The sequence below is a fragment of the Pantherophis guttatus genome, chromosome 6 (genome assembly GCF_059756535.1).
Source record: "Pantherophis guttatus breed Tessera chromosome 6, ASM5975653v1, whole genome shotgun sequence".
Classification (NCBI taxonomy): domain Eukaryota; kingdom Metazoa; phylum Chordata; class Lepidosauria; order Squamata; family Colubridae; genus Pantherophis; species Pantherophis guttatus.
The window spans coordinates 27,002,305-27,290,662 of record NC_142068.1 but is presented as its reverse complement, the minus strand read 5'-3'; the positions used below and the strand labels follow the sequence as shown (position 1 = coordinate 27,290,662).

The 288,358-nt window shown below is 36.4% G+C and overlaps 1 protein-coding gene and 2 long non-coding RNA genes across 52 annotated transcripts; 2 read left to right on the top strand and 1 right to left on the bottom strand.

The window, feature by feature from the left end:
- Window positions 1–6,490: 6,490 nt before the first annotated feature.
- Window positions 6,491–10,594, bottom strand: LOC117678812 (uncharacterized). The gene is made up of 2 exons (XR_004595134.3): window positions 10,522–10,594; window positions 6,491–6,837 (listed from the first exon to the last, which is right to left on the bottom strand). It is a non-coding gene; the product is annotated as an uncharacterized LOC117678812 (long non-coding RNA).
- Window positions 10,595–24,128: 13,534 nt separating this feature from the next.
- LOC148113064 (uncharacterized) lies at window positions 24,129–29,760 on the top strand. Its single transcript, XR_015728499.1, has 2 exons — window positions 24,129–24,253; window positions 26,633–29,760. It is a non-coding gene; the product is annotated as an uncharacterized LOC148113064 (long non-coding RNA).
- Window positions 29,761–79,837: 50,077 nt separating this feature from the next.
- Window positions 79,838–258,268, top strand: MBNL1 (muscleblind like splicing regulator 1). 50 transcript variants are annotated; one of them, XM_034439197.3, is made up of 13 exons: window positions 79,838–80,763; window positions 111,603–112,596; window positions 212,675–212,845; window positions 215,687–215,779; window positions 227,852–227,917; window positions 228,051–228,251; window positions 239,932–240,189; window positions 242,768–242,821; window positions 244,254–244,407; window positions 247,674–247,709; window positions 248,475–248,569; window positions 252,702–252,776; window positions 254,595–258,268. In XM_034439197.3, the coding sequence occupies exons 2-12, from the start codon at window positions 112,423–112,425 to the stop codon at window positions 252,756–252,758; spliced, it is 1,359 nt and encodes a 452-aa protein (XP_034295088.1). In that variant the 5' UTR covers window positions 79,838–80,763; window positions 111,603–112,422; the 3' UTR covers window positions 252,759–252,776; window positions 254,595–258,268. The 50 variants fall into 50 exon arrangements, with proteins under 50 accessions (XP_034295088.1, XP_034295089.1, XP_034295092.1 ...); XM_034439198.3 differs by lacking the exon at window positions 227,852–227,917 and adding an exon at window positions 219,356–219,418; XM_087872576.1 differs by lacking the exon at window positions 227,852–227,917 and having other exon boundaries at window positions 80,107–80,519; window positions 80,671–80,763.
- Window positions 258,269–288,358: the final 30,090 nt, after the last annotated feature.

The window sequence follows — 288,358 nt, the reverse complement described above, 5'->3', positions numbered from 1 at the left end:
GAATATATACAATCACTATTATTACATAAAATACATTGCTAAACTAAGATGATCAATAATCTCTTCAATCTATTTTCTTGAATTAAATATACAGGTAGATATCGTTAGGATATCATGCCCCATCCTGGCATAGAAATTTAAACCCAATACTTCTGAAAGCAAATGCTTCTTTGATGGCTATGCGTTGACGCTTTGACTCAAAAGAGAAAGGATGGGGTCTATCTCTATAGTAATACAAATTTTTAAGACAGACATTTTATTGCAATTCTTATATAGGCCTCCAATTTGGATCACAGTTGTCAATAACATAATCCAATTGTCAGTAAAAAATTTAAGAGCTCTTTTAAATATTCTAAATTCTGTTATTCTCCTGGAAATGGGCTGAAGTACTCTAGAAAGGTACACTTGGCTAAGATTAAACTGTGGCTTGAAGTATATATTTTCAGAAACAAGGAAGAATTGTTAAATAGCACTTCAAATGACTATTTGCAGATACAAGGTTTAATCTGGTTACTCAAAAGATTGGTCAGAATGATATTGATGCCAACCATTTATTTTCCAGGAATAGACTCTGGCATTTTATTATTTGAAACCAAGATTATGGGGACAGCTCATTATAGGAATTAAGTCAAAGTGTTGTGTTTTGCTCTGATTTTTGGGATGAATTATAGCTATTGTTTTCATGGTTTATATACCTTAGCACTTTACATTTAAATAAATATAGAATAGCCTTTGCAAAAGGCAGATTAAATGTGTTGCCCTCCAATATGTTATACAGCAGATGTCAGAAGATTGTCATTCCTCAAAAATATTTTCCCTGGCATTGGCCTTGAAACTATGGGTCATCTTTAATTTTACTAGAGTTTTACTAGAGCTTTTGGCAAATATTATTGGCCCTATTTTAAAATCAAAACCAAAAATTTTGAATTTGTGGAATATGTTAAAATATTGTCAGATAAAAATCCTAACATTACAGGGGTCACAGCCACATTTTTAACTATGGCTACAAAACAAAACAAAAACACAAGGTCTTTACTAATACTAAGTTTGAGTTTTAAATGTTTTATGTATATCTACCATTTTAAAAATTCATTAAACTGTTTTATCACATGCTAATTTTAAAAATTATCCATTGTTCTTTGGAGGGTGTTTTTTTTTTTTTTTTGGTTTTTATTGTTATTATTACCCACATTTACATTAATACAATCTCTGTGCTTGGAAACAGCACACATATACACACACACATGTACATATGCACACACACTTTACATTAAGCAACAAACACAAAAAATAAAATAATAATCTAAATAAAATAAACAGGAATTGTGGTGGCACAATGCAGTATTGCAGGCTAATTTTATTGAATGCCAGCAGTTCAATTCTCATCAACTCAAGGTTGACTCAGCCTTCTATCCTTCCAAGGTTGGAAAAATGAAGACCCAAATTGTTGGAGGGGGGGGAATTCTGACTCTGTAAACCACTTAGAGAGGGCTGTAAAGCACTATGAATTAGTATATATGTCGAAGTGCTATTGTTATAATATAATATCAACCAAATATCCCCTAATAGTGCTATCCAATGGAGATCAATCAAGCTTCATTGCCCCAAAATGCTATCCCGAAAGACAAGAGTCTTGTCTTCAGGACCTACCAAGAGGAAGAGGAGGTGGAGGAGGAGGAGGAGGAGGAAAATGTGGCAAGCTATTTCACAGAAGGGGCATCATCCTAAAACAGCTTGGTGAGGAGGTTGCTGTACATAATATTGCCTGCTCAAATCTAGCCAAGCCTGAGTTTTAAAAAAGCTAATGATCAGCAGAACCTTGAATAATATTCAGTGGTAATTCAAATTTGGAACAAATCTTGTTGTAGGTGAGTGGGTAGAGAAAGAGACAGAGATTATTTTGCACTTTTCTAAAGCTGAGGCATCACTTAGAGATACAATAAATTTAGTCTCTCGTAGCACTTTGGCAAACCCACACTGAAAGTTTCTCCTGAAATCACAGTAAATAAAGATAATATAAAAGGAAAGCCTTGGTAAAATTATATCCTAATCCCAGTTACAAGTCATATAATGTCTGTATTTATTCTGATTAGGTTATAGTTAAGCAGTAGAAGGAATGGGGGGAGGGGGGAAATGTTTATATCGTATTTGACTATGCAATATAAATATAGCCAAATTTGCACTTTCCGGACTGTAACTGTAACTGTAAAATGGGATGCAAATATCCTTCGTTCGTTCGTTCTTACCTGAACTTTCTGATGCAGTTTCCCCAGTCTAAAAATGCCTGTCTGAAATGTAGACATTAGGAAAAATTGCTTGCAAAGCATGCATATTTTAGAAGAAAATGTGTAGAAATAAATGTATTAGAAGAAATAATATATACAAATTTATATATGAATTTTGATAAAGACTACTTGTTACTAAGGTGGAACAGGGAAGATAAACCAATGCAAAAGCTAGATGGTATTTTCCCCACCACCACCAAAAAAAAGGTTTAATGTCTCAGAAAGAGAACAGATTCATCCTCCAATATGTGTGAAACACTGATTTATTAATGGTCATCCATAAAATTTAAAACACCATATAACCACAGCTTACTTGATTTTTCACTCCTATATATAACCTGATTAATTTAAAAGAATTAAAATATAAATATTCGGATTTAAGTTGAATTGTTTTTGGCTTTGATCCAAATATATTCTTCCATTGGGGTTTTCAATTTATTAGTAAAGGTGGAGTTTTGTATATCCACGATGGTAATGATGAGTTACCACTGTGCTGTATAGCTATGACTTCACTGAAATATAGTCATTGCTAACACATACTTCTTAAGTGACCTTTCAAAACTGCAAGTAATGATTATCACGGGGAAAAAAAGCAAGAACATAAAAAGTTTCATTGGAAGAAAAAAAGGGTGCAACTTAACTGAGTGTTTCTCCTTGATTTCCTGACCCAGGATTATTTCTACCGATGAAGTTATTTTTTAAAATTTAATGGATTGTTTCCATTTATCTTTAAGAAATCTTCTTTCATAGGGCATCTTACAACTACTTAATGACAAGGACAATCTGTGCATTAGATTCTGCTTTTGGAAGCAAAATGTTTGGGGCCAGGATTGGCAAAAACCTTTACTTGTATTGAACTGCAAAAGAAGATAGCCAGCTAGCATCTATTAATTATGGATGTCTGGGTCAATATAAATTCTATTCATTCTCCTGTCAATATAGTAGGAAAGCATTCCAGGATGCCTTCATTTTAATGCATTTTTTAAAATTTATTTGAAAAATCTGCTTTTATACAAGTTTTTCCAATGTCATTTTTAATATAAAAGCTTTCATAAATTTTTTAAATGATTCTTTTTCCAAATGTTTTATTTTATACACAGTATATATTTTATACACAGTGTATTTTATACAAAGTATAAAATTCTAAATGTAAAATTTCTTTCAGAATCATATATCCTTTGTAGGATATTTATTTATTTATTTATTTATTTATTTATTTATTTATTTATTTATTTATTTATTTATTTATTTATTTATTTATTTAAATTTCTATGCCGCCCTTCTCCCGCAGGACTCAGGGCGGTGAACAGCCACGAGATAAAACAACATAAATACAAAAATTTAAAATGAATTAAAAATGAATTAAATAATTTGGCTGAATTAAAATGCCCCATAATTTAAAACAAATTTAAAATTTACATTTAAAAATTTTCATTTAAAAAGGGGAGAAGATTTAGGCCAGGCCAGCTTGATGGAATAGGAAAGTCTTAAGCGCGCGACGGAAGGTGCGAAGATCCGGGATCCTCCGTATCTCCGGGGGGAGCTCGTTCCAGATCATAGGTGCCCCCACAGAGAAGGCTCTCCCCTAGGGGCCGCCAGTCGACATTGTTTGGCCGACGGCACCCAGAGGAGCCCCTCTCTATGAGAGCGTACTGGCCAGTGGGAGGCTATTGGTGGTAGAAGGCGGTCCCGTAGGTATACTGTATCCCCATGCATATTTGTTTCTTTTGAAGATTTTGACTTGAAAGATAGGCAGTGGTGAAATCTACTCAGTACTACTTTCTTTTTTCATGAAGTCTTTCCTGATAGTTCTTTTTTATTTTTTTTATTTTCCAATTTTCCAATTTAAATAACAATAAGCATTTTTTAACAGTACTGTGTCATATGCCTCTTACAGTTATCTACATTTATTTCTATACATTTTTGTTTCTCTGTTCTAACCACGTATCCCAAACCTCGTAAAATTCTGTTTCTTCCTTGCCTTTTATTTCTAATGTGAGCTTATACATCTCGGCACATTCTAATATATTATGAATAATCCTCTCGTTGGCTTGTATATTTTCAAGTTTCCAACATTGGGCATAAACAATTCGTGCTATTGTTACTATATATAAAATGATATGTTGGAGTTGCTTCTTTATCTTTTGATTAATTATTCCTAATAAAAATAATTCAGGTTTAAATTCAATTTGTTCTCCTGTTATCTCCTGTAACCATCTCCTTATCTGTTCCCAATATTTCTTTGCTTTCAGGCATTGCCACCACAATGGTAGTTCTTATGGTTTATGCTATTGGGGAGACTCAGAATGAGCTATGGCTACTGAAAGATTCTAAGTAAAACAAAAGGACTAACATATAGGTAGTCCTTGACTTATGACCATAATTGAGCCCAAAATTTATAGCTTAGTTGCACCATTGTTAAGTGAATCTGGGTTCCCCGTGGACTTCGCTTGTCAGAAGTCGCAAAAGTTGATCACATGATCCCAGGACACTACAACCATCATAAATACATACCAGTTGCCAAGTGTCCGAATTTTGATCATGTGACAATGGAATGCTGCAATAGTCATAATTGAGAAAAATGGTCATAAGTCACTTTTTTCAGTGCTGTTGTATCTTCAAACAGTCACTAAATGAAAGGTTGAAACTCAATAACTACCTGTAGAAATAAAAGAATCGATAGGGCAATTGCTCAGTATAGTCAGCAAAAGGCTAACAGATAATACAGAAAAAGCTATTCAAATTCTTATTTTGAGGAAATGCATTCTACCAGTTGAGTATGAACATCAGAGGTAAACGGCCTGATTTAAAATATGACCCGGAAACACCTATCAATTTCAAACTTGATTTTTCAGGACTAAATTAATTTTATTTTAGTATACCAGAGGAACTTTGCTGTTAGTCGGGCTGAAACTCTATGTATTAGCTTTGAGAAGTCCCAGAGAACAGTAAAGTGACAAATAATTGGAGAAGAAATGTACTTTATGTCCAAACCAAAGAAAAAGCAAGATAAACAACAGACTAGCTAATCTAACATAGATGCAGGAGCCCTGGTGGCACAGTAGTTACAATGCAGTATTGCAGGGAAACTCTCCCACAGCCTGGAGTTTGATCCTGACTAGCTCAAGGTTGACTCATCTTTCCATCCTTCCGAAGTCAGTAAAATGAGATTGTTGGGGGCAAATATACTGACATTGTAAACCACTCATAAAGTGCTGTAAAGCACCATGGAGTAGTATGTAACTATAAGTGCTATTGCTATTACTATGCAGTACTTTGAGTGTGAGCACTTATAGTGTTTCAGAGTATATGGAGACACTCACACACACTTACCTGCAATTCTTTAAAGAGGCTGCCTTTTTTTATATATCACATGACCTTTCTACACAATTACCATGTGATTTTGGGAAAAGGTACACAAAATTGGGCAAAGGTTCCCATTGTCCGAGTCATGGTTTCTTCCTGCACAACATCATCCAATAGACATGAGTCCAGAAGGACATAAGTTACCAACTTAATTCCTTCAGAAGCAGCAACCGTGCAGAGCATCTTAATAGATAAACAACACCTGTTTCCTGTTAGATTTAATTTTAGCCTCTTTTTTTCTGTATATATTCTAACAGTATCCTGGCAATATAGTGATTAATTCTAAAGTTATTGATTTGTAAGCACCTTGAAAACAATGTAGTAATTAACAGAAGCCAGAAGTCTAGTGTAGCAATTGTAAAAAAAAAAAAAAAATGTTGGAGTAGGAGTTTATAACAAAGTAAATATAGTTAGCCTTAATAATAGGCTTCTAAAATAGCAAATGCAATGTTACTGGTAAGTTGTATCTGCTTCTGTAATTCCCAAACATTAGGAGGCAATCATTTCACTTTCTTCTGCATTGTCAGATTGTATCTTCAGTATTATGTCCATTGCTAGAATACTTAAGAAGGATTAAGATAAGCTTGAACAGGTTAAACAAAGGGCAAAAAGAATGGCCAGGAGATTAGAAAGTAAATCATATGAAGTAAGATTGAAGGAACTGGGTATGTTTAGAGAAAGCTGAGGGACATCATAAAATATAATCACTTTTTTCAACAACAGTAGATGTTAGACAACTATCCAATATTTTAATCTAGCACACTGCTAAGCAGAAAATGGGGAATTGCCTCAATAAACTTCATTATTTCACTCATAAAAAAATCTATGATAGATAACTGACCTTTGTACAAATGTGAATTTTAATTTAAAAGGCTTATTGTTGCAAACATATCTATCATCTTTTCTTCAAAGTTATAAGTGAAATGTCAGTTTGACAATTATGAGATGGGATGGACATAAAAAGGGAAATAAGCTGGAAATCCAATTGTCTCCAATGGTTCTTATAGGAAAAAATGCAAATATTACTTTCATAATGAAGTGACTTTCAGAATTACGATACCGAGGACACATTTCCTTGATTCAGTATGGCTTCAAAGATAAGAATTGATGTTGCCTTTGAGGATAGTGCTTGCCTATTATTCTAAACAGCATACGTTAAGAAGGATTCAGAATATTCATTAAGTGCCTGGAAGAGAACAAAGGAAAACAGATATCAGTAGCCTAAAATGTCCCTATCTTTGGTAAAAAGATCAGAAACAGATTGCAGTTAAATTTATTTTCTGGTGTCTTCCAAACCAATTAAGTCTTTAAACAGTTAAGTTAGCAAACAATCAACTATTACCTACCTTCTCAACAGGTTCTAGAAAAATAATCAAGAAGACTTGCATTGCAAAGCCATTTAATCCTCCAGCACCATCTTCCTTTCATTTAAATAAAATTTGGCATTTATACTTGAGGATCATTTTGCTTTAGATCCTGAACTTGGGGAAATGAATTGCCCATATGATGTGCACTGAACTGTGATGTGTATCAATCATTGAGGCTTGCATCTATCAACATTTCATATATAATAAAGGCAATAAGGCCTTGTAAGGCAATAAGTCTTCTGCATGTCTCAGAATGTAAATGAATGCCCAACATCTAAAGCCATGGATTTCAATGAGCACGATCTTAGATATTTCTGTCTGTGCAACGATATTGATATGTTGGGGAGTGGAAGTGGGGGAGTGTTCTACCATGAACTATCAGAATAAAGTGCAGAAAGAATAAAAACCTCATTCCAAATGGATCTTCTCTCTTTCTTAATTTTTCTTTGTATTTTATTGTATAATAAATCTTAGTAAGGAAAGGAAGGTTAGAAACTGGATAGTAATTGTGGATCCAGGGGAACAGACCAATTACTATTCAAAGGCTGTTGATATTAATCTCTTACTTCCTCCCCACTATCTGAAGAAACCAGGAGAGGAAAAGTTACAGGCTACCAGTGGTCAAAGATATCGTCTCTGTTTCAATTACCCCAGGAGGCTAGGCAATGGCGTTTTGCCTAATCCAACCTTTTTTGGGTATATTCTATGGGACATTTCTGCTCTGCATACTCTCATCTGCTGCCAGTCATTTCCAAAACTGCTCTTTGTTTGCAACATTTATAGGTTTAGGGACTAGTAGGAAAAATGATAAGAGTCCTGCTAGTTTCTGCTTCTACCTTCAGAGGGGCTCAAGGTAAGCAGTAGCAGTATTCCAATGCTTTCCACAATCTTTGTACTGCAGCTATGACTTGTTCCTGGAGATATTTTAGGATAGAGGCCTATGATGACTTGTAAATCTGCACCCAAAAATTCTGCTAGGTGATAGGTCAGTGGATAAGAGAAAGGTCTCAGATAAGGTAAAAGTTATCTTAATACACCATATTCCAGCTCCTCTTTTCTTCATCTCAGACCTGTCAACTGCATTGATCTATCAGCCAGGTTATTTTGGACAGAGTTCTATCAGAGTTCTATCAGAGTTCCAAGACCAACAAACCTGTATCTATAAATAGCTGAAATGACAGGTCAAGGGATAGATCAAACCCCTTCAATATGTAAGCAATTGCCTTACTGAACTGGTATTTTGGGATAGCAATCTACCAATTTTTGAGAAGATTATAAATGTATGTTCAAAAATAACCCATGACAGCTTTTCTTGTACAAAGCACTTCAGGGCAACTTAAAAGGTGGCTAAAGCCCATGTCAGGTACCTCAGCATACATATCCATCACACAGAAAGACCATGCCGAGTGACAGGAGAAATAAAGATAGGGGTATTCAACTGACCTGCAGTGAAGCTCATTTATGAAAAGCCCACAGGCATGAGTGAGGGCAAAAGGATTGTCACCATGCTATTCTTCAAAATGGACAGAACAACTAAATAGGTTAAACGAATGTTAGATTATAATTTGGCATTACCAGTTAAGTGAGTTTTATGAGGCCATGAGTTTATAAATAATTTATTTATAATTATCAGATTATAAATTTTATACAGTGTGTCACAGTTATACTTTTAAACAATAGGAATGCTATGAGGTTCTGAAGTTCATTATTTAGGCAATGGTGATGATGTTACAACACTAACTTCTCAATTAATGGTGTGGTTTACAAAATCTCTGTAAGGTTATATGGGAAATCTTTTCTAAAATTGGTTTTACTAATACATGCCAGTTATTTAGCATTATGTGTAATGTAACTGTCATCGCAATTATTATTATTGGATTTTTAAAAAATCTTATGGTTATACATTCAAAAGTAGCTTAACATCTGGATTTTTCCCTCTCAACTAGCATTTGGAGATCAATTCAGAAGTATTAATCATTTTTATGGGTCTAGAGATTTTTAATTCTTAGAAAGCCACAATAAATGTCATCAAGAAATATTTCTCACAATGAAAATGGTGCCCACTTTGGCAGCATACGTACTAAAACTGGAACATCTGAAAATGCTGCATTGCAAAGTATATGCTTCAGAAATTAGACTCATGGCATTGTTTCCAACACGCAAAATTTTTATTTTACTGTAATGGAAGTAAAGAACAGCCTAAATTATTCTAGGAAGATCTGTTTGTTGAAGTAAACATTTTTTGCTAAATCTTAACGTTAATAATCATATTATTAATGTGAATCGTATTATTATGTGAAATATGTATTTTCAATTAAATGTTTGAATTGTTTTTGTTTCCAACTACTCATTATTTGTTTTTGTTTCCAACTATTGATCATCCACATTTTTGCAGCTAGACACGGTAGCCTTAAATCTCATGAGAATGTCATATTTTATTAACATAAAAATAATTTTCATAAGCAACATTAAGAATTATAACTTTAGATGAAGGATGCCGATCCAAAGTTACCCTGGTTCTAATAAGAAAGAAAATAAAATATAGAAATGAGAAAACAGTTTTAAAAATAAAGACTAGTCCAGTTTTTCTGTTTAATTTGGCCTTTCTTAGTTCATGCAGTCCAATATCATCACTGAGATAATTTTCACTCTTATTATTTTAATGAAAAAAGACTCATGTTACAGTGATCTAATGCTTTTGTTTACTTGTGACCATTTGGTGCAAATGACTGCTCAATTAAGCAATTGTAACTTACCTAAATTGTCCCTGCTTCTTTTTACGATAATTAGGCTGCCTTGTTAAAGGGAAATTGATAAGAAGGCAGAATGAGTCATTGTCTCAACCAATATGAAATTAGCACTTTAATTTCATTTGGGAAATCCAAGATGGAATTATTAAGACCTTGTTCCCACAAAGAGTAAAAGAATAACACTTAGATTTTCCAATGAGCCTTTTTAGTCATGACATATTTTCACAGGACTGATGCTACAGAATTAACAGAACAAGGTTGCTTAAACCATGGCCTGAGGAGGCCTGAGTACAATTAGATTTGATATATCATTCCAGTAATTCTGTAAATAACTTATGAGTAAATTATTTTCAAAGAAAGAAATCATTTGAGATTTCTGGGGACTGTGTAGAACTAAAAATTAAAAATTAAATAAATAATTAAAAATTAAATCTGAATTTGCCCATATGGAAATGCGCAGAAGTAATGATTCTGCTGGGATTCTACCCATAGATAAGCATAGAAATTGTCCCACATAATTACGAAATGTATGATATACGATCAGATCCAAAAATTCCACCACCGACAGACAGTAATTTAGGACTAGGCCTGGCACTTGAGGCGCAAGTGAAAATATTATTTTCTGATCTGCAGCCATTCATAAATTGAATAACTCTCCCTACATTCTTTTTCCTGAATTTATTTGCAAAGGATGCTGATAGCTTCTAACTAAAGCAAATGGAAATTTTAAGTAGCCACAATTTTGAGACTTACCCAACTATAATGCTTATACTGGAAATGACATTGCATAAATCCACCCATTTCCAACACTAGATGGCAGTATTATGGGGCCCTCAGAGCCTTACAAATTTTGAATAAATTTTAATGATTTATTTTATAACAAAAGTATGATATAATTCTGTTCCAATGTTTAATTATTATATATACTATATATATTTCTTCCTCTTCTTATATTCCCCTTAACATAGTATTTTTTCTAGTCCTGTATGTTTGTTTTCCCTAAAGCAGAGTATCCTAAACTTTATCTTTCATTACCCAAAACCATTTATCAGAAAGTCCTTTTTACTCAGATGTAAGTAAAGCATTTTAAATCATTTTATATGTCCCTGTTGTGACTAGGTAATAGGTTTGTGTATCATTACCCAAAGAAAAAACACCAAGTTTGGAGGTATTTAGCCAGGTTTGGAAGCACTGCTCAAAAGCGTGTGAGTTCCTGTTTGATGATCAATCAACAGTCTTTATTTTGCCCTAAATTGATTAATTGGTTCTTCTTGTATCCCATAGAATTCATACTGTTTTCAAGTCCATAAATTATTTTAGGCTCCAATTTGGATTCCAAGTGTCATATTTTCCATTCCTGTAGTTCTTCATAAAATTCAGAGATGGTATAATCCTTGTTTCACTTTCTTCTCAATTCTGAAATACTTTGACCAAATTCAACTCTTACAGTATCATCTTATTCCTCCTAATACCACAGCCATATCACACTTGCACAATCATAGGCTTTGTTTGGAGGAGGAAGAAGTGAAGGAGGAAGAGGAGGGGAGAGGGGGAGGAGGAGGAGGAGAGCGAGGAAAAATATAAATAGACTTTTAGAAGATCTTGTTTGGAGACCTTTTTAAACAAGACTTTAAAAAAAGAAAAGAAAACAAGAACAGTCGTGTACATCATTAAACTTTGCCCATATGGAAAAATATTGATCAGTTTTCCGATGATATCAATAGAAAGCTAGTTCACAAAAATGATTTCATATTGTCAGTCCAAGATTTTAAACTGCATTATCTTCTCAGCAATGAGAAGTAATATTTTTGCTGCTCATGCTCGATAAATCTATAATTCTTTCTGTAGTGATGCACTCCAAGCATTTGCTAGGTAATGCAAAATGCTGTATATTTGCACTGTTAAGTCATATTGATCTTCGTAACATGGTATTAACAAATGTATAGATATGCTATACAAAATATGCTGATGGTGGGAGAAGCTTACAGTATAAACCAGAGATTCCTCATGCAGCTTACACTTCAAGCATAATAAGACTGACAGCCAATCCTTCTAAAACATTTCTTAGGTTCTCTAGCAATGGGAATCACATCCACCTTATATTAGATATTTGATTTAGGTCTCCTCCCTCTTATGAAACCTATTCATTTGTTCTTGTCATATATAGCTTAATTTTTCTGTGTGAGATGTTAAGCAAAACTTCGCTTGTATGATAAATTGTACTATTGTACAGTAATTTCCAGTAATTTTCTCATATTTCCCTTCCTCAGATTAGGTATATAGACTAGTTTTTCCAGTCCCTGGCCCAGTCTTCTTCCATATTTGTGACATAAAGGCATTCAAACTTTAATACCCGTTCTGCAGTTTTAACAGTTCAATAGCCATTTCATCTGAGTCTGATAGTTTTCTGTTTAATACCTGGCCTATTGCTTGTTGTAAGAGACGCGGTGGCTCAGTGGCTAAGACGTTGAGCTTGTCAATCGAAAGGTCAGCAGTTCAGCGGTTCAAATCCCTAGTGCCACGTAATGGGTGAGCTCCCGTAACTTGTCCCAGCTTCTGCCAACCTAGCAGTTCGAAAGCACATAAAAAACGCAAGTAGAAAAATAGGGACCACCTTTGGTGGAAAGGTAACAGCATTCCATGCGCCTTTAGTGTTTAGTCATGCTGGCCACATGACCACGGAGACGTCTTCGGACAGCGCTGGCTCTTCTGCTTTGAAACAGAGATGAACACCGCCCCCTAGATTTGGGAACGACTAGCACATATGTGCGATTTGGGAACCTTTACCTTTACCTTATTGCTTGTTGTACCATAATTTCTGTGGTTCCTGAATATAATGGCTCTATGTAGAATGGTTTTCTGTATTAACTTCCAACTCTCTTTAACTCATTTCTTTCTATAAGATCTTTTCAAGAATTACCTTTGTTTATTCCCACTTTTAAACTGTAAATGTTTGTGTGATTTTTCTATTTTTCATACAAAGTATCTCAACTTCTCTTTCTCTGTTTTCCTCTATTGGTGGACATTCTTGAAAGAGATAAATTTCTTTGTCCTTTCAGGCTTGAGAATGAACTTTATGTTTAATCGTCATTATGTATTCTTCTTGTTTCCCAAAACTTTTATCCTACACCTTTTTATAGATGCCATGTTCTTAAAGATATCTGAACAATTGTCACTTTGAAACTTTAGTATTTTTTTTTTTGCATTGGAGTTTTATTTCTTTCCATAGCTAACCCAAGTTTTCTTTCACATAAGTTATATATATTGAATCAGTTCTTCTTATCTTCCATCTGAATGTCCTGTTGTATGGCAGATAGCTTTATATAGCTGAAAGAATGGATCAGGAGAGAGAAACAGTAAAGTTAGGACAAAACATTAAGAAGAAAGTATTCTTGAGGCTTTGCATTGTGGCAGGAAAAAAATGTCAAGGTTTATTTAAGAAACAAGATGGTGATAGGAAAACCTGAATTACTTAAATATATCTAAAGCTAAGACTGCAGGATGTTCTCCTCCATTATAGGGAATATGAGCCAAGTAAATACCTGAACTGCATAGATCAAGTTAAAACAGAAAGAAAACTAAAGACTTGACTGCACTGGTCAAGTTAGAAGAAAAAGAAAACTAAAACTGGAGAAGAAAGAAGTCATGAAAGCTCTGAGAATATCAGTCTAACCAGTAGGAAGCATGTTACGAGGAGATATACACAATAAGTATTGGCCAAGCAAAGAGATAAAATGCAGATTCTCTCTGCAAACAATTTTTACATCTATTGGCTGAAATGGTCAGTAAATCTAGAGGCACGGAAAGTTGGTACAAGAAAGATTGAATTCGATGTATTCTACTAATAAAATATTGTTATCTTATCTAATTTTTCTAAAAAAATGTTTATCTAATATTGATTTTGTGCCATCAAGTTGATATATACTCTTAAGTTTTCACATTATATTTTCTCATTATGTGAAAATTAAGTTTTCATATAATTTGTCTCAATATAATAATTTATGCTGGTGCCTTGAATAGGAAATCTGGCTTGATTTATTCAAGGATCCATTTGGTGTTTTTTTTTTTCCACTATCCATGATAAACTTAGAAGTCTTCTCCAACTCATATAGTTGCATTGCATTGCGTTGCATTGCATTGTGTTGCATTATGCTGCATTGTATTAATATATATGTTAACTCATATTATTCACACTAATAATTTGTAGCTCTTCAATCAGCCTCTAGGAGAGTCTTGGCTGACTGGACCACAGTTTTTTATATCTTTCGTTTTGTACTCTATAGCCAATTTACTTGCAATGTCCATTAGAGGATATCAGGGGTGTGTGTGTCTAGATTTATGTTGATTGATAATAAGACTTCATTCTAGAGAAAAAGTCCTGTCTCTTAGTCTGGAGGTTTCCAAAAATTTTATGGCTAAATAATATTGCCCTTGTAATCTTTTCCATTATACTGTATATTTAGTCCAGATAGGACATTTCTTTCAAGTGATATACAGTTCTATATATTTCTAATACAATTTCTTATCAAATTACAAGAATCTGAAGGAATTTGAAGTCAAGTGAGATAGGTCTTTGCGAGTGGCAAGGGTCTATAGTTTATGTTCATAGGCATTAGGATACCTAATTCTGCCATTAGCTGTTGAGTATCAACAGTGAGTTGTATTTAACTCAGCAGAATCTGTAACACTACAAAACAATGGCAATACCATTTAGACTTACATACTCTAAGCTGTTTACAGAGTCAGCGTATTGCCCCCAACAATTTGGGTCCTTGGAAGGATAGAAGGCTGACTCAACCTTGAGTTGGTCAGGATCAAACTACTAGCAGTTGGCAGAGTTAGCCTCCAATACTGCATTTTAATCACTGTGAAGAAGTACAATGATATGATTAACAAGGAGTTGTTGTTGTTGTTATTATTATTATTATTATTATTATTATTATTATTATTATTATTTTGCACAAATTTGGAAAATTTAGATAGTAAAACACAACTTCAGTCCTAGTCACAACAACATTAACAGCTTGGTTTATCATCTAACGCTCTAGGAGTCCCTTCTGTAAAAGAACTCACTAGGATTAATATTTTTTTAAAAAAAAGGATTGAATGCTGAGTTTTCTTCCACCTCTTCCGGTACTCTGCAAGCATGGATATTTCATCAGCACAACTTGATTTTCTCTTTGCTCCTTTCACAAAACCTTGCACTCCCTGAACTCTACTGCAGAACATTGCGATATCTTATGAAACTATGTTGGAAAGCCTGACAGGGTATCTAAGAACATAATTTTTATCTATTTATCTGTCAAGAACGTATTAGGTAATAAGTATAAACATGGATTGGATACATAAAATAGATACAAATAGAGGAGACATTAGGATAAAATAAAAGCACCTTGATTCAGGGATGTCAAACTTGATTTCATTTAGGGCCGCATTAGGGTTTGTTTGACCTCAGGGGGCCGGAGTGGGCAGGGCCAGGGTGGGCATGGCCAGCTCAATGTCACATGTGACAGGGCACCTGTGGTGGCCTGAGCGCTCTGCCAGAGAAAACAGGCTCCCAAGCTCTGTTTTTGGCTGTAACGGCCTCCTGCAACCGTCTGCCAGTAAAAATGGAGTTCAGGAGTGTGCGGCTCTCCCGAGCTTCATTTTCACTGGCAGAGGCACCGCAGGCCAGTCCTTTGCTGTTTCCAGGGTGGCCCCATGGGCCAGATCTAAGCATCCTGCTGGCTGGATCCGGCCCCAAGACCTTGAGTTTGACACCTGTGATCTAGCTGAATTCTGTCTATACTTATTGGTAAGGAGCATTTTTCCTGGACACAAAATTTCCTTCAAGCACTGGTTTACTCTTGAGTATCACCCTAATTAAGAATTCTTTTAAAAAACAGTGTTTTGCATATTATTTTGTTAGGCTAGTTTGTTAATTTTATCAAATATACTATCCAGTTATGAAGATGAGTCTGGATTCTAATGGTTGAAACCAGTGATTCAACTTTTAGAGGAGCTCACACTGTTTTTAGTTGTTTTGATTACAGAATGAAATACTTCCTATATGTCAAATGACTGTGTTCCCAGTAACCACAAGGCAAAACTGATCTTATTTCTAATTGTGACACTTATAGTGGAGTGCTGCTAGCAGATAGGAACCATGATAAATGTGCACCTGCATTGTGCTACAGATTGAGGCCTTGAGCTATAGCAGCACTTCCCAAACTTGGGTAAATTACTCAAAATTGGGTAAAAGTGGGTTACGGCACACAAACCCATTACCCTTTCACAATACGGACATTTAAATCGACTTAAAGTGGTTTATGTACATTGGGTAATAAAGGACATTTTGATAAGTGGTTTTGGGTAATGAAAGAAAAAAGTTTGGGAAACACTAAGCTAGAATGAGTTATATAGTATTAAAGACTTTTAGAATATAGCTATATAATTTGTATTATTATTATTATATAATAGAGTTGTTACAGTCAATCCTTTAGAGGTGTTCTAAAATGCTTTCTACAAAAAGCATACGGTGGAAAATTATTTTTAGTGTTCTACTTTTTCATGCTTTTAGTGGTTTCATTCCTATATTTTTATGGTTTTATTTTAGGAATCTTCTAGCTTCTAGAAGGACAATGTAAAAATATGTTCGTACTTTTTTGGGTACCTTCAATTCAATGTCGACTCCTGGTTACTGCCTGGACCAGATACTCAATGTGTTTTCATGGCTGAGAGTAGCTTTGAACCTGGACTTTCCTAGACTAATATCTTAACTACTACAGTGTTCCAAAAGATTGGTGTTGCCTTGTGTGTCGGATTAAACATTATCTGGTCATGTTAGCAAGTTGACATGACTTTCCAGTTCGACATATCTTAGCAAATTGTAATGGTGCCATCATTAATACAGAAAACATATTGATTCACCTCCTTCCTTATCTTCTTTGTCCTTTTATATAATTTTCTCCAATTCTCCAATATGTCTTTTGATGTGTAATACTTTATAAAAGCTATCCAGAGTTCACTAATGCAGTTGGACCTCAGAGTTATAAAAAGGTTTTATGATACCGTTTTACCTGTTAACCTCTTAGAAATATTCCCTTTAGATTGTTTGCCTGCTTACTTTAAAAATGCAAGATAAAAAGCAGTTTATGCATGTGGCTTTCTTAAAAAGATGATGTGTATCAAATGGAGCTAATCTAGACTTAAAGTTCTTATTTCTCAGTTAATTCAGACAGCCCTTAAACGTATGCATAATATTCTATCAACTCTTTAACAATACAGTGATCACAGTGCCTGTTTTTGGAGAGAGAAACTTGGTTGATTATATATCATTTATTTCAGAATGACTAATTTATCATTGGACAGACAGATAATTTTAATATGAATAATACTGCTCATCCCTTTCCCTCCTGAGCTTACCCATTAAAGTAAATAACGCTGTCAACTGACAAGGTTTATTCTACCATGTTTAAATCTTTCCAGGTGTCAATAAGATTGGACTTATATTTTCTCCTAGCCAATATTTTAAAGTAAGTTATCAAGATGTCAGCAGATCTGACAATTAAATTATATCTTTCCTGTAGCTAAAGACAAACCATGTCATCAAAAACAGTGGTATATTTACTCACAGCTCCTCTCCAACACACGGAGAAGTGCTGCTGGCTTGGCTTTTGGATTCACTAAAAGGACGGCATGTACATCCATCCACATAGGAGTAAAATAGGGAATTTGTGGCTCTCCGGATTTTATTAGTTACAATTCCTACCACCTTAAATGTGTCCCTATCCACAAGAATAAGAGTTCGATCATGGGTTTCAATTCTTTCATTTGCTTTGTTTGTTTGTTTATAGCCCATCTTTATTATTTTTACAAATTAGTTAAGACGAACATACCTAATACTCCTTCCTCTTCCTATTTTTCCCAACAACAACAATTCATGTGAGGTGAGTTGGGTGAGAGAGATTGAGTGGCCTAAGGTCACCCAGCTGACTTCCATGGCTAAGGCAGAACTAGACCTGAGAGTCTTCAAGTTTCTAGTCTGGTGCTTTAACCATTAGGTCAAATAGGCTCTTCCTTTTAAACCACATACATTTTTTTAAAAAAATATCTCCTGCCTAAACCTTGATATTTTTGGTTGGCAATCCCAGGGACTAAATCACGGACTTTTACATGCAAAGCAAACATGCTGCCACTGAATTAACGTTCTGTTAGAACAAGAAATGACAGTTTTAAACCCTAATAGCACAATTACTTGGGAGTGAATCCCACTGAACTGAAATGACCTTACTGGGTTTACATGCTTTGGATTGTACTAAGAGTATTTAAAACTTCCTCTCTTGCTATAATTGGGAATGTGATTTGCTGCAGTTCAATTCCCATTCCATGTTTGTCCAAGGAAATAGTTTTAAGATTAACAACACTAAACCCTCTGTATGTATTATGTGTAGGACATTTTCTAAGCAAGTTTTTTCTCTGAAAACTGTTATCATAGGACCTACAGAATCCTCTTTCTTTTATCTTTAAATGTTCAGGCTCCTTGAATGATGAATATAGATTCTTTTTGGTTAACACCATCTGTGCATTATCAAAAAGAGAAGATAACATAAGACACACGTCTGTATAACATTTGAATATGTAACTGTCCAGATATCTATGACAATTGATATATATTACCATTAGGCTATTACTTAAACAGATCCCAGTTTAAAGCACAGTAGGCATTTGAAACATAGCAGAGCAAAGTATGAGGAGCTTAATAATAAGGCTTCTCTGTCCCAAGGTCAGACTGGGCTACAGAACTGCCATCCAGGAGCACTGTTGCCCTTTTTGAAACCAGTTGGACAAGAGCTGCATTCAGTAACTTACCAACTTCTTCAGCTTAAGAGGTAACACATTTCCTTCAAGGGTTGTTTTCCAAACGCTGGAGCAAAACAACATAAATAGGAGACAGACATATGACTAGGATACCAGAGGTGAAACTTGGAAAGAACACTAGAACTTTCACAGTTCTTGAAGATATTTTTGTTGCTGTGGTTTTATATGCTCTGATTAAATTAATGGTGGAATATCATATGACCGTAAGGTTGAAAACATAAGGAAATGCTTCTGGTTTTAGTTTACTCCTTTAATTATTTATTTTACTTTGAACAATGGCTGTTCAGTTAATATTGACAACTAATCTGTATCTTTGGATTTGTGCAAGCAGTGCCAGGGTACTTCAATCAAAGCACTTATATGCTAAAGACAATGGAACGGATACCCTAAAAAAATGGGCAAAACTATTTTTAATACCATTTACTCTAATTTATTTTGTCTTATCTTGTTTTTGTTTTTTTTTATAAGAATTGGATACAGGAAATATTCTCCCTCACTCTCTTTTCTGTCCTCTTTTCTTTATCTTGCCAAAAATGTACCTGTGATAAATAATGAGCAGACCAGAATTTTTAAAAAGGGAATAAACTACAGTAATGTTTCTATACCAATCATGATAGAGGAAATTATAATATGATCAAGTAAACACTCTTCTCTACCTCCCTTGTCAGTGATATTCTAAAAATCCACTTTGTCTTCTTCTGGATTTAGGTTGCGTCTAATTGATTATCCATAAGTCCCAGTAAAAATAGTTCTAGTTTCATTTGAATTTAGAATTCTTTGCATTATTAAATATATTTGTATTATCATTCCACATGCATTACCATTCTACATAAACAAGTCCACATCTGAAGTAATACAGAAAGCCAATCCTTTTAGGCAAATTATGAGAATTACAAGTCATTGAATTGGGAAGGATCTATGTTGGAAAAAGCTACACAAGACTACTGCAAGAAGCTAATAAAATGTTTGTTTTTTCCTATTTAAGGGTATATAATCTAAGACAGTTTGCATGCATACTACTAAGCACTCAGACAAGATTTCCCAAGGTCATGCAATGTTTCCATTAAGTTTTGCAGAGCGAGAGACAGGGGAATTAACAATTTCCTGAAAGGCCTATACAACAGCCAATTATGTTTGGGAGAAATGGAAAATGGCAACTGCAGTGAAGAGAAGAGAAGGCAATTCAGAAATTTGAGGTCAAGTCAAAAATGTGTAAAGAAGTTACTTGCATCCCAATCCCCAGAAGCTGTTGCATTAGACACTACAGGCAATTAACTAATATCATGCACAATCATTTGCCTTCCTATTGTGTGGCCTGGCCATTTAACCATAATAGATTATTTTTTTCAGCTATAAAAGTGATTAATAATTCTGTATTTATTCAAAGAATTCAGTATTCAAAGATAATTTTCTTTGTATGGACTGGATTACTTAAAATACTCATCCCAGGATCAAGAGCTGAGTATTATCAGCTAATATGGTTCCTGTTATTAGAACAAATTAAAAGAGAAATTAAAATGTATATGGCATTATGATTTGAACATTGTTTTTACTCTGAATATTTATCTCTCCCCTCTATTCCATTTGAGAGAGGTCAGCAAGGACATAGCAAGAAAACGCATGAGAAAAACAAATTATGCCCATAATTCATGCGGTGATGAATTCCATTCTATAATATAGATTATATAGATTATAATTCTATAATCTATTTCTATAATCAGTATTTTATTCCATAGTTGGGCAAACGAGAAAATATGTATAAGCCAGAGGAGATGCCTAGCACAGGTTAAAACATTTTCTTAAAATAAAATTGAATAAACATTTACAAACATCAAAAAATCCCACCTCTATTAGTGCAGAATGATTTATCATTAGTTTATCTGCCACAAGGCAAAACTTCATGTTATGCATACTGTCAAAATAGCTGGATGTGAATAAAATTGGAGTGGACAAAATGACAATATTAACATTAGCAGAGAAAAATAACAGATTGAAGGCAAATGTTCTACTTTAATAAATGTTAGGTTCATGCAGAGAGCATTGATTATTCTACTGCTGTGTAAAGTTACATCATTTTTCCATACTTTCCTTTCAGGTGCAAGTACCTTCCAAAAAAATTCAATTTTTTTTACTACCAGTTCTGTGGGTGTAGCTTGGTGGGCGTGGTGTGGCTTGGTGGGCGTGGCTTGGTGGGCGTGGCAGGGAAAGGATACTGCAAAATCCCCATTCCTACCCCACTCCAAACTACTCAAAATTTCCGCTACCAGCTCTCCAGAACCTGTCAGAACCTGCTGGATTTCATCCCTGCTTCCAACTCATAGGAAGTGATGTCTACCACCTTTTTTTGGTCCTGCTATTACAAACAGTCATAATTATTTTGAACTGGGTTAACTTCTAATGATCTCTCTTTCATTGCAGGGTAGTGAAAATACTTTTGTATGTTCCACTGATATTTTCAGAATTCAAGATCCCCTGTTACATGGTGGGGTAGAGCTGATTTGTGGTATTTGTTGCCTGAGAAGAACAAAATTATCCTATTTGATTTTCAGTTGGACTGGATTTGATATATGATCAAATGGGCTAACAACTGGATTTTTCTTTAGCATCAAAGATGAAATTCTCCACCAGCTTGAAGAGAAGAAGTTAAGCTGGAGAGAAGAGCAAGTTGTTACTGAAGAGATACTTTCACTATGCTTCGGCTACCTGCCTTCCATCCAAGTTATTTTATTTGAGAAAGATGATATCTTTATGGGGAAGTCAGCCCTAGTTCTAGACAAGTAGAATAAAGTTTCAGTGATGTGAGTCCTGATGACATAAAGTTTGTTCATGATAAAGAGTCCTTCAGGTTCTTCAGGAAAAGTAGAAAAACAAAATGAAATGCCTTGTGTTATGCCAAAGTCAGACAATAATGGTTTTATAGTTTTCCTATTTGCTAAAAAAATATTATTTGGATTTTGATATGCCACCTCATATAGATATCCAAAATAACCTAGTGAATTAACCCATACATAGCAACAAATGAGTACCAACATTTCTTACCACATGAAGAAAGGATATTTATGGAGTTTTCCAAATATAGGACCAGATGAGACAATGGTTATATTCAACATATTTTTAATGAGCAAAATAATGATAAATATATGTTTTAATTTGGGTATATTTGGGAAGAATGAACATTTTAAAAGTAAAATACATTCTAATGTCCTGTGAATTGTGGGAACTATTTCAAGAGAGTAGTTCAAAATATTCGGAAGTATGGGTGTAGTTCCAGTCATAACATTACTGAACTTTACTTCAAACCCATAATAGTAAGCTTGAGTAATTCTAAATATTTACTTTAAACCACAATGCCCTATTTTCAGCGGAGAGTTGTAAACTATAATACACTGTCAGATAGTTCCTACTTTAGAAAGCTGCATCATAAAAGGATAAATCCCTTCATAAAATTCAGCTAACTCTAGATTGATTTATTAGAAAGTTAAGGTGTACCAAGCACAGCTTACATTAACTCTGCATTAAAAAGATGTGGAATGGCTTTCTTTCTTTCTTTCTTTCTTTCTTTCTTTCTTTCTTTCTTTCTTTCTTTCTTTCTTTCTTTCTTTTTCTTTCTTTCCTTCCTTCCTTCCTTCCTTCCTTCCTTCCTTCCTTTATTTCTCCTTCTTTCATCCCTTGTCCCATTGAGTTATAGACAATCTGTATAACTTCTCATTTGGCTGCCCTCCCAGAATAAAAGCAAGATTGTTCTGATTACTCCTCTGCATGAAATGTTGACCCTCTGTACTGCATGTGTGAACTGTTGTTTGAAGACCAAAACAATTTGTACACATTGCTTTCAGTCCTTGGCAAGCCTTACTGTCAGAGGTGCTCTCATAATTAAAATAATATTTCATAATGAACATAACAAAGCTATTACCTATAAATACTTATATAAATCTTGTATACTTTACACTTTTAGAATGAATAATTAATACATATTAATTTTAAGAATTATTTAATTGTTTTAAAAGCAATGTCATTATGAAGAATATCTAAGCTAAAGAGATTTCAGGAATGGAGATGCTGACTTAAATTATTATTGAACTTCAAAAAAGTGTTGTTTGCAATCAACAACATGTAATTTCCAAATTACACAGCCCAGGAGACAGTGCACCTGCATCTGAACATGACATGTATAAAAAAAACTTGAACCTTGCCTAAAGCAGAACTTTGTAAACATTTTTGGGATGAAGGTTCTAAATAGACTAGATACCAAAAAGAACAGTTAGTTTGGTAGTTCTAAAGGTGCTTTTTCAAAAGGCAACTGGACTTTTTGTTTTTCCTTGAAGATATTTCACTTCTCATCCAAGAAGCTTTTTCAGATCTGCCTGAATGGTGGAGAATGGAAGAACTGATATTCCTCACAGTTCATCCCTATTCAGTCAAAACTGAAGAAGCTTTTGGATGAGAATCAAAATGACTCCAAGGAAAAGCAAAAAAAAGTTCAGTTGCCTTTTGAAAAAGCACCTTTGGGATAACCATGACTCATATGATTGAGAATCTCCATAGACAATTTGATAATTTAAACATTAATGCAACAGTTAATACCTTGGAACTGATCAAAGGAGATTTGAGATTGAGTCCTCATTAAAACATGGAGCTCACCCATATACTATGGTGATTTGCTGTCAATCATTCACTCTCTCAGCCCTGAAGATTGTTGTGAATAAAATGAGAGGGGATTTTACAGATACCACCTTGATCTCCCCAAATAATGATGAAATGGAAATATATGAGCAGTAGTAGCAGTCCTATGGCCCCGGTTGTAAACTGTTGCTTTAAACTGAAGGAATATATTGATAAATCAAGTAACATATAGCCATTGTATTACAATGAATTATACTTGTGTCTTCCATGGAATCTCACAGGGCAGGATCAGGGACAGTAAAAACAGAACATTGCTAGCAGATTTAACACATGCCTACTGAGAACAAATACTCCAGAGTAGCTGAAATGATTAATAGCAGTGTTTCCAAAAATAAATGTTCAGACTCCTCATACTTGAGTAAATGAATACATCTTCTCAGAGACATGCTACCGTGAAAATATGTCAAGAATGTGAAATTCTTAGCATTTATGAACTTTCAGAGAATGTTCTGTTTCTCTCCTCAAGACTGACTATAAAACCCAAGTATAAGTTAGATGCCATTGCCTCTAATACCTCAATAAGTACTATTCTACACTCTTTAATTTCTTTTGGTAGTGTTTAACACTTTTAATTCATCTAGCGGCCTTTTTATGTACAATTTCCTCAGCTTCCTTTGTAGATACCTAATGCCTGTTTTTTAGGAAGCTGGGTGGGAATCTCATTTTTCTTCTAGAGTTGTGCTAAAGAGAAAGTTATGCTTCTGTTTTTATTTTGTTTATAACATTCCTCAGCTGTAGGGCAGTGGAGTTTGTTTTTCTGCCCTGCTTTTCTTTTTTTTCTTCACCCTTACATTGAACTGCCAGTGTGCTGCCAAGAAGTAATGCACACAGAGGAGCTGAAGAATGAGAAATATTCTTCTCAGCCAGGTGCTAGACTAATCACCTATCTGCTTTCCCAGAAACAAGTCCTGGCACTTCTGCAGTAACTGTCTACAGGACAAATGTAAGTACTAAGCGATTAAAGGATTTATGGCATAAGTTTCAATATGTCTATATCACAAGGGATGGCACATCACAACTGAAGCTAGGACTGTGCTTAAAAGAATCGACATAAACATTTGGGCTGTTACCTTGAGTTTTGAAAGATATCCTTTACTCAGATACTGTTTAAAAATTAACTAATCTTTAAATATTTTTTGCATCATGATTAGTTAACTTCATGATTTGTTCCTCAAGAACTAGCTTTGTTATGAAGGCAGGGCAGAAACTGTGATCAAATTTACTAGGCACCAGATTGGAATATTGATCTGGAACTGGCGATAAGGGACCTTGGAGGTCTTTTAGTCTAATCTATGCTTATATGCATAAATGCTTGAGCAGGCGACCCTATACCATTTCAGACAAATGGCTGTCCAGACTCTCCCATGATGAAGTAGCCACAACCTCTGACAGTAAACCATTCCAAAAAAAAAAAAAAACTATGTATACTAAGGCACATTAAAATAATTATTTATAAAGATCTCTCATTCCAAACCATAAAAGATTTCTTTTTCTGAGCTATTTAAATGACATAGATACACAAAAAAATCCATCAACAACAGTTGCTTAAAATAGGAGGCTTGGTCTATGATTTATCCAAAAAGATTTGAGGGCATGCAGAAGACCAACACCCCCACCCCCACCCCCATGAAAGAAAACAATGAATGATTTTGGCATTTATACAGTAGGCATAGCATTTCCAACTTCGGCAGCAAACTTGGTGCTGTCTCTTATGAGTAAAAGCAGATAGAGAGAGCCCCGAAGTATGGAAAAGAAATGATTCTGTTCAGGAAATAAGATAAGATGACACAACAAAAGCCAAAAGGCATGCATTGCTTTAATGAGAACTCGTGCATAATTATGCTTGGGGGACTGAGTGAATAAGCTAGTGAAACTCATCATTAATGGCTTTCACTGTGGTTAATGTTCTTGTCCTTGGATTTCCCCCCCCCCTTTTTTTGAAAAAAATGATAATGCAAGTCTGAAATATAGGGCTTTTTCTTCTTTTTCTAGTCTTTTTTTCTTGAAAACACAAATGGAGAAGGAGAAGGGCCAGAAATAAATTATACATTTTTGTCTGTTGTGTATTACAAAAGTGAAACTCATTGTGACTCAGTATGCTGCAGTCCAAGGCATACTTGCTTGGAAATATATTTCATGGAATAGAGGATATATTACAGTACACACAGACAGACTGACAAACATGCATACTGTACATACATACACATTGTATTCCTCCTAGGGAATTCCTGGTGGTAATTTCTGAGTAGCTTTGAACAGAACAGAACAGAACAGAACAGCTGAGTAGCTCTGAACAGGACACAGTGGCTCAGTGGCTAAAACACTCAGCTTGTCGATTAAAAGGTTGGCAGTTCAGCGGTTCGAATCCCTAGTGCCGGGTAACGGTGTGAGCTCCCGTTACTTGTCTCAGCTTCTGCCAACCTAGCAGTTTGAAAGCACATAAAAAATGCAAGTAGAAAAATAGGGACCACCTTTGGTGGGAAGGTAACAGCGTTCCATGTGCCTTTGGCCACATGACCACGGAGACGTCTTCGGACAGCGCTTTGGACAGCGCTGGCTCTTCGGCTTTGAAACAGAGATGAGCACGGCCCCCTAGAGTTGGGAACGACTAGCACATATGCCTTTACCTTGAACAGAACACAATATCAGCCTTCTAAATAAACAAGCAAAGAAAGCAAAGAACAGCTCAGTTTTCTGCATCAATATGTGGAGGTACTAATTTTGAAGACCTGCTTTCTGAGTAAGCATAGAAAATGAGAAAAGTTCAATATAGCTGGGATTATATTGGGCCTTTGAGAGATGTGTCAATATACACTTTCTGTAAAAGAAGTAAAAAAAAATAGATCAGAGCAGGAAAGATACTATATCGGTTTATCTCCAATATACAGTTGATTTGGTGTTATTTCACTTTATCTATAAGCTATTAATACTGGTATGCAGCAATTTTTAGAAACTTTACAAATTATAGTTGCAGTAATTCAAGGTTTTCTAGATCTGTATGCAACCTTGGAACCTCAGGCCATGTACCTTTGATATATAGGCTAAACATTTTATTTTATGCCCAGTGACTTCTGAATTAATCCTATTGAATTCTGTGGCCTGAAATGGAAGTAAAGGAAAGCAAGCTAGAGAGGGGGAAAATATGTGGAAAATTAGGTCATACTTGGTGAATTTTCCATGAATAGAAATAGCATGGTTATAAGGTTGCTTAACAAGAAATAAGCTGAAATCCCATCCAGAACTGACCATAGCTGTTTTCAAAGAAAATTTGCCTAGGATCAGGCTATACAACTCAATTGCTTCTGTCTGTTTTCCTTTATAGGTGTTTTGTAAAAGTGGTCCTATCTTCTGCAAAAATAGAAGATGCAGTGGTGGAAAAGCTTACCATCTCTATGGCAACTGTGACTCTGTTGCTACTTTTCTTTTCCCTGTGTGATCATTCACAAAGTAGGCCTTTGCCTAACAGCCATGGGGAAATCACTCCCTGAGGAAATCAGCATGACACAACAGAACATGATCTGCATCTGCAAAGAGCTTTTAAGAACCTTACAGCTCCTTATTATTTTTCATTATTTATCATGTAATCTACTTTTGGCAAATGATGGTATATCTCTGATCTTTTGGGGGGGATTTATGGTCCTCAGAAGAAAGAGTAGAACACAGTGTGTGTGTGTGTGTGTGTGTATGTGTGTATGTGTGTGTGTGTGACTTTGTGCATGTACACATGCTAGCCAAAGTTCCTTATGTTTACAGCCATCAAATACGTGCCTGTAAAAAAATACTACCATTTTAAAATAATTATTAGTATTTTATGAATGGATGTTTTTACAGGAAAGGGAGAATATTGAACATTCTCAGTAAAACAGAGATAAGGGTTGGCATTTCCTTTAGCACCGGGAAATTTATTTATATTTAGTCCACGGATTATTTTTTCAAAATGTTATCTCCCTTTTCTGTTACCTGCTACTGCAGTACACAATGTGAATATAAGATGAATGAATGAATGAAAGTTTATTATAGTCAAGGGACTCAAGAATAATAACAAAGAAAGAAAACAGCATATATTTTGACCTTTTAGAGAAAACAAGTCATTCAGCAAATAGTTTCTTCCTACATCTAATCATAGCAGCCAAAAATTTGGCTACTGTCAAAGTCACATTAGAGTCAGATAAAAGAAAATGTACATATACATGATTTAAAAAGCCTGGCTGAAAAATCAATAAAGGGGATATTATCAGGCCCAAGACCAGAGATGATGCAGCAAAGTCCAATCAAGTTCAATCCATTATTGCTTACACCTAATGATAGAATCTTGCCAGACTAAAGCTATAACCTTCCAACCAAATAGATAGTCTGAGAGTTTTTAGGGTGTAACTACCTTGAACTGTTCCTTCATCCCCAATTCAGTTTGGGACTGTGCAGTCTCTTAATCCAGGCTTCTTTCTGGGAAAGCTGTATGTTGCCAAAAGTCCTGTTCACTGATTATCCAGGTGTACAATCCATTGGAGACCAACATTTTTCTATTAGATCAGTATATAATCCACATACCACAAAGTATGTGAACCAATTCTACTTCTGTTATTATAAGGGCAAACTCTTTGTAACGGTATACCTTGGAATATTTCTAACCTATGATGAGAAGACATTTAATTGTATCTTTGCAAAAGGATTTGGTAAGTATCATGGATTAAATTGGTTAAATATGAGGCCATATACAACTTGTGATAATTGATGCCTAAATGAACTGGGGAACAGGTGAGTTATCTTTACTAATTAAGTCCTGTGAGCTTATATCTCAGAGTCTTTGCCTAATTAACCAAACCCATTAAAACAAGAGATCTGGAGAGAGGCCAATTTGATCATATGAAATGAGTGCAATGCCAAAAACACCAATAGCAACATCTTAAAAACCAAAAGCAATAATTTATAAATTATACTGTCAATAATCTACATCTATTCTTGACAATTTATTTCTAAGTAAAGGAAAAGGATATCTAGTGGCCTTTTTGAAAACTAGAAAGGGCACAATGTCCAGAAATAAATTGTAGTTAAGCTTGTGGCATGATAGTAGTTGGATCTTTGCATTTTTGTGTAACTACACAGATTTGTTTAAGATATCTCAAAGGCCAGGAGCAGTTGGATTATAAAAGCAGTTCCTGATCTAGCTTATATCACAGTCAGTTCTGTAATGGCTTGTAAGTACACCTGCATAAATTTGTTTAGCCGTAGCAGTACGACAGCACTCTGTACATGGCATAGAATTAGATCCTTTGGTCCCAAGTTGCATCATCTGAGTGCTACCCAGACTGAAACACTATTGCAAACAATACTATGCACTGTTCAAACAATATGCAATAATATATTAAGAAAAGATATGGGCAGAAGTGCATTGTGATGAAAAGATTGTTTCATTGTGATGAGAAGATTATGAGTACTAAGAGAATTACCTGCAAAACTGGTACATTAGAAGAAAAAAGTGAGATTTTATGTAACCTTTGTTTTCCTAAGGTAACAAACTGCAGTGGAAATAAGCCGAACTAAACATTAATAATGGCAAGTGAAAGGAATCTGGAATTCTCTTATTGTTTATGCATACGTGATAGCTCATTGAATGGAAGAGTAAGAGCCCAGGGAGGTTGGTTAGAAGAAAATACTCAGAGCTGTATAGCTGATTCAAAATCTATTGATGACTGTTTGGTCAAGAAGATTTTCTGCACAAATGGCGAAGATTATTGGCTCTAGTTCACCATTTCTTGAAGACTGTCAAAGTGACTAAGATTACAATTACAAAAACTTTCAACCTAAGTCAAAACGTTTCCAGTGTATTTTAGTTTTTTCCCCCCAATATGATATTGTGCAAATATCACAAAATGCCTTGATCTAGGTTTGTATAGATGCTTGCCTACGTTAATAACTGACCTTTATGTCTTCATTAGATCTATGTTCTCATACCACATTGCCAAATAATATTATTGTCTGTTTTAAATTCTTGTGTACTATACATTCATGCTTTGATGAAGAAAAAAATATCACATTACCCACAGTTTTAAAAAATACTACAGTCTTCATTTGTGGTTGCGATTCCTACAAGTGTCATTGTTAACTGTCATTCTTTCACAGTTACTTTTTTCTGGAATTTTCCTATTTTCAAGAAATTTACAAGAATCAAATACTCACCTTTCATGTGGAAATGAAAAAAAAAAGGAAACAAATCAGTTTATCTAGAAAATTAAAATGTGTGTTTCATTTATATCTTCTGTTATGGATATCTCCTAAAATCTTCCTTACTGATAACAACATTTTTGTGCAAGAAAATAGCAATATTCTGTGATTGAATATCATTTTGTTTAAACCAAACAACTATTCTTTGACAGAATAGGATGTCGTGAGATATATACTGGAGATGCTTTCTATAAATGTGTTGTACTCAATAAAAGTGACTTTTCTGCTTATGAGTTTCTGACATTCAGTTTACAGCTGCCATTCAATGATAAAATTATTATTCCTTCTCCCATTAAATGATACTGACTAGTTACAGCCATGGTAAAAATAAAAAAGCCACTTAGGTTTTTAGATAGGTACCTCACCTATAGAACTGCATCCTTTTCAAGACTATGATGTCCCAGTCTTTCTAGCTTTTAGAAATGTCCTACAAACCTAGCTTTTCCTACAAGCCCTTACCATACGATGTTAGATGAGCTATTGGTATGTTTTAATTTTGTTGCCTGAATTACTGTTTCTAGTGCTAAACTTACAGAGAGCTTTCCACCATCTGGGGAAAAAAAAAAAGAGGTAAACGATTCAGCTTGGAGCATGTAGGTTTCTACCACACATCATATCCCTTCACTGTTTCATGGACCACAGGAAAGCTCCATGTATGGTCATACCATCAGCATCCTGGCCCTGTTTGGAATGTGCAGATGGTAAGATCAAATTGTCAGTGTCACAGTTGTATGTATCATTTGTTTGGCTTCATTGGCAGATCAACAGATGAGAGCATAGCAGGGTGATATACAAAAGCCCATGAAATCAGTTTTCCAATGAAAGTTTTCATGCGATAGTAGCACCATGGACATTTATAGAGGGCCCCCCCGTCTCAAGATTTTCTTGTCTTGAGCTTTCAGCGGCATGTACCATATTCCTGCCACATTGGAAGGCAGTGAGAAACCACAAACTATAATTTCCTCTATATTTTTTCTCCAAGAAGTAGTTAAATTTAAATGGAAGCTGAAGAAATGCATGGAGATGCATGAGAAAGAATGAAAAGGAAAGTGCCAAGAAACTACTGCATAAAGGAAAAACATCTTTTCTTGCACATAATTGATATTTCTGCTTGATCAAATGTAAACTAAGCTATAATTGTTAGTGGGCTTTTTGGTTTGTTTTTGGTTTCAGAATCTGCAACTGGTCTTGAGCTTTGAAAAGGAACGGTTGTTGTTTTGCTGAGGCTGTTCTCATTAGTGACACAGAACAACCACAAGGCTTGGTTGAGGCCCAGCTTCAGTGCTTTATAAGAAGGTAAACGGATTCAACTCAGACCACTTTAGAGGCCTCCTGGTTTGATTCAAGATGAATCAGAAACCTTGTTTGGGGAAATTCAAGGTTTTATATTTCTGTACCAAGAAATTAATACATGCCTTTCTTGATAACATTAATTGGTATTTGCAGATATAGTCACTTCTGTGAAAACCAGTCCACATTCTATGGTGACAGAGAGATGCACATGTTTTATAAATGCATGAAATTCATCAATTTTTTAAAAAGAGATTTATTTATATATTAAGAGGGTGGCCCCAAGGGGGAAAAAGCTGCAAATTTCAAAAAGGTGATTTTGCACCATTAGCACAGATGAAATAATCTCCCCATTGTATGTAAATGTAATAAATTTCATACATGTGTTGTACAAATGTCATTTGATCAAATATGTAAATATTCAGACATTACTGTAATTTGCGTTGGAGTTTTTGTTTTTTACTCAGTGGAAGCCACAAAAATCCAGAAACATAATTAATGATTGTTAGGTTAGTTAAACATTATTGAAAAAAAGCTTACCAAAGATGGAGAAATAAAGAAATTTTAAGAAACATAAATTCTGATAGAAAAGTCACAAGTAGTATATGGTCAGCTATGAAAAATGAATAAGTACTGAAAGAAGTGGAAGTATAAGAGTGCTCATTTTGTTATACTGAAATGAAAGCTCCCTGAGTAAGTTTATGAGATACACAAAAGTAAGTTGAACACACTGAGAATTGAGTACTTTCCTGTATTCTAGAGGACGTCAAGTGACAAAACATGAATGTGACATCATAACATACAGTAAACCCCGTGATGTATATTTCAGACACAGGAACAAAAGGTGTTGTCTTGTGACTGTACCACAAGCATCATTTTTTTCTCCAGAGCGTCCAGCTGTGGACACCTATGGGGTATTTAATAAGTGTGTGTGTGCTGACAAATACAATACAATACAATTCTTTATTGGCCAAGTGTGATTGGACACACAAGGAATTTTGACTTTGGAGCGTATGTTCTCAGTTTAAATATGGTTTAGATTTACTTCACTTCAGTTGCATAACAAATCTTTTCAAAATGATTTGGTTTAATTCAGCCTTTATCCGTGTCTCTAAAGCTGCAGAAATGCCTTTTCAAAACTATACAACGTATTTGTTTATGTTGTACTAATTTGGGGCTGAGAGCAAGTTTGGTGTAGTGGTTAAGCTATCAGACTAGGAAATGGCATGCTGTGATTTCTAGGCAAAAAACCAGCTCTCTCAGCCCTAAGAAGAAGGCAATAGCAAAAAGCCCTGAAAAACTTTACCAAAAAAATTGCAGAGAATAGAATAGAATAGAATAGAATAGAATAGAATAGAATAGAATAGAATAGAATAGAATAGAATAGAATAGAATAGAATAGAATAGAATAGAATAGAATAACAGAGTTGGAAGGAATCTTGGAGATCTTCTAGTCCAACCCCCTGCTTAGGCAAGAAACCCTATACCACTTCAAACAAATGGTTATCCAACATCTTCTTAAAAATTTCCAGTGTTGGAGCATTCACAACTTCTAGAGGCAAGTTGTTCCACTGATTAATTGTTCTAACTGCCAGGAAATTTCTCCTTAGTTCTAAGTTGCTTCTCTCCTTGATTAGTTTCCACCTATTGCTTCTTGTACTACCCTCAGGTGCTTTGGAGTAGGGATCTCCAGCTGTGACAATTTTAAGACTCGTGGACTGCAACACCCAGAATTCTGGGAGCTGCAGTCCATGAGTCTTAAAGTTGCCAAGGTTGGAGACCCCTGCTTTGGAGAAGAGTTTGACTCCCTCTTCTTTGTGGCAACCCCTGAGATATTGGAACATTGCTATCATGTCTTCCCTAGTCCAGGCAGTCTCCGAGAATAAAACACAAGTGAATGGAAGAAAGAAAAAAATGGGTCTGGATATTTTGCAGAACATTTTTTTAACTGGGTGAGGGGGAGACCTCTTCAACAGTTTAGCATTAAAAATGCCCTGCTTATCTTAATAAGCAATATTGTTCATACATTCCTAGATAAAGGGTAAAGGGACAAAATATATAGCTTTATGGAGTAAAAGTCAAGTATATTACATTTCTAACAGAATCAAAAACAGTAAATAGCATAAAAAGAGGAACTATGGATACATCCCAAATGTTCTTCTTTATTTTGATTCATAAGTTTAATTGTCAAATATTTTACAGAGAGACACTGATTTTTTTTAATAATTATATATTTTTAATAAGGATCCTAATCCTTATTATCAGATAATTGTTGGCTCACCTCTGCCTCTAATTTCATGCTGTTATCTGTTTCTGAGTGAATAAAAATTGGCTATGTTTTCCACAAGTTTTAAAACATAACATGATGAAGTATCCTTTAATTTTATTTTATTTTATTGTAAAATTTATCCCATCAGCATATTAGCATTTGACTGATAGTACTAATACTGTGAATGTAAATATAGTTAGACATATCTGGTGAAGTGCCAAAAGCAATATTGTATGTTTATAAGAATATGTTAAAGCGTTTCGGAACAGGAAAATGTTCCCATATGTGATTAACAGCTGGAAGAAGGGTGGGAGAGCAGAGATTGAAGAAATAGAGGTGGAAGCAAGATATTTGAAGGCTGGTGGTGGCTGATGGGTGATCTTGTACAGGTCATACTGGGCTGAAGGATTGAATGGATTGTGTATTTAAATCAGATTTTAAAAAATAGATTCATGTGTAGCTAAAATAAAACAACTATAGGAAGTTCTGTGAAGTAAATTTTCCCTCAAACTACCACCTAGATCATTAGAATGCCTTTCTGGAGTTTCAGGGAGCCTCAATAGCCAACTTAATTCATTCCACATTGTTTATTTTGGCCCCTCAGTCCTCCATGTGGCACTGGTGGCTGAAAAAGGAGGATGAGATTTTGCTAAATTTTCTTAATTCAATTATTTTAGCATTTAAACCATGTTGTGGTTTGGATCCCTTCTATTAATTATATCAGCCAGCCAGATTATCTTCCACCCATTCCATATTACTCCCACAGACAACATTCTGTGGTTATTGACCTTGCTCAGTTTACGATAGTTGCTTTTGTGTCCTTTTTCCAAAGGATGTCTGGTAAACCAAGTCTGCTGATCCCATATCTCTTTCTGTGTTTTAAGAGAAAGATCCTAACATATTACCCCCACCCTCCACATCTGGCTATCAGGAATAAAATGACCCTTCAGAATCCTATGCTGTTAGGTGGTGGTTCAAACTGGTAAATACCATCTCTGACTGGCCCCTACCCTATCTATTCTCTACTTCCCAAGTCCCAGCTGATCGGGAGGAAATCGGGATTTTGCAGTAACCTTCCTCTGGAGTGGGGAGGAAATGGAGAGTTTACAGTATCCTCCCCTGGAGTGGGGAGGGAATGGAGATTTTACAGTATCCTTCCCCTCCCATGCCCACCAAGCCCACAAGGCCATGCCACGCCCACAGAACTGGTAGTAAAAAAATTTGAATCCCACCACGGTGGTGATTTGTCACTGAAATTAAATAAATTAATTGGCTTCCTTGTGATTTGAATTCTAAGCTGCTCATAAATATTTTGAGAGAAAAATACCATGTGAGAAGCAATGTGATGTAATTATTTGTTGCCATTCCAACTATGTGATTCATGTTCCCCAAATATTATAGAAATGTAAATAATTTTTGATGCAGTGAGTGCTGTGCTGCAGTTGGTAATGTCCTAAGTGATTCTGAAAATGCTTCAGCAGTTGGTTTGAAGATGACTTGGAAGATTTGATGCATTATAGAAAATGGCTAAATGTTTCAACTAACAAGTCCAGGCAAATACTGTGGAAGTTCCAGAACTCAGAGAGTAAACCCAATGAACTTTGATTGTTACATACATGAAAAAGAATTCAGAAGGTGAGACCTATCTTTAGACTTGCAGTAAAATCCTTCATCATCTGAAATTATTGGAACTGTGCATATATGAATAATATACAGTACCATATATGGTGGCCCAGAACACTAATAAAAAGATTGTTGTATTGTGGGAGCTGCTTAGCATATATGAATCACACAGAAGAACAATAGCTTTCTTGATTAGCCATAATTTTCATTCAGATATATTTGGTAAATTTCAAGGATGTCAGTACCCCATTAACATAGCAGAAACCATCATTAATAAATAATTCATGCAGTCATATCTATAGTTTACTGCAAATCAACTTCAACCATAATTTAGCTTTTTTTTATTTAAATAAACCTTACCAAAGATTAAGCCATAATGCAAGGTTAACAGAAATATTCATGAAAACTTTGAATCTTCTTCAAAGATATGGTACTACAGTGGTTTAAAGCACCCTGTTATTAACACAGCTGCCTGCAATTTACTGCTGGTTCGAATCTCTCCAAGGCTCAAGGTTGACTCAGCCTTCCATCCTTTCTAAGGTAGGTTAAATGAGGACCCAGTTTGTGGGGGCAATAAACTGACTTTGTATAAATATACAAAAGTATGAAGGCTATTGCTTAACGCACTGTAAGCCGCCCTGAGTCTCCGGAGAAGGGCGGCATATAAATCAAATTAAAATAAAAAATAAAAAATAATAATAATAATAAAAAAAAGATATATGTAAGAAAAACATCCCAAACATGCTTTTTTCAAGAGGTAACTGGTTTTTCTTTGAAGATGTTTTGCTTCTCATCCAAGAATCTTCTTCAGCTCTGGAGAGAGAGCTGAAGAAGCTTCTTGAATAAGGAGTGAAATATCTTCAAAGAAAAACCAAAAAGTCCAGTTGCTTCTTGAAAAAGAACCTTTGGGACAACCAGGACCTGGATCACTGAGAATCTCCATAGGCATGTAACAAAGCCAGATGTGAAGACATTCATGAGCCCAATAGTTAAAAACAGCTATCTTGTCTTACTTTTCAGTTCACCTTTATATCTCAATGCTGATAGAGTAGATTCAAGAAAGAGTGTTTTTACCATGATAAGATTGATGTGCCAATAGTGTCCATCCCCAGGAAAATAAAATCAACCTAAGGTGACATGTGCTTTAATTATATCTAGATGACATTATGGCAATGCTCTCAACATTTGTCTATCTTTGAATCTTTTTTCAGAACTCCAGACAATCCAAAACAGTGCAGAAAATATTGATGAGTACATGCTTATGGAATCATCTTATACCCATCATGTAACAATTATGCTGGTTACAAAAGAATTTCTCAGTGGAATTCAACATGTTAGTGATGATCTCTAAAATGCTAAATGGGTTAGGTTAAGGGTAGATGAAAGACTGAGTTGTCATTATTCTGGCCTGTTCTCCTATTACTATCTGAAAGTGATTACCTTCTGTTAGTGCTTCATAATATGTTAAAATATTTTCCTATTTAGATAAACTGCTTTTTTGCATGTGAATTATAGCACACCTCTCTCTCTCTGTCTCCTTCTCTCCCTCTCTCTGTTTCTCTCTCTCTGTCATAGCAAAAAGCAGAAAACCATCGCTTTCTTAATCCAATGTGTTTTCTTCATATTGAAGAGTTTATTTCATTATGTTTATACACATACATACTGTATATATTATTTATTACATATATTGCCCCAACTTCTGATGAACATCTCTTAGCTTAGCTATTGTTTATTCTTTCATGTTTTGAATTACTATTTTTAATTCTGTGGGTGCAATTGAAGTATGAGTAAACATATTAAAAAATAAATAAATCCAGACACATGCTTATGCATAAGAGCATTGACATAATTTGACATAGTTAAAGCATTACTGAGTTGTTGGCTTTTTTAAAAAAAGAAGAAGAGCAAGAGAGAGAAAGTTTTCCATATAAGACAAAAAAATTGTAAAGTTTATGTGCTTGAAGATTTAGAAGTCTTAAGAATGAGGATTGAAGAAAAGCTTTAGAAAGTCCTTGAATAAACAGCATGGAGTGAAATATTGTGTTAGTGTAGGGATAAGTACCATAACTTTTTCTCTTTCTCCTTGAGGAAAGGAGAATTATATAATTTTAGAAAATAATACATGCTTTGTCCAAAATTAGATCTCATCTGGATTATAGCTTTCTTCTTTTTAAAAAAATGCAACTAGTTGTAGCACTTATTAGAACATTTTGTCTGGTGATAGCACAAGTAATGCAGGACCACAATTGTTCTGACAAAGAATTAGGGGTTGATTTTCCATTTGTAACCAGTAGGAACTAATTTTGCCCAGTGACCTTTTAGTTTTATTTATTTATTTGCATTTTGCATGTGGTTTTAGGAAAATAGTCTATTTTATTTACATGAAGGGGGAAGAAAAATAGAAATCAAGATGAAGAAATATTCTGCTTACCATTTCATTAAAAAAATACCTTTGGCAATAAATTGTGTCACTAGTAAAAGGACTCCCTAAAGCAGTGTTTCTTAATTACAGCAACTTTTAAGATGTGTTGACTTCATCTCCCAGAATTGCATAGCCAGCTTAAGCTCTCAATTCCAAACCAGCTGAGAAAGGCTTAAAGAAGGCAGAATTATAAGTCTGAGGAACTCCATTTGTAAACTGGAGAACCAAAAATATCTATCTATTAATCCCATTGGAAACTATAGGTGAAAACAAATAGAGCTCAGGTAGAAAGAACATACTAATAGTGTGATATACAGGATACAGAATACAGAATAACAGATTGGAAGGAACTTTGGAGGTCTTCCAGTTTAACTCCTTCTATCATTCTGGACAAATGGCTATCCATTGTCTTGTTAGAAACCTCCAGTGATGGAGCCCCACAACTTCTGGAGGCAAGTGATTCCACTGATAAATTGTTGTCACTGTTTCTTCTTAATTCTACATTGGCTCTCTCCTTGATAAGTTTCCATTCATTATTTCTTGTCTTGTCCTCAGGTGCTTTGGAGAATAGGTTGATGCCCTCTTCTCTGTGACAGCCTTCAAATATTGGAAGACTGCTATCATATCACCCCTAGCCTTCTCTTCGTTAAACTAGACATACCAGTTCCTGAAACTATTCATCATATGGTTTAGCCTCAGTCATGTTTGTTACTCTTCTCTGCACTCTTTCTAGAGTCTCAACTTCTTTCTTGTATCGTGGTGATCAAAACTGGATGCAGTATTCCAAGTATTGCCTTACCAAAATGGTACTAACACTTCACTTAACCTTGATACTATCCCTCTGTTGATGCAGCCTAAGACTGCATGAGGCTGCTGAAATGATGGTGGTCTGAGAATCAGGTTACTTTTGACTTTTCAAAGTCACTCAAATGCTCAGATAGAATAATGCTGTGCCTTCATTGACCAGAAGGGCTGAAACTCAAAATATTCCAGGCATCTCCCATCTTCATTTCCCCAAAGTAGGTACTTAGTTCTGTATAATATATGTATGTGTGGGTAGCAGATGGTTTTAATGATACTGTCATACACTGTATTTCCAAACAGTTTGTTCTCTTGCTAGTTGCAAATACACTGAAATAGTGGTAGGGCAAAGAATCATTTGCAGGTATGCTAGAAATAACATCCTGATAGAGATTTCAACATTGAAATCTTAACTGTTTATTCTTTTTTTCATAACTGTTGCAAAATGTCCAGATTAAGAGCATAATGCTGATAATTTACCTTTTTTAGAGCTGAGGAATAGCTCATATTTTCTATTATTTTTCCTTCCTTCTCAACCTGTATGCCAATTAAAATTGGTAAAATATTTAGTGACAAAACTTTCAGATGTTAAACATTAACCTGAAAGATTCTCTCAAACTCCAGAGCTGGGGGGAGAGCTCTTCAAAAAAGCCCTAAAAGGGAAGGGATAGGATTTCACTTGCGAATACGTCAGGACTGAAATGTTCAAATAGGAGAATAAGGCTGTGCACTCATTGACCGGAAGGGCTGAAACTAAAAGTATTAATATTGTTCGAGCTTAACATTTTCTTGACATAGAGCAAAGCTATGGCTACAGTCCAGAAACTGGTACAGATGACCTAATTACCTAAAAACATATTTCTCCTGTTGCCTTCAGCTAACTGAATAGTCTTACCCTTAAATAAATGGTCAGGACAGAAAATTTATTTATTATATAAAACATCTGTATCCTGCCTTTTCAAAAGATCATAATAGTTCTATGTTGAAATTCATAAATTAACAGAGGATTCCTATACACAGTTGCTGATATGTTGATTTATTACTAAATTGTCCTATAGGAGTATATCATAATTTTAAAGCAAGGTACTGAATATTGCACATGATGGAGGAAGCTCAGGCTCACATGCTGATCAGGTACACTTAAGAAATTTTGCATCTGGTCTTTGTCTAAACCTAGAGAAAAATAACCTGGAATAAAACATTGTAAAAAAGGAAATACAATCTCCTCAAAAGTTTGGGGTAGATTTCCACAGCATCCCCAAAGATCAACACCAAATTGTAATTGTTAATGTGATGGGAAAGTGACAGTATTAAGTATCTTTGGAATAATCATATTCTTTATTTATTTATTATTATTTATTAATCAAATTTCTATACCGCCCTACTCCCGAAGGACTCAGGGCGGTGAACAGCCAAGATAAAATACAGATAATACAAATATTAAAAAATCCCTTAAAATTATTAAATATTTCGGCCGAAACACAGATTAAAACACCCAATTTGTAAAATCACGAATTAAAAAATTTAAAAATTTAAAAGATGGGAGTTAGGCCAGGCCAGCTTGCTGAAATAGAAAAGTTTTGAGAGCACGGCGAAACGTGCGCAGGTCCGGGATCTTCCGTATCTCTGGAGGGAGCTCGTTCCAGATGGTAGGTGCCCCCACAGAGAAGGCTCTCCCCCTGGGGGCCACCAGTCGACACTGTTTGGCCGACGGCACCCTGAGGAGCCCCTCTCTATGGGAGCGTACTGGTCGGTGAGAGGCTATTGGTAAGAGCTTTCATAAGAGCCAGAAGACTTGGTTATGTCAGTTGGCCTGGGCCCCCAGTGGGGGAGGTGGCTACTAGATTGATAGCAAGTCCCACTTTCCCCTCACTCCCTATTTCCCCAACCCCTCACCTCTCCTCTTACGGTATATCACTATGTTCTTGTTTTCCTTTTCATTGTTTACTGCATTGTTCCATTACTTTGCTACTTTGTCCTGCTTTAGTCCACACACACACACAACACACATGAAGGTTTTAAGGGTTTTATTGAAAATCCAATCCCCTAATGTGAACCCCCAAGACCTCACTCTCACCCACTTGCAAAATCCTAGGAAGTCCAACACTGGTACAAGACTACTAAGTTCAAGGCAAAGGCAAAGGCAAAGGCAAAGGCAAAGTCCACAGAGTCCACAATCCTCTTCCAGTTCGAAGTCAGGACAAAGGTCCAAAATCCACAAACAAATCCAAGGTCAAAACAGACCGTCAATTGTAGCTCAATCCAGAGCCGAGAAAACCAAGAGCACAAGGGCTCAGCATGCACACGACAAGAGAATAGGCAGTTGTTTTCAATAACCCCCAACTCCACTCATCTGATTAAATAGGCACTTTCCTCACGAGTAGCCGCACTGAATTCTGTTGTGCCTGCCTCTTATTGGCCTTGTGCTTTCTCAGGTCAGGTCAAGGAAGCAATTCCTCCTCATCCCTGTTGGCGAGCTGCAGCTGTGCACCTTCTTCATTCTGTGCTTCCAGCGAGGCTGCAGTTCTCCTCTCCTTTTACTTCTTCAGCTGGCCATTCATCCAGTTGCCCCTCCAGTCACCTCTCCACTGTGCCTGGCCTCACCACTCCTGGCTCAGAGCCCTCAGCAACTTCCTGATGCTCCTCCATACCCCTCTCTGAATTCCCTGAATTCCTGGTTTTCCTTATCATCTGACCTGGCATTTGGGAAGCTGTCACGTATTGTTATTTCTACACTACTTTTCATTTCCCCATTTTTATTGTTATAAGATGCCTACTCTCACAGCAAGATAGGTGACAGATAAATTTAACAAATAAATACATAGAAAATAAATAAACCTGTTTGTGATTTAGTGTGAAGTACGTTTAAAGTAGCCTTGTCCACTTTTTCCATGTACTTCTCCAACATGGTATTTAAAGGTATATGTGGGCAACACACCTGTACAACACACATTGGTTATTGTATTTTTCCTTGTTTGTAAACCATTCTGTATCTTTGGAAGTGTACATTCAGGCAGGCACAGCCACACACCTCTGTGTATTAATGATTCAGCTGTGGAGATGGTTAACAGCATCAAGTTTCTGGCTGTGCAGCTGACAAGTAGGTTGGCTTGGTCACTCAACAGTGAGACACTGGTGAAGCGGGCACAGCAGCATCTGCACTTTCTGCCTCACATGAGGAAAGCACATCTTCCTTCTCCTGACCTTACCGCTTTCTATAGAGGGACAATTGAGAGCATCCTGTCATATTATATTACTGTCTGATTTGGAAACATTACTTCTTCTGTGCAGAGAGTGGTGAAGATGGCAGAAAAGATTATTAGTAGTTCACTTCCTTCTATCCAGGACATGGAATATAAGCGCTGCTTATAGTAGGATCCACAGTATTGTCAGGGACCCTATACATTCTCTCCATGACCAGTTTTCATTGTTACCTTCTGGGAGGAGGCTTCATGGTGTCCTAAGCAAAACATCTAGATCCAGACACAGCTTTGTTCCATGTAGTATCAACCTTGTGAACTCTCAAGTTTCTCTTTCCACTATGTATTCAAAGGGGACAGTAATTAATGTTATGTATGGGTATGGGTAGATCAGTGGTGGGTTTCAAAAATTTTTACTACTGGTTCTGTGGGTGTGGCTTGGTGGGCATGGCATGGCTTGGTGGGTGTAGTTTGGTGGGCGTGGCAGGGAAAGGATACTGTGAAATCTCCATACCCTCCCCACTCCAGGGGAAGAATACTGCAAAATCCCCATTTCCAACTGATCAGCTGGAACTTGGGAGGCAGAAAACAAATTAGGGGTGGGGCCAGTCAGAATTTTTACTACTGGTTGTCTGAACTAAAATTCAGAATTTTAAAATTCAAAATTTCTGCTACCGGTTCTCCAGAACTGATCAGACCTTGCTGAAACCCACCTCTGGGGTAGATATAGACTTTCTTTTGAGAGTGGGCAACAGAATTTCATTTTTAATGTGTGCCAGTATGCTCACTGTAAAAATGACAACAAAGGATATCTTATCTTATTACACTTCCATTATGTAAATGACTGCATACATAAATACATAAATAAGTGTAGCTTTTAACTTCCAAAATACTGAACTCTACTATGTTAAAGGTAAACACATTTCTTCTTAATGGTGATGCCTTATTATGGAACTCTGTTGTAAAGTTGGGTGCAACTCACATAATAACCATCTTGTTTATCAGTGGACATTCTGGTCCCAATTGTGACCTTTCAGGTAGTTTACCTGTATGTTTTCAATATGACCTTGATACCAACACTGGGTGAATGGCTATGCAAAGGGAGGGACAATGAGAAATTCTGAGCAGTGGGAATATTTGCTACTTCTTGGAATGACTCATTGTAAGATATGAATCTGCTTTACAGGCCTGTTAAAGATTAAATGAGGAAGAAAAAGAATTTTGAACTGCCATGGGAATTTGAGGAAAGTACAGAAATATAAATGGTATGATGCCAGGCTCATATGAAACAGGCTTGCCAGCATCATTTATTTATCTGCAGCTAGGTTTTCTTAATAGCAACTAGTTGGTGATTTTTGGCTATTTCTTCAGATTTCTCTCAAAGTTTTGCAGGATGTGTGTAGCTTACAATGTTACGTTTCCATTATAGTGATGACTCTGAGAATAAAGTAAAGTAAAATGCAGCTTCAATATATACAATAAATAATAAAACAATCAATTACACAATCACTAAAAGAGACTAAATTAATCAAAGATAAAAATACCTAAAAATACCACAAAGTGGCATAAATACAGAAAATGAAAGGAGATTAGAATGAATTCCTATTAAAATCAGCAGGACTAAACTTCTCTATAATTATGTAGAAAAAATGGATATGTACAAGAGAATAGGGAAGAATAGGGAGGAAGACTAATCTAATATTTGCATATGCCAGTTTATTCTGAGAAATTGCTGACTAGAATGTCCAAAGTTGGAAGCTTATGTTAAAGACTAAATCTGAAAGCTCAGCCTTTTTTTTTTTTTCAGAATTAGGAATGTGATAGTGTTTTCTACCATTCTCATAGGCAGAACAATAAACCTAATAGGCAGTTTTCTCCATCTTGTATACTTTCTAGTGTACAAGTTATTCAGAGTACCTGAAGTAGAGAAACCTGACCATCTAAAGCAGTATTTCTCAACATTAGCATCTTTAAGATTTCTGGGCTTCCCAGAATTCCTCAGCCAGCATGGGCTTGAAGTCCACCAATTTTAAAGTTGCCAAGGTTGAAAAACATGACTCATAATTGGGAAAAGATGGTAAAATAGTTTTCACCATAGGGGTTGGCTCAGTGGAGACAGTGCTTTGTTTATTTATTTATTTTTATTTTATTTATTTAGTTTGTCAAAAATGTACGAGATAACAGGAATAAATATAAACATGGATATTAATACAGAAAATGGGTATGAATAAATGGGGACAGTAGGACAGGGACAGAAGGCACGCTGGTGCGCTTATGCACACCCCTTATAGACCTTTTGGGAATGGGATGAGGTCAACAGTAGATAGTCTAAGGTTAAAGTTTTGGGGGTTTGGGGAAGGAACCACAGAGTCAGGTAGTGTATTCCAGGCATTGACCACTCTGTTACTGAAGTTGTATTTTCTGCAATTGAATTTGGAGCAGTTTACCTTGAGTTTGTATCTATTGTGTGCTCGTGTATTATTGCGATTGAAGTTGAAGTAGTCATTGACAAGTAGTATGTTGTAGTGGATAATTTTGTGTGCTACAGGTCAAACCATAGGCAGAGTAGTTCTAGGTTGTCCAAGCCTAAAATTTCAAGCCTAGTGGCATAAGATATTTTGTTGCAAGCAGAGGAGTGGAGCACTCTTCTCATGAAATACATGTGGACTCGCTCAATTGTATTAATGTCCGATATACAATGCAGATTCCAGACAAACTGTATTCAAGAATTGGTCTAGCAAAGGTTTTGTATGCTCTGGTTTGCTTAACATAACATTGCTTGTGCTAATTGTATTAGTTTATAGAAGCAATGGCTGTTGTCATACCTACAGCCTGTAAATGTATGCAAATCTGCTTATTACTTAAATTATTATTTCTGAAGAGTTGTATTTGTATCAGGTGTAAAGAAAAAGTGAGATGTGCCATCTTCCTGAAAAGAGAGAACCAACCAATTGGGGAAATATTATCTTTTTCTCCAAAAAAGGCAAGAAAAGAACAAGTTAGATTTCCTGCACTGAGCATGACTTTCCACAGCACTTTGCTCTTCGGGCTATTTTCTAATAGGAAAGAGTTGAGCTGACGACCTGGCTTGCTTAATGCTTGTTGTAGTGAAGGTAGAGAAGCTTGCAAATGTCATACCCAGGACTGCACTTGCAGTGTATTGCATAACGACAAGTAATTTTAAACATCCTTGAAATCTATGAGGCTGTGTTTTTCTGATAAATTTTGAAGGATGGTGAGATTCTGGCATTTGTGGAGATGAATGTCTAGCATCAGAAATGTTTCCAACTCTGGTCTTCTCATTCGCTTCGTTGCGTCATTAATTCTATTTTGTCTAAACAGAGCTGAATCTGACTGACACTAACCAGTGCTAGCCTGATAATCTCTGCAGTTCTATACATGTGCTTTCAAAGAGATGGCTATCCTAAGCTCGGATCAGTTCTTTGGGTTTATAGTCATCTATTAAAACAAAACATTTTATATAGATCACAGCTAGTATGTGGCAATGGTTCATTGGGCCAATATAAGGTAGGACAGTAAGGAAGGAAATTGTTTTATTTGGGAAAAATCAAGGGCATTTATCACAGTGAAATTAATATTTAAAATATCCTTGAACCAGAATGCAGACATTTAGAACACTGTGAATGAGAATGTTGGTAATTTAATGCTGTGTGTTTGTTGCTAGGCTGCAGTTACTTGATGCAAATGAATGTTCTGCACACAGGGAAGGTAAGATAGAATGTTTGATATCACTGATCCATTTCTAATGTTTGTTAACTGGTTTTGCTAAGTCTATTTGATGATAAGCAGGAGAGCCATTATTTCAACTGTAGACACAGTGGACACTTCCTTAGTAGTATATTCTAGCCTTAACCATCTTGGCACTCTCCAGATGTATTGCACCAGCATTTCTCTTCCCTGACTGGCATGATTAATGTTAGCCAAAGAAAAATCATGGTCTTTCCCAATTTGAATATCTTAGCTAAATTACAGTATATCTTTTATGAATTCATTTTTTCTTTACACATTCCCTCTTTTTGCTTGACAAAACGTAAGGGCCATCTGGAACAGTAAAAACACTATACCAGTCAGTGGTGAAATGTAAAATTTGTTACTACCGGTTCTGTGGGTTGGTGGTGGTGGGGTGTAATGTGACTGGGTGGGCGTGGCCAACTTTTTTTTTAAACTTTTGAAAGCATTTTTTCTACAACCTCTTCGGCCGACGAGATTGTAAAAAAAATGCTTTTAAAAGGCTCTGACGATCCCAGCTGAGCCGCATGATCATCAGAGGCTTTTTTTTTTTACTTTTAAAAGCATTTTTTCGGCCGAAGAAAAAATGCTTTTAAAAGTTAAAAAAAACCTTCTGATGATCGTGCGGCACAGCTGGGCATGGGGGGGGTGTAGGGATTTTTGCTACTGGTTCTCCAAACCACCTGCCGCCATCGCTATTGGATCGGGTGATCCGGTCCAAACCGGGAGTATTTCACCCCGATACCAGTGTTTCCAACCTTGGCAACTTCTAAAATGGGTGAACTTCAACTCCAAAAATTCCCCAGCTTGCATGCTGATTGGGGAATTCTGAAGAGTTGAAGTCCACCCACCTTTAAGTTCCTGTGTTAAAAAAAAACAGTGATCTAATCTAACATTATATTTCCTATATGTTTCCAGAGCAGTGTTTCTCAACCTTGGCAATTTGAAGTTGTGTGCACTTCAACTCTCAGAATTCTCAGTTGGCTGGAGAATGCTGGGAGCTGAAATCTGCACATCTTCAAATTGCCAAGTTAAGAAACACTGCTCAAAAAAAATCCATAAACTAAACATGAGACTACTATCTTGAAGGTGGTTTTATCCTCCACTGTTTTATTTAACGTCATCTAAGTTGTGATCTTAATATGAAGCTTGCATTCCATAATAACAGAACATAAAGAAGTTTAATGCTGGTCTGACCAAAAGTCTGTCTTATTCAGAAATCTGGTTCCCACAATGGTTTACCAGATGCTTACAGAAATCCCACAATTAGGACAAGCAAAAATAGTTCTGCCAGTTAATCATAATAAGTAATACTATTTGGAACTTTCTGCTTAAATCCTTTATTGCCTTTATCTATTACATCTCTTGATCATCACAGTCTATATACTAACCTCGATATTAAAGAAACTTATGAAACTTTCTAATTAGCAACATGAGTTTGTGCCTATGAGTTTGTATGTAATGTAAACCAGAATGGGGAAGAATAAATATCAAGTAGAGAAGGAAGTATATGAACTTTTGAACAATACTTTGAAAAACAGAATATTTTGGCCGAAATATTTAGAATGGGACATATATCATTGTGGCAATGTTCCTTAAGCTAAACAAATAGATACATTATCATTAAGATATTGAGGTTTGTGTCAATATTATGTTAGGATATTGAGGTTTATCTTAATATGTTGTTAAGAACATGTTAATATTATGTTAATTGTTAATTTTATTTTTGAATTCTGACATTTAGACATTTTTAAAAATCCTAACATTACTTATCTCTGATGGTTCTTATCCCCATCATGGATAAATGAAGGTAAATCAGAAGTAACCATTTACAGCATTCATGCAGGAAACTTTCCCAGGAAAATTATTGTGACTATCATTGGTTTCAGGGACCTTGATCTCAAAGTAACATTGTGTGGCTTTTACAGAACTTAGAAAAGTAAGACAATTAAAGAATCAACTCGGATGCTATATCAGAGGAATGCTGCAAAGGCAACTTTGGACATTTCTTATTAAGTTTTAGGAAAGATGTCAGAAGAGCGTGGATACAAGCTAGTTGCCATTTTTAACACTTCGTAATTGGTTTTGAAGAGTTTATTGAAGATGGTAGCAAATATACACGTAGTCCTTGCTTTACATTTGTTCATTTAGTGACCATTCAAAGCTGAAAAAAGTAACTCATGACCAGTTTTTCACATTTATGACCATTGCAGCATCCCTGTGTTCATGTGATCAGAATTTGGACACTTGGCAACTGACTCATATTTATGATGGTTGCAATGTCCCAGGATCATGTTTTGTGACTTTTGAACAAGCAAAGTCAATGGGGAAGCCAGATTCACTTTACAACTCTCTTACTAACTTAATAATGCAGTGATGTGGTTCACTTAACAACTAATTTTTTTTATGCTTTAATTTATATGCCGCCCTTCTCCGGAGACTCAGGGCGGCATACAATGCATTAAGCAATAGCCTTCATATTTTTGTATATTTTATACAAAGTCAGCTTATTGCCCCCACAATCTGGGTCCTCATTTTACCTACCTTTGAAAGGATGGAAGGCTGAGTCAACCTTGAGCCTGGTGAGATTTGAACTTGCAGTAATTGCAAGCAGCAGATGTTAATTACAGTGCTTTAGTCCACTGTACTACAGGCTCTTGGCAAGAAAGGTTGTAAAATGGGACTTAATTTACTTAACAAATCTTTCCCTTACCAATAGAAATTTTGGGCTTAATTGTGGTTGTAAGTCAAGGACTTATTGGGATGCGGTGGCTCAGTGGCTAAGACGCTCAGCTTGTCGATTAAAAGGTCAGCAGTTCAGCGGTTTAAATCCCTAGTGCCATGTAACAAGGTGAGCTCCCGTTACTTGTTCCAGCTTCTGCCAACCTAGCAGTTCAAAAGCAAGTAAAAAATACAAGTAGAAAAATAGGGACCACCTTTGGTGGGAAGGTACAGCATTCCGTGCATCTTTGACGTTTAGTCATGCCGGCCACATGACCACGGAGATGTCTTTGGATAGCACTAGCTCTTCAGCTTTGAAACAGAGATGAGCACCACCCCCTAGAGTCAGGAACGAGTAGCACATATGTGGGAGGGGACCCTTTCCTTTACCTTTAAGTCAAGGACTACCTGTACTGCTTATGCTTGTGAGGAACAAACTTGAAAATGGTTTGGAAGAGGGCATAGGAAACCTGATTCTGGCTAAGGCTATTCCTAAAATGCCAGTAGTTTCTTTGAAGGAAAGGACATTTCTCTTTGCTCTGCAAAAGACCAACGCATAAACAAAAATTAATTAGCAAATATTGTAGATGCAATTAGAAACCTGGCATGGTCTATTACTTAATGTATTAAAGGCATGCTTTGTGGGAGGAAATAATAGATACGCATTTTCTGCTGACATTCTATTTGTTTAATGACCTTCAAATTTGACAAAATGAGAAAGGAATTCATTATGATAACAGAGACAAAGCTAGAATTTATCTCAGGATTTATGACGCATCCATATATCCCAGCAATGAAGAGGAAGATGTCAAATGATCCTGTAAAAGCTCAACAGAAGAACATCTTTTTCTAATCACCCAGGATCCAGTTAGAAGGTATTATCAGAAACTGGCCAGTTTAATATTATCAGGTACTTCAACCTCCATTATATGGAGAAAGTGAACAATAAATAAGGACTGAATAAGCTTGATTTCAAATGCCAATTCAGTTTTCTGAGTAATGATTGATATTTGAGTTTAGCTACCATGTTTCCCTGAATATAAGACCCTTATTTTGAACCCTGAAATAAGCGCTTGGCCTTATTGCCATGTGCTCAAAAGCCCGATTGGTCTTATTTATCAGGGGATGTCTTATTTTGGGGGAAACAGGGTACCTATTTTTTCTCCAGCATTTAAAAAAAAATCTAAGAAGAGGTGAATCTTTTGAACTGACATGGAAATCTGTTTCACATTAATAAGCAGAGTTCATATCTTTTCAGTAAAATCAGAAACTGGGTAATGAAACTTTAGTTATGTGGATACTTACTTAAGAAAGTACAATGTCCTTTAGCAATGTGGATTATTGTCAGGATTAAAAAAAATGGATGGATGGATGCATAGTATTTTGTGCAAATTAGGTTTTATAGGTCAGTCAATATACAGTATGTGACCATTTCAAGTTTTCATGTACTTACTATGAACTTTGGTTATAACATACAGGTGGACCAATGGGAAGATATTCAGTTAAGAATTTACATTATGTTATGATCTTAAAGAAGATTTTTATAAAATGATGTATCATTAGTATATGACAACCGGAAAACTAACTAGAATATATCAAGGCAGTTTAAATGTATGTTGGAAATGTAAACAACATGAATGGACATTTTATCATTTTAAGTGGACATGTAAAAAAGCTAAAAAATGGATTCAAATATATTTGATGCATAAAGTCTTAAAGATTAATATTCAACTGAAATCATAACGTCTCCTTTTAGGACTAATGGATAAATGGTTAGAAAAAAGCTATGAAAGATTATATCAATATATGATTGCTATAGTAGGATTATTACAGTATATGCAGAGAGATGGAAAATTTTGACATTATGCACTTTGGAGGAATGATTAGTGAAATGAACAGATCTTGCTGATATGGATACACTTTTTTGGTTAAAGACACTATATTTATTAGGAAACCCCTTATGGACTTTTTGCAGTATGAATAATATTGGAAGTTACTTCTCTGTATCTTTTTTTCTTTTCTATTTTTTTAACTGTTAAAATTTTCTTGCACAGTTTGCTTTCTCTTTTCATTCTTTCTTTTTCTTTTTTCTTCCTTACTTTATATTAGTTTGCAATAGTTTTTATTGTCATATCTATATCTACGTCTAGGTCTGCGTCTACATCTACATCTATCTATAAAGTTTTCTTGTACTTAGTTGCAACTTTGGTCAATCAAATGTTTATATCATTCTGCAATTCCCCTTTTTGAAAATGAAAAACTAATTAATTGCTGACCTTGGTTGATCTTGAAAGGTAAATAAGTTAAGACTAAGATAATAATTTTTATGAGAAACCACCAAGAATGACTATGATTGTAGGCTGAACTGGTTAATCAAAATCAGCACAGAACAAAGGAATGAAGAACCTTCTTCCCAAGAGAATTATCATATAAGACACCCTTCCCCCCCCCCCCAAAAAAAAGAGACTGAAAATTTGGGTGCATCTTATACTCTGAAAATAGGTTTTTCGAAGCTTTTCTCCAGCCCTAACAAGGCGCTAGTGAGTGAAGCGATCTTCCATACCATGCTCAGCTGTGCTTTAGAAGCTTTTTTTCACCTCTAAAAAGGCACTAGCGAGGGAAGCGATCTTCCGGTTTGCTTTTCTCATTGCTTCTCTCTCCAAAGATCAGCTGTGCTTTAGAAGCCGTTTTTTATCACCAAGTATGGGATAAAAAGCAAGTACGAGTGCTCAAAACCAGCAAATAAAATGTGCCAGACAAAGGACACTAGCCAGATGAATACCTGGTAGGCAGATTTCCCCCCCACAATTTTCCTTCCCAAAAACTAAGGTGCGTCTTATACTCCGAAAAATACTGGTAAGTAAATAAGGAAAGACAAATCTGACTTTCGCTCTGTTACCCTCAAATGCATTTTTTTTCTAATTATATTGCATATTTCTGTACTATTTTTCAGCTCCTTACAATATCTGGACAACTCAGGGATTTTTGTGGTTGTAGGTCTAAGTAAAGCACTTGAAGCATTACTTCATAAAGATTGTTTGTGAACACTTTGTGTGGACAAAGTGGCTCTCTTTTAATCACTGAGTAATCTGTGTCCTCTGGAATATTCAATATAGCTACTTAGGCTTTCAAATTTATATGCATATCTTCAACCATTGACAATATTTCTTCTGGACTTGCCAGAGCAACAAGGCAGCTGTGCCAGCAAAGTGCCCCTCTAATGTTTTGCATGAACTTAAAATGAAAAGATCAAAATGCTTAAATATACAGGGCAACTACAAGTTGTCTGGATTTCATTTAGGATTATTGGAGTTTAAATAAGTCCAAATTTGAAAGCTAGTGGCAGTCTTGGAGCCAAAGCTTAGATCTGAGCTAACTAGCTTGTCAGGCTTATGTTTTTAACTTTATGAAGTTAAAAACATGCAATTGACTTCTTAATTAGCTTCTTGATTGATAGCAAGCTAAACAGATGATTAGATGGAGATCCTAGCAGGGGAGTTGCAGCAATTGTATCCCACAGACAGGGTGCATTCCTTCTATCTGGAATGGTCAACCACTGAAGGTTTTTAAGAAGAGATTGGACAGACATTGACCTGAAATGGTATAGGGTCACTTGTTTGAGCAGGGGGTTGGACTAGAAGACCTCTAAGGTTCCTTCCAGCTCTATTAGTTATTCTGTTATTCAGTTCATCCTCTTGCAGCTTTGGAAAAGTTATACATGGAGCAGTGAGGGAAGAAGGGGATACCCACCTAGCCAACCAAATCAGCTGATCAACCCTGACCATCAATGGGGTGACAGATGTCACAGCCCAATCCCCTTCATATCCAATGACTAGATGAGAAAGTAGCAATTGAGCAAAATATTTCACAAGGCTTAACACAAAGGAGACCCTTTGTAAAGTCAAGTATCTAGCATCTTTGGCAGATTTCCAGCAATCCCAGAGCTATCCAACTCTCTTGGTAGGTCATAAGGGTATCTGTAATCCTTCAGTAAATAGTCAGCATTTCTGACTTCAGCTTTGATTAAGGAAACATTAAGTTTTCTGCTAGGAGATTGCAGAATTTCTGCCTATGTCATGTTATCACTACAAATCGGATCTGGTGTAATGATTTTGAATAAGGAAACCTGAAGAAAAGGTTTAAAATTTTAATTCTCTGATAACGCTATAGACAGGAATTTTGTGTGCACTAAGCTGTCTCGCCATTGTGCACAAGACTGGATAGACCTATATTTGGGTACAGCTGCTAACGAGGTATGCTACAACCTTGAAATATGACCAGTTAATAAAGCTAAAATGGAAAGCAGGTTTTTTTGGCAGGAGATTACTGAATAGATCAATTGGTAGCAATATCACTTCTAGGAAAACTTTGTAATAGGCTTTGTAGACTTTCAATAATTAGTTTGCATTTTTTGCCTTTAGCATTGACTAAAGAACAACAGATTAGGTGCCAGGAGGTTGCAGAATTTCTGCCAGCATTTTGACACCAGAGAGTCTGCTTCCATGCCAACTCATGCTGCAGTTTGAGAGGCTGCTATAAAATGTATTCTTTCTGGGTTTTTTTTTTTCCCAATGATCAAAAGTCTGCAGTGAAAACCTTGCCATATTCTTGTCACTTTCTTATAGGCAAGTTCATTCAAATGCTTTCCACACAGATCAGTTGATGATACAGATTTTTTTGAGTGATTCTTAATCTTTGCAGTAGCTCTTCCCAAGGATGCTGCAGTAATATTAGCAGACCCAAAATAGCAATTAATTCTAAAAGCTGTAACCATTCTAGATATGTCACCCAATATTTTTTTATAATTAAAACTTGAGATGGATTATGAGTTAATTTATATTTTCTTTTAACATCACAGCTTGCATGACTAAGCATCTAAATTTAGTCATTTGGATGCAGATCTATGCCAGATGTTGGTTCCTGAAGAAAATTAAAATTACTCTTTTGCAGTGCACATTCATATGGAGGGATTACTTGAATCCTTTTGCTACTTTTGTCCAAACCTTGGTCAGTTTAAATGTTTGACTCTGAAACCATACAAACAATCACATTTCAAGAAACAGTAGACTTATAGTGATAAAAGGCAATGGTGATATCACTGGCTAACCCTTTCACCATGGCACCAAAATGCTTCTGACACAGAGGTACAGTATAGTGATAAAAAATAGACATGAAAATGGCCAATCAGAGAAGGGTTTATTGTTATGCATATATTTTGATAGACAAGGGAACATTCTATGCAAATTACATTCATAATATCTGGTTGGACATGAAAAAGTAAAAATACCATATATTGGTTTCTTAAGACCATGAAAAAATGAGAACATGATCAAAATAAAACAATTATAATGTGTTTGTAGAGTTGCCATGCACTCAAAAGCCCGATTGGGCTTATTATCAGGGGATGTCTTATTTTGGGGGAAACAGGGTAGTTACTCGAAATTATGGGATGACATTAAGAAAACTAAGATAATGGCATTCAGCCCTCTCAATTCTGGCAAATAGATGGGGAAGAAATTGAGGTAGTGACAGATTTTATTTTCCTGGGCTCCAAGATCACCACAGATGGGGACTGCAACCAAGAAATTAAAAGACGCTTGCTCCTGAGGAGGAAAGCTATGGCAAATCTAGACAGCATACTAAAAAGCAGAGACATCATGCTGCCAACAAAAGTGCGTACAGTCAAGCCTATGGTTTTCCCAGTTGCAATGTATGGCTGTGAAAGTTGGACCATTAGAAAGGCTGAGTGCCAAAGAATTGAAGCACTTTGAACTATGGTGCTGGAGAAGACTCCTGCGAGTCCCTTGGACTACAAGGTGATCAAACCAGTCAGTCCTAGAGGAGATCAACCCTGACTGCTCTTTAGAAGTCCAGATCCTGAAGATGAAACTCAAATACTTTGGCCACCTAATGAGAAGGAAGGACTCACTGGAGAAGAGCCTAATGCTGGGAAAAATTAAAAGCAAAAGAAGAATGGGACGACAGAGAATGATGTGACTGGATGGAGTCACTGAAGCAGTAGGCATGAGCTTAAATGGACTCCAGAGGATGGTAGAGGACAGGAAGGCCTGGAGGAATGCTGTCCATGGGGTCGCGATGGGTCGGACACGACTTTGCAACTAATAACAACAACATGGGATGCTACAACTTCTGGCTTGTCTCGCAATGTACATGCTTAGAAAACAAACTCTTGTCATGGTAGCCAGCATATAAATAAGACAAGCATTACAAATCTACAAGCAGGAGATTGTAGATTTACAATTAGGAAGGCAGTCTCCTTTTTAGGATTTCAGCCAGCAATCTTGTTTCCCATAGTAGCATAAGATGCAACAAGTGAAAGATGGCAAACAACACTAGCTCCTCACCCCACCCCTTTTTCTGTTTTTCATACTAACTGTCAGTGTGCATTCTGTGGCTGATGCACACAATTCCGCCTGAAAGGGTTGATTTGTGGGGGGAGGGGCTGAGGGGGGAGGGGTTGCGGGGTCAAGATTGCCACTTTCAAATTGTGTCTTTCGTTTTCTGTTCTCACTTTTGCAAATTTCAACTTCCCTGAGCATGCTAATATCTACTCTTGTTTCTTCGTGGCTCATGTTGGCTCAGTTTCTCTCTCTACTTTCTGCCATCGTTGGCTGTAAAAGAGTTCAATATCTGTAAAATATCAGGTTGCAGAAACTGCCAAGCCTTGCACCTGCTCTGCAGTGGGAATTAGCTTGTAGTTAGTAGCAGTTTCAGTTTTGCAAGAAGTTATCAGTTGCTGACACATGAAGAGGAAGGAAGGGCCTCAGAACAAAGCAGGGGGAGGGGAAAATACAGCTTTTCCAAGAACTTTTGATGTCTTGTCAGTTAGTTGGTATAAATTGTAGGGCAGATGTCAGTGGTCAGATTAGCAATTAGGTCAAATGATAAACATCTTGAATGGGTTAGGTTTAAGGCGGAGTTACCAACCCTGGCAACTTTAAGACTTGTGGACTTCAACTCCCAGAATTCCCCAGCCAGCGTAGCTGGGAATTGAAGTTTACAGGCCTTAGAGTTGCCAAGGTTAGACAGTCCTGCTTTAAGACAAAAAAAACCCCCAAATAATTATGGAATAATTTTCATCTTTTAAATTATACATATTAAGTCATATATTTAGAAGTCTGGTGTGAAATACAAAAATAACCTCTATTTTTTTTAAAAGAATGAATAAAAATATCTTCTAGTCTTGTTTTTTAAAAAATGCAATCCAGAGTTATTTTGCTTGGTTCCTACTAAATTATGTTTCTGCAAACAGCTAATTCCCCATTTGTAAGGCTACAGGTTTAGGAAAGAGAATTGTTTTGACCTTTTCCTCTGCTTTCCTTGAAGCTCAACTGCTGTCCCTCTGAAAAGGAGAAAAAGAACAAAGACTTAAAAGTGAAGCCATTCAAAGCATACTTCAAATTGGTCTGGCTACTGCTGGCTACTGTTGCACTAAATTGTTTGAAAGGCTCCCAGTATCTACACATGAAGGTAGATTTGTAGGAAATACCCTTTTGCCTGTAATAGATTTGATGGAAATTAATGTTACTATTGTAGGAGAGTTAAAATGCAACTCCTTCCTATAGCTGGCCTTCTTCCGCCATCATTGCCAGCTACCTCTTTTTCGGGATGCAGATTTGAGCACGGTGGATGTTTGGCTGACCTGGTGGACCCACTAATGCATACAGACACAAATATAGTAAAATAGACTTCAACTCACAACAGTTCATTAAGTGATTGTTCAACGTTACAACAAAAGTGACTTATGACCGTTTTTCAGCGTTACAATCTTTGCAGTATCCTCATGATCATGTCATCAAAATTCAGACATTTGACAACTGGTTCATACTTATGACCGTTGCAATGGCCCAGGGTCAGGGAATCACTTTTTTGCAACCTCCTGACAAGCAAAGTCAATGGGGAAGCCAGATTCACTTAACAACTGTGGCAGGAAATGTCATAAAATGGGGCAAAATTGACTTAACAAATTTTCACATAACAACATAAATTTTGGGCTCAATTGTGGTTGTAAGGACTAGCTCAGAGGTCTTCAAACTTGGCAGCTTTACGACTTGTGGACTTCAACTCCCAGAATTCTCCAGCAAGCATAGCATAACTGGCTGGATAATTCTGGGAGTTGAAGTCCACAAGACTTAAAGCTGCTAAATTTGAAGACCTCTGGACTAGCTGTACACACAATACAGATTGCCTTTGCCGTTTACCAATTAGCAATTAAGGCTTCTCTTATGCCCTAAACAAATAAATGCTGACTTTCTTTTTTCACAGCAGGGTGCACATAAAGAATGTTGAGAATAATTCTTTTGGTTGGGTCCTCCAGATTAATACCAATACCCAACAAGACGTGGACGTGAGATGAATACCTTCTTAATTAATTTCATGACATCATCTGAAAAGTCCTGTAAAAATCTACATATGCTGGAGAAGGACAGCAGTGAGATTTGTGGAAAGGATATGTAATAATCTCCCAAATGTTCAGAGAGAGGATCTTAAAGCAGCAGACGTCAACAAAAGGGCTGTAAGTAATGTTATGTGTCATGGGTATTAAGTCAGTTTTCTGCCTTCTGTTGAGATGATTTATAAGTCAGGTGCAACAAAGAAGAAGCAAACATGATGAAAGCAGCTAAATGTATATACATTTGCATGTACATGTGTATGTATATGGATGTGTATGGATGTGGATATGCATGTTTGTGTGTACATGTGTCTGCATATGAATGATCATCCTAGACACTTAGTCAAATAAGAAGTCCTTAATAAATGTGAGGCAATTTAAAAATAAATTCTTTGGAGACTAGATAAACATGTCTGAATCTCCAAGTGCACTCCATGTGATCGTATCACTCTGATATTTTGAGTCAATTAAAATAAAAGGGGTCACCTAGTCAACCTGAAAGAAACCTGAAGACAGCAAAGGAAAACCATTTCTGTAATATTGCCAAGAAACTGCAGGGTTTTCCAGAAGTTGAGCTCAATTTATCTTTATCTTTTTTTTTTTTAGAATGCCATAAAGGGCAGTTACATCTTAACCTATGTAAATAATTCATTTTTTCCTGTTTTTTTGAGATATATATTATGTATAATATTTAAAACAAAAACTTCTTTTAGTTATCATACTTTTTCTGATACAAATAATGGTAAAAGTTAAAGGATTTATCCGCAACAATTGTTCTCTTTTGTAAACCATTTTTAATATTAAGTTAATCTTTAGCCTGATCCCAGACTTAAGAATCATTCCTGGGTCAACAGAGAAATTTATCAATAAATATAGCTATGATAAAGAAGAATCCAAAGAGGATTTTTTGATATATTATAAATGATCTCTTGATAATTGTGCTACATGGAATGTACTAAATATATTAGGGGTCTTACATTCTTTAGCACAAGGTATCGTTGTATGAAGTTCAACTCCTTGAATGGTTTTAGTACAGTGATGACTAACCTTTTTGCCATCGCGTGCCAAAAGCGGGGGAGCACAGGGGGTTGTGTGTGTGTGTGCCACACCCATAATTCTATGTGCCCTGCCCCGCACATGTGTGCATGACCCACCCTGCGCTTCCCTTGTTTTTGGCATGTGATGGCACAGCAGGCCTGTTTTTCACCCTCCCCAGGCTCCAGAGCCTTTCTAGGAGCCTGGGGAGGGCGAAAATGGCCTTCCCCAGCCCCCTGAAGGCCCTCCGGAGGCTGGAAATGGCCTGTTTGCTGACTTCCAGTGGGCCCAGAAGGCCCGAAAATCAGCTGGCTGGTGCATGCATGTGTGCCAGAGCTGAGCTCACGTGCCCACCAATATGGCTCCGTGTGCCACCTGTGGCACGCGTGCCATAGGTTCGCCATCACGGGTCTGATATATTAACTCAAATGAGAATTCATAGTTTATCCAACTGAATAGAGCCCTGATATTGTATCAAGGGTCCTATTCTCAGGTAAGACTAACTGGAAGGAATGATATTCAGCAGGATTTGAACAAATTCAAAAAAGAATTAAATCCTCTAATAGTGTTGTGTGTATATATATATATGTACACACATATATATATTGTTACTTATACTTGCTAATATGGCATAAATTCGTTAAATTTCAAGAGAAACTTCTGCTTCTTTAAGGTTATTGTATCAGGATTGCAAAATTCCAAATAACCGTTCTATATGTCTATAGAGATTCTCAGTCATTAGGTCCTGGTTACTCCAGAGGTGCTTTTTAAAGAGACAATTGGAATGAAGAAGCTTTTGAATGAGAAGCGAAATGACTTCAAAGAAAAACCAAAAAGCCCAGTTGCCTCTTGAAAAAGCACCTTTGGGATAGCCACTCCATGATTGCAAAGAATTGTCTCTGTCTTTTTACCGACATCTGATGGTCATCCAGACTTTCCCAGCCCAGATATGGTAATCCAAGAATCACTCTTTTTGTTCCAATGGGCTTTCTAAACATTATTCAGGACTTCTGCAAGATGTTTTTCTAGTAAAATATTTTTTTTCTTTTTAAAACAGTTCAGATCTAAGTGAATATATTAACTATGTGCATTTAACATATATATTACTCTCTCACCCACACCACTCTTTTTATAATAGTGACCTTCAGTTAATTGAGGTTAGGCCTTCAGTACATAGGAAGAGAGAATAAACTTCCTTTCCTACTCGCTAGGTTTAAAAAATTATTCCAAACTGCTATTTAGAAGGGAAGTTGCTATTAACACAATAGCAAAAGGCTGTTTGTGATTTTTCTCATAACTATGTGGAAAATGTTAACTCCTTCCTTTCATGAGACAGTCCCACTGCTTCTGTTGTTTAATAGGAAAGAATGTACACACAACTGCTTGTAGTTTGTCCCTTTCAACTTTCCTTTAAGAAGAAATATTTACCTTCACCATATAAAAAAAGAGTAGCAGCCAATCCTTTGTCAAATTATGACTTCCTTACCAGCTCAGCTGAAGATCTTTTGTGACTGCCCTTTACTACACACAATACAGTAAATGGTTGGATAAATAATTCAATCATACTTCAAAAGTGACAATCATCATCATCATCCACTGGTCATTATGTAAAAAATACGACTTACCTGTATCCAAAAAGTCATGGGAACATAAAGTGGAAAAAGTTATCGAAAATGAGAAGGTGAAGATCTTGTGGGACTTTCGAATACAGATGGATCATCATTTGGAACACAACATGCCAGATATCACAGTTGTTGAAAACAGAAAGGTACACTTTATTGACATCGTGGTACCAGGAGACGCCAGAAAGTTCTAAGAAAAAGAACTGGAAAAAATCATGAAATACCGCAACCTGGCCATCAAAACTACGAGATTATGGATGAAACATGTAACAGTTATACCCATTGTCATCGGGGCACTTGGTACCATGTCCAAGAATTTTATAAAATTAATCAACAAATTGCAGGGGAACTGCAAAAATGTGCTACTCAGAACATCGTACATCTTAAGAAGGTACTTGGTTGATACCAAGAATGCTGCCAGCAACCCGTATCAACCATTAGCACCAGTCAATGGTATTTGTGATGCATTTTTGAATGTTCAGTTGACTGAGTTTCATGTTTAATGAATGAACTATAATAATAGCAATAACAATAACAACAACAACAATAATAATACCTTATGTCCTCCAACTGAGAGTAGCAAAATAGTGAAATTCATTAGACAAATCTTCTAATGGAGAGATTTGTGGCATTTCTGGGTTCCTTAGCAGCAGCTGTTAGAGGATGGTGCTTCAGTCTCTAATGTAGGTACCATGACCTGCTACCTTGCAGGATGCCAACAATGAGAACTGACGTGGGGAAGAATTAGCTAAAGATATTTTGCTAATCATGGCATGCAACACTTCCTTCAAAATTCCTTAGCTATCTTCTAAAATTGTGCTTTAGACTGACTTTGGGGTAGCTCTAACTTGGATCAAATTGAAAAGAAATAGGAAGGACTGAACAAGCAAAACTGTTCTCATTATGGATCTGGATTATGAAGCAAAGCAGGAGAATTAAGAAGAAATTTCTATTCTGTGTCTAATTCAGCCCCAAACTATGTTTGTAAAACTTAGCTGAGCTGTTAAGGGCTGTGGTAGTGCCACTGTACATTTGGCAAAAAAGAGGCTAAATATTCACATTATAACTAGGGATTGCTTCCAGCTAGAGGGTGTCATATGTCTATTTTTTTTTTAATGTTAAATGTATTTGAAGTTATTTGCCATTCAAGAAGAAGTGGAAGATCTTCCTTTTTAAGCAAAATTAAGGGAGCCAATTATACCCAGTGGACATCATGCAATTTTGCAGTTAACGCTTATTTAATTGCATTAAGGCACTCAAAACGCCACCTTAAACTGTTTTATATTGTTATAAACTACCCAGAATCTTGGGATTGAATGGCATAAAAAGTCTTAACATTAGATAGTATTAAACAAATATGGTATGAATTGTATCTGCCTGGTTAGAAATATATTTCACAGCCTTTTATTACCTATACAGTAATTACCTACATACTGTTATTACAGAGGTTTTTGAAAAAGGTTAGCACAAAGGATTTAGGACTAATCATATTGTGCATGGACATTAGTCCATGATTTTCCAAGTAAGTGATATTATATAAATATAAGAGGACCAACATGTGTAGCATTCCCAGAGGTGATTAGCTTTTCGAAATGGATCTGAAAAAGAAAAGAGAAAATGTAATACTATTTCCCATTTGAAAACTGTGTACTAAATAGTTGTAATATCTAATCTCTGATTCCCAAAGAGAACAGAACACCAGTGAAATAATGGAAACATATTTAGAAAAGAGCAGAAAAAAGAAAATTCAGGGAAAAAAAGGTAATCATGACCTTAATGCTTTCACTCATACATGCACCTTCTGGCTCGTTTGGATATGGGTAAGCATATGTTTTTGCAGTGCCAAGAAGGAATCTTATGAATAGTCTGCTATGAAAAATTATTTAAGATTGTTTTATGGAAAAAAATGACCAAAAAAATGTCATTTTAGGGGGAAAAAATGACATACAAAAGGCAGGAGGTGTTAGGATATATTAGAAAAGTTACATCTGATTCAATTTAGAAAAGAGCTTTTTGCAAAACAACAGGCCAAATCCTTCTTTTTTATTTGATTAAATTTTTAATTGATTAAATTGATTAAATTGATTTTTAATTGATCAATTGATTTAACTGATTTTTAATAAATTGGTTGTGATACTTAAAAATTTTAACTGTTGTCTTTTACTACTATTGTTTTTTTACTGTATCTTTTTTTATCTATTTCCAACACATATATCCCTCACTCCATATCTGTGGCTTGAGTTGTTTTCTAAATAAAATAAACTATTAGCAACAATAAAAAGAATGCAGCTTGCCACCAAGAAAAAATAACTATGGAAGAAAATAAAGGAAAAAACAAGATGAAAGCAGAGAAGAGAAAGTACGATTTCTATATAAAGATGTATTCATAAATTAATATCTCAACAAAAATAATAATAAGTGGAGATAAGGAAAGAAGGCATGCTGCTTTGAACAAAATAAAAATTCTGTTAGAAAATTCCACATAAATGTGATATTACATCAATGGAAAAAAAATACAAAGGTATGAAGTAAAAAGTATTGTGGATGAGAATGCATGAGAATGGTTCCTGTAGAATGAAGATGAGAGAAAGATATTGAATAAGATATATACAGATAGCTGTATAGAATTTAGTCAAAGAGAACAAGGAATGTTTCAGATTAAAAGTATCATAGAAATTACGAATTTTGTGATATGGCTTGTTTATAAATGATGTAAATTATTAAAAACTGTTTTGGATGAGAAGAGGGTGAAAAGAACTAAAGAAGGGAGTGAATGAAAGTAATAATTAAATATTTGGGATGAAATGAAAATAAGAAAATGCTGAAGGGAGCTTTATAGATTTGTATGGGGACGATATATTAAATAGTGGGGCTGAAATGACTATTATAAAGCTAGTAATAATAAAATTAATAAAAGCTAGTAACAGTAACAGTTTTTGAAAAATGGTGAGGGTTGCAGCTGTAGATGATGCAACTGGTGAGTAACATTAAAATACAATTGTAGTCTGCTTATGCAGTGATTGCATGGCTCGCTTAAGCTATATGATGGTTGGATTCATGCTAATGATGGGGGAAATGGTATTATTGTTCCCCTATACAAAGGGAAAGGTAGCAAGAATGAAAAAAAAATATTTTTCTAGGTTTTTTTTAATTTATTTTTATTTTATTGGATTTATATACCGCCCTACTCCCGAAGGACTCAGGGCAGTGAACAGCCAAAAAGATAAAGCACACAAACTACAAAATTTAAAAGACAATATAAAAACCCATTAGATAATTTGGCCCAAAACAAATTAAAACACCCCTAATATTTCAAAACAAATTTACAATTTACAATTTAAAAGGGAAATTAGGCCAGGCCAGCCTGCTGAAATAAAAGGTCTTGAGGGCACGGCAGAAGGTGCATAAATCTAGGATTGTCCGTATCTCCGGGGGTAGCTCATTTCAGATGGCAGGTGCCCCCACAGAGAAGGCTCTCCCCCTGGGGGCCGCCAATTGACACTGTTTGAGAAAATGTTCAGCAGAATTCTGATTGGAAGAATTGAAGAAGTGGTACTGAGCAACATGGATGTGAATGCCAGTATTTTGCAATTCACTGGATCCAATAAAGTTTATTCCCAGTCTATTTATTGAAAATATGTTAAACTAAATAGGTGCCAGTTATTGTTCTGCACAAAAATGAAGTTAAAGTTTTCTAAATGTGATAAGAGAAATATATGATGGATGCCAGACAGGTATAAGATTATACTGAAAGCTTAATAAATGACTTAATGTTGAGCCAAAGGTAAAAAAAGAATGTGTGACATCTGCTTGTGTTTTTAATGTAGGTATGAATAAATAAATATATAAGAAATGTTTTTATTGATACAATAGTGGAATATAGCGATCAGTGATGAGAATGTCTGTTTGCAGATAAAGCTGTCTTGTTGGATGCCAAGCTTGTATGATGCAATGAATATTGATCAGAAGAATAATGACTGAAGGACTAAAATAGTAGTGTCTGAGAGTGAATTATTGAAAGCTATACATAATGGCAAAAGGAAAGGAAAGGAGAAAGGAAAAGAGAGGGGAAGGGAGGGGAGGAGGGGAGGGGAGGGGAGAGGAAAGGAAAGGAAAGGAAAGGAAAGGAAAGGAAAGGAAAGGAAAGGAAAGGAGAATTCATGTGCCACAATAGAATGTTTACTAAAGATAGAAGGAATTAATAAAGATATTTTAAGGCATATGAATGCTAGTAAAAAGGTAGTGGGTAGTATGTAATCTGATATGAAGAAAATATGCTTATTTAAAGAATCGAAAATATCTATGTATAAGTGTACCTCTGCCCACTCAGTTATGTGGAAATGAGAGGTGGGTAAGTTAGAAGAAGCTAAGAAAAGAAATGGAAAATTGCTAATTTAAGACATTTTTGTGGCAGGACAAGAAAAAAATAGGAAGAAAAAGGAGTAGGAGATGAATACATGTGATTTCAATATGAAATCAGTAACCAAAATAAAAGACATTCGTTGATTATCTCTACATGGAGAATAAATAAAAATCTAGTTAGAAAACAAATACATGAAGGAAATAAATGTGTCAAAAGGAAGGAAAAGATCACTTGTGGTTGGTTGGCACTGATGAGCTACTCAAAAAGAGAAGCTTCAAGAACAAAAGACAGCATATAGATTCCAAGCATGTTGGAAAGCAGGGTGATTTGGGGAGATGGAAAGATACAGTGGTTTTGGTGTGAACAATATTTAATTAGATTTCTTCTGTTTCTTCTTCTAATTTTCATTTATTTTGCTTACTACTTTCTCCTTTTGATTTCACAACCCAGATAGGAATAACACAATAGAGAAGGTGATTGATTATGTGCCATCAGGTTATTTCTGACTCCTAGTGACTATATCTATATCATCTATATCTCTATTCATCCATCATCTATCTATCCATCCATCCATCCATCCATCCATCCATCCATCCATCCATCTCTTCATGATGATCTATTCCTAACTTATTATTTCATGTCTCTCAATGGTGCACTCATTGCCACTGAAACTGAGTCCCGCCACCTTGCTGCTGGTCATCCTCTTCTTGTCTTTCCTTTTACCATTCGCAGTATTAGAGCATGTATGTTCAAAGTTGGATAATTTGAACCTGGTCATTTGTGCCTCCAGTGAGAACTCTGAGCTGATTTACGTTTTATTGGCTATTCAAGATATTCTCAGGAGTAAATACCCAAAGGCATCAATTCTTAGTGTCGTGCTTCTTTAAATTCATGTAGATAGATATAAAAACTGAAAATGAAAAATAAAAAAAGAAGTTAAAACGTCATGCATGCATCTCTTGACATATTTTCAAAGCAAGCAAAGCCTATTTTAAAGACATTTCCTTTTGTGAGAACAAAATAAAAACACACAAATTAGTGTCTAGAGAGGAAGAAAGGAGGTGGAAACATTGTAAGCTGATCGGTTGCAACATATTTTCCCTTTAAAATATGTTAAAAGACTTTGCTTTTCATCAAAGTAAAATGTTGCCAACTTGCAAACAAGCTTTTAAGTTCTCAGGACCTCTAGATTAGACAAGAAGCACAATGAGAAGAAGGGACAGCAAGACATGCTGTTGAAGTACAAAAGCATTCCCTTATTGTTCTGAAAAAATGAGGTTTTTGAGATTCTAAGTTAAAAATTAAGATGCAACAGTTTTGTAAGTGGGGCTAGATCAAAGTTCTTCAAACTTGGCAGCTTTAAGACTTATGGAGAATTCTGGATGTTGAAGTCCACAAGTCTTAAAGCTGCCAACTTTGAAGACCTCTGGGCTAGATCAAGATAGTCAAACTAAAGAAACTATAGAGAATAAAAAGTGAGAATATGTTAATTGCTGTTAGGATCCTATGTGATTTCTGAATCCTGCACAAGACTTGGAAGAAAGGACCAAGGTTAAGCTTAACTCAATTTTATGTGCTTCTCCAACCCTTTGTTTTTCTCCAACCACTAAATTTATAAAATTATATTGTTATATTTCAGTAAAGTTTTCCTCCAGAAAAGATTCCACCCCCCCCAAAAAATACTACAAACCAATTCTTCAGCCCAAAAAAAATTCAAAAGCTAATATTAAAACAAATTGGAAGCATATATACAAAAGTTTTGAACATCCATACTCCGTATTTCTAGCCCGTATATGATAACTATAATTGAAGAATTCTTTAAGATTCTGCTGCTCTGTTAATTTTCCAGACACTATTATTTCCCATTATTTTAAAGAACAAGAGAGAGAGAGAGAGAAAGAGAGAGGGGGGGGGGGAGATGTACTTTACTTTTCCAATATTTGTCTGGAAAAAAGGAAGAAAAATAATTTATTTCTTATGTTGGATTTTCTTATCTTACATGTCATCATGCCTCAAGATTTTATGATTCTCAATGGCTATGTTAAGAAGTTTCAGCTTTACTATAAGGCAAAGTAGGGCAGTTAGTTTGGTAACCAGGTAGTGGGTTTTAGGTAAAACTGCAAAGCGGTAGGGAAGAGATCTGTGCTTTGGCCCTGCATCCTCTAAGCTTTTCTGCTGCTTTAGGGCTGCTACAGACACTGCTTACCAGTTATGAAGAAAAAAATATACACTTAGGTTTGAAAGTTGAAATACTGGACATCTTGTTCTGTGGCAAAGTGTTTTGATCATTGGATTATTTTTGTCCGTAATCTGAGAAGCCAGGATTGTGTCTTGAAAGCAAATTAGTCTGCCATTGTCCTGAGTCCTCTTTTCAGGAGAGAAATCCATTTCTCTTGAAATTCAGGTTATGCTGTGGGGGTCTTTCATAAGAGTGAATACAGTCAGGTCATAACATGTTAAGTATGTCCACGGAGAAGCAAGCTGCATTATATTCAAGAGTAACTTTGATTAATGTCCCCTTAGACGAAAACATTTTCAGGATTCATCAACTTTTGCTGAGACAAAGTGGAAGCATATAGTACTTCTCTGTATGTTGAAACAAAAAAAAATTGCTTAAATTTGTCTCTAATAAACATTGAAAGACATGGGCTCCTATGAGACAAAGAGCAGATGTTAAAAGACTTTTCACACTATTAGGGATATCCAATTTTCTCTTTATGTTCATCATGTTATATGCCATAACTCAACTGTCATAAATTGGAATGGCAAAGTTCCAATTCCTGTGAACTCCAGTGTGTGTGAGAGAGGGGTGGGGGAAGGAAGGAGGGAGGGAGGGAATGCACACTCAAGTGCTTTTCAGACAATATTTTAAAAATACTGGCTGTGATTGCACAACTATGATTAATCATTATGAATCATGATTTATTCAAGCAAACTCCCTAGATTCATCCAGTTCAGCCTGGATTTTTTTCTGGTTCTGTTTAATATAGATATTTTAACTCAGAAACCTACATACGCTGCATTGAGTATATACATGTAAATGCAATAAATAAATATGAATGCCTATACATGTTTGTGTGTTTTCCATCAGGGAACATAATGCTTCTGAACAGAAGCTGCAGAGAATGCAAGCTACAGAGTGGCTATTGTCCTTGTACTCTCTGTTATGAATGTCTCATAGCAATTAAATAGCAGGGCATTTATGTTCTTATGAACTATAATGAATGCACATTGTATTGTTTAGAATTAGTACTGACCATGTACAACCCATTCATACTAGAGTCTGATGATAAAGACCAACTAAAACAAAGATAATGTATGTGTCTATTTATCTTTGTATGTTTTCATAGATTGTTAGCTCTATCTATCTATCTATCTATCTATCTATCTATCTATCTATCTATCTAATCAAACTAAAGCCACCTCTGGTTGGCACACAACAACAATAAAATAAAATAATAAAACAAAACAAAGTAAAATAAAATATAAAGGAAGCATTGTACTATGAAAACTATACAACAGGACTTTGTGCATTAAAGAAAAAATAAAATAAAATAAAAAAGTACCAAGAATTCACAGGAGGGTTATAAATGGTTAATTACCTAATTCATTTACATACCAAAATGGATCACTCTTTCTTTTTATTCTACCCATCTGCATCTGGAAATCCCCTTCAACAAAAGTACTGTGAGAATTCTCAGATTTCAGTAATGGTAAAAAGAACTTCCATTCAGTATGGAATAAAATTACCAATGATTTCACTTAAGGTGATGCATAAGTTTAATGTACTCTCTTATATCAGCTTTCTAAATACTACTTTCTTTCTTGTCTAAAGTTGGAGGTAGTAATACTTTTTCTGACTTCATGGAGTTGAATTTGGTTATGAGTAATATGTTCTTAAGTCGTCATGTTCTTAAATTGCAGATCATATGGTATATGAATAGGAAGAATAAACAGGTAGGAAATTTAGATCCTCAACCTGCTTCTTGAGATGTGTGTACGTGTATGGGAGTACAATTCCTATAATTACCAATTATCAACATCACTTGCCTGAATGGCACTAGATTGAAGGAAGCTATCCCAAAACTTTTCTCCAACGCGGATCACAGCAGTGCTTCATTAGGATCTCCTTAATTAGATTAATTGCTAGTTGATCAGGGTAGGTCATTGCCTATCTAAATATTTCATAAAAGGTAATAATCTCTGAAAACTGAAATTAATTATGAAAGCATTAATAATGATTTGATCTCCTGGTATGAAATAGATTGCTAACAGTGAATTTCTCAGTAGTGTCCTCATCGTGCTGCTAAAATGAAACCAACATCCATAAAGATTGGCTCAGTTATTCTTCTATTGAAATATTTCCTCCTTTCCCCCCTCACACACACACAGTTGAGGAAATTTAAAAAATGAATCACATCATCATCTTTATTTAAAAATACCCAACCAGCAATTGCATAATTGGATTTTAAAATCTTAGTATTCAGTCATTGGAATGCTTTACAAATATTCAATTGTTCACATTGATAAAACCTACAAATGCATAGTTGGAGGGTGGGGGACTATATATTATTGAGAGTTATTGGAAATCAAATGGCATATAAAGTTAGTAAATTGTTGTTATTATTATTATGGTTGGTCACACAGTCAGCCAAGTATTTAAACTGGGTTTGGCATTTCTAGCCATCTATCACAAGTATTATTATTATTTTGCTAAATATGAATTTACAAATGTACAAGGTATCCTGAAGCAGATGATAATGGATTATGAAGCAGAAAATATAACTGTGCCTGGCAGCATTGTGGGAAACAGAAGAATCAGAAGACAATGGATAGAGTGAGTGGAAGGAATCAGGAGTTTCATTGGAACATCCTTGGAAGATCTGTGAACAGATCCAAGCCAAAACAGATTGAAATAAGGGAAATTGCCCAGTCAGCCTTGCTCAGTGTTAGCTGCCTGTCTATTCCCAATCCTAGTTAATATTTAACTGCAATACACAGGAAGGAGTCTTTCATTTACAGTGTATTTATATATTCCAACCTGCAAAAAATTCTTGAAACCTCCTTAGTTCTATGAGATGTATTCTAAACAGCTGTGTGTTGTGTTTGAGATTCTCTTAGTCCTGGGGTAGAAATCTTGCATAGCAAAATGTATGGGTTTTCTGGCTTGAAACAAAAGGCAGGAATTTAGGTTAGGAAAATGGACTACAGAAACAGGTAAATTTTTTTCCACACCCTATCTATCAGAAGACTGTGTTTATAACAGCCTAACTCACACTGATATAGCCCAGACTGTCTATTATGGAGATAAAGGGAATTGTGTTTCAACATAATCAAAGGACTTCATGTTGGGAGAAGACTGTCTTATTTCACACTTCTTTCAAATAAAAGCTCTCCAGAGATCCAGTCCTAAATCATCAAGCATCTCATCCACTTTGGCCCCCCAAAGGCAAGCTGTTATTTGAGAAACATCAGGTGTAATGCTATTATCAGGAATCTGAGTGCATATATATTTATACAAAAACTGAGCCAGATCAAATGTGCATATCAAATTACTCAGAGGAGAAGAAGTCTATTTTCAGGCAAAATTCCTGCTATGGAGGCAAGGAATAGCTATAATTTTGCAATGCTATTTATATACTTGCATGCCTTTGTAAGAAAGGAAGCAGCAGACATTGTTTATCTCTCAGTATGTAAATGTTGAAGCTTGTCTTTCTTCGATGAAATTAATATTTTGGGCTCATTAAATGAGGTTCTGGAAGAGCCAAAATTTCAACATAAGGCAAGAAAGTTGTAAGATTCACAAACATCTCTTTCCCTTGAACTCCTGCTAAATTTGAAAGATTTGAAAATAATAGCAAACTTTTTACTGATTTTGTGTATGTGTGTGTGTTTGCACACATGCATGCATGCTTAGAATTCAAACTAAATCATGAGATATTTCCTCACATCAGTTTTTCTTAAAACTAAAACCCCTTTAAGATACAAGAAGCTGACTATCTGTTTCTTCTTTCTCAATTTTCCTGAGGAAAGCTGGTCTGCCTATAGTACCTTTTGGCTCACAGCTCTTGGTTGCTGGGGAGAACTTGTTATGTGGACATGCTGGCTATCATTCAGTTATTCTAATTTATCACTGTTTTGAATTCTGCTCCCATGACAGAATACGAATAAGGAAAACATTTTATTCTAGTCTTATTAACATTAAGAAAAATAAGGAGCAGTACAAGATCAAATGAGTAATGCCTCTTCAGGAGGATATTAATAAGCTGCTCTTTGCTCATATATGGGCAACAATGATGAAGAAGGGCAGGAGCCCAACATCCAATCTAAAAGCAGAGTCTCTTTCTGTTGAACTGTTCTTGTTGATTTCATGGAGACATCCATGTTGTTTGCTTGGCCTAAGACATATTCCATAGCCTTCTTTTAGGAGGTATTTTTGATTTCCCAGTCCAATTTACAGCCCTGATCCTAAGTATTAATCAAGTCCAAGTAATAATCAGATCCAACTTTCGTGAGCTATTTTTTTCCACCAAGATAGATTAAGTGCTGTCATTGAATGCTATTTGGGCAAGTTAAAGGATTGGCCATTGATGGTGGAAATTATAGGCATCGTCAGTTAATTGAAAGTGTGACACATAGCTAGCAGTGCAAATTTCTTCTCTGTTAACCTAGAGGTTAGAATCTTTCTAAACAGACTTAAATTACAGAGGAGACTTGAGATCTATTGATGGTGAAAGTATTCAATAATGGCCAGTTGGATAACATTTTTAGTGGCTAAGGACTATACTTAGTATTATTGGTGGATGACCCAGACACAATAGATAGTTCAGAGTAGGGGAAGCCATGCTGCACACATCAGCAAGGCCAAGATCTCAAGGTTTTTGTTTTCTAAACTTTTTGGTGACAGTTTTTTTTTCCTCTCATCTTTTTAAGCTATGCTACAATTCGCTTGCATTCCAGTGTTCATGCATTTCCTTCCTCAAAATGGCAGGAAATAGCACTGTTGATTTTTCAGCAAAGTGCCACCAACATCTGGTGGCCTGGGCAGAGTAATCTCAAGGGATGGTAAATAAAAAAGAAAAAGAATTCCAAGGGGGTTATTGCAGACCTGCAAGTTGCTCGGATGGACAAATAATCTGACTTCAATAAGTAACTTTCTGCATTGTTGTGATCAGTGCTCCAAATTGCACAATAAATCAATGAGAGAGAGAAAGAAAGAGAGAGGGAGAAAGAGAGAGGGGGGGGAGAGACACAGAGAGAGACAGAGAGAGACAGAGAGAGAGAGAGAGAGAGAGAGAGAGAGAGAGAAAGAAAGAAAGAAAAAGAAAGAAAGAAAGAAAGAAAGAAAGAAAGAAAGAAAGAAAGAAAGAAAGAAAGACAGCATAAAATAGTAGCAAAATTCAGTGGAGCAATAAGACATGTAATTTTTTAAAATCTGTATTTACAACATTGAAATAAGAAATGACACAGATCAAGAGTTCCCCCAAGTTCTGGACTAGTGGAATTGTCATGGTGTGAGAGAATGCTATTGGCAACATGAGTGACTCTACCTATATCAATTTTTTATGTACTCAGTACTTGTAGAGATATCTTATTTTCCAGTTTTACCTATGTAGAAATTTTCACTATTCAACTGAGTTGCTCAAGGGACTTGTAAGAGCAAAACAATGCATGCAGAATCAGTGTAGTGTGTTTGCTAAAAGGTTGAATTTCAACTCAAAGCTAGTTGATCAACTCTCCACTTTCTCATGGAGCTCAGGGGATGACTTCTGGGGCCAGTCACTACTTTTTAGCCCTACCTGTCCAGAGAGATCACTATAAACCAACCGGAGGAATATAAATGCAATGAATGTTTTTTTTAAATAGCTCCATTATATTTTGCTTATTTAACACACCATTTTGGTAACCGGTTTTAAGATCTATGCTGCTAAAGTTTACCCCTGCAGAAAGATAATGAATTCCCTATAGACAATGCTATAGACAGGAGTTTAAGGTACGGTAACCATTATCCAAATTACTCCCTATAGATTTAGCAGCAAATTAAGAGTTTGAGGCAGAATAAAGCACACAAACCCGCTACACACACATAGACACATACATACTTTTATGCTGAAAGTAAATTTATGTCTTGTATTAAAGCTTTTCAGCCTCACTGAGGCAAAGGTTTGAAAAACTATAACATTTTGAAACTAGCTGTTCATTGTTTTAACTGCTTGAAGCATAAATTTAGCACATGAATCAATGCAATTCTAAAGCTCAACTGTTTGTCTACAGTATCTGTTTATCAGAACAGTGACTTGCAGTATTTTAACAAGGCGTTTAGGAAACCAATTTTAGCAATGTCTTATTGAGACACTTGTATAACAATGGAGCCTTGAAATAAATGTGTATTATAGAGGTTTATGCATGAAAAATTACATCACAGACCGTAACTTTTATTGCTTTTCTTTATGCTTTTCTAAGACCGAACAGGTTGCTGTGTTTTTTTTTATATGCAAGAAAGTTGCTTCTTTTTTCTACGCAATTATGTGCTTGTGCAGCTCCTTTATTTCAACAGATTGCTCAAGAGAAATTGGAAAATTTATGATACTGAGAGTCTGTTTGGAAATTTTAAAGAAGAAAGAAATGTTAAGGTATCACTTAACATTCACTTTGGCAGTTTTAACTTACAGAAGGTGTTTTAATAGATAAAATTCAGCAGCAACACATTTATAGTCCTTTCAGAGATGATATACTGAACAGAGTCTTGTTTTCTTTCAGAGATACAGGCGTGAAAACAGCATTTTAAAAATAAGCAATTGTGTTTTTAAAAAATCAAATTCAGAATTTTTAATGGAACTATACTACAAGTAGCATGGAAATTTTTGTTTTGATTATTATACTGAATGGGTTATGTTGAATTTCCTAAAGTTTAAATTTTTAAAAGTGTAGCCAGAGGTAGTGAGATTGGAAATGTGGAGATCAGACCGCTGCAGTTTAATAAAAAGGGACATAAGAGGCAGAGCCAAAAGTTCATTCTGTACAGAATCAACTATCTTTAGCAATTAAGTTTATCTCTCCTACACAGCCCACAATTTCAAGTGTTTTACACAGAGCTGATGATATTATTGTAAAGCAAATTACTATATAACATAAACCAAGCAGTGGGAAAAACATTGTAGTGTTCTTAAAAATGTTACCTGTTGATACATTATAGAAACAATGTAGTTAAAAATGATTTAAAACACAGAATACCTTTCTTAGTAAAAATAGAATTTTTATAATAATTCAGCCTTCATTCTGTTGCACAGGGTTCGGAATAAATTCTGTATCTCATAAAAATCTACTAAGGCCTTCCTTGGAAAGATATACTAATCCTTGACTAAAGAGTTATCTGAAGTTTTTCTCACCTAAACTTTATCAGAAAACTTTATGGAATATTTGGAAACAATTGACAATTGCTTGAGAGGAAGTGGAGAAATCCAAATTTCATACATCAGGAACTGCACTGTAGTTCCATTGTAGAGAAAAGGCTGCTATTGACAAGAGAGCTCATAAATTTGGCATTAAGAGTTGTTAACCTAATCTTATGTAGCTTCTTCTCTGGTAATATTGTACTACTAACTAGAGCATACAAAACATTTGCTAGACCAATTCTCTCAGCAGTCTGGAACCAGCACTGCATATTGGACATAAATACAATTGAGAAAGTCCAGAGATATTTCACAAGAAGAGTCCTCCATTCCTCTACCTGAAATAAAATACCTTATGCCACCAGACTTCAAATTTTGGGCTTAGACAACTTAGAACTACATCGACTTTGGTCTGACCTAAGTGTAGTACATAAAAATTATCTGCCACAATATCCTACCTGTCAATGACTATTTCTTCTTCCACCACAACAATACACGAGCAAATAATAAATACAAACTCAAGGTAAACCGTTCCAAACTCGATTGCAGAAAATATGACTTCAGTAATAGTGGTCAATGCCTGGAATGCATTACCTGACTGTGGTTTCTTGCCCTATGCCCCAAAACTTTAACCTTATACTGTCTACTGTTGACCTCACCCCATTCCTAAGAGGTCTGTAAAGGGCGTGCATAAGGGCATCAGCGTGCCTACCATCCCTGTCCTAATATCCTTTCATCCTCTTTTCATGTATTGAAATTATGTTTATACTTTTACCTGTTATCTTATATATGCTTGGCAAATAAATAAATAAAAAATAAATAAAATAAAATAATAAAGTGAAGGAATCCATTATTTTAATAAGAGATTAAAAGTTTGGATGCATTTTTGAATTCTAGGAAGTAAGCTACGTGATTCTTGGCTGAGGAGAAAGCAAACAGAAAAAAGTAATTTTAACATTCTGAATTCAAGAGGTGGAAGTCAGCAATGAATAAGGGCTATTTTCCTGAGTAACAGAATTTAAAGCAGTGATATCCTTCTGTAAAAGTATTTCTCCCTTTTAGTCAATAGTGATAACATAAAAGGAGTTTGAAAGACCAAGTAATAGAACTTTTGTGTTTGTTTCTTGTGTTTCATCAACAAAGCAATGTAATATGCCCATGTGAAAAAAATAATGTCCCCTTTGATTTAGGCCAGCATTTTTCAAACTTAGCAGTTTTAAAAGGTGTGAACTTCAAGGTCTAGAATTCCTCAGCCAGAATTCTGGGAGTTGAAGTCCATGCATCTTAAAGTTGCCAAGTCTGAAGAACACTAATTGAGACATCCTTTAGCTGAAGGAATGGAAACAATTTCCCCCCGTCTGTTTTTTATGTGGGAATTTTGCTTCATTCCTCAATATTACTTCAAGTCAATAATATTTGAAGATTTATTAGTATGAACCAATATACTAATTTCAGATCTTGTATTAGTTTTATGGGTTTTGGACTTAACTTGGCCATGCCAAAATATTGAATGTGTTCTTCATCCGTTCTTTTGTAACACTATACATGTTTATGTTTGAAATCAATTCCTTGCTGCATAATCCATCTATGTATTGGCTTCAGGTGATGGATAGATATTTTTTTATTGATTTCTCTAGTACAAAACAGAATTCACAGTTTTTTTCAACAATAGTAAGTCTTCAACAATAGTAATTCTTAAAAGTACTCCTAACCATAATATTACCACCTCCATGCTTAGGATGTGATTTTTATTGTTAGGATGTGATTTTTATTGTAGAATTCAGTTTTTAACTACTATATTTCCAAAAATAATAGTATCCATATAGTCTTTAAAAATCCAGTTTTAACTAATCTGTCCATCAAGTGTTCCTCCAGAAGTCTGGAATATTATCCAATGATTTTGGGGTGAGTAGTTGCAATAGGGACACCAGTTTTTCTTTTAGTGAGTAATGATTTCTGTATTGTTACTTTCTTGTGAATCTCATTTTTATGTAGCATTTGTCTGATAATAGAATCATGAACACAAACATCAGATGATAGAGATCTGCCAATCCTTGGATGTAGAGATCTGCCAATCCTTGGCATTTTTATGACTTCTTGGATAATTTCAATTTGCATCATTGGAAAAATTTTGACAAAATATTCATTCTGAGAAAAAGGGTTTATTGCCATCACATTTCTTCATTTCAAGATTAAGTCTCTAACCACTGATTAGTAGAGCACCAGGGTTTTAGGAATGACTTGATAACATTTTCTAGCTAATAATAAGATTTTCATGAAAATCTTCAGAAATTTGTTTTGAACAGGACATGATGTGCCCATAGAATCCATGTGGTAAAAACCTCCTGGTTAGGAGAAGAATTAGTAACATCATAGTCTTTGCTATGCCTCTAATTGAACTGGAATGATTACTTTTTCATACTGATATGTAAATTTGAATAACTTTCATAAAATAAATAAATGAAAGAAGCACCAAATGTCTTCTCAGACCTACCTTCCTTCCTTCCTTCCTTCCTCTCTCTCTTTCTCTCCTTCCTTCCTTGGAGCCTTTGAATGATTTGTGTAGGCATTGCATACTAGAGCTGTTGCTGAGTGTTCCACATCAATACCTGTTTCTTCAGTTAAGGAGGGAAAAAAAAGGGGAGGGAGGGAGGGAGGGAGAGTGAAAGAGAGAGATTTCTCTCCCTCTCTTAGACATTTAAACTCTCTTTAAACTGCCCACCTCAGCTAAGATCTTTGTGAGTTCATATCTCACACTATAGTGATTCTGAGCATGTGAACTCAATGCATACAAATCTAACAAATCTCATAGGAACAAAGATGCTTCTTTAAATAACTCAGTGCAGTGTTATTTGCATTACAGTAACAAGTCATTACAAAAGTGAAGTTTAGGTAATTTGCTAGTAGAAGTTAGAAAATACCCGACTTCATAATTTATCTTTCTGTTATGATTCAGATTGCACGAAGCAAACTATAATCCACAACTTCTCACATATAGTATGTTATCCATGGCACTCTGTTACTATCCTAAGCAACTGGCAGCTAAAATTTTAAACTGTGTTTAAAATTATACTGTAAGTAGTTTACATATACTGTAAGTAGTTTTGGTCTGGGGACAAAGCAGTGTATGAATTAAAAAAAACAACAACAGCTCAGTGTTATCCTTATATTATTGCTTAGTGTTAAACTGACTGGGTAATAGGACTTCCTTAAGAATACAGTACTTTTACAGAAGCTCTGACGGAAGCTAGCTTCTGTGGTTTAGAATTGAAAGCTGCTGAAAGCTGCAGAAACTTATTAAACATTATAGCAATTGGTATAGGTAGTGTGTGTATGTGTGTGTAGCTTTACAATTTATGGCTCATTCATGCATCATTGGTATAGTAATATTTCTTTTCCAGCCTTTTATATAATATTTTGATGATAGTGGAATTGGTCCCTGCACAATTAAATGCAAGGTCAACTTCATGAAAATATACGGTTTTTATTTCTTTCCTTTGCTTAGCTGAGTGTGGTCTATGAAGAATTTGTTTTGGTCCCAAATATGACCTTCACTTTTCCCCCCCCAAGATGGTTACATCTTCCTTCTGTTTAAAAACAGGAACTTAAATTTGCAATAGTGAAATGCTTCTTATTCTGCAAAACTACAGAAAATATTTAATGGGAAAATAAAATCTCACCAGTGTTCTTCTCTTTATTTCTTATTCCCAATGCTTCATTAGTGTCATTCATGGTACAGGTTGTTCAAGCGGATGGAAAGAAATATCTACTTTGACCTATGAGAAGGATGCTTTATGAAGAGGACAAAGAAAATGAAACAGTAAAGCTATATGAACCTCTAACAAATGGGCTAGGTCTCAAATGGGGCATATTTACTGGGCCAATAGGCACATTTGGAGTTTTGTAATCATGCCATGGCTTATCTCATGAAACAGTTAACATGAAAGACTGATTTATTTACAAAGACTGTAATGAACAGCATGTTCAATCATCAATAACTAATTATCAGTGGATGAACCAGTGAGGTTGTGATCCATACAAGGACCCTTACTACTAGATCGTTGTGATTTCTACAGGGACCCTTGCTACTAGACTGTTGCTATTTCTTCCATGCAGCTTAAAAATCTGATGACAAAATACTATATTATTAGTTACTAAAATGTTGAGAGATGGGAACAATGAGTGCAGAATTGCTTTTCCTACTTATGTTCAATGTCAATGTGGAGAAAGAACATTTCAGTCCAAAGAAATTGGATTTCTTTGTATCTTGTTTGTAAACAATACTTGCTGTTCACCAGGCTGAAAAAGAGATTTCCTAGAGGAATGACTCCAAGCACCACTTGTACATTAGAAGTATGTATGAATTTTTGTAATTTGTTTTTGAAACCACATCTAGTTCTACCATAAAGTAGATATTCACATATTATATATTATAATATATATATTGAGACACAAGGACTACAAGCAAATACAGCTTGCATCTCATATTATTAATAATATTATGACAATAACCCACATGTGACTCTAATATCAATCAGTCTCTTAAAGCCTTCCAAAACATGCTTTTGGAAGGACATATGAATGGGGTTTGCCTTGCTTTAGTAGGGGGAAAGCTGTTCCCAAAACAGGAATTCATACATAAAATACTTGCTTCTGTGACCCTTCAAACACACACTGTAAGTGGGAACTAAATGATAGTTGAAAGTTACTACACAGGTACTCAAAAGTATAAAAGTACCTTACAGCTGTTTCTGATTGAATAGATATTTACCTACTTATAAATTTAGGACACTGACTAAAGCCTGTTTTAAAAATATTAAACTGGTCTGTTCAGTAGTTTTTTTCTAGCTCCTCAGAAACTGGTCTTGGCTAATGATTTCCACATGTACAATCTTGTCTTGGTTCAATAACATCCCTTAAGCAGTTCCACATATTATAAAGACTGACCTGGTAGTATTTTGGTTGATTGTCTGTTCAGATTCCAGTTGGGTGGTCATTTTATAAAGAAAGTAAACATGGTAATGCATAAAAACAATAAAAAAAAAATAAAAGAGAAGAATGCATATTAAGCAATTCTCTTATTGGTAAAAAAAGTCACTTCTTGTTATGTGACCTTTGGGTTGCAATAAAAGTATTGTCAGACATGAATTTTAGAATTTGTTAATGCTCTGCTATGCTGCACTAAACCCCTATTTCAGTCTGTTACTAAGACATTGTGATGTAATGTCTTAGTTTGTAATATGTAAGGAAATTTTAGTTATTAGTTTACAATATATTATATTATAACATGAAATTGTATCTTATTTTTTGTTCCCAGTGGGATTGTAGTTTCTTCCAATGCATTTTCCTATTAAAATGAAATTACTTCCACTTCAATCTATCACTTCTTCACCTAGTGAAGAATGATTATCATTATTTGTAGTTTCAGTTCAGTGCCAAGGATTTTGAATATTTTATTCAAGAAGAATGGCCTTCACAAATGGTCCGAGACATCAAATGAATGTACCATAATCCACATATTTTATCACCGCACTTTTTAATCAGGCTTAAATATCTACCCCAAAAGGAAGTCATGCAATCAACAAACAAATAGAAACATTAAAAAAAATTCTTATATGTTGTTTTGATCAGGTACAGGGACTATACAGTGGTTATATTGACAAATGTTTGCTGGATAAGGCAGAAGACAACGGTTGCAGCCTCAGGGCCCCATTTATGGGTTGTTGTTTTTTGCAAGATTTAGCTGGCAGTTGGGCAAGATCCTAGTTGGGTTAAGATGACTATTATGGGATTACACAAGCACTCACAAATACACAGCGTCTACCCAGCACACAGAGATTGTAATACATGTGCATCAACTGAACTGCCAGCAGTTAGCTTTGATACTACAAGACACCTGTTTTTGGTGAGAAGTTGAATCTAAGGTGCTCTTTGTCCTGCTCCCTCAGATGACTTTTGGCAACAGGTATTGTATAGATAATAGCATAACTTTTGGCATGAAATGGCCAATTGCTTTATACGGACTGGTGGGTCAAGATAGTACTTTATTATCTGTGGAAACTAATCATTTCTCCTGTGTAAATAAATTGGTAATAGACTATTCTATCCGAGGCAAAAGAGATTTCAATTTATTTCTAGCATTTCCTCCTAATAAAGGGAAGAGCACCTCTGAATTTCTCCACACAATTTATCAGCACATAATTGGTGCAGAAGAGAGGCCCAATAGCATGGATATCTACACGCCTCAAAACTTCAAAAGGATGAGTGCACAGTCAATAAGTACCAGCGTTGAATGATTTGCACAAGAACCTTTTTGTACAAGTGCTAGTCCAGGGTATCTAGTGCCACCTTCACAAATGAAATCCCACATCAGCATTTCAATTGTCTTGTCTCTCCCATGCAAATGAAAAATCTAATATTGGCAGGAATGCACATTCAGCTTAAGTATGTCTGATACTAGCATTGTGTGAACAGTATTTAATAGTTTCAAACCTGATGTTGATGTGGTAATGTTCCAAGACTGCCTTGGGCTAATAATATATATATATAGGTGCACACTTGAGCGGGCACCAATGCATGGAAAAAAAAAATAGGAGAGGAGGACATCACCATGATTCTCTTGGAGCTCATCAGAACTTCTAACAAATGAGTTTCTCTCCCTGTTCTTGGACTGCTTTACTGCAGGCTGTAGGTGGGGGCTCAAATGATGCATACTTTCCTGTTATATATATATATATATATATATATATATATACTTTCCTGTTATATATATATAACCTAATAAAATAAAAACCTAATAAAAATAGGTTTGGGCCTACTGTTCACAGACCAAAACGACTGAATTGTGCAGCGTTTTACTTTTTGTCAGCCCTTGAGTTAAATCCGGTAAGTATATAAATACGTGAACCCAAATCAAACGGTCTTTTACCTTAACTGAGCTACGAGAACTGTTATCTGTCTGAACGGGGAGATAATTCAGATCTAGGAACCGGGCTTCTCTTCTGCACCCATCTCTGGTTCCTTCCTCCTCCCTCTCCCGCATATGACACCCTTGGACTGGCTCCAATAGAACCGGGAGACCTAAAATTCTCAGGGCTAAAAGGAGCAGCACAGAATGCGCAGTATTTAAAAAGAACCGAAACAAGCTATAGATGTCATCTGATGGTCGGGCGAATTTGCAAGGTGCCTTGAATGTTAAGTAGTTTTACAGTTAGTACTGCAAAGCCCGTGGGTGGGATACCATCCGGCGCCTCCACTTTGCAGCAACAGAGCGAGACCAATTAATCCTTCCCCCCCCCCCACCACCACCCCAGAGACGCTCCACCGAAAGAGACCTGTACCCGCCGCATTTACACTACGAACCCCCCCCCCGAGGGGTGGAGGGAGGGGGGGGAAAGGGATGGCGAGAGAGAGAGAGCGGGATGTGGTGCGTGCGTGCCTACGTGCGTGCCTGCTTTTCCTCTCTCGCTCGCTCTGTTCCTCTTTTTCTCCTCTCAAGTTGTACAAATCGACTTGGGAGATACCAAGGCGAGCGTTTGAAGGGGATCCCCGAGCGCGCTTTCGGCGGCTGCTTGGCGTTCGCTTTTTCCACTTTCAGCCGCCCCCCCCCCCCCACCACCACTCCGGCTTCGGGTTCCCTTCCCTCTCCCCGTCGAATCTATTCGCTGGTCCCCACTTCCAAACCTTGTTTCCACAGACAAGCGCGCGCGCGCACACACACATAGACCCAGACACCAAAGGGGGAGAAGCAGCGCGCGGCAGACGTTTCGCGTGTGTGTGTGTGCGCGCGCGCGCGGGGCCCTTGTTGCGCGCCCCCGCCTAACCTTCCCCGCGTCTTCTGTACACCGTGTGATTTTATTTTATTTTATATTTCCCTCCCTTCCTTCCTCCCTTTTTTTGCATTCTTGCAGTAGTACGCCCAGTTGCTTCCTGGTTAGAGCTCGCTTGGATGGGGGAGGGGCGGCGCAGGCAGCAGCGGAAACTCGGCGCTTCAGATAAGAGCGTGCCCTGCACAGCCGTCGGCGACAGTCTTTTTGCACTGCAGCTGCCGGAGGTTTTAGGGCGACGAGAATGCCGCTGTGACAAGGCGAGTGGCGCGTCCCATCTTTTTCCCCCCTCCCCTTTTCTCTCCCTTCCCCCACCTTTTTTTCCCCAGGGCTTGTTTTGGTTCTATTTGTTTATGCTTTTCTTTTTCTTTTTCTTTTTTTTCTTTTTCTTTATCAAAAACAAAAACCAAGGTTTGGGAGGGTCGTCCTTTCCCGAATACCCCCAAAAATGCCTTGGTCGACCCGTCCGAGATCTGATGGTTGCCTCTGAAAAAATGTTGAGAGGTAAGACGTCTTTCCTTGTTGCCGATCAAGACTGGCGGGGAAAGGCGGGGTGGGGGGGGGCAGAAAGAGAAGCGAGAGAGCCAGCAAATGCTTTTAGGTTTCGATTGGGCTGCCGCTTTAGATCGGAGTCGCATTAGAAGCCGCTTGGCTTCCCCCCCCCTCCACGTCCCGGGCCGGAGGAAGCGAGCTTGGAGGGCCGCCGCCGCCGGTGGGAACTGGAGATCCCCTCCACAGTTTTAAGGATTTCTTCTCGCGCCCCTCGCCGTCCTTAAAAAAATAAAAGAAAAAAAGGAAAGAAAACGAGAGGCAGAAGGTCGCAGTTGCAATTCTGCCTCCAGCCGCCGTTTCCTCTCTTACGCGGTCTGTGTTTGTGTGTGTGTGTGTGTGTGTGAGAGAGAGAGAGAGAGAGAGTGCTGCTGCTTTGCGGGGTCGTGCAGTTTTGCAATCTGCACAGACACACGCACGCACAAACACACACACACACACACACACTCGCGCCCAAAGGCTGAGGCTAAGCAGGTGTACGAAAAGGCCCCCTTCCCTCGTTGACCTTTGTTTCGGGTTTATGTTACTCCCTGAACTTGGCGTGCTGCGTGTCCCTTATTTTAGACCCAGCGCCGATCCACTTGGCTGTCGGGGAGGGTAGGACACTTGACTTTGACAGGCCTCGCGTATCATAGCGCTCCATATTGCAGCCACCCCTCCGAGTCCGAAGCCTTTACCTCCCCTGGCAAAAATTAGAAGCGCGATTCCACCCTAATTTCCTCCCCCCCCCTTCTTGGAAGACAAAATATATATATATATTTAAAAGTGTGTTGTAAAGCGGGAGCCCATGTTTTTTTTGGGGGGGGGGAAAGAAGGCTGACACATTGCCTACCGCATTTAGATTAACATGTGACATGTTTAGTTGTACTTCCTTATATGGAGAGCACTATAATTTGGCATCCCGAGGGATTTGCCCAGGTTCACAAGTTCTGGAGAGTCCTTAAGGATATATATATATATATATATGCAAGTGTTAAGAATTTGCTTGTATTTTGAACGGCAGATAAATTGCGTGGCTTTTACTAGAAATGCACTTCATGTGTGAGGGGAAAAAAAAAGAGGTAAAATCGTGACGATTTAAGGTTTCTTTCTGGGATGTGGTGCAGTGTATGGTAGCATCTACAAAGTAGATAACTGGCACAGTTAAGGTTAAAAAAAAAAAGCCAGCTCGCTTGCTGTTTACCCAGAGCTTCTGAATTCTCAAGTGAGCTGTTACAGGCATTTGGTTTTAGTTAACATGAACAAAAGTCCCAAGGGAAAAAAGTTAGAGGGGTTCCCCTCCCTTTTGAATGCATCTGTTTAGCTGTAGTATTCCATTTGGATTGTATACAAACTTGTAAGCCGTCTGCTCAAAAGGATAATTTGCAAATGTTTGTGTCTATGTATAGAAACATAAAGACTTATACCATCAGTTTATATGTGTAAATATCTTTAATTATAGGGATGAATATACATTTGATAGATAAATAAAACATGTTATAATACATATTGAATGGTTATACTGCCTGGACGTGTGCTTCCAAATATGTAACTGTGCCAGACTCAGATGGGGGAAGAAGAGCTGTCAGAATTTTCAAAATCTAGGGAACCCTTTGAGGCACAAAAAAGTTAAGAGGCTAAGACTTGGAATATGTATTAAAAGAGAACAAGACAAAAGTGAACCTAATTAGTGAGTGGTTGCTATGTAGAAAGGTCCTATTTGGATTGTTCAGGTGTCAAAGGATGTATTGTTTATAAGAGTTTTAATGGCCTGGAAAGGAGTCTGTACAGTCGTGTTGCAAAATGTGGCACTGACCACCATGACTAAATAGGATTAGAGAAAAGCTCTTGGGGAGAGACTTAGCAAAGGTAGACAGAGCCTGCAGCTTCCAAAACGGGAAGTAAGCTTGCTACTGCTATATATTTAAAAAATAATGGAAAGTCATTTGCAAAACTGATTTTGAAGCAGTGTAAAGCAACAATCCTGTTTATTTGTAGTAAGTCTAATTGAATTGAGTGGGTTCTTTTTGTAAAGATTTGGTAAATTGTATTTATTTTTGTTATTGTTTGGTAACAGTTCTTGCAGTTTTATCATAAATGATTTGTTAGATCTGGCCAATATCTAGTAGACCTACAGGAGAAAGACAAAATGTTTCAAATTTAGATATCAAAAAGCTGAGGCATCTGTCAGTGATTAGGAATCTTAAGATAGGTCAAAAGTGACAGCAAGAATCTGGGGGAAAGGAAGAAAAGATGAATGATATGTATATTAATTATCAGCAGATAATAAAGTAGTTAATTGTCCAGTAGAATATATACTGTTTACTTTGTTGCACTAATCAAATATTAAGTACTTCGAGGGAAATATCAGATTAAAAAACTAGTTCTTTATGAAACAAATCTAATAGGGTAACATTGGCCTAGTCTAGACATCACACTGCAATTGCTACATCATTGTCGGATAGCTAAGAGTAAGTCTGCCTTCTTTTTCTTTTCTCATTCTTCTTTCCCCTGAGCTTGTATGTTTTCTTTTGTTTTCTGGCTGTGGGCTCCAATTGTGATTTATATATGTTATACAATAATGATATCTGGCTTGGAATAATTATATTCACTAACCACAATTTATTGATAAACCGGAATTTGAAATCGGGTTTTGAATTTAGAGGAAGAGAAATAAGAAACTTTTTGTAATTGTAACTAGTGTACATTAATTTAAGCTTTTCAGAAAGCTGTCCTTATTGCTTATTCCAAAAAGTGTTTGTGTGTGTCTGATCTGGGGGGGGGGGGGAGAGGGGGACACTTTGTAACACTTAAGGTTGAGTGTTTGTTATATTGTAACATCTGATCCTGAACATTGCTTCTTGATATACAGTAGGAAGAAAAATAATCAAAATGTGGAGTGCTAGGTATTTAGGTTCAGGAATGCAAAACAGATTGTATTTAGCCCTTGCAAAAATAAAAATTAGGCAGGATATGCAGGGATATGTTCCTAGGATCCATGGCTAATTTATGGGAGAAAAGAGGCCTGACATTGCATATATCTTTGATCTGTGCACTATCTTGACTTTTCTAGTTGAGTATATTGAGTTACATATGTTAGTCTTCGAAGAACTATTGAACATCTTAATTACTTAGGAAAAGATTGATATAAAGAAGAAGGTTGGGAAAGCTCAAGTTCCTGATATATTATGAATGTGACAAACCACCATTATTACCTTAAAAGTTTTTTAATGTAGCATTCATAGCTAGCCAGTTCTTCTTGAAAAGTATAGGGCCATATGTGCTGCCATGCAAAACTACTGTTCTAGGTTTGAGATCGTGAAGATCTTGTATCCTGAGCAGGTCATTTGAAAAAGAATTCAGAAAGCTGTTATGTAATCTTAAAGAGACCATTTGTTGGTATTTACTTTTCACCACAACAATTATGTGATAAGACCATCTTCTTCGGATCAATGATTTGCCCTTAGCTACCTGGCTTGTGTCATCAACCTAGCACCCTACGACTTACAACTGGAGAAGGAACAGGATCTCTACATTCTGAGTAATATATTTGGCTTACCTGATAACTGCTGAAATTTTTATACATGTTGGAAAAGTATTTCTTGACTTTTATTTGTGATCAGGATTCAAAATTCACTTTCAGCAATTCTAAAGCATAGTTCATATCTTTTATGATATCGGGATGTTTGTTTTCATTTAAACATACCTTATAATAAAGTAGTTTTGAAAGATCCAATTTTCCCACTATTTGTTGTTAAATGAAAGTGCATTTTTTGTCTCTGTGTGTGTTTGTATTGCTGGTTAGTATTTTTAACATACAGTTGTTAAATACCCCTTGTTTAAAGTATATAGTTGGATATAACTTTTTTGAAATTCCGTTGTACAATTTAACTTTGGCATTGTTTTATTTATTTGTAGCACATATGGCTACTAAGTAACAAAAATACTCAATTGGCAAAAGAAAATACTTTTCTTTTAAATTACAAAGCAAAAATTATATTTTGGTGTATCTGATGTGTGGCTGTGGGTTTCTTTATGAGATAGTTCTTAAAATGTTTTCCTTTTCAGTAGCATAATAAGCCACAATTTAACTATGGTTTATTAAATAGACCACAGTTACGTGAGTCTTCACAATTGTGAAGTCATAAATCTAGTGGGTCTCACATCATGTAAATGAAAGGTTTTGGTGATGTGTGAAATCAGTCATTCTGTTCAACATGATTGAGAACTGCTTTTGATTTGGCCTAATCTATAGAAAGTTTATTTAATAACCTTTTGAATGATATAATTTAGATAGCATGTGACAGGATGGGTGGAATTGTTGCATCAGAAACAAAAAAGCTCTTTAACATCCCCTTATTTTGGAAGTGTTTGAAGTTTCTTCATTTCTACAAGATGAGTTGGGAGCAAATTAAAATTCCTTCATGGATATAGTAACTATTAGACAATTAGTATATGTGCTTTAAAGTTTGTAACTGTGCACAAAAAGTGCAAATGATCACATACTCATTAGTTTTAGGATTTAGTAGACATCTTCTGAAACAGCATTAATTAATTACAGCCTGACTGAAAAGCAACTATTTTGGGTTGCTGAGAAATGTCACAGATTATGGATTGAAATTTGAGATTCCCAGAAGAGATGGACTATTGTACAGAAAACACTGCAAGGAGTTTTAAATAAAGCAAGCTGCACTACTTCCTTCTTGGGACTAAGAATTAGGAGGCTTTCCCTAGGCTGCAAGTACAAACATACCTGTCTGTTTTATGTACAATCTTTAGTTGCAAATTTTAAGAGAGAGGTAATGGACAATGCAGGAGGTGGGGAAGCCCAGTAATTTGCAGGATGGGCTTTAACACCTCCTGATGTTCACAACTCTGTGTTAGTGCCAGTTAGATGTGTTATTTAGTTGTCAATTACTGTCATTCTGAAAATAAGTAAGGAGAAACAAACATGAGAATAGTAACAGATACAAGCTGAAACATTTGCTATTAAAAATATTTATGTTTGCTAGAAATGCAATACTATATATTATTTCCATGTATGTGTTACTGAAGATTAAAACATGACCTTTACAGTAAAGAAAAGAACTATATAACATTTTAAAGGTAAGCAATCATTTTACAAGATGAGCTATTGTACTTCGGTCTGTTTTCTAGAGAACTACCAATTGTTTTCTATGGTGTGTTATTTGTGCTACTGGAGATTGTTAAAACTCTGCCATATTTTTTACAAAGAATATTGATGAATATTTAAGCAGTTGCAGCCACATTTACCAAAACATAATTCTGTCCCTATTTTTCCTGGGTTTGTTTTTTCACTGATATACAGGAACTGGTTTCTGCCTTCCTGGTTTTCCTTGTTAAGGTAAAACAATTGCTTTCTTAAAGAGTGAATAATGTGACAAAATAAATACTGTTGCAGGAATCCTAGTGATTTGGAATTTGACTGCCCTTTAAATGCTCAAGAAGTCATTAGAATGTGCTCCATTAAAGCCTGGAACAATATTCCTTATTTATATCACTAGAGACTGCATGTGGAATTGAAGAGCCTATGCAAACATATCTAAACGTCACATGGTGACCTAGCACAACATTATAGAATAAGAAAAAAAAATCAGAACCCTTGTGATCATTATGTGCTCTTGAGTGTTACATGAGATCAAATAAAATAAAATCTTTATTATGGCCAAAGAACAGGATCATACACGAGTATTAGCTGTGAGCAGTTCTTTCTCATACAAAAAAAGAATATTTAGAGCTGCAGTCCAATTTTTACTTGAGCAATAATTATCCAAATAAGACTTTTTTTTCCTTATCTGACTTTAGAGTGTCCATTGCTGCTTGTTCTATGTGTTTACTACAGATCTCCTGATGAATGCTTCCTAATACATTTTTAGTGTTCACATATGTATGCTGGCAATTTGTGAATGTCTGCCAACTCAGAGACATTGAGATGCTGGCATATATGTGGATACTAATGTCAGCCCTCTTGTATGTCCAAAAGTGAAAGGGTAATATTTCTTCTTTTTCAAGCATTCAGTTGTAATGAATTCATTTTATTCAATTGGGACCATGAACATTTCACCAAATTTTGAATTTCCACTATAAAGTATCTATCATGCATAATAATGTAATAATATATAATGGATATAAATTGCCCCTTGACAGGTTCAAATCCTTTACTTGAAAAATGAAGTCAGTTTCAAAGAATCAAATGAAGCTGTAATAATTAAGCTTTTACGGATATGTTTGTAACTTTCCAGTTGTTGTCTTATCATGCTCAAAAGAATTTGCAGCAGCTGGGTTGATTCAAAAGGCAATATGTACTAAGTAAGCACTTTCTGATTCTTAGGCCCTTCAAATTTGGATTGGATTGGATTTGAATCAACTGGGTTGATTCAAAAGGCAATATGTACTAAGTAAGCACTTTCTGATTCTTAGGCCCTTCAAATTTGGATTGGTGCATAACCTTATTGTGTAATATGCAAACTTTTTTGAAATTATCTTAAACAGCTCTGGATTTCATATATAGTGCGTGGATTGGATTTCCATCTATAAAGATTCTATGTCCTAAATTATCCAAAATACAAATAAGTTTGTATTTTGATGTATATTCTTAATATTTCTCTGATATGTTCAATGTTTTGTCTAACAGCATGTACATTTATTTGTATTTATCTGATAACTTTCATAACTGATCCAAATAAAAAGACTGGGCTGGATTACAGCATGTTAAAATGTATGTAAGCAGCAACAATAATAAATCAGTTCTTCACAGGATTAACATTTAACTAGTTCAAGGCTTGGGGAAATAAAACAAGAGTGATCTTCTGTATGCTCTGAAAGTATGGGGAGGTGAAGGGAATTCAGAAGCTGAGAGCAGCCATAGAGAAGGTCTATGTCTTTTCATCCATGTCTTTTCATTATAGGTAGTTCTCTGTCAATGACCGTATGTTGTTTGTGACTGTTTCAAGATATGACAGCACGAAAAAAGATACGACAGGGAAAAAGTGCCCTAGGGCCCCCCAGAGCTGCTTTATTGATGAGAGGGTGGCATATGAATGTAATAAAATTAATGACTGCTGCAGTTATCATAGCCTTCTTTGTGTACTTTGCTCCCTTCCTTTCATCTTGGTTAACTGAATTTTAACTGAATTATAGTACATGGTTTTTGTTTATTGTTTTAATGTTTATATCATATTTTAATTATATAGCTTTAAGCCACCTAGAGTCGCCACGGCAACATGGGCAATATAGAAGTTGATAATAAATAAACCCTCCCAGCTCTGGCCTCCATCTGCTTTTAAAAAGCAGCCAGATATAAATCCAGAAGAACCACCAAATCATGCATCAACTAATTCAGTGGGAACTACAGGAACAATTACTGGGATTAACGTTCCTGAATATTTACTCATTTGTAAAGAATTACAGGTTGAGTTTATTTTGCTCCTCCTATAGCCAGACTGCCTCCTGGCACCGCCCCAAGATTTCCATGGCATGAGAATGGCACTGTTTGGCTGAATGTCATCAATATGTAGTGGTTTGTAAACCTTTTGGAATGTTCAATATTTCTGCATAAATATTGACTTGGGGATCTGTTGGGATTGTCCCACTTCAGATTAGGTTAGGAGATTAGGAGATGATCCATCCCGTTTTTGTATTAGTCCTTTTTATCTAGTCTTGGTTAATTTTAACCTTTTAATTCTTAATGCAGAAGGTTTTTAATGTTTTAATATCACCATTTTTATATTGTGTTTTTATATTGTAAGCCTCCCAGAGTTGCATGACAGTGAGATGAGCGATACGTTAAATAAATAGATAGATAAATAAATAAAACCTAAAATATGATCTGTTTTCTACACAAGTCTTAAAACCAAAAAGTATCCATATAAGCAAATGAGATGTCATTATACTTGTTCATATTTAATGAGAAAAATACATCTGTGCTACATTAGAAAGATGGTCTTTTGTATTATTAAAACATTTTCTGAGCTGTGGGTAAAGACAATTTGTTTCAGAATTTCAAACTTCATGTGGCAGAAGATAAATATACTTAAAATATTGTTTGTTTAGCTTATTGAGGATAACAAAGTAATTAGTCACATGACAAGCATAGATCTGACAAAGTAATATCAACATTGGGAGTGTACTCCCATATTTTTTTTCCCCTGAAAGATAAATATTCTAAACATATCCTGAATGTCCTCAGTAATCCTGTGTTGAGCTGATCTTAAAAAGGTTTGATGAAGATGTCATGCATTCTTGAATGAACTCTGCATTCATTTTGACTAGAAAAAAGTAGATAAAATTATATATGTGTTTATATAAAGCAAGTGCTTCAATCTTCAATTTATTTCTACAAAGGATTAGTTTTTATGTATTTAACAGAAAATACTGTGAGATTTTAGTGGTATTGGCATAACTGAGAAATTAGTGTGAGACACTGAATAGTGTTTTAAATGTGCAAACGTATGCTTTATGTTTAATATCAAATGATAAAGCCAAATTAAATTCTGAATCCTTCAGAGAAGTTGCATTGTTACTCATTATTTGTTAATAATTTGTTACTGTAATTGTTAATAATTAGATGCTAACATTTTTTCAATAGGAGCTATCATTTAGTATAAGCTACATGCGGCAGAAATGGTTGTAGATGTGGTTTCATTGCAAATGAGAGTTTCATATAAGCTAAAGGAAAATCATGCTCTCATCAAACAGATTATTTTCTTCATTTATGACTATGGACTTCAGACAGACAAGAATGCATATTGATGGACATGCCCTTAATGGTTTTCTTGTCTTCAACATTATTGCAGTTATTATGACAACTGTCAACAGGCACAAAAGCTTCCACATTTGCTGTTTGTTAAGTAGCCTAGAATGCAGGATAACCACTACGCACAGATGTTATCATAGGCCAAGACATCGATACAGTATTGATCACTGGAAAAGTCACATGGAAATAATTTAAAATCATTTCCAACCATATATTATCTGCGAAACATAGCATTTGTGAACACAAGAAATTCAGTTACCATAGCCAGAACAGGCAGATACAACTTTGGCCATTTGTATCTTCCCAAAACTTCCCAAAATGTTATGAAACTGAACAATTCTGTAAAAGTGTTTCAATCCATCAATCCATCAATAAATTGTGTCCTCGTTGCTCACAAACAAAAAATTAATAAATACCCTGTTTCTCCAAAGATAAGACATCCCCTGATAATAAGCCCAATCGGGCTTTTGAGTGCATGTGCTAAAATAAACCTCCCCCCTGAAAATATTTAAATGCAGAGCTGGACATCAGGTAAGATGGCAAGAAGAGCCCCGTCTTGCTCCACGTGCCTCAAAATTATAAGGCCTCCCCGAAAATAAAGCCAAGCGCTTATTTCGGCGTTCAAAAAATATAAAACAGGGTCTTATTTTCAGGGAAACATGGTACAAAAACAAAATAAAGCAAAACCTAGACTCTAGATACTTTAGTATATAATAATAGTCATATAATAATACAACCAATGGATAACTATATTAATATAGGAACTTACAGATTTTATATCACTAGCGCCACACTCAATCTCAAGGGGCTTCTGCAAATTGTAAGGGGTATGTCTGCAAGAGTGTGTGGTGCATCCTTGCCTTAGGTTATAAGTTATTCCATACGAGGGAGGCCTCTGTTGGGAACCTCTGCTTTTGGGCTCGCTCTTGTCATGTCCTGCTAAGTGAGAATACATATTGTGATTGTATCTTGCACTTAGTATTTGCTGACCTCTACTTTAATAGCAAGGCTCGTATCTCTTGTTTGCTTTTATGAACTGCATATCTGGACTGATTTTGAAATAGGCAGTCCCAGATCAAGAAAGAGATCCATTCCTGAGTCTAGAAAGTCTAAATTCCTTAAATTCCTTGAATTTGTATTTAATCTGAACATATTATTTAGCATCAATTTAGCCAAATGCTTTTCTTGGTATATAGCAGTGATGGTGAATCTTTTTGGCACCAAGTATCGAAAAGGGAGTGTGAGCGTGCTCGTCTGGGCTACAACCCGGAAGAGGAAGTGCCCAGGGTGCATGCATATGCCCAAAAATGAACTTCTGGTTTCTGGCATGCACATGCGTGCCAGCCAGTTAGTCTTCTGGGTGTTGGTGTGCATGCATCCGTGACAATCAGCTGACCTGCACACATGCTCATGCAGGAAAACGGAAGACCAGCTCTTCCATTTTCCAGCACTGCCGCATGCACAGAAGCCAGCTGATCATCGCGCACATACGTGCCAAAAACCCAGAAGAAGAATGGGCAACACCGCATGTGGCAGGCAATATGGCTTTGTGTGCCACTTCGGGCACGTGTGCCATAGGTTCGCCATCACGGGTATATAGTATTTATTTTACTTGTCTATGCATATAAAATACTTAACAAACGCCTTCAAAAACAAACGCTTAGAAAAAAGGACTGTTATTAAAAGTTAGCACTAACACTCATGAAAACATTGAGCAGCTTCAGCTGTTCGTTGGCAAGAAGAAAGAGAACTGTGTCCACCATTTTTAGTAAAAAGCAGTCAGTTTGTAAATACAATATGAGTTGTGTTCAAGTCAAAGGTAATCCAGGGCTGTCTGGAGTTATCATCCCATCTCTTATTTCATCATGAAAAATAAATTATTCCCATTAATACAGATGTTTAATGCTTGCACTTTTCTTAATGATGAAAGGAAGCACTTTTCTGCTCAATTTTTTTATTTTTAATGTGAGCTTTAACAAAATAAGTCCTATTGTCCTTCTCTTGGTGTTCTTCCGATGACAGACCAAAACAGAATAAAACTTTTTGACAGATACAGATTGTGTTTCTTGAAGTTGAAGAAGAACCGTTTTAATTTAGAGATGACTAATTTAAAATATTACTTAAACTGACTGGTATAAAATATGATCAAACAGTTGCTAATTATACTAAGTCAGTTGAGAGGAAATTGGAAATGAGGACACTCAGCAGGGGAAAAGAAGAGACTAATGCACCATTAAAAGATTTAGGAGATTTAGTTAAGAAAACAGTGAAGACTCAGGCTTGTAGATGAACTAAATTGATGGCCGTCCCACATACTTGGCTTTATGTACTTACCTGGTAAATATACTATACATTCCTTCTCAATTACTTTTATACAGGTAGACCTTGTTTTACAGCAGTTCATATAGTGACCTTTCGAAGTTCAATGATACTGACAAAAGTGACCATTTTTCACATGACCATCACAATGTTCCCCTGGTCACATGATCAAAATTCAGACTCTTGGTACCTGACTCATATTTGGATGGTTGCAGTATCCTGGGGTTATATGATCACCTTTTTTGATCTTCTGACAAGCAAAGTCTATGGGGAAGCCAGATTCACTTAACAACCGTGCTACTAACTTAACAACGGCAGTGATTCACTTAATTTCTTGTGGCAAGAAAGTTAATAAAATGAGGCAAAATTCACTTAGCAATTGTCTCAACTAGCAACAGAAATTTGGGCTCAATTGTGGTTGTGAGTCAAAGGCTACCTATAGTGCAATTGTTGTCATCTTCGTTATTTCTTGTTCTTTATCCAGAATAAATAATCCAGGTCATTTCAACCAACAAAATAGCCAATGAAATCCACTTGAAGGCAAGACTTTATGATTTCAGAGTGCACAAGATTAAGTGGTTGACTCGTTCCTCTCTATGGTCTCTCCAACAACCTTTCTCAATTTGATTTCTTTCAAGGATGGCGACACCTAACCATACCAGCTTGTAATTTGGGGAGTGTTTGCTCAATACAACTGAAGAACGTCAGGTGAAGGAAGATTGCACAAAATTCTTAATATATTTTGAGAGTGAATTTAAACTTATACTCTATGATTACCTGACATTTTGTCATATTTTTACTGAATTTACGGTTATATGGTGAAAAAACTCCCCAAAATATGGCAAAAATTATGAATTCTGATTTTGGATATGCTTAAATATTAATTATATCACATATTCTAATGTCTCAAACTGCCATAGAAAGTTGTGTTGAAGCTAAAATCCTAACTTGAGATTTTACAATAGACCTACACAAATTTTAGGCTCATGGAATTTCTAGAATTAGTTAGTTTACAGTTTTACTAAGTGACCAATCTAATACTTACTACTGGTAACAGTGAGGCACCTATTTGAAAATTAATAGCTCAGAGTAAGTCAATTATTTTGACCACTTCACAAATACTAGATTGGAGTGACCATAATATGTAGTGCAAAATATACCTTGGCCACTTTATGGATCACTATAAATCTACTGTGCATCTGTTAATCTAGTATTCTAAATTAGAAAATGTGTACATGGGTAGGTGAAAAGTTTTTAGATTGTAGCTATCTGCAAAGTATGTATAGATGTATGTAGAGAAGATACTGATCTGTCTTTTGTTTAATCCTGGTTTAAAAGAAGGGTGATTAAAAAAAATGATATATTTATATATACCCTCAAGAGGTTTTGATAAGGTTGGGGTGGCCTCCAAATATTCTGCTATGGAGACAGTTTACAAAATCAAGATTGTTAACTTCTACAGTAAAACTGCATTAGATATTGTTATATGAACTTCCAGTTCATTTTATAAAATACCAAAAGACATTCCTATGGTTAGGATTTGTTTTTATATAAATTAATACTTTAGATCAGAAATCCTTAGAAATAGATCCTTGGCAAAAAGGACATTTTATTTTTATGCTATTTTTAAGGCACCACAAAATTTGAAATTCTATATTAAATACATAAGTGGTTAAACAACAGCCAAGCAAGGGATAGAAACACAACCTTACAATTAGAAATCATAAGAATTTAATCAGCTTACACTAATAGAAAAAGTATAAAAAGTGTTAAATACTGCAATTAGAGAAAGATAAAGGACCTTAAGAAGTGGGAAAAAGGGGTACAGAATATTTTCTCTGGCTTGGGGTAGGCTTCATTTAATGAGTTAATTTTTTCATAACTAGTACATTCAGTTATTTACATATCAATCATCCTGAAAATGTGTGTGTGTGTGTATATATGTATATATGTGTGTGTGTGTGTACACACACACACATACACATACATATATTGTGAAATATATAAAATCATGCAAAATTCTCTGACAGGATAAATTGCATAATCACTTCAACTTGGCAAGATTGATAGTATTGATGCCTTGGTTTGAAACTTGTAAACCAGAAAGTAACTAGCTTATGTCAGCCTAATATTGAATGGTGGAAGATAGGAACCCTTTCAATCCACTTATTTTACATATTTCAAGTAGTGTATATGTATGTGTGTGTGTGTGTGTGTGTGTGTATACATATATATATATACACACACACACATACATACAAACTTACTACAAAATTCTTATTGTCATGATTTTTAAGTCGGCAAAATGGTGCATCATAGGGCAATAATTTTTGAATGTAGGAACCTCAACTAATTTTTAGAACCGCTAACTTATAAAAATTCAAAATACAGACCCCATGACCCTGAGGAAATGAAATTTGAAAACATTGTGGCTGCTGTGCTGCTAGGCACATGAACTTCATTTTTGGTATTCTGTCACAGTTTCCCAGCCAGTCTTGCAATCCCTTGCCCCCTTCCCTACCCAGCAGCAGTTACTTATCTGTCTACTGGGGACAGAAGGAAAGCAGAAAGAAGGGAGTAAAGAAGGGCAGGACAAGAAGTACAGATGGAAACTTAATCAAGGACAGATAGATCCAACTTTGCCCTACCAATGGTCACAAGCCAAGATCATCTCAATCTTCAAAAAGGGAAACCCTAGCCTAGTTGAAAATTACAGATCAATCTCTTTATGTTGCATCACCTGCAAAGTCATGGAATCAATCATTAATCAATCTATTACCCTCCACCTAGATAAAAAAAACCTACTCTCCAACAAACAATTTGGTTTCAGAAATTTTTTTTCCTGTAATCTACAACTACTACATTGCAAAAATATATGGACTACACATCTTGATCAGGACAAAGCAGTAGATGCAATTTACATAAGACTTCTGTAAAGCGGTACACAACAAATTATTTCTAAAACTAAAATTCTATAGCATTTCTGGACTCCTACATGATTGGATAGCTGTCTTCCTGTCAAACAGATAACAAGTGGTCAAAATAGGAAGCGCTCTATCAAATCCTATACCTGTTGTGTTCCCCAAGGCAGTGTTTTAGGTCCAACACTCTTCATACTTTACATCAATGACCTTAGCGATCATATTAAAAGCAACTGTGTTCTCTTCGCTGATGATGTTAAACTATTCAACACCACCGACAATGCAACTACCCTTCAAAAAGATCTTGACTATGTGTCAGATTGGTCTAACAAGTGGCAACTTCAAATCTCAACCAACAAATGCTCTGTCTTGCACGTTGGGAAAAAAAAAATCAAAACATAAAATACAAATTACATGGACATGACCTTGTAGATGACTCTCACTGTCAAGGACCTTGGACTACTCATTTCTAAAGATCTAAGTGCCAAAGTCCACTGTAACAACATTGTCAAAAAGGCATTAAGAGTTGTTAACCTACACTGGCATAGCTTCTATTCTGGTAACATTGTATTACTAACTAGAGTATACAAAACATTTGCTAGACCAATTCTCGAATATAGCTCATCTGTCTGGAACCCGCACTGCATATTGGACATAAATACAATTGAGAAAGTCCAGATATATTTTACGAGAAGAGTCCTCCATTCCTCTACCCGCAATAAAATACCTTATGCCACCAGACTTCAAATTTTGGGCTTAAGACAACTTAGAACTACGCCGACTTTGGTCTGACCTAAGTGTAGTACATAAAATTATCTGCCACAATGTCTTACCTGTCAGTGACTGCTTCAGCTTCAACCACAACAATACACAAGCAAATAATAGATACAAACTCAAGGTAAATCGCTCCAAACTCGATTACAGAAAATACGACTTCAGCAACAGAGTGGTCAATGCCTGGAATACACTACCCGACTCTGTGGTTTCTTCCCTAAACCCCCAAAACTTCAACCTTAAACTGTCTACTGTTGACCTCACCCAATTCCTAAGAGGTCTGTAAGGGGCGTGCATAAGTGCACCAGCGTACCTATCGTCCCTGTCCTAATATTTCTTTTTACTTACTCTTTTCATGTATTCAAATTATGTTTATACTTTTACCTGTTATCTTGTATATGCTTGACAAATAAATTTAAAAAAATTAAAAAATAAACCTAGAACTAAGGATACATTTCTTGACAGTAAGAACAATTAAGCAGTTGAATAGTTTGCCTCCAGAAGTTGTGGGTACGCCATCGCTGGGGGATTTAAGAAGAGATTGGACAATCATTAATCCAGAATAGTATAGGGCCTCGTGCTTGAGCAAGGGGTTAGATTAGAAGGCCTCCAAATTCTTTTCCAACTCTGTTATTTTGTATTCTGGAACAGGGGTGAAAGAAAGATGGAAGAAATATTTCTGATGCTCCCTGCCAACTTCCCACAAATAAACTCAATTGGAAATCTGCTCCCACTACTTCTTTGCCATCCATGATCATTTTGTTTCCATATTTAGGAAAGAAAATATTTCTAAAATAATGAGCCAATGGGCCACTGGGTGTCTAGTATTGAATTAAATCTGATTACACATGAAAGCTATTCATTTAATTAAGGACATTCAAAAGAAAAAAAATAGAAAATACTTTATAGTAATATAATTTCTCCATTCAAGGAAAAATGGAATTTCAGCTTCTCTGACAGATGGATCTCCAGTTTCTGCTTAAATACAAGACAGTCTGTTCTAGTGTCAAACAGCTTTTATCATTAGGAATTTTCATTAAATGTTTGGGGCAGCAAAGAACAAGTTTTCTGTATCTTGTAGTTGACAGTCATTGATATATATAGAGCTAGAAAGAATAATTCAGATTCCTTGCTAATCATAGAAAGCATTTTTCTAAAAACTGAATGTTTACTGAATGTGCTGAAGGTGTCACACAGCTTTCAGGAGCCATTTTATAAGACCTTAAGATCTTTAGTACTTCTGTATTTCTTCCTGAGATGCTCCAGAAAGCACAGTTAACCTATATAAACACCAGACTAAGTGATTTGACCACAATAATGGCAATAAGGAGAGAGAGAAAGAGAGAGAGAGGGAGGGAAGAGAGGAGAGAGAGAATATACACTCCATAGCCAGAATTTTTGCTTCCTCTGTCCACTGCACAGGTTTTTATCATTTGTTAGTTTATGTGAATGCCACTCTTCCCCAAAACAATAGTGAACTAGCATGGAAGTAGTTAAGAAATTACATCTGCAAAGACAATGGCCTGGAGCACATTATCTTTAAAGAAATAGCTGATGGAAATATGGAACATTTCTGAAGCATGAACACTCATGGAAAATACCTGATTTAAAGAAGGAGAGTGCAAATTGTTGAAGTTTTACAGTTTCTATGAAAAAGAAATGTACAATGATGACTGAGCACGGAATGATGGGAAAATGGAAATATTATTATCCTTCATGAATTAAATTACAGATCTCATATCTGCCAACACTAAGATGTTGATATTGTGTTGAAATTGGAGTGAAAAGCATTCTTATTTAAAATTAAGTGTAGAAAAAATGAACTTCAAATGGAATACTTTTTAACATTAAGGTTAATACGATATTAAGAATTTTAGCATGGATATGGGGCAAGACATTAGTTGCTTATTAAAGCATGCAAGGACAGTCTTAAAATGAATCAGATATGACCATAGCAGGTAAGTTTTTTGAGTTTTCTATCCCTAATGGGCAACAATAAAATGGGTTACCTGTGCTTTCAGGTGTGCAACCTCTACCCTCTCTTTTTTATGATCCCCTAGAGTTTCCTTTAATCATGTTTGTTGCAAATTGGTGATGTAACATCTTTGAAAGAAATAGTCAAACAGGAATGCAGTAAGATTTAGTATAGAATTAAGTAACAAAAACATTATTAAATTTTTATGCCACTTCTTATATAAGGTGACTCTGGGCAGCTTACATTGTTCAAAATTCTTGCCCTAATTCCAGGTAAACGATACTACCCACTGTACTGTTTCACGTTCCTTCTCTTGCTTAAGGCAAAAGATTTTGAGCATGAATAACCTAGGTATCTATCAGTTCAATTTAAAGAACCGATGCATTTGCTCTAAGCTTAAATAAGGAATTGTAGTACATAATAGCTACTGGTAAAACTGATAATACATTTGATTTTTTTCCCACTGATTTTTCCAATTCCAACTTTAATGGGAAATAGTGTAGAAATCAAATAATTAACTAATTAGTTGAAAAGAGAAAGAAAAGGAACAAATATAGTCTTCCTGCCAAACCTCTGATTGCTTTTCTTGATGGATAATTAACTGAAGTTGCCTATTCTTAGTTGCTGTATAAGTATCTGGATATGCCTTGTACTTCAAACCAATTCCATTTGGAAATTCATCTAAAGAGGAACTTCTCAGAACACCTGTTTTGCATAGGAATTGTGGTACAAGTTTGATACTGAATTAAAGATGAACGCTTGATGGAAGCATTTGAATGCAGCTAAGAGCACAGAATAATTCAGCTATAAATAGTATCAGCTTTTAGTATAACAATAGCTAATGCCTTTGCAATACAACATCATGGGAAAAGTAACACCTACAAGCTCAGATTTGAGAGGAAAATGAATTTTTAAAATGTTAATAAAATATTAATGTTTTAAAATGTTAAAATGTTTTAAGAGGGATATATTCAGGATGTTTATTCTACAAAATTATTAAAACAATAGCTTACTAGTCTTTCTAAATAGATTTCCAGTTTTAAGCTTTGGTCTCAGACCTAGGTTCTAAATCACAAATTCTTATTATTTAAAATTATAAATAAAACATGAATAAGAACACTGTGTGTTTGCCTAATAGAATGGGACACAAATGTACATTTGAAGGCTGAAATTTGACCCAGCTTGTTTTACAATTTACTCATTAAGGTTGATATATCTTTCACACTTACCTTGAAGTAATATCCATTTAATGAATAAAATCTATTGCGATCCCACAAAGGGAAGGGAAGGGAAGGGAAGGGAAGGGAAGGGAAGGGGAAGGAAGGAAGGAAGGAAGGAAGGAAGGAAGGAAGGAAGGAAGGAATCAATCTAGAATCTAGAAGGAAGCCACGTAAATCATTAATCTTTAAATGGGAAAACCAATGAAAAGGCAAAGCTGATCAAGAGACCAAGCTTTGCTGATAGAAAACTAGCTGTGTTTAAGTGATTTAAAAAAAATTGATTTTTCGAAATCCAACCAATTCTTCTAAAACTCTGAGTTTCTACAGATCTATGTATAAATTAAAAAAAATTCTCAATATTTTGCTTGTTGAAATGTTATCAAAAGTTAAGCAACTTTTCTTTACAGCAAATGGGGAATTAAATTTGTATGAATTAAAACACACAAATATACATACCAAGAACATTATTTTTCCTTATTGTTTCCATAGTAATGATCTTGTGGCTCTGACTGGCATGTTTGCCATTTTCAAAAATGTATTGAATTTATAAATCTTTACAGTATTGAAGTATTATTTCAATTATTAGTCCAAACCATCTTTGGAAGCATGCTTCTTAAAGTTTTCGAATGCTGTAGAAAAAGAGAATTTGGCCATTTTTAGCAATTGGAGGCTTTCAAGTATGAAAAGTATTTAGAACAGTTTCATAACTTTTGTCAAATCTACTGGGCCACATAGGCAAAATATACTTATTTGGGCAGGCATCCAAAGTGTTCAGAAATCATACTGTCAAATGCTTCTTTAAGGAATTTTAACTTTAATTTCAACCATGTATCTGATAAAAAAACACTTTGCCGATATTTTGGAGTATGCAGAAAAAATTAATACAGAATCCTGGAATGGTCAATAAAAGTATACTGCAATGATTCTTTTGATATTATTCCCTTAAAAACAAAAATCCCTCCAAGGAAAACTCTAGTAGGGAATATTTGTAATATCAGGTTAATCATTGTCCATCTTCTTGCAGATGTAGGGAAACAAAAAGAGAGACCCCTATACATTGCTTTCACTGTTACCGTCTCTGAATTCTAGTAATTTGTCCCATTCTGCTATAATAATAAATTAGATCTTAATAATTAAGAAACAACTTTCTCCTGTATGTCGAAAGGGCATAGTTGAAAGAATAAATGATGTCCTGTTTCCTGACATAATAGTATTTTACAAGAGGTTTGTTGATTTCTATACATTACATTGAATAAATGACAAGATTAGTATCCTTTGTTAATCATTAGAACCTTCTAGGTAGACCAAGGAAGGAAACATATAGCTTAAAGGTTTTTCATTTTCTGAATTGTCCCATACATATTTTTTTAAAAAAATGCCAGTGGAAAAGCATTGGAAAGAATTGTTCTGTCCTATGCAGAATTTTACACAAATTCTGTGTAAATAAGCTGAGATTTCTTTTTGGATTTTATAAATAACTCAGAATCTTCTGGAGTGGGCAACCACATCAAATCTAACAAATCAAAGAGTCTGATGTTGAAAAACTATCTTAGAACATTTATAGTAAAAGTCAGCAGACTTAGACATGGTCAGGAATTAATTTAGGAATTGATACAAACATGTTAGGAACATGTAAAGGGTATAGTACTATTACCACCAATTTGGTAGAAACTAAAAAATCCAGTTGACATGGTTTTTTGTGCTCAGAATATTCATAAGGATGCTATCATAGATATTGATGCTGCATTTGAATGCAGCTAGGACAAGCTTCTCTCCCTCTCTTTGTCTCTGTCTCTGTCTCTCTCTCACTCGTTCTTGCAATGTTGCTTTAGATTCTTGTGGTCTGGATCCTTGTACCACTCAAATGGAATTGTGGCTACTGCCCTACTCTTGAATAAACAACTGTTTTCTGCTCTTCCAAGGAAGATTGTGTGTGTGTGTGTGTGTGTGTGTGTGTGTGTGTGTGAGAGAGAGAGAGAGAGAGAGAGAGAGAGAGAGAGAGAGAGAGAATGAGAATCTATCTACTCTCTTGTACTCAACTTAGAGTGGTAGCGCCCTCAAGGATTTGATTGCTGTATATCCTATTTCAGTATGTGTGTTTATAGCTGCAATGTCATATCAGCAAAATAGGATTCTGTCAAGACTTGAGGGTTAGAATCTGGTTTCATAGTGCTGGGTTTATCCTCTATTTCTTCCTTCTCTTTTTATCAGCTTCATCTCAACAGGATAACAGACCTTTAAGCTGGATTTCATATAGTAAAATGCCAGTATATTATATGTGTGTGCACAGTACAATCAGAGAATCTGTACACATAAAATTATTAAAAATAAAAATAAATCCATACCTTCATTTTTAAAAAACTTATTAAATATATATCCAATGTATGTTACATTACTTTACAGTCTCAGTTTGCATATGCACTTTTTATTAAAATAATATATGTCCAAGACATGCTGCTATCCTCTTTATTATTCCTTTCTTTCTTTCTTTGTATGCCAAGCGTAAAAAAAAAAATCCCTGAACTAATTAACCTCTTCATTTATGGCTTACCAATGCAAAGGTTAGATGTTCGAAAGTAGAACACTGTGATATTGTGAGTAATTGCTTAGATGCTTTTATGTCGCACTATGGTTTAATGCAAGATTTCCCAATTTTGTCTACATCCATTATTCACTTCAGCTCCCAGAATTCATCAGCTGCCATGGCCGCTGTAGAAATCTGTCTATCTATCTATCTGCCTGTCTTAATGTTTGACAGCAGTGATCTTTCTTATTCTCTTTTTGTGCTGCCTTACAGTCTTGACTCCTGGTGACTGTTGCAACAAGTCTTTGCAGTTTTGTGCTGCCATTATATTTAAGAATCAAGTAGAACAACTTTTGTAATGACCCTTTTAGTGTAAGATTTAAGATGCAATTGAAGGACTTTACCAGAAAGGGTGGTATCTACATTATTAAAAAAGTGCTTGTCCCATGAAAATGAGTCATGAAAATGAGTAACAAAGGGCTTTCACTTCTTCAGAAAGTTGATTTTTTTCATTGTTGTTTAATCTTAATACTAAGTCAACTTTCTGCTTCTATTATTTATATCATTAAAAAAAGAGCTTATAGTTTAATTTGGAATTTATAAATTTTAGATTGGAATCATTTACAGATTCGATTACAGAATCCTTTAGATTTGAATGGACTGTAGAATAAGAAAGTTTTGACTTCATGCAAAGCATTCTTATCATACTTTTGTACTATTTATAACCTTTAATGCTATTAAAACTGTATTCACAAGACTCAGACAGTGTAGTACCGTGACCTGTCATTCTTATTTTTTTCATCACTCATCTCATTTTATGGACAAATTATCTCATAGCTTTATACAACTTTCATTACTCTGGATTGTTATTATATATAAAATGTAATTTTGAAATGAAATGAAAATTCACATCTGAATTTGTGATTTGCATCAGTAGTACACATTAGATACTAAGCAGAAGCTTTACCCTTTAATTTGGTTAGGTTTTAACTGCTTCTGATGTTACAAAATATTGAACTATGATCTGACATACTGAATGTGAAATATCAGTGTACAATATCAACATGGGTGCCGAATGTGTTAAGGGTCCCATTTCCTGACTTTATAGCTAACTGGCCAGGTATCTAGCTCTTATGTATATTTAATCTAGATTGGCAGACATGGGTGGCTATAGATATTGAATAAATAAAGAAATAATAAAATTGATTGTGGAATATTTGCATATTTATATTAGATAGATATTGACAATCAGAATTTGTAGCTAGTGTTAGTTATATGTTATTTTATATTTATATACGTACATATTACCAGCAGCAACTTGAATCTATCCACCATAGTATATATTTATTCATCATGTTTATACATGAAATATAAAAGCCTCTTTGTGAAGATTACCATCCATAATCTACCATGATGGCCCAGTGTGGATTGGTAGATAATTATTGTTCAAATTTTCAGCACTGGGGCTAAGAGTAGCCCTTAGATTCCCAGTGGTATTCCAAGCCTAAGGGAGAATTAAAACCTGTTTCAATAGTATTGCAACTATTCTAATTTTCATGACTTTTTAATTTGGGATCTTTAAAAAAAAAAAGCTTGAACTACATGCTGTATCTTAGTTAGTTTTATATATTTTCAGTATTTGGAAAATCAAGTAATACAACACAGTAGTTGTCCACTATAGTTGTAAGAAACATCATTGTTGTGATGTTTCTAAATAAACAAACATGCATGTTTGTTTATTTAGGGTTGTGCTAGTTATTCATGCTTTACAATGATTTGCAGGGTGGATGTATTATGATATGCATGAGGAAGGTGTTAATGTTGCTTTAAGGCCTATCTGGCAGTTATAGTAGCACCTGCACTGAATCTACTTCCCGCTAGTGCAACAGCAGGAAAAGAGCTTGGAGCACTGTAGAGTAATAGAGGTGTTTCAGTTTTAGAAAGTGGGGGGAAAGGAGAGAAGTTGCTTCAAATAAAGTAGCTCTTTAGAGCTTTGAACAGCCCTTAATTTTATACAAAATACAGCTTAGGTAAATAGGAGAAGTCCAAACATTTCTTTGATTATATGGGTAGGAAGTAATGTGACTTTACATTGACCAAAGTAACTGCTATTTTCCTAATCTGAATGCGGAAATAGCCTAAATAACTAACTATAAACAAAGAACTTGCCAATTTTTTAAAAAAAATAAAGGTTCTATAATAAACATGAAAATAGCAGAAACAATGTTAACAATAACATTGAAATCTTTATATATTTTTACTGTAGGTACTTTATTTTCTCCTTATCTCAGATTTTAGCAGTAGTCTGAATTAACCGAATGGTTCAGAAAAATCTGGAACTGATTCTCCATTGAATTTCTTAGTTGTTTGAAGTCCATGAGTAGAAAAAAAATACACAATATTTTTTTCTTGTATGGGTGGTACAGAATATTCATTTTGAAATATCCTACCATGGGCTGTAAAATATAATCCATAAATTAAAGCCTACAAGTCTCAATAGGCTTCTTGCCTTAGGTACATCCACAACTATAAAATTTCCCAAACAAAACAGAGGCGTTGTAAGCATTTGACAAGCATATTTTGAGGGTTTCATTTGAACTTGTAAATCACACTGTGTCTGACAGCTTCACCCTGGAGTATTTTTCTGTTTCTCCACAGCAGTAGCCATGATATTTCCTACTTAAATGTATTCCCAGAGTGATGTGGACAATGTCCTCCATATCTCATTTAGTGCATTTTCAATGCTCTGCTATCTATACCCCATGATTCCATTAAGAAGAAAAGGGTTTCTCTTTGTCCCTACAATTTTAAGTGTGTCATCTGCAGAGATCACTTGGTAAAGCCTTCTCAGTTATTGTACAGCTTTTCTGAAACAGCATTTAAATGAAGATTAAATCAGCCCCAATTTGTCTTGGAGTTTTGAAAATTAAGACTTGGCTTTTTCATGTTTCCTGCAGGGTGTGGAGTGTTTCTGTTTGGCTTGTATATGATGCTTATACACTGCTCAAAAAAAATAAAGGGAACATAAGCAGAAGGCATCCGAGATCTGAATGAATGAAATAGCCTTATTAAATACTTTGTTCGTTACATACAGTAGTTTTGTGTTCCCTTTAGTTGTTTGAGCAGTGTATAAACTACTGTATGTAAAGAACAAAGTATTTAATAAGGCTATTTCATTCATTTAGATCTCGGATGTCTTCTGCTTGTGTTCCCTTTATTTTTTTGAGCAATATATTTTAATCCTATTACTGTATTTAGGTATGCAAGCTACTCAGAATCATTTAGGATTGGAGTAGCATAGAAGCCTCATAAAATAAAATAATAAATGTTCTTACAAAATGTCCCACTATCACTTTGCAGTTTCAGGTCAGTTATTTTAAAACGTGGCTTAATGCTTTGATTGGTGTACTGTATTACCCACAATTGTTTCTTTATACTAATAATCTCTACTTGAATTTTTATTGAGAAATAATTTCAGAATGGAAGGTAATTGCATATGACATTTAACAGTTATCCTGAATCAGTGTCAAGGCAATCATGGAGTGGAAGATTAATTTAGGTGACAGAAATATTCCTGGTTAAGAACACAGCTCTTTTCATCTTGAAGAATCAACTTTGAATTTTGGGGATATTTCTATATATAATGTTGGTGTTCAAAATGTATGGGCAATGATAATAGCCAGGATCCCCTTACCCAATTTAAAATTCTATATGCTAATTTTCCTCCCCCCAGAGCATGTCAGATCTAGCAACAGTAACACATACCTTATGTCAGTGATGGCTAACCTTTTTGCCATTGTGTGCCAGGAGGGGGGGCATGGGGGTCGTGGGATCGGAAATTGTCATACAGCCTGCTTTTGGCCTCTGGAGGTCTACCGGGCAGATTGGGAAGGCCATTTTCACCTTCCCCAGACTCCTAGAGAGGCCCTGGAGGCTGGGGACAGCAAAACGGGCCCTCCAGTCCCATTGGAAGTTGTTAAATGGGCCATTTTCAGTCTCTGGAGGACCTCCGGGGGAAGGTCATTTTCACCCTCCTCAGACTCCTAGAGAGGCCCTGAAGCCAGGTGAGAAAGAAAAACAGGCCTCCTCCCCCCAGGCCCTCCGGAGGCAGGAAACAGCTTGTTTCCGTACTTCTGATGGGCCCAGGAGACCCGAAAATCAGCTGGCCAGTGTGCGCATGCACGCCGGAGCTGAGCTCGCATGCCCACTGATATGGCTATGCGTGCCACCTGTGGCACACTCGTCATCACGGCCTTATGTATATAATCCTTGAATGGATTATTGCAGTATGTTTTACATAGAGCTACCTTTAATTGAAACTGTTGAAACTGTTGAAACTGTTTAGGAATGCAGGTGCAAAGTTGTTAGTGAACTATTTAATCAAACTATACTTATCCACAAGTGCATTGGTTTGTTTATTATTGTGTGAATTTCAGAAGCTGGATAGTTATCTTTAAAATCCTGTTGTCTTAGGGCTGAGATGTGTGTCTATTTGGAGATAATAGAATGAGCAGAATGGTATCTTAGATCAATTTGACTATGTAACACCATTCATCATAGATAGTAAACAAGCCAAGAAGAGTTTAGAAGATTGCCCTGTAAATACTAAATGTTTTTTTTATTTAAAGGGTTGAGCCATTCCCACAGCAGAGGCTTTGCAGTCCAGTTGTGACACTTAGCCCGCAACCTTTACATTTTGTGCTGTTGAAGGTTTGTGACATATTGCTTTTATATTTATTTTTTTGCCAGCTGAGCCTGTCCATTTTATATTGCATCCTGTGACATTATGTAATGGAGTTTTAATACAGGCTCATGAGAAGAATTTCTAACCTATCCTTAATAATATGTAAATCAGGAGTAGGTAGTCATTTTGAGCTAGAACTCATTTGGTTTTAGAGAGCATGAGAGAACTGGTCTGTTTATTAACTGTCTCACTGACACAGTTATAAAATATCCATAAAAGTGCATAAGTTGTCCAGAATGTTTTGAGGTTTCACTATAGAATATTTGTGTTACCTAAAGTTATTGCCTCTAATAAAGTAATTAGTAGAGCTGATACTCTGTTTGTAACTTGGTAACTTCTGATTTTTTTTTAAGCTTAAAAAAAAAAACCTTCAGAAAAGTGAGTTGGGTTATCTCCTGCTACGCTTAGAGTATTAAAAATATAAATATAAATGCTTACAGATAAATAGGATAAATAAGGGATCTTTTATGTAAATTGGTTCCAAATTCATTGAGACAGAGTTATACAGATGTTTAAATTTGTTAGAGAGTTTTATTGAGCACAAAAATAATTTTTCTGCTCTTCATAGAAAGACCGGTCCAACAGTCATAGACCAGAGATTATTACAATTTTTGTACAAATTAATAGTCAAGAGAGTTATTACCTTGGTTCATCATAATTATGATTCAAGAAGTTCTTAAATTACATTGTTAGATAAAACTGGGAGGAAATTATAATTGGGTATTATTGATTAGATCTTATATTGTGATATAGGACACTGAAAAGGATTGGATATTTAATAAAACAACGTAGTGTTATTTTTTGATACTTTCAGATCTTCATATCCAATAGTAATGAATAGGGTGAAATGCTCTAGTTCGGCTAAACCGTTAGTGATGGCCGCCCACCCGCCCGGTCGTTGTTACTTTCTGGTTTAACCAGGAAGTAACCTATTTTTTACCCTCTGCGCATGCGCAGAAGGGTTTGCACATGCACAGAGGGTCCAAGCATGCATGTGGCGCTGCGCGTGCACTTCCAAACTGGTTGGGACGGTAAGTAGATTTCACCCCTGGTAATGAAAAAAAGTCACCATTTATTTTATTTATTTATTTATTTATTTATTTTTAAATTTATACACCGCCCTTCTCCCTGAGGACTCAGGGTGGTGTACAGCCAGAATTAAAAAACATGAAATACAAATATTAAAAACAATTAAAATATATATAAATTTGGCCCAAAATTAAAAATACAAACCAATTAAAACATTTAAAATTTCTTCTTAAGCCAGCCCGGCTTGCTGGAAAAAGTGGGTTTTAAGGGCACGGCGGAAGGCACTAAGGTCTTGGATTCTCCTTATCTCTGGGGGCAACTGATTCCAGAGGGTAGGTGCCCCCACAGAGAAGGCGCCTTCTCCTGGGATTCACCAGCCTACATTGATTGGCTGATGGCACCCTGAGGAGGCCCTCTCTGTGGGAGCGCACGGGACGATGGGAGGTCGTCGGTAGCAGCAGACGGTCTCGAAGATATGACTTTGTAAAATTTGCTTTGAGAAATATTTCAAGTATAAATGATTCTAGTATAGAATCATTCTTCTAATGATTCTCTTTTGATAACTTCTGTACTGCTTACATTCTTTCAAGTTAATATTTATTAATCTCTTATTACTTGCAACAACAGTAGTGCCATTTCAGTGAGAGGCATAATTCTGTTAATAGAAAGTATGGGCATAATCAAAACATTGTAGCACTTGAGATTTGATTTATGCAGATGTAAGCAAAATTTGGAATGAGCATGCTGTTATCCTCAAATCTCTTAAATTTATATATCTTTAGAATACAACATGGTGTATATCACTAAAGTTAGAGTTGCATCAGTATGAGTGGACATCCTGATGATAGAACCTTGAACTTATTTCTGAGTAATGACAGTTAAATATTTGCAGTTCAAGAGTTTTCAGACTTTGTCCAGGCAAATTTGGAATGGGGGTAGGGAATCACAAGGGCAACAATGAAAATACAGTTGTGCAGCTTAGTGCTCATTGCTGTTTTTCAGTTCAGATTGGCAAATGAAAATAAACAAATGAAACAACTGCATGGATTTGTTGCCAAATGGCTAAAGTTCACCCAAATTCAGAAAGTATTGTCTACTAGGATCATAAATAAATCTTAGATAGAAAGCTGAAAATGACAGGCAAAAATTGGTAAGAGGGGAATGGGTTGTACAGGTCCTTTATTGTGATTATAAAAATCAAAGATATTTTGATTCTTGCTGTGTTCAGAATTACAAAGTTAAACTATAGATTTTCTTTATTTCATAAAGGGAGAAGTTCCAGCTGAGCAATTTAATGTCTTAAAATAAAAACAAATAAAACAAACAAACAAACAAATAAATTGCAGGTCAGAGACAAGTGGAAAGGTATGATAGTTTTGTTTGTGGGCATTGTGCAGGAATTTGGATGCTCAGTTTTGTTTTAGAAGCTGTATACAGGAGTAGATAAGATGCTTATTTTAGAACATTTTGTGTTACAGTCTTTTGTTTATTAACTTTTAACATGGGTGAATTCCACTTATTTTATTCAAATAATCTTTATTATTTGACATTTATATTAATACATTTTATTCTTTAGAGTGCAAATGAAATTTTATTGTATTCAGAATCCTAGTGTTCTTAAGCAGTGGTAATTGTCCTTAAATTGTATGCTAAAATGTTACAGGTACATGCTATTTTTTTTCTCTTTCTCGTGTTGAAGAGAAAATTGGTATGAAACATTGTTATTAGTATTTACAGATTTTTTATAAAAATGTTGAGAAAGCTCAATAATTTATAATATCTAAAGTGGCATTATAGCAGTATTAAAAATATATAAGTACTTTTTCAAGAAAATGTTCCCTTTCTTTCTCTCTTCATTTTTTTTTTTTTTTGCAAGTAACACATTACACATTTTATGGTGAGGATGTATAAAATCTGTTGTTTTCCAAAACACCAGAATGGAACATCTGGACCACATAATTCTGATCGTTGCTGTACACCGTGTTCCAGATTAAATTGACTTTATAGAGGCAAACCTCCCCTCAAAAATCATAAAAAATTTTATTGTTTATAGTTGGAGGATTAATTTCTGGAAAAGCCGGTAGACAGTCCTGTAACATTCAGATCAGTGTTATCTGGAGGATAACACACAATGATCTTAACAGCAGCAGGCTTTCTAATGAAGTCAGAAATTGTCAGCTTGTTAACTTGTATCTCATCAGTTAGTTATAGCTTACATATTGAAACTTCAGAATCAGAATAGATCTTGGAGATTTGCTAGTCCTGATCGGAAAGAAGAGAACTTAACTCTTCTAAAGAACATTTAAACTGAATAGACATTAGACTATAGAAACCAGGAGACTGTGTCCTTAGGCATGAAAACTGGCTGGGTGACTTTGGGCCAATTTCTTTTTCTGCCAAACTCACCTCACAGGGTTGTTGTGGGAAAATAGAAGGAAGGAGGATTAGATATATTTGCCACCTTGATTTATTTCTAAAAATAAGACAAGGGTATTTTTTCCTTAGAAAACCTAAATAAATTGCCAGTGGACCTTAATGATTGTAGCACATTTTGGAAAAAGCTCACTTTTTTTGTAGACCAAATTCAACTGATATAACAAGACAGGTTCATTGTATTTCTCTGTCCTTTGTGGCTAAATTGATACTATACAAGTAAAAAAAAAAAGATACAATGGCACTTTCCATGTCTCTTGGCATAGCAAAGGGTAGATGTGAAAACAGCCTTTTCATGTGTTTATGCTTTGGATTTCTCCTTTGAAGAGTCAGTCAGTCGGTTTATCAGGGAATAAACACGATTAACTCAAAAAGGTATAATTTGAGTAAGGTAGTCCTCAATTTACAACAGTTCATTGAGTGACTTTAAAATGATTTAAAAAATGTAACAGAAGGAAAAGAGCAGAGCAATACTGTTAGTTCTCCATTGATTGTTGTAAGAGAGAGATGACTGTATTTAACACAGTTCTACGTTTGCTGATTTTTTTTTTTTAAATAATGTTGACGGCCAGCAAAAAGAAACTTAGAATTTTGGATAGAGAATTAGAAAGGCATTTTCATGCATGGGACTGCATGGGACTGCCCTATATCACTCTTTTCTCAAGTTTTAGACGTTTTGATCTAAAGAATGGGTAAAGAATTTATTGAAAGTGACAATGAATTTTGAGGTTAAATAAGCATGGTATCAGTGATTGTGAGAATGCACAAGGAACAGTGCTTCTCCAGTTAACTAAACAAACAAACAAAAACTACTTAAATGTTCTGGATGCCCTTCAAATTAATTGGATTTATAAAATTTACAATGGCTGTTCTTTCCCCCCAAGGGTCAAGAAATATCACATTTCTTGGTCACTCTGAATAATAATAACGATCATCAACTTTTTCTTCATTTTTCCCCACCCTGCTGGGCAAACAGTGCCCCATTAGAAAACTGAAAAGTGAACTGCTCCCTAAATAGAAGCCATTTTAAGCCAACATGAGCAAAGCTACGAGTTCTGCTGCGAATTAGGAAGCTTTGCTGGCATTTGCTGCTGCTGCTGTTGCTGAAAATGTTGATCTGAAATCCTCTCCTGTGGTTGAAAGTAGATTGCCAGCTTCGTGTATGAGGTTATTTTAGTCCCAGATACAGGCTTGTCGCTGCGTTGCCAGGTTTTCTGTGGCCACCTCCTCTTGCTATAAAGCCAGGCTTTTGCCTAGGGTGGTGGGGAAGGTGTTTTTCATTTGTTCCAAGCTAACCTGCCTTGGCGCTGCTGTTAGCGCCTCTGCTTACTGAAGAGAATAGTTCTGTAGCACTTGAAAAAAGTGTTGCCTTCTCTGGAAGAAAGAGGCAGGACTTGAGCTTTGGAAGGAAGTGAATGGAATAGGTCAGGAGACTGTACCATTTCTGAACTCCCCTCTTCCTTTTATATTCATCTGTCAGATACAGTAGGCGTGCTCTGTGCCTGCCGAGCTCGTTCGATGCAAAGCAGGGGGAAAGCAATCTAAAACGGAGCTGCTAGGACGAAGCTTGCTCGTCCCTCATCCTGATCTTTCTTTCCATTCTCCTTGCTCTCTCTCTCTCTGGATGCTACAAGAACTTGGGCTCTTGTTGGAAGCTATTTAAAAACTAACATGGTTTAATCCTCTAACTGCATGTTGGGTAAATTGAAAGCCCGCACATGGTCATCCTCTTGCAAGCGAATAAGTAGCATCCGATGGACATTTTCTCTGCTTACAGCATAGTAATGAATGTCTGACAGGCGCGACCTTTCATAAGACAGCCTACATTATTGGCTTCCTGCCCAGATTATTGCTGCAACCCTATCTGTGATTGGTTATCTCTCTATCATGCCTTGCTTCAGAAGGGGAAAACGGCCCCTTTTTAATAAATCTGTGATGGCTGGCTGCAATATGCTATACTGTAAGTATTTTATTGGAAACGGAAAAAGAGTATCGTGCTGTAAAGTAGTAGACTGAAGGAGCACATGGCAACGTGATTATGCTGTGAGACATCAGTGAAATGCTGCTTGGTAAATTTTAACCTATCTGTTTTTTCTACAGGTTGGTACTAAGAAGTGCCTTTCCTGACGTCTCTGCTGCTTGGATTCGCTTCTAGAGCAGTCTCTGCTTTTGCCTTGCTTGCTGCCAGCTAGACTGCGACGACACCACATCCACCCTCACCTCTCGCCCAGCCACCCCTCCCCTCTAAGCATCAGGCATTGCCCTAGGCTGCTTTAGTTAATCTTACAGAAATAAAAGTTTGCTGGAAAAGTGAGCAGTCTTCTGCCAGGAAAAGAAAGGGGGGGAAAAAATCCGAGAGGAGAGGAAAAAAAAAGAAAGAAAGATCCAAACCGGTTTCTTGATTTGTTGCTTTAAACTGCTGCATCTGTCTGTGCCAAACTAATCATTACCAATTGCACCACACCAAAAATTAAGAACAAATAATTATTGCAGATTCAGCTGTGTGTGGAGACAAACTTTTCCTGAGAGCAGCTTGAAAAATTCTGTGTCCAAGGGTCTGCCACGTTTTTTTGCTGCTTGCATTTGGGGCTCCAAATCGGCATTCAGAATGGGTTACTGAGAGCACAAGGCTAGTTCGAAGGCACACTTTTAAATGCTCCTCTTACTTTTGATCCTAGCATTTCTCTAAGTTTAACCTCCCCCTTCCCATTTTGATTGACAGTTTCATGCTGTGACTTTCTAGAGGGAATATCTCTTCCTTGCTGTCGCAACAACACAATTTTACATCTTTTACCATTGGGCTCGGGAACTGGGGAAATATTTTGGAGGTGACATTTTTCATCATTTCCAGTCTTATCAGTTTGGCCTTTTTTAATTTGTTCATTTCATTGACAATTTTAACTACCTGTAAAATCTAAACATGGCTGTAAGTGTCACACCAATCCGGGACACAAAATGGCTAACACTGGAAGTATGTCGAGAGTTCCAAAGAGGGACTTGCTCACGACCAGATACGGAATGTAAATTTGCACATCCATCGAAAAGCTGCCAAGTTGAAAATGGACGCGTAATCGCCTGCTTTGATTCGTTGAAAGTGAGTAAATATTATCATTCTTTTTAAGATATAAGGCAAAAGCAATAACTAGAACATTGATATTAGCCAAATTGTTGAGTTCCATGTAATAATTTCATAAATTATTTCATAAATTCATAAAATCATAAAATCATCCAGATGTTTGATTTTATGAATGGGTATATGATGTAGCAATTTTGTTTTAAAGCTATAGGAAATTTGCAGAAAGATCAGTTTCTGTCTTCTTGAAAATGCCCTTATTGTAGAATTATGTTCTGTTTTTGTTGGAATTTTAAAAGTTGTTTATTTGCTAATCTAGAAAAGGAGTTGTGTTTAATCTGTGATAGTGCAAAACAAAAACAAACAACAAATAAACAAAGAGTCAGGTTGCATCTTAAATACTAATGAAGGTATGTGCTATTACAGGATGCACCTTGCCTTCTCAAAGAGTCATGTTAAAGTAGAACTATTTTGAAATCTCATGCTGCAGTAAGTTCATTAATCTTAAGGACAGCATGATTTCCTTCAAAAAGAAAAATGGAAAACTGGGCTCATATAGTACTTTGTGTGTACTGGATAAAAATAAAAAGTGAAAGCAATGTCTTTTAATAATTAGTTGTTCCTGAGTGTCATTATGTTTGGATTTCTGCTGTGTAAGAGAAACAGGGTTGAAGTTCAAGATTTGAGAATACTTCCTATCCTGAAATTGTGTAGGATTTGAACATGTTACTGATACTGTCAATGCAAGGATCACTTGTATAAAAGTTAGCTGACAAGATCGTGGATTTTGTATTATATATAGTTAAGGCACTATTCACTATGCCTTGCTTTTTCACTGGAAGAATAATGATTAACATGTCTAAAGATACTGTTTGCAAATATGTTTCCACCTTTATTGGTTTACATGATGGTATTTTCCATCCCTGTTTTTTGACCCCGGTATCCCAGAATTGTTTCATTCTGCTCTTGCAGACAGTGTTCGTTTATGAGAGAATAAACTGCATTGGCTAACTGAATTTGGTTGAGAGACAGGACAGCCCTGTGTGTAACAGAAAATGATGCGGTTAATAATAAATGAATGATTCATGTAGATCCTTTTCCACTGGTTGAATAATTTGCAAAGAACTGATACTTGTAATATTTGAACATGCACTTAGATAGACTGGAAGAGAAATATGTGCTTTTGCTTGTTTTCATTAAAGTGAAATAGTACTACTATTACAACCACATGTTTGGACTTGGAATTTTACTGCAATGGGGCAGATTTTCAACTGTGCCTCATGTATGACTGGATTCATTTATGTTGATGGACTGGACAGTAGACATTCCCAATTACACTGGGAGAAGCAAATTCTTTCATCTGTTTGCTTTAGCCAGAGCCTATAGTTGGATGTGCTATGCTACAGGATAATTTTAAGTGAGATATACACATCTATATTTTATATATATTGCCATTTTGGAATTACTCATACATAACAGATGATTTTATACTTCATACATTGTTGAGGCATATTATAATTTTTAAACAGCAGATTTATTGCCACAGTTTCTTCTTAAGTCAAATTCTGCAATAGAACTAAATGGGTCTGCCCTTCCAAAAATGGAAATATGATTTGTTTATTGCCAGCGACTCTAAGGACAATTGATACAGGGTTTTTTTTTCCCCAAATCACCTTCAGTAATGTAAAAACCTGCTATTTGTACCAGGTGAAAAACATTTGTAAATATAATATTTATTTTACAACTTATTTCCAGTTCAGCTGAGATTCTTCAATAACTTATAATAGTAATGCAGAATTATATATATGTATATACATATGTATATTTACAGAAACATGTATGTATGTATATAGGAGAAGAGAGGAAGATCCCCTATATCAGTAATGGCTAACCTTTTTGCCATCGTGTGCCAGGAGCATGGGGGGGGGAGCGTGGGAGGGGTGGTGGGCCCATTTCTCTCTCTACCCAGGCTCCAGAGCCTTTCTAGGAATCTGGGGAGGGTGAAAATGTCCTTCCCCACCCCCTGGAGGCCCTCCGGAGACAGAAAACGGCCCGTTTGCCAACTTCCGGTGGCATTTCCGGCCTCCGGAGGGCCTCTGGGGGAGGGTGTAGGGAAGGCTGCTTTTGCCCTCCCCAGACTCCTAGAAAGGCTCCGGAGCCTGGGGAGAGCAAAAAATGGGCCTTCCAGTCCCACCGTAAGTTGGCAAATGGGCCATTTCCGGACTCCAGGGAGGGAGGCCGTTTTCGTTCTCCCCAGGTTCCTAGAAAGGCTCTGGAGCCTGGGGAGAGGCTCTGGAGCCTGGGGAGAGAGAAAAACGGGCCTTCCCCACCACCCCGAGGCCCACCGGAGGCAGGAAACAGCCTGTTTCCCTTCTTCTGGTGGGCCCAGAAGGCCCAAAAATCAGCTGAGCTTGCGTGCCCACCGATATAGTGGCACATGTGCCATAGGTTCACCATCATGGTCCTATATCAATAAAAACTGTAAAATGTTTTAAAACTAATATAATTACAACAAATTGTCCTGTGGTCATAAAAAAACTGCTTGCTACCAGAAAATGGGGTGCTACTACTGAAAATGGGGTGCTACTACTGAAAAGAGCGCTTAAGATCTGAGTATTTGCTTCAGCTCAAAAATGCACAGACTACAGGGGAAGATATCAGAAACGGTTAATATTAAATAGATTTATGGAAGAGATGAGGAAAACAGGATCAGTAAGAAGGAATGATGGGCGTTTCTGTTCTACAAAATCGGGAGAATCATTGATGCTCAGCTCTATATTTTCAGAAGGCCAACAAATGTAGAATACTCAAAATCAACAATAACTTGGAAATATATTAATTATTAATGAGGCTTTGAAAAATTCGAGTGTTTTATTACCTGTCTTACTGCTCTGTAGTGTAATGATGTTAACATATTAAGTTGCTCTCATTCTCTAGTTAATTTAAAGGCAATCCCACGTATATCACCTTGTGAAAGTCAAACATGAAGATAATCAGAAAATATTTGTTATATTAGTTAGTCTGTTGGGTAGAAGGAAGTCTCTACTGAAAGAACAGAAATTCTATGGGATTTCCAAAGACCCAATTTAACAGCACTGTCAAACTTCCAAAATAAATCTTTCAGAAATCACCTACTTTGTATATGGAAAGGAATATACAAAATAATAAATAAGATAAATAAGTTTATAAATATTTAGTTAGGCTGAGTGAAGCTTTTTGGCTATTTTTTAAAAAGTTCAAAGAATCAGTCACCCTGAAAGGTTGCTGACAATCTTTCATAGCTTGCTTTATTTTCATTTTCCATAGTTGGTGGGACCCATTTGTAAAACATATATCTTCTGGATCTTTATAAACTTGACTGATGTAATAACTAATTGCAAATTGGCATACCAATTGGCTCTCATGCATTTAACTCACATTTGTAGGTATTAATGGTGGCACAAAATGCCAGATCAACTAAAATGAACTTTGAGTTCATTTGATTCTGTAATCCAGACCGTAACATTAAGCATGACTATGTTTGAGTGGAGCATGTTACATGACGCTGCAGATTTGCTTTGTTAAGTCTTCTGTTGCAAGCAGGCTTTAAAAGATAGGTATCTGTCTTTGGGGATTGTGGGACAACTGAAATTATGTGTTTTATGTCCTTATGCCAATCTTACCACTTGTATCTGACATTATGATGTCATGAGGCATTTTTTTTCTTCCAATTATCATGATTATGTCTGGATACCTATGCATTAAGACATCACTTTTCCTACTATAGCCCCTCTCCACCAATTATCATAGATGAGAGCACTTGTAGTCAAAAAATTGAGCTTTTTAAATGGATGTCTTCACTATAGTTTCCCCCCTTTTTTAATTGTTGTAAGATTTGGCTGTCTTAATGTGCCTGTGTACGTAATGAGTTTACTTATAGAAAATTCTAATAGAAAGAACTTCAGTTTTTGTTCATATTAGTGTGCCATTCCCACAAGCATTCAGATGTATAAGAAAACTGATCCCCAGTAATCAATGCTAAAGACATAATTCCAGGATGCAAAGGTTAGTAAAATTAAAAATTGATGAGAAGCATATAGTAATGTAGTGCTTTTATTCTTTTTATTGATTCGGTAGAGTTTTATCATTTTAAGTTTCCCTAAATAATTTTGTAAATAATTTTTCTATAATATTAGGTATATATTTTAAAAAATAAATAAATCTATGATGTGTATTAGCTGTTATGTTTCACAAACACGAGGATACATGGATGTAAAGATTAGTATTGTCCTCAAGAAACATGTTTTGAAATAATGTCCATCCCTTGGCTTGATTGCAAGACTCATCATTGCTAATTACAATGCAGATAGATGATAGATAGATAAATAGATAGATAGATATAACATAGATATAATCTTTAAATATTTTCAGTTTTAATATTTTTATTTAGTAACTTTCACTTTCTTGCTTAATCAGAGCATTAGATATAGAATATTCCTCTGTTTCCTCCCACATAACATGCAACAAGTACCAGAACTGTGTCTGTTTCAAAAATAATCTAAATAAGTATTTGAGTTCTTGCACAAATCTGACATATTTCTATTATTTAAAAAGTCAGCTGGTTTTCTGGTTTCACTTTGGCCTGAAAAAAGATATCACTGTTTTAAAGAACATATTCACTTGAGTACGTTTTTCCCCAGAAAGATACCTGAAAAATGGTTGGACTGCTATAATGAATAGCAGGGATGCTGTTTTTTTATGAGATTTAAAGTATATCTGAATAATTTTCAAAGCATGCACAGCCCTAAATATATATCTGCATCTCAATAGAAAAGCTTGCTAAAAAGAATACATAGTTAATTGTGTATGGATACACAGGGCATTGTAGATAACTTTTTTCCCAATTATATTACAAAATTAGAATTCATACTTCAATGGTTATTATGAAATAATCATAAGAATAATCATGGTTTTTTGGGGGGAGGGGTGAATGACATGGTGAGATCTAGCTAGCCCAGTTGAAGATTGGGTGTTTCCAGTCTTCAACTGGCTCCATTACTTCTCCAACCAAGATCCATTACTTCTTGTCATTGTTTGGCTCAATAATTGGAAGGTTCTGATGATAATAGTAATAATTAGTATTATAAGATGAAAGGTCAATTTTAGATGCTTTAGAACAGCTTCCCCCAAGAGCTGCCCCCAAAGAGTAGTTCCAGGTGGTTTTTCCATGGATCGGCAAGGGGTTTTGCCTGCTACCTGGATCTCATGTATGCACAGATGGGGTTTCACTCACCTGCATGGCCTGGTTCCTGGTGAGTCACGGACTGGTGATGATCCATTACCCAGTGGTTGGGGACCCCTGCTTTAGAATCCAGAAATGAAAATCTATGGAAATTCATATATTTTGCCAAAGTTGAATCTTTTTAATCAAGATATTAGTATAGTGATGCTCTCCAAGATGAGGATATTTGTAATAAGACATTCAAATGTTGCAATTTTTTAAATAATTCAATTTGAAGATGGATTATTTTATTTTATTTTTGTACATTAGAGTATAGCCGATTTCAGTCTAACGTGATAGAAGCCTTCCTGATTGTCTGCCTACTAGGCCTAAAAAAATATAGCTCAGGTACTTGTTGTTCCTAACCTGATATTATTTTAAGCATCTGTCAAATTAACTTTTAATGGTCAGGCTGGTTTCTAAAGGGTTACTATTTCGAATAGATGAATGGCTGTTGAATTAAATTACAAAATACTTAATGTTGTGGAAAATGTTGTGAGGAGGTTTCAAAGGTTGAAACAATTTGTACCTGAAATTTGGACAAACAATAATTAAGATATGACAGGATAGTAATCTAGTAAATTTGATGAAGGGGGTGATAAGAATGCAAATTTGTTTTTTTCTTATATCATCATTTAGGAGCAATTCAGTGGATTAAAGGAATAGGGACTTTGACTAAATTTAGGATATATACCTGACAGTGTTAGCTATCTGACTGTAAATTTCCTAATGCTGTCTCACTGGTTGTGATTTTCCTTCATTAGAGACTTTTAAGTGGAATCTGGATGGTCCCCTATCAGTGACACCAATGTAGATTTTGCATGAGGCTAGATTAGATTACATCCAGCTCTGTAATTACATGACCACTGTACTGAGTGTTCCAGGTAAATCAATTCCATTGGCAATGTCAGACAAATAATATCTTTCTCTCATGGATATTTACACTTTCGGTATAACTGATTGTACAAATGAAATTTTTAGTGAACTAGGGTCTTTGGTTTTTATTTTGGACATGTACATGTTTATAGAAGGAAGATGTTATTTGTGTAATATTTATGGAATATTTAACTTTAGAATAGAATAAATAGAATAACAGAATTGGAAGGGATTTTGGAGGTCTTCTAGTCCAACCCCCTGCTTATGCAAGAAACCCTATACTGTTTCAGACAAATGGTTATCCATTCTCTGCATTCTTTCTAGAGTCTCAACATCTTTTTTATATCATGGCAACCAAAATTGGAGTACTCCAAATGTGGCCTTACCAAGGCATTATAAAGTGGTATTAACACTTCACGTGATCTTGATTTTATCCCTCTGTTTATGCAGTCTAGAACTATGCTGGCTTTTTTGGCTGCTGCAGCTGACTCATATTTAAATGATTGTCCACAAGGACTCTTAAGATCCCTCTCACAGTTACTACTATTAGTAACTTAGACAGAGCCCTTTAGTACAGAATGCCTGAAGAGGGCTGTGGTTTTACCTGATTTAAGCATTGTTCCTGTCAAGACAATGACATGAATTCAGTTGTAATCTTAGGCTATCAATATCCTCTTGTTCCCAGTTGAGGAAATTGTTGATCTTTCTGTTTCCCCATATCCCTTATGGAAATCTAGATACAAGTCAGTATTAATAAACATTAGCAGAATACTGACTTTTACAATGAAAAGTGTCATATACAGGAAGATATAGAGGTACATAATTTATTCAGAGAAGGATATTATTTCTATGCTATTTTAGCAAACAAGTTTGAAAGGCTCCAGGAGATTCAAATGGAACAGATTTTGTACAGATGATGATATATCAAATCCTGATTGATAAGCACGCAGTCACAAACACACACAGGAATAACAAATAAAGTAAATAAGACCAGGAAGAAGAGATCAACATTTTTGCAAAGGTGTAAAGTCTCACAGGAGAGTGTCAACATTTCAAAATAGCTCTTAAAATAATTTCAAGATCTCTTAAAACCAAGCCAGTTTCAAAATTCTTATATGAAACCTCAAGTTTAGGACGTAGGATTACTAAAATGTCATGAGATATATGAGTGCGCTTGGTTTACCTACCGTATTTTTATGAGTATAAGACATACCTTTTTCCACCCTAAAAGGGGGTGAAAATTTGGGTGCATCTTATACACCGAATGTAGGCCCACCCATCCACTGGCCCCCACCCTTTGGCCTCTGCCTCATAGCAATTTACCTCCTTGCTGCAAGCAAGAAGAAGAAACAGCCCATTTCAGCTTCAGCACAGCCTAATTAGCACAAGTTGATTGTCCTTTGGATCGGTCTCCCAACTCTCAGCTGTTTCAGGTTGCAGGGATTGCCATTGCCTATTGCTGCGCGGGCCTCTGCAGCTTTCTGCAAGAGGTAAATTGCTGGGAGCAGATTTTTTTTTCTTGTGCTAATCAAGCTATGCTGAAAACAAAAATGAAAGTAAAGCTTGCTGTTTGCTGCAATGAGGCAAAATTGCTGGGAGGCAGAAGCAGTGGCAGATTTCTTTTTCTTGTTTTCCTCACCAAAAAAGGTAGGTGCGTCTTATAGTCCGGAGCCTTTTATACTCCGAAAAATACGGTAATAATATCACCTGAATTTGGTAAAAGTTACTATTTAATTACAAAAAATGTATAATAATCTGATAAATCAATCCTGGGTAGTTCACATAAATTCACACAATTAGGACAGGAAGGTTGTTGCCTGAGATAATCACACTATGCTACCTAAAGGCTAAGAACAGCACATTGCATTGGCCTTGGAAATGGATTGGCAGCCACTGCAGCTGTCTCAAAATAGGTGAAACATGAGAGATCCTGTCCAGCCAGGTGGTCATATTTAGCAGTAGCCCAGTTTTCTTACATATTTTTAAAGGCAGAAGAGCAATTTGTTGTAGCCTAATTGGAAAGTCATTAGCTAAAATGTAGGCTGGGCATCTAAGTTTATCAAACTCAAAATTTGATGCCAAATACATCTGTGTTGTTTACGATTAAGAATAATTGAGAATTCTTTAATTGATGTTAATGCAGACAGTCTATGTTTGACTATAAAATAAAACACTGATTTTATGTTCTTTTGTAAATATTTTTATGCTAAATGAAAACTATTTAGTACATTTTTCCCCCTGTAAATGCATCTGTCACTTAAAGGAAATTAGCCTCTCTGCTGAAACAAATCTGATTTTACTGAGTAATAATAATAAATTATATATTCCATATCACGAACAAAAAAGTTTAGTGATGAGTCATTTATTGAATTGTATTTATTGTGCTAACACTCTAGTAGGAAAATATATTAATATGTGAAATTAATGGAATGCATGACAACATAACAAATAACAAATTGTTCCTAAAATTTACCCTTTCATACTAGAAAGAACAGTGAAAAATATGACTTTTTGTTATGTGGATTTAAGTAAAAATAAGCAAATGAACTAACAAAAAATCCTGTCTTTTTGAAACAAAACTATGACAAGTTTATCATTAAAGAAACCTTTTGAAATCTCCGTAGGCTTACAAAAGTGAACAAACTTTAAAGCAAAATGTGCTTTTAACTCTTGCTTATAGGTTCATTTGAATTATGAGACATATATATTTCAATATCCTTTTGCTATTTTTAGAATATTTTACACTTTCTGAGCGGGACTCTCAAATGGCAGAACCATCAGCTGTGCTGATTTCAGAGCTTGGCAATGCTCATAGGTATCACTGCATTTAATAAAATGCATGTAATATTGAACTGCAAACTAAGGCATACAAAACTTTTGCTAGACCAATTCTTGAATACAGCTTATCTGTCTGGAACTTGCACTGCATATCGGACATTAATACAATCAAATGAGTCCAGAGATATTTCACGAGAAGAGTCACTACTCTTCTGTTCACAACAGAATACCTTATACCACTAGACTTGAAATTTTGGCCTTAGACAACTTAGAACTTCACTGTCTTCAGTCCTACCTAAGCGTAGTACATAAAATTATCAATGAATACTTCAGTTTCAACCAAAAAAATACACGAGCACACAATAAATACAAACTTATGCTAAACTGCTCCAAAATTGATTGCAGAAAATATGATGTCAGCAATAGAGTGGTCAATGCCTGGAATGCACTACCTGACTCTGTGGTTTCTTCCCCAACCCCCAAAACTTTAACCTTAGACTGTCTACTGTAGACCTCACCCCATTCCTAAGAGGCCTTTAAGGGGCGTGCACCAGCGTGCCTACCGTCCCTGTCCTAATGTTCCCTTTTATTCGTATCCATTTCATGTATTCATATTCATGTTTATCCTTACATCTGTTATCTAATACATGCTTGATGAAATAAATAAATAAAATAAATAAATAAAAATAATAAAATAAAATAAAATAAAATAATAAAATAGGGCAAACATAGGAATTTTTGTTCTGCAAGATAGATAGGTGTGCGTTTGTATGAGAGAGCATTGATCATGAGTTGACCAGCCAATGTTTTGAATGAAGAAGGTCCCAGATTCAGTTGAAAAACTATCACCTGAGATATTGCTCACTTTTGCTAGTTATAGAATAGGTGGACTAGTGAGAGGTGATACTTTATATTTTTAATTATGATGTCCTGATGTTATATTATCATTTGACCAAAGGATGCTTAATGACAATTTTATTGCATATACATACAAACAATAAGATGGGCAACCTAAGCAAGGTACTTGCACTGAAGTCTCTTGCTACCCAGCCATTAATTTTAATCTGGATCTAATTCTAATTGATACAATGCAGGGAATCTTATCTCTATGGAAGCTTCATAGCTGAATCACTCTCTTTAGAACTTTAGTTCTCTTATTTATGATATGGATGATAATGACAGTGATTTGGTTTACATCAGGGATCAATAATTTGTGATTGTACCCTGTTTCCCCAAAAATAAGACATCCCCTGATAATAAGCCCAATCGGGCTTTTGAGCGCATGCACTAAGAAAATTTAAACGCAGAGCTGGAAATGAGGTAAGACAGCAAGAGGAGCCCCATCTTGCTCAATGCGCCCCGAAATAATAAGACTGCCTTAAAAATAAGGCCAAGCGTTTATTTCGGGGTTAAAAAAAATATAAAACAGGGTCTTATTCTTGAGGGAAACAGTAGGTTGGTGGGTGATGTACACTCAGGTTTGGGAATATATCAAGGCTTTTCCAAAATTATCACCAAAACCATTTACTACTAAACTTACTAAACATATTTTCTGTGCCACCACAAAAGTGAGTAAATCTTAGTGGCTCACATAGAAAAAAACAATATAAAACAAGCCCCATCCAAGAATAAAAGCATAACTCCATTGCAAGAATAGAAAGAAAATAAAAAAAGATGACAATTTCAAATAAAACCAGGGCAAGTTCTCCAAAACAGATTGATCTTTAATAGCTGACAAAATTGTAGTAAAAAGGGAGTCAGACTGATCTTCATAGACAGACTGTTCCACAATACACAAATCAGATAATTACCAGCAAATTAATAGAAATCTATAGCAAGTTTGGGGCTTTAATAGGGTTAAGGTTGTTATGAATTCCTTGCAGGAAGGCTGACAAAATATTAGAAAGAAAAAAAATATGTGTCAGAGATTTTATTTTCTAAGAATCACATGCTAGTAAACAGTTAAAAGAGCAGCAACCATGTTCATCGTAGCTTGAATTATTCAGAAGCCAATGAATGTTAGTTATATTGACAGCTACATTCCATAAATCACAATATGCCCCAGTGAGCAGGCACTGATATCTCTGCCTGTTGCTGTTTATTGGCATATTGCAGATTCCTTTCCATCATGAATGCATTAAAAACAATGAAGATAACCTTGTGAAATGTAGTGGATCAGCTTCCTCCATCTTAAAGACAGTAGAGGCTTAAGCTCTATCCTTTCCCGTACTCACTCCATCTGCCATACTGCAACCGTGAAATGAGCCTATGCCTCTTAAATGTTCAGTGTTTATCTCATTAAGGAGAAACATTACAAAGGCCGAGTTTGTGTTAGCCAAATAGCTGTCAAGGTTTAGCATTGAATTCAAGTGTGAACTTTCCTTTTCCAAATTGACAAGTGAAGAGAGCCCTTGAACCTACTCAAAGTAAACATTTGCTTCCATATTATTCTTTAAGTACTTCTTGGACCAAAGCTACTTAAAAAATAGTTGGAGTAGTATACTAGACCTTCCATTTTAGAGGATTTTTATGTTTTTGTGTGACCAATTTTTTGCTTGCTTCTCTTTTTTTGTTTTTGTTTTTTTGCTAATTCCTGAAATTAAGAAAAACTGTGTTATAAAAACTAAAACCTGCAATCATGCTTTGCTGATTTGTATGAGATGTTTAAAAACAGTTTCCAATGTTTTTCAGTGTATTTGTTTTCTGATAAATCACATTTTCTGTGAAAACAGTTGGTGCATAATAGATGCTCCAGTGAACAGCCTAATCATTACTGTCTTTATTGATTTTAGTAGAACTGGTTTCCTAGCAAACATATATGAGGTTGTAAAGAAAGCTCTTGAATATAATTGAACCATAATCTTAATTTTAATTTGTTCTGATGAGTTAACTGGGTGGCAAGGAGGTCCATGTCTCTTCTCTATGTCTCTTTTTTTGTAATACAATAATAGGAAAAAGAAAGGAAACAACTATATATGCAGTTCATGCCTAGAGCTTAGACCAGTGTTTTCAAACTTAGCAACTTAAAAATGTTTGGGCTTCTTAGCCTGGTGGCTAAGGAATCCCAGGAACAGAAGTCAACTCATCATAAAAGTTGCCAAATTTGAAAAAAACTGGTCAAGACTGGGAATCCAAAGCATGAGGACATGTGCACTCCCCAGTCTCAATCCAAGTCTCCTCAGATTGCATTTCTTAGTTAATAGAAATAAACAGAAAGTATAGCTGAAACCTCTAAGAGACTTAATGTCATTTACAAAGCAATGTCTGTCTCTCCCACCCTGCAAAAAGAAAGAATGAGTAAGAATAATTAAAAACAAACAAACTAAAGAAGATCCAGGACAGTCAGTACTTATTTACTTAATCCCTTGCTAAAATAGTATAATTTTCAATCTATCATGGTATTAAACACAACTTTATAATTGTGTTGGGGCCTGTACCACTATTCTTGCTGACTGTTTACTAGGATTCTACAAAATGTTTGAAAGAGATGTTTCATACATATATATGAAAGAAGTGCTTCTGTTAAGATTGGTAAAGCAGCCGTATCTCTTGCAGGACATAGTAGCTGGTTTGAATGGCAGTCCAAGCTGTCTCACATACTTGTGACTGTGCAATCCCTTCACTTCACTGTCATAGTGAATGTCCTGTGTATGTGTACATAGGCACAGAGAACCACAAACAAAAGTGCTATGGAATAACAATTTATTAAATTGTCATTCTTTGAGACTGCTGACAAATCTACCTGACTCAAGCTTCACAGGAATTTGTTTTATTAACTTTTTTTTAAGTGATAAAGCTTTTAAAATTGGAGAAATGGGAGCATGATTAGCAAATCTGGAGGAAAGAGGTAAGACTTGCCAAATTAGAAGCACATCTTGTTTACAAGCAGTAAATATCCCAGTATACTGTGTGGTGGTAGCACTTATTTATACTGATATGAGAATTCCAAAGAGTGCCAAACAGCAAAGTTGATATCTGTAACTTAATCCCAGAGAAATAGTCCTATTTTTAATTTGTCCTGAATTTCAAATACACAACACTTAAGCCAAATCAGTTAGTCATATAGGTGGACAACAGCCAAATATGCAGCACATTTTTCCCTACACTAAATAAACCAGCAAAAAGTTTCCTTTAGTGAGAATAATTGAAGTCTGGAAAGGACTGATTGTTGAAGCTCTGCCTGGAAATTATTTTATCAGAGCATCCTCAGGCCATGTGCGTGGGGCAGAACAGCTCTGCCCTGATGCAGTCTGTCTGCCAGATTTCTTGTTGGTCTGCATATAGAGAGATTTCCACAGGATGTGAAATGCTCTGCCACCAGAATTCTGGATTGCTATGTGCACAGATGCATGGTATATTTTGTGTCTGATGTTCCAAGTTAGAGATGGAATGTAATGTCCTCAAGATAATGAATTAAGATTAAGTAGTTGTCTAAATAGGGCATCTGACCAAAGGAATGCTTGATGATAACATATGTTTGATGTTTCCAAAGGTAGTGAAAACTTGGCTGTTCTCCCACACTTTCGGACAGGGTAATAGGGTGAGCTTTTGTAAGCTTTATTTTTATTGTTTTATATGATGTTTCTAGTCATGTATCTCCTGCTTTTTCTTTTTCTTTTTTTACTGTTCTGACTTTTTTTTTAATTAGAAAGGCATCTAGATTAATTTGGACTGGGCATTCAGTAAACCTGTGTAATAAATAAAATAAATACACTTAATACCAAGAATCATTTTAGATTCTCAAATTGTTTGCAATTTGAATTTTACTTTCGGATATATCCTATTCATCATGTTATAAATCCTAGAATAAAAATAATTACCTAGTTCAAGTAATACTACATCTTGTCCAAGTTCAAATAATGCACTCAACCTAAATATTGAAATAATTGGTTTTCTGGTTACACAATTTTTTGACTAAATAGGCATGGTTTACACTACTAGCAAAGCCAAAATACAATACAAAACAAAACAACACTTGCAAAATTAAAGTTTGGTGGACGCTGCTGTAAAACCTTTAGTTACTTGACTGTGTGTATTATTCAAACCTTAGAATAGAATAGAATAGAAAGAATAGAATAGAATAGAATAGAATAGAATAGAATAGAATAGAATAGAATAGAATAGAATAGAATAGAATAATTTTATTTCTATACCGCCCTTCTCCCGAAGGACTCAGGGCGGTGTACAGCCTATTAAAAACACAAGACAACATCAGTTAAAATAGTTTAAAATTATTAAATGAATTCGGCTCAATTTAAAACCCCAGGAATTTAAAACCCAATTTAAGATTGTTATGTTGATAGCCCAGCCTGGCGGAACAACAGGGTCTTGAGTGCACAACGAAATACCCGGAGGTCGGAGGTCTTACGCATTTCCAGGGGCAGTTCATTCCACAGGGCTGGGGCTCCCACAGAGAAGGCCCTCCCCCTGGGTTTCGCCAGCCGACATAACTTGGCCGATGGCACCCTGAGGAGACCCTCTCTGTGGGAGCGAACTGGCCGGTGGGAGGCTATTGGTGGCAGAAGTCGGTCTCGAAGGTACCGGGTCCCATGCCATGGAGGGCTTTAAAGGTGGTGACCAACATCTTGAATCGCACCTGGAAGACCACTGGGAGCCAGTGCAGCTCGTGCAGGAGGGGTGTCACGTGGGCACAACAGAGTACAGAGTACATTAAAAGCATTTTGAAGCATATACTCTGATTTCAGTATATTCTTTCAATCTATGATCTTGCTTTAGGGTATGGGTGAAATGGTGTCAGTGCTTTTCTTCTAAATTGAAGAATTACTTTTCTGAATATGTTCCCAAAGCTATTGTTTGCAATGTTTTCTCTGTTGTAACCTGATCTAGGTCAGCCCACATTACTAATTTAATATAATAATTGGACTCTGTTTACCATTTATCTTGTGGAATTGATTTGTTAAAAGCATGAAATATCTTGATAGTAGATAAGATATAAATCATAGATAGGTTTGTTGTTTACCCACATTCATAATTTGTAAAGTGTACTGTGATATTAAGGACAGTCTCATTGAAATCTGGGTCTTTTCAGGAATTTAGTCACATGCTGAAGAAATTCTTTAGCACAGAGCTAAAGCTAGGACTGGCTCTGCCTTAAGATTTTATTTCATTTCATTGGCAAAACATTATGCTTTTATTTAAATGCCTGTTTTTGTCCAAGTTTAACTTAGTATAAGAGATAAAAGTACATTTTTCAGTTTCTTACTTTTAATGAAATTTGTGTTCTACTTTGCAATAAAATAAAAAACAACATATTTTTGAATTTTTAAAGACACTTGAAATAACAAACTGTCTACATGAATAATTCATATTATGGCCTGGCCTGGCCTAACTCTCCTCTTTTGAATTTTTTAATTCGTTTGATTTTATAAATTCGGTGTTTTAATCTGTGTTTCGGCCAAAATATTTAATAATTTTAAGGGACTTTTAATATTTGTATTATCTGTATTTTATCTTGGCTGTTTACTGCCCTGAGTCCTCCGGGAGTAGGGCAGTATAGAAATTTGATTAATAAATAATAAATAAATAAATAAATATATTTTTGTTTTCTTTGAGGAGTTAGGATTTATTTGAATTCCACAAAAGTTTCTAAAATATTTATGTAGTCAGATATACTATTTCTTATTTTTTATTTCTCTGATTAAATCATTATTAGAAAAAAATACTTGCTTTCAATAAGTTTTGATATTTACTAGCTGCTACTGCAATTTCTCCCTTCACTCGGCCAAAAGATTGTTGACCTATTCATGTATAGGCAGGTCATCCTATTTTTAGAAATGATATTCCTGAGTGTCCTCATGGCTTTCCACTCCCCTAGTGTGAATCTGATTTGGAGGTCCTTTTGGACAGCATTGCTTACCATGCCATCTCATTCCTGACCTGGCTTGTTCTATGCTGGAATTAAGACTGCTGTTATTATAACACTGTTGAATTTTGAAGTAGAAACTTAAGCATTTCTAATCACGAGAATGCATTGCAGAAGAAACATGCCTATTTTTATTTTTCTGTTTGTTGGAATCATACATTTATACTTCTGCTTAAGTTTTTATAATTAAGAAATTGCTATTTGGAGTTTAAAAGTGCAGCTTTTCTCTTAATAGATGCATAATTCAAATACATTCTGTAAAAGGCATACAGGGCTTATGTAGGCTGAGGAAGTTATGTTGAGTTGAGTGTTAAAATTTCCCAGAGCAAGAATGCTGATTATGTCAACAATCAACTCTAATTCATGACCCAGATGCCCAAAGCAAGGTATCTGTTATGTCTTGGAAAAGGAGAGAAAAAGAAATTCTGAAATTCTGAAATTAAGCTTCAGTAGATATAAGAGGGAACTACCCTTCTAACTGACAGAGGTCCATCAACTGCTTAACCTGGCTTTATTCTAATATATCATAAGGATTTTTAACAAGCAGTGCCTGGTTGAATGTCTTCAGTTCAACTAACTTTTGTTGAGCTGGAAAGCCTGATAGATACAATAATGTATAGAACTTTTGCTCAACAATAAAAGTTGGGATTCCTGGTCTGTTTCCAATATCCTTGCATTGAGCTATCCATTTACTCACTTGCAAAATTTGAAGTGTTCATCTTTTTACCAAGTATTATCCATACATATGTGACTATTTATATAACTATAGAACTAGAAATATTTGTAATAAGGGAAATGATGCTTAAGTATCTGCATTAGGATACAACAATATTGACTTCCTTCTCAGAATCCTACCATAACTTTGGAGATTGATGAGTTATTTATCTTTTTATCTGAATATAGAACCCTTGCATTAAAAAGCACTAGAATAGTTCCAAAGCAAGAAGTTACTATTATTACTATTTCACTTTTTTAAATTAAATGAAATAGAGCTGTCATAATTAAAATTATATAAAAAATTCAAGAGTTTTAGAGACTTTGGGATATATGATACAATAAAACAAATGGCTTTCTCTTTTAAGACCACTTCATTTTTTCTAATGAAACTTTAAGGGCATGATGAAAACAGCAGCAACAGTAACAAATCCTCCTTCCTCCTCCTCCCACAATTGGGCCTGTGATCATAATTTATAGAAGCTTAATGTTTTCAAAAATGTGATTATTAGGTTTCATTAAAGTCGTACCAAAGTGATAACCCTTTGCTGCAGTTAGGTCATTAGGATTTTTGTGGCCCAGGTAAAGGTAAAGGTTCCCCTCGCACATATAGGATGTGCTAGTCGTTCCCAACTCTAGGGAGCAGTGCTTATCTCCGTTTCAAAGCCGAAGAGCCAGTGCTGTCTCTGTGGTCATGTGACCGGCATGACTAAATGCCAAAGGTGCACGGAACGCTGTTACCTTCCCACCAAAGGTGGTCCCTATTTTTCTACTGGCATTTATGTGCTTCTGAACTGCTAGGTTGGCAGAAGCTGGGACAAGTAATGGGAGCTCATCCCGTTATGCGGCACTAGGGATTTGAATTGCTGAATTGCCAACAGTTTCGATCGACAAGCTCAGCATCTTAGCCACTGAGTCACCATGGCCCAGGTACATGGATTTAATCAGTGTACTCCAATAGGCTTGTGCAAAGCAGGTTTTGCTTCCCTTTTTTTCTGCCTAGTAAAACAAAGATATAAATAACAGGACAGCCAAGGTCAGTTGTCGTAGCAATGCAAATAACACCGCAGCTTTAACAATTCAAAAAGAGGTGTTTTATATATATGATCAAGTATTGTGAGCACACCTTTCAAAAGCTTATATAGACAAAGTTTCCAATTTAAGGCCATATCCAGTATTACTATTATTAATTTATCACCAAATGAGAAAAGACACAGTTGGGCTTGGTAGAATGTAAATGGTTTTTAAGTCACTTGTTTGTGAGATGGGTGGGTTATAAACGTGGCAAGTAAATAAATAAAATTTTAACTTTAAAAGAAACAAGAACATTTAAATAGTTATTTTGCTTGATTTTCCGGATTAGCACAGAGCTGTCATAAACATTCTACAAAGCAAATCCCATTAAGATCAATAGTGCTTACTCCCAAGAAGTTGTTAGAAGATGAAAACCTCTCCTACTATTAATTTCTGAAGCCAAATTGCTTGTTGTATATTCAGATTAATTCCTTTAAAAGCTGAATGGGCACAAATTGAGAACCAGTTTATCTTTATTTGCAATCTGTTATCTGCTCACCAAGTAGAAAACTGATTAGTTTATGGTTGCATTCAGTCCAGTGAGAGATTCTCATTTATACTATGACTAAATTACAATCCTTTAGTTTCTTGTTAGAGCTGGCAGCTCTGTTAAATTTCAAGCCACCTGAGAAAATAGGGTTAAAATGAGAATTATTATAACTAAATTAATCATATAGATTGAATGAGCTTCATCAGTATTCTAACAATTTTATCTAACACTCCATTTAACCACATTGAAATAAAGGCATTAAAAATTAGAAAGGTTGTCAAAAATCAACAAGAGAAAAAGAATGGATTTTTCTATTCTTAAAGATTGTATTCTTTTATACAGTGAATATTCTAGGATTCTACGAGACATTCATTCTTTAGTTCTTGACTGACTTGTTATAAAATGTGTAGGTTAGATTAATGTTGAGGTTTATACTACACAGTTTGGGTGCAAATTAGGATTCTTGTCACTTCCACATGCAGTGGAAGAAACACTCCCATTACAAGAGGTGTGTGTAAGTGTGGGTCTCAAATGTTCTCTCATATTCTAGTCTTAAAGTGGTTTGGAAAGTCCATGGCTTTTCTTAAAATAAAACCATAATAAAAGTTATGAAAAAACTAAAATGCTCTGCTCTCTGGGCATATAGAAAACCACTGTTTTGAAACTTTTAAATGAGGCAATACAACAAGCAACATTGAGTCTAGTGTTTTATCTAGGCATAAGATTGCTTCTGACATGCTTATATGCCCCAATATAGAGGTATCGTTATAAGTTTCTTTTTTATGATTTTTTGTTTGATTTATAATAAGGGCAGATTTGAGTGTAAGTGTATACTTTTTAGGCTACTGCATTAGGACTGAAGAAATAGGGTTAAAAAGAATAAAGATCACATCCATGCAACCAACAGCATATTCTGTTGTTTCAGTCCTTATGCAAATCAGATTTTATGGAGAAAGAGTTGGTGAGGGAAGGAAATCCGCAGAGGGTATGATTCCCCCCCCCTTCTAATCTTATAGGTTCAGAAAAGTACCAAGTATGTTATTTCAAATCATTCTAATGAGGTTTGGCAGAACACAACACATATGGACATAAAAAGTGTCATTAATGTTATTCCATCTCAAGATCAATTCTGCAGTGAGGGATAGTCCTGATAAGTGTCCAATTATACATAAATTTCAACTAACTCTCCCTACACATTGGTGTTCTGAAATTGTGGTACACAGGCATGCAATGGGAAAATAAATCATGAGTTCACAGTTATTCTCCTTTTATTTGCTTAATAGCTGAAAGTGAACGCACTATACCAGCTTGGACTGATTACTGTTGACTTTTATATTCTAGAGTGAGCAGAGTACACATTTTTTTAGGACTATGACTCTAAGATAGACAACAACATTTATTTATTTTTATATGTACCAAGACTACTTATAAAGGTAATCAGATGAGGAAAACTTAACTCTGTTTTCTTCTGGAATGTACCTTGCTGTGTTTCTGACATTTCCTCTTTTCCCAGCATGGCTTCAGATTTTTGTATTGTGAACCTAATTAAAATTTCATTTTAAATATGAATGGGGTGAGCATACAAATAATTCAGCATAGCTGAATATATCATATTCAGTTTGACAATTGTTACAAATATATAAAAAAAAAAACTCCAGGAGTCTGCTACCACTTTTCCAACTCACACATTTTAATAAAAAGGAGGCCGCAACCCTTCCCCTGAAGTGAAAGACAACAATTTTCCAACATACGTGTTTCAGCAATAGTAATACCACTTAGACTTACAGTATATACTGCTTCATTGTGCTTTACAGCCCTCTCTAAGCGGTTTACAGAGTCAGCATATTTTCCCCAACAATCTGGGTCCTCATTTTACCTACTTCGGAAGGATGAAAGGCTGAGTCAACCTTGAGCCGGTGAGATTTGAACTGAATGGCAGTTTTCAAATTAGTTTACTAATGGTTCTAAATAAGAAGCATGTACTGTGAAATTATGCCACATATTATCTGAAAAATGAGTGCAGGAAATTATTGAAGCAAATTAAAAATTAATCTAACATATAAAGTAAATAAAATGTGCTGTCAACTTACTCAGAGCACATGTGAACATGTTTTGCCATTTTGTTATTTTAAGCGTAGCATTGTTAAAGAAATGCCCTTTTTAAAATTTCCCATAAGAAGCATATTTCCGGACTAGGGAATAGAAAACTCCCTGCTATCAAATAGCTGTGATTTTTAAATAAAGATGGATTTGAGGAAATGTGAACTGTATAAAGTTGCGTTTCCCCTATTAGGTTCAGTTCAGTGGTGGGTTGCTCCCGGTTCTGTCCGGTTCTTGAGAACCGGTAGTAAAAGCGGCGGGAGGCTTCGCCTACCCGGCTGGATTTCATAAGGTGTGATCTGAGCATGCACATGCGCACGGGCTCCTGTTGCAAACCAGTAGTAAAGATAAGTAGAACCCACCCCTGGTTCAGTTATATGCTTTTTAATATATAGGAAAAGTGGGTTCTTAACCATGTCACCAAACTGGCTGTCTTTCTCCTATTTAGTGATTTGTTTTAAACATCATATTATGATTTAAGTTCATAAGCCAAATATTTGTTTCCTTCAAAATCAAGTTTGACTGGTGAATAAAATTAGTTGCAGCGTCATTGAAGCTACACAGTATGGATTTTAGTATGTTAAAAATAAACATAATGTCCCAGTTAATACAATTTAACTGCTTCTATAGCTACAAATGTAGCTTGATAAATAAGATCTGCAGAAATATAATATATTGCTACCTTAATTGTTTAAAATGTTGGACAAAATATATATTTAAAAAATCACTGAAATGTTGTTGCAAATGTTGGTTATTTGTCCTTTTCATGTTGCTTAAAGTTGAAATAAAAACTTGGCTGGAGACATTAGACTTGTCAATATGCATGCCTGGGAATACTGTGATTGATTTTAAAGCAATGCAGCACCAGACATCTGCATTAGCTTTTCCAAAAAAAGTGTATTTTAACTGAAAATCAGTGTGATGACTTTACTGATACAGTGTGTTTGCTTATTTGGGATATACTCATCCAACATTTGATAGCTATCACATTAAGGTTAGTTCTGCATGAAAATAAGATTAGAGGATCATAGCAAGGGATTACTGGGATTTTCCCCATTGCCTGCATCTACTGTGTTGTAAGGTGCCCTGCTGTGTTTATTTAAAGACAGATCTAGACTCAAAAGCACCTAATCAAACTTTTCTAAAATCTGTAATGTGTGTCCTCTGTTTAAATCAGGGCCCTATGCTATGCTGGCTGGAGAATTCTGGAAGTTGAAGTCCACAAGTCTTAAAGCTACCAAGTTTGAAGACCTCTGCCTTAGATTCTTGTTAAAGCAAATCCTTTAGGGCCGTGATGGTGAACCTATGGCACGCATGCCAGAGGTGGCACACAGCGCCCTCTCTGTGGGCACATGAGCCATTGCCCGAGCTCAGGTCTGCCGCGCATGCGCAAGCGCCTCCCACCAGCCAGCTGGTTTTCAGGTCTGCTGTGCATGCCTGTGGGACAGGGCTCATGCAGGGGGCCACGTGCGCATGAACGGGGACTGTGCACGCATTGCATTTGGGGGGTTTGGCCATGCGCACATGCATTTGCATACACACTTTGGGCACTCATTCTGGAAAAGGTTAGCCATCACTGCTTTAGGGAATCTCCTTGTTAGACTCATTTGAAGACAATTTAGGATTTATCAAAGTATGGCTTTTCAGTTCTGACGATATCTATTCTTGGCCTTGATAAAACTTGAACTGAAATAAAACAGAGGATTTGGGACCAAGACCTCCAAACTGACAGAGCTGGGTTTGTTTGCTTTTTTTTATCTTCATTATAGTCTAATCACCTCTTCCGTACATATTATTTTACATTTAACATGTCCACACAGGATATTTTTCTCCTTGGTGCAAATTGATATGTTTATCCTTCTGATGAAACAGATACACCAGTCTCCTTTTGAACATAATGCTTCGGTATACTCAGATACAGAGGTTGAAGCCAAATCCCATATATTATCAAAATGCTCACTTTATATACAATTGTGAATACACCTTATATATCTACTGTTAGAAAGCTTGTTTCATTTTATAATTATGAGATGATCCTTCTTCATTGTGACCAATTTTTAGGTTGGTCTAAGAAGGTTCCAAATTTTTTATCAGGGGAATACTTATAGAAGTTGTCTGAAGCAGTCTTCAAATTTTGAATGGTTTGAGCCCTCTTGTGTGTGAGTCCCTCTGTATTTATGTTTATATATGTTTGTGTTTTGTCTGCTTATTGAATACATTTTTAATGATTTATCTTGGACTGTAAATAAATAAATTAACCATATGTTGTGCCTGAGCCTATGGGAAATTTGTTACTTATGGTCTATGGAAGCAGAGTGACTAACTACAAGTCATTGTTGCTTAACGACTGCCTTGCTTATAAGTGCTGAAAAGGTAACTTTACATCTGGTCCTCACATTTATAACCATTGCAAGGTATCTCATGTAATCAGGATTTGGAACCTTCACAACAAGTTGGCATTTATGACCATTGCAATGTTCCACAGTCATTTAATCACAATTTGTGCACGTCACAGCCAGCTTCTGATAGTCAATGGAGAAGTGGCAGTAAAGTGAATAGTTGGGAATGACATGATGTCCCACTTAACGACTGTGTCACTGGAGTTGCCAGTTCTAATGTCTACCTATATGCTGCTGAGTGAGCTTTCTCGTTCAGTTGAATCTGTAGTAAATAAATGAAGCAGTCAGGAGCAGAGTAGTCAAATGCTGCAAAACCTATTTTTCTTTTTGGCTTTTAAGTACTGTATTTTCCGGTGTATAAGACAACTGGGCATATAAGACGACCCCCGACTTTTCCTGTTAAAATATAGGGTTGGGCTATACTCGCCGTATAAGACTACCCTTCTTCCAATGCACACCAAATAAAAATTAAAAAACATCAACTAGCTCACCCACAATGTAAAAGCAGCTGTGCTAGACCCAAAATGGCCCCTGCAACAGGCAGGAACCTCACACAGTCACAAAAAGCCCAAAAAAACAACTTTCACACTTTACACACACACAACACAACACAACTGGCTCACCCACAATGTAAAAGCAGCTGTGCTAGGTCCAAAATGGCCCCTGCAACAAGCAGGAACCTCACACAGCCACAAAAAGCCCCCAAAAACAACTTTCACACTTTACACACACAAAATTCCACATACAGCTATGAGATTTTGTGTGTTTGTGTAGTTAGAGTGAAACACTACAGAAACACACTAAATCTCAGAAAGCTGCACAAATATTATTTTATTTTATTTTATTTTATTTTATTTTATTTTATTTTATTTTATTTTATTTTATTTTTATATGAAAACTAAATTTAAAACTTCCTAAACTTTAAATGGCTAGGTCTAAAAAAGAACAACTAAAAAAAACCCCAATTAACTATTTTTTTTTAAAGCTCCCAAAGGGGAAAAAAACTTACCCAATAGAACAGGGGTCTCCAATCTTGGCAACTTTAAGACTTGTAGACTTCAACTCCCAGAATTCCTCAGCCAACTTTGCTTTGCTGGCTGAGGAATTCTGGGAGTTGAAGTCCACAACTCCCTGCCTGCTTGATTGCAGACAGGGAGTGGCTTGCTGATGGAATGCATTCAGGCAAGCGAAGCAAGGCAAGCGTTGCGACTAGTAGCTAAGGTAAGCAAGCTGGAGGGGGAAAACTTTTTTTCTTTTACATGGCTCTGGCGATCCCAGCTGCGTTGCCTGATTAGCAGGCAACTCAGCTGGGATCATCAGAGCTTGGATCGCCAGAGCCATGTAAAAGAAAAAAAGTTTTTTTCCTTTTACATGGCTCTGGCGATCCCAGCTGCGTTGCCTGATTAGCAGGCAACTCAGTTGGGATCGTCGGAGCTTGGATCACCAGAGCCATTTAAGGCTCGTCAGAGCCTTTCGGGCTGGTCTGCCTGGTTAGAAGAGAACGACACCCGGCGTATAAGACGTCCCCCGACTTTTGAGAAGATTTTCATGTGTTAAAAAGTCGTCTTATATGCCGGAATATACAGTATATTCCCCCCTCCCCTCCATAGCAGGCTTGTTCTAATTGGAATAAGTTATTGCAGTATGGTTTAGGGGAAGAGGAGAAGATAATTTGAATATGTCATTAATCCCATCTGATTTCACATCCTATTAGGGTGAAAGATTTGGATCTGATCTGTTCATTCATTCAAAATATCTATAGAGCCCTCACATCCTGGACATAAACTATTTCAATTCCTCTCCTCAGGACACCTCTACAAGGCAATGCATGTCAAAACAACTAGACACTAAAACAGTTTTTCCCCTCATGCCATCATTCTGCTGAACACCTAATTCCCACAGTACTGTTTTATGTAGTATGGATGTATTACTATTATCCTTCTCATCTGTTCCACTACCGTCTCTTATAGGCATCATTATTATGATTATTACTTTATTATTATTATTCCTTTGTTATTTTGCATGTACACTGAGAACTTATGCATCAGAGACAAATTCCTAAGTGTGTCGAATCACACTTGGCCAAATAAACCTGTTCTGTCCTTCTCCCTACCCCTACCCCTACCCCTATCCCTATCCATATCCCCACCCAACTCAACCAAGTGACTCTGTGCGGCTTACAGCTCCAAAATTATAAAACAATTAAAGCAATTAAAAACATTAACACAACAAGAACACTTAAAAACAGGTAAGTACAAACAACAGTCATGATAACTGATTGACTAATTATAAAGCCAAGTAATGGAGCCCTTAACATATTCTGAGCCCCAGGCCTGAGTAGATAGGTGTTGCTTTCCCAATGCTTGAATTATTTTCCCCCCTCCCTTTTTTTCATATTGGGAAATTATATAGCATTCAGGTTTCCTATACATTTACTTCAACTACATGGGGATTTTTTTGTGTGTGTGTGCAAAAGAGTATCTTTTGTGATTCCAGTTGACTGACAGAATTGGTAATCTGCATGCTTCTACTTTTATAGAGCAATATAAATGAGCAGCCTTTTAGGGTTGCTGTAATTCTAATCTGCCCACAGGGTCCCAAAGGACAAGATAAGAGTAGGGAAGTCCCAGACATAAGAAGGCAGTATGATTTAACCGGTTTCCCAAGTGCAAAATAAACAACATGAAACAATCATGACAGCTGCATTTCTGTAAGATTGGAAGGGCGGCTTAGGAGCCAATCAATACCTCTAGGATTATGAAACAGTTGACAGATATGCCTATTAAGGAGGAATAGGGCCTCATTCCTGTCATATCCTCAATCTGTTCCTCCTAGTATGTATTATCTCAATCATGTCCAACTAACTAGCTGTTATTGATGACATGTTATATATATCTGACAATGGCTAGGGTGTGTGCTCAGAAAATTACCAGATTAAAAATCAATAGTATTGATATCTTTACTTTTTGTTCATTTATACATGTGATGATTTTTTTTAAAATCAAGCATTATATTTACATTTTAGATTTAATCTTCTTCTCAACATTTCAAATACAGCTTCTTTGAAAACTTCTGCTTAAATGAATATAGGCTGCATCTACCAAGATAGACTGCTACACTGTTGGAAAGCTCTTACCTTTATGAAGTGGTTCTTAATATGTAATTTGAATCTTCTAGTTGTAGATTTGTATATTTAGGGAGGTATATGTTTCATCTTAATATATTACGTACCCAATTCTCTAAAATTCACTGGATGTTTTTTTCCCCAAACGTTTTGCTTCCTGAAAAACTTTTGATGATTATGATACACCAAACAGAACACAAATATAATTTCAGAATGACTTAATAATATGAAATTTACTTTTAATGACTGCAGTGTACCTAATTGTATAATGTTTCTGTCATATTGCTGCTGTCTTCACTTGTACTCAGTGTCCAATGCATCTAGCTGCAGTGTCCAACAATATTCAGCCAGCATTGATTGATTCCAGTTTCCCTGATACTGTTTTTTTCATTGTAGTGATGTCCTGGTGAAACCTTTCACAATGTTCATCAACATGTTCACCATGTTTTTGGAAAAAAAATCCAAGTGTGACTGCAGCAAATATATCTTCAGTGACAGGTTGCACTTCCTGGTCTTTTATGCTGTAAGAAGTTTGTCAACCAGCTGAATGTAGTTTGTTGCTCTGTAATTTTCGAACAAATTCCCAACAAAATCCTTGAATGCTTTCCAGGCCATTTTCTATAGCTCTACTAATAGATCTTCAAATCTTTTATCACTGATGGTCTGTGAACCATCTGATCTATGGACCAACAAAATGCCTTTCTCAATCTTGGCATCAATTATTCCTAGAAACTTATGTCTCAAACAATGAGAACCTTCATCTTCCTTGTTCATTGCTTTCATAAAAATTTTCATCAAAAAATCTGAATTTTTATGTGAAGTGGAGGTAAAAATATATTTGTCGGATCAGCTAGTCCATGTTTTTTTTGCTAGAACCAAATTCTTTTGGAGTGACCATTTCTTTTAATACAATGCAACTCTCTTGCAAAGCTGTGCCATTTGCATATGTAACAACAGTACTTGTATATTCAAGCTACATTCCAAGTAGCAGACCACTACTTTTAGATCTCCACAGATATTCCAGTTGTACTTGGTATACAGGATGTGCTTCTACAGCAGTTCCATGTTTTCTTATGTTTCTTTCATTTTATTTTATTGTCACAGGTGCAGAGTAGTTAATTCTTACTTATGTATGTATGCTATGTAGTTTTGTCAGCTTTATAATGGAGAAAGGAAACTAAAAGTTGAAAATAATAACTTGAGTCCATTAGATAAGTTTACATAATTCATCTGTTTGTAGAAGTCATAAAATCATGTTGTTGAAAGGGGCACTGAACAAACTGGAGTTAGTTTTTGCTCATTTCAGTAATCCAAATAAAAGCATCTCAGACACTTGAAAGCTCTTGAATAGGAGTGTCCACAACTTCTCTGCTTAATTGTTTCTATTGTTCTTATAAAAAGTTCTTATAGATAGGAGGAGTTTTGTAACATTCACTCCAGAGGTGGGTTTCAGCAGGTTCTGACCAGTTCTGAAGAACCGGTAGCGGAAATTTTGAGTAGTTCGGAGAACCGGTAAATACCACCTCTGTCTGGCCCCGCCCCCATCTATTCTCTGCCTCCTGAGTCCCAGCTGATTGGGAGGAAATGGGGATTTTGCAGTACCCTTCCCCTGCCATGCCCACCAAGCCACGCCCACCAAGCCACGCCCACCAAGCCATGCCACGCCCACCAAGCCACACCCAAAAAACCGGTAGTAAAAATTTTTGAAACCCACTATTGATTCACTCATAATCTACCATTGTGGAATTCAAATCCTCTGTTTTGTGTCTTATATTTTGGAACATGAGAGAACCTGTCTTGATCTTTTATGTGACATCCTTTCAAAAGTATACTATTATCTTTTCTCAGAGCTAAACATACCTTGTTCCTTCAGTCACCCTTCATGGTATTTAGGTTCTGCTTCCCTGATCATTTTTATTACCTTTGTAAAACTTGTATCTATCTATATCTTTGATTTTTTCTTAAAATGCAGTTCCAGAATTGGACACAGCACTCAAATTAGAGTCTAATCAAACCAGAATAAAATAAACTTCTTTTGATGAAATAAAGTTGCATTTGACTTTATGCATTTATAGTCAACTACTACTCTAATAACATATTGCAATATTATTACTAACAACCTACATGCTCATTTGACTTTTAAAAAAGCACTTTGTATATTTATAAAGATAATTTGCAATTTTATTTCTCTTGTCTAGGGTATAATTTTGTGTCTTCTGTAAATCTGATAAAGCATTCCCTCCACCTTCTTATCCAAATGTCCAATAAGAAGGTATTGTTTTCGAGGTTTTTTTTTTTTTACAGACAATCTCTGTATAATCTGCTGTAGTGTTTTTCCAGGTGTCAATGTCAGACTAATCTGTAGTTGCTGGACCTTCCTTCCTTCCTTCTTGAAGACAGTGATAGTGTTTGTTTTCCGTCAGTTGTCTGACATATCACAAACATTCCAGAATTTCTCAGATAATATATAAGGCCACATCATCAGCTAGCTTCTTCAGAATCCTAAAATGCAATCTACTTGTTCAATCTGTTTAAAGGCTTCAAAATACAGAGATATCCCACAACCACATTTCTACAGTTTTAAGCGTCAATCTTGCTTCTTCTTTCCTGCTCCTGTATAGTTGATTTTGTTTGTTTGTTTGAGAAGACTGAACCAAAGTATGAGGTTTTTTTTTTTTTTTAGTTTTCATTGAGTAGCTAATAAATTGATATTTTATTTTCATTTTGAGGGACACGGTAGCTCAGTAGCAAAGACTCTGAGCTTGCCGATCAAAAGGTCGGCAGTTCAGCAGTTTGAATGCCTAGTGCTGCGTAACGGGGTAAACTCCTGTTACTTATGCCAGCTTCTGCCAACCTAGCAGTTCGAAAGCACATAAAAAATGCAAGTAGAAAAATAGGGACCACCATTGGTGGGAAGGTAACAGCGTTCCGTGTGCCTTTGGCGTTTAGTCATGCTGGCCACATGACCATGGAGATGTCTTCAGACAAAGTTGGCTCTTCAGCTTTGATATGGAGATGAGCACTGCCCTCTATAGAGTCGGGAACAACTAGCACATATGTGTGAGGGGAACTTTTATCTTTATCTATTTTCATTTTAAAAGTAACTAAATAAACTTTTTTGTTATTTCCAACATCTTTTGCTAACTTTAGCTGATTCTTAGCTTTGCTAACTTTACATCTCCAGACTTTTTATTTTTTCTGTTTCCATTTACTAAATATGTCACATTTAATTTTCAGATCTCCATTAAGCTTTTTGTGTACTCACAAGGCTTTCTTTCCTGTTCTATATTGTTTCCTTTACTAAAATATTTTGGAATTCTGTTTTGAGCATCTCCTTCACTAGGAATTGCAAACCATAACTACTTCACTTTTTCCACTAGCTTCTCCTGCAGTGGGATTCTATGTATCACTGGTATGAAATCAGTACAATCTGCTTTTTTGGAGTCCAGGATACATGTTAGATTATGCCTACTTTTTCCCTTTAAAAACAGGATTCCAGTCAGTCTCCCATCGCCACCACCACAACCTGCCAATGTTTCTGCAAAGGATTTGTATCAAATCCAAAGATATCTAACCTGCTTGTGCTTTCTTCTCTCTTGAAGGAGTTGGCAGCAAAATGCATTGAAAATTTCCATTTATTTTCCAATGAATGTTGGGAGTAATTAAACTCTTATTATGTTGTCTCCCTTAGAAAGATCTACAATTCAATCACATATCCTGAATTGGTTGGGTGATAAGAGACATTATTTTTGCCAACATGCTTTCTATCATATTGCCAAGTTCATTCATTTGTTTACTGGGTAGGAGTGAATATTTAACATAGCATATAACACCTTGTTTTCTGTTGCTTCTGTTTCTTTTGAACGACATATATATTTTAAATGCTATGTTCCACTCGAAAAAGTAATCATCTCATGAATCTGTTACATCTAGAAAATTATATATGCATTTCTGAACTAAGACCTCAGGCTCATTTTTGTTTTTCATAAGTTGAGTATTAGTGCATAGGTAACAAAGGCTTTGAATGTTAGAAATCATTTTTTTCCTGATTGCAACATTCACTAGTTTATATGATGCACAATCTGAGACTGGGATTTTTGTTTCCATCTGTCTGCCCCCACCCCCTCCCCTATCACTTTGAAGTTCTCCTAATCAAGATGATAACACAGGCAACATTCCAACTGAGAGGTACTGATTTATAGGCCACTCTGTGAGATTCTACATTATACCATAAGTATGTCTAGTTCTTTTTTTAGCCTTGTCTTTCAACAAAAGTCCTCAAGGTTCTATTCAATCAATATCTTACAATTACAGTGCATCAGCTTCACCCAACCTGGAACATTCCAGATTGACTGAACATCTCAAACACTATGACACATTTCCATAACATTCACATTTTTGTGTACTCAGCTTCCTCCCTCCCTCTGTAGGAGAAATTATTACACATAATTCATATAAAAATGTAGAGCAAATGAATTCCTCCTCCACTCTTATATAATATGTAGGAAAGCACAAAAGACTTATTTTTGTGTGGGTGAGAGAGGTTCCAGCAAGAGCATTTGATCACAAAACCTCCAATCGTCTGCATTTTTTTTTTTTGGTATGCTGAACAGATAAAGTAGTGGGATGAAGTTCTCTGCCTCTGCTGCCTTGGGTTCCATGCATTCAGATTCTTATCACAGTCTAATTTTGAGTAGGGGTGCTAAGGATACTTGAAGAATATAATATTGGTGAATTCTTGTGGGAATTAAACTTCTCTGCACATATAATTAGGCTTTAGCTCTTGTCACACTTCTCACTTTTGTGACACACTTCTAAAAGTTTTATTCTATTATGATATAAAATATTAAGTGGAATTATTTAAATTGTGTTTAGGTATACATGTGGGGATATACTGTCGTCATCATTATTTTAGCCATTGTCTATCAGCCTCTTCCACATGTTTTCCACCAGTATGGTCCTGAGCTTTATTTTGCCAATTGGACCTGCAAACTCTATAATATATATTCTACACACATAAATGGGCATATATATATATATATATATATATTCACACATGAATATATATGTTTGCATATGTAATTTTGTGGGAATATGGACAGATAGAGAGTGAGTGTGTGTGTGTATGCACATATACACCTATACACACCTACACACACACACGTGTGTGTGTGTTTGTGTCTCTCTGTGTGTTTTTGTTTGTATCTATCCTTGTGTCTATAGTAATCTGTTGACAAATAGATTGAAATTTTAAGACCAAATATCTATCTTCTCTCTTGGATATAATACATACCCTAGTAATATATTATGGCATTTATTCAATTTGGCCATAGAGAATTGTTATTTTTTGGGAATAAAGAGCTGAGCTTTTCTGTAAATGGTAAGTAGATGGTGGCGCTGCTTATTATTTTTAGGAATGTCGAGGATTTTATTAGGTACTCACAACTTTACTTTAGGTTAAGTTGCTTCATTACTATAGCTTATTCTAAGAATATGCGGTCTGTGTCTTCCTTTCATCTTTTCTTCAGTTAACTGAAGTTCAGTTTGCAGGTCTCATGAATGCATGCTCTGTGTGTGTTCATTTATATGGAAACCTGCCAGTTTGTTTAATAAAATATAGATTCTACAAATTTAACTTGCGTAAATATAATGTTCGAACATACTGAGACCCTAGTTAGATACATTAAGGCAGTGAATAGTAATCTATTGTACTCTGGGTTAAAATCTCACTTAAATTACCCAAGAGTAGAAAATACCAATTTTGTACTTATTTTTAGGTGGGCTTGTCCCTTATATATTTGGCTTAAAGGGTGGTGGTAGGTGCTTATTTTTCATACCAGAGTGATTTTCTTTGAAAAAAAAAAGAAGCAAGAAATGATTTCCATCATGAAATGTTTCCCTTTCTGGAAACAGGAAGCTCTGCAAATCTCATAAGGAAGCCTGCTTTTTGTGATTTCTAGATCTGTCTATTGGCAATAAATGTCAGATAAACATCCTGAGGGTTGTATGGTTATCTCAGGCTAACAAAAAATGTAGCTATGTTCTTTCTATGTTTGTAGCTTGAATTTATCTTCTTGTTTCAGTGACTATTTATTTTTTAAAATTCTAAAACTTAATTTTCTTCTGTGCCAAATGCACTATTTATAGAAGAATTTGTGAGAAATATAGAGACTCACAAACAGAAACATATATTTTTCAACCTTGGTCCAACTTGTGGAAGAGTTGTATAATTTTCAGGAATTAACAAAATAATTCCTGACAGTTTAAAAGTGTAATCAATTTTTAATTAATAATTCAAAGGAGAATGCTGACAGAATCATTCATCGTCTATTCTGTTGTTTCCTTCTAGATATATTCGTTGGTTTTAGGCAAGGACGGGTTTAATACCTTTTTTTTTCATAGGTGTACTATGAAAATGATTGAAACTATTCATTCTGGTTCCCTTAACGTTTGTCCAAAGGTGCTGAGAATTTAGCAATAACAAGCTCAGTAATATGCATTAAATGGGGTAATGCAGCAGGAAATAAATCCAGAGGATTTAAGTCTCACATCTCACTGGATGCTTAGTATCTGCCTAGAAATGGAAGTGTAGACACCTATGTTAAAAGTCAAATAATAATCATTCCTTGTCAAGAGCAGCATACAATTTAGAAATACAATGCTCCAGTTTGTCTTAAAGGATATGAAGCCGCACATGTAGAAAGAAAAATATATAGAAGCGATAGGCAGTTGACAAAAGCTATGCTGGCTGGCTTGGCAATTTCACAAGTTTATGTTCAGGAGCATATTTCTATATATGGTCTCTCTTGAGTTATATTTTGCCCACTTTTCCTGACATTTGTAGAGTGGGAAGAAAATGTAAGCTGCCAAATGCCTTTATTTTGGTGGTTCAGTTTGGTTCAGTTTATTACAATCATAAAAATAAATTCAAAAATAAAACATATAATTCCCAGTATTAAATTGTAGAAATGAACAATAGTATTCAAAACTCTGAAGTCTATATATGGTTAATTAAAAATAGAATAAATCTAACAAATAATCAGCTTCTTTGAGCAAAATGATTCTGTCAAGTTTCCGAAAGATGCCCAAATTAATTCATGAGCCATGATCCAAACTTCAAAGGAATATATTCATTTATTAGGAGCACCATTCTGGCAATACTCGGATGCAGTTAGGACTGATCCTACGTAGATTTACGTTCCCCTATGACCCTGTCTCTCCCCTCCTCTCTGGCCATGTCATAAATCGCATTCTCCAATTAACCACTTTGGCTGGCTGTGAAACCTAACACCCTCCTGATTGCGGTCAGAAAGAATGTATGGAATTCACTTCAGTTCTCCCTCCCTCCTGCTCATGGCAACTTGAAAGCTTTGCAAGTTGACAGATACCTAAAAGCTACTTAATTGATATGCCATGGCAGGTACTATAGACAACAAAATTGTATGTAGCTAAGATAGAGTCATATTAATTTGAGATAATAGCTGAATATAAAGTGAATCTGAAATAACAGGATATTTTCTAAGTTTTGAGATGACATCTCATGTAAAACAACATAATAAATAGAGCACAACACAACATATCTCAATCAGTAGTGGGCTCCACTTACCTTCGCTACCGGTTCAAAACTGTGTGCGTGCACCCACACGTGCTTGCTTTGCTTGTGTGTGGGGCTTCTGCGCATGCGCAGAACCTTCTGCGCATGCACAGAGCATCCATGATGACATTGGGTCGGCGGAGCTCCTGCTGCTGCCACTACCGGTTCTCCTGAACTGGGGCAAACCGGTAGAAACCCACCACTGATTTCAATGTCTTGATTGCTCCTGTGCCATAGCTTATACTGGTAGTATCGGGAGTTGGAGAATTTACATCTTTTCAGCATGTGATCTATTATTGAACTGCTAAATGCAAGGATCTTCAGATTCAGTTTCATACATTAGTCACGAATTTGAGCAACCCTTCTCTGAAATACCAGTTTGGAAGAGGAGACAGCAAGCACCTTTTCATTTGCAGAGGATTACAAGTCTACACACTTTGATCACATCTTCATAACTGATGGGCTAGAGTTCCCAGGTCTTTAAATCAGTCTCAGCAAATTCCTGACATCGAGTTCCTTGATAAAATAAATAAAAGGTTATTTTACTATGTGCGTTACTGTACTATAAATATTCAAAGATCTGCTAATAAAAAGTTGCTGAAGAGTGTGCAGTCCATCATCTAAAGCTTGTGCTACATAATGCTATGCAACTCCCTCCCCCAATTGTTCTGTAGCTGTGGCAGAAAGCCAGTGCAGTTGCTTGAATGCAGACTGTGTTGTCTTTCCTTCCCTCTGAGGCATTCTGAGCAGAATGGAGGTCACTGACACAGTAACTTGCAAATCGCATTGCAGAGAGGGAAGTAGATAGTTGCATTCATTTTCCGAGCTTTGTTTTCTTATAAGCACTCCTAATTGGTTTCAAATTTATACAGCAGAGGCAAAAATGAAAATTGCATGATAATTAATATATTACTAAACATTTTAATAAGATTCCTTTGGTATGAGGATGCTTATGTTTATTTGAATATTGTGGGTAATTAGAGTAACAGTGTAAGTGTGTCTTAATTTTTCCCATGAGTTTGTCTCATCAACCTGTCATTTATTCTTGTATCTTCTGTAGATGGAAAAGTGTTGGGAAAAACATCTGTTAAAAGTATACAAACATTACTTTTTAAAATTATTTCTTCCTTTTGGTTTATAGTCTATGTGTTTGTTTGCTTGCTTGCTTGTTTAATATATTTACATTCTGCCTTTCTTTCAGGAACTATTTTCTACAGTCTTTTCATAACTGAAAACACAATTTCTTCAAGTTTCTTATCGCCTCAACTGAAGGGACAATATTTGGGGATTCAGTTTATAAATCTTTTTGTTCTGTAATAGTGTATCTCCTTTTCACTATTGTTTGTTTTAATTTGTATGTGCTAAAACTGATTCCACCATTTCGGTGCCCTATGAAGTAAATCTTTCTATAGCAGTTGGATACTCATAAAAGAGATATGGTTGATTCAGTGCATTGTGCACCAGTCTTACAGTCTTGTTCATTTATTCAATTTCCACATTTTTTTACCTGCTGCATTCCAGGCAATTTCCAATGGATTACCTAGATGATAAAACCATATAAAACATCCATAGTAACATCCATAAAACTAGTAAAACAGCTTCACCCAAACATAAAATTACACACAAAACAGAGAATAAAGATGGCCTAATAAAACCAAAGAAAGATTCTCTGGAACAACTCCATATTTTTAAAAAATTAGAAATCTTCTCCTGTGTTCTGAAGACCTATTCCAGTCATATCAACAATAAAAACATATTTGTGTCCAATACACCGTGCTTCAGAGACTTGAGAGAGACTGTAATAATTTTATTTGTGTTAAAGATGTAATTAAGGACATATTATATAAAGTGATACTTGCTTTCAGCCTTTTGAGTTCTGAAATATCAAGGATCAACCTGATTTGAGGATATGTAGTTTGTTTATATTTGACATAGTTTATGCTTAGAAGAATACAAAGTTTCATGTGTTAATGTGTTTTTTTGTGGGGAGGATAATCTCTATATGGAAATAGTTTAGGATTCTAATATTTTAAAAAAGCTGTTAGGGTTTTCCTCCCTCTCCCAGTTTCTAGTTTGAAATATTGGATCAAAGAAAATAAAGCTTTACAAAAGAAGCCACATATGTTTGTGAGTTTCACTTTACTAAATGGATTATTGCTTTCCAGTTGTGTACTAATGAGCAGCCAACTGAGAGTTTAACTCTTCTTTTATCCTTTCCTTTCTTTTATGGAGAACTGGACACTTTTTATCCCTTAAAATAGTGACTGATAGGAGCCTCGTGTTCTTTTTAAATCCTTATACGTAGCTTGGTACAGGATATTTAAAGAAAGAGCAAGAGAAAGATATTAGCTTGCAGCTGGAGGTATTTCCAGTCAATTCTTACTGGCTGAACCAGAGGGAGGTTCTCAGTTGACTAATATGATGACATTACAGTATAGAGACCAGAAGAGAACCAGGTTAACTTTATCTTTTGCAACTTTTCTCTGAATAGTTTACAATATGCCTCAAAATTGTTCATTAATATCGTAATTATGTCTTGCTCTCAGACCTTGGATTAAACTATCAGCTGTTAATGAACGCTGTGTACATTCCAATTCAAATAATTCCATTTATGGTTCAGTTCAAACACATACGGCAAAACCAATAAAAATAAAACAATATTCCATGCTTCATAATTCTGAAACTAAACAGGGCTAACAAAAGACGGTACAGTAGTTACCATTAGAGTATCTATTGCATTTCCATTTAGATATACTTTAGGCATGGTACAATTGAATTTCTTTCAATTTATAATTACATTCATAATTTAATTATATTTGTTAGCAGATATATAGTCAGATTTGTGTCCTAAAACTAATAATTATTGTAAGGTAATTGTTGGTTGCATGTTTAATTATTTCTTTGTAAGTGAAATCATCGAATAAATAATGGGCAGTTCAAGTCCATTTATTTCAGATATTATTTGACGACCTCCCAGTTTTTCCCATTGACATTCATGATATTTGAAATGGTACCTTTTAATGGATTGTACATGTTGTTAAGAATAAATACCAAATATTAAAATTTTATTTTATTTTTTAAAAACATTATTGAATTTATTGCTATAATACTATTTTTCAAAACCCTCCAGAAGGGTGAATTATTAATAAAATTGAAAGTATAGTGACCCAGTTTATTTTGATTTCAATAAGAATGCATATGATTTATATTTTTTCATAGATGAAGGAATTATTATTTCTCTACATAATATTTACTTACTAAGGTTTATGACTTTTGGTAAGCCTTATGAGGTCCAGACAAGAAGCACACCCAGAAAAACTAATTCCACTTTATTGTAAAGTCACATTAGGAGAATCTTACAAGTCTGAATGCACATTCTCCCCCTCCTTCCCATCACCTTTATAGCCCAAGAAACTAGAAAGTGTCCCTCCTGAGTCATTTTGTCACACCCACATTTCTTGTATAGGCTAAACCTCCTCTTATTCCACTTTTCTTCTCGCTGCAACTCTTTCCCCTGTCTCACATGGTCAGTCTTACATACCATTAATGAATTTTAATATTTGAAAAAAGTATCAGATAATTAAAGATTATCCATTCTAAAAGTGAATGGTGAAAATGCAAGCTCACTAAAGAATAGAATAGAATAGAATTCTTTATTGGCCAAGTGTGATTGGACACACAAGGAATTTGTCTTTGATGCATATGGTCTCAGTGAACATAAAAAGAAAAAAAAAATACATTCATCAAGAATTATAAGATACAACACTTGGTAATAGTCATGGGTTACTAAATAAGCAATCAAATCATACCAGGAAACAAATAAAACAATATAAATCATAGAGATACAAGCAACAAGGTTATAGTCATAAGTGGGAGGAGATAGGTAATAGGAATGATGAGCAGAATAATAGTAATAGAGTCTTAGTAAATAGTTTGACAGTGTTGTGGGAATTAGTTGTTTAGCAGAGTGATGCCATTCGGGAAAAAACTGTCCTTGTATCTAGTTGTTCTGATGTGCAGTGCCCTATAGCGTCGTTTTGAGGGTAGAAGTTGAAACAATTTATGTCCAGGATGTGAGGAACTGTAGATATTTTGTGTAGACACAGAATTTTACTAAATTCTAGTAACCCTGCAGTCTCACATTTTAATTCATTTATGACCTGGGATTACCAGATTCCACATGAAAATAGATTAAAGCAGCTTTTTTTTGTTTCTGAACTATATAGTGGAAGCTAAGATTGATCTCTAGTATCCTATTAGCTGTGGAGCTGCACTTGTTCTTTACTTCCATTCGCCTTATAATTATTTAGGATGGAGTTTAGGCTGGACTGGTGAAGCTTTCTTTTCATTCTTAGGAATGAAAAGATAGTCAGAATAGCTGCAAATCCCTTGCTTGCCCACAATTTTCTCTGCTAGATTTGCAGCATATACCACAGTTGCTTGACATTACCCCATTGCCATGCATATAAGGACTAGGTTTTTCATTTATTGTACACTTAAAGTATGTTTTCAATTCTTTTTTTTCTTTCTATGCCATTTCTGACATTAACATAAATGTTTTAAATATTTCTATTATACCTGAAGGCCTACAAGAGTGAATGGAGGATCACATCAAGCTTATGGCCATCCTGTGTGATATTTCTGTAGAAAAATGAACCAAACCAAACCAGAAATGACAAAAGTATTTATCAGTCAGGATTTTTGTACTCAATTTTGAAAGTACTGAATGGAAAATTTAAATTTCTAAAACTTTCAATTGACAACTGATTGTACAGAAGAATATTTCATTGTCTTTGCTATTCTTGCATCATGTAGTCCTGTGACTTTTCCTGGCCTGGTATAAATGTCTCCCTTGACAGCTCTTTAAGATGCTCAGCTGGTTTTGAAATAGCACTTTGCTTAAGCAGATTTCACGCAGATGTCTTTCTCTGTAGGGATGCTTCTGTTTAGGAAGTTCCACACGTTAGAGATTTACATAGAACTCTTTGTTCCCCAGTTAACCATGGATGAAAATGATGTAAACATGATTTTTGAAGATAAACAGCTTTTACTAAAAAATTGAATTCTCTTTTCACATCTACAGAGCTGTCCACACTTTTTGTGCTATCCTATTAAAAGATAAGCCTAAGGGTTATCAAGAAATCGCGTGTTCTCTTTTCAACTTTTTCAGGGGGAACAATGCTTCAATTATTCCAAGTTTCATTGTTGTTTCTTATCCGATAATAAATCTCTTCATCTTACATCCCATTCCCAAGGTTTGAGTTCAGCTGTAGTTCTTTCTCTGTGCCTACTGTTTTCAATAAAAAGAAACTTCTCTTTGGCACCAATATTTTTAACCCCCACCATTGTGAACAGCAGGCATGTGAAGAAGGGGTGCAGTTGTGATTATGACTAGAATGCCTCTGCATTCTGTTCTAATTCAGGCCCAGCCCTCCTTCTCATGAATAGCCATTTCATCTATAGATTATGTTTGCCTTCCCTATATAGGAATTATAAGAGATTTAGATTTTTAACATTCTCAGAGCAGTGATGCTGATTTTAATCAAAGTCTTGTTCATGTCAAGTTTCTGTACATTCATATTTAACAGAACAATTGGATTCACACATAACTCTAAAGCAGTGATTTTTGTAAGACTAGTTTGTTGACTATGATGACATTATGAACTATTAACAGTTGACCTCTTTATAAATCATGATGGATGAACACGTTCACTAATTAATCTGATTGATAGTACCAAAAGACTGATGCATTACTACTTGAATCCTGTTCTTATAGTCTACTGTTTAGGTAACTGTGGTTCCTGCCCTCCTTTCCCATTGAATTGAAGTATTGCTATGTTTATATGATTGCTGAATTGATTTTGTAGTTATGGTCTGATTTATACTCTGTTTACATCTGTGTTAAGATTAACACCAAAATAAACATATTCACACTGAGAAAGTGCAAACAATAAATTGGTGCAATTACTTGTACTATGTATTGGAAACAAATGGCATTAAATGGATGACTGAAGAAAAAGCTTTTTAGATATTTGTCCTATTTCAGTACTATCTCCATTTCTAGGACACTATGAAGCATCATTAGGAAAGGGATAAATATTTTTTTCTTTTTTTTTCACTTGTTAAGGTATAGACAGAATGCTGTGTATTGCATTTATAATATTAGGAATTTCAGAAGAATATACAGGCATGTAGATTCTCTTTAGAATCATCTAAAGGCACCCAATCTAGTGTTTTGAAGATGTGTTGGATTTCCCACAATGGGCATCGTATAGCCTTTATACTAACTGTGTATCTCTCATAGACCTCTATAAACCAAGGATCATGCAAGAACTATCATAAAAAGGCATATAATAAAAAGTATTTGTTGTGGTTAGAGATTATGGGATTTGGTCCAATTTATCTCTAAGGCACCAGATAGGAGGAAAGTGTACTATACTACTATGGTCAATTTGGGAGGAAGAGTTCCAGTTTTATAAAAGTATAAATTGTAATTCTGTAATTTATTAGTCTTACATTTATTTCTGTTCAGCATCCTAACATATTCCAGAGATTCTATTGTCATATTTTATTTCTAGTTCAGTGACAAGAATTCTAACCCTTATAAATTAATGGGAAAATCTATGCTTACTCATTAGATAGCGACGTTATTATATCATTATCTTTGTAACATATTGATCTTTAAAATGGACAATAAAACTTGGAAAGGTTTTCAGCAGAATTGCACTCACACAGCTTGTCAAGTGAATGATTGCATAAAAGCTTGTCAGATGATGATACAATCTTCTAGTTTGTACTGGTGCTTGGATGTAAGTATGTCAAAAGAGTTGTGAGTGATGTTACATTTCTGTACTTACTTTCCTGCCTCCTTTTCCTGCAGAATTCAGAGATATTCTCAATTTAGAATTAATTTAGAAGGATTTGTTTCTGGGGAGACAAATGTGAAATGACCCGACAGAGATTTTCTGTAGAATGTTCCATTGAAATGCTTTGGTTTGGCTGGAAGTTTTATCCTGAGAGATAAAAGTGCTTACTTTTCTTTTTTAAAAAAGATACTGCTGCAATTTAATATACATATGTGACCTTTGTGGAATGTGCCCTCTATGCAAAACAAACAAACAAGCAAAACAAAAACTTAAGTTTATTTCAGCATGCTCTAAATCCCTATTTTTCAAACTTGGTAACTTTAAGATGTTTGGAGTTGCTGGCTGGAGAACTTTGGGAGCTAAAATCTGCACATCTGAAAATTACCAAATTTGAAAAACACTGCTCTAAATCTATCTGATGTGTATCCAACTTATAGGGGAGCTCTTAAATACGTTTAACACTGATTATTTTAAAAAAATCCTAATAGATTGAAGGTAGTGAGTTTTAACACTTACATGAAGTTATTCTTAGTAAAATAACTGCATAAAATTTGCTTCAAAGTTGGTTGTCATTGTCATAGACTTCTATCAGACACTGGCTGCAATTTGCCAGCATTCTAAGTCATGACCATGTTTTAAAAATCAAATTAGCTTGGTTCATACAACATGCTTAGCTGAGAGTGAACACATTGGTTTAGTATAATAATGTTATACATAGACCACACAGAATGGCCTTTGCAATGGTTCTGTCTTTGAAATCACCTGGAAAGTTCTTTGCAGGATTTCAAAAACAAACTTTCAAATCCAGTGCAGGTGCAGAGAAATATTTCTGCCAGTTTTTCTAATCCAACTGCTGCTCTTTCTCTGTTTCTTCCCCACTCTCACCACTATTCCATGTGAACATTCTTAAATTAATCTTCTCTTTGCTTGTCTAAGTCTGGGCTTTATGTTGGTTTTGCTTTTATTGTATTCAGTAAATACACTATATTATTATTTTTGCACTGAGGTTTACAAATTTCACCAGTGGTGGTTTATGCTATTCAGATGATAGGAAGATGTTAATTTGTTTTGTGCAGTTGATCCCTTATGAAAGGGATCATTTGAATCAGTAATTATCCCATAATAGCTTAAACATTCAAAGGGTGCCTTGATAAAGCATGTTAGTGTTAGCAGAGTATTCCTCTGAAACATTGAGCTACTTGTGTCTTTTGTCAGGAGTGGTTCTGCTGCTTTAAGGGTGTTTCCACTGGAAGTTCAGATCATTCTTGACTTATGATAGCAATTAGAACTGGAATTTCCTATCTTAGTGATGTGGTCATAAAATGCAAGGTCATTTGATTGCATTGATAGTAATGGGAATCACGGCAGTCCCAGTTGACATAATAACCTTAGGACCTCATAGTTTGGGGAGCGGGGTATGCTTGGATGCCACAGAGCATGGGGGAGTGCTGTAGGCAGGCACTATGGAGTTTAGCCAGGCTGGCAGGGGCCATGAGTGAGGTCTTCTAAGTGTAGGCCAGTGGGGTCCATGGATGGATTGGTGGGAGCTGTGAGTCACAAGGAACGCTAAGAAGTGTGGGTGGGCAGGAGTGCTACAGCATTTGAAAGATCCCTGGATTTTGTATTGCACAATGAGATTCCTCAGAAGAAAAAGCAGCAGGAACAGCTTTCAGCCTTCTCTGTGGGCTTCCCCATGAACTTTGCAAGGGAGAAGCTGGCAAATTATGATCATGTGATTGCAGCTTACTGTGATGTTGTAATTAAGAATCTGGCACTGGGATGCCCTCATTGCTATCAGATGATCATAGGGATGCTGTGACTCCTGAAATTTTGTGCACCATCACAAGTTCTTCTCATTCAGCTCTACTGTAATTTTGAACAGTTGCTGAATGAGTGGTTGTAAGTCAAGGACTTTATGCCAATAATAGAATGTAACTGATTTGTGCATTTTGTAATCTTATCTGGTGGTGATTCAACACATTCTTACCATTTAATATGTGTGACATGCTTTATAAATTACATTGGTGGATAATCCTTTGTGTAGTCATTGTAAAGTCATTATATTAACAAGTAAAACTGTATAGCCAAAACAATGGCTGCAACTAGCTAGGTACATTTTTCAAAAGTGAATGATTTGGCCACTGCTGTTGAATTTATGTGCATAAGAGTTGACCAAGGGTATTGCTGTGCCTTATAAAATACAAAGGTGATGGAAAACTAATTTAAATTTAAATCATACAGAAGGCTGTAAATTTATCATGCTGTTGATATGTTAATAAATTTAGACATTTCAAATGTTCTCTTAACTAAATTACAAATGGCAAGTCCCAAATAGCTGGACTGATAACTTCATGGTAGACTTTACTAGATTACATGGCAAAAATTATAATAAGGAGTTTACTTTCCAGAATAGTGTACTATGATTCTGGAATTCCCCTGAAAATGTCTTGAATTCAATAAACATTTTCCTATTTATGTTTTCTCCATTTCTCATAGAAGAAAGCCATATGGTATGACTAAACGAAGAATTGAAACCATGTTTTGTTCTTCTTTTCTGTTTTAAAATATGGCTTAATGTAGTCATCTTCAAACAAGGTCTAGATATATGGGTATCAGTTTCTAAATCCACAGCAATGGCAATGCTAATTGCAGAATTCTGATTTGAAATCCATACATTTGGAGAAATTTCTGGTGGTAGAAGACTGGCTTAGTATGGTTGGGAGTGGGAGGATTGTTTTTAACTTTCTGTCTTATTCAGCCTAGGCATTAACAATCCATGAAATGTTGCTCAGATCTCTCTCTCTCTCTCTCTCTCTCTCTCTCACACGCACGCACGCGCACGCGTACACACACACACACACACATATGCTTTAATTTTTATAGGAAAGGAGATCCAACAAATCTGTGGTAGGTTTAGTTGTTTCTTATCTAAATCACTTCTATGGTGGACTAAAACCAATGTTTTTGCTGATGTGGTTTATTGGATTAAAACATTATACTGCTAAAAGGATTATACTAATCTTTTAATTTAATACTTCCGTGTTATCAAAACTATAAACTGGTATTTTGTATACTATGGTTTAGGCAGAGCGGATTTCCATATGGTAATGATTATGTTATATAGTATACAAATATATCATATTTGTTCTAGCAGCAGAGGAATTTGTTAATTTAGAAGAATTTCTAATGTTTTTTATTTAAAACCATTTATTTATCCATTCTGGTTCTGAGAGAGAGAGAGAGAGAGAGAGAGTATATTGCATTCTAAGAATTCTTTGTTATCTGTTTTGATTTCTAAGTGAACATCTGAAGATGTTTCCTTTTTTTAGAAGAAGGAAACAATAATCCTTTATATCCCTTCTCACTGGACACTTCTCTCCCACCTGTGTCAGTCCTTGTCTGAGAAGATGAGACATAATTCACAGTTCCAAAATGTTATTTATTTTTAAAACAGCTAGAATCTAGTTTTTGTAGAAGCAAAAATGTAATTTGATATAAACAATATAAGGAATTAACAATACAATACATGGTTATAATGTGTTATGATTGCTTAATGTACTTTAACCTGTTTAAATAGTATTTATAAAATTTAACTATAAAGGCACTTGCATCATTAAAATAAAATTAAATCAAATTTAAGTTTTGCATTGGCACTACGTCTTTGAACTACAGGTAGATATGACTACAGATACGACTGGCTACTTAATGACAATTTGAAGTTATGACAGACCCTCTAACAGCTACATACAATCCTGTTTAAAACTTACAGCAGCTGCAGAGCCCCCATAGCTATTCACTCGTACAACCAACCACAAGGATGCTGTGGTGCTCCCACCCCTACATCCCATCCCACTGGGACCAAAGAGTTTTTAGGGCCTGCTCCCTATGTCTCCTGGAAGCAGTCTCCATTTTCAGCACTCTTAACAATTTCTTGCAGCTGCTTTGAGAGCTTTCTGCCCCTGTTAGCCTGCCATTGGGAGACTGCAAACTTCTCATAGGCTTCGGGGAAGATAACCACCTGCAAAGTCCTTCTCAGCTTTTGTTTGTTTCCTTTATAGAAGAAATGTGGGCCTGTGGGGGAGGGAAGGGGTAAAGGTAAAGGTTTTGGGAAGCTTGACCTAAGTTGGTGCCTTTGCATGCAAGTGGCAGACTTCCCCAAAGCCAGCAAGAGATAGGAGAGGCTTGCAGTCTTCTGATTGCCAGTTGATAGGGTCAGAGACTCAGCCAATAAGCATGGCTTCATTGGCGAAGCATGGAAGCTTGTTTGTAAGCCTCTCTGGCATTGGAACATGGTAGTAGTCCTTAATTTGATTGAGCTCTTCCATCTTGCTGGGATGTTTTTGGCTTTTGTTATTTGTTTGCCTTTTTTATGGAACCAGCTGGGTAGTGAGTCTCCCCGGGCTTCCCCCATCCATGAGGTACTCCATACCATACTCACTTAATGACCCATGTTCATTTAATGGTGGCATCAGAGAAAGCAGGGGATGGCTGTTAAGCAAGGCTGTCCTGCTTGTGACTGTAATGGGAAGCTCCCACTAAGACTTTGAAATAAGTTATGATGAAAGGAATACAGATGATTTGCTCACATTTCCTCCAAACAAAATAAAGCTTATAGGTCAGAAGTTACCCAGACTGTAACAAATCTTCACAGAAATGTTGTAATAGTTTTCTATTTAGCTGTTTAGTTGTCAGTTTTCAACTAAAAAAAAAAATACATTTAAATATTTAACACACACACACACACACACACACACACACACAGAGAGAGAGAGAGAGAGAGAGAGAGAGAGAGAGAGAGAGAGTATATTGCATTCTAAGAATTCTTTGTTATCTGTTTTGATTTCTAAGTGAACATCTGAAGATGTTTCCTTTTTTTAGAAGAAGGAAACAAATTTTGTACAAAAGATTTGCCTCACATATGCAACTTTTCCACTAGTACATATTTTAATATATTTAGCATTGTCTATGGTAAAAGACACAATTACAATGTCATATTGAGTAAAAATTCCATGTATTGCAAACAATTAATACTATAGAACAGCCATATAACTACAGTGGCTGCTGTTGTTATACTAATATAATTCTAACATACACATTTTTCATATCAGAAGTTTTCATGCTATGTTTGAGAGAAGAGTTATACTACAAAATCTGTTTTTTAAATTATGTAATACTGTAGTTACATCTTTATTGAAGAATTTTTTGAGGAATCTAGAAAAATAAACTTAGAGCAATTTTTTGAATATTTTTTGTTGTAGTTGTATTCCACTAGTGCATGAAGACATTTCTTGTTAAATGAGCACAGTTGTTCAAAAATATTAATCAAAATTTATTGTTGAATTTTTCATTTTAAGGGGCTCCTTTGCTGTTGCTTTTAATTTATTAACATATTTATGGTGTTACATGATAGCTTGAGCACCTTCTTTTTGAACTATAAAGATCTGGTCTAAGGAATCGAAACAGAAGTGGAAGTGTTAAGTTTTAAATACAATTTTGTTCAACAGTGTTGGTTTTTGTGCAGAGCTGTTTGTTGCCCACTATTTCTGTGTATTTTATGGCTTAAGCTCTGCTCTTTGTACCTTTTAAATGCTGATACTGAAATCCTGCTTACTCTTTAACTTTTCATCTATGTTGTCATTGGTTAAAATAAAAAACGCCACATTTGCAGCACAGTTATTCAGCCTAACTATATATTATAATATTTTGTACTGCGTTAAAAATACCTCAATGATCAAAAAAATTCTTGTATTTCCCTAGACAGTCCAGATGATTCCATCCAGGTGAACACTTAGACTGCTTAGAGTGATATCAGTACTTTGGCAAACAGATTGATTTATTCCCTAAATATTTTCTATGGTCCTTTGGAAGAAATGTAATAAATTTATCTGTCCGGGGAAAATTGGTAGGAAAGACTTCTGTTGCTGAGAAATACAACAGAGAAAGCTGAGATAATTTAGAAATAGGTAATAATGAAAAACAACATTTTGTATTTGTTTGTGTATAGTAAGAGGAATTAAGTTACTACCAGATTTCGCTTTAGACAGAGAATCTTCAGTTTAGTATTTTTATTAGAATGTGTGTGGCTGGTATTTTGCTTTTAAAATACAAAAGCTTACTTTCCAGATTTTGGGTTTTATTTTGTTTTTGTTTTTGTTGAACACTATGAGTACAATAAGGAAGGAAACAGGCTATGTAGACCCTCCTTAGCCAGCCCCACGTGCATTGGCTCCATTTCAGGCTTTTTCATGTTAATATGGAAAGAAGCTGGAGAGGCTTTTAAAGTAGCTGAATAAGACAACTTGATCAGGCTGCTTAGCTGCAGGGAGGCTTTTAAGGCATTGAGCCAAATATACTCAACGGCCCCATCAGATTTTCAGTTCTTAAGAGTTACCAGTCTTAAGTTCTCATGCATTCACTTGAAGACTTGAACAGGATTGTTCACTTTACTCAATTACTATCTAAATAAGAGATTTAATGTTGCTTCAGGCTAAGTACAAAATTCAGGCAGAAACTGCAGGAAAATAAAGAACAATTAAAGCAAGAGTAATTAGAAGATAAAAATAAAAGAACGTACTTTCATCACATACAAAATGAGAACAAAATGTCTAAAAATACTGAAATTATTTAACAACAGGAAGTCTTCAGTGCCTAATTATGGCATAATAAAGATGAAGGAAAAGAATAATAAAAGTGGGGTACTGCTCCCCAGTATGCTTTTTCATTTTTTCATCTACTCTAAAGTGACACATTACATATGGGAGCTTCTATTGGTAATGGGCACATTATTATAGGATGAAGCAATCTTTCTGATATAGAAAATTTCCAAACCATTGTCTTTGTGGTTAAAAAAAAACACCCATTAGCTTGAATTGATCTAGAAAACAAATTCTGCTTGCCTTCCAATTCACATTTTAATTCATTTCAAAACCTATTTTAAAAATAAGAAAATCAAATCTGTCAGAAATATATATTACAATAATCATGGTTGCATTATTTATTATTGTTTTGTTAGTATTTTATTCTGGAAGTTTGTCAGCTACTTTCTATTTTACAGGTCTCTAAGAACATAATTTTAATTTTGCTTTCTTATTTCTGCTATCTGTCCTCTCTTTAGATTCAGTTATTTCCTATCTTATGCTAGCCAATATCTATTCTGGCCCAGTATGATTAGTATTCTAACATCACAATTTAAATTTGTATTTAATGGGCAGGGAGGCCTTCGTTCTTGCTTAGAGTACAATATTTTCCAATTTCTGCCTCACAAAAACATAAACTTAATTGTTTTTTTTAATGTCTTCCAGAAATGACTAAGCTTCCTGTTATTCATTCTTGTCAGTTTTTCCCCAGTACCGTATACTTCTTATATTGTGCAAAATTTGATTACCAGCAGCTTTCTTCAGAATTTCCCTATTTTTCCTTCTCCTTTCTGTTTTAGCAAATGTCTTTCATCACTTAATTTTTATTAGTAGCATACTCTGTGACAATCTATATATGATTTAACTGAAATTTTTTTTCTGTGATCTTAGCTGAAACTGTTTTTCTAAAAAAAGTATTGAGGGAAACCTGCATCTACTGAATAGCAGAGATTTGAATGTTAATATAGTATAATAAAAGTGTCCAGAAATTACATATAATTTCTATTTTATGTACCTAGTGGACTTTTGAATTGAGATAACAGGATTCTAGTAAATCACTATTAAGATATTTTCATTTTTGTCATTTATGAGGAATTAGCATTTATATTCAAAACATAAATGCAGTGGCCGCTGGTTGTGTGAGTGTCACAACTGAAATGTGAAATTAGTTCTAAACTTTTGCATCATGGATAGGTAGTAGGACTATACAAATCCTATGAAAGTGGGTTTTCAGAACATTTGGCAATGTGTATAAAGCTCTCTTAAAGAACACATAACTTTTTTTTCAGAACTGCATGGATGTTTTAGAAGCTTTTCTGAAACTTTCTTCTTGTAAGTTTGGGCACATTTTGCTTGCATCTCTTTCAAAGGATTTGCACAAATTAATAGATAACAGAAGGCATTCACAACAGACACCATAACCAAAATCTGGGATCAACATAATGCTAGTGAAAGAGATATGTTTCTTTCTTTTCCTTCTTTATCTTTGCCAGTTTCAAACACAAGTGAACATTATAGGACTATTTGATTAGGCCAGGATGTATCTTGGGCCAGTATTTTGTTTCTCACAGCAACCAGTCATATGCCTTTGGAATGCTTACATGTAATGGCATCTACGTAGTTTAAGTGAAACCTTACCACCTGCACATTCCTCAGCTATCCTCTTCACAGATTTCCAGAGAGATCATTAGTAAAAAATCTGGAAAAAAATTTGACATTAAAAGCTGAGAGATACTCTAAAGTGAAAGCAATCCAGCTGCTAAGATTTCTGAACTTTGTTTCAATTCAGTTCCTTTTTTTGATATTTTGCTGAAGGAAACTCTTGTGGTCAGTTCCAAGAGCTTAACAATAGAAGACAGAAGAATACTGTTTTCCCATATTATTCCCCTGCCTCTTGGGGAAATATGCTGTCCCCAATTTAGACATAATATTGAGTCTTCAGACAATATGCATTGGTATATCTGTCTTCCATTAATTTATTCATGGAATTTATTCATTTATTCTCTTTTAACATATATTCAACAGTGTATGTATTTGGCTAATTGTTAAGTGTAAAGCAATGTCATTTATACTGTCAACATGTAAGAAATACTGGATATTTAGTTGATCCCTCTCTTCAATATGACGCTTCCTTACAAATACTTTTCAGTACGGAACCTTCATATAAACCAGGTTCTCAACTGACTTTAAAAAAATGTAAAGAATGGGCAGGTTTTTTCTTTTTTTACTACTTACAAAGAATCTGGATTTAAGCACTATTTATCACTATGCTATAGGATGGCATCTGTAATTTCATATATTTTTTAAATTGGTTTTTCTATACTTTAGTACAAAATGTACATGTGCAAAAAGTATTTTGGGTCTTGGAAGATATATTTCCCCTTACTGAATTGAGTTGAAGAAATGGTCCATTGCTTTAAATAAATAAAATCTATTTTTTTAAAAAAGCTATTCACCTCTCCAGCTAGCTATCTACTTTAGCAGTAATGCCAGTATACCATAAGATCAGTGTAAACAAGTTATTTTTGCATACTAAGGATGACCATGCAGAAATGACTCATGAGTCTGCTTTGATACCATATGACTTAAGTAGCCATTCTCATGGCTTAAAATAACTAGGTTTTTCAACTGCTATAATAAGAAGCTGTGTTCCCCCAAAATGTTGCTATCATTGGACATTTTACCAGCTATAGTCATGTGAAAAAGAAAGGACATCCTCTTTGACTTCTATATTTTACATATCACGACATAGTAAAAATGTCTGGTCCTTAGTAGTTCTTAAAAGTAGGTAAATACATTTCAGATGAACAACACATATTGCACCATGTCATCATTTATTTTACCAAAAGAAATCCAAAATAGAGGGGCCATGTGTGAAAAACTAAGTACCCCTTGTGATTCAATAGCTTGTTGGGCCACCTTTAGGCACCAATAACATATGATTTTATCAGTCTCTCACATCTTTGTGGAGGAATTTTGGCCCACTCCATTTTTACAATATTGCTTCAGGTCCTGTGGCTACAAAACAAGGCAAAATCATTACCACTCCACCACCACGCTTGAGAGTGGTATGAGATGTTTGTACTGATATGCCATATTTGGTTTTTGCCAAACCTGGCATTGTGCATTATGGCTAAACATTTGGTCTCATCTGTCAAAAGAACAGTGTTCCAGAGGTGTTGTGATTTGTTCAGATACAACTTTGCAAATCTAAGCTGTGCTGCCTTGTTCTTTTTATTTATTAATTATTTATTTATTAATTAAATTTCTATACCGCCCTTCTCCAAATAGGACTCAGGGCGGTGCACAGCCTAAGTAAAAACAGCATACAAAATTTAAAAAACAGTATTAAAATAATTAAATATTTTGGCCGTAAATTAAAACAACCCAATTTAAAATCAATTTAAAATTTAGCTCAAGCCAGCCCAGCTAGTTGGAATAAATAGGTTTTCAGGGCCCGACGAAAAATCCGGAGGTCTGTTATTATACGTAGCTCTGGGGGAAGGTTGTTCCAGAGGGTGGGTGCCGTCACAGAAAAGGCTCTCCCCCTGGGGGTCGCCAGCCGACATTGTCTGGCGGACGGCACCCTGAGGAGGCCCACTCTGTGCGAGCGTACTGGCCGGTGGGAGGCTATTGGTGGCAGAAGGCGGTCTCGTAAGTACCCCGGCCCTTAGAGAGAAGGGGCTTCTTCCTGGCAACCCTTTCAAAGGAACCATATTTATTCAGTCTTTTTCTAATTGTACTGTCATAAATTTTAAAATTTAACATGCTAATTGATACTTATAGAGTCTGAGATATAACTCTCGGATTTTTAAAAAGTTTTCTGCGCATTGCACGGTCTGACCTTGAAGTAAATTTGGGATATTCATTCTTGGGAAGATTAGCAACTGTCTTGAATGTTTTCCATTTGTGAATAATCTTCCTCACTGTAGAATGATAGACTTTGGGATTGTTGGAAATGGCTTTATAATTCTTCCCAGATTGATGAGCAGCAACAATAGCTTCTCTAAGACCATTGCTGATGTCTTTACTCTTTGGAATTGTGTTAACACCCACCTCAGTGCTGTAGACCAGCGGCTCACAGTCTTTGCTGTATCAGGGACCAGTTCTGTGGAGAGAGATTTTTCTGTGGACTGGAGGGGTGTGTGGTTTTGTGTGTTACCTGAATCCCGCGGATGGGGCTTCGCTTGTTTGTGCGGTCCGGTTTCTGGCATGCCATGGCCCAGTACCGGTCAACAGACCAGGGGTAGAGACCCCTGCTATAGACCAGCAAACTCCTAAAACTTTGGCCTTTCTAGAGGTAATCATACTTGCTGATCATGATCAATTGATCAAGGGCACTTGATTAGCAGCAACTGGCTGCTATTTATCTTCTTCATACCTATGGATGCAGTAAGGGCATTAGTTTTTCACATGTGGCTTCTCCATTTTGGCTTTCTTTTTGTAAAATAGCAATAGCACTTAGACTTATATACTGCTTCACAGTGCTTTACAGCCCTCTCTAAATGCTTTTACAGAGTCAGCATATTGTCCCCAACAATCTAGGTCCTCAGTTTACCGACCTTGGAAGGATGGAAAGCTCCATCCTTCCTTGAGCTGGTGAGATTCAAACTGCTGGCAGCTGGCAGTTAGCAGAAGTAGTCTGTAGTACTGCATTCTAACCACTGCACCAATGATAACATGGTGTAATATGTCATGTGTTGTTCTTCATCTGAGATTGTACTACCCATTTTTAAGGCTGCTAAGGATCAGATTATTTTTACTATGTCCTGATATATAAAACCATACAACTCAAAGAGAATGTACTTTCTTTTTCACATGACTATATATAAACACATTTGTCATCAACAATTGACATGTGAAAATGATTATATTTTGAAGTTGATTAACCCTCTTTGGACCAGAATGTTAATCTTCCCATTTAATATATATTGGATTTATTCAACCACTCAGATTCATTGGGTGTTGATTGATATATTTAATAAATGATAATGATTATTAAACATGATAGTTGGCAATGAATTAAAAATAGAATTAAATCTGAAGCGAACTCTGAACTCTGATGAGTTTCTTGAAAACTCATCCATCTAAATGTCCTAAAACACTGGAATGTTTTCTGATTAATTGCTATATGTTAGCGTAACACAGTGGAAGGATTCAATTTTTTTTAACAACCGGTTCTGTGGGCGTGGCTTAGTTGGGGGTGTGGCTTGGTGGTCATGTGACTGGGTGGGCATGGCTATCTGCATAGGGACTACTCAGCAGGGCCGGATTTAGATGAAAAGAGGCCCTAGGCTATTCCACTTATGAGGCCCTTTCATCTATAGCAGTGGTTCTCAACCTGTGGGTCGGGACCCCTTTGGGGGTCGAACGACCCTTTCACAGGGGTTGCCTAAGACCATCGGAAAACAAATATTTTCAATGGTTTTAGGAATAATTTTATGGTTGGGGGTCACCACAACATGAGGAACTGTATTAAAAGGTCGCAGCATTAGGAAGGTTGAGAACCACTGACCTATAGTGAAAGTGTAATTTTAATTTTGCTAACAATTTGAATGTAGGCCCCTCTTGATTTTGAGGCCCTAGGCTGAAGCCTAGTTAGCCTATAGGAAAATCCGGCCCTGCTACTCAGAGGGCTGAAAAAAGTCATTTCTGACTGGTCCTCGCACTTTTGACCATCCTCACATTTATGCCCATTGCAGCATTCTTAACAACCGTGTCACTCATTTCACAACTGCTTCTCTTCACCATGGTGACAAGATAGGGCAAAAACGTAAAATGTGAGGACAGTCGTAAATTTGAGGACTGGTCAAAAGTGCGAAGACCAGTGAAAAATAACTTTTTCAGCGCTCTGAGTAGTCCATATGCATAAAAGGGTACAGCAATAGAGAGGGATGAAGGAAGGGAAGGGAAATTAGAGTAGGAGTGAGGGTAAGAGAGGGAGGAAGAGAGGAGAAGGAGAAAGGAAGAGGAAGTAGGGAGGAGAAGAAGGGGGGAAGAGAAAGTAAGAAGGAAAGAAAAGACAGAGGTGGTAGGTTTGAGGAGAAAGATTGCTGTACAATAAAAAAGATGAAAGGAAAGAAAGCCAACCCCAAACAAATATAAAGATATTAAGATAAAGAATGAATTGTTAAACTTTAAAGAATAAAAGAGAACAAATATGAATAAATAGCAATAATTAGAAACACACATACAAACATACAATTTATTTTCTTTGAACAGAGTATTTGGCCGGTTCACAAATTTAAACAGTGTTTAGTCATTTCAATTAAATTTACAATTTCTATATTTCTTTTTTGCCATATTTATTCCTCATCTATTTTTTAAAAAAAACCAATATTACCCTTCATCCTCATCTCTAATCTTAATCAAATTCAATTTTTCCCTTCTATTCTATATTATACCCCTTCCCATTGTCATCTATTTTTATATCCATCCTCACATTGGTTAATTATGTAATATTATAGTTGTTTAATACAAATTCAACATTTTAATATAAATCAATTAGTTATATAACTATTTTTTTGTATATTAATATGAACATGAATATTCCAATTATTTCTATGCAATCCAATTTCTTACAAATCAATTGGTAAATTAATTATATTTACCAATAATAATAAACCAAATAATTTCCCCCATATATTCCTCCAAACCATATCTTAACCATTTCTGCTTTCAACACAATATACAATTAATAGTATCTCGATTATTACAATTCCCTAGTTAAATAGAGCTTTTTTTCTTTTGTGTTTTAAAATTTTGAACTCTCCTCTTTTGCCCTAAATTTCCCATTGTTTGCAATTTTGCACCTACCTTTTTTGGTGAGGAAAAAGAAAAAGAAATCTCTCTCTGCCTCATTTTGTCACGTTGCAGCAAAGACCCGGCTTTACTTTCAGTTTTGCTTTTTCAGCATAGCTAGGGGGAAAAAATCTGCTCCAGAACTCTTTTCAGATAGCAACAGAGCCCTGCGCAAAACAGCTGAGAGCAAATCAGCTGAGAGTCGGGAGGCCGATCTAATCAACTTGTGCTAATTAACCGATGCTGAAGCTGAAGGGCTGTTTTTTCTTGCTGTTTGCTTGCAAGGAGGTAAGTGCTGCGAGGGACAGGCCAAAGGGTGGGGGCCACTCTCCTTGCTACTTAGCCCCCCCGCCACCCCCCTTGCCTCTTACCGCTCCCTAAGGCATTCCACCGCCCCCCGGGGTGGTACCACCCACTTTGGCAACCACTGGCTTAACTACTTAACAACCAGTTCTACCGAAGTAGAATCCCACCACTGGGTCTACCCATTTATTTTTTGCAGGCGTCGGTCTACTCATTTGTTTTCTTTTAACACTGATCAGCTGTAGGGTGGCCCTTTGAAGCCCCGCAGCAGCTGCGAGGCCAATAAAATTATAAAAAAACACTGAAACATTTGTTAAATTGCTGGCTCACCCACCCCTCTCCCAGTGGTGTGGAGGGGCAGAGCAGGGGGCGGGGCGAGCCAACAATTTAACAAATGGTTCGGCTGAACAACCTAGAACTGGCAGAATCCCACCACTGGCGTAACATCTCTGTAGCAAATATCACACAGTAGGTTAAATATAAATTTAAGATAGGAATGAGAAAATCTTTTTTTCTGTGGTTCATGTCATAGGTAAACTGTTATCTGTAAATAAACATTTACAATGAAAATAATTCAAGAAAGTAATTCAAATCCTGAGTTCTTCAGCATTATGGCAATGGATTGGGGCAAAAAGACAAAAATTAAGTAATACATGTAACTTCCATTATTTTTCAAGCTATTGCTTCCTTCCCCCCTTCCCCTTTCCATTTAAGGAAAAAGACAAGTGCCACAAAATAGATTTACCTCATGGGTTTATGCGTTTCTACCCATTTTCTAGTGCGAAGAATGTAGCCCCAAGCACATAAGAATCTCTTTATTGTAAACTCTTATCTGTGAGCATGTAAATAGCCTCTCTCAGCATGCATAGCAACCAAGAACGCTTTAGCTGACATCATAGCAAAGAAGTCTCTGCTTGATTTGCTTTCCCTGCTACAAATACGTGCCTTTCCGTTTGGCTGGTTGAAGAAGAACTGCAGAACTGGGACACCTTTGCAGCTCAGTGTGTTGAAGAGATCAAAACATGAGTTACGTGTGCTTTTCAAAACAGGGCTCCGTCATCATTGTGCTTTCTCCTGGGAAAGTGGATATAATAGACAGCAATATTAGAAATGTATGTTGGAGAACCCATGTAATAAAAAGATCTTACCGAAGTACAGTCAAATGGATTTTCATTATCTTAATAAAAATTAATGGCTAATCAAAGGAATTAAAAAATAATTAAATTTTATGAATTAAGAAATTACAGTACGTCATAAATAAATTGTTTACTTGATGTGCTGGTTTTCTATCTATATGGATTGGTTTAGATGCAAGATCGCTTGAATAGTGTAATCCAAGAAATAGTGAGAAGTGCCTCATTGTGCTGTCTGACCCTGCAAATATAAACCTTTGTAAATCTATATACTTAACTACAGAGATACTTTGTGGGAAAGGATTGCTTCTGCATAGTTAAGTGCTATATAGTCCAGTACAGAAGTGCCTTAGAAGAGAAAGAAGAGAATATCTTTTCCCAATGGAATGAGACAATAGGGGCTTATAATGGTATCCACTAGAATTGGAGTAGAGTTAGATCTAATTAGAATTCCAATTTATTTGATTGGGTACTCTCTAGTTCATGGTTTCATAAACTTAATGATAATCCTAAAATGAATGTAAGCAATTTCATTTCTGAATAAAAATGATGTCTTGCACAGATGAAATAAAAGGGCTGCCAGAACATATTCTGGGTTTTATTTCCAACTACACCTACAAAAAGTGATCCTGACTCACAGTTTAAAAACTTCAAGTTGATAAAGAAAAACAAGGGTGTCTCTAGAGATATTAATCCTCTTTGAGGTAAGATGTTCATCAGTCATTCATTTGCTGCTCAGTCTTCAGATAAAACAAACATTGTAGGTTGCTGAAGCAGAACAAAAACCTAAAAATACGTTATTAGCTATGATTAGATGAGCATGGGCATCGGTGTGTGATTAAATGAACACGGTCAACATGATCCTTTGCCCGTACTAATTTATAGTCTTCAGAAATTAAATTTTGATACGATTATTGTTTTCCAGCCCATTTCATTAAAAGCAGAAATATCATTCCAAATTTTAAGGCTACTTCTACACTGTAACCTAACTACTCAAAATCAGCTGCTGGTTTTAAATACTTCATTTTGTTCCCTTTTGAAAATATGTTTCATGGTACAGGTCACAGCAGGTGGCAGCAGCTAGCTGACCTTTCCTCTTCTTTAAAAAGCTAACCAGGTTTGGACTTGATTACTATTTATACCAAGAAATCCCTGAGCTATAGGTTACATTGCTGAATTAACAAAAACCAACAAAACAAACCTTTGAAACCTGCAATAAATAAATAAATAAATGAAATTATATCCTAACACCTATAGGATTCTTCGTTATGTGATAAGGAAGGGGCTCAAAACAGAGGATTTGGTCACAGTTCAAGATACTGTCGACCTCTCCATAATAAACCAATCAGAGGTTAGGGATTCTCGCCACCCACCCCCGGTATCTGATTTTATGCAATAAACCCAATTTTTGGACCCAGTTATTTTTGTTTATTCTTTTGGCTGGCTAATTCTACCACACCATTTTTTTCAGTTTCCATTGTTAATCGGATAGACAGAGTCCCAATGTTTTTTATACAACTTTTTCCCAATAATCCATTGGTTTAGAGTTAAGGTAATCCACCAGGAACAAAATTCAGTTGGAAGAAGACTTTATCTTTAGAGTACTCATAATAGTAATACTAAGTTACACTATAATGCAGTTTTCTATGATAAATACCCGAGAGTTATTTCCCCTCTGTTCCATTGATTACATTTAGCAATTGATTACAAAGTACTGCAGATTTATTTTGAAATAGTGTAATTTATTAAAAGAACATATAGACTAGAAAGATACATGTTTTTCTGCGATTCAAAGTTTTCTGCAAAACTAAGATTACTTATTTTAACACTGGCAGGTTTTAAGCTCAGTTTTTTTAAAATCCTGCTGAATTTGTCCATTATTAAACTTCTTGTATGGAAATAAGTCTGATTTTATGCACATTTAGTCAAATTAAAAGCTATTTGCAGTGTTAATGATTATAATTTATTAAACTTATTTTCCACCCAACTCTCAGCATGGGATACTTTCTCCCATGAAAGTGCTCGTAGAATTAACCTTTTTTGAGCTTTTAAATTTTTCTAGTAATACTTAGTGATATATAAGCATACCCCAAACTCTTTTGGTTTCAGTCAGCATATTTTATTCTTCTATTAAAAACAAAAATTGTGGGTTGAGGAGCAGACCTTAAAATGTGATTATGTCCCTATGTTTTCATGGGAAAAAAAAACCTGAAGTGTTTTTTTGAATTTCCAAATCCTGCACATAATAGCTTTACATATGAAATAATACAGTTAGAAGTCAATAATAATGCTAGACCAAATTAGGATTGTTTTCTATTTGATTTGCACCAGTTGTTATTAGGTCTTATAGATGTTTCCTGGGTCTTTATCCTTTCAACATGTAGTATATAATGTGAATTATAAATCTTGGGTTATTTTTATTGGCTGAACAAAAATGGTTGTAATGAATTAAGAATATTACCATAGAGATTTAATATGTTTTTGATGTTGCTGAAAAGTACAGATTGCAAATAATATATGCCTTACATCATATTCAGTATAATAGCATAATTTCAGTGCCTGTATATGTATGAATGTATTTACTTGAGTTTTTCTGTGTCCTTTTTTAAAGGACACAGAAGGACAGATATTTTTTTTTAACACCATTCCCTGAAACAGTGCCTCGAGGTCCCCTGATGTTCTATTTCCTAACAATCTGCTGGTTTCAATTTACTTTGGCAATCCTTTCTTTCTCTTTCTCTCTCTCTCTTTCTCTCTCTCTCTCTCTCTCTCCTCCCCTCTCCCTTTCTCTCCCTCCTCCTCCCCCCCTCCCTGCCCCCCTCTGACTTACAGTTAAGTAGCAACCTTTACTTGTAACTGAAACAGTATGTTTTCATTTCAGATAGTTGGCTTTACTGTGCAATTTTAAACATATGTGCATTATAAGAAACTTGGGATGCAGGGAATATGCTATACTTAAGATAGGAAGGATAGGATAGAGATAGGAATAGGAATGCGATAGACCACAATCCCATAAAAAAAAGGAGTGTCACAAAATGCTTGATGAAAACTTGTAGCCTGGTGTAAATAAATCTGCAAAAACCAGCAGGAGATAGATAACTTTACCTATTGTTGATCCAATTTTTATGACCATTTTTCTATGGTTATAAAACTGTGTAAACATAGTAATTTTGTTTTACTGATTTAATGTCAAGATTCTGTTCAGAACTGTCATAGTTTCATGGATTGGTGAAAAAGCACAGTTTTGTTTTGTATTTTTATAAAGGAGGGATTAAATATTTAACATTCGTATATTTAGATCGTAGAATTCACTGATTGTAATAGTTGAGATTCCCTGTTAAGAAATGGGATGCACCAGAAACATATTATTTCAGCAGTAGCTTTCTCCCAGAATCTAAGTTGTGGTTGTGTGAATCAACAATTTTTCAATTTCTTAAGTTTTCCAGTTTTTCCTTTCTACATCATTTTACTAACAGCTATGCAGTTAATAAGTATTAAAAGTAAGCATCCATACTAATTTTTTGGTAATTGTTATTACTAAATAACTATGGGTAAATAAGGTTGATTAAATATGCATAAATATGGGTAAATAAGGTTAAATATCATTAAATATAAGTGTGTAGAGCTAATTTTGTAATGGTACGGATAAGACTAATTAACTGGATAAGGCTAATTAAATTTCCACCTTCAATGGAAAAGCTGACATTAAGAATGAACTTATAAAAAAAGTCAAGAGATATAAGATAAATTTATTCAAATTTGCTTTTGATTTTACTCCATTGAGAGCCTTAACCTTCTTTTATTCTAGCAGACCTGCTATTTGTGGGGGAAATACATGCCAGGATGAAAAGCTTCTATATGAATTGTGTGCACTGATCAAAGAAGTGATAAAACAGATTTGTATTATATATTTCAAGCTGATGTCCTACGATAAATGCAATTATCAATCCCATACAGCTAACCTGTTGCATTATTATTAAATAACAAAAGCTTTTGAAAGCAGATAAAGTACATTTCAAAAATACTAATGGTTCATGGTTATCACGTTTCTGGGTTTCCCTGAATATATCATGCTTTTAGACCTACCCTGGAAGTTCAATTGGACACAAATCAACAAATGCTTTGGGTTTTGAAATTCTCTAGGAGAGAAATGTTGTCATTTGAGAAATGGTGCTTATATTTGATTTAGAACAAGTGAAAGTCTACTATTATGCATATTTGCAAAGGTATAATAGTTCTATTGGCAGTATGTAGAGTATTTGCTACTGGACTGCCTCAGGTTGGGTGCTCTTTCTGTTCATATCAGCCCACCAAACCAGTTAGAAATCAGACAGCTCTCTCTGCATGAATCTGAAATGTATCAGGATTGATTATTGTGTCAGTTGGTAGTCTGTTTATTAATATGGTGGCAATGAGCCAGCCAACAGCAATAGATAGCTCAGGAGAACAGCTGACATCTGGACCACCTGTTTAAACCCAATGCAGGAGAATCAGTAGTGCAAGGTGAAATGCGCTAGACTGGAGGTTTCATTTCATTCAAGGACATTGAGGAGGAGAGGAGAACAAGAGGAGAGCATTTATGCTATGCGGCAACTTTCTCCCCTTCATTGCCCTAACTCTCAGTGGAAAGGGCAGTGGTGGTTAACAGGGACTAGACAGGCATGCTTCCTGGGTAACAGGAAAGGTGTCATTCTCCATGAAGTGTGAGAATGTATGCAAAACTAATTTACTTAAAAAATATTTTGTAGCTATTGTTGTTCTAAACTAAACTCTAAAGATGGAATAGGGTAATAAAGTACCGTATTTTTCAGAATATAAGATGTTTCCCCCCCCACAAAAGAGGGTGAAAATTTGGGTGCGTCTTATATTCCAAATGTAGCCCTGCCCACGAGGCCAAAAACGTGAGGCACGGAGGTGGCGATGGTCTGTGTCAATCCCTGCAGCCTGGAACAGCTGATTGGGGGGTATTCTGTGAGGCCGGTCCACCCACCAATAAACTGCTCATGCTGAACTAGCCTGCAATAATGTGCTGAAGCTGACCTTTCTGTTCATTATTTGCTGCGAGGACTGTCAGAGTTTACAGCAGCAATCACATCCAAAAAGCACACACAAGTTTCAGCAGGATTCAATAACTTCTCTTTATTTATAATATAATACATGCAGTAAATATACAATACCAAAAGCAGGTTTTCTAATGTGGTAGTAAATACAAGCAAAACACAAGCAGACGAGAGGAGTTTCAGTTTCAGTTTCAGACTAGCATGCAGCTTTAGTACAGAACAGTTGAGCTAAGCCATGCCCAGGCTCCTTGCTGTCTTCTTGTTGCTCACACAGAAAATACTGTTTCAGTTTCCAAACAGCCCTCAACTCTCTCACACACTGACAGGATGCTAGCCAGATGAATACTGATGGATTCTGGTAGGCAGAGGCAGAATTTTTTTTCTTATTTTCCTCCCCAAAAACTAAGGTGCATCTTATACTCCGAAAAATACAGTAGTTACAATGAGCTTTCTGTTTAATATATTGTCTAATTACTGTTATTGCTATATTTATTTATCTGAAACTTGGATAAGAAATTAGTTGAATCAACATAGAAGTGGATAAGGTTACGAGGAGCCTGATGAAAGGAGGGACTATGTGATGACTCGGGGTGTGGCATGAAAGCAACACAGCCAGAGAACAGGTCTAATTCCCCTTTATTGCTCCAACTTTGCCCCCAAACGTTCCTACGTTTACTACAAGTCGTGGAGCAAAGCTCTCACACGCACCTTCAGCAGCCTCTGGCTGCGAGTAGTCCTGTAAGCCAGGTTAGTCAAACAGTAATCAGGGCCAGCAGTCCAATAAGCCAGGTTTAGCCAAACAGTAACCAGAGCAAGAAGTGCAGCGAAGCAGGCAAACTGGGCAAGCCCCACAAGACAGAACACAGTAATCTCCAGGCATCGGCAAGTGCACACAAGGCTCCATAGATCCAATGCTTGTTCCTGACAAATGCACCTCCCACCGGCACTTCCTTACATCTCAGTCCCCAGGTGTGCCTTGTGAAGGGGGACGGGGCACTCTTCTTCTCGTAGCCAGCTTTCTGCAGTAGCCCTCTATATTGGTCTCACCTTCTCTCTTCTCTCTGTGCTCTAGAATCAGGAGCGGGTGGTCCTTGCTCTTTGCCTGAGCTCTGTCTCTCCTGTTTCTCCCTGTCTGCAAGCCTTTCTAATCCTTAAAACCCTTGCCTGGACTGACTCTGCCCTTCCCCAGTTTTCTCCAAGGCCAACGGAGCCTCCCTCTCGATCTCTGTGGGTGTTCCAGCTCATCTTCCCCCACAGATTCAGACTCCGACAGGGGCATGACAGACTTTTTATTGAGAAAACTTTTAGGATTTTAAGGTAAATGCTAGACCTGGTGACGATGTGGGAACAATGGGATTATATTACAAAGAACAATTACAGGTATTTCTGTGTAATAAATATGCCATGTTTATTTCAAATCAGAAGTGTATATGACTAAAACAAAAGCTAGTATGGGTATTTATAAATGGGAATTTGCAGAGATATTTAAACATGCTAACCCAGGAGTAAAGGGAACCAATTTTAAATAATCTCCCCAAGGTGCTCAATCAAACAGAGGGGAAAAAAACCCAATAGTTTATTATTTACATTAGAATTTAATTTATATACAGCAGGTATTTAGCATTCAGCATTTCCTCTTAGCAGATATGCCAAGCCACTGGAAACAACAAGATGCCCAAATAGCAAAAATTGTACTCTTTAATATGGAAGGTGTTTTCACTGCCCATCATGCTTAAACAGACAAAGCCTGTTTTACAAGCAGCAAGAGAAACTTAGAACTCTTAGAAGCTTATAACAGAACAAATCGAGAGTCAGCAAGAAACAGAAGTCAGCGAAGTTAAATAATATTCTAACTTTTCCAAAGACCTCCTCCCCCTCCCCCCCCCAAGAAAAAGCAATAATCCAATAAGGATACATATGCATTTGTAGGCCCTCTAATCTCCCTGGCCATTTGCTTAAGAGTTGGTTTCTTCTCAATAGGCTCCACTAGGCTAGGCAGGAAAAAAAAATCCAACCTGATGACAAACCATAAAAACAGATTAATTTTTCTATGTCTAGGAACTAGGAACTCTTAACCAAATTGTCATTATTGTGACCTTTAAACAAAAACTCTTGAAATAAGGCTTTTGTTATAATCAAAACAGCTGTTTCCAAACCAGAACATTCCTATATTGAAATGGTTTGGCCATTCATACTCCAAACAGTTTTAAGTTTGGCCCACTTTTGATAAGGTCAGAATGTCACATTCCAGCATTGGAACCCTTCTCTTGAAATCAAAGAGGCCATTCCATACACAGAAAGAGATGTTTAAGGTTGGCACATTTTAACCTCAAAACATTGTTCATGCCTGTAAATTTCTGGTGATACAAATTGCAGCTATAGATCTGATATAGGAGCAGATTATAGTAAGAAGGGTTAAAGTTTTACATTCTCCCAGTTAAGAGCCTCATATTGATAGGATCCCTGAGCTGCTGATTTGTAACAGCAGTGATTTTTGTCACAAGGCTAAAACAATGCCAAGAAGATAATGTGTCATTTATTCTGAATTTCATTAAAATAAGTAAAAATTAAAATTGAATACCTACTGAAGCAGTGTTTTGTGCAGCACAGAAAATACTAGATTTCAAAACAGGGAGGATTGCAGAAATTATCCCCTTAAATGCCCTTAAATCATTCTTTTTTACGCAAAGAGCAGTCATTCTAGAAAGGCAAACACAGCTGTGAATTTGGTTACAACATGGAAAATTGTTTGTTAAAACAATTTACAGTTAATAAGATGCAAATGATATAGAAAAGAATTAATTTTCATAAACTTCAATTGACAAAATATGCTAAACTAGCCATTTTATTCCCCCTCTGTCGTTAATTCAGGAGTGACTGTTTTATCCATGTAAAGAAAAAAATATTTTTTTCTACAAAAATTATCTTCGTATAGGGTTGTGATTTACTGTAGCTATAGCTTTTAAAATCTATTAACATTTAAAAACTCCAGTTACATGATGGACTCTTAACTTTCCAGATTATAATATCTTTTATAATTATGAATGTGTTCTTTCCTGTATCCTACACTAACAACAAAGAATTTTATTTCCTAGAGTATCCAATTTTACAGCTTTTCTCTACTTGGCAAATTGTAATGAAAGTTCCTTAGCTTGATTAGAAATAACATAACATAGAGTTCCATAGATATGTGATGAATTATAAATAAGTCACCTTTCCATTGCTAGCTATGAAGTGGTTTATACTGTGCATTTTTAATGAGACTCAAATATACAATTTACTGCAGTGGAAGTTATATCTTATTGCTGAGAGATTTACTTTGTCTCATTTACATATTAGTTTGTGAGCATTTTTAGAAAAATCTGTGCCAAAATTTATGTCATTTTTATTGCATGAAAATTTATACCTATTCTTTGCAATTCGCTCTAATATATATACATATGCAAACAAATTTTCATGGTATGCCTTCTCTATTGTTTCTTTTCTATATTCTCTCATATGTGGATTTTGTACAAATTTCTTAAATAGTAAACAGTTCTGCAAAATTCGGGGAATCCAAATATAGAAGAATAATTGTATTTGCACTCATTTCTTAATATAATTTTGTCTCTGTTTTTCTTAATGTTTCCTTTGTCCTTTGGCAGTCTGTGTCAAGCAGAATTTTTCAAGCTCACTAAGATGGAATTAGAAGTCTAGTAAGCCATGACAAACTAACATATATGTTTCTACCACTTAGGGGGTCTTCTAATTTAACCCCCTGTTGGATTAAGACACTATACCAGGGCTGCCAAACTCGATTTAATTGAGGGCCGCATCAGGGTTGTGTTTGACCTTGGGGAGCAGGGGTGTATGGTCAGCTTGATGTCACTCATGTCAGGGACGCCTGTGGTAGCCCAAGTGCTTTGATAGCGAAAACGGGCTCCCAATCTTCGCTTTTGGCTGGGACAGCCTCCTGCAACCCTCTGCTAGTAAAAATGGAGCTCAGGAGGACCGCCTCCCAAGCTCCATTTTTGCTGGCAGAGGGTTGCAAGAGGCCATCCTAGCTGAAAATGGAGATTGGGGCCTGTTTTTGCTGGTAGAGGCACCACCAGCTGGTCTTTTGCTGTTTCCAGGATGGACCTGCAGGTCAGATCTAAGCACCCCATGGGCCGGATTCAGTCCACAGGACTTGAGTTTGACACCCCTGCTCTATACCATTTCAGACAAATGGTTGTCCGGTCTCTTCTTAAAAACCTCCAGTGGTGGAACACCCATAACTTCTGAAGGCAAGTTGTTCCGCTGATTAATTGTTCTGTCACGAAATTTCTCCTTATTTGTGGGTTGGTTCTCTCCTTGATTACTATATACCTCATATGGATTAATAGAAATGTCTACTACTGACTTAATACCTCCACTTTGTGTTTCCAGTTACCATGGGTAACACTTTTTTTTTTGATGAATGCTCCAAAAATGCAGCTGCTGCAGTTATTCAGATATTCACCAATCTATGGAAATGTGGGAAGTTGGTCAAACCATACTGAATAACCCTAATCAGAATAATATTAATTGAAAAATCCCTTATGAATGGGATAGTAAAGTTTTCCATATGAATACGGAACATAGCTAATTCATTGCTAAGTCATTTTGTTAAATATGATGGACTTCAAGTATGCCTAAATCTAAATCATAATTATCATCTTTGCCTTAATTCAGTAGGGCCCAATGAAATACTATGCTTAATAGGAAGAAACATTGGCTATCTAGTTTTATCTAATGTGATGGACAATAGTTGTCTATGCTTTTAAACAAATCAGACTTTTAAAAGTGCTGGTGATTCAGTTTGGAAACTTTTGCAAGCAAAATATGGACTTTATCACGTACATCCTGTACGTATACACTTTATATAACTGTGTACATCTCTTGATTTAGCCATCTTATGTTAATTGATTCTAGACATTTTGACAGATGAAATAAATGCTCTGTATTACAATAGACAGTTCCTAAAAAAACTTAATGAATACAAAAGTGTAAGTGCTGTAAGTTTTAGTGCTTCTGTTTTAAATAATTGAGATAGAAGTATTTAATTTGGTTGATATAGTGGCGTTTGCCATTAAGCCATAAAATGGCTTTGTGCTTTTATCTGCTGTTCACAAAAAAGTTAGAAATGCTTTTTGAGGAACCAGTCATATATTTCCTGGAACATTCTATCAGGATCCTGATAAAAGCAAATTATTAGTTAATTTTATTTCATATTGCTCTCACAGCATGTTAAATATATGAAAGAGTCACAAAGGTTTATATAATGGATAAATTCCTTCAGCTCTTGACCAGGGCTGTGGCTAAATACCATCCAAGGGTTTTTTTAATCATTATTATTTTAGAAAACAAGACTTGGATACTGGTGCTTTGAGTATTAGTGTAAATTAGCTTGTAAATACAGGACTTTCGAATTTAAATAGTCTATTTCATTTAATATATAATCTTCCATAAACTGTCATGCACAGAAATGTAAACTTTGGTGTTATTTTGACTTTCATTTTACCTCTGATTCAGGTATGCAATACACACAAACACCCCGAGGGAGAGAGAGAGAGGGGTGGGATCTATCTATCTATCTATTTATTTTATTTATTTATTAATTTTATTTCTATACCGCCCTTCTCCCGAAGGACTCAGGGCGGTGTACAGCCTGATTAAAAGCACAAAGACAGACAAAATTTAAAAATAATTAAAATTATTAAATAATTGGCTCAATTATAAACCCCCAAATTTAAAATCCCATTTTTAAAACCAATTAAAATCTTTACATTGATAGCCCGGCTGGCAGAACAACAAGGTTTCTATCTATCCATCCATCCATCCATCCATCCATCCATCCATCCATCCTAACTTGGAATAATATTTTTTTAAGTTATGATCTCAAAATAGTAAAACTAAATAAAAATAATAACCACAAGGAATTTATTTGTGGGATATTACAAAATTTGTATGATGTTTTTATGCTTATACCAAATCTAAAGTAATATAACAAAGTAGGAAAACATAAATGATAATTAGTGTAGCATGCCACAAGGGAGATTATAATAAAAGCTTTGTTTCAAGCTTAAAAGAAAATCTTAGCAATTATAATACTCGTTTTATTATTTGCTGGATAGAGGATTAAATTCTCAGAAGAAGGGAAATATGTTTTTAAAAATGAAAGAAAATATGAATCTTACCAACTCTAGGATCCCGCTGTTTATCTGATTTTGTGTGAGAGCAGTGAGCTTTAACACTAGCAGTACTTCTACTGAATGAGGGCATAAATTACAAAGCATGGAAAATAATTTTAGGAAAGTAATGTAAAATAAAATTAAGGCTTCAGTTTTAGCAAGAAATACCTTGAAAACTCATGTCAATCTCTGAGAAAACATGTGGTAAAAGGTATTTTACATCTAACAAGAACAACATTTTAGAAAATATAATCATTCTGCAGAATTGAACAGTACTTTAGAAAATACGTCTATTTTTAAATATGCTTTAGTTAATATCCATATATTATCTCAACAAAATAAAGAACTTCAATTCTTAAAAATGTATTTTCAACATATTGAATAAAATTCTTCAGGTTTTTAATCTTTTTCTTTGGCTTCCACAATAGGCTTCATACTCTGTTGACTTTCTGAAAAGTGAAAGAATGTAAAGTATTGGGCAGATAGAAATGACACTGCAACATAGGAAGGAATTTTGTTGTATATTCCTAGTTATCTACACAGATAATATATTTCCTAACTATAAATACACAGTTAATTTGTACTGATGGGTCTGACTAAGATATGTAATTATAGAGTTGGAAAGTATTTCAATACATTTGGGGTCACACTAACTTAAGAGACTAAAGAAAATCCTCTTATGCAACCAGAAATGGATTTGATGGCTGTCCAGACAATTTATAGCTTTATAGCTCTCTTGATTAGACTTCCCCAACATGCTCGCCTGGCAAGTGGGCAGCCAAATGAACAAGCTACCTGTAAATTCAGAATCTATAATTATTGAGGCAGGGCATTTGAAATAAAAAAATATTGATAATCTTTGCACAGTTCTGGATATTTGATATTAGAGTCAAACTGTATTTTTTCTTTAATTGCTTTAAGAAACACTGTTCTTTATTGCAAGAATTTATTTTATTGGTTCTTAACAAAACTCATTTTTCAAACTTGAAATCATTCAATTTTTAAAAACTGTTTTCAAATCTAACATTTGTGTGTGCATTCACATGTACACCTCATATGCACACTTATGTCCATATCTTGAAAACTTTTTACATATACTAACCCTTCATTGTAATTGTGTGATAAATAAATGTTTTAATGTAAAAAAGAATGGTGCAATTGTTTTGTTTTACTATTGTTATTGCTGTTTTTATTGTTATAAGGGATTCTGGACTTGTAAATTGACAGCTTACTAATGAGATGGCGGAAATAAATAAAGTAATCCTTAAAGTTTGTACATAAAATCTTAAAATCTATTAGCATTTCCCGTAGAATACAATAAAAGCCTGATGGACAGGATAGGGAAGAATGTATATTGTGCAATGCTGTTTGTTCCTTAATACATCACAGTGTGCTACATAGAAGTCAGATCCAACTTCATTAACACACAACAAATTTGTCTTAGTAAACATTATGTCCTCTCTGTCTCTATTCGAATTCTGAATAGACTTGAAAGGCACGTCTGCAAACTTAGACTGGTTGAAAATAAAGATGCTTGTGGGCATTTTTGTCATGTGGAAAACATATGTACAGCTTTTCATGCTGTGTCAAATGCTGGTATCTCAAGAGTTTTACTGCAACATCACCCAAGGACATTTATACCGGTAGATTATATATTATTTCTCAGCAGTACTACAATCAGTCTGAAGTGCCCAGCTGACATATCCTTGTTGGCAGCTTCCATATTAGCTGGGCCAGCTAGCCAGTCTGGGAGGCTGAGGAAATAGGCAGAAAATGTGTAGGGTGCATCTGTCAGGGAAGTGAATTGATCTGTCACTCACTGGGCAATTTAGATATAAGAACTAAACAAGAGAAGTATGCTTACAAGATATGTCAGTAATGAGTAAGGCAGTTGCAAAGGCAGAGGGGGATAATGATTTGATGGGCAGTTTTAACTGCTAACAAGACAGATAAGTCATAAATTGTTGTACCTATTTTGTATTGAATTTTTATTATTTGGGATGTTGCCAAGCATTTGCTCCTTTTGTAATAACGTATGGCTCGAAGGGTTATTTTGTATAATAGAAAAAAAAAAAAGAATATTGCACTACAAATTTTTCTATGCGATTTCTATAACTAGCTAATTAATTACTATTTCCTTATTTGTTTAACTGATTCAGTGAACTAAGAGCTCAGTTTAGTCAAATCTGTATTTCTGTTTTGTATAAAAATCCTTTGTGTTTGATCTTGTATTTTTCTTTATTGATTGCAGAGATGCACTGCTAGGATATGCATGATTTCTACATATACATAATTTCATAAGGAAGTGAAGAGCTAATATCGGCCATTCATATAGAATGCCTGCTGTTTGATGATAAACAATTGAAGTATACTCTCCTAATCATAACAAAATTTTCTAGATATCTGAAAGGAGATTAACAGAAAACAGATGCAATTTTCTTTTACAATAAATTGTAGTTACTTCTCCATCTCTTCCACTAGCACTTCCTTTTCCCCTTCTATTTACCGTATTTTCCAGCGTATAAGATGACTTTTTAACACATGAAAATCTTCTCAAAAGTCGGGGGTCGTCTTATACGCCGGGTGTTGTATAAGGCAGACCAGCCCGAAAGGCTCTGACGAGCCAAGCTCTGACCATCCCAGCTGAGTTGCCTGCTAATCAGCTGGGATCGCCAGAGCCATTTAAAAGAAAAAAACTTTTTTTCTTTTACATGGCTCTGGCAATCCAAGCTCTGACGATCCCAGCTGAGTTGCCTGTTAATCAGGCAACTCAGCTTGGATTGCCAGAGCCATGTAAAAGAAAAAAAAGTTTTTTCCTTTTACATGGCTCTGGTGATCCAAGCTCTGACGATCCCAGCTGAGTTGCCTGCTAATCAGGCAACTCAGTTGGGATCGCCAGAGCCATGTAAAAGAAAAAAAGTTTTCTCCCCTCCAGCTTGCTTACCTTACCTGCTAGTCGCAACGCTTGCCTTGCTTCGCTTGCCTGCAATCCATTCCATCAGCAAGCAACTCCCTGCCTGCAATCAAGCAGGCAGGGAATTGTGGACTTCAACTCCCAGAATTCCTCAGCCAGCAAAGCAAAGTTGGCTGAGGAATTCTGGGAGTTGAAGTCTACAAGTCTTAAAGTTGCCAAGGTTGGAGACCCCTGTTCTATTGGGTAAGTTTTTTCCCCCCTTTGGGAGCTTTAAAAAATATAGTTAATTGGGGTTTTTTTTAGTTGTTCTTTTTTAGACTTAGCCATTTAAAATTTAGGAAGTTTTAAATTTAGCTTTCATATAAAAATAAAAATAAAATAAAATAATATTTGTGCAGCTTTTTGAGATTTAGTGTGTTTCTGTAGTGTTTCACTCTAACTACACAAACACAAAAAATCTCATAGCTGTATATGGAATTTTGTGTGTGTAAAGTGTGAAAATTGGGTTTTGGGCTTTTTGTGTGAGGTTCCTGCTTCTTGCAGGGGCCATTTTGGGTCTAGCACAGCTGCTTTTACATTGTGGGTGAGCCAGTTGTGTTGTGTTGTGTGTGTGTAAAGTGTGAAAGTTGTTTTTTTGGGCTTTTTGTGGCTGTGTGAGGTTCCTGCTTGTTGTAGGGGCCATTTTTGGTCTAGCACAGCTGTTCTTACATTGTGGGTGAGCCAGTTGATGTTTTTTAATTTTTATTTGGTGTGCGTTGGAAGAGGGGTAGTCTTATACGGCGAGTATAGCCCAAACCCTATATTTTAACAGGAAAAGTCAGGGGTCGTCTTATACACCCAGTCGTTTTATATGCCGGAAAATACGGTATGTGTAACTTGTATAAAAATATAATCAAGATGTCTTACAAATAATTTAGCATTCATTCAAATTATTTATTTACTTAAAGTTAAAACACTTATATAGTAGCCAATCTTATTACCAATTCTGGAAGGCTCCCAATAATAACAGCCCTATGCCGCCCCCCAAATTTAAAGTAGTCAGCATTAGTTTAAATTTGTGATGCTTTGGGGGAGGGCCCTCTTGATTTTTCCATGGTTTACTGGCAAACAGTGGAACTGACTATAGAATTTTGAGCAAATATTTGAAGTTCCAAGAGACACAGTGGAAAAAGCTTTCTTGAAATGATATGTAGATCCAGGGATACTGAGGTGAATAAAATTCATATGGAAGTTCATATAAAATAAAATAACAGATCCTCTTGTAACTTATCTATTCTTATTCATATCTACATTGACACAGTGGACTTATAGCAGTCACAATTAAATGGGATTCCTTTTTTAAAATTTCTAATAGAAATTCCTTCTATTAGACTGTATGAAAGTGTTCCCTTCCTCCAGGAAATGTCGTGCTATTCAGATTTTTAAATTTATGAAATTAGACGATAGACTTCATAAACAGAGTTGTGGTAAAATAATGCCATTCTTCTATATGACATGTACATTAGCCCTTCTTATTTTGGGAAAGATTAGTAATAAGTAAAGATTTCTTCAGCTCATGCATGACTCTTGAGGTCTACCTGAACGCATCCGTAGAGTTTTCTTGGTAGCAGTATAGAAGTGGTTTGTCACTGCCTGCTTTTTTTTGCTTGTTTGTTAATTGGCTTTTACTTCTCAACCTAGGATATAGCCCTGGTATTTTCTCCTTTTGTTGTGTTACCTGGTATTAAAATTCTTTGTATTTTGAGTGATAATTTCTTCTTTCAAATGCCACATTTTGGGAAACACTTTTATTTGGAGGTAACAGACGGTTATGTAGGACAGCAGAAATGTGAGATACTAAGATGACGAGAATGCTAATACTAGGGCTGTGCTTGCTTCAGAAATTATGAAGAAGAACAGCTTTCTACCTTGCATGGATATAGCACTGCTCTTCCCTTCATTAATAATATGAAACTGAAAAAAAGATATGACTGCTTTAAGGAGTTACCATTAGACTTGTGTAGAAACCTGAAAAAAGTTGGGTTGTTTTGGTGAACAGCAGAGAGTAGCATATTCTTCTTCTGTTCATTAAAACATATCTTCCTAATATTCTAAGAGTGCATAGTCTTTATTTATTACCTCTTGTTTTTAGAATTTTGTGATAATATTTTTAGATGTTTGCTGAACTTTCACATTTTAGTATATTAATATTGCCAATAAAATATGTGCCTTATTTCCAGGTCAGTGCATATTGAATGTCTTATATTATGTCTTATATTATGTCTGCACAGGATGCCTATTTCAATAACTTTAAACATAAATGAATTAGTTGTTTACTTAGAAAGATTCCCCCCCCCAGATATATAAATACTCACTGCTCCTGTTTATCATCTCCATTGTGTATGTGTGTGTGTATGTATGTGTGTGTGTGTGTGTATGTATGTGTGTGCATATATATCCACATGTGTCCATATGCTGATGAATGCTACAGCTGTCAGCACTAGAGTAAATGCAGGTTGACTGGAGCCCTTCCCCCCGCCCCCCAAGCAGAAGGAGAAGAAGCCCAAAGATGCATCCATGGGTTCTTCCCTTACACAGCAAGCATAGCAGCCTGGATAGGACATCACCTCCCTACCCTAGAATGAGAGATGAGGCAGAGGACCAGCGGCACCGAGGCCAGGCTTACAGAGCCCCGCGCTGGGAGGAGAGGGCAGCGAGGGAGGACCCACCCCTTTTCAGAGGGAAGTTCAATGGCAATCCAGACCAACTAGCCCAATTCCTCGACACAGCTGAGATCTACATCGAACGCTATGGACACCTCTACCCATTTCTCAGAGCCCTAGTGAGTGCCATTTCAGAAGGGTTGGAGGGAGAAGCAAGGAGGTGGTCAGCAGCCCTCTCTACAAGAACAGGCCCCCCCAACTGCAAGGCGCAGATGGGTTCTTACAACTACTACGAGCCCGGTTCGAGGAGGCAGAGGAGGACCCCTATGTGGAGGACGAGCTCAGGAACCTAATGCAGAAGGGGAGGCCCATCAAAGAGCATATCCGTGAATTCAGGAGAGTCATTGGGACTTTACCTCCCTTACCAGAGCGACTACTGGTGTATTTCTTTAGAACAAGCCTAGACAAGCGAATCGCCCAAGTGACCGCTTATTGGGACATCCCGATAACAGCTTCCTAATAAAATATGTCTTATAGTTGAGGTGAGTGACTTTTGGGATAGCTGGATGATCTCATCTAATTTTTTGGGGAGAAAAAGAACCACTATTGGGATTGAAAAAATGGGAGGTTATCTAAATCGGGAACAGAAATTTTCAGCCTTTTCCTGCTGAACTATAGTGGGGTCATTCAAATAGTGTTTCACAGAATCCTAGATTTCTGCAAGAACTTTGAAGGTCATGTGACTGAGTAAAGGCCAAAATAAAACAACAACAAAAATAACTCAACAGGAAGAGGCTGCACAAATAGAAGAATAAGAAGCAAGCCGTTATAAACTCTCACCAGCCTTAAAAATTACTTTAGGGCATATCTTTAGAATGCTTTAATTATGTTTGTGATATTGGGAAAGTATTTTTGAAATGTGAATTATGATTGTCTGTTCATGAAATCCTTTCCCAGAAGAATCTGGGTTTCAGTAGTAGATTTATGTATATTGACTTTTCTTTCCACATGTGTAGATATTTTAGACAATTTTGGATGTTAGTTTCTGTTACCAAAAGCAAACGCTGCTGAGATGCTTTAACAGATTGATTGTGGCATACAATTTCATGACTAAAGACAAGTTATCTGTTGCATTCAGCATTGTCCTTGGCTTACAGAGATAACCCTCTTGTGTCAAGGGGCATCCAACAAATGGGATTTACTTTTGGCCTGCACCTCTTGTTTTCAGCGTGCTCTCTGATCCCACTAATAGATGTTCATGAACTATCTATAGATAAGGAAAAACCCTTTTACAAGCAATTGCATATACACAAACTTCTAGATGACTGGGGCATCTGAGTGGATTGGTGAGCCAATCACAGGAAATCTGGATCATAAAGAAAAAATATGTATTAATTTTGTATTAATTTTAATGTATTAAAATAGGAGGAAGGAATATTATGTATGTTTGCCAAGTTATTTATATGTAAAAAGTAAAAGTGAGATAAAACATAAAGAAAATAAATTTCATTTTCTGGTTGGAAATATTAAAAAATAATAAGAAAGAGAGGCTGGATTTTTAAAAATTATAGGAGCAGAAAGGTAGGATTCTATGGACTAAAGATCCTCCTTAACGTTGCAAACTTATGAGGTACTATAAGGATGTTAGGATGTTTTCCACAAAATAAAAGGACAGGTCTGTACCTCAAGAAACAGAAAATAAGCAGGGAAATTGAAGTGACTCTAGTGAGGAGAAAGTTTTCAATATTTGATATTTCAGATTAGTTGCAGGGGGCTGTGGGAAAGAAAGAGAGAAACAAATCACAGTTTTATGCTAAACCAAGCTGAAAATTTTTATTTTACAAAAGCAATTGCAGCATTGGTCTGTGATTCGTCAAGCCTTTTTTTCTCTGAAAAACATTTTTCTTTCCTCCAAGGTGTCTACATAGAATTTAGCAAGTGACATTCAAGCATTGTTTCCTTTTCCCAATTCTCTTCAACAGAAATGGATTTGAACAAATTAAATTACAAGTTTACACTCCTACACAATTACTATTGTGTACTATACTGAGTACAGTTAGAATGCTGTCTTACATAGGAGATAAATATAATAGCATTATGCTTGGTCAAACATTGGATAGAACAGATGAACAGCAAACTGTAATTTTCAGTAGTGGCCTTGAGATGTGGTAAGATTTGGCAGAAATTTAAAGGTGGAGAAAACATTCAAAAGATGAAAGATCTTTGAACAGATGGCTGTCTAGCAAATATTGGGAAGAAGTTTGCCAAGGTGTGGGAAAAATAAGTGGTGGAAAGGTTTGTAGAATGCAATGGAAAACAACAGAATAAACTGTCCTGAACAACAAATATTTTTTCCTTCTAAAGCTACAAGCATGGTGCCTGTCTTTATGTGTGAGGTAATTAGAAACATTTCTTTGTTTTCCATAGATGAGACTGCCATCTAAATGGAAAGTACATTTATACTTGAGAATTATAGAATTATTCCTACCTGGAATTTAATGGGATGTCTGATCTTCATGATCAGTGATTTGTGTCTAGAGGATTCTCTGCGTTTTTGCAAGTATGGATTAAAAATGTTCAAGCCACAATTAATGACCCCAAACATTATGCCAGTATCCTCTGAATCACTGGACTGCAGCTTATAAGCAGATAATCCAATTTTGCTCTAGGACACAGAATGTTGAGGATGAAAAAATAACTGTAAGAATGGCTATGCATATGTTGAATTGGAGCTTGTAACATGACTATGCTTTTCTCACCACTGTTGTAACTTAACCTGAGTTTCTTTAGGGTACCTTTCATAAGTAGTGAGACTGCAATGGTACAGCTGTTGTCCAGAAAACTATTTCTCAACTTTGGCAATTGTAAAATAAATGCTGGCTGGGATATTCTGGGAGTTGAAGATTAGCTATCTTAAAGTTTCAAAGATTGAAAAACACTGATCTAGAGATGCTGGGAATCAAAGCCTGAATGCATATTATAAAAAGTGTACAAGCATATTTTTGGTCTTCAGGTTACTGTAGTGAAAAATGAGGGGTGATTCTACATTATAGTCAATATCTGCTTTTCGCATATATCTGACCAGCTCTTTGTGTTACGATATAATAAACTTTTCTGATCTTGAAAATTGCAAGGGAGGAGTGAGGTGGGATGGAAACATGGATGTACATGGATGTTAGAACACAAGAAAATTCAGACTGTTGGCTAGACAGAAAAATAAAAATTCTCAGTTGTATATTATTGCCAAGAATGCTACATGCAGTATTAGTTTTCCTTTGCATTTATGTACATGATCATAAATGCTCAGGAACCCTAATTACAAAAATGCCGGCATGCTAGGAATGACCAGAAATGACATAACACCTTTGATGTTCAGTATTTTTGAATTTATAAATTTATATAAATATTTAAATTATAATGTCCAGAATGGCATTGTGTACTGCTAGGAACATTCTTTGATGATTGCTTGCTCACCAAATCATTTTGTTTGTGTTGTTGTATCCTGAGCTCTGTTGCAGTCTTTCTTTTGGGGTTATGTAATTAGCTGTTGGTTAGTTAATCATAATAACAGCATAATAATGGAATAATAGAGTTGGAAGGGACCTTGGAGGTCTTCTTGTCCACCACCCTGATCAAGCAGGAAAACCCATAATATTTCAGATAAATGATTGTCTTCTTAAAAACCCAGTGTTGGAGCACCTACAACTTCTGGAGGCAAGTCATTCCACTGATGGTTAACAATGAGTTAGCAATGAGATTCTCCATTGTAGTGGAGGCAGCATCCAGAAATGGGTTGTCCTCGTCTGTTAGCCAATAGGTCTGAGACTGTCAAAGTTGCGAGGACACGCCTACACCCAGCTTTTGTCTCAGTCCGTGGCTGTGGACAGACGTGTGTTTTACTGGTCAACCATTTCTGAATGCCTTTGGTGTTTCTTTGATGGTCCTGTTTAGTTTCTTTAATTTTCTTTGAGCAGAGAAAGTTTTTCCTTTTCAGTTAGCTTTCAGCAGGTTCCAGAGTGAAGTGCTTTTAGCACGAGCCCACTGAAGGTTGCGTTGCGGCACGTCAGACCGGTGGTCCTGACTGGGCAGCCAGCTCAAGCTTGCTCACAGCGCTGACCCATAGCCTGGACAGAGGCTCTCTTTGATTCCGGCTCAGCGGGAAGCTTTGCACTCCGCTTTGAGCCGAAGGGCGGCCAGGCTGTCAGAGAAGCCTGAGTTGTCACAGGCAGCAGCCACCAGAGGCAGAGTCTCTGTCCAATTCCGGACACACTTTCTTCACCCCGTTTTTTGGTCACTAACGACCAGGGACCCGATTCCCAAGCCTCTGCTGGCTTGCGAGAACGTTTGGAAGCCGCCGCGGTGAGACTGCCTTTCATCCCAGCTGCTTCGCGGTTGATTCAAAATGGCAGACGTGGCTACTGGAGTCAGCGGAGAAGCCACTTTTCTCAGATCGTTGCTGGAGCTGGGTGAGGCACCCAGGAAAATGGTCAAAGGGGCAATGATCTCGGAATCGAGGTCCGCTAGCAGGAGGGCAGCAGCTAAACTCTCTTAAGAGGTCCAGGAAAGCTGCCAAGCTGTCGAAGGCTGCAGAAAAGGACACTGCCAGGCGCCAGAAGGCGTTTGAGAAGCAGGTAGCTAAAGCATCTGCTAGCAGCAGTGATGCCCTTCAGGGCCACACAGCTAAAATTTCCCACCATTTTCTGGAGCAGCAATTGACTTCTGAGGATGACAGTTGGCATATGCAACCCTTGTCACCTGATGGCTCTGCTGAGCAGCCTTTAGCAGGCAATCTGCCCAGCAACAGGACTGCTCTGTTTAACTCTCTTCCTGATCCTTTTTCTGCCCAAGTGGCATGGCAACAGCCAAACAGGCACAGATCCTCTCCTGCAGAGGCTGCCTTTGATCCAGTCCCAGAGGGAATCCACTCAGAGGAGAAGCAGCAAAGCCAATTTCCATCCAACATGGAGGGCATTATTTCTCAAGCCATTGAGAGAGGCATTGCAGCTGGGTTACAGCTAAGCCATAGTCACCATGAAGCTTCCCTTTGCTCTGACTGTTCAGTGTCCTTGGAGGTGCCCATCAGAGTCCAGGCATCAGGGGAGGTGATACAATCCCAGGGTTCTTATTCCCCAGGGTCATCGGATCACGCTAACTCCCAGGATGACATTGATAGGGAGTTTGACCTGTCAGAGAACGAGGGATTATCCACTGAACAGCCATCCTTTGTTGGCCTTTTCTGCCCTCGGCTTTTAAGTCCTTGCTGTACAAGGCTTCCAGCACTGCACGGCTGGCTGGGCACCTGCCAGTGGTGGATCCGCCTTCGGAGTCAGGGCAACATTGTGGCTCTCTGTTTTCTGAGCCCAAGGATGAGGCCAAGGTGGTCCTTGCACCACAGTTGTTCTCAGATGTTGTGCGTAGGCAATGGTCACCCCAGGGGCAGGGGCTAATCCTAGCTCACTAGATACACATTATTTTAACCTGCCCTTGGATTTGGATCAGGCATTTCAGGTGCCTGCTATGGATGGGCCGGTTGTGTCATTAGTGACTTCATCTGTTATGACAGATGTGCCTGAGGAGGCACTCCGGCCGGAGGACAGGTGCACTGAGCAAGCTCTTAAAAAGGCTCATCAGTCAGCAGCATGGGCTGTAAAGGCCTCTCCGGTTGCTTCGTTCTTTAATCGGGCCTCCTTACTGTGGCTCAGACAGTTGCAGGACAAGGTTCCTGTTATGGATGTAAGTCTCCATCAGGATCTGAACAAATTGTCGGTCCCTCTAGAATTCTCAGTAGACGCGACACTTGGCGCTGTAAGGTTCGCCTCAAAAGCCATTGCTTCATTTGTGGCTTCCAGGCGACTTCTATGGCTTCGCCATTGGCAGGTGGATGCCAAGTAGAAGTGGTATCTCTTCTCCGCCCCATTCTCGGGGAAGTACCTGTTTGGAGAGTCGCTGGAGCCGCTGTTTGTGGAGACAAAGGAGAAATATAAGTCTTCCCATCCCTTTCATGGTGGACGGAGTCATGTCCTCCTTCATATTTCAGACATCAGTCATTCAGGGGGTCTGATGGGGGGGGGTTGGTTCAGTTAGGACTCATCACCCATTCCAACCTAGGCAGGATCAGCATCAGGATAGGGCAGGGAAATTCAAACAATTCCCACCCAGACGGCCCTTTCGAGGGGGAGGGAGCCGTCTTTACCGGTGCCAGTGTTAATTGTCTCACGACCCCTCCCATTGGGGGACGCCTGGCCCATTTTGCCAGGCGCTGGGAGGGCGGTCACTACGGATGCATGGGTTCTGGAGATGGCCGCTCGGGCCTCTCCTTGGAATTTCTTTATATTCTCCCGAGGTTTTTCATCTCTTGCCCTGTTTCGGGTAACCAGATTAAACGGGTCCTCATGGAAACTGCTATCCAACATCTTTTGGATATCCATGCTGTTCAACCAGTTCCAGAGGCCGAACAGGGGATGGGATTTTATTCCATTCTCTTTGTAATTCCAAAGGCTTGGGTGGGGGGGTTTGTACAGGGTAATTCTGGACCTCAGAAGACTGAACGGCTCTGTTATTTACAAATAGTTCAAGATGCATTCTCTTAAATCCATTTTGGACGGCGTCAGGGATAGCGACTTCCTCACCTCTATTGATTTAACTGAGGCTTATTTGCATATCCCCATCCTTCCAGGACATAGGAAGTATCTCAGCTTCTGATATGCAGGCCGGCATTATCAGTACAGAGCCTTGCCCTTTGGCCTCTCATCAGCGCCCACGGTATTCACGAAGGTCTTGGCAGTGTTGGCGGCTTACCTTCGGGCTTGTCCCGTGCACGTCCAGTGTTATCTGGATGACATCCTGATCCAATCTGCCTCTAAAGACCAGGCGTGTGTTGATCTTAATGTCATCATGCAGGTGCTTCAGGAGCACGGGTTTTCTATCAATCGGCAAAAGAGTCATTTGACACCAATGACCAGGTTGCTGCATTTGGGAGCGGAGATCGACACCATTGCATGCAGGGTATACCTTTCCCAGGAACGTGAGGACCTAATTGAACTGGTAAATCACATTAGGGGGGCTTGCTCGGTGCCCCTGGTGACGCTTTCGCGGCTTCTGGGCAAGATGGTGTCCTGCATTTCAATCGTGCCATGGGCGCGCTTGCACGCCAGGTCAGTCCAGTGGTTTCTTCTCCTTATCAGAGGGCAGGCACCAGCACCTCCCTGCATAAGGTTAGATTGCCTCCTGCGGCATTGCATTCCCTGGAGTGGTGGGTTTCCCCAGTGTTGGCTAAAGGTTGCACATTTAAGGAGCCTGAGCACCTGACCGTAACGACTGATGCCAGTCTCTATGGTTGGGGGATGCACCTACAGTATAGGGTGGCCCAGGCAGGTTGTCTCAGGTAGACCACAACATTAATTGGCTAGAACTCAGGGCTGGTTACCTAGCCCTTAGGGAGTTCCAGGACTTGGTGTCTGGCAGGCACCTACTAATTTTGACTGACAATGTGGCCGCTAAGGCATTTGTTAACAGGCAAGGGGCTACCCAATCCATGGCCCTTATGGAAGAGGCTGAACATCTTTGTCTTTGGGCGGAGCATCTCCAGATATCATTGAGAGCAGAGCACATTGCATAGACCGCCAATGTTCAGGCAGATTGGCTCAGCAGGGCCACAATTGACCACGCAGAGTGGCACCTGCCTCTGGATTTGTTTCAGAAGCTGATGGAGCACTTCGGACAACCGATTGTGGACCTCTTCACCACACCGGACAACTCTCACCTGGACAGATTCTTTGCAAGGTTTGCGGTGCTGGGAGCAGAGAGCGTCGATGCGGGCACTGGTCCACCTGGACCCTCAGTGGTTCCAATTGACCGCCTAGCGTTTGAGTGGAGAGCTCTGAGCCAGGACAACTATTCCTCCGAGATCATTAACACCATCCAGGCCTCCAGGAGAGCTTCGACCAACCTGTCGTCGGTTTTGTCCTACGGGGGTCTGGACTCCCTGGCTCACCACCCAAACATTTGCAGGTTCCTCAGGGGTGCTTCAAACCTTTGGCCTTCCATAGTTCACTGTTTTCCGACTTGGGACCTTACCAAGGTTCTGCAGGCTCTGATGGGGGAGCCCTTTGAGCTACTGCGAGAGACCTCCTTGCGATTCCTGTCATTCAAGGTGGCATTCCTGGTCGCCATAACTTCGGCCAGGAGGATTTCGGAATTGGCGGCTCTTTCTGTCCATCCGGACCTTTGTGTTTTTCATGTCAACCAGGTAACGTTACATTTGGACCCTTCTTTCATACCGAAAGTCCACTGAGGGGTGGTTGTTTGCTTGTTTGACTGCTTGTTGATTTGTTTTTCTGATCATGACACATCGAGGCTGTTGTTGTTCCTTTGACAAAAGCTGGGGACCATTGGTGTAGGCATGTCCTTGCAACTTTGACAGTCTCAGTCCTATTGGCTAACAGACGAGGACAACCCATTTCTGGATTCTGCCTCCACTCAACGAGAAGGATCGTATCAGGTAAAACCAATGTTCCTTTTACGGGTCAGAATTACATGCACAAATATCAAATTAATATCTCTGGAAAGGATTTTCCATAGTTTTCTCTATCAGTATAACCAGCTTCACACAAAGCAGAGCAAAGTGTTAAAAATTGTCTAAGGGAAGTGTGAATTTTTATGAATATTTTTGCAGTATATTAAGAGAGAGATAAATTAACAAAGTAAACAGTAGAGCATTGGTGCAGTGAGCTCCTTTTTGGTTGAAGCCAGAGATCAAACAGATATATTAGATGAATATGCTAGTTCTAATGGGTTTTTCTGAAGACCTTCCAAGAAGTTTCCTTTTCCCATTCTGTGGGTATACAGATAATATTCTGTATTTTGTATAATTGAAATGTTTCAATTTTCCTGTCAGTTTTGTTACACTAAGTGTTACAATGATTTTAGCAGACTGGGCTAGGTCAGAAAAATCATATGAGTTTGAAAGCTGAGGATAATGCAATCAAATATTTATTTTACTGTTCTTTTCTAAGTTGTTTGGCCTCAGAAACTAAGGAGATGGGCCTAGTTAGTACTTGGATATGAAGTCACCTGAAAATTCTAGGGCTGTAGGCAACTGGGAAGTTGAAAATCATCATGGAAGAAAGCAGTTACCAAGAAAATTGATTAGATGTAGCAATGACATTGCCATGAGCAGAACTTGATTTAAAGGAGACTTTAGTCATCCTTTATCAACAGCTTTAGGTTCATGTTACAATCCTGCATGAATAAAAAAATTGCAAACCAACTAAATTAAAGAAAATGGTGGTTTATATTTCGGACTGGCCCTGAGAATGCATCTTGCCTACCAATTTCCTAAGCTATTGATTAAGAGTGATATAGATGTTATTTTACTCCAAGACAGTCTTGTGCTTAGCTGAATCAAAAACATAAAAATGAATAAAAGCACTCCCACTTAATTCATTTGATGGTGAATTAATCTCTCTTCCTTTCTGTCTCTCTCACATAGAGATACAGTGTTTATTCTATTTTGCTTCCTTCAGAACATAAAAAATCTATATTTATTACACTTTTTGGTATGCTGTCTTCTTGAACAACCCTAAAGGCTTAGAACCGTACATTAAGAACAAAATATGAACAGCAAATCTTTAAAAATTGGCTTCTGTCTTCCATAAAACTTACTTCCCCAGAAGGCTTGTGGAAGAGGAAGGACTTCCCTTGCTTCTTAAATACTGAAATAGTAAACTCAGTCCAGTTCAGAGAGAAAGCTTTTCCAAAATAAAGGGGGTATTACTGAGACAAAACTCCTGGGATGATTCTCTCCCCTACTGATGCAGTTAACACATCAGGCATCTATGCCATTTTGATCCTGAATACAGATGGGTTTGAGAAGAGGCACGGATCTAATTTATAGGGAACTGACCTCATTCCACAGATGTCAGCTTCTTCAGATGTCAGTCTTGAAAAAATTCCTCATAAATTCACCACTTTTACCTGATGAGATTCTACCTACCAGCATCCATGCCAGAGCGAATATAATGTGTTAATGTTTTAAAGGTTATTTTTTTTATTGAATGATTGTAAGCCATCTAGAGTTGCCTTTAGTGAAATGGATGGAATATACAATGATAAATAAATATAAGTTGATTTTAGAATGGTTGGCAAATGCTCACAAAGATCAAAATAAGATCCTCTGGTGTCTCAGAGCTCAGATGCCTAAACAAAGCTACTGGTCAACATTCCAGAGACATTGCAAGCACAAAGAAGCACAGTTTTGCTGTTACTGCAACATTGTAGGACTGAGCTTGGATTTGACCTTGAGTCTAGTCACTGATACTCTTTCCCTTTCAGTAACATTCCTCTTAGTCACTTCATCTTCCCAACCTTCTCAATAAACTAGGAAGTGTTCATCCTGAATGGAGATACGTGTGTGTGTGTGTGTGTGTTTAATATAGCTGCCATCTCAGACCAGTGACTATGGGTGTCATAAATTTGTAAAAACAAAAGAAAACCTGATAGAAAAAGAAATAAAATACAAATCTCAGCCAAGAGTTATTGTAATCCGTTGGTGTGAGCATGACCAGGAAACAGGGACCTTCACGCAGGGTTTTTTGCTCAAGACAGAACTATATATTTCTCTGTCTTATGAAAAAGAGCCCCTTTTTACAACCCTGTAATCCCTTAATTTGGGATAGAGTCAGGGTGACTGAATGGAGCTGAGCATTTACTGGCCGGATGCCTTCCTGATGCCATGTGGAGTTTGCAGCAGATATTTTTTTTCTTGGTGCCCTGAGAGAGAAACATTTGTTGCTACCTAGGATTGAGCTGTCAACTTTCCAAGTATTAGTATTGGTAGCAGAAAGGTATTGCAAGTGAAATTGCAATATCTTCTCTGCAAGTCACATTAGTATGGAAGATGAGTAATTTGTGCATCTCTGTGTGTGGTGCCCCCTCCTAGGTGTATGGGCAGCTTCAAACAACCTTGCTTTTTAGTTTTGTTGGACAGCCATAATAATAATGTATTATTACTATTTACTGCTTTAATTTATTGCATATTGCAATTGTTTACTGTCTTTCAAGGGCAGCCTATAACTAATATAAATAAGTAAATGAACAAATACATAAAATAGAACTATATTTTCACTGCAGTTTTTATTCAGTTGTGCAAGGTTGAAATTCATGAAATGAATTATGCATAATAGTATATAATAATTAAAAATGTTACTAGCACAATTATCTTTAAAATAATAATCTCGTTTTGAGCCTTATAATTAAAAGATATAAATATATAGATGTAGGTCAAGAAGAGGCTGAGCTGGAAGGCAGAGTTAAATGTGTTTGGCGTCATTGCATTGTCACAAAAGACCTAAGTCCAGCCCCTATGAATTCCATTGTCCTTTATTTAGTGCCAATTTAGCTTTGACCATTAATTGAATAGATTCTTGTATAAGAGACAGCAATAATAAACTCTTCTGTGTTTTGAACTCAGTAAATGTTCCTAGTTATTTGCGCCTGACATTAGCAAGTATTCCTTGCAGATTCACTAGATTGTTTTGTATATTAAATTCAGCTTTGGAACTACCATATACATGATGAATTTCCCATCTTTGAGAGCACCCTTAAATAGTTTCATTGCAGGAATTGAAACCAATGTGCCATCATTCTTACAACCCATGCCAAATGGCATGTTTGCAAAAAATAGGGTCTAGTTTACATGCCAGCAGGATATTAAGCCTGAGCACCTAATAAATTTATCAGGAGAATTTATCTTAAATTCATATTTAATTACAGAAATTATCTGTAATTTTGAAATGCCCTTTTTGAATCAGAAGTTCAAAAACAATATTTACTTTACCAGAGCTGTTGTCCCAGAAATGGATGAAATCAATGAATTGTACTGTACCTTGGACTCATGTAGATCTATTGATTTCAGCTGAAACGCTGTAATCTCAGCATACTAGTAAAAATGCATTTTATCTAATTTGTTGCTCAGCTGTTCCTAACAGAAATATTGTTCTGTGCTTGAATTATTTGTAATATGTAGATAATATAGGTGAAGGGTTTTAAAACCAAAAGGTAGAGCTTCCTTCTTTATTCCTACATAAGAATAATAATCTTGCAAATTTAAAATGCAAAATAAGATTTTATTTAATAGACTTCAGTTTATAAATTTGGAACAACTTTCCAAAATTGAGAGAATGACTATTGTATCATAATTTTCTGTATTTGTAGTCCCTTTCATTTTGTTTAAAAAAGTTTGATAGCGCACAAAAGAATATAACAAAAACATCGCATTTTGGTGAATAGAAAAGAATTTGAAAGCCATTTGCTTTGTAAGTGCCTTTTCCTACACGTTTTCAGCATGTTTGGTGTCACTATTTAAATTGGTGTTCTTTGTATGAACTATTTAAACACAGCCTCTCGGGAATTACTTCAATTGGACTATGTGTCATTAAGATAATGCCAGCTCAAAGAGAGACACAGTGCTTCAATCCTGCTTTGAATGCTTTGTGTTGTCCGGGTCACTATAATGGCATATATCTTTCATAGTATGCAAAAGCTTTGGAAAACATTTGTTGTACTATGCCAAAATTGGGCTTTCAAATTTTCAAATGCTTCACTGAAAAAATGTTTCACTGTCCTGTATATTTTATTGTCAGGGTGCCTTCCAATTTCTCCTGGTGATATTATGAACTGACTTAAGGAGCTGCATCTATTCTTTCCATCAGTCCAAACCCTCCCTAGTTTCCACAGTCTGAAAAAAAGCCCATTGGGAGGGATTCTGCCTTTCCTTGGCATTTAATTTAAGAGCACTGAATTTCACTAAATGATTCTTTGAAATAAATATTGAAAATAATTCTCTTCCATCAAACTGATTGAAGAACTGTTGGAAAAAATACCGAGAAGAAATATCTCTCTGTGATATTAGGCTCAGCTTGATCTTATTTTCAGAACAGAAAACAGGTCTGTTAAAAAAAAAAAACAACATAAAGCAGTGTGACTGGCAGATATTCTAAGTACAGTAAATCTAATTGTTTGTAATAATAACTGAGGGTATAGAATCAATGAGCTAGTAAATGATAAAGATGCTTGTGAGGAATAATTGAATATGGTCTTAAGAAGAAAAGATGCTTCCCCTTGGAATCTTAATTCTAATCCTAATCCTAGACCAGGGGTCTCCAACCTTGGCAACTCTAAGCTGACGGATTTCAACTGCCAGAATTCCCTGGCTTTGCAAAAAAATGACGATATATCACTGTACGCCACATGATGCAATTGAGTTTGACACCCGTGCCTTACAAGCAGAGGTGGGTTTCAGCAGGTTCTGACCAGTTCTGGAGAACCGGTAGTGGAAATTTTGAGTAGTTCAGAGAACCGGTAGTGAAAATTCTAAATGGCTCCACCCTCATCTATTCTCTGCCTCCCAAGTCCAAGCTGATTGAGAGGAAATGGGGATTTTGCAGTAACCTTCCCCTGGAGTAGGGTGGGAATGGAGATTTTTTTTGGGGGGGGGGGAATTTTTTTTATTTTTAAACAAAACTTAAAACATAAAACAATTATCATCCATTATAATTACAGAAAGTGTATTGATTGGTTACAAATCTTTTGTGCTTAATCCTCTATCCAACATTTTCTTATTTAACAGTTTATTACATTATTATTCTCATTTACCAATTATTTAACAGTAAATTGTCCTCTATAAGGGGGGAAAAAAAAACCTTTATATGTTTTATTATCTTATCCATTTCATATTTCATATTTCATTTCCATTCTTTCTTGTCTAACCATTGATAAAATAAATCCCATATCAAATAATATTGTTTATCTTCTTGTTCCCTAATTTCAAATGTCAATTTACTCATTTCAGCACACTCCAAAATTTTCTTGATAATGGAGATTTTATAGTATCCTTCCCCTGCCACCAAGTCACAACCACCATGCCACGCCCACCAAGCCACACCCACAGAACCGCTAGTAAAAATTTTTTGAAACCCACCACTGCTTACAGGTATTACAGGTATGTGGTTCAATCAGATGAATTGACACCTGGCCTTGATTGGCTAGTGATCCTTGTAAAAATAAAATATTTAATCTTCTTTCTTATGTTACCATCAGCCCCACCAAATGTTCTCTGCATTAAATAAATTAGAATCCATATTGGTCTTACGCATTTCCATCACTCTTTCTCAGATCATGCCCTTGAATAATTTGTGGGCTTTGGGCCATTCACACGTTAACATGCAGCGCAGACAATGCCTAATTCATTTTATGCATATCTTCGATACAAGGGAATCAGCAATCCATTTTCAGCAATCACTATGGCTATGTAAAACCATATTAGCCCAAACGGACATCACTTCCATTTCTAGGGTTCTCCTGAGAATCCACCTGGGTATTTCTAAGATTTACCCTTTGCTTTTCCAGATCTGCCACCTATTTTTCTCCAGCGAGAACTGTTTCCTATCAGAAACTAAACTAACACGTAGCTTCCCTTGCTTATTAGCAAACAAAATGCAGTCTACTTTGTTTGGATATATGCATAGATATATGAAGAGCCAACAAAAAGCCATGACAGAGAGCTGGCTCATTACATGATTGATTTGTAGAAAACATGATTTCATCTGGCAGAAGCTTAAAAAAAGCTTTAAAAAAGCATTAAAAATCCCTTAGTCTTTTTATATAAAAAGTTTAGCATACAGTATATATTGTAAGCCAGAAAAATGGGATAAAAAGACAAAAAGTCCAACATTGCAGCTTTAATATTAAGGTCTTTCTTCAGCCAATTCCACAACAGTATTTTTGTAGGAACACTCACCTGGATTAAATCTGAGCATTCATTCAGGAAATGCTTCACTTTGGAACAGCCAGGTTGTTCCTTTTTGAAAAAGAATGAGTGGCACTGTATTTGGAAGTTTCTGCAGTTTATGTCATGCCTGCTTGCTGGGACTGTTTATTTTAGCTATTTTTATATCATTGCAGAGAGAGCAACTTTATACAAAGCTTACAATAATGTTATGTTCTCTGTGCTCCTTAGTGTTTATAACATGACACCAAGTAACTCTGATGTCTAACATTTTTTATGCAAATCTGAGTTCACTTGTAAGTTCAAGAGTGTTCCAATACTATAATACTGAAAAATGAAAACAGCTTTTATGTCTTTCCCTTTTTTTTAAACCCTACCTTTATTTTCATAGGAAACACCTAAAACTTGTAGTTAAGTATCTGTCCTAAGACACCCATATTCAAATCTTAGTTTTGTGTTTTGAAAATTAACTATTTTGAGAAGCTATTGAGAAAGAAAACACGCATAATTTTCACACATACTTCTTGAGAGGTTTTTTTTTTTTTCTTACTGTTTATAAAACCAAATAGAACTTTTTCCCTTGTTTTTGCTTACATTCATAGGGCTGGAAGAACTGTGGTTTCCAGATGTTGAATTGTAATGCCTATCCATTATTAGTAGATGTGGAGTTTTGCAGCATCTCAAATTTTGGCATCCAGTGTACAGGCACAAGAAAACTTGTGATATTTTAATAACCGTGTCCTGAAGAGAATAGGAAACATCAAAAATTAAGCAAATGATAATGATGATTAGTTTCATGTCCTTTAAGTCACTAGATGACTCTAGATTCTCGCTCATCCTACTGTTGGAAGTCGTGCACAGTGTAAATTATGCTCCCGGTTTCCCACAACAAACTCATGAGTTAGGTTGAACTGAAAGTCTAAAATCATCTAGTGAAATGGATTGAAACCTGGGTGTCCTCATTTCTAATTTCAACCGCTGTACCACACCCACTATCAGTGTTCTATTTTCAGTGTTGGCTAATTGAAAACCCTTGGGAAATGTGGAAACAGGTCATGATATAGTTAGCTATTTTCTCTTGCTTGTCATCAGCATTAATTGGATAATTACAGTACTTGAGCACAGTGGGAGCAGGTTGAAATGGGTGTAAATCTAAACCGAAGGAATCATACTGTTGTTCTCTATAGATGGCTACAAAGAGCATGCTGGTGAAGCCTACAATGTAATTGAAGATACGGGAAGTTACAAAGTGATAAAAATAGGAAGGTAGAAATTTAGAGGCATAAGAAATAAAAGGAGGATTTTGTCATGACAACACTCCTGTCCATGTCTGTGCTTCCCATTCTTTTCTTGATACTTTGTAGGTAAATAATTCAAGTGTCACCAATGACAGCTTTGAAAATGGTGCAGAAGCCAATGCAAGGAAGGGACTACCTTTTTTTAGATGACTGGTACAGATAAGAGCAAGTGGGACCAGCAACAGCTGTTTCACAGTGAAGTAATGAAGTTTAGGGTTCTACAAGAGTCTCTCCTCCAATTCCTCCTGATGCTATACATACAGTTAACCAATGCTGAAAATATTTATTTCTCATTGGAATGTTTTTGGTTTCCCCTGTAACTTTTTCTTATTTTTCTCTAAATATGTACCGGCAGTCCTCAATTTATGATGGTAATTAAGTCTGGAATTATGGTTGTAAGTCATTGCAGTCATAAGTCAAAGTATCTACAAAACCAAAAGCAATTTGCCAGGCTTTTTCATGGCAGTCTTTAAGTGAATGCCACAGTCACTATGCAAATATCACAGTCTTAAGTGAACCCATTTATTTGAATGAGAGTTTTTTGCTGGAAACTGACAAAAAAAAAAATTGCTGGAAACCAGTGATAAACATTGCAAATTGTGATCATGGAATGCTGTGACTGGTCATAAAACTGACCAACCTGACATTTAGTCACGTGACCGCAGAAAGAAGGTGGCACAACAGTTTACAATGGCTGTGGTGCTTGTGCCATAAAGCATCCATTCTGTGGTTGTTTTAACTTCAAAACGTTATAAAACAACCAGTCATTATGTGAGGATTACCTGTACCTTTTTTTCTTTTCTAGAACTTGGTGATACTTTCCCCCTGTGCCCAGGTGATTCATTTTGGACTGCCAAACTACAGGCATTTAGAAAAGTTGTTAGCCATAAATACTGTATCTATAAATGATATATATAACAAATTCTTACCGCTTAAGATTCTATGCACCCATTTTTCATCCCCCTGCTCATTTGTCAGTCAAACTCATTTGGAATTTCACTCATTTGGAATTTTTCTAATCCCTTTGAGATTTTTTTTGGTACCGCTGTTGTTTTGTCAATCGCAACTGTTGAAATTAGTCTGTGCCTGTAGATATCCTCCTTTCGATTATCCCATTTAGAGCAGAGATTACTGCTAATACATTTAGGAAAATAGAAAATGCTAATGGTGAGTGAATAAAGCTTTGTTAATGCTTTTTATGAACTTTATTAAGCCATTTCATCTATATTTAGTCTGCTCATCTCTAATGAATTTTACCCTCAAAACATTTCTGGACAGTGCAAAAGAAGGTTGCTAGATAAAAGGATAGGAAAGTGGCAAAGCAGGATAGTGTGGCCAAGGGAAAGGATTTTGTAGAGTTCACATCTGCGACATTCTTACAGAATCAAGTCTAGTGGTGGAATCAATATTGTTCTCTCTTAGATTGGTAACCATATCAGGAAGAGTTTTCCTCGGGATTTTCTAGCAGAAGATGCTAAGATTTTGACTTGAGCACTTCTTAATGAAATGTGTTTTGCTGTTGAGTTATATAGCCTTGAATATATAGCCATTTTGTCATTTCCACTAGAAAATGTTGATGTCGGGACTGGTGTTCACTAGCAATATGGACTTGCATAAAAACACACGCACCCCTCCCAGTTCTTGTTTGCCATGTGTTCATTTATCATACTAATAGGTGACATCAAGACTGAAACTCCAGCTAACTAGTTCTTTCCTAACACTTCCATCTACTACTTGAAAATAGGACAAGAAAAATAGGCTTGGGGTAGAGGAGGGATGCCTTCCTTGTGGATCTTGTCTTTGGAGGACCTATCTGTTAGCCCTCCCAGGTAAATTCTACAGGAAATATGATTAGATTAGCTAGGTTGCATTAACAGGATCTTTCCAGTCAAAAGATACAAACCACCACTTTTAACTCATTGATCAATTAGGGCAGGTGATTAAGTTTCCCCCAGTGATTATAAAGACCTTGAGGGTTCCCATTCTCTTGTATGATTGTTTCCTAAACAGCATCTCCTTCCCTCATTTGCTAGGCCATTCTCACATGCCATTACACTTGGCCACTCGGGCACACTGCTCTGCCTTGGGCTATGAATATGAACAATGGCCAGGCAGGGACGGAAGAATCTGATCTTACCGCTGCAAGATCAGAAGATAAGTAGAACTTTGGCTTTGCAGACGGAAATTTAGTAGCTGTGCCTCAGCTGAGGGAACCCAACTTCTGTATAGTGCTTTTTTCGTTAAAAAATCTGTGAACTTTCTTAGCCAACCACAGTGCCATCAGTATCCCAATCCATATCCTGTCCTGCTTCTGTGCTTCCTGATTCAACTCTGAATGGTCAGCTTTAACTTGCCTAGCTGTTCCTCCTCGTCTCCCAGCTTGGCCAGCCTGCTGAATTCTAATCCTGGATCTTTAGTAAAGCCAAACTGAATTCACCTTATTCCAATTAAAACAATCTATATGAAGGAAGCCTGGTTGTAAATAAAGCAGCTATCAGGGCAAAGGCAGCAAAAATTATAAGATAGCATCTTGGATCTGGAGACTGTGAGCTCTATGCTCAATCTCAACCTGTTGGGCCTTTAGCTTTTCTTCAGAGGAAGAATTTAACAACTGATTAACTAATGACATCTATGCTGGCTTGGGCATGTCCTGAAAATGGCTAATGGACGGATTCCGAAAGATCTCCTGTATGGAAAATTAGTGCAGGGAAAGCACCTTAGAGTGAGATCACAGCTGTGATATAAGGATAGTTGCAAGAGGAATCTAACGGCCTTGGGAATGGACATTAATGACTGGGAAACCTTGACCTCTGATCGTTCAGCTTGGAGGCTAAAGATGCAGCATGGCCTTCTCCAATTCAAAGAGACACTTGTTCAGCAGGCCGAAGCAAAGAGGCAGTCCCGGAACCAGCAAAATCTGGGGGCTGGGCAGGGGACAGAATGTATCTTCCCTCAGTGTGGAAGGATTGCCACTCTCGAATTGGCCTTTTTATCACACCAGATGCTGTTTTAGGACCTCTTTCCAGAGCATGATACCATAGTCTTTTGAGACTGAAGGTTGCCAATGAATTGAATGAACTGGACAACATCCTAGCTGGCATTCCCCTGGAACACATATAGTGCTGAATAAGAGAGGAGGCAACTACATCCATGAAAGATCCCAGCATTCACCCTAATGCTTTAAAACAATTGGAAAAGGAGGGAAAGTTGTAAGAATATTAAGTACTAGCAATCCCAGCCCCAGGATTGGAAAGCTGATTGAAGCAGGCTGCAGATGGGGTTAGGAATGAAGCTGGTAAGACAAGAACCAGCAGTTCCCAGGCCTCAAAAGGACTGTAATGTTGGCAGTTCCAGAGAAGAAAGCCTTGGGCTTAAAACCTAGAGCAGATTCCTATTTAAAGGCTTTGATTATATGTAGAGAGATCTGTTGTAAAAGGTTTCCTTCTTGTCTGCAATAAAACATATACTCTAGCCAAGTCACGTACAGGAGTCTACCACCAGCCAGTCAGTTCCAGAGTAAGGAACTGCGAGTATGGAGAGCTTAGTTTTACAGTCATGCCAGGCCAAAGTATGATAGATAAAGCTATAAGGAGAGTTTACATGGGGCTTCAGTCAAAAGGGCTTGCAAATCCTTTTGGGTTTACACCACACATACAAGGATACATAAAAAAAGATGGGAAATTGAGTTGGGGGGGGTTGAGTTATATTTGCACTACAAATGAATACTGCATATACATTTAGCCAAGGGGATGGTGGGGAGATTGAAAACACTTACATTGTGGGGGGAATACTGCAAAAAGTTATTTTGGTTGTTCTGTTGCCCAGTTTTTGTCAGGTCTTGAAGTAAATTGAAATATTGCAGACATAATGCTGTCCTAATTACATAGTGCACTGTTGGCTGTTTTGCAGTGTGGGCTTTCAATTTGAATGTTGTTGATAGGAGAACTAGAACAAAATATCATGTGATAGCCATCTGGATACCTCCCCCCCCTCTCATTTTCTCATTCCTTCTGATTAAGAGGCAAAGGGCTGCAGTGACTGGCATTAGCGCAGCTTACAGCATTCCCTTGTTTTTGGTGTCTCCTTAATATATATTTATGAAAAGCCTGTGCATGGAAGCTAATTGTAGTATCAAGTACTGTGCTCTCTGGATAACATTGCTGAAAGAGTCAAGCACTTTTGAGTGTTATAAAGTGGTGTAATAAAATGGGTAATTATAATCTAGCATCAAGGAGCCCACTCACATAATACAGAAGAGAAATCTTGCTTCCTTTATGTATCACAAAAAGACAATAATGAAAACATTATTTCTCTTCCTGGATTTTCATCCAGTAGATGAACAAATAAGCTTTAACTATTACATTAATACTCAGAAAGTGGACTTAACCAGCTTGATGTTCTTCAGAAGGATTGGAGCAGAAACGTCAGAATTCCAGTCTTGCATTATTATTGGAAATTTGGAGAGTTATCCTAAAACATGCGGCGGGTACCAGATTGAAGGACGTTGCTATAGAAGATGTGGGGCGAAGTTGCAGTTACATTATAAGGGTAATTGTTTTGCTTGATGTTGAATCCCTTAGGTACTAAGTATATGAACCCAGCTTGGAGTACAGAATTTCCACAAATAGCATTAAAAGTATCATTCACATAATTATAGCAGCACAAATAGTTTTCGCCCAAAACTGGAAAAACAATGACATACCATCAAAAGACAATGTGATTAGAAAAATTATGGAGAGTGGGGAAATGGATAAGATCACAAAGGAGATACAAGAAAAAGATGAAACAGAATATTACTTAGTCTGGGAGAAATGGTATAAATGGTTGGAGGAAAAAGGGTGGGGGACAAAGGAAGACTAAATAATGGTTAAATTAGGTGGAAAAATATAGAAACAAATTGGAAAATATAAAATTGTGGAAAGGAAATTAGGTACATGTTTATGTCAAATGTAAATAAAATAATTAGAATAATAGAATATATTATAACAGTATATATATGATATACTAGAAATACATGTATAAAAGATATATTAAGATAAGAAAGAGAAAATGTATAAATATGGATTGCTGATGCAAAGATGTTGAAAAGAAGATGTAAATATTTTTTTTGTTTGTTTTTTTTAAAAACTTTAATAAAAATATTAAAAAAAAAGTATTTGAATTCTAAAGCATGTAGCAGCAGTGAATATTGCTACTTATGGATATCTTGTTTCTGCTTTTTTTGTTTGTTTGTTTTAATGCTATTCTGTTTATGCCCTTTAAAAATATTTTGTACTATTTTAAGGCCAAGGTTAAAATCTACATCCATCAAAGTCAGGAGCAAATATGTTGTGACTTTACTAGCTTTGGCTCTGTGAGTTTTCTGCAATATTCAGGGAAATCTGCCTACATGACAGTTGAGATATTAGGGCTACTGACTTTCTCTGCAGTATATGCAACTCAAACAGAAATACTAACTTGTTAATGCACCTGCAATATGATAGCTTCTCTGCAGGATAAAAATAGTACTTCATCCATTAGACAAAAGCAGCTTTTTCTTTTTTAACAAATTGTCTGCTTCTTTTAATGTTTTTGTTGTTCAGATTCTAGGTTGCTGTACTATATATAATTTTGAGTAATAAAATATATAAAAGCACAGTGTAAATGTATGGGAAAGGGAGGTTATTTTAAGGATGCCATGCAGTTCTTATGTAAAAAGGCTGTACTTCGTACACTCCACCTTCTGCAATTCCTCTCATTCAGTTCCCTAGTTCTTCTGCTGAGACCCAACACTTTTCTGCTACTGGAATCTTGCAACTTATTTTCTAAATTGCTTTTGAAGATTAACATAGAGACTAGCCTCAAGATATATGCACTGGGACCTGAGAAATTTCACTGCTGCTGTTGTTTCCATATTTCAGATCAAGTTGGAATTAAAAGGGCTGTCCTGGATTACATGTAATGAATTTTAAGCAAAGCCAGAAGAGAGTCAATTGATTAAATGCAGAGTTCTTTGAGCAGATTTCCATTCGTGGAATAGGAAAAGTTATTTTCACCTATTCCAACCACCATGCAGTTTGCTTTCAGGATTGGCATATTTCTTCTATTTCTGTTTGTGGAAACATTTATTGGATCACAAACATCTTCTGTGAATGAAAAGGCTCATTCTGTAAACCTTCACGGAGGAACCTAGTCTAGCAAAGTATGTGTAATTCTAAATAGGAGTAACAATAACTTTCTTTTTTACTGTGATGTCAAATAAATGGCTCACTTGACTTTGAGAGTTAAAAAATGGTTTAAGAAGGTTGTCCTTCTGCAGAAGTTCCTGTATAGATGTAATCTATATTCTGTCTGTTCTGTGGTGCATGTTTTGGACCATACAAGCTTCATTTTCATTTTCTAAAGGGAACTTATATAGTTCTTAGAGATAACAAAAAAAATTACAAATCAGCTATTTGAATGAAAACATATCTTTTGTTTTAGAATCTGTTTCCAAATATCTATGATGCATTCATATTTATGGAGGGATTTGGTCAACCTTTTTTGTGGGAGAGTATAGAATAAAAATATCATATTCTAATGAATGAACAAATCCTATAATTGGTAACCCATGCTATAATAGTCTCTGTCCTTTAGAGAAATCTCACTTGCTAATATTTCTTCTGTCATTAACCAGTGGGACATGCTCTTTTATCAACATTCTTCTGATCATAAATTAATGCATAGTCATTAAAAAGGGTAAATAATAAAAACAGAATTTTGGTATATAGTTGCATATTTGTATACCAGGAACAGGAATCTCTTCCACCTTCTCTGCATCCTCTTGCCTTCTAATTTATCTAAAGAAGATCCATCATTGCCCAGCCTTAAAACAATAAGGCAAATGAATTTACTATAGTTATTCAAGCTGATATTGTATAGCATTTACTTCATTACAAAATGATTTTATTCTGTGTCCATAAATAGTTATCAGAATACTTGTATTGATTTTTTGGAACTATAAGGAACTTTCAAAATAAATCGAATGATGAGTAAGAGGCAAATATATTTTCAGTTAACTAGTACTTTTAGTCTACATTGTAGATATGTCAGTCTGCAGAATTATGTATATCTCTGTATCCATATGGCTTGATACAAGGTGAAAATTACTTTCAAATCAGCTTCAGAGGCCAGGAGCTCTGTTATTTTTCTATTAACACTCCCATTTGTTCAAAGTGAACATTTAGCCTGGTTAGTGGCTACAAGTAGATCTTGACTTATAGGCATTCATTCAGCAACCATAGTTACAATGACATTGAATGAATGGTGTTGTGATCAGTCCTCAGACTTCCAGCCATTCCAGCACCCATACAATAATGTGATTGCAATTTGAGGACTTGCACTTAATGACTAGTTGCAGTGTCCATCAATCACATGATTGCCATTTTCAATCTTCCTTGCCAGCTTCCCTGGTAAATCAATGGGGAAGTTAGCAGCGAAGATTGCAAGACACTGAGGTAAGACTCCCCCACCCATGCACACTCCTTAAGATCATTTGCACTTGCATTGTATGAGTGCCCATGTACCCTTTCTAATCACTGCCTTGCTCGCAGCCTTCACATCCCTTCCAAGCTTTTCCTTACTTCTTGTGCACCCTCCCGTTGTAGCTCTCTCTTGCACTCTCACATCTCTTGCATCTTCCTGCCCCCCCTCCCCCAGCAGCAGCCAATTACTTGCTAGCAACTGTCTGCCAGTTTTTCCACAATTTGTTGGTGGGAAGCTAACAGAATGTTGTCTTATCTAACGACCGTGGGATTCAGTTAATGATGGCAACCCGGACTGCCATTGCTCAGCGGTGCAGTCAGATTTTATGACCCTCCCATCATTTAAGTAACAAAAATTGCTATTATAAGTCATGGACTATCTATCTATATATTCAGAGAAATCATTGGTAAAAGTCTAAAGTGAAATGTGGATATCTGTAACATTGCTTTTAGGCCTTTTGCACTGAAAACTTAAAATAGAGATGATTTGTAGCTATAGGTTAAGATAAGAAAAGGAACAAGCTTCTGTAACAATCTATAAATGTTATTTGTTATCTTTCTGAATTTGTCCATATTATCTGACCTAATATAGATCATAAAATCTTGCTGCCAATTTTTTTCCTCTTACTTTTTGATTTATTTTGTACTGCTACTGAGCTGTTAAATGCACAGTTGTTCTGAGAACATCAAGGCAAATTTAATATTTATCAACAATATAATCCCAAAAGTAATAAATAGTGCCACTACATTATATTCCGGAGATCACTTTTTTTAATGCATAGCAAAGATAAACCTCTGATTTTAGTTAGAAAAAAAAATCAACGTTTACTGTAACATTTCAGAGAATATAGTACTGAAAGCAGTGGAAAATAAGAGTGCAACTCCATACGCATCTTTTCTGAACAAAACTCTGTAAATTCAGTGGAATCTTTTCCAGATAAGTTTTTTGTTGTTGTTAAAAATGCTTAGCTTTGGATAGAATCAAAAAAATTGGCTCCAGAGCATTATGCAGCTAAACTCATATAACTTAAAATATTTATTATTAGTATATTAGACTCATAGAGTTGGAAGATATTTTGGAAGTCATTCAGCCCTCCTATTCATATCTGACATACAACCACCTAGTTTCTATTTGAAGATCTCGAATTGTGGAAAACTGCTCACTTCATGTGGCAGCTTGTGCTACTGAATGATATCTTGTTCAGTCAGAAAGGTTCACCTGTTATTTGTCATCTTAAACCTACTTTCTTATACTTTTAAACCTGTTAGTTATATCCCTGCCCTTTGGAGCAATAGAGAATAAATCCTTCCTTCCAGCCTTACAGATACTAGAAAAACTACCATTGTATCTCCCTTCAGTCATCTCTAATGACTCTTTAATCATTGGTCGTAGGGCTTAGTTTCCAGACTCATCTTGGAAATGTATAGATTTTATGCCAAAGAAAATTTAATTTAATTTAATTTAATTAATCATATTTCTAAGAAAGATACATTTCTGAATTTAAATAGATTAACAATTCTCATTGGAAAAAAAATGAGAGGGTTTTTTAAAAGAATGGAAAAATATCACAATTCTGAATAATTGTTTCTATAAAACAAAACATGATCACCTTCAGGTATTAAATCTAGACATTTTGTGTAAATGTATGTCTGTGTTTAAATGACTCGATTTATTTGTATACCTAAGTTAACTTGGCAGGGAAGCTCTGTTTAGTCTCTTAGGTCATATTGCAGAAATATATATTTACAGGATTACATAATAGTTGTATTAATACCTAGCTCTCAGTGCTTATGTGATGAGATGTGGGATAATCTAAAGATTCTCGAACCTTTTTAAGGCTGCAGAAGTTTTTCATTAAAAATAAACTACTGGAATTCCTGATAAAATGGGGTGGGACTTCTGCATGTCAGCATGCAACCCTTCTTGTACTTTTGCTGTTCCTTACTAAGGTGAAAAAAGCTTAGCTCATTGTCAAGAATTTTTGTCTGGAAACTATTCTGTGGTCCTCAGTTTTTTTTTTTTTTTTTTAAAGAACCTGGAATTTAGACCTTGGACATTGTATTTTGAATCTACCTATAAGCCATTAGTTTTTAGAATTTTAATTCTGTAATGTGCCTTATCAGAGTTTGCTCCATATTATGATGCAGAAATAAATTATTAGTTTGTGTCTGGAGGGCATATTTAATATCATGTTTAGATAATGTGGAGTGAGAGCTACAGTGCATGATCAGAGGTTGCAAAGTGGTTAGGGCCTAATCACACTCATGAATGAGGACGGCATTTTCTTTATTGGCTCCCTCCTTCCATCCCTCCAAAGTAGCAGAAACCAGCTGCTGACTTTTAGCCATGACACAGTTGTAATGTAATGGTATAATCAGAACTGGTTGGGGAGTAAAATAGAAGGAAAACCACATGAAGACCACAGGTCATTCATGTTTGCAGTAATGCAGCAGTCCTAAATTTGGTACCATTGACTGTGTTGTTCAGAAATTTCAGGTACATTATCCACTCTCAACTTCCTCAGCTTTCATGAGGTTGAGGAATGCTATTATATATCCTTTATTTCAACTATGCAGTAAAAGTATTGGTTTTCCACTAGTCAGTATATATATGGCATGCTCTATCATCTGTCTGTCTGTCTGTCTATACATACTTGAATATCAGATTCATTTTATTATATAGTGGATGTTCTCTATTTTTCATGATGTTGTTGCATATCTTTCCTATTTTGATTTATTTCAAACACACACACACACGCGCGCACACACACATATATACTGGGTATGTGTGTGTATGTATGTATATGTATGTGTATATATATATATATATATACATACATACATACATACATATATGTTTTCTCAGGTTTTTGCGGGTGTTTGTATGTAGGTCTTTGGTTATTCGGGTCTCCTCCCACGTAAAATTGGAAGTGTCTTGGCGACATTTCGACGAAGTCTCATTCGTCATCTTCAGGCTTGCTCCTGGAAGCACGAAGCCGAGAACACCAGCCTGAAGATGACGAATGAGACTTCGTCGAAACGTCGCCAAGACACTTCCAATTTTACGTGGGAGAAGACCCGAATAACCAAAGACCTACATATACATATATACATCTACATACATACACACACACACACACACACACAATTTTATAGTGTTTTGAAAAGCATATTGATACAGTTGGTTGGATTGACAAGTACTACTAGAATTATTTATCTCCACAAAATCAAAAGAATTATATAAAATCCCATGATCATATATTCTGTTGTGCAAATGTTAACTGGCTAGTCAAATATATTTGTCTGGCAAGAGCAGAGCCAGATGGGGAGAAATGAACAATTTATTTGGACACAAAAAAAGAGTGCTGAGTTGGATCATTGCAACAACAACAAATACAAGTGTGGTAGCTTTCTGTGCAAAAGAACGACATAATACTTTATTTGCTTAATGACTCTTTGACCCTCAAAGTATCAGAGCATGACCACCATTATGGTTTTTAGATTATTGGCTCTAGAAAAGGAATTGGAATTATTCAGATTATGCTATTTGTTCAGCCAAGAAGACATTTGGGTTTCTTTAAGGGCTTCATCTTAAGTATGTCTTTGGGGAAATCGATACCGTTATTGCCCTCAAATGAAGGCAAATGTATGTGCCTTAGGATAATGTTGCAGGATCCAATCTGAGCCAGTCACTGGGACTAGAGGTTTATTCTTCCAAGCTTTCGGGCTCATGCTGGAGCCCATCATAGAGGAAGAGAGAAGTTCCCTGATGATGGGCTCCAGCATGAGTCTGAAAGCTTATAAAAATAAACATTTGGTCCTGGTGACTGACTCAGAAATGGATCCTGCACCATTATTGCCCATTTACTTATGATAATTGAAAACAATAATTTTGTTGACTGCTTTTCAGGATATATGCCTCATTTATGTCATTTAGCATTCCCAAGTCTTGAGGTCTTGAGCTTCATTTGCTTGTATCCATAGAACTGGCAGGACTAGTAACGTTGAGTTTCATGTCAGTATGGGGATGGCTGTGCTACTTTGCACTTAATTTAATCCAGATACTTTTCATGGACTTCTGGGTTGAGCTTCTTATGCATTTCAGCCAGCAGAGAATGCCAATTATTAATATTTGTACTCATCCCAAAGCTGTCTTTTGCCAATATTTGGAGAAAGGCTGATGGTTTTTTTGTTTTGCCATCTACAGAGAATGATCCAATTTTAAATCTTTTGTGTTTTTTCCTGAACTTATTGAACTTTAAAAATACTACAATTAGCATTTCTTTAAAACCTTAACTACAGATATTTTATTCCCACATTTAGGTGGCTATTTATTGATTTAACTGTATTGCACTTGATGATAAGCAAACACAATTTAAAATTTCTATCATTATTACTATTGTACAAACCGTAAGATTAACTAATAATAACTGGTTGTATGGTTTTTCACCAGTATCACAATGTAGCATTGTTATTGTTTTAGTGTTGTTCAACCTCCTGTAAAGATGTGTATTATTTGTGTTTTTATTGTGCATAGCTATGCTTAAAACAGGGCTGAAAAAATAAAATGTACACGAGGTAATATTTGTAGCTTATGTGCATCTAATAGTATCAAAATAGTTCATGCAACAAACAAAGCAAAACTAATCATTTTTCTTACACTTTCCTGTATTTCAGGGACGATGTTCAAGGGAGAACTGCAAATATCTTCACCCACCACCACACTTAAAAACACAGTTGGAGATCAATGGCCGCAATAACCTGATTCAGCAGAAGAACATGGCCATGCTGGCCCAACAAATGCAACTAGCCAATGCCATGATGCCTGGTGCCCCATTACAACCAATGGTGAGTATTGATTTACTCTTATTCCTTAGTGTCCCAATGTGACAGCCACTATCTCTGTTACGGAAAAACAGCCTTGGAAAAGTTGCCACTGCAGTCAGAAATTGTCCATCATAGATAAATAACAGAAGAGGGAGAATAACAGAGAGGGAGAATTTTTTATGATGCAACTCAGGTATCTAGCATCCAGTACACTTTATTGATTAATATCAAAGCAACTCATGTAGAGTAATATATGGCTCAAAATTGGGTAATTTTTTTTTCTAAAGACCTGCACTAGTATTAAGACTGTCACTCGTGCTATGTATTGTATTTAGCACATAGTTGTACAGTGTGGCAATATTAGGCCACTTTAGACAGCACCAGAGGATCCAACTCCATCATTTGGCAAGAGAGAGTAACTAGCAATACAGTTTCCAGAATAACTGGCAGTACTACATCATTTTACTATTATTATTTTTTGTAGAGGCACCAATCTCTACCCACCTAATCACTGAAGCGCTTTCCCTTTTGTTTCTGCTTCCCACTTTCTTCTTCATTGTCCCACCCTTCATATCATCATGTTAGTATCAGTCCTCCATTATCTTTGCCATGGTCTTTCCCCATCATGTTCCCTCTGTGGTTTCTTGTTGGTGAATGCAGAACTATTTTGGCCTATGACATCTGCTCATTCATACTTGGAAAAGAAGACAAAAGAAAAATTAGGAGTAAATGCAGTATGGTATCATATGCCTGCACTGTGGTAGTGATATCAAGAGAAAGGATTTCAGAGGGAGGATTAGGGCTGTGTTGCAAATATGATACTTGCCAAGAGCCGTTTGTTGAGTGGTAAGTAAGTTTAATATGATATAGTATCCATTAGTAGAATTTTCCCTTTCTTCATAAAGAAGATGCTTAGATTGGGACATCCAATTTTAGATTTTGTTTCAGGACAAAGAGTAGCTTACATCCTTGGCTTTAATTGACTTAGACATATCTTGGACTTATTCCAAAATAGACCCATTGAGTTTAGTTGAACTACTGCATGATAAATAGGGTTAGTAAGACAGTCCTAAGCTCTGACATTTTTGCACAATGACCTACATGTAAGTCTGGTTAAGACAAGCATAATTTAATTTTAAGAGGTATCCAGCTGTAAGAAAAGTAGCAAGCAACAACTCCACATACCCGATTGGTTCCAAATGTCCTGACTTTAATCTGATTTATGGACACAGCAATAAATACTTCAATTTTTCCAGAAATTATTATAGACTGGTAGAGTTGGAATTGTTCTTGCAACTTTGAAAGCCTGGTTTTAATCCTCTGTTTTTAGTTTACAAATTTGATGAGCAGGATAAACAAATCAGCTTTGGCAGGAGTAATGAACTGAAACATGCTTCCTTTAAACTAATAATAAGGCAACTAGTCAGACATCTCCACTGTGACGGCAATGGACCTGATGAATAATAAATTCTACCATGTTCAGTATCCTGAATTTTTCCAAAATGTGCAGATAGTTTAAAAAAAAAAAAAAACTTTAAATGGATCATTTAAGGGACTGGGGTTGAAAATATATATATTTTTTTGTTTCTTTCTGCTAAATGATAGAAGAGATTTCCACAGAAACGAGTAAACTGTGTATGGAACATCCTTATGCTAAACCTGTACATTCCATTTTGACTGGTTTCAGCCAAGAACTCAAGGAGTTAATCCCCTTTCCAGAATTTTTTAATTGAGATTTTGTTACTGAGCTATATCTGCCTTGTTTATTGTAGCTTAAAAGAGTAATGAAAAGCAGGATGAGGATAACAGATATCCTCATGTAACCATAAATTGGAAGAAAAAAATAAAGGACATACCAACAAAATCCTTTGAATGTTTTGTAAATAAGAAAGCAGTTAATGAAAGAATGCTATTAAAGTTATATTAAGCATAACAATGTTTTGAAGTTTAAAAATCAAGTAAGAGTTGAAAGAAACTTTACTTCAGGACATAACTGGAACAAAAGTTATTTTGTGGTAGTGTTTCCTTGTGCAGAAGTCTTTTATTCTATGAGATCACAAGAAAAATAGATACAGTTATATCTTGCTAATATTTAAACACAATTCAATCATACTTCAATTTGAAATGTAATTTAAAGATTTTTTTCAGACTGCTGTGCAGAAATCCCTGAAATAAAAAGCTGAAATTTTGTTATCCAAAACTAGCTGCATTTGGATGCAGCTAGAAAATATAGATATAATCCTCTATATAGATTTAAAAGCACTTGCTGGCATGTTTGCAACACACGGTCCCCATTGCAAAATGCTGTCATCAGTTTAAGATCATAATGGAAAAGTAACGGGATTTAAAGAAAGGCTTATAAAAAGCAGAGGTGAATCCAAACCTGTCTTTATTGTATGTTTCCCTATTTTAAATTGATTTACGAAGCTGCTAGTGATTGGCTGGAATATTGATGCAACATTTTCCCAATGATACCATGTTAATCTGGAATGGAGAACCTATGCTGGTTTGCAGATATCTTTAGAATAAGCAACTTTCCCTAAATTTGACACCTTCCACAAGGGGGGACTTCAAGTCCCAGAAATCTCATTAATAGCCAAGTACATCTTGAAGAGATTGAAAAAGGCTGCATGCAAGAGAAAGTTTGGAGTCTAAAAACATCTAAAAAGCCATAGGTTTTCCATTCTGATACCTATACTTTATTATTTGTTTTATTAGAATTATAACTTTTAGTCACAGCTGAAACCTTAGTATCATCAGTTTATCCTTTTCATTTAACTAAATATGATTATTAATGATTAAGTTTAATATTTTAAGTAGTGAACTTATTACTATTATTATTATATTATTATTTCTTCATAGAACCATATCCCTCAGACATTCCAAAAAAGAGGGGGGGAGGGATCAACATATTTCATCGACACTGATTGCATTTATCAATACCAAACACTAAAGGTGAGAAAATGTTACCATTTTGGGTCTTCTTTCTGTTTTCCTTTGTCAGCTGGAAATAATATGTTCTTCACATTAACTGATTAAATGTACATTCATAGACTGTCAGAAAATTTACATTTCTATGCCAAATAAAGTATTTACTTTATACCAAATAGTGAATAAAATTGACAGTAATAAATGTAAGCCTTGATTTCATATGAATAGTAATGTGCTACTGGAATGCTATCCCCATACCATACTATCATTCAATGCACACATTTCATTTTTCAAAACTGAAGTTAGTTAAATAAACTTAAAATAACTGAAGGGATATAATACGAAAGGAGTTCCTTTTCTTCCATGATGTGAAAAAGAAGTATGTGTGCCTTTTGGCTTCAAGTAAATCAGGGCTACAGAGTATAATATAGTGGTTCTTTGCAGATTTAGCAGTGATCCAACTACTGCACTTTGTATCTAACTCATTTGCCTTATTGTTTTGTCCTTCCTAGTATAATATAGTCTCTGATCTTTATTTGATACATACAAGTGGGAGAGGGGTAACCTTCCTTTGCCTGCATTAAAAGAGCCTTGATCTGCGTTGGAAATAAGTTTGTCTCTCCTATCACCACCACAACCAGCCTTCATCTGTTTTCTGCATGAACCCATTAAAACTTCTTTCCATTGTTAGCTGCACTTTATTGGATAACGTCATGACCATTTAACATAGGAAACAATACCCAATAGCACCAAGTTCAGCTTACAGATACGGTAGCAGACCATGTGAAGAACCACGGAAGACAAACTGATCTGATAAAAATTGGGGGTTATAATCATATTCAAATATGACTAAGAATATAAGGAATAAATTATTTTGATAGGAGCCATACTTTTTTTTTTTTATCATTCATTGAATTCCATTGTTGCATTGTCATTAGCAAGACAATGGAGGAAACACACTGTCCCTTTACAGCTTTGATAATCAGGAAGTCAAACAAATCTGGACTGGGCCAGATACAAAGATTGTGCAGTTCTATGGAGGTTCTCAGTCATCCAGGCCATGGTTGTCTCAAGTGCTTTTTCCTCAAAAGGCAACTGGACTGTGTTTTTTTCTTTAAGAAGAAATGTTTTTTCCTTGAGGAAGAAAATCTTTCACTTCTCTTAGATGAGAAATGAAACATCTTCTTCCTCAAAGAAAAAACAGTCCAGTTGCCTTTTGAACAAAAAAAGAAAGAAAGAAAGAAAGAAAGAAAGAAAGAAAGAAAGAAAGAAAGAAAGAAAGAAAGAAAGACTGACCTTTGATACAAGTTTGTGCAGGTTTTTTAAAGGCTCTGGTCAAAATATAACACCAATTAGGTCTTTTATCTCTGGTATCCTCCAAATATATTTGGCTCCCATTAATAGAATCCCCAAATTCAGAAGAGTTTAAATGGGGATTAATTTTTTTTTTTAAATTTGATTTATATGCCGCCCTTCTCCGGAGACCCAGGGTGGCTTACAATGCGCTAAGCAATAGTCTTCATTCTTTTGTATATTTATACAAAGTCAGCTTATTGCCCCCACAACTGGGTCCTCATTTAACTTACCTTAGAAAGGATGGAAGGCTGAGTCAACCTTGAGCCTTGGCGAGATTCGAACCTGCAGTAATTGCAGGCAGCTGTTCTTAATAACAGGGTGCTTTAGACCACTGTACTACCAAGGCTCTTGGTAGTATTGGCATGCATCCATTTGTCCAGTATTTTCAACTCATTGAGAATATAACTCTTTAAATGTATGGAAAGCATATAGTTAGTAGCTGGGATTTTCTGACCTGAATATAGAAAAGCCAGAAGTTAAAGTGGCTTTTAAACAAGATTACCTGAGATATGAAAGTCTGAGTGAGGTATTTTAATCATAATAGCTGCCAATCTAGATGTTGCCAATCCTGGACAGATTAAAAAAAACAAACAAACGGATCCTGGGAGAGGCAAACAACAGAGCAAGGGCTGAGTTTGCCATTGTCGTATGATTCAAAAGCAAACAAAGAAAATTGGCTGGATATTATTGTCTGGTAGAAAAATATCTGGCTGAGAAGTGAAATTGGATTTTCTTCTAGGTGAGCATGGTATCTTTCCATAGAACTTGTATTATATTTAGTGGTTTTGCTTGCATAAAATCCTACAGAATAAATACAATAAACTCATATAATAATACATTATATTTATTATAGATTAATTTATTAACAATATATTTGTTCATTAACAATTTATTCAATTGTTCCAACATAGAGGTGCCTCACAGGAAACATTTGTTAATGTAGTAGAACATGTATGTAAAACAGATACCATACTTATTCTATTTATTTGTACCCTTCTTTATTTTTTATTTTTTTTTATAAATAACTCAAGGCATCAAACATATCCAATAGATCTTCTTCCTCATTTCCCCACAACCACCCTGTGAGATGTATTGGGCTTAGAAAGAGTGGTTGGCCCAGGTCCACCCCTGGCTTTCGTGACTAAGGGGCATTAGAACTCATGGTATCCCAGTTTCTAGGCTGATGCCTTAACAACCATTATGCAATCCATGAATCATTGCATTAGCAGTATTAATCATGAACTCTATGAAGATGCTGTCTTCTATAAAGTTATGCACCTCATGGCATTCTGACATTGTTGCTCCTTTCCTTTCTAGGACTGCATACCCATGTATGTGGGAGCAGGGGATTTCATGTTTGAGGCAGGATACGGGGGGGGGGGGAATTTAGACAAGAAGCCAAGAGTAGTCCTTTCTATCTTTTTCAAGTCATTCTTTCTCAGCCATTTGTCCTCTACCTACTTTCCAGAAGAACAAAAAGCCAAAACAAATGAGCAGACAGCAATAGGTGTTTATCTTTCCTTTCCATTGTTTGTATGCAGCAGGTGCCCATTGATGCTGGCTTTAATATGAGACATAGATGAGCCAGCACACGCTATAAATACATGATTTATTTAGCCTTTCCAAGGAAGGAAAGGGTAATATATGGCAGTGACAGCACTGTGTCTCCCATAATTTCTAACCAAGCAGTAAGACAGGTTGTGAAATATATAGCCCAAGGCAGAGATTGATTATTAATGTGATGCATTCTCAGTTCACTCTAAAACCTCAGATTTCACTCAAAAGATTGCTATTTTCTAAGTATCTTGCCTTGAGTTGATCTCCACCTATAAGGGCAACATGTTATACTTATCAGATTTCCCCCTTCAATTATAAATAAAAGCAAAGTCTCTATTTGTGATAACAAAAAGTGATTGAATTGAAGGAAAACAGATGGGACTTTACTCATTTCTATTTTTAGGTGGTTTTTTTTTTTTTTTTTCATTTGGGGGCCTGGCAGTTTCAGGATAAGAGCAGAAGATACATAGCAGATCTACCAACTTTACTTTCGTTCCAGTTCACTGTGAAAATAATATGCAGATCATGCTGTTAAGATTTGCTTAACACATAGTTTGCTCTTCCTGTTTGTTTAGTGATGTTCTCAGTGCTAAACTAGTTACAGAAATATCAGAGTAGTTTGATTTTGATCAATGTTCAACTATAGAAGTTTCATAATCCAGGTCCTTTAATTTGATACTCTTACAGCAAGAGGAGTGCAGTCCAAGCGGCACCCCTGGACCTGTCATTGTTTGCGCTCCACTTCATGAGGTATATGTTTTTTGTTCAACATCTGCTTAGGAGTTACAAGTTTGTGTACGTCATGATATCTCAGTTCTGTTCTTTGCCATTCTCCTACTTTTATTAATTACAAAAGTCCTTTATAACTTTACTTAAGTTATAATTGAACCCAAGGATTATACTATGCCCTGGTCTCCCTAACCGTGTTTTATTGAATAAAAAAACTGCATTTGAATAAGAACGTACCCTGTAAACCATAGTTTACAAACCATAATGGATGGATTACAAAGAAACGCAAATAAATCACATTGTGGCTTAATACAGTGGTGAACTCAGCAATTTAGCTTGATCCAGTCAAAGCTACACTTAAGATAAATCAAAAATAGATAAATAGGTGGGGTGGGAATACTAAAATGCTTAATTTTGTCGTGATTAACCAATGTCCCATTGGCTTTAGTGGGTTTGTTTAAGGCATAATGTCATCTGTATGTAACCTAGTGATTTTCTATATTTCAAATTATGCACAAATAGTTTGATGATCTATTAATTGTAATGTATTATTAGGAATTTCCTCTTCTTTTTTTTATATATAAATTAAATATTCATTTTTTAAAAAAGAAATAAATGTGTTGGTAGTGCATACAATTGTTTCTCAGTACCATAAAGAAAAATCAGATGACACCATTTAGAATAAAAGTATTCCCGTATCCAAAAACAAAATTGCTACAGGACACGTAAGAGATCCAAAGGAAATACTGTACCATTTCTTTCCAGCCTGGTATCTCTAAATGTATTAGGACTACTGATCCAGTACATCTGGGACCATGGGATTTGCCCTACAGTCCCAACCCGTCTGGACAGATGTATGTGGATTGGGATCGGGGTGGGGGGGACTTCAAACATCTGAATTCATCTTAAGTCTGAGCAGAAGCAGCATGGCATGTTTCCTTCCTTACCTGTTTGATTTGCAAAATTTTGACTCTGATATCCAAGTGGTTATTATTTATAGTGAGCACTTAGGTTCAGTCGCTCTACCGTTTTTCTCTTGTTTGTTACCTCTCTGCATCTTGGGTTTCTGACATTTAAAATAAGCATGAAAGGGATACTTGAATGATGGTATCTGATTCTCTAAAAGCTCTCCCTCTTTCTTGGTGTTGAGAAGTTGATAGATTTATGTAGGGTTAGGATGTTATTTCGAGACCGGAGGCTATACCTGCTTATGTGACTTGTCTATCCCCTGACGGGGATTTAGTTTTTGGTCTGTTCTATTCATGTAAAAGGAGAAATGTGAAAAAGAAACAGTATTTTCACATCTTATCCCCCAAAGATGTAAATTTCTCTTGATGGTAGAGAAAACATCAAATCTTAAGAAAACATTCCCATGATATGAACATAGATTATATTATCCTAAGATACATATATGCCATTTAAATTGCATCACCCTTTCACATTGGTCCTGTGGGATTTCATTGGTGATACATAATCTTCATTCCTCCTATTTTACTATTTTAGGCCAAAGAACCTGAATTTTTCACTTTCATTTAACATACCATAAATGGAAGATATGCTGTTTTTGTTTTTTGTTTTTTTTGATGGAGTCAATGCCTGCACAAACTTCTGCTGAACTTTTATTTTTAGATTTTTAAATCCCATTTTTATTATTTTTATAAATAACTCAAAGTGGCAAATGCTCCTTGCTCCACCTATTTTCTCCACACAACAACCTTGAGTTGGGCTGAGAGAAAGTGACTTCCAAATGATTGAAAGAAAGATGAAATAGCCCCCTGCCTAATCCATGAATCCATTTGTGTTGTATCAGTACAGCTGCTCCTTTTTACTAGGTCCGACTAAAATGAATCGGGAGGATAAAGATAGCAAACAAACAGTAAACAGAGTTTTGGTGAACAGATTGTAGGGTGAACAGCAAATGAAACAACATCTGTTTCATGCTTAGGTATCCAAAACAGTTATGCTGAATTCCCAAGGCTCTGCATTCCATAGCTGAGAGAAGTGTCAAGACAGCTTTATTTTGGGCCCAAAACAAATAGATCTCTCAAAGTGCAGATGAGGAGATCCTTAAAGAGGGGATCACCACTTATTATTGAGATCTGGACAAGCTCATATCAAATCGCTATGGAAAGCTGACTGCTTACCTCAGTCTTTGTCCAGAAGACTGGAGATCAATCAAAAATAGTGCCCCATTCTCTTATAATGATAAATGTACTACAATGGCATCATATCTCTTATAATACTGTCATAGTAAACTAACATCTGGGAGACCTTTATATAAAACAATTTGATTTTTCTTTTTGGTTTTCTCTCAACCTCCACAATGAAATAAGAGAGGATTTTTCTTGCACCTGGGAAAACCAGTCATAAATTATCCTTTATACATGAGGAGCTTTGTGCAAAATGAAGCAGGATGATTCTGCATAGTGAAAAGGGAATTGAGGGCCTTCATTTTGATTTAGTCACTAAGCACACACAGTGACTCAGCAGTCACTGAAATGAATATTTCTTTCTTCTGCTGCATTTTAACAGCATGGTAACTTTCTCATTCTTGCTCAGTCCTTCTGACTGTAGCCCACAGAGCAATGATGCTTAAAATATTAAATATCCTGCAGTGCAGGAAAGGAAAATGATGCTAATGTGGTTGGATTGTTTTCATTCATATTCTGTACTATTGAAGATACATTCTGTCAGGTTATTTAAATGTTGACTTACCACCACCAACCCAAATAAATGCATAAACCTTCTTTATGGTAGTCATTGGGTTATTTTATTCTCAAAGGAAGGGAAAGTAATCATCACATAACATCATGTACTGTGCACTTATCTTGGATGTACTAGTGCAGGCCCCAAGCTGCAGCAACTTCAATTGCATCATAGAACTTGAAGAATCAAAGCTAGTCAATACATACAGTAGATGGGAAAATATCCCAGTGAATTGGTACAAGGTCTTTCTGAATTGGCCCCTCCTACTGAAATTTAGGCTGTTGCTGCAGAAGCATTATGTATCCTGAGTTCACATGTACAAAACAGAAGTAGGATATAAATTTAATAAATATGACTTTAATAAAGTCATAAATTGCTATTACTGTAGATAAGGTCTTGCTGAGTCTATTACTAACATAATCCTGCCTTGGATACTTTTATTTGATTATTTAGCTTTCCATCTTTTGTTACTGGTTTGTTGAAATAAAAAATGAGCTAATCTCAAAAATGCTTCCTTCTTGAATGTTTGATGGTTACATTTATTAATAGATGTTTCCTACATACATTCAGAGATTTGTAGATTAGCGCCAGTAGATAATAATATTTAATATTAATCAGCAGGAATACATAAAGTGCTTCCAAGAGAGTTCCCTTTTCTTCCCAAGAAACTAATAAACCTCAGCCTCATTCTCTCTAGTCATAGCAAACGTTTTATTGGCACAATAAACATCTTTACAAGTAACCAGTAGTTACGTACAGTTCTTTACTCCAGCAAGAAGTCCTGCATACACAACTCTTTCCTCCACTTGGTGCACTCTTCGTCATTTATTCCTTTTTTCCTCTGTCTGTTCATTGTTTGCATCCTCCCTGGACAGGAAAGAAAGTGGTTAAGAAGATGGGAGGAGGAGGAAACTGTTTGGTCTTATAGGTAGTTTTTGACATAAGACCATTTGTTTAGCAAACATTTACTATAAAAAGTGACTTGCAGCCAGTCCTCACACTTATGACCGTTGCACCATGCTGAGGTCACATGATCACAATTTGGTTGTATTTACGACAGTTGCAGCATCCTGGTATCACATCACTATTTGTGATTTTCCTAGCCAACTTTGGACAAAGTCAATGAGGAAGCCAAAGCTAACAACAACTGCAGCAAAACAAAAAAAAGTTTTAAAATTGGTCACAGTCATATGATGGCTCACTTACAATCTCATTGCTTAGTGACAGAAATTCTGATCACAATTCTAGTCATAAGTTGAAGACTATGGATAGTTAGAAAGCATCTTTCAGCAGCAAGCAAATCCAAGAAGAAAGTTTTGTGAAGGAAGATAAACTTCACAAGGTGGAGAGCAGCAAAATAAGCCACATATACACTCAGGTTTCAAAGTGGGCAGGGTTTCTACTTAGACAGTCCAGAAACCTGAGAGTTAGGGAGTTAAAAGAATGCTAAAATGAACTTTACTCTTGGCAAATGGCACATTCCATAAAGCAGAGCCAGTTGTAGTGTAGACTTCTGGCCTTGATGGAATTTGGCAGTATATAATTGATTTCTCTTTTTAAAAAAGTATCCACAAAATCTTTCCCAAGAGTTTGTTAAAGAGCTGAAAACAAAAGAATTTACAGGGAAGAAAAGTGTCTAACAAAACCATTATACTAATCAGTATAAAATTCCATTTTAATTCATGCAAATGTTGGGGACTTCTGAGATTGTGTGTTATGATTTTTGGACTCTTCTTAGAAAAAACTAGTCAGTAACTCAGACCAAATTTTCTAATCCACACCAACTGTTCCAGAATTACACTGATCTTCCTTTTCCCTCATTACATAAAATATTGTGACTTCTTTTTGATTGTCTTGCATTAGTTAGTTAGTTATTAGATTTTTGTGGGGGACGCATTGGCTCAGTGGTTAAAGATGCAGATTTGTCAGCAGAAGCTGATAGCCCATGTTCAAGACCCGAGCACTGCATGACGGGATGATCACTTGTCCTTGCCCCAGCTCCTGCCTACTAGTTCAAAAGCATACAAGTGAGAGTAAATAAATAGGTACACTTTAGTGGGAAATTAATGACATTCTGTATGCCTTGGTATGTAGTCATGCTGGCCATATGACTACGGAAATTTCTTTGGACAACACTGGCGCCCTCTGCTAAGAGATGGAGATGAGCACGGCCCCTTGAGTTGGATACAACTGGACAGGGGAAAGCTTTAGCTTTATTAGATTTTTATCCTGCCTTTATTACTTTATAAGTAACTCAAAGTGATGAACACACCTGGTACTCCTTCCTCTTATTTTCCACACAACAATAGCCTTGTATAAACTGAAAGAGAGTGATTGGCTTAAAGTTATCCAACCAATTTTTCATGCCTAAATCTTGACTAGAAGTCAGCCACTTGGCTTGTATGCCAGCATCTTAAGCACTATACAAAACTGGCTTTATGATAACTTCTCTGATAAGGCGGAAGGAGATGAGACTGCCAAGAATGCGGAACATGTTAACAAGATAAATAATTATTAATTTTTAGAAAACATTTTGCCTGGGCAATTAGGTTATCACAAAACTGGGTTTTTTTCTTCCATTTGTTTTCTCTAAAAGCTCAGTACACCATTTAACTCTTAATAATTCCCTTGCTGTGAGATCTTCCATAGGAAGTACAGTTCATCCATACGTTTCTTCAGAGATTATTTCTGATTATTTCTAAACGTAAAATATACATCATTGTTTATTTACTGAGCTGTGAACAGTAGCAATCATTTGATCAATTCTAGTATATTCAGAAGTTCTTAAGAGTTGTAAAGGGAATGGGTATAGGACAGTTCTGGAATTGTATTAAATTTACATTTCAAAGTGAGCTCATCTGATATTCCAGTACCAGTATAAAGACTGAAACTTGCTTCTTTTCTGGATTTGAATTTGGCAAGATTCTGTAGCCATCAGCACCAAATATATATGTGTGTCTGTGTGCTCATGTATCTATGTATATACATATAATTTTCATGTAGAATTTTTTTAGAAATCTGAAGAGGATTTAAAAAAAAAAACCCTAATGAAGAAGTATGCAAAACTAACCAGAGAAAAATAGACCAGAAAATTCCCAATCAAAGACATTGAGGGCTAAGTTACAACTTACAGCTAGTTCTCAACTTATAAATATTCATTTAGCAACTGAAGATAAAAGGTACTGGAAACAGTTACAAGGAATACTTGTACTTACAAGCATTGCAGCCTCTCTATGGTCATGTGATCAAAATTCATTGGCATTTGGCATGTATTTAGGATGGTTGCAGCATCCCAGGGTGATATGATCACCTATTGTAACCTTCCTATCTGGCTTCCAACAATCAAAGTCAATGGAGAAAGCAAAGTAAAATTGGGTGTGACTCACTTAACAATTGCCTTATTTAACAGTGAAAATTTTGGTCCCAATTGACATAAGTTGAGTTCTACCTGAAGTTTAAATTCTTAGAAAAAAAGCTTGTTACTTCAAGAATAAAGGTTAGAAGTTTGCCTTTCTGTTCACTCTATCTTTTTAACTATAGAGCAGCCTTGTTGAACCTGGTTCTCTCCAGATGCATTTAAATTCCAATGCCACAATCCTAAAGAACTAGGTGGGATTTTTGGAAACAAAGATCTAATGCATCTAGAGAACAGCAGATCACTTACGTCTGTTGAGATTATCAGTCATCCAGGTCATAGTTGTCTCATTTTCAAAAAGCAACTGGATCAAAACCAGTGAAGCTTCTTGGGTGAGAAGTGAAATGTCTTCTTTCTCTGGGGAAAAACAGTCCAGCTGCCTTTTGAAAAAGCATCTATGAGACACCAGATCACTTGAACTAGAGTAAGTATAAAGTGAATAGGGAGCCTACCATGCTGGCCAGAGCTTTCTAAGACTTGTGATAGATTTGGAATGCAGAATGCTTTGGAAGCTAAATCTTATCCCCTGACTTTATAAATCATCCGGAACATTTGAGCTATTTTTACCTTGTGTTATGTGTGTTTGAAACTTGTAACCCACTTTGATAATTTCACTTTGATGTAAAAGTGGAGTATAAATCAAAACAATAAAGTACTTCTAATTCGTACATTAGATTATCCAGTCTGTGTAGCAAAGAGACTAGGAAAAAAAAATTTCCTTCCTAGTCTCTTTGCTACACAGACTGGATAATCTAATGAACGAATTAGAAGTACTATAATTTCACTTTGCTATGCTCTCTCTGTCTTTAAAATTAATCTGAACAGTAGTCGTGGACTCAATGTATACAGGCTACAGCAACTTCATACGGTTTTACTTTGCAACACTGATAGTAAAATACAATTAAAAACTGTCATCATTATGAGGTTTCATAAAAATAATACTATAAATAGTTTTTATAAAAGAAAAGACCTTTTGAGAGGTGCCATTTTAATGTATATGTATCTTACAATGTAATTGCTCTGTGAAAAGAATAAAAATGTTGTTCTTTTATAATTGCTGTAAGAATTATATTGGTACAATATGAACGGTCCCTGCCCAGTTTCATCAATTGGCTACTAATTAGTTTATCTAAAAGCTTAACAAGAAACGAGTGTTGTCTTTATCTCCTGCAGTTGAGGCTGAAGTAATTAATGTCATATATAAAAATTATCATGCCTTTTTTCTTGTGAAAGCCTTCAGTTTGATAGGGGGAAAAGGGAAAAATGCAAGAAAGTCTTATAGATGAAATGTTGCGTTCTTGTTTTAAAGTACTAAGAGTTCAAATGATGTGTGTACAGGTAGTCCTCACGTAGCAACCATTAGAAGTTATGATGAATCCCACAAAGGTACTTATGATCTGATTCTAGAGTTTTGGTAGCACGCATGCACGCACACACAAAGTCACATGACCACATTTTGAATACTTAGCAACCAGCTCATCTTTATGGCCAGTTGCAGCATCCCACAGTCATGTGACATGGTTTACTGTAGGTTTTCTTGCAGGAAACTGGCTGAAAAGGCCAGTTGCCAGCAAAAATGCCCATAACAATGCATTGACTTGTTTAATGAATGCAGTGTTCACTTTATGGCCATGGTGTTTGCTTAACCACCACCGCAAAAAAGGCTGTAAAACCAGGCTGATCACATGGGTGCCTTGATTTAGGACCATCATGACTTAATGACAGAAATTCCAGGCTCTGTAAATGTTTTGTGTTTTTTCTTGTACTGTTATCCTAGCTTGTCACATTTCTATTTGATAAAGTCAAAACATTAGGCAGCATCTTCTCTAACTGGGCATTTACTGATTGGAAAGTGTGGGCTGCCAAGGAGACTTGAGAGGGAGAAAAAGAACTCTTAACAGCAACAAGTGTAGTACCCTCGTAACATTTTCAAAAATAAAGCTGAAAAGCATCACCAAAATAAATTCAAATAAAATGCTGAAACACTTTAAGAATAAGGTAGAAAGACAAAGAACAAAACAAACCACATTTTCACAGCAGAAAAGAACTTGAGAATTTGAATTGAAAATTTTAAGATAGCTTCAGGACAAACATTACAACTCTAGCAGCAGGAATCATACATATTGTAGTTTATTCCAAAGGAAGGCCAAGCATATAGATCCTGAGTTTTTCTGTTCCTTGGGATGAGTTCCTCTTAAGATGCCTTTGCCAGTGGAAGGAGGCACCCTTCTGATTGCCCCTTACCCCACCCGTTCTTGCATACCTACTGTGGAAACATGACTTGATTGTCCAGAACAGGGGTAGTGTGCAAACTTTATCTCCTTCCCTTACAGTTCCTGGGATCAGTTGCTGGCTCAAATGCCTTCCTTGAACAGGAAGCTTCTTCCATTTATGAGAGGGTCAGTTAACACCATTGTCTGCATGCATAAATGTTGCATTATTTCAAAATAATTTAATGTAGAAAGCTTTTTTGGACTACCATTTACATTTGACTGTCTTGCGCTCTCTCTCTCTCTCTTTCTCTTTTACCAGCCAATGTTTTCAGTTGCACCAAGCCTAGCCACCAACGCTTCAACAGCCTTTAACCCCTATTTGGGGCCAGTTTCTCCTGGCTTGGTCCCAGCAGAGATCTTGCCAACAGCACCAATGCTGGTTGCAGGGAATCCTGGTGTGCCAGTTCCTGCTGCTGCAGCAGCAGCAGCACAGAAGCTAATGCGGACGGACAGATTGGAGGTAGGAAATAATTTGCCTCCCAGTTATGGTTGTTTTGATCAGCCAGGTATGGCTCATTGATTCTGTAAATGTAATCCTACTTGGGATATTTTATGGAAGGAAGTGCTATTCAGAGAAAAGCCTTTGCCCATCAGCAGTATAATAATGTGATTATAATGTATCGGGCTAATTCTCGAAAAGGAACTAATGGATTTCAAACCCCACCAATTTCCGTACTTACCAAAACAATGCTATTTCTAACAAGAACAACATTAAAAGCTATAGATCTTCATCAGCAATAAACTAGGACTGGATTCACACAACGTGCTTAATTGGTTTATTGAATTAAACCATCTTCTGTGTTTACACAATACTTTCAATTACAAGCGAAGTGAACAACCTGGCTTCAAATACGATGACTCACAAAAAATAATAGTAATAAGCAGTGGTGAAATCCAAATTCTTTTACTACCGGTTCTGTGGGCGTGGCTTGGTGGGCATGGTATAGCTTGGTGGGTATGGCAGGGGAAGGATACTCCAAATGTCCATTCCCACCCCAGTCCAGGGGAAGGATACTGCAAAATCTCCATTCCCACCCCACTTCGGGGCCAGCCAGAGGTGGTATTTGCCAGTTCTCCGAACTACTCAAAATTTCTACTACTGGTTCTCCAGAACCTGTCAGAACCTGCTGGATTTCACCCCTGGTAATAAGGTTAAAACTCAACTCAGCATGTGGTGCAGACACCAGGTCTTTAACTTGCCCAGTAGAGCATGTTGTCTTGGGTATGGCATAGGACTGGACTCCAATGCAGAGCTGAGTATGTTTTAAGTCTTTGCATATGCAAAGTAGATAGGCCAGTGGCCTATATAGTATGCTGGGTGGCTCGTATAAATTATTTTTTTCCAGCTTTTTTCCCCCCTGTGGTTTTCATGTTAGAGAAGGGTAAAAAACCTCAAACACAAAAACCATTCTTTAACCATCCCCACCCCCACTAATTATATTGATTTAAAGTTGACTACTGCATTTTTTGGAGTATAAGACCCACCGGAGTATAAGAGACACCTACCTTTTTTGGTGAGGAAAAGAAGAAAAAGAAATCTCTCTCTTCTGCACAATTTTGCCTCGTTGCTGCAAACAGCCTGCTTTACTTTTATTTTCGTTTTCAGCATAGCTTGATTAGCACAAGGAAAAAAAAATCTGCTCCAGCAATTTACCTCTTTGCAGCAAGCAGCAGAGCCCTGCACAAAACAGCTGAGAGCAAATCAGCTGAGAGTCAGGAGGCCGATCCAATCAACTTGTGCTAATTAGGCTGTGCTGAAACTGAAAGGAGCTGTTTTTTCTTGCTGTTTGCTTGCAAGGAGGTAACTGCTGCAAGGCAGAGGCCAAAGGGTGGGGGCCAGTGGGTGAGCAGGGCTACATTGGGTGTATAAGACACACCTAAATTTTCACTCCCTTTTAGGGTGGGAAAAAATGTGTCTTATACTCCGAAAAATATGGTATTTTGTTGCCAAATTCCAGCAGACTCTTCTCACAGAGCTGAGGGGCTACAGAAGCACAAGAAGGTCATTGGTTACCCATCCTTTCATGATGTCGCTTATCTTAACATTTTTGTCTCTTGGCAAATTTATAGGCAATTAATGAACTTCATTCAAATCCCAGCCAGTTTTTTAACAGCCCACAAAGTGCATAACTGCAGTTAGATCTTTAAAATCTTATATCAAATGATGAATGATTGTGGCATATCTTTCTTTTAGAGGAAGAAGAAGATTGCAGGTAGTCCTCAACTTAAAACCATTCATTTAGCTACCGTTCAACGTTACAAAGGCACTGAAAAAAATGGCTTATGACCAGAGGTGGATTTTTGTGCAGTTTATTTTATGTGTAGTTGGATGTTGGAAGTTTCAGATTTGGTCCATGTGGGTGGGTTTTCAGGATACTTGGTTTTGCATACAATGCAGTGGTGAGGATGTCAGGAATGGCAGTTTGTTCTCTTTTCACTGTCTCTGGTAAATTTCATCCCTAATCTCGTGGAATTAAAGTTTTGAAGAGTGATTTCAATTTGAGTTTATTTTAGAATGACAAAGATGTCACTGGCACATTTGAATTCCCATTGTTATAGATCATCTTCTTTTATGCCATCTGTATATCTTAGTCATAGTGGATATGCTCCTTTGCCAGGAATAGTTTTCAACTAAGAGATTTTGATGGGCCTTTTCAGCATCTTATCACATTTTAGTAAAGCCATCTCTCAACCAGTTTTCAGCTGCAGCTTGGACAATGAAGTCTTCCTTATGCTAGTCCACACTCTGTCTGATTTGTCTGTTAAACACAGACAGGAGGAAGCATAATGCTTAGTCATTCTGCTTATTCTTTCTACAATCCAGAGAGTATTGGAAAGAAATTATATTAAAGGGGTCAGAACTCTGTAAACCAGCTTAATAATAACTGAAATAGAACAGGATTTATTTTGGTGTGGACTGGAGGAATAAATCATCAAGGAGTTTGAAAATGAGATGGATCTGACCAGAAGCTGTAGAAAAATAAAATCACCAGCTCATCCTTACAAGAGAGGCATTTGGACTATGGCTTCACTTAGAGACTTCTTTGTTTAACAACCAGACTGCCAATCCCAATTATTGGCACTAAGTGAGGACTTCCTGTATTATTAACAGTTTGGAAAGTCTAAGAAAGCCATCACAGCTAACATGAGCTATTGGCAGGAGCCACGTTGATATTATGTGCATCACATTTCCATCGCACTAGTAATATGAATTATGTGATATAAATACAAGCTAAAATATCTGATTTACATTACATGATGAATCTATGATATATGGTTATCACATATCACCTGCAGATGCCCTGCAAAGAGCCATCTTGTTAAATTCATATTTTGTACTTGCTTTTATGATTTAATCAAAAGCTTTAAATTTTACTGATGATGTTGCTCTATGTAGCTGTATGTGGAGGGGGGGGAGGGAGGGGAAAGCCAGCTTCAAGTTCCCTGAATCTCCTATCCTGAATTAAGGGATTACAGGGTCATAAAAAGGGAGTTTTTACAAGGAAGGTAAACAACAATTCTTATTTAAAAATAACAGCCATCAAAATCTGATTTGACAAATATATTTGCATTACAAAGCTTTCCGTTTCTAGAAAATTCTTGTAAGACTTCTAATATAACACCCTAGCACTTGTAAATTGTAAAGGGAAATTTCTTAGTAGCATGAGAAAAAAAATCATTATTTTATGTTTGTGACCTATATGAGAAACTATGAGTGATACAAGTGAGAAACTAACAGAATCCATCTTTTTTACACCTTTGGCTAGAGGGGTGGGGGAACTGGGCTGTTTTATACCAGGTGGGATTATTTAACAATTGACCCAATGCAGTGCTTGTTTTTACAGTATTTTCAACCCACAAATTAACCTCCAATTCAGATCATTTTACAGTTATTCTGGCAATATATAATTACATTATCTGGGAAGATTCATCTTTCAGAAAACTAAAAAACATCTACTTCTTTCTTTGTCTGCATGTGCATCATTTCCTGACAACTGCCTGGACAAGTTCCTGCAATTTTCTTGGCAAGATGTTGTTTGCCATTACCTTGTCCCTACAGCTGAGAGAGATTAGATGGTCCAAAGTCATCCAGCTGGCTTTGAAAGTCAGAGCTAGATCTCCTGGTTTCTATCCTAGGACTTAACCACTATACCAAATTGGCTCTTACTCTATTCTTTAGAATCTCCATAATTCTATCTCCATAATTCTAAGAAAGAATATTGTCAATCCTTCCTGATAATTACTAATTCCTCCCCATTGACCAGAGGATCAGAATAGATGTGACTCCAGTACTATAATGCATAAGTATGTAGGAAGTGTATTTTGTGCTGCACATGAGTTCTATACTGGAGTAGCTTCCTTTTTAAGGCATTTCGGTTGTTTTTCCTTACCCCTTTTTCTTTGAGAACTAGATCCACAAAGCAGGTCAACTGAATGACTTCAAGTGTTCCCATTAAATAACTTATTGAGTGGAGTTAGTTTAAAATTTTATATAACTGAACCTGCTTGGATGAAATTTCACTGACCAGTTAAACATGCTAATTTCCTTGGTAATGATTCCTACTGATTATTCATTCCCCCACAGATCATTTGAAGTTACGGTGACACTGAATTAAGGGACAATCAATTCCAAAAGTTTATTTATTTATTAAACAAATTTAAGCCTCACATACAGTGACTCTAGTCAGTGTACAACATTAAAAGTCCACAGTTAAAAATCCACAATAATCCACAGCCCAGCCCCTACCCCACAACAGCAACAGTTGTAATTGTAAAGGTCATCTGGGATGGCAGAGTGCAGGATAGTAGGTACCTCAGAGTACAGGGTGACAAGAGCACTTGCAGGGGGACTCAGCTAAATTTTGGCTGAGATTTCCTGGGACTCTGTGGCTTTGCGCCACGCTGCTTGAGTGACTGGAGATTTGCGCTGAACTGCAACTCAGGGCTATCTCATAGCTCCAGAGTTGTCATATGCCAGGAAGCCCCTGAGCCTCTGCATAGCAAGCAGCACCAGAGCTGTGTAATTCAGGGCCTCTTGCCACCCCACTAGGCATGGTGCAAGGCAGATAAAAAGGATAGACAGGAGATAGGGAGAAGCAGTTGAAGAGAAGCAGTCCCTTACCAAGGCTTAGAATATCTTGGATCAGGGTAGATCTTTTGCTAATAACTGATGGAATTAATTTACTAGCAGTAGCGGGGAATATGTTAGGTGCAAAGAACTAGGAACATCTGTTAAATTCAAAGCACAGAAGAGTTTGTTATTGCTCTCTCTAACACAAAAATCTAGTTAGCTAATGGTCAAAGCTAAACTGGCACTAGATAAGGGTCAACGGAATTCACAGCGGACTGAACTTGGGTCTTGGAATGCATTGATTCCAAACTGATGATACATTTAACCCTGCTTTCCAGCTCAGCTTGTACTTCTACAGAATTCCAGAATTACCCTGCTAAGTGAAGCAGACATTTGACATGCTTTATGACCACATCACTTAGCCTCAGAAAGAAATTACTATTACTATGATAATAATTTCTGGTCCCAATTACCATAATAATTTGAGGACTATCTGTATATCAACATCTATACTTAGAGAAAATAATATTCTAATAATTATAGAATACTGAATTGTTTTTTATAAGACTTTGGCCATACACACCCAGGTTAAGAACAGGTTCAGAGGGCAGGTTCAGGGGAGGAATACCCATTTGTAAACATTTTCCCCGGGGTTGACATTTGCAAGCAGCACTTGGAAGAGTTGTAACCATAAGTTGGGCCTGTGGAGTGTCTGCAACATTGATTAGTAATTGGAAGAAAGCACAGCAAGGAGGATGCAAAGAGACAGGAATGACTGAAAGGGCTTTTCTTTTTCAGGGCTAATTGGGCAATTTTCGATCTGCTGTTATTTGTTTTGCTGAGTCTGGGGGACTTGTCTCTGGAATGGGACTCTTGCTCTGCTGTGTGTTAAGTAGGGAAATGGAACACGGTAGTTCTGCTGATTTTTTTCACAGTTCTCAAAGGAACAGTCCTGCCAACCAATCAGTGAACCAAGAATTTTTTTTTCCTCCATCTAGGGCATTATTTGCAACTTTTTTTGGAAGCTGGAGCTGCTGCTTTAGACAGGCAGTCCCCATTCTTCACAACAATTATTTTGATAATGAATCAGCTCTGCCTGTTCAACCATCGTAACATCTTTCCCCACTATAAATAGGCAGTAGCTCTTTGTGTGGGACTTGGTCAGTCTCTCCCATCCAACTACAGATATCTTATTGCTAACATTTACATAGCATTCTTAAATTTGCTGATTTCTTTTCAGTCTCTATTCACAACCCTCCTGTAAAGCAGATTATTATTATCCTGGACACTGGTGAGAAATAAATCAAAATAATTTTATTTTCATCAAGAAGTTCTACCCTGAGATATAGTTATAAAGTACATTATTCATTCCTGTTCAAGAATATTTCCATTTAAATTTCCTAAATGGCAACATCAAGGCAATCGTGGCTAATCCCAGGAACTAAGTAGCATGAGGCGAGTGGGCTGAACAAATCTGGGAATATAAATTATGCAAGGTGAATTGGGAAGTTAAGAAATATCCTAGAATTGGCAGGAGTAGGACATAGCTGTAACCCTTACCCTATAACAGCTGGGCTTGAGGATGTCTATCTTTAAAAATGACTTCATTTAAGACCTTAGTCTGCATTCTGGATGGATTCAGATTCTGGTTCTCAGAATTCCAAGATAAAATTATCTTACCCTGAGTTTTTGTTTTTGTTTTTAATTTGATTTATATGCCGCCCTTCTCCGGAGACTCAGGGCGGCTTACAATGCGTTAAGCAATAGCCTTCATACTTTTGTATATTTATACAAAGACAGCTTATTGCCTCCACAAACTCGGTCCTCAATTTACCTACCTTAGAAAGGATGGAAGGCTGAGTCAACCTTGAGCCTGGTGAGATTCGAACTTACAGTAATTGCAGACAGCTGGTGTTAATCACAGTGCTATCAGTCTGCTGAGCCACCAGCAGTTAAGCATTGATTCATCTATCCTGGTGTTATTAGAAGTGGCTGGTGATAATAGACATAGTGCAACAAGCAATGGAATGTTTTAATTACAATTGAATAAGCTGTTTTTCTCTAGTTCATGTAAATGCTGAATTATAATTACAAAGCTTAGTTTACAAGAACTGAATTCACAGGATACACTAAATCCAAGTCAAACAAATCACTTAGCACAATGTGTGAGATCAGACAATGGTTAGCATTGTCTTGTCACGGAACTATAGCATTCTATCTTTAGAGTGTCCTGAGGGTACCAGTTCTAGAAGGCTGATTGATGCAATTGAATTGTGTTCTCTATTAGTAGTATGAATTCTGTGCACCTTCACGCTATTTGTCTTTTAAATAACCAGTGAGATAACCCTATAGAGCCACAAATCAATCCAGATAAGGAACTTTAAAATAGTTAAGATCAGTCTTTCTTTCCTTCCTTCCTTCCTTCCTTCCTTCCTTCCTTCCTTCCTTCCTTCCTTCCTTCCTTCCTTCCTTCCTTCTTTCTTTCTTTCTTTCTTTCTTTCTTTCTTTCTTTCTTTCGCATTATAGTATTGAGAATGGGCTGAAGTTGTATAAAAATTTATTAAAGTTAAACTGGTCTGTCAGTGCATGGATAGGAAACTTTTTTAGAACTATATGAACAAACAAGGATTGAAATAAATAAAGCAACTTTCGTAAACTATTTCTGCAGTTGACCAGCTAAAGAAACTATTTATCCCTGTAAAAATGCTACAGGTGTTAACAAAGACTTGACATGTTCATAGTACCCTCTGACTTGATGAACCAGTCATATTGGTTTGATTCATAGATTGCTTTAAGTTATAAAATCATGCTTTACAAACTACAATGGCAGGTTCATACTAAATGCTGAAACAAAAGTTGTTTCAGGAATGCATCTCAGACTAATCCTACCAACACAGCAGACATAACCACTGTAACAAAAGTCTAACAAAAATGCTACTTTATTGATTGGTTGTCTTCTCCAAACAAGTATCTAAATGTTTTAATTTTGCCAGAAGAGGAATTAGTTGTCCATTTCACTGTAAGGAAGTGTCTTCAGTAGACATTAAGGAAAGCCCCTTCCCAAATGGAAAAATTGCATTTCCAGTATTTTTATAGCGTGTCCAAGTCCATAAAAGTATGGGTAGCTTACAATTTTAGAAGCAAATAACAATAATAACATAGACAATACACTTTGGAAATTAAGGACATACCAAATAGATTTAAAATAAACTATAGAGGACTTCTTAACTTATCCCAAGGCCTGGGAGAATATCCTAATTTTCAAGACCTTTCACAACATCATGGTGGGAACCATACAGCTCACCAGAGTGAGTTGTTCCAGAGGGTAGGTGCTGCAACAGAGAAGGCAGGCTTCCTACTTTCCAAAAGATTAATATTGCTTAATCAAATGTCAGAGATTATTAGAGATAGGCAGTCCTTCAACTAGTAAGATCTTATGCCATCATGGGCTCTGTGGTGATCACCACTATTGTGACTTTACCTGGAAGCCAACCTACTGTGATCTGCCCATTACTGCCCATTCTGTTCCATGCTGAACAAGCAGTAGCTTCCAGATGGTCTTCAAGGACAGTTCTTTGTATTACATTCCAATTGTCCATTCTTGAAGTGACTAGAGCATGAGTGACCATCGGAGAACCTTCTGATACAGGTACAGGTGTAATTGGCATACTAGATGAATATATGCAAAGGCCTTCTTGGCTACAGCTGCCCCATGCTCTTCAATGAAGAGTGTCCAGAAGATCCTTAGATTATACACTGCCTTAAATGGAGAATTTGACTCCCATACACGATTACAGATGGACAGTCCCCACCTTTGGAGGGCCCAAATATTCACAGTCATTGATGTAGAAGGGTCAAGTGTTGGAGCCTCGAGGCTACAGATGTGGCCAATCTCTCACCTCCTGTCAACCAGCCACAGGAGAACAATTGTAACCCATTGCCCAGTACACCAGTCCTCATAGCAGATCCTCGCAATATCAAAATCCTCTTAAATCAAGGAGCACCGTCATACTGTTTCCATTCTATGTTCACCAAACATCGTTGGCAAGTGTGATCCATGCTATTTGCATTTTGTGCCCTGATGTGAAATGGGTCTGGATTTCCTCTATGATCTGGAAAGCAAAATTGGGAGAGTAGATACATACCGTCCATAATTATTGTCTCTGGCAATCATTTTTGAGAAGTACTCGTACTACTGCCTCTTTTAAGTTCAGAGAAAGTACTTCCTCCCTCAGATGTCGACACTACCCCTTGGATCCAAACATAACTTACCTGCCAAGTAGCTTTAACAACCCAGAAATGACATGAATCTAAGAAAATTGCGGCTATCTCACAATCTGTCCATTTTCTTGTTACTTGTAAAACTACTCTGTTTCCCCTAAAATAAGACCTCCCCTGATAATAAGCCTAATCAGGTTTTTGAGCACATGCACTAAAATAAGCCCTCCTGAAAATATTTAAACGCATGCGCAGTCGGTCCCCGCCATTTCCTCTGGCTTCCTCCATGTGCCCCAAAATAATAATACCTCCCCGAAAATAAGGCCAAGCGCTTATTTTGGGGTTCAAAAAAAATATAACACAGGTCTTATTTTCGAGGAAACACGGTAATGTTAGCCTTACTGAGAAATCAATTGGTCCGGCCTAACCAATGGGACTAACATTAGATTTGCTAGTCTGATTGTGTTTTACTTCCTTCTCCTTCTTATAGTCGAATTCACTGAATTATGCCCCAATGTTATTTGGTTGTTTTGGATTTGGAAAATATTTTACCCCCATTCTCTTGGTGGGGGGATCTTAGGCATCTCTGTGAAGGTCATCTTCCTGACTTTAGAGACACAGGACCCATGGTCAGATACCCTTCCATCTTCAGCAATCAATGTGAATTTTAGACTGGTAATTATCAGTTGACACACTGCATTTCACTGTGCTGCCTGAAAGGCAATCTAGGGAGAATCTGCCATCCCAGGCAATTTTCAAGAAGCCCTGTTTCATAAATAAAGCTGGATGGGAAATCAGTATGTCCTTTTCTATTTTTTCCCCTTCCTTTCAATCAGGTCTGCTTTTTGGACACTGTCTAAATAAGTCCCTGCAATTTCTTTGGCAAGGTTTTTCCAGAGAGTTTTCCCGGTTTTTAACTGATGATTGTCTTTCTTCTCAATGCATATTATAAGACACTTAGAACATAGGCTGCAGATTAGACTATTTGCTGATTACTAGAAGTATACCTGGCTTTTCAATTAAAGTGATTCTTTCTTACCACTCAGTATCAGTATTTAAATCGCTCTGTCTTAAGGCCTAATTGGGACCATTTTGGTATAATGATTAAGGCCCCATCTGAAACTGGAAGACTCTAAATTCTAATCCAGATTTAGGCATAAATCTAGCTGGATAACCTTGGGCCAATCCAGTTACTTTCTCTGAGCCCTAGGAAGGTGGCAAAGGCGAACCACTTCTGAAAAACCTTGTCAAGAAAACTGTAGGGACTGGCCATGCATTTTCTGAGAATTGGATGCAATTAAACTCAGAATGGGAAAAAAAGGCCTAATTGCTTTGGGAAATTGATACTTGCTTAACTTTCATTTAGTATGATTCACAATAAAGTCTGAAATAATTGCAAGAGAATGATGTTCACATTACATTATTTTCTTTGGTTCACTTTCAAATTTTTACTATAGCCCTTTCTGCAGGTTAAATTACAGTTTTAATCTTAATAATGGGGGGGACTATTAATGTTGGAAAAAAACCCACTATGAATGTAAAATGTATTTTAAAAGAAAATTGAAGAGCAAGATAAAAAAATTACATATACCTGTGCCCCCTCTTGTGTCAAAATTGTGAATAGCAGAGATAATAAATGCAGCTAGTGTCTTACGTAGCTAATAGTACTCAGAAAATGCTGTGCCAAAATATATACTTTAATTTCTTTGAAGGGTTGCTTTGTTTTTTAAAAGATAAGTCTGTTTTCTACCTTATTTTCACTATGCATAGAAATTCTTTGGAATTTCTCTTAGAGATGATTTTGAACATATTATTGAAGGTGGTAGAGAGACCATTCCTAATGTTGTTATATTCTGCTATACATATTTCCCACAGCCTGAAGCTTCATGATATGTTAATTGAAATATGGGACTAACATAGGCTATATATTAAAGGGCACATTACCCAATGTGGCATAATGTTTAAGATGTTGGATTTGGAATAGGAAAACCTAAGTTCAAGTCCATTCTTCACCATGGAAACACACTCAATTTAACACACACTTTGATTTAATTATTGTTTCTCTGCCCAATCTACCTCATAGGGTTCCCATTGCCATTGAGAGGCCAAAATGAAGCAAAGCTTTGTAGGGACTTTGAGGAAAGATGGGAATAAAACTAGCAAACAAATAACTCAATAAATAAATAGATAAATAGAAAGAGATTCAGTTTGGTCCAGAGGTTGAAGCACCAGACTAGAAACCAGAAGATTATGAATTCTAATTCAGCCATGAATTAGCCATGAAAGCTAGCCATGAAAGATGACTTTGGCCCAATCACTCTCTCTCAGCCTAGTTCACCTCACAGGGTTATTGTTGTTCTGAGGAAAATTGGTGGAAGAAGGAGTATGAGATAATGTTCACTGCCTTATGTTGTTTACAAAAAAATAAAGGTGGGATATTAAATAAATAAATGACAATGACATAACCAAAATATTATCCATTAAAACCATGAAGAACAGATGATCTTTTATTACATAGAATGCAGGTGAATTTCTCAGCTGTTGCCTGAAATAACCACAAAAAAATGCAAAAATTCAACTCATTTGAATCCTTTAAGTAGTCTGATTGAATTGGAAATATTTTGCTTTTAAATTTGGGAAGCTTACATACAAATTTGAGTTACATACATAAGCCAAACTATCAGAATGAGAAGCTGAGCCAGGCATAAAAAGGCAAAGATATCTTCTCAAGGTAAAACAAAACTGAATGGTTGAGGATTATTTATCCGTTGTTCCCAAATAACTTTCAACTTGTTGGGTTTAGTTTCTTTCCTGATGTAATTTTACTTGCATTTTTTCCTGCTGCCTGTAGGTATGTCGAGAGTATCAGCGTGGCAACTGTAACAGAGGAGAAAATGATTGCCGGTTTGCTCACCCTGCTGACAGCGCAATGATTGATACCAACGACAATACTGTTACTGTCTGTATGGATTACATCAAAGGGAGATGTTCAAGGGAAAAGTGCAAATATTTTCACCCTCCAGCCCATCTGCAAGCTAAGATCAAAGCTGCCCAGTACCAGGTCAATCAAGCAGCAGCTGCTCAGGCAGCAGCTACTGCAGCAGCCATGGTAAGTCCAGAAAAAAAATCAAATATATCTGTCTCATTGTCAGCCGCTGAGCACTGTTAATGAATTGAACCTCCTTACTAAAGATAGGATGGTTTGGGTATCCCATTCCACTTCAGTAAGCTGACAAGCATGTGATGCCAAATCTGCTCTTACATAGTGTCAGATTCTACTAAAAAATGTAGTCAGTTTGTCTATGTGTATATCGTGCACAGATGTACATGCAAGATGTACATATTAGCTTTGTGCTGATACTACATAGTGAGAAGCAGTCATTTATTATGGGTCACCTGTACATTGATATTATTGATACGCATGCATATAAACCCTGACTGGCAAGTTTTTACATCATCTGCTACATAAGAATTACACAAGGAGCTGATGCATTCTTCAGTAGATCCCATGATCTGTCATTTTCTGTGCTCCATTTCCATTTGCAAAGGACTATGTCATCAAAGAGATGCAAATTTTTGTATAATTGATCAGATGCGGTCTTACTTGTCCTTCCGTTTTCTTTGGAAGGGATTTCCCCCCTCCTAGAATTCATTTTGTGCATTCATTTGCACAGAGTCGCCTTGGGATGAGATTGGCAGCAAACAAATTCAATAAACAAATGAATTTGCTTAGTTAACAGCTTAAATTACATTTAGCTAGCAGCAATTCAAAATAAGTGTTTAATGATACCAAATCTGGCTACAGTTTGCAAACGTCTTTCAGGGATCCTCTTATTCTTTTCTGTCTGTACATAAAGTTAAGGTTTCTTATGTATAAGGTGATTTGCAGCGACACATATCCAATACTTACACATAGCACACAAAAACCTCACTCTCTTGTTCCATACAGGAGGACACAGTGTTAGTGATCTAGTTCATTGAAATTGAACACTAAGGATACATCCTGACAAACATATCTAAGTTCATTTGTGCAAACATTTTCGTCCGCATTTAGCAGTCTCAGTTTAAAGGCAAATAATTTTTTTCCTCTTCATTGGGAAAGAAAATGTTGGTAGAATTCTCACGTGGGGTATTCTTGCACTTACTTAGTTTTGAGGTGGCCATGGAATATGTGTGAATATCTGCCTTTCAGTGCAGTCATATGTTGGCAATGTACAGTTTATCTGGCATCTGACCCAGGTAAAATCCCAAAGACAGACATGACAGAAGTCGTTCCCTGAGGCATTTTCAGACCCAAGAAATATGAGGAACCTGGGAGACTATAGATCATTATAAAAATATTTAAAAGGAAGACAAATAGTACTTTTCCACCACTTCGCAATAGTAAAGCAAAGTCAAAAATACCTAGAGAAGAATTTCCAAAGAAATTCTGAAATTTCTTGAAAGTACAATGGAAAAAGAGGAAATTTTAGAAAGTGGAAAATGGATTACTACTCTGTATTATGTGCAATAACTTTAATAAACATAATTGAATGAGGTGGAGTGGGGGAAAATAATTTATTGAAGTATTGAACATTTCTAGCAATGTGACTATAAAATAACTTGAATAAAATCATGCATATTGTGCTTCTCTGAATTCAGCTATCATAAATAATAACTGTATTATTATACTATTATAATACTATAATTATTGTAATACTATTACTGGAATTTTGATTGTGACATGGATCAGCACAATCACATCACTGGGCGAAATTAGACAATGAACCAGTGTGTCTAAACTGTGTTTTCTGGTAGGGGATAAAAGAAAACCCTATTTAACTGGGTCTACTTTTATTCTTTAGATCAAAGATGTCAAACTTGTGGTGTCACGTTGTTGTCACATGATGTATCATGACTTTTTCCCTTTCGCTAAACCAGGGGTGGATGTGGCCAATATGTGACGTATTCAGCTTGCGGGCCGCGGGTTTGACACCCCTGCTTTAGATGATTGTTAACGTTAGGTGACAGCTCCTAGTTTCTAGCTCTTAGCCAGCTTTGGCTGATAGAAAACGGCAACTGGGTTAGTATTTGGATGGCACATTGCTAAGAAATTATAGGACTATAGGCTAAAATTGAAAAAATATCTGAGGAGAGGTCTACTTCTAAATTCTCGTGAGGCAAATGATATGGATATATCCATGAAGTAACCAGAACTCATACCCAGCTTGAAGAAACTGCTTTTATTTTAACATTTATCCTATATTTCTTTTTACATAATTATATGATTTGACCATTAAATATTCCCATGAAAGATTGTGGTGCAATATTGGCAATGCAGAAAGGAACAACTGGAGAGAGACCTTTTTCTGTGTTTATGAAGATTAGCACAAAAATACAGAAAGGAGACTCTTTCTCACTCTTACTCCTTCTTTCAACCTCCCCTTCCCCATTAGAGTACCTTGTTTGTACTTAACTACCTAGAGGTGTATCCTCACAATAACAACTCAATAGTGCCTTTATTGTGCATGCTTAGTCTTGTTATTCGTTGTATATGGCATTCCGATGATTTGTTTTTTATTTGTTTTTTTCTCACCTACCCAAAATGCACTGCTGCCCCCATGATGCACCTCTGCTTGCTGTTTATGTTAATGCGCTTGAACCCCACTGGCCCATTGCCATCATGTGCTCGCTGCCTGCTAATTAAGACTCAGTCGGCTGTCAAATCACTGAAGCGACCCCTCGAGGCAACCTTTGACCTGGTACTATGACCTTTCACCTTTTAGCTTGGCATGTAGCTTTACTGTAGATACAAATTAATTTTTTTAATTAAATTCTTAAGTAATTTTTTCCTGTTATAAAGTAATGTGAGCTCAAATTAAAACTGAGTGTGGCTTCCTTGTTGAGTTTATTGGGGAAGGTGATGGAAAGAATGTTTATTTGCCATCCCATCCTGAACCCTCCTGAAGACGAAGGATTCTGCATTCAGTTTAATAACCTTGTAGACATTTCTAAATCAAGGAAGATGGGTGTTTTTTTTTTTAAGGGATTTTTTTTTTAAAAAAATGTGTAAAATATATATGATCTATATATTTGTATCTGTTTGGTTGGCATGGCTTAACAATATTCTTATGTAGATTTAACATTTGTAATGCAAGTGCCAGCATGATTTGGTACTTCGTTTTGTTTTGTTTTTGCATGTGTAGACAGACTTTGGGGATATGGGAGTAAAGTTTAATATTATATTAATCTTTGTTTCATTCACTCTATTAAAATTTCTCTTTAACATGGCTTTTACTTATCAATCCTCATGGAGCTAGCAGTGCAGCCTTTTTTTTTTCCCCCTCCCTGGTATTCCTGCTTCTTTACTAAAACCTGAACCTTTTTTATAGTGAAAAAGTGCTAGTTTACTGTTCCCGAGCACTTACAGTGCCATATTGAAAGGGCAGTAATAAAACTTTCTTGCAAAGCTTCGGCCTTGCTCTTCCTTTGAATTGTAAAGTCTGCTCTGCTGCTTGCTTGCTCAAGGATGTAAAAAAAAAAGAAAAGATGGTGGTGCTCAATTACTGTATTTTATACTGACTGTTCTATTTCTTCTCTCTTTCTCTCTCTCTCTCCATACTCCACCTTTTTCTTTCTCTTTCCCTATTCCTCTTTCTTTCATCCTTTCTTTCTTTCTTTCTCATTTTTATTCTTTCTTTTTCTCTTTTTCCCTATTCTTCCTTCCATCTTTCTTTTTTTTTTCTTTCTCATTTTTATTATTTCTTTCTCTTTCTTTTTCCCTATTCTTGCTTTCTTCCTTCCTTCCTTCTTTCTCTTTCCCTATTCCTCTTTCTTTTCTTTCTTTCCTTCCTTCCTTCCTTCTTTTTTCTTTCTTTCTCATTTTTATTCTTTCTCTTCCCTATTCTTCCTTCCTTCCTTCCTTCCTTTTTCTTTTTCTTTCTCATTTTTATTCTTTCTTTTTCTTTCTTTTTCTTTTTCTCTCATTTCTTTCTTTCCCCTTCTCATTTTTATTTTTTCTCCTTCTTACTTGCTTTCTTCTTTCTATTTCTTTCTCTCCTTCCTCTCTCTTTCTCTCTCTCTCTCTTTCTTTCTTTTCCCCATTTTTATTCCCTTTTACTTTCTTCCTTCCTTCTTTTCTTCTTTCCTTCTCTTTCTTCTTAACTGGGCTATCTTATCCTCATCTATCAATAGGGGATTCCTCAAGCTGTACTCCCCCCATTACCAAAGAGGCCTGCGCTTGAAAAAACCAATGGTGCCACTGCAGTCTTTAATACTGGTATTTTCCAATACCAGCAAGCTCTTGCAAACATGCAGTTGCAACAGCATACAGCCTTCCTCCCACCAGGTACGTGGCATTTCCCATATCCTTTGAAAAAGACCCAAATGAGCTCACTAGAATAATTTCCCAGGGGTTAGCTAGGTTCAACATCTAAGGCTTTTCATTGTTAAGTATGATAAATAGAAGGCATGGGAAGGGTAACATACACGGATGCCCAAAAAGACAATCTTGCTGCTAAACTGCAAATTCTGCATATGTTTTCTTGGAAGCAAGGTGTTGGGTGCTTTTCAGCATAATCTGAAAATCTGCATCTCTGAAGTGTGCAATCATGTTTCAAAACAGCATTTGAAATCTTTTTCTCTCTTCTCTAATCCTTCATTTTACACCTCTTACGTTGTTTTATATATACATATATATTTAACTGATGTAAGACCCCTTTGCTCAAGTGAGTTTAACATGCATAGCGCGGTGAGAATAGTATTTTTCCATATGCTGAATTGTGCTAGAAAAATACTTAGTTATGAAATATTGTTATTTTATTATTTATTTTTCTTTACTGACTATGATTCCAACTTTTGTCTTCAACTAAAATGCAAGATAAGGTTTGGAATAATAAATTAGTTTTACGTCTTTTGAAACCAGGGTAACCATTGTAGTGATGGCCTTTCATTTTTCAGTGACTAATCAACAAAGGGGTCCTACACAAATATCTTTTTCATTCCTGCAAGTTAAAGCACAACAGATTTTCATTGCTACCTTATGTTCATTTGCTAAACATTCTATGCAAAAGTGTGTGTTGGTTTCAAACATGAAGAAGGAGGATGACTGAAATTTAAAACTGAAAATATATTAGTTTTGTAGTTTGAACATGATGGTCAACTAAATATCTTTATATTCCTGCATGGGTACCATAATTAGATGTATGGATTATGAATAATAATAACAATAATAACAAAAGTAGCAATAAGAAAAAACAGTGACATCGCCGTCCCAAGAATTAAATGAATTAATGCATATTATTTGAATTTTAAAAAATAATTACTTAATTTAATTAACACTTTGAATATCATGACTCAATTCAGTCTAGCAACACTGTTACTTACTTAAATGTTAGATAACTAGGTAAGGTTATATCAGTTGACAATGTTCAAATAGTCATCATAGCCATAATTTTTAATATCTATTTCACTGAATTTTCTTATGTGTATAAGAATCCTAGAGGGACTGGAGGGAATCTACAAAAAATAGATAGCATTTTATCTAATTGATTGTATTTTCAGGATTTTTTTTTTAATATGACTGCTTTCAGATGTGTTAGGAGTACAACATGAGCATTCATGAGCTCTGAAAATTCTGGGAATTAAATCCTAATATATCAGGGAACAATCAGAGTGGGGGAAAATTAGCTAATGCTTTGATCGGGTATTTCCTTGCAATAACAGGAGTCATTTAAGTATACTAAAATAGTTGATTTCCAAGTGAAGCAGCTTCAAACTATGTTTACTTAGTTATTAGATTTATGAATTTCTAGATTGCCTAACTCCAAAATGATTCTGGGTAGCTTCACAAGTAAGAACCATTGTCAAAAGACAACATAACAACTACCTCATTGCTCACAAATCAAAGAGCCCTGTCCAAGCACTCTGACCCAAAGCCTGGAGGAATAAAAACAACAAATTTTTAAAGTTCATGAAGCAGGGAAGGTGGCAGCCATGTGAATCTCCATGGGGATGCTGTTCTGAATAATAGATGTTGTGACAGATGAAGCCTTCTTCCTGAGTCCTGTTAGATGCTTAGCTGATGGCACTCAAAGCAAAGCAGAACACACAGGATAGGCCAAAGCTAAAGGAGCCATACAATCCTACATTGCTGCCCCTAGACCATTAAAGGTAATCAGCACTTTAATTTGCTCTCAGAATGCAGCTGGAAAACATTGCATTTCACATAGCGAGGATAATACATGGAAATAGCAAACTGCTTCATTGTGGACCAAATATAGCTTCTGAGTGGTCTTCAAGAGCAACATCTCGAGAGTGTTACAGTAGAGGTGATCTGAGAGATAACCAAGCCATGAATGACTGTAAGGAAAATTGATGTCAGCCTTAGTAGGTAGACCAGAGTGGAAACACAACCAGATGAGCTTATTCTACTCTATTATAAAGCTACATTAACAGAATTTTGCAAGTCTGGAAATACAAGCCTGAGAAACAAGGAAGGTTCTCTTGCCCTACCCACTATCCAGCTGCTGCCTCTTATCTGACTGTTCCCTTGGTAACATTTCTTGATCCAGTCTCCCAAGGTCTTTCACACGCATAGCATTACAAAAGAAGACCTCTTAAGCTTGGCACACACATTGAACATGTTGCATGTAATTAGCGTCCTGGCCATAGCTGCTCAGCAGGACCTGGGAGTTCAGGAAATTTCCAGATAGTATACCAGCCTCAAATGGGCCATTACAACCCCATTCAGGATCAAAGGTGAAAAGTTCCCTAGAACTGGAATGAGAAACCGTCTTCCTGCATAATCACTTAATCTTTCTAGAGTTAAATCTGAGACTATTCCTTTTCATTCAGACCCCAACAATTCTGGGAACAAGATTTTGATAGCTGTTAGTTGTCTAGGAAACAAGATACACAACTCTTACCATTAACATACTGAGGATACGTGTCCCTGAACTGTCTCAGTTAGACATTACACAGGAGGGGTGAAAACACCTGCTGTGTAAACCTTCAGTAAACCCTGAGACGCCCTACAAATCAGACCCTAACATTCATTCATATAATGCTAAGTTATGGCTTAGTGTTATGTATTAACCACCTTCAAACACAGTAACAGCAATATATCTAGATTTACCCAGCCTCCGCCTGAAGCTTAAACATCTGCCAGTTAGAAAGCAAAGCTTAATGTGGCACTAGCACAGTGTTGCTTCTTTCTGCATTAGTCAACATTAGTCATGAATTAGCATATTAAAAAGTACCTGTAAATCAAACTTAATATAAAACAATATATGAGTAAATGTCAAAATTGGACAACTGAAACCTCTCCTTATGTTGTTAGAGCTTACTTTTAACTTAGTAGTTCATTTTAATAAAAATACCAACACACAGTTCAGTCTGCTTTCTCCTTGCCCTGCTCATGTAAGTCTAGTTCTAATTACCACCACCTTGCTGTTTGATTTGATTGTGCTATTGGTTACATGCCACTGTTTTCCCATAATAACCAATTTTTCCTTCTTTGTTCAAATGAGATTTTCCTAATTACACGTGTGATGGGTTGTTTTAATTCTTTTCCCTTTGCAAATCCACCTTCCTGTTGCAATGCATGATGGGCAGGCTCAATATTGTGCATGACACCCGCTACAAGTGTTGGTAGGTGCCAGCTTTGTTTCTTGATTATCTTAAACCTGTTTAGCAGCTCACAGACTTTCAAAATCCACTGCTAGGTTTTAACTTAGAGTTACTGTGCAAAATCATTTTTCTTCCCTTGCACTAACACTTGTCAATTAAATGCATTTGCTTTTTTTAATTGACACAATTTACCTAGAAGCCATTTATTTCCTACCATTATCAAGTTGTTCTATGCCCCATTTTCCCTGTCCCTTTTTATCAGTTCTGGTGGATTTTGACTGGACTTTGAGTTCCAGTGTTTTAGAAAATTATTTTGTGTTTAAAACAGAAAAGGCCAGTTACACATTTTATGCAAGAAATGCAGAATTAGAGTTTTATTTCAGCATATCCTAATAATATCAGAAGTTAAAATGGGAGGGATTGGGAATATGGTTATCCTAAGATTTTCAAACTATTAATGAGAGTGCTATTTGTAGTTTCTTGAGTCTAAAATGAAATAGTTAAACTTTTATTGTATTGACTTTGGTAATTCAGTGGTAATAAGCATTTTTCCCTTCCCTTTTCTCCTTTCCTTTTGTCTTTTACCTTTATCCCCATCCCGCTCTCTGGAATGTTGCCCCGCTTTGCGCTGTGGTTGCATGTCCTTTTCGCTGGTGGCGGTATCTCGCCCCATGGCTATTCTGCTAATATAAATACCATACTTGACCATTTTACCACCTCTTGCCATGGTTTCCCATACTGCTACACTCTTCTGTATGTTTGCTTATATGGTTTTCCTTCCAAAAGTTCCCATGGTGCACGGCGCTACGCCCGCCACTGTGTCTGCAGCAACAACATCTGCCACAAGCGTCCCCTTCGCTGCAACTGCCACAGCCAACCAGGTTTGCTAATTTACAGCTTTGTTTCTTAAACATAACTCAGAATCGGTGCTTTTAAGGAGCATGGGGATTTCTTTTATTATTTTTGGTTTTTTTTTGGTTGTGGTTTTTGTTTTGTTTTGTTTTTTTGTTCATTGGTTTATACTTCTTGTTGGCCTACACATTCTATTTAGATCTGCAGCATAGCTTAATTGGGCTTCTGTCCCTAGTCTCCAATAAGACTTTCCTGAACTGATCAACATATGACACATCATTTGCCTTTGTCCCTCACTTCCACACTCACTGTTACAAGAACAGATGTATAGAAAGAAAATAGGAGGAGAATAGGAGAAAATAAGATCACAATTACTTTTTTCCTATGTAGAATGGTAAACTTTTTGCAAACCAAGGTAACATCTAATCTAGGAATGGAAAACTACCGTAGGGAAAACTCAAAGGGTAGACAAAGAAATTGACAGAGCCAAGAAAAAAACTAAATTTGGTTTAATTTAATAGAGATTTAATTTAAATTAAATAGCTATATACACACACATTGACGTACATGCATAATAATCATACACATATGCATATATACATTATGTACATACACTTTATTTTATACTAAAATTATATTTCAGTGGCAAGTTTTGGAGGAATTTTGGAATCTGTTCTGGAGCCAACGGTAAAACAAGCTTGGTATAGCACAAAGCACCACAGGGTGTTCTAAATTCATTTATGCTTAATACTTAAGCTACAGATGTTACCTCTTTAAAGTAGGCCAGTATTATTTTCTGAAAAATGATGCCAAAGCAGAAAGGCCCTGGCTTGGCTGAGGTCTTCAGAGAAACACATGACAAGAAAGTAAATATATATTGAGAATATTCTTCCAACATGCTTTTCTCGAGATTGCATAAATGCTGGGTGGTGATAATAGAGTTGTTGAAGTAAACTTGAAAGCTTTGGAAATCTGGAAATTAAGTTTTGGAAATCTGAATGTTGCTATTATCCACTTACTAGGCCAGATCTCAAATTTACAACTCTTTCATTTTAAGCTTCCAGAGCATTAAAGTTAATATACAAAATTGCTGAACTTGGAGACCTAAAATGATATGCTACTTTTTAAAGAACACCAAGCACTAAGAAATCAATATCTGAGTAAGTAGGAATCTCTAATCATCCTGCTGTTGACATAATGGCCAGCATCCCCAATCATGGTCATGCTGGCTACAGCTTCTGGCAGTTGTATTTCAGTAGTATTTTCAGAATTCTGCTGGAAAATAGGAAAGACAATCCACAAGCAAGGAAAAATAATCCCATCAGCAACCCAACTTGGCCAGAATGCCTATTATGATCTTATTACACATTTTTGCTTATGACACAGGATAGCTTACAACTGATCCTGTAATACAAGTTTGTTGCCCCAACCTGGCACCATAAGATGTTCTGGGACATCCATACTGAGCAGGAATTTGGGTAACAGATTAATTGGAAATAAATAGTCCTCGACTTACAACAACAACTGGAACTGGAATTTCCATCATAAGTCGTCATGGTCACAGGTCCAATTGAACCCTATTTTACAACAATTTTTATAGCAGTTGTTAAGTGAATTCAGCTTCCCAATGAGCATTTTTGGTTAGAAAACAGCAAAAGTTGAAAATAGTGATCACATGACCTCAAGACACAGCCAGTTGTCAATACAAGCCACTTGCCAAACACCCAAATTGTGAGCCAATGACTATAAGGAGTGGTGTGATAGTCGCAAGGGAAGTACAGGTTGTAAGTCACTTTTTCTGAGGCTGTTGAACCATTGTTAAAAGAATCAAAGTTTTATCTTGATGGCTAAACGGCTGATGAAGAGCAACCATCAGATTGTCACGTTTTCATATAAAAAGACCACTATAGATATATCTACTTTCCATTTTTGGTAAGTCAAGATAACCATTTTCCATTTCGGGTAGATCAAGATAGCCACATTTTCACATTAATTGTGATTTTACATACTGCCAGTAACAAAGGGGTCAAGGTAAAAGCACATTTCAGATATGCCATATCTTTGAACAATAAGAGCTAAAAACATACGTGCTTTTACATATATATCTTACAGTATAGCAATTTGATGTTTAATTTACAACAAAGAAAAGAATGACTAGCATAGCAAAGAGTCCTGGATGTATTCATTAGGCATTAATAATGAAAAGTTTAGTCATCAGACATGTTATTTTTCATAGAGGAAGGAAAGAAGGGATAGAAAGATGGAGAAAAATTCTTCTTTCTCTTTCCTCCATCTCTTGGTACAGATAATTCTGAATATTTTTTTTCTATATTTTTAGAATCGCTTTCCCACGCAGATTCTGGAGGTTTTGTTTTTGTTGTACAATTTGATCATTTCATGCATATTTCTCTGGATCCTCATAATGCGCTCCAGTCAAATTTTGTAACCTATTCTTTGTATATACATATATAAGCAATATATGTATATAATACATGAGCAATGCTGACATGATGCAATGCCACAAAATGCAATGTTCACGCATGCATAAGTACTTGAGACCTGGGCCCCTTCCTCTTTACTGACTGGTGCTGAAGCTCCTTGGTCTATTTTGACAGCACTACTCTTGAAGCTTCTAGACAGCTGGATGCAACATCTCTTTCTGCTGCAGTAGCAAACCAATGGTATGAGAAGCTTCATTACACTTGGGACACATTTATGTGCAAAAAGAGAATTTAGAAATGCACAGATTAGTCTTCCCCAATCTGGGACCTTTCATATTTTTGGAGATTCCAATTCTTCTACTTGGTGGGGATTTGGGGAATTACACCCAGCCCATCTGGACAATATTGGAGCCAAATTGGAGAAGAATATTAAGAAGAATATTAGGGATTGTGTAGAAAAATAAATTGGGCTGACTTGGAAGAGTTTGTTTACTTTTGGAACTTCTGCGCTCTAGTAATAGAAGCCAACAGTAAGTAAGTAAACTATGTAGTAGAAGCTGATCTGAGCCTCTTTTTTTATGAATGTACTGTTTTTTTATCCTATCTGAACTTGTTTGACATTTAACTTTTTCATGCAAATGCTTGTGAACTATTATCCGCTTAAGAAACTGAGGGCTTACATGTATTTCTATATTCAGGGGTTAGAGTAAATATTATAATACTTCTTATCAGGCTGTGTCCAAAAGTAGTTGAAACAATTTTAGAATTAGCTTAAACCACCAATTAGTTTATAAAGTAAACATGTTTAGTAATTATAGAGCAATCAAGAAAAATCCTCCACTTAGTAACAACAACAACACTTAAAGAGTAGCATCAATTATATCCGTCTCCATAACGGAAGTTCTAAATTTCATCCCACTTTACTACCAACAGTTGGTAGTTGTATATAATCAAAAGCTGACTAAATAGATCTGTTCTGTTTGTGCAGGAGGCAAGCCCTTTGCCTTGCTAATTTCCTTTGATTGATTTTGAGGGGAATCCGTTATAAACAGTAGATATTCTTCCTCCAATTTCAATGGAGTGTGAGGATTATATTGCAAATCTTTTCATTGTACAACAGCATGAACAAACATTTCAAATCCATAGACAACAAAAAGAAGAATCTAAATGGATAACTTATGCACCAACAGAAAATGTTGTTATGGATAGCCAAGTGTTTAGATTTTCTAACCAACTCCTAAAGAAAATTTGTAAAAAGTGATGTAGTTCAAGGTCCTAGTGCTGCATTCTTCTGAGCCCTTCACTTGAATTTTAGTTCTTTTTAAACAGTCAATGACATCAGTTACAATAATAATAATAATAATAATAATAATAATAATAATAATAATAATATCAATTTTGCATTGAGTATGCAAAATGCACAGCCTGAGAGTTTGCTTCTGTAGCCAATTGTTAAAATCAGAAAACTGAAACAACCTAATTCATACAATCTCTGTGTAGGCCAACAAAAAGGCTTGAAATGACTGAACTGCATGAATGTTTAACTGTAAATGTGTCTTTCTTTTAAACAACCAATAATGGTTGATATCCTACTTAACTGAATGTTCTTTTAAATTGCTACCTAGGTTTCTGTTAACATAAATTACATAATACAGAACTCTGCAGTTTTTCATTTGAGGTACTATTATATTATATCAATTAAAGTTTATATTTTTAATAGATTCCCATAATATCTGCCGAACATCTGACTAGCCACAAGTATGTTACACAGATGTAGACACTTAATCATCAAACAGTAAGTATCTTAAGTGCATATTATTGTACTTTGATACTTTTGAGAGGATTTGCATTCCATTGTCTGGAATGTAGGACAATCGTTGGTGATTGTGTATGTACCTTTCTGTTTCTGTAATTGGATGCCTGTTGTTTTAAACGTTTTTCAATTTATCTTTTACATTTTCTGTATAAAAGAAGACTCAGATTGAGCTCAGTGATACAAAAACACTTGAAACTAATTAAAGTTAACAATTGACCTGTCAAAAAGTATAGGAGGTTAAACTGCTGTTCCCTGATATTGTTTTATACGCTTACTCAAACATCAATACATATGCATTCAAGTAGTAAAACAAATATATCTAAATATATGTTTAGCCCTCATTTTTTATGGACAGTCTTATACAAAATGAAGGAAATATATCCCTGATTGTTCCATGCAATCTGAAGGAGTATACTATGGAATTTGCTAAAAGAAGAATCTAAAAAGAATATTAGACAAATATAGTGAGAATTTTGCTATTTATTCCTGCTGGAACAAATCATGTGATATCCAATAATATTTGCTAGCCAGTAACAGAAAATAGATATTTTATTCATGTCCTGCTTATAACGCAGGAAGGGTCTGATCAGGAGGTCCCTTTTATGTTCTCTAGAACATGCTATCGTGATGCCTATTTTTTAACTTTTTTTTAATTGGCCCAATATCCAGAGTACATGAATAAGCACTCTGAAAGATTTTTTTAAACACTCAATGTAAAATGTTAACGTGTGGAAAAAGGACATATCATAATGACCCCTGGTTGGTCATCATGTATATAATCAGCCATTGGGCCACCTATCCCCATTACGTTTTTATAGAAAAATATGAAGAAATGGGATTCAACAATGTTTTGTAATGAGAACATTACGCAGATGCTGCTGCAGTTAGTCACAAGTAATATAAAGTTCATATCTTCACTGCCAATTTAGATTTAGCTGGGGGAAATAATCATAAACTCCTTCCTATTCAGAAGGATATTTTAAATTGATTTGATTATGTGTCTTGATTTTTAGCAACTACATAAAAAGACTTCTCTAGAATTATCTGTCCTCTCCTGGGCCTTCAGCTCTTTCAACATCCCTCCCCCCCTTTATTTAATTGAGTCTATCCAGCTTGCTGATGGCCTTCTTCTCTTTCTTCTATCTTTCCCAGTATTCACAACGGGGCATGATCTTCACAAAGGGCTTCTAAATATACCATATTTTTTCAGAGTATAAAACGCACCGGCGTATAAGACACAGCTTAGTTTTTGGAGAGGAAAATAGGGAGAAAAAAATCTGCCTACCAGGTATTCATCTGGCTAGCGTCCTTAGTCTGGTCAGCTTCAGCACATTAGTTTCCTGTTTTTTATCCCCTACTTGGGGATAAAAAACAGCTTCTAAAGCACAACTGATCTTTGGAGAGAGAAGCAATGAGAAAAGCAGGCAAACCACAGAGATCGGCTTCACTCGCTAGTGCCTCATTAGGGCTGAAAAAAACCTTCACAGCTGGGAGTCAGAGGGAGCAGGCAAAGCAGGGAAGATCCTTCACTGAAAAAAAGCTTAGCACACAGCGCTAGCGCCTCGTTAGGGCTGAAAAAAAGCTTCAAAACTACATTCAGAATATAAGACACACCCAAATTTTCAGCCTCTTTTAAGGAGGGAAAAAAGTACATCTTATACTCCAAAAAATGCAGTATGTTTATTTAAATAATTGGCTTTTATCTGAATATTTCTGTTAGATTGAATTGTTAATATTTTAATGTAGTACTTGTTTAAAATTATTTTTTTTAAAAAAACCGTCTCCTTGTTTTTCTAGATCATATGACAGAGAAGAGGACAGCGTGGTTGAGTGAAGAATCAGGACAGGTCATTAGCCATAATGTATATACCGTAAAATAACAGCACCCAAATTTCCTCAGCAGTAAGACATCCACATATTGCATGTTAACAAGATGAAATGACAACTTGGAAATTCACTGCACACTGTTGCCTATATACTTTGTACATTGAATAGATATTTGTGCTGGGGTGATCATATTGTCTAAAGCAGCCTTCCCTAACTTGGTGCCCTCCAGTTGTGTTGATCTATAAATCTGGATTGTATCCTGGAAGTTGTAGACCCAAGAAAGCTAAAGGGCATCAGGTTGGAGAATGTTAGTCTAAAGACTACAGCATTGTCCATCTTTTCTAGCACACAAGTATGCAATGCATACCCAGCTGACGTATGCATTGGTAGACTCTTTTCCTACATAATCATGTACGTCATTTTGAAAAGACAGACTGTGATGTAGCCATAGATCTATAATGTATTGGTACGTCTGTAGACCAAGATATAATTTTTAAAGTAAGTTTATTATCTCAAGGTTTACAAATAACAAAAGGTGCACCTTGTATTTAAAATTGCCATTATAGAAGAGACCGTGCATGCACAGTATAATTTTTTCCTTTTTTGTTTTAAGAGTAATATTTTTAAATGTAATAGATTGTAAGAAGTGGTAAAAGAGGTATCTGACAGAGATGAATGTGCCAAGTAAAACCACAACTGTGTATATTTTTAAAGCACATCAATGGCTTTAAGTACCGTGTTGTTAAAGATTTTCATGAAGTGCCATAGACTGTAATCAAAGTAGAGTATTATTTCTTCAGTGTTACTTTAAGAGCCACATTTTTGCTTGTTTTGCTAGTAGGAAATCAGTCAAAGGGCACCCTTCCGTTTCAAACCAAAGCTGTCTCAGAAATGGCCACCTCAGTTTATAATAGACAGCACATTTTTTGTTTTTCTTATTTTTTTAAAGCAAAAACAAGAGTAGATATATGGATCGTTCCTACACATACCGGATATATAAAGCTATAAATTATTATAAACCATTGTAGTTGTAATAGTTTTGCAAAGTATACTGTATAACAAACAATATTTTAAAAAGGGAAGAGCCATTTCTGAGACAATATTAGAAAAAGTCTAAATAATTTTATTTTGCTTCAATTTTCTAACCTCTGTCAAAAGTCCAAGAGACTCTAAACGTGTTGAAGGAGATGGGTTTTGCTTTTCTGATCCAATGCATCACTTCAAAGTCACACACTTAAAAAAAATTGTGACTCTAATCATGGGAAAAGCACTGACATCAGATGCCTGATTAAAAAGAAAACCAAAATAATCAACAATCAATGAAAATGTTAATTAGAGTAGGGCTGGGTGGGTTAAATATCGGGTGAGTTTTATATGTGATTTCTTCTGTTGAGATTTAACTGCTTTATAGCCTTAGAAAGCCTTTACAAAATGAAACAAAAAATAGATGTGCATTCAAGTTTTTAAGATGGATTCATCCAAAGGAAATCCTTTGTGTGGTTTGGATGTTGCAGTTAGTAAAGGATATATTTTGCTCTGTTAAGCAAAGCTCGAGGTGGGGGCCAGGTCTCTGGTAGCGTCGCGTAGAATGGGAGAGGTGAGGGTTCGGTTCTAGAATTCTCCATACTTCCAAGTTTACTTGCAAGTTTTTATGCTTGAGAGATGCTTTCTAGTTAAAAAAAAAAAAGAATGATGTGTTGATTTTACTGATTGTACTGTACATCTATTAAAGCCTTAGATTATTACATTACGGGTTAAAACCCATACCAATGTAATTTCAATCGTGTTAAGAAAGTATAGGTGACTTCACATGTTATTGTAGTTTACTTACATTTAGAGAATATGACTTATTTTTCCTTGTTAAAATGGTAGTTTTTATTTCGTACATTTATTAGATCATTTTCATTTTCTATTACCAGATGAATGCCATTTAAGTTTATAGAATTTTGTTTTATTAGATTTTACTGATGAATTTTTTTCAAAATATGAAAAAAAATTAAAAATATTTTTTCTTCATAGCATATGCAGTTTTGAATTTACATGTAGTGTCATGAATATTCGTATTCTTGTTAACTAAATGATTTATATTTTACTGATTTAATATTACAATGTAAGAATATCAGTCATTGTTAGTTCTTGTCTAGTTTTCATTAAAAGAACAAAGATCTTTTATATGGATATCTTATATAATCATTGTTAAGTAAGAAGTTAAGTTGTTGCTATTGAAATGATCCTGGCAGACAACTGAGTAATATTTTGATGATTTATTTTGTTTGTAATTAATTATAAAAGAAAAAATCTAGCTCTTAGATATTAGAATAAAATTTATTTTCTACTGTATCCATTTCAAATGTTAAAATATTGTTTAAATATTTTTTGAAATCCCTGAATATCAGGCCTTCTTATAAATAAGCTGCATAATCAGTAGATCAAGGGACTTTTTTTGTTGATAATCCAAATACTCAAAAAGTTTACGTATAACAAGAATTATAATAAGTGTGAGTGCTTGTGCATACTCTTGAGGGATGATTATGCTGCAATTTAGCATGTGGGAAAGTATAGAGAGAAGGTTGACCTTTTGCACTTCTGTATATAGTCAAATAAAAAAAAATAAAGAGAGAAACCTGTATAATAGTAAGATCTTATTTTGAATAAAAATGTCTATAAATACAAGGAGTTTTGTTAAGGCTTATAAAAATGACAGGCTGAACAAAATTGCTTGCAAAAAAGTGGCACAGAATTAGCACTCCATACCCCTTTGAAAAAGTGGCTTTGCTTTATGTGAACAGCTTCTAGTTTGCCAGGATTCTTTCAGCTGGAAAGATTGGCCATTCTTCTCATGACTAACAAAAGCTGCACTGGTCTAAATCTGCCTGAAGATAATTTCTGATGAGACAAGAAAAATAAAAATTATTTTTTTAAAAATGAAATTTCAGAAAAACAGGTACTTCCAACCATTAAAGGTAAATCATGGATCTAATATGTCTTACATTACTCAAAACAACTACTGCATGTTTCAAGTATCAAGGAGAGAGAGAAAGAAAAAGAAAATATAAATAGATATAAAATATATATTCTATTCAAACCAGTTTCTGAAAAATTTCAGTAGTTTTATTATTCACACACTAGCGCAAACACACACATACACAGAGAAAGCGATATTGACTTTCACATGCACACTAAAGAAGTTTAAAAATGTCAACAGGCAAACCAAAACAAAACCATCCTAGCTGTAGTTGTTATGTAATTATTTTTATTGCTGTAGTGATCCGGTTCTTTTAGCAGGTGAAAAATAAAATACCCTTTCAAATTTACCATTTTTAACCTAAAGCACTTGACAAACCATGTACTACATGAAGCCAAAGTGAGGGGGGAGGGAACCAATGATTGGATCTATTCTGTCTCATAATTCATATTGATGAATTAGTACATGTTGCACTTCCTTGCAACCCTATAACTTTCATCTGCTGAAAGGACAGGTGTGCTTGGTTTTTACTATTATGTAACCACAGACTTAAATTTGCTTGGTAGTTGCTCCTACTTATGTATTCTGTCCTGGGCTGCAATTTGTTTTTATGCTTATTTTATTATTACTGCTATAGCTGTATGAAAAAAAAAATAAAGTTAAATTGCCCTAATAAAAATTTCTTTTAATTATCTTTCTTTCTCTTTCCAAGTTTGGGAGAAGAGGGGTTTTTTGTTGTCATTCTCATTTGTGGTTGGGACAAGGGAGGGCACGTCTCTATTGGTACAGCTCACTGTGTAAAGGCTGACATTTAGTTTATGGGATAGGCTTCTACAAATACAATGCTAACACTCACAAAGTGAAGAACCACGCATGTCTCTATTACTCGCTAGTCAGTTCAGAGGTGGGTTTCAGCAGGTTCTGACCAGTTCTGGAGAACCGGTAGCGGAAATTTTGAGTAGTTCAGAGAACCAGTAAATACCACCTCTGACTGGCACCGCTCCCATGTATTCTCTGCCTCCTGAGTCCCAGTTGGTTGCGAGGAAATTTTGCAGTAATCTTTCCCTGGATTGGGGAGGGAATGGATATTTTACAGTATCCTTCCCCTGCCATGCCCACCAGGCCACATCCACCAATCCATTCCACACCCACCAAGTCACACCCACAGAACCGGTAGTAAAAAATTTTGAAACTCACCACTGAGTCAGTTGTTTCCCTCAGAATATGACAGAGTTCACTGGGAAGTGATCCATGTTGCATTACCAATGTGTGAACCCAAGTCTATGAACTGAGCTTGAGATCTACAAAGTTGATACAGGAGCTCTAGTGAACTCATGAGTGTTCATAAAATAGTTGCCATAGAATAATGATATCTTATTTCTAATTAATTTCAAACTTAGATGATAAAGTGAAGTATTTATTATTAGACAACGTGTGACCCATTAGGTCATGGTTTCAAAGAAATTTCCTTACCCTTACAGAGAAACATAATGACCATAAGTGAGCAAAAAAAAACCAACAACACTGGGAGCAGGAGTGACTTCAGACTTCTTGCCAATTTCCCCATTGACTTTCCTTGTAGGAGGTAGCAGAGAGTGTTGGAAATGATGATCATGTGACCACAACTTTGCCAAATTTCAAACCACAGGAGTTGTGGGTCCTGGATTTTGGACATATTCTATAAGTTAACCCATCTGAGGTACATAGATTCAAAAATTGTTTCCCTTGAACCATAAGGTGAGCAATGATACATATAAGGTAAAGGTTCTCCTTGCACATATGTGTTAGTCGTTCCTGACTCTAGAGGGTGGTGCTCATCTCCGTTTCAAAGCCGAAGAGCCAGCGCTGTCTGAAGGCGTCTCCGTGGTCATGTGGTCGGCATGACTAAACACCAAAGGCGCACAGAGCCCTGTTACCTTCCCACCAAAGGTGGTCCCTATTTTTCTACTTGCATTTTTTACATGCTTTCAAACTGCTAGGTTGGCAGAAGCTGGGACAAGTAAAGGGAGCTCATCCCATTATGCGGCACTAGGGATTCGACCCGCTGAACTGCCGACCTTTCGATCGACAAGCTCAGTGTCTTAGCCACTGAGCCTCCGTGTCCCCTATACTTATATCACACACACACAAAACACATATATACACACACGCACAGAGAGAGATGATGCACTTATCCATCCAATTGAAGTTGAAAACGAAGTCTTAGTACATATAAGTTATTTTATATCTGTGATGCTTCATCTGTAGATAAAGTGATGGGAAAAGAGAAGGGGGTTTGATGCAAACAGCTACTTCAAGTTTTAAACAGCCTTAAAAGTTTTAAACAGTTATGAAACTCCCCCAATGTCAGATTTCAAACCACATTGATTCATTTCCATTTCTTCCTGTTACATGCTTCTGGTGAATGAAAGAATAAATACTTGGGTAATTTTTTTCTTGGGTAAAAGAAAAGATGTTCTATTTGCTCAATAGAACATTGTATTTGTTCTGCTCTCTAGCCATCTATGAAACCTCAAACTCCAGAGTCCTCAATAGATTTTGAGAGTGCTCACAAGCAACAGTGAAACCACTCCTTTCTGCTTCTTTTACTGGAAAAGATTAGTGTGCTGCTTCTTTATAAGCCCTGCATATGAGTTAACCTGTGGCTGTATTGTCATAGCAGATACAGCTGAACTATTATGTAAGTACAAATAGTCCTCAACTTACGATCACAATTGACTCCCAAATTTCCATTGCTAAGTGAGACAGTTTTTAAGTTTTGCCCAAACTTACATTTCTGGACTTGTTAATCACTGAAGGTGCTAAGTTAGTAACACTATTGCAAAGTGAAACTGGCTCCCCCCCCCCACAACTTAACTTTGTAAAAGGTGATCACATCTGTCATAAACAGATAGTTCTTGCTTAATATCCACTCATCCAGCAACCATTTAAAGTTACAATGGTACTGAACAATGGGTACTTGGCTTAGGCCCGGGGTACTTGCAGGAGCATCTTCTGCCATCCTCCCATCCTGTACGTTCTCACAGAGTGGGCCTCCTCAGGGTGCCTTCGGCTAGACAATGTCGGCTGGCGGCCCCCAGGGGGAGAGCGTTCTCTGTGGGAGCGCTGACCCTCTGGAATGGTTTGCCCACCAGGCTTAGGACAGCCCCCGACCTCCTCTCCTCCTGCCGCGAACTGAAGACGTGGCTCTTTCATCAATTGGACTGACCCGTCTAGGGGCTTTTACATTGTAATAATTTTAATTAATTTTAACTGGATTTTAATTTACATTTAAATTTAAATTGTTGAATTTTATTCTTTGTAAGCCGCCCTGAGTCCTTCGGGAGAAGGGCGGCATATAAATTGCATAAAATAAATAAATAAATAAATAAATACTTACCAGGGGTGAAATGCTCCCGGTTTGGCCCAGTTTGCCCGAACCAGTGGCGATGGTGACCGGTGGTTTGGAGAACCAGTAGCGATGGTGGTGCGAGGCTCCGCCCACCCACCTGGCCGTGGTTACTTCCTGGTTTTAACCAGGAAGTAACCTGTTTTTTACCCTTTGTGCATGTGCAGAAAGGTTTGTGCATGCGCAGAGGGTCCACACTAGCACGGCGCATGCACTTCCAAACCGGTTGGGAAGGTAAGTAGATTTCATCCCTGTACTTACAATGGGTCCTGGTTATTGTAGCTGTCGCACCATCCCTGCAGTCACATGATAATTCAAGTGCTTGGCATGGTGTCCTACAGTCATTTAATCGCCATTTGCAACCTTTACAGCTGGCTTTCAACAAGCAAAGGCAATGGGAAGCCTACTGGAGGTCACAAATGCTAATCACATGACCACAGGGCACTCTGGGATTTGCCTAACAATGGCAACTGGGACTGGCGGAACTGCTGTTGTAAGTTGGCATCACCACACATCACACTTTACATTGGAGTCATCAATCCAGTGAGTATCTTTGAGTGTTAAGTGAATTTTGTTGTATGGGTATACTGTATATATACATACAATGACAATAAATTTATTATTATTATTATTATAGGCTACCTGTATTTGTTTCTCAAGGCAGCATTTCTGTAGTCCTAAACTACCTCAATTTTCAGACTAATTACTCATATTTTTATTCATTCACATTCATTCTTGATGCTTCCTCTTCTTTTAAGAGGCACAAATAATAGCTATCCCATTCTTACTTGGTTTGAATTTTATGTTTCTCCTGCCATTTTTCATATCGATAAAGTGGGAAAGAGAATGCTATTAATATGCAGTCATTTTCACATGGTTTTGGAGTACTAATATTTGTTTTAATTCTAATCTTCAACATATCACTAACCTACAGATCTAAAATAATCCTTCCTATGTTACCTGACTTCACTTCCATCTTTAATTTTAATTCTGTTTTACTCCTCTTCATCCACTAGATTGAGAAATCCGTTAAAAAACTAAAATCCTGAAGAAAACGACAAATCACTTCCTTGCCAAGGTGGAAGCACCCATTAAGTCACCAGATGTTGACACTGGCTTAAAGGTTTTACCCTAAATTAAGATAAAACAAAAAATGTCCATTTTTTGTGGATATGTGTGACAATATCCAAATAGTGTATTAATCAATTGTTTAGCTTTATTGAGCTTTATAATTTATGTCCCCTTTAAATATAAAAGTAATCTGGTTTTAAAACCAGAATGGCAAGCCATGAAACCAATTTATATTTTTGAATGAATTCTCCTGAAGTTTCTATGGTTCTCATTCTTGAGAAAGCCTTAAAGATTTGGCTTTTTCAATTGGCCCTAAGACCCTAATTGGGGGTTTCTGATTTGCATTTTTGTTTCCCTTCTGATGTGAGTGATTTATATTTTTCTTAGTATTGGCTAAGTTTACATCTGTTTTAAATTGTTTCCTGTCTTTGTATATCATATATTGATTCAGCAATTGAGGCAGCTGATAAACAAACAATACTCTATAAACAATTTATTTTTGTTCCCAAAATAACAGAATTGTGGGCTATTTATTTTTGCAACACTATCCATTTATATCAGGATTGGGACTTCAAAACATACTGAGAAGCATGCTCTAGTGGCATAGCGTTATATTGTTAGCAATATAGCATAATGTCTGAATAAACACATGGAAGATTATGTTCCGTTAGAGCAATAAACAAACAGAAATATTTCTCCTTAAAAACAATTGCCATTTTTTTGTTTAGTTTAGTCATCAACTATTATCATTGCCCAGAATCCGTTCTAACAGATTTTTAGAAAAGAGCTTAAAGTTACCTATTACTGTTATGTTCTAATCTAATGATGTAAATGTAGCGCTACCCCAATATAACTTTGAACCATCACTAAACTAAACTTTTGTAAGTCAAGGACTACCTGTATTGCATACAGCAATCCTAGTTTTGCTCTTTACTGGATAGATACTGTATAAAATTGAAATTTAAAACAGACATCTTCTCAGTATTCATTCCATGAATATTCACCAGACAGTCATGATTTCTGTTTCAGTTAAATTTCTGGTGATTATAAAACTTATAGATTTAAAGATTATATTAAATCTTATAATTGTTTCGGAGCAACAGTACTGAAATTGTTTGCTGTTGCTACTCAGAGTGCTTTCTTACTTTCTAGTCTATAGCCCTCATCTCTCATCCACTTCTTAACTAGGCCTGCTTATATTTGAAGCCCAGACTATGTCAACCATCTTCTTCCATCATCCCTGAGAATCTTTTTCTCCTACTTTCTTCCCTTACTTGTACAATCCATATTATCCTTTGATTTTATACATCTGTATCTAGAGCACCACAACACTTACAAAAAAAAAAAAAGAATCATGTAGTCAAAATTAGTGCTTTCTTAAAAAATGAAACAAGGTACAATAGTTCCTTTTTTTTCCTTCCTGTATTACACACACACACAAACACACACACACACACACACACACACACACACACACACTGACACCCAGATTGCCTTAAAACATAAGCCCATTCACACTATATTGAAGAGTGACTTGATGCAACACACTGGTCCAGCAGATGTCAGTATTGGAATATGATGAGAATCAGAAATCCATTATTTGAGTAAGGGAGAGAGAAAACTGTTTATCAAGAAGAAAATAATGTATTCATGTAATTCGTTGATTTAAGAAATTTGGACTGCTATGGCAAAATTTGAACCTATTTATGATTCTTCAAAATAAGAACCCAAAGAAAAGAAGAAGTAAACTTGTTAAAATCCATGTTTGTATCCAAAGAGTTAATCGCTTTGATTTTTTTTTTGTAACACTATATACAATATAATGGGTAAACCATACCCCAAAATATGTTTGCCTGCATACTGTGCTACTCAAATTTTTGTTGATGGCAGCACCTCACCCTCTATTATTAAATCAGAATATATATTTAGCTAAGATACTTCCAGGTAGAAGAGTGATCTGAAAAGTAGGTCATTTGATATAACCTCACACTTCCTTCTTCCTAATGTCACTAATGTATTGTTTATTGCCTTGAAAATTCTCTAGTACATATGATGTACTATTTATATATGATATGCACCACAGTGGGGGTTTTTGTGCCAATTCTTTGGCTTCACAGGCACCTGGATCGGAAGCCATCTGAACAAGACCAAGCATCTACATGCATCTAAGGCTCCTTATCTCCTCATCTATTGTTCCCCAATAAAGTCAAAAAGCCATATTAAATATTGAGTCCTTATATATTTCAAGATCCACTTATGGATATTGGAAAACTGAATAAAAAGAAACTTATTAAGCAGGCAACTAGTCAAATCAGGGCAATTCCTTAGTTTTTATTGTTTTGATTTTTGAACTTGAATTGTCAGGGCCATCTGTACATGTGTGTGTATATGTATACACACATGCACATATACAGAAATACTGTACCCCCAGAGATATGCTCCATGTGTAATTATAGGTTTTCATAGTCTTGAACACATTTTTCTCCACAAAGTCAGGTATACTGCGCAGTGAACCTGCAGTCAACCCCCTCCCCCCCTCTCTCTCTCTGTGTGTATGTGTTTTGCCAGACTGCTCCTAGTAGTGACTTGGGACCAGAAGCATTCAGGGGAATCAAAAGGTTGGGAATAATTGTTTCTTCAGCCTACAGCACTCCCAGTCATTTCTGTGAGTTTAAAAATGCCGGAAGGTGCTGCAGTTTTGCTAATAGCAGAGCAAGACACAGGCAGCATATGCTGGTTTGGTGCGGGCAGGGGAGAAGAAAGGAATAACTGAAAGTTAGGTGAAAACCAGGAAAATAGAATGCATAGATGTATTGAGAAGGAGGTTAAAACACATATGAAGAACTGTGGTAGGAAGTAGGTATGTCTAGTTTAATGAAAAGAAGAACTAGGGTGACAAAGTAGCATGTCTGAATGCAAATATTTAGCATCCTATTTAACTTCCCAAGGAAATATATATATATTTCTACCTAATGTTGCCAGGTGTCCACTATTTGAGCGGACAGTCCGTTTTTTTCACATTATGTTCACTATTTTTTTTCACAAAATAGTGGACATTTTTTTTATTCAAAAGCCTTATGATGAAATTAAAATGTAATTTAATATTTTACATATTATTATAATATATTTGATGTTTTGAATTTTAAGTAAAGTTTTGAAGTGATTATTTTAATACGTGTTAAAATGTTTGTAAGAAAATATATAATTTAATTGTAAATTTTATTTTTATTTTTTTACTACTTAACCCCCACCCCACAACCCCCGCTTGTCTGCTATTTTTTGGAAGCAGACCTGGCAACCCTATTTCTACCAGTGATTGAAAAGGGCTGGACTTAGACCGCACCGAAATGATAGCAGTGTTCCAATATCTCAGGGGCTGCCACAAAGAAAACAGAGTCAAGCTACTCTCCAAAGCACCAGAAGGCAGGACAAGAAGCAATGAATGAAAACTAATCAAGGTGACAACCAGGAGTGGTTCTTCTTACCTTTACTACCGGTTCGCAAAGGTCCCTTCCAACTCTGTTATTCTGAAGGGACATCTTTTTCAAGACTCCCTAGTACTGCTGCTCAATCACAGATGCACTACTAGAAATGAGTTGTAATACAACCACAGATTATCAGCTTTGTATTCCTTGCTTACATCCACAAGTAATGTCCAGTTCTCCCTTAATGAGAGAAAGATGTATGTGGTGCACTGGCTGTTTAAGATGATCTGTATCCCAGCGGGGAGTCATTGCTCCCATTTGCTCAGAGCTGAACTCATCAAAAACAAATTCCATGAATATGACTTTTTTTGGGAAACTTTTTTTTATAAACAAACAAACATACATCTTTTATGTCTTCTTGTTCTCCAGTGTTAATCATTTCATAATATCATCATTTCATTTATTGTAATATTTCTCCCACTTTTCTTACTTTGCTATTAATACATTTATCTTCTCTCTCCTCTTTCTTCTTCCCATGTTTCATTACAACATTACCCTATAGATATTTCTTCTCTAACCAATGGTAAAATTGTCTCCATATCTTATAATATTCAGATTGCTCTCTTTCTTTAATTGTCAAAGTCAATCTATTCAATTCTGCATTTGTGCAATATCTTGTATGTCAACTGCAGTATTTTGAATATTTGAGATAGGAGGAAGTGGGCTTTACAGTGTAAGTGCAGCCACCTATGGGCTAGATCCCTATAAAGGCCCTTTGAGTTTCCAGGAAGGGAATGGACAAGTGAATCTAAGGATTGATAAATGCTTCTTTCAAAGAGAGAAAGGTTTGAGACCTTTCCAGTCTCAAGTACCAGGTACCAGTATACCTGCTAACAGTACAGAATAAATATAGCGCAATAATACTCATGCTGAAGTTCTACAGTATACTTTAAGGTGACCAGATTTTAACATTGGTAAAGAGGGACATTGTGGGCGTGGCTTATTTTGTGGGCGTGGCTAGCTGGTCACATGACTGGGTGGGCGTGGCTAGCTGGTCACGTGACTGGGTGGGCGTGGCTAGCTGGTCACGTGACTGGGTGGGCGTGGCTAGCTGGTCATGTGACCGGGTGGCCATGGCTATGTGTATAGGGTAAGGTGAATAGATTTTAACATTGGTAAGAAGGACACCATTGTGGGCGTGACTTATTGTGTGGGCGTGGCTTGGAGGCCATGTGACTAGGTGGGCGTGGCTAGCTGGTCATGTGACCGGGTGGCCATGGCTATGTGTATAGGGACTACTGAGAGGGCTGAAAAGTCATTTCTGACAGGTCCTCACACTTTTGACTGGTCCTCACACTTATGACCATCCTCACATTTATGCCCATGCAGCATCCTTAACAACCATGTCACTCATTTCACAACTGCTTCTCTTCACCATGGTGATAAGATAGGGCAAAAAACGTAAAATGTGAAGACAGTCGTAAGTTCGAGGACTGGTCAAAAGTGCAAGGACCCGTCAAAAATAACTTTTTCAGCCCTCTGAGTAGTCCATATGCATAAAAGGATACAGCAATAGAGAGGGATGAAGGAAGGGAAAGGAAATTAGAGTAGGAGTGAAGGTAAGAGGGGGAGGAAGAGAGGAGGAGAAGGAGAAAGGAAGAGGAAGTAGGGAGGAGAAGAAGAGGGGGGAAGAGAAAGTAAGAAGGAAAGAAAAGAGAGAGGTGGTAGGTTTGAGGAGAAAGATTGCTGTACAATAAAAAAAATGAAAGGGAAGAAAGCCAACCCCAAACAAATATAAAGATATTAAGATAAAGAATGAATGGTTAAACTTTAAAGAATAAAAGAGAACAAATATGAATAAATAGCAGTAATTAGAAACACACATACAAACATACAATTTATTTTCTTTGAACAGAGTATTTGGCCGGTTCACAAATTTAAACAGTGTTTAGTCACTTCAATTAAATTTACAATTTCTATATTTCCTTTTTGCCATATTTATTCCTCATCTATTTTTTAAAAAAAACCAATATTACCCTTCATCCTCATCTCTAATCTTAATCAAATTCAATTTTTCCCTTCTATTCTATATTATACCCCTTCCCATTGTCATCTATTTTTATATCCAACCTCACATTGTTTAATTATGTAATTATGTAATACAGTTGTTTAATACAAATTCAACATTTTAATATAAATCAATTAGTTATAAAACTATCTTTTTTGTATATTAATCAATATGAACATGAATATTCCTATTATTTCCATGCAATCCAATTTCTTACAAATCAATTAATTATATTTACCAATAATAATAAACCAAATAATTTCCCCCATATATTCCTCTGGACCACAACTTAACCATTTCTGCTTTCAACACAATATACAATTAATAGTATCTCAATTATTACAATTCCCTAGTTAAATACAGCTTTTTTTTCTTTTGTGTTTTAAAATCTTGAACTCTCCTCCTAAATTTCCCATTGTTTGCAGTTTTTCACCTACCTTTTTTGGGGAGGAAAAATAAAAATAAAAATAAATCTCTCTCTGCCTCATTTTGTCACGTTGCACCAAAGATCCTGGTTTCGGTTTCATTTCTGCAGCTTAGCTAGGGGGAAAAAAAACTGCTTCAGGAACTCTTTACACTGATTGCCTGTAGGGCGGCCCTTTGAAGCCCGGGGCAAGAGTTTAAACAGTTTTTTTTTCTTCTAGCCATCAGCTGGGGCTCAAGAGGCAGCGGGACTCAGGAGGCAGAATGAAAAATCGGGACTTTTTTGAAACGCCGCGGGACGCGAGACAAATTGCTAAAAATCGGGACTGTCCCGCCAAAAGCGGGACGTCTGGTCACCTTAGTATACTTGCTGCCAATAAATTTGGGGATGCAGTTCAAAGGGCCAGCCTTTAGTTGCAAAGCCATTTATTTCTTTGTTTTTGCCTTCTTCATCATTTGGAAGACCATCTTTTCCAAGTAATAGAATTTTCCTATCATATATCTGGACCATAAAGAAATGCTTCTGGGTCCCTTCAGCTCCATCCCATAGTTTCCTTCCCAGAAATTAAAACATTCCCCACCTCAGCCGGGGGGAAAAAAGTGAAGACCATCTCTTCCTCGAGGTCTTTGTTAAATAGATGGAGCGGATGTGTTATGCATGATATCGTGTGACTGTGTTTAATGATTGTCTTGATTTTATACTGTTACATTCTCAATTACATTAAATTTTATTATAGGATGCATGATGCTTCATTTTATTGTGAGCCACTCAGAGTCTAGGACAGGGACAGCAAAATCACTGAAACAACTAAGAGATACAGTCCAAACTTCCTCCTTATTTGAAATAGCTATGCTGCCTTCCATGCTACTTTTTCCTCTAGTCCCCAATTTTTTACTTGGTTTAGACCAGGAGTCTCCAACCTTGGCAACTTTAAGACTTGTGGACTTCAACTCCCAGAGTTCTCAGCCAGCTCAACTCAGTCCACAAGTCCACAAGTCTTAAAGTTGCCAAGGTTGGAGACCCCTGGTCTAGACCACACTTAACCCAGCCTCTTTTCACAATTCACACAGTTCACAATTATTCAAATTCTTTGTTTGTGTGTGCGTGTTCTCCTTCTATCAGTCTTAACTCTTAGGATTGGCAAGATTTCAAGAGTGTTTGCCATTGCCTGCTTTCTAGAACTGAGAAAGGAAGATTGGCTCCAGGTCACCCACATGACTTTGTGATTCTAAGATGGGACTCACAGTCTCCTGGTTTCTAGCCTAATGCTTTAACCCAAGGGTGTCAAACTCAAATTTCATTGAGAGCCGCATCAGGGTTGTGTTTGACCTTGGGAGGGGTGGGGGCGTGAAGTGTGTGACCAGAGTGAGCATAGCCAGCTCAACGTCACTTATGTCAGGGGCGCCTGTGATGGCTTGAGTGCCCTGCCAGTGAAAACGGCAGGGCACTTTTGCAGCTGGAAAGTTCCGTTTCCAGCTGTGAAAACCTCCCTCCTGCAACCATTTTCACTGCAGCTCCATTTTTGCTGGCAGAGGCACCATGGGCCAATCCCTGGCTGTTTCCAGAGTGGTCCCATGGGCCAGATCTAAGCTCCACATGGGCCAAATCCAGCCCACATACCTTGAGTTTGACACCCCTGCTTTAACCACTTCTATAGAGAGCATAGTGAGTATGCTCTCACTAGCGGAACAGTAGCATGCATATTGCTAAAACTTTAAGGTTGCAATAAAATATTATTACTGTTGTTATTAATGTGTGTAATTCATATATTTTCCTGTATCTCCCACTGGAGAAAAGCATTCTAACATAGTTAGCTAGGGCTTGGAAGGGGTGCCTAGGTTTAGCATTACTTTTATTATTTTATTTTTTATATCACATTTAGAAACAGCCCATCTCCCTTCCTGAATGGTATACAAATAGGCACAAATTATATGAAGTTATAATCCAAATTGTATTTCATATAGTATATTTAAATACACTACAATTTAAGATTATATTATACCCCTCAAAGGGTGGTTCATTCCAAATGTTAAAAACTAATTATAAAACAATAGAAAGAAAACACCTGTTCACAATAGGAATAGGCATCAAACAGCTCAATATAAAAACTACCTCGGGCTGTCAGAACAATGGTATGCAATTAATAACCAAAGGATAAGATTTTATCTGAAGAATGTAATAAAATTAGCCTTGGAGAACTTTCAAGAGATTACTTTTACATAGCTCTAAGGCCTATGAAAAAGTAATTTGTCAGCTTAAAACTGGACAGTCATTGTTGAACTGCATATGTTTGAATTGAATCACATACATTTATTCATTGAGATTTTCAAGGAACAGTAAATAAAAAATACATTAAAGACATAGCATGAATAGAGGCACCCGTACCTCAGATCAAGGGTGAAATCTACTTACCTTCCCTACCGGTTTGGAAGTGTGTGTGGTTGCATCACGTGCAATTTTAGACCCTCTGCGCATGCGCAAAGCCTTCTGCTCATGTGCAGAGGGTCAAAAACAGGTTACTTCCTGGTTAAAACCAGGAAGTAATGATGTCCGAGCGGGTGGGTGGAACCTCGTGCTGCCACCGCTACCAATTTGCCGAACCACCCGCTGCCGCTATCAGTTCACCCAAACCCATCCCTGCCTTAGATTGAAAAAAAAAACAACAGAACAAAATAACAAAGTTGGAAGGGACCTTGGAGGTCTTCTAGTCCAATCCCCTGCTTAGGCAGGAAATCCTACACCACTTCAGACAAATGGTTATCCAATCTATTCTTAAAAACTTCCAGTGTTGGAGCAAATACAATTTCTGAAGACAATTTGTTCCACTGATTAATTGTTCTAACTGCAGGAAATTTCTCCTTAGTTCTAAATTGCTTCTCTCCTAGATTAGTTTCCATCCATTGCTTCTTGTCCTACTCTCAGGTGCTTTGGATAATAGTATGACTCCCTCTTCTTTGTGGCAACCCCTGAGATATGGGAACACTGCTATCATGTCACCCGTAGTCTTCTTTTCTTAAAACTAGACATATCCAGTTCCAGCAGCCATTCTTTATATATTTTATCCTCAAGTCTCCTAATCATTTTTGTTGCTCTTCTCTGTATTCCTTCTAAAATCTCAACATCTTTTTTGCATAGTGGTGACCAAAATTGGATGCAATTTTCCCAAGTGTGGCCTTACCAAGGCATTATAAAGTGTATTAATACTTCACGTGATCTTGATTCCATCCCTCTGTTTATGCAGCTTAGAACTGTTGTTTTTTTTTGGCAGCTGCAGCACACTGCTGACTCATATTTAAGTGATTGTTCACTAGGACTCCAAGATCCCTCTCACAGTCACCACTATTGAGCAAAGTACCACATATACTGTACCTGTGCATTTTGTTTTTCTTGCCTAAATGTAGAACCTTGAATTTCATTTTGTTAGATAGCGCCCAATGTTCAAGTCTGTCAAGAGCCTCCTGTATCTTATGCCTATCTTCCAGAGTGTTGGCTATTCCTGCTAGCTTGGTGTCATCGGCAAATTTGATGAGTTCCCCATCTATCCCCTCATCCAAATCATTGATGAATAAGTTGAAAAGTACTGGGCCTAAAACAGTGCCCTGTGGTACCCCACTGCATGCCTCCCTCCATGTAGATGCAGTTCCATTGAGGACCTCACATTGAGTGCGGTTGGTCAGCCAGTTATGAATCCATCTGGTAGTGATGCTGTCTAACCAACATTTTTCTATTTTATTAAGTAGTAGGTTACGATCTACTTTGTCAAATGCCTTACTGAAGTCCAAGTAAATTATATCAGCAGCATTCTTCTGGTCCGCTAATTTTGTCACTTTGTCAAAGAATGCAATAAGATTAGTCTGGCATGATCTGTTTTTGACAAGCCCATGTTGGCTTTTGGTTATTACTTTGTTTGCTTCTAGGTTTGCTTCTAGGTGTTCGCTGATTCGTTGCTTGATTATCTTTTCCAGAATCTTCCCTGGTATTAAGGTCAGGCTGATGGGTCTGTAGTTTCCTGGACCTATTTTTTCCCCTTTTTTGAAGATGGGAACTACATTAGCTCTTTTCCAGTCATCTGGCAGTTCCCCTGTGCTCCAGGATCTTTGAAAGATGTAGTTCAGTAGTACTGAGATCACATCTGCCAGTTCCTTCAGAACCTTGGGATGTAATCCATCTGGTCCTGGTGATTTGAACTTGTCTAGGGTAGACAGGTGCTCACTTACTATTTTCTTCCCTGAACATTTATCTAGAACAGCCAAAGAACTATTCCAAAGACAAGGGAAATGGGGTGGACAACCTGTTGAAATGGGGAAGCAATCTTTGGTGCCCAAGACACCACTGAACATTGATGAGGGTGACACTCAAGGTACATGATAATTATCACTTATTCATGCTGGACTCCTTGGGGAACAGCGGCGGAAGTGTTAAAGTGATCTTTACAATGAAGTCCCCCTTTGATCTTTACAATGAAGTCCCCCTTTTAAGGCTTTCACTATAGTTTTAAAGTATTTTCTCTGCTTCAAGAGTGAGAGGGAACTGTATAATCAGCAATGATAATCAGCGGGTGTTCTGTAGGTTATAAAAATGGGACTCTGGGCCCTGAGTGTAGATTCTTCATGTTGCCTCAAAATGACTTTATTAAAAAATCAAAAGGTACCAAAATAAACCTGGATAATTGGATTTTCCAGCAGACATATAATGACACTTGACTTTGACTTCAGTACCTGCAGTCTAAGACCTCTTAGAGCCAGGAAATGCAGTGAAGCAGTTAACAAGTTTGACACACATACCTCTGGGGACTCATAATTGGATGTGGAATTGTTCTTTTCGAGGTAATTCACCTCCAGCGCAGGAGAAAGAAAGCAGATTTGGCACCATCTGCTCAGCGGTTGTGTCAGGTCCTCATTTTAGTTGTCAAAGATTGACATACCAAAAGGTGGCCATTACCTTTGTGACTGCCTGGCACTCAAACACTTGCAGAGAAAGACTAAGCAATGTGTGTCACATATCTCAAGCCCCATAATACAACAAACAGGAAAGGAAGGAGGAGAAAGATCATTTAGAATGAAAGAAACTAGAACGGTTTGAATAGAAAATGGGAAATTGATAGGAAGTAGGCAGGTATTCCCTGTGGATAATGTTAATTATCCACTGTCATAGACATATCTTTAACTCGGTATTCACTTTTTATCCCACCCCCAAAACTTTGTGTGAGATTCCTGTGATCTTCCATGCAGAACAGGTACAATGCAACTCTCTACAGCCCTTTTTGATCGAACCACTGAAATGGAACAATTGCTGAAAATTGATGATTTCCTGTAGTGTTGATCAAAAATTTATCAAATTGTATTGCGGGCCCTAACATAGAACTGAGATTATGAAGGAACAGGAGGAAAAACTCGGGTAGATCAGGCCAGAGCCCCATTTAGTATAACATTTTGCATCTTGCAACTAGCAGCTTGTTGTAATTAGATCACAAGCTAGCTAGATTCACAAGCTAGAAGGGAGGGAAATAGCCCCATCCATCGTTACTTCCTATCAGCCAGTCTGAAAGGATGCTTCCTGGAAATTTGGGGGTACAAAGCAGTCCTCAATATCGGTAGTCTTTGAGAACCTGGTCCTCTGTCAAACTGTCCTGTTCTCCTTTAAATTACTCTAATTGGCTCCAGTTGCCACAAATGCCAGCAGCAAATTCTTCAGTTTGCTGACTAAAAAGCATTTCCTTCCATCAGTCCTTGATTTCTGTGCATTTAGTTTCAGTGCATGACCCCAAGTCATAACACTGTGAGAGAGGTAGATAACTTTTTCTCTCTTATCTGTGTCATGTGTGGTTTTATATACTTTTATCTTGTCTCCCCTCCTCTTGTGCACCTTTGATCTAAGGTGAAGAACCCCAATTACTGCAATCTTTCCTCATATGGGAGCTGTTCCAGCTCCTTCATCATTTTGGATGATTTTACAACTTTTGTCTGTTATTTAAGCCAGCTTTGAACATTCCAAACCAGATTGCAATAAACTGGTCAAATAAACTGATGCTCCAGGAGTCTGGATTATGACTCCTGCAAAATCTGATTGATCTTTCCCTGCTTTTTGCCCTTTCCATCTATGCAGGGTAAGCAAGTCTTGCTGGTTGGCTTTTGTGTGGATTGGTCTATCATTGCTTGCCTTTCCCTTTAAGGGTTATTTCTTTCTCAATAGCCTCTATGGCTTTCATTTGTTTTTCCATGTTTGCACCCACTTCAACACACATGTCTCCCCCATTTATTTAACACTAATGAACTCTTTTTTCCTCTGATGGTTCCTTTATAACTACACTATTATAAAAATAGGAGGCAGGAATGTTAGGTATGTTCATGACCTACAGACAGACAGACAGACAGACAGACAGACGATGATAGATAGATAGATAGATAGATAGATAGATAGATAGATAGATAGATAGATGATAGATAGATAGATAGATAGATAGATAGATAGATAGATAGATAGATAGATAATGGACAGACAGACAGATAGATGATTGAATAACATATCATCATCATTACAGATCATTCTTTCATTCCTTTAGATCTATGAAAGCTCTGTAAGGAAATTAAGGAAGAATTCATAGAGAAAAAGTAGCAATGTTCCTATGTTGCAACTCATAGGTGTTTAGAAAATAAATAAACAAAGGGAAGGGGGAAGGAGGCTTAACCCTATTCTGGGAAAGGAAATTAAAGGAAACACACTTCCTTCAGCCTGGGTAGAAACTAAAAGGTCTCCACAAGAAGATGTGAGGTTGAATGGAATATGAGCTTCTCGATTAGTTCATTGACTTAATGCATTGAGTCATTGCATTAAGTAGAAAATTGCTTTTTAAAAACTAGCCACTGGAAGAAGAGGGTGTGCTGTGCACAGCAACTAATTGGAGCTGGGGATACTACTGGGAGGGAACAAAGTGCTGGAGACCATCGACTTTGAGTATCTTAAGATAATTCAGGTCAGAAACAGTTGGAAAAGCTAGGTGTGGGTTGCATTTGCAATGTGCTACAGTGGGAGGAAGGAGCTGAAAATATGGTTCTGCCCTAACTTGGTTTCAAAGATCTGTCTCTCACCAACTACTTTCTAGCCTGTCAGATTAGACAGGTTAACAGAGTTGGAAGGGACCTTATAGGTCATCTAGTCCAACCCCCCACTCAAGCAAGAGACCCTACACCATTTCTGACAAATGGCAGTCCAATCTTTTCTTGAAAGTCTCAAGTGATGAAGTTCCCACAACTTCCGAAGGCAGTCTGTTCCATTGATTGATTGTTCTAGCTGTGAGTTCCTCCTCCTTTCTAGGTTGACTCTCCTTGGTCAGTTTCCATCCATTATTCCTTGTCTGGCCTTCAGGTGGCTTTGGAAAATCGCTTGACCCCCTCCTCTCTGTGGCAGCTCCTCAAATATTGGAAGACTGCTATCATGTCTCCCCTGGTCCTTCTCTTCACTAGACTACCCATGCCCAGTTCCTGTAACCGTTCTCCAAATGTTTTAGTCTCCAGTCCCCTAATCATCCTGGTTGCTCTCCTCTGCACTTTTTCTAGAGTCTCAACATCTTTTTTATAGTGTGGTGACCAAAACTGGATGCAGTATTCCAAGTGTGACCTGTCCCTCTTCTGAAAAAGCCACATTATTCGATGCATGAAAACTCAGGGAGGCTTAAAGATGGTTAAATAAGGTAAGAATCCTGTCTCCAGACATGAGGATTTTTAGAGGTATTTTTGCCTTTGGGAAGAAAAGCCTCCTAGTTATTTCCTTTCAAATGAATTGAAAAAGAATTGTGGAAAACATGCCAAAAACATTTTTAGCACAGTGCTACTCACCTTAACAATGGAATCGCTCCATCTTTCTCCTTCAGATTAGACTTTCTGACTCCCAGTGGGGAAAAAAGTAGGTTATGAAAACAACATTGGAAAGTTTAGAAACATGCATAATTAATGGCTCCTCACAGCAGATTTTGTGTGCACACTCTGAGCAATTGGATTTCTCTTCCTCACTATAGTGAAATGTTGGTAGCTGCATTGCACAATGTATTAAAGCTAGTAAATTCACTTTCAGGTTTGTAAATACATTGAACAAGTCAAATGGGTTGGATCTGCACAATTTGCTACATGGCCAACCTAACCTCTTCCCATAATATGCTTAGCATATTATGAAAATACAACTCTGTTTGATTCAACTTCTAAATATAGTTTATTTCTATTTGAAAGGCAATCCCATGACCTCTGGAGCAGCAGCTTACTAAGGGGCACAGAAGTCTTTGCTCTCTTCCTTCCAAAGTTGGAGATGGAGAAACCATCAGATTGTCTTGTCCCTTAAAGGTGCCTGTCAATTTTCTTGATGTCATATCTTCTAACCTTGAAAAAGCCCTACAAGAAATTATAGCAAACAACACAATTCATTATAAGCTCAACCTTCTACCAGGTCCTCAATCATTTGCACATTTACTTAGAACAGTATGAGAACAAGTCCATCTCTGTATATATGTAGAGGTAGTCCTTGATTTACGACCACAATCAGGACCAGAATTTCAGTTGTTAACCAAGGTGGTTGTTAAGTGAGTTGCACCCAGTTTTATTATCTTTTTTGCCAAGGTTATTAAGTGAACCACTGCAGTTGTTAAATGAATTGTGTGGTCATTAAATGAACCCAGATTCTCCCATTGCCTTTTCTTGTTGGAAGCTGTCTTGAAAGGTTGCACGTGGCGATCACATGATGCCAGATGCCGCAACCATCGTAAATACATGCCAGTTGCCAAGTGCCTGAATTTTGATCATGTGACCATGGAGATGCTGCAATGGTTGACAGTGCAAGGATTGGTCATAAATCCCTGTTTTCAGTGCCATTGTGAGAAATAAATGTTGTAAGTCAAGAACCACATCTATCTGAACACTCATTTGGGTATTCACATTTCCTGCTTCTGTTCTGATATCAGCAGGAGATTCGGAATTATTGGGTGCTTCCTAGTGGTGGAATTCTACCCATTCGCACCGGTTCGTGCAAACCATTAGGTCCGACTTTCAGCCATGAGCGAACCGATTCTCTGTTTCTTTCAAGTGGGCCCGCCTGCCTACCCTTGAGTTATACTTACCTATACAGTATTTCTGCTTCTGAAGCCCAGCTGATTGGAGGCGGCAGAGTGAATTGCTGCTCCTCAGCTGTTTTCATTGGTCTCAGTTTAATTTTCTGCAAATTGCACACACTTGCGCGCTCAGCGAACCAGTTGCTAAACCGGTAGGATCCCACCCCTAGCGCATTGGAGCATTGGATTGCCCTCTACATTTCCATATAAACAGATTTCCATTTATAATTAACAAAAGAGACAGAAGCTGTTGGTTAATTTAAACTATAGCTAATTATGTGCACCAACAGGGGGTCATCTATCTATATTTTATCCCTTTTATGTTATTCTTTAAAAAAAAAAAACCCAGCAGAATCATCTGAATTTTGCATAATGAAATGATTCTTCTACTTTCCCAAAAAAGAATCCGCTTTTTATTCTGTAGATAATTGGGTAGACTAGGACTTCCCCTCCGCCCAGGTGCTGGTTTTCTACAGGATGGGATATGAATCCATAATTACAGTGTGATGTCAGACAGCTCAGGGAAATATGTAGCCTTTTCATTTAGCAAACACTGAATCTTCTCATCACTTTTTAAAACTGATAATTAGCTCTTTGGGCAGGATCTTAGGAAAGGATGGCACTTCCAGGCTTCAGGGGAGACTTAGTTGGAAAGCTCTCCTGTTGTAAATAGATTTCAGCACTGTAGCTAACCTTCCATACTTGGTGTCAGGCTAAAGTCAGGGTAACACAGGTGATTAGTAACAAGTGATTAACTGGGATGCCAGCAATCAAAGCTGGTGTTGGGTTATGGAATAAATAATCTAGGGTCCAGTTTCTGGCAGATAGTCTAGGATACTCACTGATCAAGTTCAAATGGTTGGTTGGTATATATTTGGGGGATGCCCTACATGTATGGATTCAAATTTTTTTACTACCGGTTCTGTGGGCGTGGCTTGGTGGGCATGGCATGCCTTGGTGGGCATGGCTTGGTGGGTGGACAGTGGAAGGATACTGTAAAATTTCCATTTTCTCCCCACTCCAGGGGAACGTTACTGCAAATTCCTCATTTCCTCCCGATCAGCTGGGACTCGGGATGCAGAGAATAGATGGAGGCAGGGCCAGTCAGAGGTGATATTTACCGGTTCTCCAAACTCCTCCAAATTTCTGTTACCAGTTCTCCAGAACTGGTCAGAACCTGCTGACACCCAGGTCTGGTGTGGATGTATTTTTACTTCTTTGGTGCATCCGCCATCTTTTAGCCACTGAAGTTGGGGTTCTAAATAAGAATACAGGTAGTCCTTGACTTGTGATCATCACTGACCTCAAATTTCCATTGCTAAGCAAGACAGATGTTTACTTATTTATTTAGGGAATTTATATTGCTGCCTATTTGCACATGGTGACTCAAGGCGGCTTACAGAATACAAAACCTTATATAAAAACAATAAAACTAAAAAAAAGGAGAATCATATAATAAATATAATAAAATCACCCCCACCCCCATTAATCATTCCAATTGTTACATGAGCCATGAGGTTGTTAAGCAAATCTGGATGGTGACCACATGATACCAAGACACTGCAACTGTCATAAATATATGCCAGTTGCCAAGTGCCCAATTTTGATCATATGGCCAGGGAGATGCTGCAATGTTCATAAATGTGAAAAACAGTCATAATCAGTGTGGTTGTAACTTTGAACGGTCACTAAATTAATGGTTGTAAATTGAGGACCACCTATATGCATTAGATCTAGCCGTATTCCAGACTAGTTTAGGTGGATTGCTGAAACAGTTGCTGAATCTAATGCAGGTAACTTATAAGTCAAACTCTCTCCAAAGTTCCAAAGTTAATTTGGACCCAGTTGTACAAAAGTAATAATCAGTACAACATTCATATTAATATTAATAAAACTTTAATCTGTTTTTCATTATCATTGTTCTCTAGAAGCTATGCTTCCCTCATGAAATTGAATATCTTCTTGTCTCTATGCTGAATATTATTTTCCTGTACTTGTATTTTCTCCCTTGGAAAAGAAAAAGATCCCAAAGGAGAAACTTTATCTCATCATCCACAAAACCACTGCATTTATTTGACTATTTCCTTAGCTGAGGTAAAACCGAAGTTCAGTGGAATTTTCATAAATATTGTCCCTGGATAGATGGAGAGAGGGAGGGAGGGAGGGAAGGAGGGATGGTCAGACAGAGAAACAAACACATCCTTTTTTTCTTCCCCAATAGAGAAATCTATTGCATGGAAAGAAGGTGGGGGGAGAGATATTTATTTATATGGGCTTAATTCCTTCAGAAGACCTGTAAACAGATAACTTCACTAATAGAAAGTGATATTGGCAAAATAAATCAAAAAGTTAAAAAAAACACCATAAAATGTAGACTTCTATTTTTCTTAAGCTTGATACACTTACACTCTTCATACAGTATTGCTTTTCTCAAAATGTCGTTTATTGATTACCAATGATAAATCAGTAGGAAACAGAGAATTTTAGATTTCTGTACTGGCCTTAGGATTCATGTCCTATAAACAGTCTTAAGATGAAGCAAGCTCCTTTCCAAATCAAAAATCAAGAAGCTTGTGCTTCATGGGTAAAGCAAGATGCCTTGGATCTGGTTGGAATATAAATGTAAGTAAATTAGTCAATGTGACAGAAAACTGACAGAACAATTCTTGAGTAAATTCCATTGAATTACTGGATTCTGTATTATAGCATTTGGTACATATTTTCTTTCAGTTATTTCTCCATCTTTTTAAGCTCAGTCTTATAATTTCTTTGCTCAGTCTTATAATGGCTAATGTGGCAACCTTGTTCTCTCATTTAAACCATAGTGTAAAAGTACTTAAATGAACAGATGCTCAAATCACACCCGTGAACTTGTTGTAGTTACTGTCATCTTCAATAATTTAATGAGGACAGTAAGACAGGGACGGTAGGCATGCTGGTGCGCTTATACACGCCCAGTGGTGGGATTCAGCCAGTTCGCACCACTTCAGGAGAACCAGTTGTTAACTTTCTGAGCAGTTTGGCGAACTGGTTGTTGGAAGAAATCATCAAGGCAGAGAACCAGTTGTTAAATTATTTGAATCCCACCACTATGCACGCCCACTTTACGGACCTCTTAAGAAGGGAGTGAGGTCCACGGTAAACAGTTTGAACTTGAAACCGTGAGGGTTTGAGGCTGTAATAATGGAGTTGGGTAGAGAATTCCAGGCATTGACCACTCTGTTGCTAAAATCATATTTCCTGCAATCGAGTTTGAAGCAGTTTACCTTGAGTTTGTATTGATTGTTTGCCCGTGTACTATTGTGGTTAAAACTGAAGAAGTCATTGACAGGGAAGATGTTGTAGCAGACAATTTTGTGTACTATGCTTAAATCGGACCACAGGTGGTGCAATTCCAGATTGTCCAAGCCTAAAATTTTAAGCCTGGTGGCATAGGGAATTCTATTGTGAGTAGAGGAATGGACTACTCTTCTCGTAAAATATCTGTGAACCCGTTCAATCATGTTACTGCTGAAATAAAGTGTGGGTTCCAGGCAGACGAGCTGTATTCAAAGAATTGGTCTGGGTATACTAGACACTACAGGAACTAAACAAGCTAGTCAGAACAAGCTTGAAATATACGTATGTATATGTGTTAAAAGTAAATGTTCATATTTTAAAGTTTGAACTATGCTCTGTGTTCAAGTGTTTAAATTTAAAGCCTGCCCTTGTAAAATATGTGTAAACTGGAAACTGAAACAGCAATAGTAACCAGATATTGAAAACAACACTTATGGAGAACTATAAAGATGCTGAAAAGAACCAGCATCTAACTACTGTTCTTTTCTGAGTGTGTCTGAGCCTTGGGAATCAAAATCCTGTCTCTCTGTCAAAAAGGATTTTTGTCTCTAGCGGTGTTCAAATAAATGAGGCTGTTTGGTGGGGTGGAAATTCTCTACTACAAATTCTTGAAGTCTAAATATTCATTTCTGAAAAACTGTATATTAAAATTATATTCAATAACAAATTTAGCTTCCAAATAAAATATTGTAGCACTTGTTAAATGTTATTCTAAGAATGCAATTTTTTTTACACTAATCTAATGGTGTCGATGAGCTCTTTCATTAAAACAAAATATTTACTACTGGAAGACATCCAGATTATTCAAGATTCCCTACCACTTTGATAGGTGATTAATGTCCAAGTGTTGCCAACACAGTCCACCTGCTGGGTGATCATAGAAAGCATGTATTCTGAAATATTAGGACAGCTGAATGTAGCACTTCTTCCCTTCCCTCTTCAGGATACATTCTGATGTGAGAGATATTTATAGCAGGTTACAGGCTACATTTTGGTAGATATAGATAACCCCTCAAAAAAGTTCACTACAGCTATTCTATATTTAACAATGGTTTCACAATTGTCTTGGTGATCGTTTACCTCCACAACAGTGATGGGTTGCCCCTGGTTCTATAGAACCGGTAGTAAAACTGGCGGGAAGCTCTGCCCACCGACCTCGACATCATCAAAATGCTTCTGTGCATGTGCAGAAGCTAGTGCACATGCGCAGAAGAGCATGGCCCCATTACGAACCGGTAGTAAAGGTAAGTAGAACCCACCCCTGCTCCACAAGATCAGAGAAAGATCAGAGGAGACTTCAGATTCACTAAATCAGGGGTCCCCAACCCTCAGTCCATCCACCAGTACTGGGGTGCAGCATGCCAGAAACCGGGCCATGCAAACAAGTGAAGCTCCATTCATGGGATGCAGGCAGCAAAACACAAAACCAGGACTCCTCCTGTCCATGGGAGAACCTTTCTCCCTGGTGCCCAAAAGATTGGGGGCTGCAGCACTAAATCTAAGATTTCTGGGTATTGTAACACTTCCAAAGCAAAAGTATGTTAGTTATCAGCTTGATATTGCTACTTCTCTGCTTGGTTAACAGGTAGGTTATAGATTAAACCAATGAGAAAAAAAAACACAAAATGTTCAGATTATCCTCATCAGAACAGTACAAGTCTGAGTAATTTTTTCTCTCTGCTGTAGCCAATTCCATGGTCCCCACAAAGAAAAGAAGTGTTAAACATTGGTATGTAGGAGTATTCTTTTCTTCCTATATTGCATTTGTTTCCCTAAAAAACCTTCTGTGCCAAATGTAGATGTTTGTTTCTCTACATTGTTATGCAAACTGATGTCATTTTATTTTTTAGGCAGATTAGATTTTCTAGGAAAATGCCACATTTGACATTTTAAGCGGATATTTTCTTGTAGGTTAGCAATGAAGACCTTGGAAAAGAGAGTCAGATGTCAAGATGAATCTATAGCTACAAATATTAGAATGATGCAAACAATGGTTTTTCCTTTCACAGTGTATGGTAAGGAAAATTGGGCTTTGAAGAAACCCACACAAACAAAAAATATTGATGCTTTATAATGTTAGTGTTGGAGGAAACTCTTAAGAATACCAGCGAGACAGACAAACATACAAACCAATATAATAAATCAATCTAGAGTTCTTGCCAGGCTCACAAAGTTCAAACTTGCATGTTTTGGACACACGATACAAAGACAATGGTCCCTTGAAAAGGCCATAATATTGGGAAAGAAGGAAGGAAAGAGAAAAACTTGTCTGAACTTTGGTTCTGTCACCCTCCATTGAACTGAATGGAAATTGCAATGCACTGTTGCATCAGGATAAATGTCTAAAAAACTAAGATGGTCAGCATGGGACTATAGAGTTTATTATCTGCTCAGTTTTGTTCTTTTTCTACTCTGTTCCCCTGAAAATAAGACATCCCCTGATAATAAGCCCAATTGGGCTTTTAAGTGTATGTGCTAAAATAAGCCTCCCCCTGAAAATAAGCCCTTCCTGAAAATATTTAAATGCAGAGCTGGAAATCAGGTAAGACGGCAAGAGGAGCCCCATCTTGTTCCATGCACCCCAAAATAATAAGACCTCCCCCAAAATAAGGCCAAGCACTTATTTCACAGTTCAAAAATAAATAAGACAGGGTCTTATTTTCGGGGGAATATGGTAGATATTGCCACCATTGAATTACGAAAGTGCTTACTTTAGGGTTAGATTTTATAACCTTCAGTGCGGTGTCTCTAATTCTGCTTGGTGGTTTTTCTGGTTAGGTTAAGATACAGCTGGCACCACATGCCATTGTGCTAATTTCCCACTCAGACTCAAATATATCACTTGAACAAATATCATCTATAATTAACATTATGTGGATTTGCTGTTTTCCTTCACATCTGAGGATTAGCTCTCATCTTTTGCCATAGGAGAAATAGTAGGAACTTTTATTTTATAAACAGTATTGTGGCTTCTGTTCCTCCAACTAAATAATAATTTTGACTGTGTTCTGAATTTTACTATTGTGTTAAGATTGTGTTTTACATATGTGTTGAGCAGTGGTGAATTTTTTTTTACCGGTTCTGTGGGCGTGGCTTGGTGGGCATGGCAGGGGAAGGATATTGCAAAATCCCCATTCCCTCCCCACTCCAGGGGAAGAATACTGCAAAATCTCCATTCCCACCCCACTCTGGGGCCAGCCAGAGGTGGTATTTGCCGGTTCTCCGAACTACTCAAAATTTCCGTTACTGATTCTCCGAACTGCTCAAAATTTCCGCCAGCGGTTCTTCAGAACCTGTCAGAACCTGCTGGATTTCACCCCTGGTGTTGAGATGAGATTGTATGTATGTGTTAAGATAGTCTGCTATCTCTCATATCTCTTTCTTCAACACTGTATCCTGATTTCTCTTACTCAGACTTCACTGCAAACCAGCCTCATGTCTGCTTTTACCAAACATGTTCAGTCGAAGAATACCTGGTGTCCACACAGCTGGTAGTCACTGGTGGAATCAATAATGGTTGCACCATAGTTACATAGTCACACAACTTCCCATGCAGAAGATCCAAGCTTTAGTCCATGGTATCTCCAGATGCAGGATGAGAAAAGGGCTCTAGCGGTCAGTGCAGCCATTATTGACCTAAGTGGATCATAGGTCTCACTTGCTGTTAGACAGCTTCTTTCTATTAAAGTTAATAACATAAATAGATGACAACACAATTTACACACCCAGATGCAAGGAATGCTTAAAAAGATACATAGAAATGCTTTAATTAAGAAACTGTTGTTCAGCAGCACCCATGATGATGTCAATATGATGAGACATGCATTATGTCTTCATTGCATTTATATAATTATGTAGTGAATCATTTTACAAATGATACAAATGTGTGAGTCACATCATTAGTATATCATTAGTATAATGATATCATGATACAAGGGTTCTGCATTTGCTCCTCTTCTTCTTCTTGTCAAAACTCATGCAATTACACCAAAAATCTTAAGACTTAGTATTGCAAGGCTAATGATTTTTCTATTTGCCTAAGTTATAATGATTGAACAACTGTTTACTGTTCAGCAAGTTAAGATGCATATTGGGAAGCAGCCACAACACAGCCAGAATTAATCATTCTGTTTTCTTAAGCTTTCTAGTGGTCTTTCTTCTGCCCCATGAGCAGAAAATATATGTATTTAAAAACAAATATATGAATGAATCAAGACAGAAAAGAGTGGGAAGGAGGGTGTTGTATGTGATAAACCATGGATAATATTATCTACGCTGTTTCATTGAGAATACTCGGGAGCTTCTTTTCGTCTAGCTATATAGTCCTGAACTCGGAGTGTTACTAATGGGCATAAGAACATCTTCAAGGTTCATTTCACCAGTTTTGAGCCCAGAATTCTTGGGAGTTGCCCTTAAACTCAGTTTTATTAAAAAAAAATCCTCAGCCTCAGTTTTATTAAAAAAAATAAGAGTGTTTGTAAACTGTAATTTTCTCTAGGTTGCCTCCCAAAGATATATATTTCATTGCAGGGGAAATTTGTAATACATCTGGGAAATTCCACCTTTTCCCAGTGGATATTCTGCATCAGGTAGACTAAAATGCCAGTTCAGGTTATAAATTTCTTCTCAAGCACCAAGCAGATTGAATAAATGTCTGTCTCAGTAAATCACCCCTGTGAGAAACTACTTTCCTTGAAGAGCTATGTGTTTGGTTGTATCAAATTATATTTGCTTATAAAATAATAGTTTTGTACAGGGTAATAACCATAGTGGCAATATAACATATCTGGCAGAATACTGGGGAAAAAAATCTTTAACTATAATACAAATAAGCATAGCTTCCCTTCAGTTAATATCTCCATAGCTTTAGGTAGTGCATGTTTCTGTTCTAATATGTCTACTTCTTACTGATATCCAACAAGATTCAGGAGTTAGCTTTGGGACAGGAAGAGAGCATTCAAGTTCAGTCTATCATTTAATGCTATGCCAAGCAGAAAATGTTTTCCAACAGTATTATCCTTTCTCATTACAGAGGACTTTTTAATTCCTGGATTACATTTCTGAAAAATACTTGGTCCATATTTATATGAGAATGAAGTCCAGTAATAAATACTATTAGCATTACTAAGCAATAATAGTAAAAGTAATAATAGCAATGTTGCTGTACAATACTTGGGATTCATATGTATACAGATGTATGAATGCTCACATGCATGCAAGCAAACTTAATGCTTATTTGCAGAACTTTCAAAAGGAGAACAAGGATTGAATGATAAATATTTGAAGATTGAGGAACCAGTCAAAAGCTGTTATGAGGGGCTGTCACAAAGAAAAGGAGGGTTGACCTGTTCTCCAACGTATCCAAGGGCAAGACAAGAAACAATGGGTAAATCATTAAAATGATATGCAACCTAGAACTAAGGATAAACTTACTAACCATGAGAACAATTAACCAGTGGAATGACTTGTCTCCAGAAGTTATGGGTTCTTTATTACTGGAAGCTTTTAAGAAAAGTTTGGACAGCCATTTGACTGAGATGGTATAGGGTCTTTTGCTCAAGTAGGGGGTTGGACTAGAAGACCTCCAAGTTCTCTTCCAACCCTGTTATTCTGTGTTGTAACTCTTCTAGAGATGTAAAGTGCCATTGATAGACAACTAATACAATTTATGCTATTTTATCACTATCTGAACTTCAGGAAAACCACACACATAGGTATAGAATAGATGGTACCTATTAGTACCATCTAATAGTAACTGCAGGGATCGTATGGACAATCATTTAAATATGAGCCAGCATTGTGTGGCAGCTGCCAAAAAAGCCAAAACAATCCTAGGCTGTATTAATAGAGGGATAGAATCAAGATCACAAGAAGTGCTGATACCACTTGGGATATTGCATCCAATTTTGATTGCCACAAAAAAGATGTTGAGACTCTATAGTCTAGAAAGAGTGCAGAGAAGAGCAACAAAGATGATTAGGGTACTGGAGGCTAAAACATACAAAGAACAATTGCAGGAATTGGGTATATCTAATTTAAAAGAAGGACTAGAGGTGATATGATAGTGTTGCAATATTTGAAGGCCTGCCACAAATAAGAGGAGGTCAACCTATTCTCCAAAATACCTGAAGGCAGGACATGAAGAAATGGATGGAAACTAATCGAGAGAAGCAACCTAGAATTAAGGAGACATTTCCTGACAAATAGAACAATTAATCAGTGGAACAACTTGTGTCCAGAAGTCGTGGGTGTTCCACCGCTGTTGGTTTTTAAGAAGAGATTGGACAGTGATTTGTCTGGAATGGTATAGGGTCTCCTGCTTGAGCAGGGAATTGGACTAGAAGACATCCAAGGTTCCTTCCAACTCTGTTATTCTGTTCTGTTCCTTTTTGATTCTGCCTGATGTCCAGGTGGTAAACTCAGTGATGATGAAGGGTATCAAACATAACAGTAGCTGAAAGACTTTGTGATTTGTGAAAACACATACTTTTTCATTATTGAGGACCCAGTTTGTGGGGGCAATAAACTGACTTTGTATAAATATACAAAAGTATGAAGGCTATTGCTTAATGCACTGTAAGCCGCCCTGAGTCTCCGGAGAAGGGCGGCATATAAATCAAATTAAAAAAAAAATTCCCCTTTAATATTAACAGAGTTAACTATACACCAGCCTTCTTAAAACTGTCACCTTCCTGATATATTTGGAGTGCCGTTTCCACAATACTTAACAATTTTGCTCAGTATCTGTATTATCTGAGAACTAAAGAAAGGGCAAGAGATCAAAATTATAATAAGGCTGTTATATATACCAGATGGGAACAATTTAACATGATAGTAAGATCATTTTTTATTCAAAACATTTCTGGAAGAATTGCAAAATACTATTCTGTATAACCTTAATAAATCTATATACAGTGATCTCCTTGAGGATATTCCCAAATTAAAAATTGATGGTTATATTTTATATTCCAAATATTGGTACAATGGGTGTCAGGATGTGTTTGTCAATTCACAGAATGTCATGAGCTATTTAGGTCATGTTGTCTTAATGAAAAATTATGTTATTTTCTTAAAACAAAAAGAAAGCTACTGACGTTTAAACATTCATTTCAGTTTGGGAACTACTTTCAAATACATAGAGACCTTGGCTGTTCCCCGTGCTATAGTAGAGAGAAGTTAGCCACACCATACAATTTACTATTTCTACACTTCACTACTCTTCCATCTAAATCTATGCAACTAAACACAATACAATTTTCAAGTCCCAAAGTTTTTAAATGTAACAACTGAAGAACAAATAAAATACAATTATCCAATATCACCTAATAGCAAAGAATACTGTAAAAGCAACAGTAAAAGCAAAAATATTATAGTTTTTCTTATTGTTAGCACTTGAGAATAAATACTGTAAAATAATTTGCTACTGAAAAGATAATAAACTTGATACAACTTCTGAATCAGGATGCTAAGGTCTATATTTGGTTGCTATTTGCCACATCAAGTAGCATTGACTAGAATTGACCAGAATCATTCTACATTACAAAACCCAGAACACCTAGGAGACTTGTCCTGCAATGAATTTTGATTGATTGAATTTAATTCAGCAGTGCTTTTCTTATGTGCTTATGACTTTAAAAATACAGTATATCCTACAATATCAACATAATCCAAATGATACTGGAACACTGGAGGAGATTTGGTCCTGTCATTTTAAAACTTGTTTCCCTTATTGTTAAATGCATAAAAGTGACATGATACCAACTCTTATATCTGCCATTCTGCTGATTACAGCTTTCAATCCAAATGATAATTTTTTAACCCAAACTCTCAGCACTAAGCCTTCAAGGGATATTTCCTATAACTAGTTTTACCAATATTACTCATAATATCCACTCAGGATTGATCTTTTAATGTCTCAAGGTAATTTATTTTCTGGAAAAATTTTTTTTTTGTCAACAGC

What these genes read in the sequence shown, in the direction of transcription:
- MBNL1 (XM_034439197.3), top strand. Translation starts at nt 112,423, where the DNA reads ATGGCTGTAAGTGTCACACCAATCCGGGACACAAAATGGCTAACACTG. An exon ending in CCTGCTTTGATTCGTTGAAA is followed by an intron (nt 112,597 to 212,674) that starts GTGAGTAAATAT and finishes CCTGTATTTCAG; the next exon opens with GGACGATGTTCAAGGGAGAA. An exon ending in GTGCCCCATTACAACCAATG is followed by an intron (nt 212,846 to 215,686) that starts GTGAGTATTGAT and finishes ATTTCTTCATAG; the next exon opens with AACCATATCCCTCAGACATT.